Raw genomic sequence first — 271,749 nt, 5'->3', positions numbered from 1 at the left:
AACAGCGTGGTGTAAACGTGGTATGGTCGTAGTGAAAGCGTAGTTGGGTCGCGTTGAGAACGTGATGGTCGTAGTGAGGTCGAAATAACGTCGCTGTGAGATCGTAGCGCAGTCTCTCCGAATAGAACCACGCTTTTGCTACGCTCTCACTACGATGGCACAGCGACCTCTGCGATCTTTCCACGACCTTAGTGCGCTCTCACTACGCTTTTACTACGACCTGTTTTTATCACGACCGCACCACGATTGTTTTGAACATGTTCACAGTTAGCCACGCTCATCACGATCTTGAAGACCTCACCACGACCGTGCTACGACCTTACTGCGATCTACACGATAGTACTACGATCATAAAAATTTGCATTTTTTTCGCAGATCGTAGTGCGATCGTGGCCTAGTGGGACTGGGGTATTACACAGGAACTTGTGGCTAATTTCTATTCGAAAACAAACGATTTCTTTTGCAGACGAAAAATAATAAGCGGGGTATCTTTAATGATAATTTTCTATGGTGCAAAAAGTAAAATCACGAAAAAACTGATCTTCGAGGAAAAAAGAAAGTCCCTAATGAAATGGCAAAATAAATGATAAAACGTATCATATGTAACATACAACAAAAGAACACACATCATAACAACACATTACTTGTATATCATATTGTATTTTAATTTCATTTACGAAATGCAACCTCTGAAATAAGGTTTCGTGTCAATCATACGACAATATAGCACTACCCCACATACAAATGACAAAACAAGTATAAGAGGAAAACTATGACCAATTTGTTGTTAAAATAATGTCCTTTGCCTCGTAATTCTTATGTGGGCACACCTTATATTTAATGCGTTTCCCTCGGTTTTAGTTTGTTACCCCGATTTTGTTTTTTGTCCATGGATTTATGAGTTTTGAACAGCCATATACTACTATTGCCTTTATTTACCCGTTTGAACGGCTTAACACTATTCATTTTTTGAGCCTTTTATATCTTGCTGTAATTTGAGTCAAGGCTCCGCGTTGAAGACAGTACTTTGACCTATAATGAATTTTTGTTAACCTATTGTGACTTGGACGGAGAGTAGTCGCATTGGTACTCATACATGTACTACATCTTCTTAAATCCACTAAACTCAAATTTAAAGTATCTGTGATATGAAATTGACCCCGTTACTTACTTTGATCACTAATCCATTACAAGGGATCAAGGTCAGGAGAACCCTTAAAAAACTGAATTTTATTCAAGGGGTTTCTGAGCCACGAAAATGAGGTTAAGGACATGAATATATGACAAAAATACATTGTTTAACATAATGTATCTATATCCAATGTATGAATCATCCAATATATTTAATAATTTTGATACAAAGTTACTTTTTTTTTTTCTATTCTAAATTTGACGCACACATTCACACAAACACATCCCCATTAAAGGGGTGAAATATTAAATCATATTTTAGCCGCATATACTCTATTATTCAATTTAAATGTCAAAAAATAGTTTTTAATTTGGTAAATTATACGTTCTCATGAGGTTTCATGTTAACTATTATTTGGGCTTCGTTCATGGTTAACGAGGAAACATATTCCGTTAAAATGCGTTTCTGGTGAAGAAAAATTGTAATTCGTACCGTTAATGTTAATGTAATTTACTATGCATTAATTAAATTGTTAGGACTTACCTTGTCTCGTTTTTTTATAACCAAATTTGCATCAAACCATTGCTGAATATGTTACCAAAAGAAATGAGATATAATAGTAACAATAATAAGTAAAAATAATCTTAAATTCAGCAATTTTTCTTTTGTATCAACATTCATAAACACTGTGGTTGTGATAGAAACGAAAATCAATCAATTTGTTTTGCGGAATCGCTATGGTAAACAAACAAACACTGTGACGTATGTTCCAAGTTAATGATCTACGGAAGAGTTAAATTTTAATGACTGATAACTATCTTGCATTTCTAAGTATTATAACCAATATTCTGAATGGATTATTTTCTCTTATCTCCTCTATTATGATATGGACATTTTACATTAAATACACAATTTTCTCTTTCTTGTAAAGATTAACACTGTAAATTTATTGATTTTGTGCTAGAAATATGTTAATTTTAGTTATAAAATCGGGTATGGTCTGAGTTCTTTAAATATCAGAAAACATTTAAAAAAAATGAGTTTATGGATTGTAGTGTAGTTCGTGCAATGAATAAAGATAGTGATTCAGATTCAATTGTTTGTGCGTCACAATTACCATTTAGGTAGAAAAGAAAGATACAAATGGCAGTAAGAAATTTAAAAGTTGCAACACAAAAATCAGACATTGTACTTCAGCCTACATTTAGTAGTACGAGAAGTGATTTAATTGCTGATCAAATTGGTCCATAAAAAGGCCCAAGGTGTGGAAATTGCAAGCTGTATGGTCCCCATGTAGGAAAAAATAGACTGTAGCAAGAAAGACAAACATGCAGACTACAAAAAAAACTCCAAGCAGATAGACAGGGATATCAAAAATTTAGACAAAGAATTTGTGGACCCTAAAACAGAACTAGCCAGAATATCATAATTTGAGGAAAAAGCAACAATATCTTTCATAAGTGTAGTAAATGAATATTTCAGACAAACTGGACGTTTACAGAAAAACCGAAATACCTAATCACAGACATCCTGAAGAAGGATGTCATTGGCCGTAAGAAGCATTGAAATGATGAAAACCGTTGTATCCCGATTCTCATGATAACGACATTTTCTATGATTCTAAGAAATAAGATATGTAAATCTACTGCAATATACCAGTTTTCAAAAGTGTCTTCTTTTTACGCTGATATTTCTGACACTAATTAGCTCCCTTCTATAAGGTCTACAAAAAAATTTGAAGCCATCTGCAATTATCACCAGCTCACAACCTCTTATCAATCGAAATCCATATATTGTTTTCCTGTTCAACAAATGGCACTACCAGTTTTCAGGTCAAAATCTATGTGGATTTAATCGGTACTTTTATTCGTATGCATACCAGTAAACATAAATGTTAAGCCACCATTTCCCTTGTATCCCCCACCTAAAAATCCTCCACTACCAGAATCAGACTACTTTCATAAAAATGGATATAATGCTAGATGGTGTTTTCAATATGGGATATTTTTTCGTTTTAAGTTTCTGATTCCTGATATGGAATCACACTCTTTTCAGTTAGTTTCACAACGAAGGATAACATCATTTCCTTATTTGTGAAATGGATATATTTTGAAAGTCAACCCAGTTCTGACAATTTCATATATTTTATATGACGACTCCTGAAATGGAATGGTAGTGATATTAGTTTTTTTTTAATTCAGGTTCTACTTCAACTGGAACTACTGTTCAAATTATTTTCAAAATATAACAAGCTTTTACATATGGATTAGTGAATAGAAATGTCAGTGCTCTATTCTTCATTACGAAAGTAAGATTTACGAGCTATAATTTATGTGTGATTGTTTTCAAATCATTTTCTACGGCATTATCAAATCTACGTTCTTCTCAAAGCAAATAAGAATGAAATGTTGAAATAGTAAGAAAAGCATATGTGTGACACATTAATAAGCAACATATAGAAATATGCAAAAGGTTATTATGTTGTATTTATAAATTATGGTTCAAAATTCTAGTGTGCATACCGTTAACTATTCAGTCGACTTGATAAATCCAGGTAATCAGACACGCCTCATCAAAATTTTACAATTTAAACTATTCAAGGTTGTCTATAACTGTATTTTTTTAATATAATTTTACGAAATAGGTCAGGAAACCAGGGAATCAAATGTGTAACACAATTGTAAGAAATCTTAACTATTTACATAAGTTTGAAAGAAAACAAGAAATTAAGAAAAAATGTATTTATGATACCCGTTATTCGACTAGAAATGATAAATGGTAATTATTATACTATGTACCCACAATAAACCATTGTATATTTATTAAACAATTAACTCCACCTCTATACTTATTTTTTAGGGAGTGGAGAGGGCGGTGTTTTATTTAGTTTTTTGTGGTGTCAGTTTTGTTTGTAGTTTTTCGTGTTTTCGTTTGTTTTGAATTTAACCTTTTTTCCTTTAAGCCCCAAACACACTAGACCACGATCGCACCACGTTCACCGCGATATAAAATAAATTCAGATCGTGGTGAGGTCGCAGTATGAGCGGCATAACAATGTAAATTTCCATTGCTTGAAAGATGCTTCTACGTCCTCATTACGCTTCTACAACGAACGCGCTTCGATTATAAGACGTTCTCACCTCGCTTATTCTGCGACCTCACTACGCTTATCAACATCTTTCTACGCTCATCACGTTCTCACTACGACCATACCACGCGTTACCCGATTGCAACACGATCTTACCACGTTTCTACTGCGCTTTTAGCACGTTTTTACCACGATTATACTACGTTCATACTTCGATCTTACTACGTTCTCAGCAAAAACTTAAACATCGTGTTCCATATCAATACAGTTCCATTCTTTCTATTTCTGATTAATACGTAGATTTCTCTGAAACAATACAGTCATGCCACCAAAATCTACTAGAACACGTGGGCGTGGTAGTAGGGGTTGATGTAAATGCAAAGGGAGTTCTGATAGTAACGAATCCTGATCCAGCAGAGATGACGGACCGACCAATGCAACATAAATTACAACCTATTGCTGGTTCATCAAGCTCAAACGACGACATCTAGTGAACGATAGCAGAGATGACACACATGTGTCAATACTAGTTGATAAATGAAGATGTGGTATGAGTCAATGAGACAACTCTCCATCCAAGTAACAATTTATAAAAGTAAACCATTCTATGTCAAAGTACGGCCTTCAACACGGAACATTGGCTCACATCGAACAGCACACTATAAAGGGCCCCAAAATTACTAGTGTAAAACCATGCAAACCGGAAACCCAACAGTCTAATTTATATAAAAACGAGAAGCATGGTTGGGAAAACGGACAAGAAGTCCTTATAACAGACAGACAAACAAAAACCTAAGGAGATTTCATATATTTTTTGTGAAAATGACAATAAGAATGAAAGTCGTAGTATGAACGTAGTGAGATCGTAAGAAGAGCGTGACGACGGCAAGGGCGTGCTAGAATCGTACTGTGATCTTGAACAGCGTGGTGTAAACGTGGTATGGTCGTAGTGAAAGCGTAGTTGGGTCGCGTTGAGAACGTGATGGTCGTAGTGAGGTCGTAATAACGTCGCTGTGAGATCGTAGCGCAGTCTCTCCGAATAGAACCACGCTTTTGCTACGCTCTCACTACGATGGCACAGCGACCTCTGCGATCTTTCCACGACCTTAGTGCGCTCTCACTACGCTTTTACTACGACCTGTTTTTATCACGACCGCACCACGATTGTTTTGAACATGTTCACAGTTAGCCACGCTCATCACGATCTTGAAGACCTCACCACGACCGTGCTACGACCTTACTGCGATCTACACGATAGTACTACGATCATAAAAAATTGCATTTTTTTCGCAGATCGTAGTGCGATCGTGGCCTAGTGGGACTGGGGTATTACACAGGAACTTGTGGCTAATTTCTATTCGAAAACAAACGATTTCTTTTGCAGACGAAAAATAATAAGCGGGGTATCTTTAATGATAATTTTCTATGGTGCAAAAAGTAAAATCACGAAAAAACTGATCTTCGAGGAAAAAAGAAAGTCCCTAATGAAATGGCAAAATAAATGATAAAACGTATCATATGTAACATACAACAAAAGAACACACATCATAACAACACATTACTTGTATATCATATTGTATTTTAATTTCATTTACGAAATGCAACCTCTGAAATAAGGTTTCGTGTCAATCATACGACAATATAGCACTACCCCACATACAAATGAAAAACAAGTATAAGAGGAAAACTATGACCAATTTGTTGTTAAAATAATGTCCTTTGCCTCGTAATTCTTATGTGGGCACACCTTCCACCGCTTTCATTAAATCTGCATCCACGTCTGCAGCAATCCATATATATTTATTTTGTGTGAATACTCTGATAGATAACGGCAACAGTAGAATACCGCTGTTCGAAATTTACAAATCGATAGTATAGACTTTAAAAATGCCCAGTCCTTCATGCCCTGAATATTGAACTGTGTTTTGGTTGACGAGTTTCACAATGGATCTCCATGCATCACAAGACCTATATATTAAATGAAAGGTAAATAACTTCAACAGTAAAAAGTATTCTTTTTAATAATTTTGCAATAAGCGTACGCAACCCGATATACAACCAATACGCAGCTCATTAAAACTGGTCCCGCTACATCATTAACGGGCTCAACATGACTTTAACTTTATAGTTTATTTTTAGTTTTTGAAGAAACAAAGATAATAAAAAAGTAATACATTGCAAATCATCATGCAAGATAAGGATACACCAGATAACATCGAATAGGTTTATTTAACACATAACTCATAATTCCCGCAGGCATAATTGACCTTAAACAGTGTCAACTATCCTGTTATGCTCGCTTTCCGTAATATACTTCCACTAATAGGATTTTTTGGTCCTCAATGCATTTCAACAGCATACATTATTTGGCCTTTAAACATTTTTTTATACGAACGTCACTGATGAGTATTTTGTAAACGAAACGCGCGTATGGTGCAAATCTAAAATTAAGATCCTAGTATCTATGATTAGTTGATATAGATACATCCTTTAATTTTTATTTTTTTTTATATTTTAAGCGTTTTTGATGGTGGTTATTTAAAAAAAAAATCATCGAACGCACAAAATTTCTAAAATGTTTTAAACATTACCATTCAGTAAACTAAAACTAGTTTATTTGAAAAGAAACGCATCCATCTGCCAGAATCAATATAACAAAAAGGCCAATATACAATGACGTCAGTCTTCGTAGGGTCATTACACCGGTTCATGTACTAATAGTAAAAGGTACCAGGATTATAATTGAGTACATCAGACGCGCGTTTCGTTTACACAAGACTCATTAATGACGCTGACATATCAAAATATTTATAAAGCCAAACAGGTACAGAGTTGAAGAGCATTGGGGATCCAAAATTCCAAAAAGTTGTGCCAAATACGGTAATCTATGCCTGGGATAAGAAAATCCTGATTTTTTTGGAAAAAAATCAAAGTTTTGTAAACAGGAACCAGCATTGATAAACGATACTTGTTGTTATGGGATTAGACATTTTTTATTATAATATTTCAGTACGTATGCTTTTATTTACCATCAAATACACAATTGACGTTTCGTATCTTAGATGCAATAAAATTGAGAATAAAAATAGGGTATATGTCCATGAAACAACAACCCGACCAAAGAGCAGATAACAGCCGACGGTCACTCATGGGTTTTCAACGCAGCGAGAAAATCTCACACCCGGAAGCACAAAATTGCGGTTGGATGAAACATGATTTATGAGATTTCAACCCTTTCCTTTACCTCTGGCTAATGTAGAATAAAGATTCACACACAAATACGCCAGTTAGACGCCATGCCATATTGACTTTCGCTAAATTTTATTTTGTTGTAGATTTATACATTTCCAAACTTTAATGCATCATTTCTTTTTATTATTCATAGAAATAACAGTTATGCATTTGTTTTTTTTTCAATCCCAATAAGCTTGAATCCTTGGTCTCATGCATCTGATTCGCGCATAAATAGATCACTGAATGAAGATTTCGAAAAAAGTTTCAACAAAATTGTCCATTAAAGTGTAAAACAAGGGGGGGGGAATGCTAACGGATCAATCCAATTTAAGTATTTTTAGATAAGCAAATCATAGAAGAATTATTCTCCGATAAGATGTATCACTTACTCTTGAATTCGTGTCATATATGTGACGCGTGATCAGATTAATGTGAAAAGTTGCGTCCTCCCGTTTTGTATCAAACCATCGAACTTTGTTTATTTAAAAAAAATTGACATTGCACTGCATATTTTCTTATCGATATCCGTGTGTGTGCCATTGACAAAATTCCACAACAAAAGTAACCAGATGCTACGCAGGGCGCAGCTTTATATATACGACCGCAGAGGTTGAGGCTAGTATGGACACAACATTCAAACTGGATACAGCTCTTAATTTGGATTGTGATTAAATAGTTGACACAGCATAGGTTTCAGACACAGAATTAATGTGGTCTAATGAACTTAAAGTGTTTTTTTTTGCTATTGAGCAATTAAGTATGCTGTTGAATATTAATCCTTTGATATTTAAAGAAATTTTCTTTTTCAAATCTGAAATAAGAAAAATTGAACCCCACCAATTTTTTCCCCCTGCCCCTTTCCAAAAATGATCTCAATTCAAATTTCTTATGGAGTTTTCAACAAAAAGTACTCATTTCAATACATCATAAAATATAAAATGTCATACAGTCATGATTTAAAATAATTTAACTACTTTTCTAGACAAAGAAAGATAACTCCAATGCAGCATGTTATATTGGCAAATTTCCAATGAAGTCATAAACCTAAAGTCGTTGACAAATTTCCAATGGAATTTATTAATAATAAAGTTTTTGGCAAATTTCCAATATACATAATTTAAGAGCAGTCTAGGTGAGATATTAAAATGAGTTTCAATTACCAACCTTACACTGCTTTTAAATTATGTTTTGTACTTTTAAGTAATTGTCCATTAACCTGGAAACTCTTTTCCCCCTTTTTGCACCTTATTCCTCAACTGTTTGAGCCATAACTCCCAAAGATAATTCTAACTATCCCTTTATGGTATTCTAATATTCAAAATTTTTCATATCAAAGAACCCCAAGAATTCAATTTTTGAAGAAATCAAATAAAGTTTAATTTTGGACCCTTTGGACCTTAATGTAGACAAATTTGAAAAAGGGACCAAAAATTAAGAAATTAAATACACGGTTAGATTCGGCATATTAAAGAACCCCTATTAATCAATTTTTGATGAAATCAAACAAAGTTTAATTTTGGCCCCTTTTGGCCCCTTTTGGCCCCTTTTGGCCCCTTATTCGTTGGGACAAAAACTCCCGAAATCAATCCCAACCTTCCTTTAATGGTCATAAATCTTGTGTTTCAATTTCATAGATTTCTATTAACTTATTCTAATGTTATGGTGCGAAAACAAGGAAAAATGCTTCTTTGGGCCCTTTTTTTTGTCCCTTATTCCTAAACTGTTGGAACCAAAACTCCCAAAATCAATCCCAACCTTCCTTTTGTAGTCATAAACCTGGTGTCAAAATTCATAGTTTTCTGTTGCCTTAAACTAAAGTTATAGTGCGAAAACCAAGAACATGCTTATTTGGGCCCTTTTTTATCCGAATTCCTAAACTGTTCGGACCAAAACTTCCAAAATCAAACCCAACCTTCCTTATGTGGTCCTAAACCTTTTGTTCAAATTTCATAGATTTCTTTTGACTTAAACTAAAGTTAGAGTGCGAACACTAAAAGTATTCGGACGACGCAGACGACGACGCCAACGTGATACCAATATACAACCAAAAAATTTTCAATTTTTGCTGTCGTATAAAAAGTAAATAAAAAATACTTCTGTATATAAATTGTTGAGGAAAACAAAAAATCCTTTTATCAACGACAAAATAGCATCACAGTCTCAGCTTTCAAGTACAGATACATGGTCAATATAATTATATAGAGATACTTTGAATCACAATCCTTTGTCAATCTTGATGTTAACATAAAATGATGTTGGGAACAAAGGGAAAATCTACATTTATAACTCGATGGGAACTGACAAAACAATGGCATAGAGCAAACGATAAATGATAAACAAACAAGTCTGCAAAACACATCATAAAAACTACAGATTGAACGTATCCAATCAAAACCAGTGGTGATCTTGATTGGTGAACAGTATCTGCTTCATGTCTGGCACCAGACGTGTTGCTCATTGTAAATATATATGCAGTGATATCACAATTGAGAAAAGAGGATAAGATTGTGGATACGAAAATTGGAACATATCAGTAGTAAATCAAATAATTAGAAACGTTCCAAAGGATGTAAATCAGATAATTAGAAGGATGAAAAACTTCACCACTTGATATACTTGGTTACGTAGTTTGTTTATAGACAGCTTTCTTCTATAAAGGGAAGCTTCGTAGGAAAAAGTAAAATCACAAAAATACCTAACTTAGAGGAAAATCAATTCGAAAAGTCCATAATCACATGGCAAAATCAAATAACAAAACGCATCAAAAACGAATGGACAAGAACTGTCATATTCTTGATTTGAACAGGCATTTTCAAATGTAGAAAATGGTGGATTAAACCTAGTTCTATAGCGCTAACCCTCTCACTTTAATGACAGTCTCATCAAATTCCGTTATATTTACATTGATGCGTTAAATAAACAGACACACTAGATAAAATAGTCAAAATATGGGTACATCAGTCATCATCGTATAACAATTTTAAAAGGGACAATTCAACAGAACACAAAAAACATCTACTATCTACGAGCACATTCATTGATTTGAGTGTCTGACGTCAGAACATTTTATACGTCACATTAATTTGTCGTTCAATGTACATACAAACAATTTTAAAATTTACATAGGCAATGTTACCATACAGGGTTAAAAAATCCGAAGTATGTAAGAATAAATTTCAGAAAGAGACCGAGATTTAAACTAGTCCAAAAGTAATATATAGAATTTATAAGAATCCACAAATATTTAATTCCACTACGCGATTGAATGATTTTGACGTATGTGGTTCAACGTATATTGTAATTCATAACAGAAATATATCATAATGACATATGAAAGAACAATATCATACTGACGGGAACCCAATCGTTGGAATATCGTAGCAACTGGGATATATAAAATCAGCTTGAATTTTCGTCAGAGATTTTTGAAACAAATTGAGGGGGAAAAAACATTTACATAAGGAGAAAGGCTCAAAGAGTCAAGTGACGGTGTATTTCTTTTATAAGAGCGTTTATGATAATAGAAACCAAAGACTCTCAAGAGCCGTCGATCACATGACTCTTCTTGCAAGGGTTTTTAAAATCATATACAAAAAGATAAAAATCAGACCATATACTTACTTAAAATGATTGAGGCTTAATTTGGTTTAATATTTGCCCCATAATTTAATAATAAATCATGGTAGCCATCTTGTACAGTAAATCAGCAACAGAGTAGCAACACTTCATCAACACCTCATAAGGAACATTTATGCGATATTCCCGTGCTTGCATTTGCTATCATGATTTCCTTGATAGAGGGTTGCTGCTCACAAGGAAGCTATGTAACCAAGAGTTTCAAATGGTGAAGTTGAAATCATCCCTTCGTAAATTTTACGGACGCCTTCACGAGTTGGTTGACCGTTATGGAATAACCGTTTCACACATGATATTGGATATGTTCCTTACGTCGAAACTACAATCCCCTTCCCTTTCATGAATGTGACCTACCGAATTAGATTATTTACCGGATTTGATATCACATAAGCAACACGACAGGTGCCGCATGTGGAGCAGGAGGATCTGCTTACCCTTCCGGAGCACCTGAGGTCACCCCTAGTTTTTGGTGGGGTTCGTGTTGTTTATTCTTTGGTTTTCTATGTTGTGTCATGTATACTATTGTTTGTCTGTTTGTCTTTTTCATTTTAAGCCATGGCATGGTCAGTTTGTTTTAGATTTATGAGTTTGACTGTCCCTTTGGTATCTTTCGTCCTTCTTTTATGGTGTCATTCTAAGCAGTGGTTTTCTAATGCCCGCGTCACACTGTCCCGATTTTTACGCCGATGGCAACACGATAATGGAAAGTTTCAAAATCGGGACTGATCGTATCCAGATCGGGCTATTCGTAGTGCCATCTTTAACCATCGTAGAACAATCGGCCACTTTTTCTAGCCTTCGGGGACAACTTCGGGAAGGGTTCTAAATTATTTAACATGTTAAAAAATCCCCGAAGGTGCGTCCGATGTTGAGGGTTCGTATTGAGTTCGTATCACCATCCTCACCATCGTAATGTCACCGGGAATGCATCTTTGAACATCGTATTGCATTCGTGTTTCCATCGTTTCCATCGGGCAGTTTTGACATTACGATGTCTACACGAATGAATCACGAAGCTACCCGAAGGTCTTACGATGGCAACACGACTTCGTGCAGCCTCGTAATCCCGTCGTGTTGCCATCGAATAAAAGTACGAAGGTGACAAGATGGAACTACGACGGCAATAAATCCACCTAAATGTAAGTTCATTTTCGCGCTAAAATACATTTAAAGTGCCATGCGCGATATGCACTGGTCAGTCTAATACGATAGTTAAGAAAGACATTCACAAAACATGGAGCTCATATCATGATTCTATGAGAACAAGAAAGGCGACAGCGTTGTTTCTATTAATTCAAATGGAACAAGAAGAGCAGCTATTACAGGCTCAGGATTTACTTTTATAAGTAAAATAAATTTTTTTGTCAATTTTTCATATCAAGTAACATAATGAAAATCATGAACGCTTCCTTTTGTCTATATTATTATGATATTCTCCTGGAAAGAGCTCTTTTGAATAAAAGGGATCAACGAACCCATTACCTTACCTTTAAGATAGATCAGTAAACATGGCATAATTATGGGTGATTATTCAGACTAGTGCACACATTTTACAGTTCAAACAAGGCACCCCCTCGTATGTAACATATGGAGACAAATATGGACTCTATATTTGTATATGACACATGCAGAAAATGGTAAATTAAATATGCATATTTGATACATAAACTATTTTTTTAGAAATCAACCAAAACATTCAGTAACTGGAAATACCTTTAATATTGTCTTTAGAACCAGCAGGTAAAAAAATTAGCAACCAATTTCATGTGTATTATGCTATTTCAAGGAGAGAAAAAAACAAGTCCATCTGTATGACCTTGACCATTGGCATTGAACGTGAAAAATGTCAGATCATTACAAGTAGGAACAATACACCAAATGTGGTTTAAATCTTTTGAATCATATTGGTTTTTAGAGTGTCCACAAGGGTGGTATCATCATCGTAATCCATCGTGTAGCCTTCGTGATCCATTGTGTAGGCTTCGGCTGAGATATGAATCTTAAATACCCGTCTTCGGTTAACCTTCGTATGTCCATCTTTTGCTATCGTATATAATTTCGGCACCATCGTATAGACTTCGTTATTCATCGTACTTGCTTCGGTCACTTTTTGGATATTTTAACGAGATCGGGACCAACTTCGTTTGAACTTACAATTTTCGCATTCGTGTGCTATCGTATATAAAAATCGGGACAGTGTGACGCGGGCATAAAAGAAGACTTTTGCATGTATTTTCCATAGGGTCCTATATTAAACTTACTCCCAAATTGCGGCATTCTTGGATGATGGATCGGATACAAAGTAACAACATTTGGTTAGCCCCTCATCAGGAACATTCATGTTATGTTTCTTTCCGTTTAATGGTTCTCTGGAAGAAATTCAGAATGTACAAAATTACTGACGACAGTGACAGACGGAGACGACAATGCCAAGTGATGAGAATAGTCTATTGGCCTTACAGGCCAGGTGTGCTAAAAGGCTATAATGTGCGCGGGCATTTGTCATAACATGAGGTGATTGGCTGTCATTTACTGGACTTGAAACCAGCACTTTTGACTGAAAGAAGAATGTTGAACTCAGCCCCAACTCTATTCTCATGTCATGAAACAATCTGATGTCAGTATCGAGTCTGAAACTCCTAAATAAAAAAGAACAGGTTTTAAAATGTTTATTTCGTAGAGAAAAGTAAACAAAAACACAAATAAAATACAATAAACGTCATATGAGCCTATGCTAAAAGAGGTAATAATTTATTCCAACAAATGTGCGGACCAAAATAAATAATTGGTAACATTTTAATCCTAGCAATGTAATATTGCTCTGCTATTTTTGTCAAGTTGTTGAGAACAAGTTTATGTTTATCTTCATGTTATATCTATGCTTAAACTCAAATAATCCATCAACATATTTTCAGCACTTGAAAAATGTCATAACTTTAGGCATTACAGATAAAATATTTCTATGGTTTCTTAATTTTTTTCTCTATCTTTAAAACAATATCAATAGTAAATCTAATATGACAATTTATGTATCTTGTTAAATGTACAATCTCATATATTAATGCATTCAAAGGTTTTGCCACAAATATGTATAGATTACAAGACATGTTATAATCTTTTTATCACATATTTAAGTTCTGCAGAAAAGAGAAAAAAAAACGTAAATTATATCAATTTTATGACACATAAAAGGTAAAATCTTAAGCAAATTATCACAAACGTGTTAAGGATGCAATGACGTCACGTCATAAGGAACAGGGCACAATATGGATATGTCTTTTTTGCCCCGGGCAATTTTGAGGTTATTGCATATGCAAAACCTAAGGTATTCATAACAAATATGTGATAAAATATTATTATAAAGTATAAAGAAGATAAACTATGTTTGCTAATGAGACACCTGAGACCACATTATGTAGAAAATAGCAAATATAGGCCACAGTATGGACTTCAAAATGTGCAAAACCCATATCACATAGCAAGCCGTAAAACGTCATAACATGACAAAATATAAAACAATTTTAACAAGAAAAACCAACATCATGATTAATGTACAAAACAATTAATGAAAAACAATATTATATACAGCAACAAGCTACAACTACTTACTGAAATACAGTCTCTTGACATGGGACATACAAAACAGAATGTGGTGGGATTAAAAATGTTTTTGAGTGTCAAATCCTCCTCTTACATGGGACAGTAGTGCATCAGTTGAAAAGGGCACTGCCTCAACAGTTTGATAAAAAGCAAAAAAAACCAACTAAGGTGTAAATTGGAGGATAAAACCAATATATGAACATTGTCAGAAAAGATAAATTTATTTAAAGCTTTTCATTCTGTTTCTAAAGCTAAAGCTAATAAAAATACATTTTATAATTTCTGACAATGTACATAGCATGTATAATATATATATTCAACAAAATATGAGTCTACAAATGTGCTAATGATTTCCTATTTAATAATTTTATGGAGTGTATAGCTGTTTAAAATAGAACACTTTTATAGTGATATCAAAAGTAATAAACAAAACAATAGATATGTAGACATTATGTATTCCTCTTAATCAGGCAAAACATAGCAACATCTTAATGCATATATTGTGATATTTGGAAGAAGTTGAATTGCAATGAATCCTGCATTTTCTTTCCCATAGAAAACACTTTGAAGTTAACCGCTGAATGTTATATCAGGCAAAATTTATTTAAGGAATGACTGTAATATTTTTTCTGTCTATGAAGAAATAACATAAAAAATTTGGTGCACACTGAATAACACGTAGCGGGTTATTTAACAGTGTGCACCACATTTTTTATGTTATTTGGAATAGACAGAAAAAATATTATAGTCATTTCTTACAATTTAATTCTAAATTCAATTTTAAACCGTAGAAAACCATGAAAAAACGTTGATGACGTCACGGTCACATGACTGAATTATGTCTATGGGCTCATAACAAATTAATGTCAGCCAATCAGGAGACGCATTACATCCAAAATTAAATTATTACTGTATGTTCTAATTAAATATTTCCAGAAAATGATTCAAAGTTTTGTGATTTCATGTTTTAATTAATACTAGACATAAAAAGCAAATTTGTTTTTAATTGTCCGACATTATAATTATAAAGTAACATCAGAACACAGCAATATAGCATGTAACGTTTAATATTTGAATAAACTGCAAAACTTATATTTTTCTAAATATTGGCCTTGATAAAATCAATCACTTACGTATAAATTGCTAAAACAAAATTGCCTCTGTTCATTGCTATCAAAAAACAGTTATACTTTTTCACACAATAGTTTTAGGTTTTTTAACAACATTTTTTTATACGTTTTGTGAATTACAATCTTTCATTTCCCTTAGGTGTTTGCTGACAAAATATGAAGCATCTTACTGACTTGTAAAAAAAAGCTTTGACAGGATTGTAAACAATGCAGCGTACATTACAAGTTAGTCTAAAGACTCAGTTAATAAAAATCAGACATAATTATTTTCTGTCATCTTGAAATTATTTTTTTTTTAAAACATAATACACACAGAATTGGAATGTAACAGAACCTGAAAAGAGGATAAAAATGCAGTTTTTGGAATGCAAGAAGTACTATTAAAATATTCTAGATTAGCAATATGATAAAAACATTGTTAATCCTTTCCTCTGTAATGACACCTTTTGACACCACCCCCTTAGTGTATTCCTTACTTTATACTGTTTTGACGCCTGTGTATTGCCTCAGTTGAAATATTTTGCTTACAAAAAATCTGTATCAGACTAAATAAAATTTGTATCTTATGTAAAAAGAATATTCATTGATGAAATATTTGTTTTCGCAATGCATTAATACTTTAAACCTGATAAATTTTTTTGATCGAAAAGTTCCTATATGTGAATTTAGTATGTACAGCAAAAATGTCCATGGAGGAAAACCATGTGTTTTTGAAAAAATAATATATCTATACATTAAATTCATGATTATTATTGGTAAATACATATAGCCAAAAGAAAGAATCTATCATGCATAAAGTAGCAAGTTAAATGCATTTTCAAGACAAGAATATGTTGATGTTCGTTCTATGATAATCAACCCTGATTTTTACTATAAATCTGAAACATTGAGCAGAATTTGTACACACATTCACAAAGGAAGAGTATCCAGGAAAACAATTGTCACCCTACCCCCATCCCTGTACACTATATTCTGTTTCTTAGCTGACCACTCTTAGCTCTTACTTTAAAATGCTGCATAGAAGAAGCAAATAATAATTTTCAAGGTTTTGGTTTTACTCAGATGGGGTTTGAACCACGCTGAAAGCAAAAAGGCCCTAGAAAGAACATGGACTTTATGAATTAAATCATGCTTACTATGACTTGAACAAAATGCTAAATAATGGTACAAACAAATGCAAAAAGCCAAATCAACAAATTGTCAAAATATAAATGCTTGTTAATAAATTACCTAATAATGAGTGAGTCAAATACAATGTAAAATTAAAATTCTGTAAAAACAAATATATACAAAAACATACATTCAAATGAAGCAAAAAAATACATAAACACTGTTTCAGATTAAAAAATTCTCATTCATGTTGTAAATAGTTTGAAACATATTGTACATTGAAAAATAATATTGCAACATTCGTGGTAAAGTTCTTTTTAGAAATTAAGAAATCACAAACAGATACCTTTTTTGTTTACTCCAAAGCTTTGGATTACCTTTAAGTAACAGATTTCATAATAACCTTTTTTGTGTTTAGTACAGCAATTCATGTATAAATACAAATGTTTAAAATACAATACACCTTAATGCTAATCCTGGCTGACCCGGTGGCTTGAACTTTTGACGTCAACAACAATCACTTTTCCATTGTGGCGTCATATAATTTGTTTTATGACGTCAAAATTTTACAGGAACCTGTGTGATATTCAGTTATGGCGGATAAATAGCGATAAGGTGTATCATCACTCTAAAAAAACAACTTACAGTTATTTTTATCTCACATTTCTTCTTTTTCAAATACTGTACATGTTAAAATTAATCAATTTGTGTGTTTTTGAATTGAGATATTTTAACATCAGACATAAATGCATAACAAATTATTTTGATTTTAAGAAATGTTGCATTCTATATTTCAACTATGTTTTTGTTTGTTTAGAAAACCATGGAATTATTATATTGACAGGAACTACAACGATTAATTAGCATTGATTTATAACCCGGGTAGCCCTGTAGAAAAGATATGGAAACTCTCTAATTAGTACGCTGTTGTTAATTTCTTTTGTGACTATCTGCGATGCCGCGGTCATAAATTGACCAGCAATACTTCTTATCAATCACGTGGTTTTAATGGAGACAGATTAACAATAGGACCTGTCGGAAAACACCTTTACTTACTTCAATCGTGTAGGTATACCTTTATTCGTATACAATGTATTTAAACAAATCGACTGATGCATAAAAAATGAAAATCAGCCCAGATTTATTCATTTTACAACGATTTGAAATAGTGAGAGACATTATTTTATTAGTTTGTGGGTGAAGTTTAAATCGCGATTAAGGTGTGTTCCAGTTAACTCCGGTTAACAATAAATATATATGATAAATATTAAGACTGTGAAGTTTAGAGTAATATATATGGTTAAGTCACTGGATAATCCTGGAAAGTAGAAATTTCCAGTTTACAATATGAAAATTAATCGAGCAAGTACCAATCAACAAAATACAGCAGAAGCAAACAGAGATCTATAACTATGTTGTATAGCTAATTATGTAATACATTTATGTTCACTAAAATATGTTATCACTATCCCACCAAATGATACTGGTAAATATTATTGAACCGTCGCACAAGAATTTGTATAATGTCACAAAAAAATCCTCGAGTCCCAGTACTAAAAAAAATCAACACATCTGGGTTCAGCTGAACATTCGTATATACCAACCAATGATCTTATTCTGGATTTAGAGCGAAGCTTAATAATTCCTACAATTATCTAAAATCTCTTTTATCTTTTGATTTTATCAGAACGATCATTTATAATCGTCTTAAATATGCAGGAAATGTGTGCCACTCAGTAGAGTAAACACGGTAGTTATTATTATAATTCACAACTTGCGATATATATATATACATATAGTCAAATTTCTACCGAAAAATAAATCAATAAAAATGGGGCATTTATTCAATAAATTTGGTACAAATTTCCATCGTCACTGTGTCTTTCCAAAGAATTAATGATGACTCGCATTAATCCATCAATCACTTAATCGGCACACATATGCACTTGTAAGGTAACGGAATCTGCTGAGGTTTGCCGATTGCTGTTTCCCAAGAATTAATCACAACTTTCTATTCCTTCTTTTATTTCCGTAATCCCAATAGCAACCGAGAATGACAATATTATAGGGCACCACACGCTGGTACGTAAATAACCTGCCATGTTTCAAGCTAATTAACATGTCATTAAATTGTGTGCAGCATCGCAGATGAAACGTTTGAAGTCGGGTCGTAGTAGTTCTTGACAATATAATACTTCCATGATATAACCATTGTCATTATTAATATAAAAACATGGCAAAAATTTCTGAAATGACAGTACTTTTATGTAATGGATTTCACAACAATTTTGGGGGTATAAAGAACAACAAATCTGTATTTATTTTTTACAATAAAGAAATTTATTCAATACTGATAATATTCTAGTAGTATAATTAAACACCAATCATTATATCATATCATTGTAATCACAATGTACATGTATTATGCAAAGAATGTTATTAGGCAACTCAAATCATAACCTATTTCTCAAAAAATATTTTCTGAGGTACATTTTATTATTTTTTGTTTATTCTACAACTAAAAGTCCATTTGTTTTCCAATACCAAAAAACAAGAAAATCTGCAATAGCTGATGTCAGGATAAACTCTTTATCTTCAGAAATAGCCATAGCTAATTAAGATTTTGCTATTCTCTCTCTCTCTCTCTTTCTTTCTTTTTAATACAATGGCTAATGCAGAATTTTAATCATACATGTAGATTAAGTGATCCAAAAATATATCAAAAGTTGTTGGGAATTTTAAATGACCAAGAGCCTGTGTTGCTCACCTTGGTTTATGTGCATATTAAACAGATAAATTCATAACACAATTGTGTTTTGATTATGGTGATGTGTTTGTAGATCTTACATTACTGAACATTCTTGTTGTTACAATTATGAACTTGGCCCAGTTATTACAGTGGAAAATATTTTCTAAAAGTCTACAAAAAATTATGAAAAATGTAATAAATTGACTATAAAGGGCAATAACTCCTAAAGAGGTCAACTGACCATATCAGTCGTATTGACTTATTTGTAGATCTTACTTTGCTGAACATTATTGCTGTTTACTGTTTATTTATATCTATAATATTATTCAAGATAATAACCCAAAACAGCAAAATTTCCCTAAAATTACCAATTCAGAGGCAGCAACCCAACAACAGGTTGTTCGATTCATCTGAAATTTTCAGGGCAGCTAGATCTTGACCTAATAATCAATTTAACCCCGTCAAATTTGCTCTAAATGCTTTGATTTATGAGTTATAAGCCAAAAACTGTATTTAACCCCTATGTTCTATTTTAAGCCATGGCGGCCATCTTGGATAGTTGACTGGGTCACCGGACACAATTTTTAAACTAGATACCCCAGTGATGATTGTGGCCAAGTTTTGTTTAATTTGGCCCAGTAGTTTCAGAGAAGAAGATTTTTGTAAAAGATTACTAAGATTTACGAAAAATGGTTAAAAATTGACTATAAAGGGCAATAACTCCTAAAGGGGGCCAACTGATCATTTCGGTCCTGTTCACTTATTTGTAAATCTTATTTTGCGGAACATTATTGCTGTTTACAGTTTATCTCTATCTATAATATTATTCAAGATAATAACCAAAAACAGCAAAAATTTCCTTAAAATTACCAATTCAGGGGCAGCAACCCAACAATGGGTTGTTGAATTCATCTGAAATTTTCAGGGCAGATAGATCTTGACCTGGTAAACAATTTAATCAATTTAATTCCTGTCAGATTTGCTCTTAATGCTTTGGTTTTTGAGTTATAAGCCTAAAACTGCATTTTACCCCTATGTTCTATTTTTAGCCATGGCAGCCATCTTGGATGGTTGACCGGGTCATCGGACACAATTTTAAAACTAGATACCCAAGTGATGGTTGTGGCCAAGTTTTGTTTAATTTGGCCCAGTAATTTCAGAGGAGAAAATTTTTGTAAAAGTTAACGACGACGCCGGAAGCAAAGTGATGGGGAAAGGTTATGAATGTCCTCTTAATGCAGGGGGTAGACCCCTTCTAATGTAAAATATGTGTAACCAGATCACACCTAAAACATGTTACCAGGAGTCAGTTTCACAAAAAAAACTTACGACTAAGTTCGATTGTAAGTTATGAACAATTGAGTAAACTTACGACCAATCTTAGTCGTAAGTTTTTTTGTGAAACCGACTCCAGGTCAATGATTCTGGTATGGAGGTAGAAACAAAACTTTCATCATGTTTATTTAACTACTCTAAATAGCCTCAGATCTACATTAAAATTCTTCGTCAGTGTCTGTCCCTCCCAGTAACGGCTGTTTCCCTCCATTTACTGAAGAGGAGCTATATTTCAGCTGCATTGCCATTGGTGACAAGGAAGATAATCTCAATCTTCTATGTCGATGAATTCTTTGTTGTCGACATGCAGCTATACTAAATATTCCTGCTACTGTTGCTATAAATACCAGTAATACAATATCTACAATAAATTAATATAATTTGAGTTATTATACAATTTATTTTATGTTTTACGTCCATTAGAGACAGGTACATGTAGTTTGTTCATGCATCATGTGCATATGGTTCATCTTGATTGATTTTAATGCCACTTCAATCATTGTTCTATTTTTGAGATGGTCAGTTTGTATTGATGGTGGACGCCAGAATCATTACACGCAAAATTAAATGTTTAATGGAGAATATTTCTGTTATCAGATTGTATGCAGACCTTAGCAAAACCATAAAATCAAATATCCTGGAAAATACAATTTTTCCTCTACCAACGAAAATTGGTACATTGTATCCACAAATTTAAATGGATCCACAGTATCAGTAACACATTATTTTCTCTCTTTTGGGATTCCACACTTCTTTAAATATGATTATTTGAAAAGTTTCTACTTACAAAAATATGGTTTATTTAAACATTTGTTGAACCCAAACATTGTAAGACTGAGCATGAAGGAGAATTTCTCGTTTAAATCCTATATAGATCACTTTTGAAAGAGAAGTCACTTCTTTCTATGATATTCAAATAGTGTGAGCCCTGAATAAATACAGACTTACAAAGGCCAGAGGCTACTTACTTAACATAATGCAAATAAATTTGTTTACTTACAAATAAGGAATGTTGAATCATAGCTTAAAAAGCTTTTGGATTTATGAACAGCAGATTTAACCACCAGTAAACTCTCCACATTTTCCAAGGAGCCGTTATTTGGAGCTGGATTAATTCCTAGGATTTCACACATTAATGGATAAATGTCCACATTGTTAAATGTGTCTATGGAGAAGCCCTTTTTAAATGATGGTCCTCTTGCAATGAAAAATGGATGCATGTCTTTAAAACTGTTATTGTATCCATGATTACCTTCTGAAAAACATAAAAAATAATACTTTAGATTTAGCTCTAGACATGTATGCTAATAAATGGGGATCACGTTAAATAAAACCACTCTGTCAGCTACATGTATGCATTGACAGTTATCTCCCCAGGCTATTTTAGTATTCAGCTCTGTGCTATTAGGCAGACTACGGTGGTATCTAAACAAATATCAGAGCTATTGTTTTTAGAATTTTGAACTTTCCAGTTTTATTCTGTACAAATATATAATAATATTCAAATCATGTGGTGGACTGGTTGATTTGTAAGAGAGATTGTTTACTCAACCAACAAAATTAAATGTTGGAGGATCAAGTTCAATAAAAGAACTAAATGGCGTCATTTGCAGATCTTTTACTGTCAAAAAGACGTTTTTCTTTCTATGTTTCTTATAATTATAATTTGAAGTAGTTGATAACAGATCATTTCAACTACATTTTAACTTCTACAATATCTATCTCTAAATTTGAGGTTGACATTTTGTACAGTCCCTTGTCTATTGTAGATTTGAAGACCTGTTATAAACTTATAGGTATTATGTGGTTCATAAGTGTTTTCTCGTTTCTCAATTTTTAATAGATTAGATCCTTATTTTCCCAGTTTGAATGGTTCTACCCTAGTATTTTTTGGGGCCCTTTATAGCTGCTGTTGGGTGTGAGCCAAGGCTCTGTGCTGAAGGCCGTACTTTGACCTTTAATGGTTAACTTTTATAAATTGTTAATTGGATGGAGGGTTGTCTCATTGGCACTTATACCACATCTTCCTATATCTATATTTTGCCTTTCTGTAACACCTGGTTCTTGTCTCATTAACATTTACAACACATCTCCTTTCAGATAAAAAATAATACTATACATGTACATGGTTATACAAGGGTAGAAATAAATCTATTCTTATAACATAACCAAACATACATTTACATTGTGTCATTGTGGTCATGGATCAAATTTATATGTTCAGTGTATTGTTTGTGTTAATACATGTATTATATGTCTTTTGATTGAGTTAAGCCATTTCAATTGATATTTTTAAAGAGTCTTTCTATGTTGTGATGTTATACATTTTGTACTATTGTTTCAGGTGAGGGTGAAGGTTGGTACATATTAAAACAGTTAAACCCACTACATTTGTTTGCACCTTTTCTTAGTCAGGAACCTGATGTTCAGTAGTTTTAATTGTTGATGTGGTTCCTAATTGTTTTTCCTTTTTTATATAAATTAGACCATTAGTTTTACCGTTTGAATGGTTTCCCACTAGTCATTTTTAGGGCCCTTTATAGCTTGCTGTTCGGTGTGAGCCAGTGTCTGTGCTGAAGACCATAATATGTTCGATAATGGTTTTACTTTTACAAATTGGATGGAGAATTGTCTCATTGGCACCAATACCACATCTTCATATACATTGTATCTACAATGTATGAACATACATTTTGTACATTGTATCTACCATGTATGTAATATACATGAAATTTATAGTCCACAAAAGAGTGTATAATATAACTAGAGGCTCTAAAGAGCCTGTGTCGCTCACCTTGGTCTATGTGCATATTAAACAAAGGACACAAATGGATTCATGACAAAATTGTATTTTGGTGATGGTGATGTGTTTGAAGTTCTTACTTTACTGAACGATTTTGCTTCTTACAATTATATCTATCATGAACTTTGCCCATTAGTAACAGAGAACTATATTTGGTAAAAATTTACATAAATTTACCAAATTAATGAAAATTGTTAAAAATTGACTATAAAGGGCAATAACTCCTTAAGGGGTCAATTGACCATTTAGGTCATGTTGACTTATTTGTAGATCTTACTTTGCTGAACATTATTGCTGTTTACAGTTTATCGCTATCTATAATAGTATTCAAGATAACCAAAAACGGCAAAATTTCTTTAAAAATTACCAATTGGAGGGCAGCAACCCAACAACCAGTTGTCCAATTCATCTGAAAAATTCAGGGCAGATAGATATTGACTTGATTAACAATTTAACTTCTTGTCAGATTTGCTCTAGATGCTTTGGTTTCATAGTTATAAGCAAAAAACTGCATTTTACCCCTATGTTCTATTTCTAGCCGTGGCGGCCATCTTGGTTGAATGGCCAGGTCATCGGACACATTTTTCAAACTAGATACCCCAAAGATGATTGTGGCCTAGTAGTTTCAGTGGAGATTTTGTAAAAGATTACTTAGATTTATGAAAAATGGTTAAAGATTGACTATAAAGGACAATAACTCCTAAAGGGGTCAACTGACCATTTTGGTCATGTTGACTTATTTGTAGATCTTACTTTGCTGAACATTATTGCTGTTTACAATTTATCTCTATCTATAATAATATTCAAGATAATAACCAAAAACAGCAAAATTTTCTCAAAATTACCAATTCAGGGGCAGCAACCCAACAACCGATTGACCGATTCATCTGAAAATTTCAGGGCAGATAGATCTTGACCTTAAAAACATTTTTATCCCTGTCAGATTTCCTCAAAATGCTTTGGTTTTTGAGTTATAAGCCAAAAACTGCATTTTACCCCTATGTTCTATTTTTAGCCGTGGCGGCCATCTTGGTTGGTTGACCGGGTCATGCCACACATTTTTAAAACTAGATACCCCAATGATGATTGTGGCCAAGTTTGGTTTGATTTGGCCCAGTAGTTTCAGAGGAGAAGATTTTTGTAAAAGATTACTTTAATTTACGAAAAATGGTTAAAAATTGACTATAAAGGGCAATAACTCCTAAACAGGTCAACTGACCATTTTGGTCATGTTGACTTATTTGTAGATCTTACTTTGCTGAACATTATTGCTGTTTACAGTTTATCTCTATCTATAATAATATTCAAGATAATAACCAAAAACAGTAAAATTTCCTCAAAATTACCAATTCAGGGGCAGCAACCCAACAACCGATTGACCAATTCATCTGAAAATTTTAGGGCAGATAGATCTTGACCTGATAAACATTTTTATCCCCATGTCAGATTTCCTCAAAATGCTTTGGTTTTTGAGTTATAAGCCAAAAACTGCATTTTACCCCTTTGTTCTATTTTTAGCCGTGGCGGCCATCTTGGTTGGTTGACCAGGTCACGCCACACATTTTTTAAACTAGATACCCCAAAGATGATTGTGGCCAAGTTTGGATTAATTTGGCCAAGTAGTTTCAGAGGAGAAGATTTTTGTAAAAGATTACTTTAATTAACGAAAAATGGTTAAAAATTGACTATAAAGGACAATAACTCCTAAAGGGGTCAACTGACCATTTTGGTCATGTTGACTTATTTGTAGATCTTACTTTGCTGAACATTATTGCTGTTTACAATTTATCTCTATCTATAATAATATTCAAGATAATAACCAAAAACAGCAAAATTTTCTCAAAATTACCAATTCAGGGGCAGCAACCCAACAACCGATTGACCGATTCATCTGAAAATTTCAGGGCAGATAGATCTTGACCTGATAAACATTTTTATCCCATGTCAGATTTCCTCAAAATGCTTTGGTTTTTGAGTTATAAGCCAAAAACTGCATTTTACCCCTATGTTCTATTTTTAGCCGTGGCGGCCATCTTGGTTGGTTGACCGGGTCATGCCACACATTTTTAAAACTAGATACCCCAATGATGATTGTGGCCAAGTTTGGTTTGATTTGGCCCAGTAGTTTCAGAGGAGAAGATTTTTGTAAAAGATTACTTTAATTTACGAAAAATGGTTAAAAATTGACTATAAAGGGCAATAACTCCTAAACAGGTCAACTGACCATTTTGGTCATGTTGACTTATTTGTAGATCTTACTTTGCTGAACATTATTGCTGTTTACAGTTTATCTCTATCTATAATAATATTCCAAGATAATAACCAAAAACAGCAAAATTTCCTCAAAATTACCAATTCAGGGGCAGCAACCCAACAACCGATTGACCAATTCATCTGAAAATTTTAGGGCAGATAGATCTTGACCTGATAAACATTTTTATCCCCATGTCAGATTTCCTCAAAATGCTTTGGTTTTTGAGTTATAAGCCAAAAACTGCATTTTACCCCTTTGTTCTATTTTTAGCCGTGGCGGCCATCTTGGTTGGTTGACCAGGTCACGCCACACATTTTTTAAACTAGATACCCCAAAGATGATTGTGGCCAAGTTTGGATTAATTTGGCCAAGTAGTTTCAGAGGAGAAGATTTTTGTAAAAGATTACTTTAATTAACGAAAAATGGTTAAAAATTGACTATAAAGGACAATAACTCCTAAAGGGGTCAACTGACCATTTTGGTCATGTTGACTTATTTGTAGATCTTACTTTGCTGAACATTATTGCTGTTTACAATTTATCTCTATCTATAATAATATTCAAGATAATAACCAAAAACAGCAAAATTTCCTCAAAATTACCAATTCAGGGGCAGCAACCCAACAACCGATTGACCAATTCATCTGAAAATTTTAGGGCAGATAGATCTTGACCTGATAAACATTTTTATCCCCATGTCAGATTTCCTTAAAATGCTTTGGTTTTTGAGTTATAAGCCAAAAACTGCATTTTACCCCTTTGTTCTATTTTTAGCCGTGGCGGCCATCTTGGTTGGTTGACCAGGTCACGCCACACATTTTTTAAACTAGATACCCCAAAGATGATTGTGGCCAAGTTTGGATTAATTTGGCCAAGTAGTTTCAGAGGAGAAGATTTTTGTAAAAGATTACTTTAATTAACGAAAAATGGTTAAAAATTGACTATAAAGGGCAATAACTCCTAAACGGGTCAACTGACCATTTTGGTCATGTTGACTTATTTGTAGATCTTACTTTGCTGAACATTATTGCTGTTTACAGTTTATCTCTATCTATAATAATATTCAAGATAATAACCAAAAACAGCAAAATTTCCTCAAAATTACCAATTCAGGGGCAGCAACCCAACAACCGATTGACCGATTCATCTGAAAATTTTAGGGCAGATAGATCTTGACCTGATAAACATTTTTATCCCATGTCAGATTTCCTAAAAATGCTTTGGTTTTTGAGTTATAAGCCAAAAACTGCATTTTACCCCTATGTTCTATTTTTAGCCGTGGCGGCCATCTTGGTTGGTTGACCGGGTCATGCCACACATTTTTAAAACTAGATACCCCAATGATGATTGTGGCCAAGTTTGGTTTGATTTGGCCCAGTAGTTTCAGAGGAGAAGATTTTTGTAAAAGTTAACGACGACGGACGACGACGACGGACGACGGACGCCAAGTGATGAGAAAAGCTCACTTGGCCCTTCGGGCCAGGTGAGCTAAAAAGCTTTAATACCTCCAATCTTGGATTTATTGTGACTTAATGAGTACCCCTCATCTGTCACTAACAAAAGAGGCTGTATTCTTCTGTTATGTTTAAAATGCATGTCATCTGGAATGTCAGCTTTTTTAAATACTGTTAAATGTGGAATGTTTGATAATTTTTGGTACATTTCATCTTCTTTACCTACAAAAGATACATGCATAAATGTAAAAAAAATATTGTCATACATTGTAAGTGTGATATTTCAATGTTATTAAAAAAAAATCCATTCCTGTTGTATAATAATTTACCGATCAGTATGACAAGTTGAATCAATATTTCTCTGTATAATTTCAAGCATAAACATGATAGAGCCACATGTAGTTTACAGCTTCTTTTTTATAATCAAAGATATGTTTTTAATAATTGAGGGGGGGTACATTTTTTAGGTCAGTAATTAAAAAAAAAAGTATCAGACAAACAATCACAAGTTTTCATAAATATACACATAGTAACACTTTGATTCTAAACATTTTGTTTCTGTTGTATGTTTTACATATATATATGTGTACATATATATCTGCTGTACATTGAACTTTTACTTTATTTTTTCAAGATAAACTACCTGTTCCTGTATTTTAATATCTACATGTAAAAATGTAGTGTCTGATGCTGATCATTTATTTACCTCAATGTTTAGGATCACACTGGGCATTGCCAATGTTGCAAATTGTGATTTTTTTACTCATGTTATTTGAAGTGGCAACAAATACTGCTGCAAGCAATTTTATGTATTACTATTAGGTTTATCTAAGACTACATGTAAAGTCTGGTATCTCTTATGGTGATCATTGTGATGCTTTTATTGCTTAATTTAAAGTCTTGTGTGATATATCCAACATACATTTTTTTATCGTACTAGGACAAACTAATCCCACAGGACTGAATGAAACAGTTGAATATAATCAGTTTGTTGGTTTACAACTCTATTTACCTGGATAAGGAAGCACACTACCAATAGGATCACTTGAAAATATTCTATAGTCTAATGGTGAAATATAATCATCTAAATTTATCATTTTTGATTGTGGAGTTGAAGCCATTCCATGGTCACTTGTAATGATAATATCAGTGTCATCTAAAATTCCTTTTTTGTCCAATTCATTTAGAAGATATCCAACAGTTTTATCTAACTCTATGACTTTCTGATTTATTTCTGGATTATCTGGTCCCACTTGATGACCAGTATGATCTGGTTCTTCAAAATATAATAATCCTAAATTTACAGGATATTTATCGGTAAACCACCGGACAATTGTGTCAACTCTTGTTTTGTATTCTACAGTACGGTCATATGGTAAATATTTGAATGGTAAAACACCTTTGACTGGTGCCTGATCACCAGGCCAGAACATAACTCCGGTGCGTCTACAGTTACCATGGTAAAACTCATTTTGAAGTTGATTTGTTACCCATATTGGTTCCCCTCCATTGTCGAACCATTTTGAACTTTTTTCTTGATTTTCATTATAAATGTTAAAAGTTTCATTTAGCACCGGATCAAACATAACATTACCGACAATGCCATGACTTTCTTCATATAAACCAGTCACAATAGTGTAATGATTTGGAAAAGTTTTGGTTATGAATGCATTTTTAATACCATTTCTTGCATGTACACCTTCATTCATTAATCTATGAAAATTTGGTGTAGAATGCTTTGTTTCATTTCTCGATAGGTAATCCCATCTAAAGCCATCAAATGAAACTAATAGCAAGCGTGGAACTTTTGTATCAACTGCTGCTGCTAGAATCAGAATAAAAAAGGACAAACAGATTAGTAAAGTTGATATTTTAGGGAAAGGAACTATTCTGTGGATGAAGAACATTTCAAATTAAGTTGAATGTCTAGAATATAATGAATGATTTATCTTCTACATCCTGTTAAGGTCTATTTAGGATCTTTGGACAGAAGTTTCGGATGAGCTGGCCAAAATCAACAACAGGAAGTACACAATAAATACTAATTCTGTCCATTTGTGGTACAGCTATAGTTGGTTTCCGGTTATTTTTATAAGAAGTGATTTAAAAAGTATTTTATGTAAATTCTAGAAGTGGTGCACTATAAAATAAATGTGAACTGCGAAAAACATTTAAAACTAATATTCATTACATAAAAGGATATCCCGGCCCGGGTGACATAAAAAGCCGGGATGTATTGCTAGTAGGCTTATATAAACCAGAGACAATATCTGAAAAAGTCGATTTTCCATGTCCCCAACTTCACCAGCAATTATTTTTTTATTCAACCATCTTTTTTGAAAATTTCAAGTTTCAGTATAAACTAAATTATATAACGCACCAACCCCTGACAATTAAACACTCATTCTTATATTTCTTCCAATAAAATATTGTAATTTAAATGTTCAACCCCCCCCCTAAAATCATGTTGTCCCCTGTGTTTTTTGGAAAACTAAATCATTCAAATAATATCCAAATTTATTAAGCAGGCGTCCGATTCTCACATATATGATAAATTATATAATAAACTTGCCCCTCATTTGTCTTTTTATATTATAACTAGAGCATGTAATAAAATTTTGCAAATTTTAAGAGAAAAAAAAGTTGTCCCCAGGGATGATTTCCCTCCTGTTACCACTAGGTCTTTTTTACCAGTGGAAACGTTTACAAGACCAATAGTTATTTTCCCATTATGTATTTTGAAGAGCATCATTTTCTGAATGCATTAGTACAAAGAAATAGATGGAAAGGCGGCCAGGTTTGAAAATTCAAGCCCATCCAAGGTACGAATTTATAGAAAAATACTTTATGGTGTTCTATCCTGTTATAGCCTTTTTTTACACTTTCTGAGAATAATTTTAAGTGTGCACCACAACATTAGGTGTGTTTTTATGTCATCTTTTTAAATGTTATATGTCACAGGAAATACACTTACATTTAATGTGATAACAAGGACAAAAACTATCGCGTAATTCCTTTCTGTTACGTTCTGTCATGTTACCTGATAAAAAGTAACATCATAACCATCATCAGTAACAGGAAGGATGCTAAAGACAATTTCACTAAAGAATCAAAAAGTTTATCTACTATATGCCAACCATTTCATTTAATGTATGTTATCACCACCTTATCAAATAAATTTAAGAAATAATTCATGGGGGCTTGGATATATCATTCATGTCCAGTGCAGGATGTTTATTCAATATTGTCGACATCGCGATATCTACAATGTTAACACGATATCGTGTCAACATTGTTTACATTGTTTGAACCCTTATATAATGTTTACATCGTTGACATCGCGATGTATACAATGTTAAAACGATGTTGTGTCAACATCGTTTACATTGTTTGAACTCTTATATATTGTTTACATCGTTGACATCGTTAACATCGCGATGTTTACAATGTAAACACGATGTCGTGTCAACATCGTTTACATTGTTTGAACCCTTATATATTGTTTACATCGTTGACATCGTTAACATCGCGATGTTTACAATGTAAACACGATGTCTTGTTAACATCGCTTACATTGTTTATGAAAAGTCATCTCATGTAAAGCATTTCATAGTGCATGGAAAACCATGTACTATGAAAATTAGAGGGCAAAAAAATGACTTTTCATTGGACGAGAAGGGGTGAGTATGTTCGGTTTATTCCTTGAATGCCAACATCCTTTGTTCTACCGACAATTTACCTGTAAAATTATGTTGGCGTTCAAGGAATATGTGCAAGTAGTTATCACAACAAAAGTGCATGCTTATCAAAACAATCATACTAATTAAACAAATAGATATTTACAGGTAGCTAAATCTAGTACATGTTTGTTAAGTTGTTAAAAATCATATTTTGCTGCTCCTGCTTGAACAAATATGGATTCTCTTAAAATGAAACTTTCAAAAGTGTTGCATCACAAAGTCAGGACAGTAAGGATCCAGTTTGCACACATTCTACAATAGACTCTTTGGACTTTGAAGTGGTTTTTTTCAATATTTCTATAGTTGTGTGTGCTGTAATATCCTACCATATTTCTGATATAATTTCTTGAAACTTTGTATCTCCTGTTAGATTACTATTTTGTTTATTTCAGTTTGTTCATGATATTTTTCTTGGTTATACAATTACACTTTTTTTTTTATTGTAAGTGATTCGTAAAAAAACATTTTTTAGTTGTTTGACATGTTTGCAACTCATCTGAATTCTTTTTACCATATTTCATGAATTTTCTTGAAGCTTTTGTAGAGTTTCCCGCTTAGAAGTGAATCAGAAGTTATCAAATTAACTTTTTTATTTTTTTATTTCATTAATTGTACAACTGAAATCTTCATATAGTTTATGTTAACTAATAAAATATTTAAATTGATATGGAACTAAACAAATCTCTTATATCCTTTATTTAGTTTGAAATAATTGTATTAAACTAGTAAAAATTTCATTATTTTTTTAATATTTCTTATGTTATAAATGTATTCATTCCAAATAAAAAAAAAATTGTATAAAGTAATAAAACGTTTTAATTTTCTTTATTTCTTTAAAATTCATAATAATTTTACCCCTTAAATCTTCTATTTTTCCTTATGAGAAAGATTAGTGATAAAATGTTTCATTTCTTTAAAGTTCATTAATTATTTTTTAACAGTTAAATACTTATAAAACACCTATTGTTATTATATAAACATCTATGTCATCTATTGAAATATTTTTGTTGGCATTCAAGGAATAGGTACCATATAAAATGTTGGCATTCGAGGAAGGCACCGTATGTTATAAGTATAATTATATGGCTACACTTGACAGCTTGGGTGTCAAACATACTGGTAATCAACGATGTTTACCTCCGGCTAACTACCGTTGTGTTATCAAAACGATGTGTATTGGGAATATTGAAATACTTTTTTGTTACTTCCCTTTGTTTTATCCTGTCTTCAGTTATTTTGCTTTTAAAAATGTAAATTGTAAAAAGACTATAAATGATTAATATTTTAATCAAATAATCATAAAAGGATGTTGATTAAATGAATTTAAATGATTTTGGACAAATAAAACAATTAAAATTTATAAATTATTTTAGCAATCTAGACCTCCTTTCAAGGATTAAATTGAAGTTTATATGATAAATTTGTTTATAACTGATTTAAAGCCACAGACTATATGTGCAACTAGACTAATAAAAGGTGTAGAAATTTAAATTAGTAAATGTATATTAGAATTTATTGTGTAAGCTAAGAAGTAGCAAGACATTTTACACTGTTTTTAAGTCTTTTTAAGCTTTCTACAAATAAGACTTTCATAATGCTTAAAAGCCATGCAGTACTAGTGTTAGTGTATGTTATTTTTTAATAAATTTACGATGTTGCAAATATACATGTGGAGCTTATTTCTTTCTTATTTGTCTATACATTTACAAATGATAAGGAGATGGAGACATGAACAAAAATATATATACAGATAAGATATATAAATATAATGGTTCATTTGCAAGTAGTGAACAATCATTTGTCAAAAACAAAACAAAACAAAACAAAACAAAACAAAACAAGAAAAAGATTCTTCTTATTATTTTATTTTATTCAAATAGAGAGGCAATAAGGGAACTATAAACATTACAATTTGATGGAAATTTGAAGAAAAAACACAATTTCTACATCATTTGGTTACGTTTACGACAAAATTTATGTCGATAAAAAAACATGATGTTTTGACCATTCAGTACTTAATAGATGCATAGTTCTTGGGGAAAAGTTTCATCAAATACTATGAATATAAATGACTTTTTTGTGCTCATTTTTTACAGTGGGTTGTGATGATCTTCCAGTTAGGTTACCCTCATTTGGAGTGTTGTTCCCAACCTGTTAAAGGTCCATCTTTGTGCATAATTCAAAATTGGAAATTTCAACAAGCATCTAATATTCTTAATCTGGAAAATAAACCCTGGTCTGCTAGCTTCATGTATATTTTTTCTACCGATTTAATATATAACTAGAATCATGCAAACAGACTTAAGGAAAAGGCATGTAAGTTCATCATACAAATATGACACTTTTTCTAGACAATCCAGATCTTGCAAAATACGTCGCTAAAAATTGTAACCTTTAAAATTGTTGTTGTGCAGTAAAGACCCATATGGGAACTTTCAAAAGTTGGCGGGTATGTAACAAGTCTTACTATTTTATGCTCCATTTATGGGCAATATGTTTTCTAGTCTGTCCGTCCGTCCTGCTTCTGGTTATAAAGTTTATGGTCGAGGTAGTTTTTGATGAAGTTGAAATCCAATCAACTTGAAACTTAGTACACATGTGTTCCTCTTGATATGATCTTCTTAATTTTACTGCCAAATTAAATATTTTACCCATTTTTCATAGTCAATTGAACATAGAAAATGATTGTACGGATGGGAAATCCATGTACTTATGACCTTTTCTTGTTTGAAGAAAAAAAATACATTTTAACGATAATGGAACAAAGCAGCCTGGGTAAGTGGGGCTGCTTTTATGGTAATTCAAGTTACCTTTTATTCACCTTCTTCCACCTCAGAGCTATCAGCTCTTTGATTATAATAGCCATTGATTTCTTATTAAACAATTGTTTGAATTACAGACAACAGTTCCTAGATCTACAATGTGTGTTCTTCGATTCGTGCTATTAAAATACCGGGTCTAAAAATATTTGTTTTTGTTTTTTCTCATTGCCAAAAAATCAGATATTGTCTCTATATACACATGTGTATATAATGTCTCTGTATAAACTTAATAAATATCCTTTCAGTGACATTTTTCAATATTAAATAATTTAGTATCAAACGGACTTGGTTAGTGCAAGGATTTGTATAGTAAGACTTACTATACAAATCCTTGGTTAGTGGATTTAAATATAATCATCTAGCATTTGTTAATTTTATATAATTATTGTAAATTGAATTGGTTTATCATATTTCTGGCTACTTTAATCAGGAACATACATATATGATCACATATTGACATACTATTCTTTAAATACCGATATGGTACTGTCAGGCCGGTCAAATTGTGTTTATTTTTATTTATACTTATACCTTGCTCGCCAAAAAAAACCAACATGATGGATCACCACATGGAAGTCCTAAACTGAAATATCTCCAAATTCCTTAAGTTTAATTCGTGAGTGTCCCACTTTATTTCTGACCTTTGATACCAGTAATCAAAAGTGAAAGAATCAGGATATACGACACCGAAATATCATTCCAATTAACGTGATTAACTTTTTTGCTTTTTGTTTTCGAACCACAAAAGAAGAATGATATTGAAAACAAAATCACCCCGTTTTTATTGTGAGGCTAAACGAAATGCTAAAGGGTCCGCTCGGTGAAGGTCGATTAATTTAAAGTAACAAAGGTCATAATCTAAGTGGGACAACCAAGATGTAACCTAGTCATTTATTTTATAAAAGATTGTTTCGGTATGCGTTTTATTTTTGTGCGAAATTGTCAGACTTGAAAAGACTATATAGCTTTTCATACTCTTTTTGTGTTTGTTTATCTTTGTTAAAAATAAAAATTTTCACAAATCTTGTGGAATTTTATACTTGAGACGACACCAACAAATCATTTCTGTCAAATCCATTTTAGTGCCAAAACGCTAAAACTGCATGTATGCCGCTTTACATATGACTTGCAATATACAACTATTGACTTGTGATGAGGTTGAATCTCATATATCTCTGCAGTTTGTAGTCACCATATCTTTTTACTTCTAAACATCGCCATCTAAACGGAATTTGACGAGACTGTCAACAAAGTAAGAGCTTTAGCGATATAAAACCAGGTTTATTCCACCATTTTCTACATTTGAAATGCTTGTTCCTAGTCAGGAACATGACAGTTCTTGTTTTTTTATGTGTTTTGTCGTTTGATTTTGCCATGTGATTATGGACTTTCCCTTAAGTTTTTCCTCTGAGTTCAGTATTTTTGTGATTTTACTTTCTACTTCTAAATGCACTTAGGACTCCGAATGAGTTTGAAAATGCACTAATTTAAAAGGATTTAACCTGGTGATATCATATCGATTGATCATGAGACTGCAAATCATTTAAAGGTTTGTGTAGGTTTGTAGTTTTTCAGTTAAATACACATATTCTAAAAACGACAAAAACACATTATTCTTCGCTTTCATGATTAATTAATCAGATCAGTCCAAAACGACAAAATTCAAATACAAAGGGTATTGGTTAAAAAAAAAGGAAGGATAGAATATGGGTCTGTGTATCTATCGAACCACTAATCCGACTTTTTAGAAACATAATATATTTTCGAAAATGACATCATTTGTATATCACTTGTCTCCCTTCAACTGTGTTTGTACTTCTGTTTTACTGGAGGGAATGTCAAAACTACTAGTATTATTTCTCACTTTTTTTTTCATATGTTTGTTTCTTGGTAATTGCCAAACTTTTTTGCTGTGTTATTTCGTCTTGGTTTTGGTGATTTTTAGAATAATTTGTTGAGCATTTTTGTAATGCAGCAATCTTCCCTTGTTTTGTAGTCTCATGTTATAAAGGGTGCTGCTTGTCGCTGTATGCTTCCCAGCTTGCTTGAACCTGCAATACGATAGGGTTTCCATACTGTTGCTGCATATTCCATAGTTAGACAGTATCGTAAGTTGAGGGGGATATTCGAGTCGACAAAGACTATAATCTTACATGAAAATACCGTATGCTTAGCTGAGGATAAGTAAATACCATTGTCATACAAGTTTTGGTCTAAAGCAGATTATATAGATCATGGAAGTATAATATAATACTTCCATGGCTAGACTTAGTGGTTGAGTTCAATATCGTATCAGCTACTGACGTAGAGCGATTTCTATGTAAGTGTAACATTTATGATTTCACTGTTTAAAAACAAGCCCATTCAGTTGCAATGATCAGGTATTCGATGGATATGGCGAAACATGTGGTTAAAGCTAGGTTCACACTGCCGATCAGATCAACTCGATCAAGCCCGATCAAGACAAACAACGTGATCGGGAGACTGGTCCGACTCAATCGACAAGAATGTTTGGGATAGTCTACCTTGCTCGTCATCGATATGGCTTTCTACCCGAGAGTTTTTGACATGTCAAAAACATTCAAGTAAGGAGCGAGAAGCAAGTCACCCGAGAAGAGATCGAGAATTCGTCGAGTAGCGGTCGATTTGATCGGGTAAAGATCATGTAGAGATCGAGTTTGGTCGGAATACAAAAACTGTACGGTACCGATCAGTACTCGATCATCGCGACCTAGGCTCGACTCATGTCCGATAATTTCCAGATTAACTCGACTAATGCCCGATCGCTTCCAGATCACTGCTGCGACTTCTATATTTATTTTATCCCAGATCAACTCGAACAATACCACTTCCCTTCGCGAGCACATTCGACCACTCCTCGATCTCTACTCGTCCATACACGAGAATTACACATGACTGCTACATTATTCTCTAAAAGTGTGTGCATATCTGATTAACTCTCATAACTCAGCGTCCGGAAAAATATGTTGGCAACATTATTTTTAATTGTACAAAAATCCCTCCATGAACAGTACGTGTCTTTACTATTCAAGGAGAGGTAACATTTTAAATGAGAGGCAAAAGACACCAAAGGAGCAATGATATTATTTTGCAAATACATGCAGGTTGCTACCATACTGAAAAACGAAATGATATTTTACCATTCATCTACTAGATATCAAATCTATGAAAAATACTGACAACATACTTATGCACATATATGAAACAAACAGTATAGATTAGACCGTTGGTTTTCCCGTTTGAATGGTTTTACACTAGTAATTTTTGGGCCCTTTATAGCTTGTTGTTCGGTGTGAGCCAAGGCTCCGTGTTGAAGGCCGTACTTTAACCTATAATGGTTTAATTTTTAAATTGTTATTTGGATGGAGAGTTGTCTCATTGGCACTCACACCACATCTTCCTATATCTAAGTACGCTTAATTTGTAAGAAAGAACTGAAAAGGTATTGGTATATGTGTAACATACTTAATATTGCGATCGGGAACCAGTCTAAGCTCGTACCTTCTTGCTCACAAAACAATTGCTGTTTTTCTATGTAGATATTCTAAATGTATGATTTTACTCGGACCTTCTACTGAATATAACCAAAAAAAAACAAAACCGGAGAGTGTGTCAACGGGACACTGATAATGGCCCAGCTAGCATATATTACATTATAAAGGTTCATTACTCAAGAATGGCCACCCAAATTTGCATTTGAACTGTGTTTTATGGTAATAATCAGTGTATTTTATCACAGACCAACTCGAACAATACCCGATCCCTTCGCGACCACATTCGACCACTCATCGATCTCTACTCGTCCATACACGAGAAATACACATGACTGCTACATAATTCTCTGAAAGTGTGTGCATATCTGATTAACTCTCATTATTCAGCTTCCGCAAAAATATGTTGGCAACATCATTGCTAACTGTACAAAAATCCATTCATGAACAGTACGTGCCTTTACTATTCAAGGAGAGGTAACATTTTAAAAGAGAGGCAAAAGATACCAAAGGAGCAATCAAACTCAAAAGTCGAAAACAAACCGATACAGCTATAACGAAAACCGACGTGAAGACAAACAGCAGTTCAAATAACATAGAAAACTAAAAACTTTCAACAAAACCTGGGATGAAATCTTCACAGAACAGAAAAGAACACAAAAATTATTAATAACAACTATAATAGGTCACCTTACACTCATTCTATTTTCATTCGAACTTTTTAACGTAATTTCACACAAAAAGGAGACGGAAAACAAATATTTCTATTTGGTGCGAATTTCTTTCTAACACTAACGATACAAACTGTCCAGCGAGCACACGTTTTGATCATTTGTTTATAACATACTTTGCATAAACTTTGACCAACTGTACACTGGCTTCAAATGCGTCTAGAGTTTGTCGTTCGTCGTTTGTTAGTTCAAACGATGCATTTCTTTCTAACTTTAACATTAAATCAATTATCTAAACGTGTTCTTGCTTGTCATAACTCATTACAATGTCTAAACTTACTCAAATTTAGGTAGTATCCTCCTTTCGTTCATTAAAATAACAGCTATGAAAAAAGGAGTGTAATACCTAAATTTTGAGTAACTTTAGACAATATTTTGAGTAATGACAAGCAAGAACATACCTCTTTAAAAAAAAAAGGCTTTATCATCACTATCTTCATACATTCATATAATTTAGATGAAGAACTACCAAAAAAATTAAATATGCATAAGAGGAGCAATGTCCTCTGTGTCTATAACATCTTCTACGTAGGCTATTTCCCCGTTTAATAAGTTCAAATAACATGGCGGTCGGGTAGAAGTCGTTAACAGGTCCGATGAAGAATTTGGTTGAGCTTGGTAGTGGAAATTTCGACAATCGGGATCATCGAGTTGATCTGATCGGCAGTGTGAACCTAGCTTAATACGGGAGAAACATCAATAGTTAACAGCAGATCAGCCACTTTTGGTAATGGCTATTTAGTGGGAATGGCCTGATTTGTACGGAGAAGATAAGTTTATCGTCATGTGAGGTGGATTGCACATTGAAATGACTTGTTATAAAATTCTGGGTGATATATTACGTAATAGTGGATGGACATGTGTCCTCACTAAACCCAATATTGCAACACCTAGAACGGCAGATTCTTTTTATGTATTACTATGTTCAAATGTACCTAGGACAAGACACGAGCATCAGATAACTGTATGTTTTTTGCTTGAATTGTATATATCGGCTTAAGAAAGCTAAACTCATAAATTATAATCATGTCATGACTCTGTGCCGTTCAATGATTTGATAGACTGGTGTTAGGAAATATAGTCATCGAGACCAAAGTTTAATTTCTGGCGTTCAATTATAAAATAAGAACTTCTTGTGAATTTGGTAGTATGCTCATTGCATGAGTCAGATTTTATACAAACAGTCCATATAAAGCATGATGCCGTATTTATCTAGGTCTTGATTGTGTAAATTATTCTCGATCGATACCGACCTTCTCCGAGATATGGCTTCCCTTCTCTAACATCACCCACGGGTGGTAATTGTTTTGAAAATGATAATTTCACTGTACGTAAGACCAGCAAATATTTTTCAGATAGCACAATGGATCAGGCAAAAAAACAGAAAAATGCAATTGTGAAGGGCAATGTTGTTGTCATAGGGTTAACCGAAAATCCCTTTTAGACATATGGATGGTAGCTGTATCAGAAGTCAGTAGACTATCAGATGAATTTGAAAGATCTAGTAGTTCGAGGCATTCTATAACAGATGAACGACTTAATGGACACTCTACAAAAACACAAAAGGATTTCTTTAAACAGATCAAAGGCAAACAATAGGAAGATCGTTTGAAGCAAATGAAAAACGAAGGAGAATCTGTTTCTTATAATCAGATCAAAAAGAACAACTTCCCATTATAACCGTAAAATAAAACTGTCAAAAACAAAGCTAGAGAACCTTTAAAAGTGATTACGATATCTTTTCTAGACTTGTATTTCTTGTCACAGTAGACAAACTGACTTGGAATATTTCTTTATCCATAAAAAAACAAACTGCTTTTCCGTTTTTGTCTCAGGATGTCACTTTAAACAGTGGTATTTAATCGGTGCAAATGGGTATATACTTGAAACATTTTGTGATAAGCTGATCCAAATTCTGAAGCATTTATCGTTAGTGGGGCAGCAATGGTTTATTCCAGGCCACCGTGTTGGACATCAATATTTGATGATTTTGCAAATGATGTCATACTGCATGACATAAAATCGTGCATCGGTAAGTATTCAAGAGTAGACATTGTAATTGATGTTTACAAATGAATAATTTAAAAGCTCAGATGTGACAAGACAAGAGCAAGGTTCTTGTGCTAGACGGAAATGTGTTGGTTCTAGTAGAACACAAGGGGACTGGAGAAGTTTTCTCTGTGAAGATGACAACGAAACGATTTTTTTCCGGTTTCTTGCCTACATAATTGCTTCTTTCGACACTAATAAGTATACTTTTTAGCTACCCCTTGTAATCATGGAGAAGTAGATACAGGAATGTTTGTCCATGTTCGGCTTGCTTCCTGTACGTGACATATCAAATGCGTTTGGTCCTCGTGTCTTCCTTTCGTTCATGCATTCAGTGGATGTGATGCTTTATCAGATTTTCGTGGGAAAGGGAATAGGTCAGTTTGGATGACATGGGAAGTATTTCCATATTTTAGGGACGTTTTTTTTTTCTTCGCTGAAGTATAAAGACACATACACGGACATCATAGAAGTATTTGTTTGCATCGTGTATGAAAGAACAACATCAACATTTGCTGTTAGCGAGGCGCGATGTAAATTGTTACCCAGGAAGCAGCGGCATTGTGATGCAGTTCCGGCTTCAAGATTTTTTTCTCGGAGCAAATTCAAAGAAAAGCATATCAAGGAGGACAAGTTTGGGCTCAGCCTGATGTATGTACTCGGCAGGTTTCCATTCTCAATTTTACATGTACATGTACCAAGTCATGAACACTGGGGTTGGATAAAAGAAAGAAAAAATAGACAACAGTTGGAAACTTCCTTGGCTGACGTTACATCCTCCTGTCAGGAACTTAAAAAATGCAAAGGCAAAAAATCCAGCTGTGTTGACAACTGTAAATGCTACCGTTCTGTCCTTCCTTGTGCGGATTTGTGTATTGGCTACTGTCAGATAATTATAAGATAACCAACATGTCCATCTAACAAAACTAGGGATGTAGACTTAACAAGTAATGTGATATCACTTGTTAAGTTGATGGAAATTATAAAAAAAATACATTTTAAAATTTTTGCCGCCATTTTGGAACCGTAAGTCACTCTTTTTTGTCATTTATATGTTGTTTTGTCGAAGTTTAGGAACTGTAGTTTACGTTTTATCAAAATTTACATTAGATTCTACCTATAACACAGCTTTCAAGGATTTTCGAAATGTAGCCAATTGTATATGACGCCATTTGCAAAATGATCGATGGCCATCTTGAAAAAATAGAAATTTTTTATGGCCAGCACCTGATTATTTTTAATTATCATGTAGTCAACCTTTATGCCAAATTTTATGCTTTTATCACGATTTGCACAATTATTTCCATAATATCTCCCAACTATCATAGCTACACGTTCAATAGTCAAAATCTACGTAGCAGCTACGATATTGAATGCGACCCTGGTCCCGATGACAGAAATCGATAACAAACTACGTGTCTGACCTAAAACAAAGACAGGGGGATTACACCAGTCAAATACATAGTCTCAGCATCACATGTTTATCATGTGTTAGTGTGAAATTAATGAACTACTGTGAACTGTATGTTATTTTGTCGTATTTTGTCTCTGCAGGTGTTGTTTCATTCTATAGTGCACATTATAAATTTAAGTGCATTGAAGTTTACATGTCAATATTTAAATGAAAAATGAGTCTATGTATTTATTTCGGTTACTTTTATTTTCAAAATTGCTATATTCAGTCTTTTCACATAAACATGCACTTAAAAGTAATGCAATTTATCTGACATGTCCATTAAATGATTACATAAGGATTTTTAATGATATCGTTATATAATTATGTACTTTTATTAGGTTTTTTCTTGTTTGATTATTATTAATCATTTAAAAGTTACCATGTTTACCTACATGTATTAATAAAATATCGTCATGTAATTATTAGGTCGAACAATGTACATGTAGCTGGTTTCGGTGTTTGTAAACGCAACACTTTTTGTTAAAATAAGTAATTATATATAGCTTGCTGTGCGGTTCGGGTTTTGCTCATTGTTGAAGGTCGTATAGTGATATGTGCTGTAGCTGTTAAGCTGCACGTCCTTTAGTCTCTGGTGAAGTTTTCTCATTGGCAAAAATGCAACATCTTCTCATTTCTATAATGATCAAATAATATCAGATATACTCGTATATATATATTTATCTATTTTTTTTTAATTGTTTAAATTGCAGAAATACATAGAGAGCATGGTTATATTCATTAGGGAGGGATGTCACGTTCAATTAATTTACCGAAGTCATTTTTTTTTTAAATTATTCTAATCATTATCAAACTTCTATTTATTTGGATGATTTATTTTGCAGCCTCTGTTTTAATTACTCAACCGTTGTCAAAACCAGCGTACGTATTTAGCGGTCAGTGATGTTTGTTGCACGGGAAATGTATTTCTATAGGCAAATCACTATTGTAACATCGTACCTGATGCACCTTTTTAGAATTGTACCAGTTCATATCGCACATTATTATTTTCATTTGAAGCATATGTGTGCAGTCTCTGTTTTAATAGCTATAGAACCTTTGTCATTTTTTTTTAAATTTAAAAATTGCATAAGCGATTTCAATTGTTTTAATGGTATTAAGAGTGGTATTAATATAGTTAAATCAGAAAAGATTGATGCTTATTCTTTTACATCATAATCATACTCATGAAGGATCTATATCTGTTATCCGAAATGTCTAGATAATTGCATTTGATAGTTTCGTTTTTTTTATATTGGTGTTGACTGCTTTTGTGCACTTTTTAGGCGTTTATATATTTTTTTCATTGTGTACATTTATCGTTACTTGTATTGCTCCAGAGCCCTCGTAAGAAAGATCGTTGACTTATATCCAGACGTTTTATATATACTTGTGTTGAAGACCTCGAATTGTTGGCAATGGCCTTGGACTGTATCTGCTCTTTGCTCTTTGGATAAGTTGTAACGTCCAATCTCTTTGACACATTCGTCATTTCCGTTCATAATTTATGTAATTCTAATAACCAACTTTTCTTATCAACTGGACCGGTAAAAAAGAAATATACCTTAAAAACTTTGAAAACGCATCTTCAAAAGTACTGAATTAATTAATAACCCTCAACGGCCCTTCCATCAGTGTAACACATTTTTGTCATACTATGTTATAAACCGACCATGAAATATAGCTGGGCTCATAAATGAATACAGACAAAAAACAAGTTGCAAAGAATTTGACAACTGACCATGTGCGTGTCCTAAATACCGGACAAATACTAGTATTATACATCTTTTATGTTGATTATTCTTTAGTTTTCTATGTTGTGTCATGTGTACTATTGTTTGTCTGTTTTTCTTTTTCATTTTTAGCCATGGCGTGTCAGTTTATTTTCGATTTATCAGTTTGACTGTCCCTTTGGTATCTTTCGTCCCTCTATTATGTATATAAGCTTACACGTCCATCACAAAGATATATAACTTTGCTTAGGGGCCAGCTGGAGCCTGCCTATACGGGTGTTGGATTTTCTCGCACTGTTGCAGACCGATGAATTGGTGGCCTTGGACTGTTTTCTGCTCTGTTGTCTCTTTTACGCATTCATCATTTCCGTTCTCAATTGTATTGCAATTACCAACTTTCCTTATCATCTATATGGGTAAAAAAGAAATATTTTTTAAAAACTTTTGTAAACGCGTCTTCAAATGAATTGAATTATTTAATATCCCTCGACGGACCTTCCATGAGTGTTTCACATTTTTTGTAATAATGTGTCATAAACTGACCATGACATATGGCGGGGTTTTGACCAGCTCATAAATGAATACAGACAAAATGAAATTCAAAGAATTTGACAACTGACCTTGTGCATAGCCTAGATACATTTACTGGACAAATACTAGTATACAACTTTTATGTAAATTAGCTTACACGTCAATCAGAAAGATATATCACTATCTATATATGTTTACAAGAGTGACATGTATCCTTAATTTGTTTTGTTACATAAATCACAACCCTTGGATAGAGGTTACGCGTACTTGTAATTCGTCTACTGATTTTGTATTTTATCTGGGACTTAATTTATCTATTATACCTGATTTGAACCACCAACTATTGTTTGCCTTTGATTTTTTCTTCTCAAATCAAAATAAAAGATTTTTTATGATTTGTTTTAAAGGTGACCGGGTGGAGTGGGGGTAAAACGTAAAGGTGAGAAAACTTTATAAAGATGAGGTTTTCTTTTCCAATTTTCGTGCTCAGCTGCATAAGGTTCAAACACCTTCGCACACGCTAAGCGTTTATTTAAATGAAGTATCTTTATATTGAGGTTGTAACGTCACCTCCTTAATTTTACACGATTAGTGTGTTCGAAGCTGTTTGATTGAAGTGAATCTTATACGGCACAAAAATCGGAAAAGAAAACTTCATCGCTATAAAGTTTTCTCACCTTTACGGTATGGCCATCAGCTAGTGAAAATTGATATAATTAATTAAATATCATTTTCAAAATAATACCCTTTTCCCACAAAATAACTGTTCGGGAATATGCGCATAGGCAAAATAACAGTTCGGGAATATCTGCGTAGCGAAAACAAAACTTTTAGATTTAGCTCGTCAAAATGATTTCTAGTAAATGACGTCCCGTCATATCGTTTTTTTCTTTCCTCACACGTCGAGGATATATGGATGCTGCATGAAAATTTAAGATATGCTCGGATCTAGACATTCAGATTTTGATTTTTTTTAATTCACAACCGAGAGGAATTCATCCAACTTAAATATCTCAAATCTACACATGTATATCATAATCATTATCATATTCGTCTCTTGTGGAGAGTTGTCGTATTAGTCCGGCGGCTACAAGCATATTTCAGACGAATTGTGCACATCCTGTTACAAGCATGAAATTTGGCATAGACCTTCCTCAACTATTACTCCTTAATTTCAGATAGGGAGGCATTTGAAAAAAATGTCTCACTTCCGGTAAAATCCAAAATGGCGGACGTCATACTTAAATCAGCCCAATATCGAAGACTAGTGTGTGAAAATGTGTTATTATCATGCTACTATCATAATATTTGGTACAAACCTTTGTTTTTTACTACTGTTTGATAAATCAAATAGATAAGATGTCTACAGAAACCCTTCTTCCGGTTAAAATCCAACATGGCGGACATTGTACTTAAATAAGCTTACTTTTTAAGGAGGGTAATTGAAACGTGTTTTAACGTATTGCTACTATCATTAAATTGTACAGGAACCTTTCTTTGGTGCTTGTAATGGATACAATGTATAAGACATATGTCTTAAAAACCCTTACTTCCGGTAATATTCAAAATGGCGGACATAGAAATATCAATTTATTATTCAAATGTTCAACTTTTTTCAAGATGTAAAGAAAATGATTTTTTGTTGTGCTGGTCATTAAACTTTTGGCTTTAAGTAATCCCCAAAACCACTTATTTTATCATGTTGTAAATGTTTGAATATAAAGTTGACACTTCCGGTAAAAATATGACGCAAATTTCAAAAATGAGTCCTCAATCCATATCTTCGATGTAGAGTTTTGGATAGATTGATTAAAACAAAATAAAATCACTATAGTACTAAAACATATTTAAAAATTCAACTTTATGGCCACAAGAATACAGATTTATTCACAGTCACCACCACATGCACACAAGGTAGTGCAAAGGAGACCCGATTTTCAACAATAAAAATGACCGGGCATCCTTTCTTACATCCACAATGTACAAGCATCTGAAAAAATTATGAGGCCTCAGAAAAAGTTTTTTTTAAAGGGACACTCTTTGTCCCTTCGAAATTCATTAGACTAGGTAGCATAAGAGCCAATCCCAAGCTCGTCTCACTTAACACCTGCATTAGTATATTGCACGTTTTACATGCTTGAAAAGACTAGACCAAGCTGTGGGCCTCACTTATAGTTAGCCTTCCGTTTTGTGCAAAAAAATGATTTTCTTGCTTCGTTAATCATGTAAGCTCCATCTGATAAATTTGTGCGATCTTACAGTAAAACCCCGATGATTTAGGCTGATCATTCATCATTCTTTATGTTAAAGTCACATCTTCAAACACCATTAATGTCTCCTACGCATTTTTTTTTCCTTTTCAAGCAAAGAATGAACCGTATCACAACCGGTAAAGGTATAGGTCTGAAATAAGTGTGTGTGATCACTCATTGCCTAGTGCATTTAAAAGGCCATAATAGATATTAATTAAAAGATTGTTGCCTCCCTAAACACAATCCATAGTTCGTTTGCCCCTATGTCACGGAATAGCGAAATAGTATTGACAGCATCATCAGTGACTGTTAATCATGACTCGTTCAAGTTCGTGTTTCACTGCATCAGACATATGCACCATGATTTTAGTTCCTGTCTCTTTATGTGAACATGGTGCTCTCTTGAAATACATCACATGGTGGATAAAATAGAATATCGTGAGCATTTGTTGCTACAACTACCATACTCATCAAAGACTTCATCCACTCTTGTTACAGTTTCAAGGTATTTTATTACGGTAAGGACATAATACTCAATCATCAAACTCGTTAGGAAACACCTTAAAACTGTAACAACAGTGAATGTAGTGTCGGATGCAAACATAGACAATACTGGTAGTTTGTAAGCTGCTAAAAGAAGCAAGAGCAACATTTAGGGGTAAGGGGATACACAGACGAATCCAGGGTTAAAAACATCCTCAAAATTGGCAAAGTTTTCTGAGAGATGACGACAATAAGAAAGAACTTTTAAGTTTTTATTCACAGCAGATTGCTCAATACAATTTTGAGTACAAGGTAGTTGTAGCAAAAATTGCTCAGGATGTTCAGTGTTATCCACCATTTGATGATGTTTCAAGTTTAGCACCATGTTTACACGACGAGACTGACACTAGAATCAAGATCGATGTGTCTGATGCAGTGAAACACAACCTAACTGAGTCATGACTCGAACAGTCGATACTGATGATATTGCTATTTCGCTATTCCGTGACATAGAGACAGACAAACTTTGGTGTGCATTTGGAAGGGGAAAAAGCATAAGATATATATCAATCCATGACCTTTCAAATGGTCTAGCCATAAAAATATTGTGAATTGCGGCCTAACGAGTTTGCTGATTGGGTATTATATCCTTACCTTAATAAAATACCATAAAACTGTAATACAAGTGGAAGGTCTCTTGGATGTGTATTGTAGTTATAGCAACAAGTGGTCAGGATATTCTATTTAATCCACCACGTGATGTATTTCAAGTTCAGCACCAAGTTTACATTTAGAGGCAGACACTAGAATCATGGTGCATGTGCCTGATGCAGTGAAACACGAACCGAAAAAAGTCATGATTCGAACAGTCGTTAATGATGATGCTGTCACTACTGTTTCGCTATTCCGTGACATAGGGGTAGACGAACTATGAATTGTGTTTGGGAGTGCAAAAGACTTTGGATTAATATCTAGCAATGGCCTTTCAAATGCACTAGGCAATGAGTGATCTGACACATTTATTATTATCCATGCCTTTACCTATTGTGATATGGTTCTCTCTTTGCTTGAAAGAGAAAAAAAGACTATTTGAGAGACATCGATTGCATTTGAAGCTGTGACTTTAACATAAAGAATAAAGATTGATCAGACTAAATTACCGGTAATTTACTGCAAGATCGCACAAACTTAACAGATGGGTATACCATGGTTAACGAAGCAAGAAAATAACTATTTGCGCAAAAAGGGAAGGCTTTTTGAGGCTATTTCCTCAACTTGGTCTAGTCTTTTCCAGCATGTAAATCATGCCATATACTTAGGAAGGTGTTTAGGAAGACGAGCTTGGGATTGGCTCCTATGCTACCCACTCCAGGCGGGGACAAAAAGGGAAACTTTAAAAAAAAAAAACTCTTTTTGAGGCCATATCATTTTGTCAGAAGCTTGTACATTGTGGAAGTATGAGAGGATGCCGCGGTCATGTTTAATGTGGAATATCGGGTATCCCGTGCACTGCGATGTGTGCATGTCGTGGTGATCGTTATTTTTGGCTGAAAATTGTAGTAATTTTAAATATGTTTCAGTACTAAAGTGATTTTATTTTGTTTTAATCACTCAATCCTAAACTCTCCATCGAAGAAATGGATTGAGGACTCATCTTTGAAATTCACGTCATATTTTTACCGGAAGTGTCAACTTTATATTTATGCACTTGTAACATGATAGAATAAGTGGTTTTTGGGATTACTTACAGCCAAAAGTTAAATGACCAGCACAAAAACAAATATTTTCTTTACATCTTGAAAAAAGTTGAATATTTGAATAATAAATTGATATTTCTATGTCCGCCATTTTGGATATTACCGGAAGTAAGGGTTTTAAGACATACGTCTTGTACATTGTGTCCATCAGAAGCACCAAAGAAAGGTTCCTGCACAATGCAATGATAGTAGCAATACGTTAAAACACATTTCAATTACCCTTCCTAAACAATAAGCTTATTTAAGTACAATGTCCGCCATGTTGGATTTTAACCGGAAGAAGGGTTTCTGAAGACATCTCATCTATTTAATTTATCAAACAGTAGTAAAAAACAAAGGTTTGTACCAAATATTATGATAGTAGCATGATAATAACACATTTTTACACACTAGTCTTCGATATTGGGCTGATTTAAGTATGACGTCCGCCATTTTGGATTTTACCGGAAGTGAGACATTTTTTTTCAAATGCCTCCCTATCTGAAATTAAAGAGTAATAGTTGAGGAAGGTCTATGCCAAATTTCATGCTTGTAACAGGATGTGCACAATTTTTCACAAATCCGCCGTACTATATTGGCAATCATACCACATGGTTTTTTTTTATATGACCTTCAATTCGAGAAAATATATTTCATAAATAATTTAAAATCTTGAAAAGGTTATTTTCCCTGTGTACGAAGACCTTTACAAATTTGGATATTAACTTTTGTTAAAGGCCATAATTGTATGGTGAAGCTATATATTACGAATATATAATGTCAATTACTTTTGCATATTGACCGAATTTGCCAGTTTGCCCCACGGTGTTTGTCCGAATCTTTTATTGATAAAATGAGCGGAGCTAATTGTTCATGATATAATATTCATATTTCATAATCGATTGAATCCTCCTGACGTTCAGCCAATAAAAAAATCAGCATTTGTCACGTGAAGAAATGAACACCATAATCTACTGTAAATATTAGAAATTTTGAAAGGATTGGAGAATTTTACTATTTTCATAATTTCAGGGGTCCAAATAAATTATATTTTTTTAATCATGCCTTATCCTTCAATTTTTACTTTGACACTTACAGTGTTTTAATAAGAAATCGTTAAACCCTTAACAATAATCGTAACTAGAACTCTTACTTGGCATTTACTCGAACCCCAAGTTTATATTGAAGTGTAACTCGAAACATAACTTAAATTTTACCTCAATTTGGCCATAAACGAAACACAACTAGAATTTTTAACTGATAACTCGAACTTTAAATCAATCTTCAAACAAATTACAGACTCGAACCCTACTTTGTGACAATATTTATTTTTAAACATATTCCATATAATTGACAATGCGTATGCTACTATAAAATACATCAATTAATATAGATTGCAGTGTTAATCTGGACAACCCGTACAGATAAAAAAGTGGTTACATATAAATATTCAACACTTCAATATTTATTTCAGGTTACTTGACCCACGAAATCCTCAATAGAATTCGTATAATCACTATAATGTACTCTTATAACATGATGAAACTAATACAATTATTGCATCAGTTTTGTGTGAACTTTTGACTCAACGATGACCGCTAAGTAATGCAACATAAATGCCCTATATTTAAGACCTTTCCCTTCTATGTACCTCTGAAACACCTTGTTCCAGATTCCGGACAACCACATGGCTCATGTTCATTGATTTACTAAACATTGTAAACAAGTAGTAGTAGAAAGTCGGTCACTCACAGTTGTCCCTTTCATTCTTTCACGATGTCGGAACCAAATAACAACCAAGTAAAATACACAATCCCAGAATTGATTATAAAGAAGCGAAATGGACAAAAATTGTCAAAGGACGAGATAGAATTTTTTGTGCAATCTGTAGTGAATGGGCATGTCCAAGAATCCCAGATCGGTAAGTCTATTTTAAAAATGCATGTTTCGTGTTTTTTCTCGATTTATGGGAAAATTGACGATTTACATTTTAGTGAATAACAACCAAAAATAAAACATAAGATTGATTATAAGTTTTAAGTAAATTATTCATTTTACATGTTTAAGTACATAATTATTTTAAAATAAGTATATGTTATATAGTTTGCAGAAATACTAAATCCGTGAATTATCTATCAGATTTTTGAAAAATGTAGCAAATAGCTATGTTTAAACATGAAAAAATAAACAGTACTCCAAAGTTTACCTTCTGCTACTTTTTATTGAAAAAAAATAAAAAAAAACATGCATTTCATTTTGAATCGTCGCTTTTTTTTAATGAAATTAAAAAAGTAGAATTTAACAGTGTAGTTTCTTTTCTCCTTATATCTTTTATACATGCACATCTTTTTAGTTCTTGAAAAGACTTGATTTTGTAACGATTTGACTACAATATCTAAGCAATAAATATATTTGTTGACATATGTAATTTTTGTACCCTATTTGTGTTGAATAACAGATGCATGGATGTATATTAATACCAATAGAGAGATGCAAGTAATAAATTTATTGCATTCGCAATCGCATGTTTTGAAAATCCTAGAACTACCTCCGACATCTATCATATCATTGACGAAACTTTTATAAATCGTCTCTTCAAATTTATTGAAAATAGGTAGCTTTTCATATGTTTGAGCTTCTACAATTGTATTATTATTTGATGTAACAGCTTTTGATATATGTGGAAAAAAATATCGTACATATGATATAAATTGATTGAGTTAAAATGTAAAAATTTAAGTTAAAATTATGTAAATTTTTCTTTTATTACCTCTTTTGTCCACTTATAAATCAAATGATAAAGCAAAAGTACAAGACAATCGGGGATAAAATTAAATGTAAAGACACGTAGTTATCTGATTGAGGACTTGGCGGTACATGCGGTAGTTAACAATTTAATGATGCAATGTTTGGAGTATTTCACTTCCGATTGCCGGACTCCTTCTAATGTAAAAACTTACGCACAATAAAAACATAACAACAAAAGCTTATATAACACAATACTAATGACTCGGAACGGATCAAAGATGTGTGTGTGTGTAATAAAAGATTATTGTACACAAATTTATTCTTAGTAGAAATAATTTGACAAAAGGAAATACGTATACTTAGAGAAATGTCTTAAGATGTTTTCAAAAGTTCTTATCCCAATTCAAAAGCAATACATTTTTTGGACAATTTTTGGCATTGAGGGTAAAATCTTGCAAACCGTACGATTCAAAGAATATCGGGTTTAACACAAGAGTAATGACTTGTTCCTGATAAAATAGTTCATTTGTCAAAGTCCAAAAAATATCCGAAACAAGAAAACATTTTTTTTATTTGTTTTTCATAGAAATACCATTTTCGAATTTTCAGCGCTTTCGCATGTCCGCTATTTCACAACAATTGACGAAATCTCTTTAAATTCCCTGTGACCAATGAAGGTGTTTTTTTTACGATTTTCACAATTTCAGCTTTACACGTTGTTTGGTTGTAGACCGCCTTGTTTTAAGTAGCGAAAAGCGATACTAAACATGCTTAAATTGATTTTGGCTTTTTTCGTTTGAATTTTTTTACATTGTCTTATCGGGGCCTTTTATAGCTGACTATGCGGTATGGGCTTTGCTCATTGTTGAAGGCCGTACGGTGACCAATAGTTGTTAATGTGTGTGTCAATCATACCACATCTTCTTTTTTATATTGCTTACACTGTAAGTTTTAACGGACAGTTTTAAACATGTAATTATATTTTCCGTTTCAAACCCATCCATTTTTACCTGATCCTGTCTCGTTTCTAGATTTGCAAATTTCATGCAGGAAACCTGTTTTTTTTTTGGCCGATCAATGCATTTGAATGGGAGCATAAAGTTTGACCCCCCCCCCTTTTAATCTGGGTTGGGAACCCCTTTTTTAAAATGGCTGGATCCGCAGCTGCTTTTTGATATGAAAAAAATATCCTATTTGATACATGTTCAATTGATAAAAATACAAACATTGTGACTGGTACACACATTATATCATAGACTTATAAATCTTGTCTAGTCCGGCCTATAGATAAAGAGACCCGGACAAACAGATAAATGATTAAGTATGAAATGTTTAAGATTACCGGCTTCACATTTCCTGTTACCAATATTTTCTAAATATAGCTGTTATCAGTATTCTCTAAATATAAATAGTATCTAAGTAAGATTTTTGTACTTTTCACATTTAGGGGCTCATTTAGGGACAATTTGGACATATCCGTGTTGACACTTTAAATAATGACTAATATTATTTAAGCCTTTTAGTTTTAACATTTAAACATACCTCTTGCACGTTAAAGACACCTCTGTAAATTTTGAAAAAGAGAAAATTGATGCCGCTACAAGGCAGCACTCGTACTCGCAAAGTGGAAGTATAAGTTGCCAAACTTGTTTCCCAATCCACTACAAATAAATATGTTTAAACTGACTGTTTCGCTATTCAAAGTATTGTTGGTCTGGGAAATACTTTGATGACATCTATGAGTGCATTCCAAATTTTGTTTTAGTGAGTCTTCAATTATACGATACCAATAATATGACGGTTGCATTTCTAAGACATGCAGTAGTGCCTGTCCCAAGTCAGGAGCCTGTAATTCAGTGGTTGTCGTTTGTTTATGTGTTACATATTTTTTTTCGTTCTTTTTTACATAAATAAGGCCGTTAGTTTTCTCTTTTGAATTGTTTTACATTGTCTTATCGGTGCCTTTTATAGCTGACTATGCGGTATGGGCTTTGCTCATTTTTGAAGGCCATACGGTGACCTATAGTTGTTAATGTCTGTGTCATTTGGTCTTTTGTGGATAGTTGTCTCATTGACAATCATACCACATCTTCTTTTTATATTACTTACACTGCAAGATTTAACGGACAGTTTTAAACATATGTAAATCAATCTATAGAAATCATTGTCAAACTATAATTTAAAACGAGTCTGGCAGACCATGGACGATTTTTTCTTTATCCAGCCTTCACTTTCCGTTTATAAAGCAACAGATGTCACACGTATTGAAACAGTTGCCGTTAATCGTTTCCTCGAAGATTTATTAAGTAAACAAAGTTCACAGCCTTAAAAATGCGTCACAATTTGCGAACAGCACAACAAATGATTCACAATGTGCGCACAGCATAACAAATGAATCACAATGTGCGAACAACATAACAAATGATCCACAATGTGTGCACAGCATAACAAATGATTCACAACGTGCGCACTGCATAACAAATGATTCACAATGTGCGCACATCATAACTAATGATTCCCAATGTGCAAACAGCATAACAAATGATCCATAATGTGCACACATCATAACAAATGATTCACAATGTGCGCACATCATAACAAATGATTCCCAATGTGCAAACAGCTTAAATTATCCACAATGTGCGCACAGCATAAAATATGATTCACAACGTGCGAACAGCTCAACATATGATTCACAATGTGCGCACAATATAACAAATGATCAACAATATGCGCACAGCATAACAAATGAATCACAATGTGCGCACAACATAACAAATGATCCACAATGTGCGCACAGCATAACAAATGGATTACGATGTGCTTACAGCTCAACAAATGATTCACAATAAGCGTACAGCATAACAAATGATTCACAATGTGCGAAAAGCTCAACAAATGATTCACAATGTGCGCACAACATAACAAATGCGTCACAGTGTGCAAACAGCACAACAAAAAATTCCCAATATGCGAACAGTATAACAAATGATTCACAATGTGCGAAAAGCTCAACAAATGATTCACAATGAGCTTACAGCTCAACAAATGATTCACAATGTGCGCACAGCATAACAAATGATTCACAATGAGCTTACAGCTCAACAAATGATTCACAATGTGCGCACAGTATAACAATTGATTCACAATGTGCTTACAGCTCAACAAACGAATCACAATAAGCGTACAGCATAAAAAATGATTCACAATGTGCGAAAAGCTCAACAAATGATTCACAATGTGCGCACAGCATAACAAATGCGTCAGTGTGCACACGGCTCAACAAATGATTCCCAATATGCGAACAGTAAAACAAATTAATAACAATGTGCGAACAACATAAAAAATGATTCACAATGAGCTGACAGCTCAACAAATGATTCACAATGTGCGCACAGTATAACAATTGATTCACAATGTGCTTATAGCTCAACAAATGATTCACAATGTGCGCACAGCATAACAAATGATTCACAATGTGCGCACAGCATAACAAATGATTCACAATGACATTACAGCTCAACAAATGTTTCACAATGTGCGCAGAGTATAACAATTGATTCACAATGTGCTTACAGCTCAACAAATGATTCACAATGTGCGCCCATCATAGCAAATGATTCACTATGTGCGCTCAGCATATAAAATGATTCACAATGTGCGAACAGCTTAACAAATGCGTCACAATGTGCGCACAGCATAACAAATGAGGCACAATTCGTGCACAGCATAACCGATGACCGCAATGTGCTTGTCAGCGTTAAATTATTAAGATACATTAATACTGCGATGCCATAGGTGAATCAAAAAATATTTTAATATTATTTCTTGAAACATAAGGTGTCATTTTTTAGCCGGATTTCCATAACGTATACGTACATTTGTACTCTTTTGTTCATGATCATTCGTTGCCATCTTTATTTATTCGCTACTTAAATTTAAATCACTTTATATTTATTAGACATTTAGATATTTATCATCTTTTTTTGTGTTCATTTTTTTGCTAATTAAAAAAAGCTAGCAGCAAAAAGTGAAGCAAATTAAAGCATTTTTTTTAAGTCTGAAAAAGACCTACCCTGACTGTGACGGTACAAATTCATTTCGAAAACGCGCTATTGACGTACAGAAAACATTCAAAGAAGGTCAAATGAATATTTTGTAGATACATGTATCATTATTATCGTTTAAAGCTTTTTGCACGTATACCAGTTGTTAACTTCTGTTTAGTTACGTATTTTTCGTTTTGAAAGCAATTTTAAGGAAGGTTTTGTGACTTCGGTTTGTAAGCGTACGTGCGTTTTTACACAGTTACATGCATACAATGTGTAAAATTCAAACAACTTTTATAGTTTTCACTATTAATAAATCGACTCCTCTCAGCTTGTTGTTATGCATCGCTCCGGAACGCACGATTAACGTGCAGAATCAATTGTGCGGCGGTTAACCCCCCGTGATTTACCTCGAACCGAAATACATCAAAGAAAGATTTTAAAAGTAATTTTTAACCTTTAAGTTTGAATATACCTGATAAGCAAGGACGATAGGCTAACAATTGATAGTTTTCAGTTAAGTAGAGTTGATTTTATTTGTTTTCGAGTTTTGACAAAAAGGTATGAGTTTGCACCAACGAGACAATAACCCAACAACACAAAAATTAACACGTCTAGAAGTCAACGTTCGTCCTTCAACAAATGGGCAAGTGTCGTGTTTTATGTTTACCAGTATACATGGTATACGTGCACACAGTTGATCGGAAGGATTTTTTTTCTTCTTGCGTACAATCTTTCTGCGTTTGTGAAAATTTATTAAATTTCCTTTCCTATCTACAGTTATGAATGGAAATATTCCTTTATGTTTGATGCGAAAGAAAAGATTTTCCGGCTCACAGTATTTTTTTTAAAAATTATTTTTGTTGAAATATTTGAACAAAATGAAAGAAAAGATTTTCCGGCTCATAGTAGTTTTTTTTAAATTATTTTTGTTGAAATATTTGAACAAAATGAAATGATAGATTTCTCTTGTAGCTGCAATTAGGTATGGGGTAATCGTAATCTGTAATCGTAATCGATTGTAATTGATTACATTTTTTTTAGAGTAATCTGTAATCAACCAACTTTTCGTCGATTTTAATCGATTACAGCAAAAAATAGGATGCAGACTGCAATTATTATGATTACACGAGTGTAATGATTACACGAGTGTAATGATTACACGAGTGTAAATCGTTCATAAGCAATAATGTATAAATATAAAATATCTTAAACATTGTTTGTCAAAGAGAAAGGGAAATTGGTAATTTTGTTTTCGTTTTTGGCTGAAATAATATAAACAGAAACAAATCGTAAATAAAACAAAACGAATAAATCGTAAATAGAAACAATAAAGGAGGTTATATGATCTCATTTATTATAACCTCATTGGTGAAAGGTTACAAAACTTGGATTATAGCTCTCCATCTTTTATACAAGCTTTGGATTTCAAATATTTTGGCCACGAGCATCACTGAATAGACATGTATTGTCGAAATGCGCATCTGGTATAAGAAAATTGGTACCGTTAATTTTATGACAACAAAAATACCACAAAAGTCATCCCAAATAAATTCAAATCTTTCCACTAGACGTTCAAGATTTCAGTATCCGAGGACTCGAGTACTCGCGAGTATCATGACCGAGTTCTCGAGTATTAAATGTCAGATGTTTATATATCCCTACGAAATACATAAACCGTTTATTAAACTAAATTAACACCATAATAGAAGATCTGTTGTTTTTGTCTTTTGGCATTTGTTTAAATTGTGTTGTCGTTTTTGTCTATAACATGGAAAACTTAACATGGAAAACTTAAGCCCAACCATGAATAAAACTACATGTAATTATATAAATCGTTCATATAACAAATTAACACTAGAATGTGAAATCTAAAGACACAGCATGTGAGCAAATTAACTCAAATCGTTTATAGAACAAATTCACACCGGAATATAAAGTCTTGTGGCTTGATTTTTAAATGTGCGACCAGAATTTTCTCAAAGTGGCCAGTTGTCTCTAGCTAGTGATCAGAAACCAACATAGGGAACATTGTAGAGGACCTTCCCTTGTTTTTTTTTCTAGCGAATCATTGCATTATGAAAGTGTTTTTTTTTTCTAAACCAATCTTTTTAAAAAATTGATAGAAATAATAATAACAATATGATTGTCAATAGTATAACAATATGAACTTTGTTTTACTAAAATCTTCCAATATAAATCAATCTTTTGAAAATTCTAACGTTTCGCCTTGGAGTTTCAGAGCAGTATATTGCAAATATCCGATATGAAAGCGACTATAAATTCTCCTGGCTCAACCAAATTAGACTTGGTTTAAGAGACATTTTTTTTCTCTTGGTGGGGTTAATTAAATAACTTATAATTTCTGGGGACACTTCAAAAGCTCAATTGCAACATTTTCTCTTGGTGGGGTTAAGTATGTAACTAATAATATTTTGGGTACACTTCAAAAGCTCCTTGCTCCTTGTTCAATTATTTTTTAGGAAGCATTTACGTTATAGTCTTAAAGGGGCCTCTGGTTTTTTGTTTTTTTTTCATAAGTGAAGACATGTTGACTGTATGTACAGTTAATAACATACCATAATAAACGACCAGTGTCATTTTGTTGATCTAAAAGCGACGTAAATATCAGTACAAGTTTGAAAGAAAAATATAGGATGATGAAATTGGTCACGTGTTCACTTGACATTTTTGTACTCATACAGGTTGATAAAATGTGAGAGTAAAAAAAAATATGTTGTCAACTATACATTACCTTAAGATGATAAAATGTGAAACAATTCAAACGTGAAAACGACGGAATAATTCATAACAATAAATCAAACGAATAACATGTTAATTTTACGCAGGGTGTAAAAAGGGGGGGGGGGGGGGGGTTATTTGCACGGAAGAACGCGAAATAAAATTGCCTTTTCACGATGAACGGACAATTAAAACTGTCTTGCACGTTGATCTGTTTACCGATTTCACGAAACACGGTGAATAACGAACCTTTTTCACGGCTGCACGTGAAATAAAAATGACAAAAAAACACGTTGCACGAAAATAACCCTTTACCATGCACCCTCTATTACATTATTGTACATTGTTGATAGTGTATATGATTTTCTATTTCTCATTTCCATCTGGTTTGATATATAAAGGCAACAGCAGTATACTGGTGTTCAATGGTCCAAAATCGATTGAGAGTAAACAAATCCGGGTTACAAACTAAAACCGAAGGAAATACATCAACTATAAGAGGAAAACAATATATCCACCAGCGTGAAAATGACGGGGATATAGGCAGCTACATGTTTAGTAATGCCTTCAACAATGAACAATGGGCAGTAACGTGACAATTGAGCAAAAAACAGCAGAACTAAAATAAAAAAACAACATACAAGATTATTAGAGGCCAGAGGCTGCGCACTTAGGACAGGCGCATAAGTGCGACGGCATTTAAACATGTTTTGTGAGATCTAAACGTTCCTTTATGCCTCTAGTCAATACAGAATAAACAAAGCAATAAGCACAGTAAAACTCTGTGCAAAGAAGTTCGAATCCGATGTCAGAAAAGGTAACGAAAGAAAATAAGCGAAATGACAATGATAAGATATGGGCATGAATTTAACCATTCATAAAGTTTCTGTAGTTACCCGGTGATAAATTTAGAAACCGAGGTTGCAACTTTCGCTTGCAGGGACAGATCCAGGAAAAATAACGGGTGGGGGTAATCCATTAAAACTGGTGAGATGATTTTTTGGGGGATAATTATATTAATATTGAGGAACATGAAATTTGTTTTTATTTTGGCGATCGAAGATCGAGAGGGGTCTTCTATGCCATAACGACAAAAGTGAGTTCATATAGATTTTGCTGTTCTTTTAAATCCCCATTACTGTTTTTTTTTTAATTTTTATAAAAGGATGACAGTCTAATTTAAACACTTAAATTCGGTGAAATTACTCTTTCATAATATTTATAGCCTTTATTCAGGTCAATGTCATGAAGTGTTTTCTTTGCTTATATAGACTGAAATTGGGGTTCAAAATATGCCAAACCTACTTTCGAAAATAAAAATTAGTTTGATTTATATTTTCAAGAACAAAATAAATTAAATCTATCTCTAATGTTTGGCATACAAATGCGGTAATTATTCCAGGAAATTGCAAGCTGTTGAATTTTAAAGTGCATGCCATTTACAGTTCATGGTCACAGTCTTTTTATATTTCCATATTTACATACTGCACAAAGTAAATGTTTACACAAATGTGCCTTTGGCGTTTTTATGCGACCACAATGTTGATAGTACATACATTTTATGGTTTTATGTCACTGTTATTGTTTCTTAAAGGAATGATTAACTTTTGTTTCAGCTGACATATATTTATAAATCTGTACACAAAGGTTGGTTTTGACTTTTTGCGCGCGACATGGTCAAGAATTTTTCATGTTCAGTATTACATTTCGTCAAATTTTTGCGCCTGTCAGGCGTCGTCTTGATCGTTCCCTATACGATTCCGTACTTCAAACTGTCCAGTTCACTTGGCCTTAGAACTTGGTAATGTACAATGTATGGTGTTCTTATCTGATTTTCCTCTTGCTGACAAGAGCTCATCGAAATAACTTCAGATTTGAAGTATTTCAGACAATACATATCAATACAGAGTCCTAAAAACAAATTGAGACCGTCATCATAATGATCTCATAAGTTTCTTTACATTTCACATGCAGCTATTACTGAAACAATTTTAGCTGCTAATTATACGTCTTTGTTTATATATCACAACACGTGGAAGTCATTTTTTCAGCCATATTTAATATTGAAATGTCTATGTATTATAAACTCCGTTGATTGAACAAGAAATTGCAATACTGATATCACCATTATTCTGGGCAAGCTTTGGCGATAACATATTCAACCCCGCCACACGTACATTCTCTATGTGCCTTTCCCAAGACATGAGCCTGTAGCTTATGGTTTTTCGTTGGTTCATGTCCGACCTATTTTTTCGAAAATTGTTTTGTTATATATTAGGCCGTCAATTTTCTCAATGGAATTGTTTCCTGTTTGTCATGTCAGGGTCTTTCATAGCCGATTATTTTGTTTTTTTTTTCCTCATTATTAAAGGCCGTACGGTTGCGTTTAATAACTTACATCCACTTCACTTGAACTTTGATGGATAGTTGTCTCATTGGCAATAATACCACATCTCCTTGATTTATTTATATTTACTCTGGGAAGTATTTTCGTTTTATTTTGACTGAAAATGTGTCATCATAATGGTCTCATAAGTTTCTTTACATTTCACATGTAGCTATTACTGAAACAAATTTAGCTGCCAATTATACGTCTTTGCTTATATATCACAACACGTGGAAGTCATTTTTTCAGCCATATTTAATATTGAAATGTCTATGTATTATAAACTCCGTTGATTGAACAAGAATTTAGAAATTGCAATAATATCACCATTATTCTGGGCAAGCTTTGGCGATAACATATTCAACCCCGCCACACGAACATTCTCTATGTGCCTTTCCCAAGACATGAGCCTGTAGCTTATGGTTTTTCGTTGGTTCATGTCCGTTCTATTATTTCGAAAATTGTTTTGTTATATATTAGGCCGTCAGTTTTTTCAATGGAATTGTTTCCTGTTTGTCATGTCATGGTCTTTCATAGCCGATTATTCTGTTTCTTTTTTCTCATTATTAAAGGCCGTACGGTTGCGTTTAATAACTTACATCCACTTTATTTAAAATTTGATGGAAAGTTGTCTCATTGGCAATAAAACCACATCTCCTTGATTTATTTATATTTACTGTGAGAAGTATTGTCGTTTTATTTTGACTTAAAATGTGGAACACGTTTATCTTGATAAAGGTATGGAATGAAATGCTGACAAAGATTAATGGCGACAATATTACTTCTGCATACTTATACTATTTTAAAACAATTGTGCCCTTGATATAGGACAGGTTTTGAACCTTACACAACCTGCTATGATTTAGCTTTTTACAACAAAGTGATTTTTTTTCTGTCTTGTTATTCGTCTTTATGTTCTTTGTCTCTAATATAATAGATCTCCACATGTGTACCAATAGTTACAGTCTTTCAGCAAAAAAAGCAAGAATATCTGGTATGTTTGTCAATGAGCAAACTATCCAGCTGGCTTCAAATCATACAAAGATTTTTAAAGACTTTTTATCGCAGTGTGCACGGCCTACAACAATATAAATATAAAAACCCATACCTTAAAGTCATCTAAAAAGGACCCAATGTGAAAAAATATAAAACAATTCTAACGAGAAAACTTTGTGGCATAATTTGTGACAATACAATTTACGAAAATAAAATATGGCAGGCTCGAACTAACGACAGCCACTATTTAACAGGGTACCGACTACAGAGACAGGCACATACCAATGTTGAGGGATTTAAAAAATTATATATAGGAAGATGTGGCACGAGTGCCAATGAGACAACTCTCTATCCAGATAACAATTTAAAAAAGTAAACCATTATAGGTCAATGTACGGCCTTCAACACGGAGCCTTGGGTCACACCGAACAACAAGCTATAAAGGGCCTCAAAATTCTTGTGTAAAACCATTCAAACGGGAAAACCAACGGTCTAATATATATAAAAAAACGAGAAACGAGAAACACGTATAAATTATATAAACAAAACGACAACTACTTGTACATCAGCTTCCTGACTTAGGACAGGTGCAAACATTTGCTGCGGGATTAAACGTTTTAATGGTACCAAACCTTCTCTCTTTTTCTGATACAATAGCATAACATCACAACATAGAAAAACACACGATAAAATATCAATTGGAAGGCTTAACTCAATAAAAAAACGTAAATATGTTTTGTAGACGCCCACCTCCCCTATCATCGGACTCGACATAAAAGCTAACTGTTTAAATCAATTATACACGAAGCACAGAAAAACAGAACCTAATAAAGAAAATATAGACACCAGCCTAGGACGCAAGGCACGCATCGATATGAATAATCGCAGTTTTCTATAGTACTGTTGCTGTAAACTTGTTCAAAGGAAATTACAAATAATGAATACATCATATTTTCCCAGACTGCTGTATCATTGTTTACAAATAGACTTCAAATTATATGCAAATTTGACAACAACCAATATAAATTTAGATGATGTGGTGTGATTTTGAGTGAGACATCTGTCCACTAGAAAAAAAAAAGCGTGGTAGACGTTGGCGACTAAAGGTAATGCACTGTACGCCCTGTATCAAAGAGCAAAACCCTCAACGCATAACAACCTACAAATACATTAACTTAACATATTGATCTTTTGTTTTGTTAATTAAATAACTCCAAGGTAATCCTGTGTATTCTTCTTGATTTTAATGGAGGAAGGTGTTAAGTTAACCATGAACTGGTCCGCCATTCCATCTATAGCTTTGCACCGAAGGAAAGTCAGTGTAGCGATAAGGGAACACAACAAGGGTCAAGTTTAGTATTAACCACAGTTTCATAGATAATGTCATAAGCATGTAAGCATCATACCTAGAAGTGTTCGGTCTTATTTGTGAATTTTTATTCCCCAATTTTATGCCTAATCTATTCAGATGTTTTTCCAATCAAAATAACTGACTTTAAACAGTTATTTTAAATATTATAGTTCGAATATTCTGTTATAATTGCCTGATTTAAACTCCTTATTTTTACCCTCGAACAGGACTTAAAACTGATTTTGTTAGTATTCGATAAGGAAGTTACCTTTTTGCAGTTTCTATTTAAATCATCAATTTGCCACTGCACTGTCGATAAAGGATCAAAATAGTCTTACTGATTAAAACACAGGTGCATCCGTACCTTTCGTTACCTTATGTTAATTTACATCAGATTCATTACACAACCAGGCTTCGGCAATTAACCAAGATTAAATTGTATAATGTCTTAAAGGTTATACGTTCTGACCGAATTTCTCATTGTATTTTATTTACGATATCATTGCGATGGTTTGAAGCTAAGCGCTTCTACCTACCGTGCAAGGGCTGTGTATAGCTATATAGCCAGTCAAGGTCATTAAAAATTTTCATCGTCGTCTAATACTAAGCGCTTCGAACGTTTTACGGTGTCATGTCGAATTCTCTTATTATGATGATTTTTTTCATTGGAAGTCCTCAAGATCTGAAACGTTTCTTAATTTTTATTAGATAAAATAATTATGGCAACAATAATTTTGTTCACGCATCGTTGTACAAATAACGGAATTTGATGCGACTGTCATAAAAGTGTGAGGTTTAGCACTATTAAACCAGGTTCAATCAACCATTTTCTACATTTATATTAGTATTTTATTGTCAATTTCAGGCAAGCATAACACAATTACAAAACCCCTTAATAACACAGTTTAATTATGAAACTATAAGAATCAAAAACCCTTGAAAAAATACTTCTCTAACATTATCTCCCATATATATGATTTAGCAATGCTTTGAAGACTATTGAGATTGCGAAAATAGCAATGAAAGGAAAGGGGTCGCGTTTATGGTATGCATATAATTGGTTGATTTTTAGGGAGTGAAGCATTTCACATTCAATTACACCTGTTTTCCACATTATCCGTTATCATTCTCGTCAAGTTCTATTTGTTGTTCCGTCTAAAAATACGAATATCATGACTATATGACAGTTTGATAAGAGGCGGTAAAGTGTAGGCTTCGTGCAATGTGTACGTCATTTCTGCAATCGGCGAGATATGTGTGCTTGTCCACTTTCACGTCCATGTCATATAGAATTAATAACATATTTAAATTATTTTCCAAAATGTACCATGCTATTTCAAGAATATAGTAAAAAGGTATGGAACACGTTTAGCGCATATTTTACTATCTTATTGACATGATGTTCAAGGTAGCCATTTTTGGTATAAATTAAAGAAGGAAAATCAAATATTGAGTTCCAATAAGAAAACTTATATAGAATATGCTTTCAGCAAATGAAAAGAAAGATTGCGGTCACTAGACTCGATTTTTTCTCTCTCTCGCTACATCACAAAAATGTCTAACTTTGAAAAATTTACATTTTCTTTAACATGTTTAATATGAAAAAAAGAAGAATGTGATATAATTGCCAACGAGGCAAATCTCAGCAAGATATATTATTAATAAAAAAACAAAACTAGGGAAGGTTTGGCGCGCCAGCAAACATGTTTAACTCCACCATATTCTGCATGCGTCTGTCCCAAGTCAGGTGCCTGTAATTTAGTAGTGGTTGGGTGGTGGTTATGATGAAACTTGATGAAAAAAAACGCAGGACAGGAGATTTGAGTTAAAAAAAAGAAAAAGGCAGGATGATAAACACTTTGAAAAAAAGGCAGGATGACAATTTATGTAACAAAAGAGTCAGGATATCAACTATTAAAAAGCAGGACCGAATAGATATGAAAAAAAAGGCAGGACTGAATAGGATTAAAAATAAAAAGGCAGGACAGAGATTACAACAAAAAAATATGCAGGACAATATTTTTCATCCTAATCCCCATAAAAACCCAAGTTCCCAAGTAAACATCAACGTAATTTTGTCCAGAAAGTAGGACAACCATATGCTACTTGTAAAAACAAATGTTTGACCATGAAATGTCTAATTGATGGATTGTCTCTTTCTTTCATTTTTTATATAATACATTTTGCTATCCAATTAATTATTTCGGCAAAAATAGAAATAGCATGCATGACCGACAATTGTACAGTATGTCTTAATGTTGTATAACATTCTTGATTTATTTTATTTTTGTCAAATCTCGGTCTTGCTTACTAATGATACTTTCATGACGTCACTAATATGCCGCATCTGTGAAAAGTTTACTGTCAACAAGGACAATTACTTAAATGTCCTATAACGAGGACTGTTTATATTAAACGTAACATGTTTTTTTTCCTATAAGACTTAAAATATTTTTTTTTTTGGGGGGGGGGGGGCAGTACAATTCCTTGATACGGTTTTTGCAAGTATATACCAAGTGTTTTTCTATTCTATTTTTGAATAATTTTAAATAATTCATAAACACAACAGAAAAAACCCACACAATTTGAATGCCTTGGCAACACGAACCCAGCCGAAAAGTGGGGGTATCAAGTGCTTCGGAATATTTGCAAATCTTGCTTCACATTTAACAATGACAATACTTAATTAGGGAACAATTGAAAAGCTGTTACATATGATACATTCGTTTTCTACAAAACCAATTGACCAGTAACCATGGTAACCTCGCTCCTTTACAGAACCCCTGATTCCATTTCCAACCATGAAGTAAGGGGCGGATCCAGCCATTTTAAAAAAGGGGGGTTCCCAACCCAGGATAAAGGGGGGGTCCAACTATATGTCCCCATTCAAATGCATTGATCGGCCGAAAAAAAGGGGGTTCCAACCCCCGGACCCCCCCCCCCCCCCCCCCCCCCCTTGGATCCGCGCCTGGAAGTTGAATTTCAATCAAATGGCAAGCATAGTTCAACCGTCCGGTGACACACAGTTGCCATTCAAATTAAAATGATGGACTCAGTTTTAATTTCCATTTTGAAAATATTTGAATAATGTGAACTGAAGAATAATATAATACAAGACACTCTTAATGATAGATAAATTTATAAAGCAGGCATGTTGTCAACAATAATATTGTAATGTTAACATGTGGTTTTCAATGCTACATGTTTGTATTGTCTATTGCTTTGTTATTACTGCCCCGAAAAATATTTTAACATGCTTATAGAAAAAAACATGTTACATAAATAAACTGACCCCGTTATAGGACGTTAAAGAAATTGCTTGTTGACAAAGAACTTTTCACAGATGCGGCATATTAGTGACGTCATGAAAGTATCATAAGCAAGACTTTGACAAGAAATAAAATAAATCAAGTTCGTTTTACAAAATTTACTTCCGAATACTATCTAATGACCAACCAGAGGCTTCTGTTCAAATATGGTAGAATTTCAGGATAGTTTGGGGAATGTAGGATCGCTATGTCTCGCCTTTACGACAAAAGTCACAAGCACGACAAAAGTTACCCACGATGATGTAAAATGACTTGTATTTTTTCTCTCTCGCGAAAACTCATTGAATAATCCTCGTATAATAACAAAAAATATAAACAGTTTTGTACATATTTGAAAACTGATTCACGGCCATGAACCATCATGTTATTATATGTCAAATTTTACCTCATTATGCTTTTAACATAAATTTTAGCGTATATTAGTATAATTATTTAAACTCAAAAGCCAGAAAAAACTACCCCCACCTTTTCATTCAAAGAAAAAAAGAAGAGAAAAAAAGAAAAAAAAACCGACTAAGAGAATGACCGGAAAGAAGTGTAGTGCATATAACCCAGACCTGTAGGGAGTTCAACGTAAAAACACCTATTCTTAGATCGGCCAGTTATTTATAGTGATGTTTACATGGCTTTGGCCTTGAAACAAATAACGGTACTTCAGTTGATAGTTATGACCATGACCTGTATATCTTTTGTGATAACAAGAAAACTATGTATAAAATGCAACCGACAAAACGTATTTACATTTAGTAGCCGTATTTAGCGAAACTGATTATTTTTTCACATGGTGTCGGCCGTCTGTCCTCAGTTTAATTAATATACACAATTCTTAACTTAAACCACTTGGTCACTTGGCTAACTCCGCAAGTTTAACATTTTGTCTACCCTTCAACACGAATTAAAATTGTATCGTTGCTCCTTATAAAACATAGGACTAAACAGTAAAAAATATGTTTTATGGCAATAATAGTTTGAAGCATATTTAATTTTAAACAAGAAAAAGTATTGTTTGTGTCTTTCTATGTTGTGATTTTACACTATTGTTTCAAGTCAGGATGAAGGTTGGAACCTATGAAAACGTTTAAACCCGCTGCATTTGTTTGCACCTCTCCTAGGTCAGAAATCTGATGTTCAGTAGTTGTCATTTGTTGATGTTGTTCATGAATGTGTCTTGTTTCTCGTCTTTTAAATAGATTAGACCGTTGTTTTTTTCCGTTTGAATAGTTTTACAAAAGTATTTTTTTAGGGCGCGTAAAAGCTTGGTGTTCAGTGTGAGCCAAAGCTCCATGTTGAAGACCGTACTTTGACCTGTAATGGTTTACTTTTACAAATTATAACTTGGATTGAGAGTTCTCTCTTTGGCACTCAAATCACATCTTCTAAATATCCAAGTAATCTTTTAGCAATGTTTGAGTATACTTCCGCCCAACGTGATTGCAACCCTCAAACATCATGAAAATATGGTCTTGATTAGAATTAAAAACTGGTCAAATACCATATATAGTTTAAATAAAAGTTAAAGACAAGTGAACGCTACATTTTGCATGTAGCGCGGGACGGAAGTACGTTTGTCAATGCGATATGATTTGAAAAATCAAAAAAGATTGCATCAGGTTTAAAAAGAAAATTCTTATTAAAAAAAAACTTAGACAGTCGAGATCCCCCAAATAAGCAGGACAAGGGTGGACATATTTTTTTTTTAGTTGCTCGTGACGTCATCAACGTTTTTTATTATTTATTTCTTAAAAAATAAATTTAGCATTAGATTATTATAAGGATTGGCTTCAATATTTTCTCTGCCTATTCTAAATAACCTCAAAAATGTGAAGCCCACTTTTAAATACAGTCTAGTATCACGCTACGAGGGTAAATCAGAGTAGATTGCAACTAGTTTTAATGCTATTTCTTCTGGGACAGAAAAATATTACAGTCACTCATTATAGTAGTTTAAATATTTTAGTCTGAAATGGTATTGACCTTTTTGTGGATCAGACAAGGTATATAAAACCCTGCAATGTCAATTTATCAAGAGTAGGGTTCCAAAAGGAATCAAAATTTATTTTAAGGACACCTCGTTAGTATAGTATTAAGCTATGTCTGTGATGCACTGATTATTTACCTAATTCATGTTAAAGTAAATTCCGTTTCTTTTAGGGGCCATGCTGATGGCTATGTATCTGAAGGAACTAAACATTGAAGAAACAACCAATCTGACGCGATCCATGATGGAATCAGGAGATATGCTTATGTGGCCAAAGGAACTTAGAGGCAAGTTGGTAGACAAACACAGTACCGGTGGAGTAGGTGACAAAATAAGTCTGGTATTGGCACCAGCTTTAGCAGCATGTGGAATGAAGGTGAGTGGTCTCCAAACAATTACGTCAAATACAAATGGATTTTGTTTTCCCCGGCATATATAACATTAACCGTATTCGGCACAACTTTTTGAAATTTTGGGTCATCAATTCTCTTCAAATTTGTACTTGTTTGGCTTTCTAACTATTTTGATCTGAACGTCCTGATGATGCTATATCAAATTATAAGTCTGGTACCTTTGATAACTATTCACGTCAAATTGTACGCCTAAATGACACGGCACTTGTCTCGGGGAAAAAAATCCCATATTCCGGACGTACCTTAATATAGTGTTAATAAAACACATTTATTATAAAGTGCCTTTGATGTAGATAGTATTTTTTTTTGCTGAGACAAGTGTGCCATAATCGATTTATGAATATCGAACAGTGGTATACTACTGTTGCTTTTATCTTTATGACGTAAATACAAAATTGAAGTACCCTATATGAGGTGTATTTAATTGTGGACAAGATCTGATAGGTCACAGACAACTCAAATTGTTGTAAACATCAATCAATTAATGATAGTTGATTGAGTAAACATGGTAAATGGGTATATTTTATAGGTGCCAATGATTTCTGGACGAGGACTGGGTCACACTGGGGGAACTCTTGACAAACTTGAAGCTATCCCAGGATTCATTGTTTGTATCGACCAATCACGGATGCAGGAGATAATTGACAGTGTCGGCTGCTGCATTGTGGGACAAACAAAATCATTAGTACCAGCAGACAAGATTTTTTATGCAACTCGTGATGTAACAGGGACCATTGATGACACATCTTTAATAGCAGGTATTTGTTGAAAACTGGTACTAGATAATACAACTGACAAAAGCACTAGATAAGAAACAAGTAAAAGCACTATACAAGAAACAAGTAAAAGCACCAAATAAGAACACTGGTAAAAATACAATAAGAAACTGGTTAAAGCACTAACTATAACAATTTAAATCATAAATAATATACAAATGCAGCATATAAGGCACACTGTTGGAAATTATTGTTTGCATTCATAATTATGTAGATAGACTTGAGGGAAGAAGGTTCAATTCAATTCAGATCATCACAAAAACTGAAAATTGCATTGAAAAAAAAGCAATATATTAAATTGTTCCATGCCTCCGAAGCGCTTTTCTACATTTACCTTCATCATGAATTCTCAAAGCCGAATATTAAGCCGAGAATATATAAGAACCGAAACAATTGGAGTTATCCCCGAGTTTAATTTCATATGTAGACCTTATCAGTGTATTAGTTCTATGAACATGATTAACGTATTAAACGTTTCTTGGGATATGATTGCAGTTGAAATTTCAATATATTTTAAGACCACGCAATTAAAAAAACAACAAAAACAAACATTATGGTTACTCTTGGAACAATCTAACAATATATATAATACTTGTATGGCTGAAATTAACCTGTGCTATACATATTTCAGCTTCTATAATTTCCAAGAAAGCCGCAGAACAGGTTGGGGCTTTAGTTCTAGATGTTAAATGTGGAAAGGGATCCTTTAACAAAACAGAGACAGCAGCCCGAGAACTAGCTTCGAAAATGGTACGACATTATTAACAATCTATTTGATTCGTTGTTAATTTTGTAAAGTCAATTGTCTTATTAATTGATGTCAATGTAATGTGTGTTTATTAAATGTATCAGTGCTTATTTCTGCTGTACGCAGTAAATCTCTTGAACCGGTAATCACTCGAGGGATTAACTTTTGTAATTACAATAAATGAAGTACATTTTGGCTACTTTCATTTAACCATGTTCAAATCTGATAAATCGAATAAGAAGAGAATTACCAGAAACAAACAAAAAACTGAAGGAATCACATGATTTCGATAAATGGCTTATGCCTTTACTTGCATATGATGTGTGTATTATACGTCTATGATAGACGTTTTTCAAGCATTGTATGCCTTTGCCCTAGAATACCATTCTGATGCTGTTGATATTGATATCTAAAATTTGTTTTGAATTAAACATTATGAGTTTATTTTCTTATAAAATCTTCTAACATGTTCACTCACAAAGTAAGTAATCACAAGATTTGGTAAATATGTCTCAGTCAGAATCTTGTGACTCGTACGTTTTTTCTGAAGAATGTATCGAAATTGACTAAAGAAGTAAATACCCGATTAAAAGTTTGGCTTGACGCAGCTGGAGATATAATCCTGGACGTCAAGCACTCAAGACAGTCATGCTATGACTTGTTGAACTGCATGTTTGATTTGGTGAACACCATTGGCAATAACATATTTATGCAAATGCCAGAAACGACATAGGTATAACCCGAAATGAAAATCCTAAATTCACAGTATGGTTTCGAATTCCGCCCCTAAAGAAACACAAACTTTTAATTGTTATTTCATTGAAGGTTAACATTGGAAATGGACTTGGGGTAAAGACAGTTGCATTAATTACAAAAATGGATTCGCCTATAGGGAATGCTATTGGAAATGCGCTTGAAGTTGTCGAAGCAATTGAATGTCTCCATGACAACGGACCTGATGATATTATGGATCTTGTGTATAGTTTAGGTAATTGAATGATACTGAACTTTCCAAAGGTTTAGTCTCTATTTATAACAAAGATATTTTTTTCATTTTTTTATTATTTAAACAACAGTATGTAAGGTTAAAAAAAAGACAACACAAGTATAGCGCTGTTCGAAATTCATAAATCGATTGAGAAAAAAAATCCGGATTACAAACTAAAATCTGAGGAAAACACATCAAATATAAGATGAGGACAACGACTCAACAGAAACACAACATTAATATGTAACATACACAGAAACGAACTATAATATAATAATGCCAATTTTTCTGACTTACTACAGGACATTTAAAAAAAAAAATGGTGAATTGAACCTGGTCTTGTGGCATGACAACCCTCGCGCTTTTATGGCAATCTTCAATTCAACATTAAAATGACAACATAACATGATAGGACTACAATATAAATAAATGGGAAAACATATAGAACAGAGAAACACAATAATAATAGCTTACAAAAGTTGCCAGGTTGAATTTCATTTTTGATTAGTGAAAATAAAACGTCAACCAGTTCGCTGTCCTTTCCCTTTTAAGCTTTTAAGTTTTGTCTAAGAATTATTCATGACCTGTTTATAACCAAATTTCAAAGAATCAAAGAAGACTTAAACAAGTGGTTTTTTTTCCATAGGAGCACAAGTATTGCATCAGAATTGTAAGACACTCTCCATAACAGAAGCACGCCACCAAATGATTGACATCATATCTTCTGGTGCTGCATTAAAAAAGTTCAGAGACATGATTGTTGCCCAAGGAGTCTCAGAACCAATTGCAGATAGCCTCTGTGCGCCTGGAGCGGATATGTTCAAGATTCTACCAAAAGCTCAAAATGTTACTGCAATAATTTGCAAGAAAGAAGGTATGTTTGCTTGACGCCTATACGATACAAAAGTAGGCCTAGCATTTGCTTAAAAATGTTAATAGTTTCGGAAATCCGTTAACGCCATCAAATCAGGTGCTTGAATTTGGACGCAACCTAGAGATGATATTCATACAAGCACAGGATATCAGCTGCATAGAATAATTTTCGATGCAAATTAAGATTGGTTATATTACTGTCCAATCATAGATAAAATTCAATTAATCACTGTAATTCGTACATATATCACGTTGACATGACGAACGAAATAAACTGCTTCTCGACAATGGTGCGATGAATTATATACTGCGACCTTATTTAGAACCTAAAAGAAAATGGGACCTTCAACATTTAAAAAGGCTTAAGGATTTTTGCAATAAGCACATTTCATTGATTTTGCGGCGAATGTGTACTGCTTCAAGAATGCTGTTTTGAAATTCCGAGAACACAATCTACGGGTGATTTGTTTTCTGGATGCATTTATCGACGAGTATTCAAACTTTTGAAATGATTTTCAGCAATATACTACCCACTTTTTAAAAAAACTACATTTTCAAAAGACTCTTCCGATATTTTACATGGCCAATTTATACTTATACTGGTAGATCATGTGTGTCTAAATCTCAAAGTGCTATTCTTTATATCCGTTATTTTTGCCTCTGTTTTGTATTTTACAATTTCAAAAATTCTCATGTCACTGTCAGAAACCATCTTGATAGCATGTATGAATTCTCGTTGGAATTGTTTTACATTGTCATTTCGGGACCTTTCATAGAAGAACCGTACGGTGACCTATAGTTGTTTATGTCTGTATCATTTTGGTCTCTTATGGACAGTTGTTTTATTGACAACCACATCTTTTTTATATGATCTGTTTGATCTCCTTTTTTTTTTTTTTACAATATAACCATTATACAATTCATTGATAAAAATATTATTTTTATAGTGAAAAGTTGTCTTTATTAATTAATTGTAAACAACATACAAATTATGATTGAAATATTTAATGTTTACTTATCTAGTTTCAAAAGTAAAATCACAGCAATGCTGAACTCCAAGGAAAACTGAAAACGGAAAGTCCCCAATCAAATGGCAAAATTCAATATTCAATAGCCTAACATTTAATTATAATCCAGGTACCTTTGATAGCCAATTAAAACATCATAATTTTATATTTTAGGTTCAGTTTTGGAAATTGATTCTTTGAGATGTGCCGAAATCAGCGGAAGACTAGGAGCAGGAAGATTCAAGTCATCGGATCCTATTAATTATGCAGTAGGATTGGAACTGTGTGTACATGTTGGAAGCAAAGTTAAAGAAGGTGGGTGTTAAGTGATTTTTTTTGTCTTAACATATTTATTAGCAAAACTTATATAACATAAAATAAATGCAAAAGAATACTCAACTGGTCTTAATATTTTAGCAACAGTTTAGTATGCTTATTTTCGTGGCTAACATCTCGAAATTGACAATGGTAGTCGCTTGAAAATTAATATGTACGATGCATTTTTCAGTTGTTAACATTTTTTGTGTGGCAACATTGCGGTACTACCTGCATAATGAGTTTATATCTCCAAGATGATACACATTTTAAGAATGCTTGTGTTTCTATTAAAATATTTTGATATAGGTTAAAATCGAGAATGAAATTACTTCCTATATTGACGCTTTTTAAAGTAGTAAATGAATTTTAAGCCGAAACAGGCAATTTGGTCTGAACAGGATCTGGTAAATCTGCACAATGAAATATCACTCAAGTTCAGTATTTTAGTGATTTTTTAGACTTGTCTACTGCGGTTAATTCATAATGTTCAATAGGTTAGCTTGCAGTCAATTAAGTAATGTTCAGGAGAATTTAAGACAATTCAGTATGATGTTGATATGTTCAGCTTAACAGCAGCTACTGACCATAGACTGAATATATCTGAATTTATTGCAATCGATTTGTCTCATCATAACTGCATTTATCACATTTGCTTAGTGTGACAAAAAGTCTGCAAACAATATTAAAATGTATTACTCAGTCTTTTATGCGCTGTTTATATCAAAATGACAGTTTTAGATCAAAAATGGTTTACTAGCTAATAATAAAATTAAACAATCCTTGAAAACAGTTTTACGACCGTCAAAATAATGATGTTTTGTGTTATGGACCTAGTGTGTTTTAGATACCTTTTTGATAACCAGAAAAAAAACTTGTAGTGCATGAGATCATAACATGTATGTTTTTTCACTAGTAAATAGTTATCAAAGGTACCAGGATTACAATTTAGTACACCAGACGCGCGCGTTTCGTCTACATAAGACTCATCAGTGACGCTCATATCAAAATATTTATAAAGCCAAACAAGTACAAAGTTAAAAAGCATTGAGGATCCTAAATTTCAAAAAGTTGTGCCAAATACGGCTAAAACGTCACACAAAGAGTACAACTAAACATATTGAAAGTAAAGTTAAAGCCTATGTTTTTTTCACTTTCTTTGCGAGATCCATCTGTAAAATAAAATTAAGCAGGTATACTCGCCTTTGTTTTGAAAGTGTCTTGTAGTTCGGTATTTTCGTTAATACTTGCTAGAAAAATTATGCATGAACAATCCTGAATATTGGCAATTGTTCTCCATTCGTTTGGTAAGTTTAAGTTTTTGATTTTGCCATTTGATTCAAGACTTTCCTTTTTGAGCTTTTCTCGGAGTTCAGTATTTTTGTGGTTTTTTTTTTGTATAAGGAATTAATTTAACACAGTCTCAATACAAATGTAATGATGTATGGTTGAATTTTTTTCAGGACAAACTTGGTTGAAGATTCATCATGATGCACCACTTCAGAAGGAGCTGATTGAAAATATTGATTCCATTCTTTCAGTGGTACCACCAGGTGAAGTTGTCGTAAATGGATCAAGAATTATTGATGTTGTCTCTTAAATTGGACATTTCTACACAATTGGAAAGCCATGCACTTGGTTTTCTGGTTCAACTATAAAATAGCCTACTTAATTAGGCTTGAACAATGATACATGATGATACATACCCTATGGGTCGTGGCTCATTGTTTGAGAGTGTGTTGACAAATTGTGACTTTAAAATATAAATGTAACTTTGGAAAGAAATTGTGTTTGAAAAAATGTATTTTAGTCACTATGGCAACCATTTTGTATCACATACCTGTAAATTACACAAGTCTTACGGTATAACGGAACAGAAAGGAAAAAAGGAGAGATTGTGCTATTCATTTTTATATAAAATTTACCATATGTTTGAACTTTGAAAGAGAGGGAACTGCTTACTTCTTTCGTGACAGCAACCATATAAGTAAGAGATCTGTAAAATATAATGAGAAAATTATTTTTAAAATGAACTTTGAAGCAATATTTGTTGATAGTATAGCATTTGTTTAATCCAACTAAACATGCAAACTTATTTCCAACTGTTTTTATTCTTTTAAAAGAATTGGCTTCAACTTTTTATAACATAACTTAAATCTTTAGCTAAATATTTAAAATGGTACTGGTCTATGTACAAGAGTACTCCATTTGAGAACTTTAAAACGTTCGTTGGTTCGACCATGGGTCAGACAAATAAGTATCTGCATTTATATACATGTATAAAGGGAATCTGGTAAATGGTTAAATGATTTAAAGGGATAATCTAATCTAATCAAAACATGGGATAGATAAGTTACATAAAGGGTTAAAGGGATTTTTTTTTTTAATAAAATCTAAATTTCTCGGAAAAGTTTTATTAATTATAAATGAAACTTTTTTTATGAAGACACACTATAACTCTTTGACAGAATTTAATTTATCTATTGCTATTTTGATTATTATGTACATAGTCTAACATTTTGTATTTATTGTATATAAGATACACAAAATAGGGCAACATATTTTTTTATATGTTTTGTTTTATTCACATTATCAAACAAAATACATAAATAATATTTCACATTTAAATGATTCAATGCAAGTTAATGTTTTACATTCGTTGTTCGTACATAATTTTTGTTTGCTCGCTCGTATTTTTGTTTGGTGTGTAATTTGTGTACTGTTCATCATTGTTCATATTACTTTTAAGAGAATCATTTAGTTTAATTTTAACTTTTAGGTGTTGAAATCTTTTGTTTTTTAGTCAAAACTGTATCATATCAAATCTTCAGTTTTAAGTTAAACCAAATAGGGGGGACATTTCATCAGTTTGAATAGTTGCATAATAAACATATATTTTAATATTCATCTTCATCAATAAGGTTCTGTTTATCATTCCGGTTGCTAGTCTCTTTTGGAAAGTTCTCGAAACTAATTTTCCTCAACATATCCATAAATATAACAAAAGGGAGATAACTCACAATTGTATATTGCAAACTACAGATCTTTTTAGCTATTAAAGATTTGTTTTTATTATATTTAACGCATTTTTAATAGTTCAAAATTGCAGCTTTGACGAATTAGGATGAATTTGTTAATTGCTTTAATTGTATTGGGGACGAAAGTAACATATTCAGAACATTTTTTTTAGAAAGCAAAGTATGCTAAATATTAACATAATATTTTTTTTTATATTTCTAACATTTTAAAAACTTCTGTCAGTACGTTTCCAGAGAGTTCATTTGTTTATATACTTACTCTGCCCGACTTTAATTGTTGTAACTCTTTTGGGGAGACAGAATCTCAGCAGTATGTGTAAAATGTAGCATTACCTGAATTCTGATTCTTTCAGACGTTTTTATTATATGTTTGGTTTTGGGATCTTATTTATTTATTATGTCAAACATATTCCGAAAGAAGGAAACGGCATTTTAATATTTAAAATTGCAACATGACATTGTATATATTATGTAAATATGTATTGTTTTGTGGAAACATATTATGTTCACTTTTATAATAAACACTTTATGCGTCTTAATTCTAGTATCCTCTTTAATTTTGATGGCAGTATGCTGAAGATAAAGACAACTGTGACATCAAAATGAAAGTCTCAAAGCTCACTTATTTGGCCAAAGCAAGTGTCAGAGATTTTATAACTGCATTCACAGCTTCAACACAGTTTCTACTGATTTTGGGTATTGATATTTTGTTTTCTTTTAAACTTGGTGTAAAATGTTTTTATAAGTTTTTTTTAATTCCACTGCAACCGTATTACAGTAAGTCCTCCACACTTGTGCCTCGTTTCATTCGGATGTTTACCAACTTTGATTAGACTGATTCCACTGTTTTCTGCAAAAAGGAAATACTTGTTGACAATGAGCTGTTTTGAATTCTCATCATTTCTTATTCCAAAATCTCAGCTGTGTTGTGAGAGATACATATTTTTTTGTACAAAGTATTAAGCGATACATCAGCGAAGTATTTTATTTCTAACACCCTGTTGACGTAAATAAAAGTGCACAATGTACATGTATGAACCAATATCACATCATGATAATTATTGAAGTAAGATTTAAACTCCCTAGGTCGAAATGACCTTTGATGATTACGCCATTATTGTACGATTCTGTTTTGTCACGTAGCACTTATGATGTTTCGATCCGTTTGCCTCCTTGGCTTTTAACTTTTTGAGGTGGAAATTGTACACGATGCCGATGAATGTACATGATGATGTTGAATTTACATGATGACGTTAAATGTAAATGATGATGTTAAATGTACATGATGACGTTGAATGTATATCATGACGTTGAATGTACATGAATACGTTGAATGCATATGATGACGTTGGATGTAATACAATCAACGGTACCAATTTTGTTGCACCAGATGCGCATTTCGACAATACATGTCTCTTCAGTGATGCTCGTGGCCAAAATATTTGAAATCTAAAGCTTATTTAAAAGATGAAGAGCTATAATCCAAAAGGTCCAAAAAGTATAGCCAAATTCGTGAAAGGAATCAGAGCTTTGCATGAGGGAGATACATTCCTTAATTTATAATAATTTATAATATTTTGTAACAGCAAATTTTAATAACACAAAAAAATCCGTATTTTCATGCCAGTACCGAAGTACTGGCTACTGGGCTGGTGATACCTTCGGGGACTAATAGTCCACCAGCAGAGGCATCGACCCAGTGGTAGTAATACAATCAACGGTACCAATTTTGTTGCACCAGATGCGCATTTCGACAATATATGTCTCTTCAGTGATGCTCGTGGCTAAAATATTTGAAATCTAAAGCTTATTTAAAAGATGAAGAGCTATAATCCAAAAGGTCCAAAAAGTATAGCCAAATTCGTGAAAGGAATCAGAGCTTTGCATGAGGGAGATACATTCCTTAATTTATAATAATTTATAATATTTTGTAACAGCAAATTTTAATAACACAAAAAAATCCGTATTTTCATGCCAGTACCGAAGTACTGGCTACTGGGCTGGTGATACCCTCGGGGACTAATAGTCCACCAGCAGAGGCATCGACCCAGTGGTAGTAATACAATCAACGGTACCAATTTTGTTGCACCAGATGCGCATTTCGACAATACATGTCTCTTCAGTGATGCTCGTGGCCAAAATATTTGAAATCTAAAGCTTATTTAAATGATTACGTTTGATGTACATGATGACGTTGAATGTAAATGATTACGTTTGATGTACATGATGGCGTTGAATGTACAAGATAACGTTGAAAGTATATGATGATGTTCGTATGTACATGGTGAGATTCAAACTCTCTAGGTCGAAATGACCTTAGATGATTACGCCATTATTGTACGGTTCTGTTTTGTTGCATAGCCCTTACGATGTTTCGATCCTTTTGCCTCCTTGGTTTTTAAATTTTGGACGTGGAAATTGTACACGATGACGTTGAATGTACATGATGATGTTGAATATACATGATGACGTTAAATGTACATGATGATGTTGAATGTGCATGATGACGTTGAATGTACATGATGACGTAAAATGTACATGATGGCGTTGAATGTACATGGTGACGATGAATGTACATGATGACGTTGAATTTATATGATGACGTTGAATGTACATGATGATGTTGAATGTGTATGATGACGTTGAATGTACACGATGACGTAAAATGTACATGATGGCGTTGAATGTACATGGTGACGATGAATGTACATGATGGCGTTGAATGTATTTGATGACGTTGAATGTACATGGTGACAATGAATGTACATGATGACGTTGAATGTTTATAACGTTGAATGTACATGGTGACGTTGAATGTACGTACATGATGACGCTGAATGTACATGATGAAGTTTAATGTAAATGATGACGAAGAATGAACATGAAAACGACAAATCCAGAAAGGTGCTACGCACGCATACATTTTTTAAAGTGTTCTTGTCATTTATTACGTATTGCTTGTAAATGGTCACGTGTTTATAACATTTTTTTTTCTGCTTCTCATTAGTATGGATGGATGAGTCACCAGATGCTCATTATGACAGTAGTTCTAATGGTTGATCAGACTACTGTTTTGTTGCAGAAAATAAAAAATCAACCAGAATGGAGGAAGAATAATCTTGCGATATAAGGAATAAAAATATGAGTAGCTACAGAGAACTGACCTAGCGTTGTCAATTGGACATTGCAATCACAGTTAATATGAAATGTCATCTGTAAACTTGAACTACAGTATAAGATTTTAAACTCTCGTTGATAACATGAACAGTTTGAAATTCTTTTTTTATGTTTTTCTTATATTTTGTATTTGTAATGCTTCTTCCATTGGTTTATACCAATGGTTGAAGCGTCCATGTCCACATAAACATAAAATAGAGTGTGCTTTGAACAATTAAGAGATGAAATACAACTGCACCTTGAACGCTCTTCGCTAAAACTTCAATATTTTTGGTATCCATAACTCTTGAATGTAGTGATTTAATCTTTGAACACAGTTTGCACTGTTTGCCATTTAAATCTTTTCACTGTCCAGTGCTCTGTAATATCTGTATCCTCAGCACTTACTATGTAAACTGGCTTTTGTTTTTATTCTTTGGCAATTCATAAATTGTCCATAATGGTCTAGTTACTGCATTTCTCCAAAGAAAGTGACTCAATATCACCAAAAACGACTACACTACATATGTTAGCCAAAAAAGTGTCCCATGAAATTGTGTCCTCTAGAACATTATTTCACAGTTCGTCTGTGAAATTTTGTTCATGGGACAGAATATCACATTTGCAAACTATAAAATAGTGTCTCCCTTAGTGAAAAATAGTCCCTAGTACTTGCACATAATTTCATGGATGTTTTATAAAAATATGTCACAAAGGACAATATTTCATAGTGTAGCTATTTTTTTCTGTCCCTAAAGAAGGGAAATAATTTAGAAATCATTGAAATTTTTTAATCAATTAGTTAAATCATAATTGAAATTTAAATAAAGACAACACAGATGTCAACAAAAATGGAAAGTGATGAATATAAATGGGTGATGGTTAATACCCTCACGAATTTGAAAATAATGATAGGAGATCATTTAGAAGGAAGTTTCAAATTAAAAACAATGAAATGTATTATATACATGTTGACAAAAACACACAAGAGAAAACATTAAAACTTGTAATTCATAAGGACAAATTGAAACAAGACCGATAGGTATGTGCAAGAAGAAATGGCAATCAAGCATTTATGAATATTATTCATGACATTATTGATCTTGTTAAAAAGGAGACTTCAAAGATGTTAAAACAATTCATAGATTTCTATTATATTTAAAAACAATTGCCAATTTAGTCTTATTATTTTTTGTTAAATATTTTTTTTTGGTATTAGACAAGACTTTTATGCAATATGGACATGATTTAACTATGAAAAAAAGTCCAACGAAGGTCACAATAGAATCTCTTGTCAAGGGACACTGGTCGATGCCTCTGCTGGTGGACTATTAGTCCCCGAGGGTATCACCAGCCCAGTAGCCAGTATTTCGGTACTGGCATGAAAATACGGATTTATTGTGTTATTAAAATTTACTGTTACAAAATATTAGCAATTATTATAAATTAAGGAATGTATCTCCCTCATGCAAAGCTCTGATTCCTTTCACTGATTTGGCTAAACTTTTTAGACCTTTTGGATTAAAGCTCTTCATCTTTTATATAAGCTTTGGATTTCAAATATTTTGGCCACGAGCATCACTGAAGAGACATGTATTGTCGAAATGCGCATCTGGTGCAAGAAAATTGGTACCGTTAACTTTATTACATAGAAGTGGACAATATTTTATAATAAAATTATGTCCTGGACCAAATTTCATAGGTCTTATCTGTGAAATTTTGTCCATGGGACATCATTTCATGGGGGACACTATTTAATCCTACACGTAAGCGTAAAAACAAATTCTGTTAAATTTTCGTCAAAGTTGTTAAACGACTGCTCAGCGTGACCATTTTCTCACTACCATACAATGACATTAATCAATGATTCTGCATTTCAAGTTTTTATATTTTAATGTGTAAAGAAAAAATATGTTGTGTATGCGAAGATGAATCGACAACTTGCATGATATTGAAGACTGAATGGAATGTTTTACAAATAACCAATACTTATAGGTTGCACTTTGTAAATACAGCTGTTTTTCAAAACACGCCTCTTTTGGGGAGATCTTGAATATTCATAGAAAATTAATTTTGTTTACATACTGGTTCCCAGTTATGCTCTCTGTGTTCCATCTCATAGAGACATAACTTAAGAATGTTACCAGTAATTAAACATATGCATATTATTTACATTGAAAATTTTCTGTGGTAACATTTCATTTGAGGTAGGGTTAGTTAAGAAAATAAGTGTTACTTTAAACTCTGAGAAGTTCAGGGCATATAAATGTTGAAAATATCCCGCACAGCCCTATATTTTGACCTTTGAAAAAAATTGTAGTGAATATGAACTTTCAATTCTAGGATAAGATTTTTTTCAAAATTTCATAGTAAAAGTGGTACAGTTTTAGCCGTAAAAGGAGTTCCTATAAAAAATTGCATCGTCAATATTTACAGAAATGCAACCTATATAGGGTGAACAAAAGGGGAACATTCAGAATTTAACCAAATTTGCTTTATTTCACAGATTTTAAAGAAATTAACTCAAATATGAAGTTTTATAAATATTTAATGAAGATTGATAGAATCGATCCTTGGCCTTAAATATGATGAATCCGCATAAATTCACAGTTTACAGTATGCATAGTTTACTTAAAGTCCTGAATACAAAATAAATTCATGATATTTGCATATTTGTATGTTAAATTGTTTAGAAGTGCTTATATTTACTCTTCGCAGTCATTGAAACTCATAGATCCTTCCTGAATATTATTTATTGGGTATTTGTGTCCTTTCGATAACCCAAAAGTAAGCCGCAACACCTAAATCTGCTCTTTTGTCACCACGGCATGATAAATACAAGCTAGAAAAACAAAAATGTCTCAAGAAAACTTATAATAGTGTGTTCTATCCTGAATATGTACTAAATATTCCAAATTGGTAGAATCAGCAGAATGATTTAGGAAATTTGAGACCCCAGGGGCAAAAAAACATAAAAAGAAATTGCCTACCCCCCTGGGTTACCGTTTTAAAACAAATAATTTAAATTGTAAATGCTATGATTTTATGATTTTAAAGTTCTTGATATAGAAAACAATAACTATGCTTGGAAGTTATGCAAACATCAGATGTTAGCAGTCATCTCTACAACATTTTAAGTGAATTTATATATCAGACTGGTATCTGTATACATACAACTATTGCAAATATCTTCTAGTATATATATATATATTAGCTAAATTGTGTCAGATGTATGGTTACAGATGATACTGTTTACGTTGTGACAAGAATTCTAAATTGACCATTTGAGGCAGAAAATGTATTATTTGATTGACAAATAGGCATACAGTAAGATGTGGTTCTATGCTTTTTTTTTATTAGAAAATATGCAGATAAGGTAAGCTAGCAATAATTAAAAACTTGCATTTAAATTCTTTAAAAAATTGAAACAGGGGAGGGGGTATAAAATGTATAGTATAAAAAAAGTTAGAGTATACGCAGTGATTTCTTTAAGACTATAGTTCTGATAAATGAGTATTAATGTGAGAAAAACTGATTTTATAGAGTTTTCTATTTGACTAAATGTCTGTAAAGCCTTTTTACCCAACAATACACCTACGTCATGAAATTGAAAACATTCCGAATAAATCTATTATCTCAGATCCAATGTTATTACAAGAGATAATAACATCGTCCATGACCGACAAAATGGTCATTCCTCAGTAAAGGACTGAAATATGGCCCTCCATCAATTAGTAATTTGAATAAGTGTCGTAAAATCATCAACAACCCACGCTTCCGAGTACTTGTTCCAAAGGTGTCATCCTGGTTTGCCCACTTTTAATTACATGTATATGTAAACATAGAGGGAATTGTTGTTTTAACAATTATAGTTTATTTCTGAATTATAGTCACATTTTTTACCTTTTATTTTACCTGTAAATGTTCAAAAGAACATCATATTCTGTTATTAAATCAAGGAAAGTGTGCAAAACTTTCTAAATTTTATATATTTTTGGCAGGAAAATGTATTTTTATTCATACAAAAAATAGGAAAAAGGTGCACTTGAAATGAACTACTTTTCCAATTTATCAACAAATAGTTTTAATTATTGGTACATTCTGAAAAAAGGTAAAAAGTAAAAGAATGAAACTAAAGATTTATTAGAATAAATCTCATTGAATATCTTTAACTTTATTTAACTTATTTTTTAAAATTTTTAATAAAATACACTGTTCTGAAACTTAATATAAAAAATATCCAATTTATTCTAACAACTAGAATATAAATGCAACTGTTCAATAGTCAAGCTATAAATATAACACAATTTACACAGTAATCTGCATCCAAGCTAGCATTTTCTTTACAAAAAAACAAATAACAACAATAAAATATTTTTCGATTAATAATCATGATTGCTAACAACACCAGTTAGAACTTCAACCAGAAAGGCTATTTACTGACTATGAAACAGCAACCAACGCAGCACGAACAGTGTGGCCAGGGGTTAATGTGAACGGCTGCTACTTCAACTTCACCCAGTGTATTTGGCAATAGTCACAGAAATATGGACTACAGTCCTATTAAAGAGATGAAGACATAACTCAACTGCAACGAGGAGCCGCAGTACTACCTCTTGTTCCACCCCACCTTGTTGGGGAAGTTTGGCTAAACACTAAAGAAGACATTTAAGAAACTGAAAACATACTGGCTACAACTTCATTTACAGAATACATGACAGAGTTCAGGATTGAAAGCTACCGTTTTCTATGGAATCACTATTACACAGAAGGACCCCCACCACAAATCACTTGGAAGGATGGCACAACAAACTTAAGAAGAGACTCAAACATGCCCACGCAAACATCTACGAGATCATTGAGCTACTGAAAAAGACACAGGCACTTACAGAATGCAACATTATCCAGTATGCAGCAGGAGGAGCCCGCCCCCAAAAAGATGACGATACAGAGTATAAGAACCAGACTCCAGCTACTGAAAGAAAGATTCCAACAAGGACTAATCAGCGTGGTAGATTACTCGGACGCAGCTGATGATCGATCCCATCTTCTCCATTTGAACTGGACAATGAGGTGAAGATTTTGTGACTTTTGGTGTAAATTTAAAAGATTGTATTTATCCCCATTTTACATATTTCCTTATGCAATGCATTTATAAAATTGAGAATAATGAGAAAAATATTTGATTTTTTTAATAATTTTTTCTATACAAAAAAACAACCTGAATATGCAGAAAACACTTACTAACAATATACCTGACCATACCTAAGTTGGAACAGACTATACAATTGTATGCTCATTAAACCTTTTGTCTTTTTTGTTTTCTTTACTAATAGATAATTGGTAGAATTAAAAGTGGGCAAACCAGGAGTAAACCGTGACCCGTTCCAAACTGTGTATTCTTCTCACTAGGTACAATCAAAAACCTGGAAATACATTGTTTGAAAATAGTGAAATTAATAACTGTTGGGGTGTCACAACTTCGTTGAAAATACTTGATTCATTGCATGCTCATATTTATGATTTTGAATCTAATCAAAGTTTATATTTTTAGCCAATATTCTACTTTGCCTCATAATCTAATGATTTTACATTTTACATTGTTAAGTTTCCATGTATAGATGGTTGCTTTCCCTCGTCACCAACTCATGGTGTTTATATATCTCAACTTGTTTGATTCGCTCATGTTTAATTTGCAGTTTGAGGTATTGTTTTACCCATGAGAATAATACTTCATAACATTAACCTTCAGATAAGCAACCCTCCAAAATTACATGTAATAACAAATTTTGACCAAAGAAGAAGTAAAATGGGATTTAAGAATGTGTGGAAAAAAATGTAAACGGGATGGTGTTGTATTAGACTACTTTTATCCGCCCAAACAGGGTAGCCATAGATATTTAAGCCCCAGTCACACTATCACGTTTTTTAAAAGCTAGGTTTTACTAGGTTTGTGCTACGTTCTTATCACGTTTTGCTACGAATAAGTACGTGAAGATCCACGTTTCCACCAAGCATTGATACGTTCCGATACGTAGTAAATACGTTTTGTTACGTTCTGCTTAGCTTTGACACGTATGTACTAGGTTTTTACTTCGTTTCAAATTTCGCTACGTTTGTTGTTGAATTTTCAAAACCTACGGGGCATGTCCCGTTTTGAACAAATAATCACTACGTTTCGATACGCTTCGTTACGTATATTCCCGTTTCGCTATGACGTTAAGCACGTTATTGCGTCAATGCCGTGAAATGCGACAGAGCAATTTGATAAATAGCTCTTCTATGAAAACTAACTAGTTCAGCTTTATGAAATTTATATCCATAGATTAGACAGGTATTACTGTTTCCAAAAATATCAAAAATATTCTTTAACTTTTCATAATAGTTTCAAATAATGAAACAAATATTACCAAAACGTCAAAAATATGCGTGTCAGTGGTCTAATAAAAAATTTAAAATCAGCGAAAATTCGCATGAATGATAAACGTCTAATATAATTTATGACGCCATTGCTGTTTTTTGTGTTGATCGAACGGTAAACATTTATTTAAAAAAAAATGATTAATCCTCGCCATGGTCAGGTTTCTGAAAATGGTAAGTTATCAAAATTTATCGCTTTTTAAAATATCAGATGATATAAAATTTTGTTTTTATAAGTTATTCCTACAAATGTGCTTAGATAGACCATTTCAAATCCGGAATTTTACAGCACTCGCACCACAAATTAAAACGCATTGGCCTCGGGAAAATGTCTTGCAAGATTGTCCAATGTCGAATTTCGCCGCTTTTTACAAAAACACTGTCAGTTTCAACGTCATTTTATTAAATATTCAATTTGTAGCATATAAAACAGTGCTTTTTCGTCATTGTGCTTTCACCCCACAATACGATAACATACTTTTTGATAAGCTGTTAAGTCGAAATGACTTTGTTTTTTAACAAATCATGATCAAATGTCTTGCAAGTTTGTCCACTGAGCAATTTTCTAACGTTTTGAGCGTTTTCGATTTGGGACGCTATACATATATGTGTTTTCAAATTATTTCTAAAAGTTTGTTCTTTGTTTTGGTGTTAAACACCACATCATATATAAGCGACATTTGTTGTATTTTATTGACCTGTCATCAAAAGTAGGAGAAGTTAAAATAGTTGCAATAACTGTCGATTAGGATCAGAGTCGAACAAATCTCGCCACGAGCATATCTTAAAATCACCATGCTTTTATTCACTTTATATGAACTCATTAGGCCAATCATTCTCCTAGGCCATCGAATTTGAAAGCAGTTCGTATTATCATATGATATATGAACGATATTTCATTGTTTTTAAATAACAAGTACGGTTCGATTTTATGTTTTAAGATCAGAGGACAAAACAAAATAACCAAATTACAAATTTCGAAAATAGATAGAATCATAGAAACCACGATAAGAACTGCAATATATAAAAGTAGTTATAATCAAATAGAAAATGAATAATTATCTAAAATGAAATAAAAATATATGGTAATTTGTCAATAAATAGGTAAAATATTAATTACAGAACAAAAGAATTTCATATCCGAGTCAGAGAGAATTAAATATTGTAAAGAGATAAAGAAACTAAAAAGAAAAGAGCAAAAAAATAAAAGTTACAATAAATATAAAGAAAAATACAACACAAGCCAAATCAGAAGTCCGAAAAGTTTATTTGCTTGCGTATCTACCAGTTACAAATATTTCATACATATTCAAGACTTTGAAGTATCCATATCGATCAAAAATGATTACAACAAAACGAACAAAGTATACTCGATTACCGACGTAAAACGTCAGATTTTGACATTACCAATTGGGACGCAATCTGAATATCGTGCGTAACGTCTATGCTTTCAAAACGCAACTTAAAACGTCACACCTGAAACGTGACAGTGTGATTGGGGCTTTAAATAAATAAACATTACCAACAAATGAATCAAAGGAAACATTCTGGTCCTGCCATGGTTGAGTTGCTTCCATCTGATCTTGAACATCGACTGCAAGCATGCATCATGGCTGACATGAGGATATTTTCAGAAAGGGAACAAAAACCATTATACCATATAACCTTATTTTCACAGAGTATGTTGTAACTGTTGTGTCCAAGTTGTATATGTCATCACTATTTACAATATTCTGGTATTGGAAAACATTCTCATCTGGCAATATGAGAACGATAGGATTAGTGACAACTCAAATAACGTTTAAAATATAATAGCTTTTATTACTATATAGTTTGTAATGTTCATAATATGATTATTAACCAAATTACAGTTCAATGTCCTCAATTTAAATTTGTTTTTATAACCTTGAGTTTTGAAGAAGAAAAAACAAATTCAAAACAAATGTTGACATAGTTGATTGGGCAAAGTGATGTTTAATGATATGTATATGCAAAATACACAAAATTCATATATGACTATACAGTATGAACTTTGCTCATTATTGAAGGCCATACGATGACCTATAGTTGTTAAATTCTATGTAATGTTGTCTGTTGGGGAGAGTTTGTTTCATTTTTGGCAATAATATCACAATTTTTTTTTTATTGATATCAATAAATTTAGTTGAGTGTTTTGCTTACCTATAATTTCTTGTATTTACCTGTAAAATGGCGCAAAGAAATGTTTTATTTTTGGCGCAAATGAAATATGGTTTGTGGCGCAAAAGAAAGTTTTTTTTTGCGCAAATGAAATGCCAATTGGCGCAAAAGCAAAGCACCGGCAAAATAACTGAAAATACTTTTGTTAACACGATCGTCAAATAATTTGCTTATCATAATTAGCGTAATGGACAACATTAATACTGCTGGTTTACATCAATTACAAGTTGAATTTAAAAATCGTTGGATTGCTGTCTCATAAACGCCGATATCAATCAACAATGATATAGAACCTGAACCACCAGATTTGATTTCTGAAAGATCTTAGCAATTAATTATACCGATGTTCATTGACGCCTCGCATTTAGTAGTTTTGGAAACGAAGGACCAGGACCTCATACACATAATAGTTACATGACATGTTTTGTTAATAGAATCTGTAATCTTGATTAGCTAGAAACAATCGCGAGGCATTCCAAATCTTTTTTATCTTATTTTCCAAACAAACTTTTTTTTTCATTTTAAAGCAAATAAAGAATTGATTGTTTCTTTTTTAAAGGTTTTATAGGGATGTAAAACAAAAATGAAAATAACCCGCTAAAAATTCCACGCGTTCGAAACGCTTTCCCGAATTTACCTTTATAAGAAACGCTCTCAGCCGATTAATAAAAAGCCGAAGGAGCTAAGGATGTATTAGGACATAAAAGGTTGAAGGGCTAATAACCAAAAAGGACCGTAAAACAGCAAAATTCTTCTGAGGCCAACTTTGCCTAAAAGAGTTGAAACCTTAGTCTCTGTATAATTTCAAAATTATAAACGACCTGTTTTAGATACTTTGTTTTAAATCATATCATTTTTTAAGTACTACCTACTGTGCTGATGATACCCTGGGGTACTGATAGTCCACTAGCAGAGGATTCAGTGTTATTATCAAAATTAAAACAACACGTTATAAATTAAATTGTCATGCGTCAAAGGCGCTAGATTTACCTTTTTTAGAACATTTTGATCTTTCGTAATTTATTTGACCCACTTCATAAAAAATGTATCTTGACCAACACTAATAGCCCTAAAAGAATTACAAAAAGAAAGCTATTAACTCTTGAATAAATTGAAGTTAAGAACAGTGTCAAACTTTTTACGGAGGCCCGTATCGGAACCGTTAGTGACGACATCAAAATTTCAATGTTGGATACAAATCTTAATTCAAAAAGATTTTTCACTGACCCACCCAACCCCTCATAACTTAATTTAGGAAAAATTGCTTGAACAATATGTATATATGTAAAATCGATGCTGGATAAACAAAACTTGCAGCAATTTCAACCCATCCCCCACTCAAACTATTTGATTTTTTTTTTTTTATCCTACATTGATTTTCATGTCGTCCCTTATTATGCAGTACTATTCGACAAACCGATGCGTATAATTTAATCATTTTTTTTAAATGTACATTTGAATTATTGCATAATAATAAACTCTTATTTATGTACATAAAGTACTGTTAGAAAACTTATTACAAATGTATGTCAAAATACAAATAGTTCAAAGTGGAATACACAATTAAATTAATCGTGAAGGATAAACGATGATCATGTTACAGTTACATCTCGTCGCTTTGTTGTTCACAGTGAGTGAAAAGGTTGATTGTTAGGTTCAAGGACTAAAGTTTCTTATTTCATGTAGTTACCCTGCGTACTTTACTAATGTGTATTATTCAGCTTCATTTAAAACACCAAACAGTCGCGAGATTAAAAAATTAAATATACAGTCGACAATATACTCTAGATTCTAATTGATGGGAAAGGCAGACACGAAACATGACAGTAACTCAGACTATCATGTCTGGAGATTTAAGTACAGTTTCTCTCGCATTGTTGATTGGAACTATTCTTCTGCTGATGATTCGGTCGAGGAGACCCCGGATGTTTCCTCCTGGTCCCCTGTGTCTTCCAGCTCTCGGTAATACATTAACAATAATGAGAAAAACACTGGTATATGCCTTTCGTGACTGGCGTAAAGACTATGGAGATATTTTCAGTGTTGCAATCGGAGCTAAATGGGTTATAGTGATCAATGGCTACGAAAATTTGCGAGAAGCTTTCGTGAAAAGAGGGGATTCCTTTTCAGAAAGACCAGACATTTTTGTTGTTCGGGAAATAACAAAAAGACACGGTATGTAAAATATATTTAAGGTAGTACCCAACACTTTCACTAAAATTAATTTGGCTCGTTTTAATTTTCATAAAATTTTGACAATGTATTAACTTAAAGCCTTTAACAAAATATGAAAATTTTAGTCTGTCAGATAAATTACACTGGTTATATAGCAGTTTGACAAACACAACTTTTGATCATTTATGGGAAGCTTAATATTTCCTTTACAACACAACTTAATTAAAACGTTTAGCTGATTTTACAGAGTTATCTCCCTGTTAGGTACCACCTTAAGCAATATGGAACGCGCAAGAGATCCAAAGTGCAAATTAACACATATACAAATTGTATAAAGGAAAATAAACATTACATTACATTAAATTGTTCATTGATTGAACATCTTAGCTGAGAAGTTACCGAATATTGACATTGGTGATAGGCTGATAGCAGATAACTTTCTTGGCGTCTTAAAAAAAAATCAACAAAAGAGGAGGACTTTTGGTAAAGTTTTAAATGCCAACATATATAAAGAAAAACAAACATACGGTTTTACCCTTGAAATACTTCTAATACATATAGATGTCTGAACATAAAGTTACGCAAGGTTGTACGACACATAAGTAAATACTGGATGTCTACTAGAAGTTTGAACGGAAAATGTATCGTCAAGTTAAATATATTCTTTATCAATTTTGATAGTTTTAAATTTAAATCTATCTTTAAGATATGTTTTTCTTTAGTTTAAATGCTTTGATTGATCAAAACCTTATTAAACTGAGAGACAAGTGTATATTCACCTTGAGGACACCATTCATTTTTCCATTTAGGTAAATAATTCATGGTACAGGGATAACATATTAATATATACATTGTACAGTCACTACTAGTCAACAAAAGAAACGATACAAGACTTTTTTTTCAAATTAAAGATAAAGTTTTCCGTTAATTGGACCAATATTGAAGGTAGTAATACTTAATCATTATGGAAATAGAAATCCGTTTAAACAATTTTTTTTTTGCTTTCGTGACGTTTTTTTCGCGAATTTTTTTTTTTACAAAATTTACATACAACGACAATTTTAAAAACAGAAGTTCCAACTAATGATGCCAACCTCTCATTTAAAGGTAAAGACAGTGTTTGCCATCAATTTGTTTTTAAAAATCATCCAGTTTCTTTGTTTATTTGTTATTAAGCAAAGTTCGGCTCCACCAGAAATCGTTAAAATGTAAACACTATCACATGTGCATACATTGCAAATGAAAGCTTTTTAAAATAGTGTATCTCATTTTGTTTTTTATTTAAAATACTTTTCGATCAATTTTATTTCAAAGTCGTGTATCGTTTCTTTTGTTGACTAGTATATATACTTATATACTTATATAATTAAAGGTCGTTTTACTGGTTTTCACAATTCAATGTCTATCTAGTTTTAACATTTATGAAAAAGAACACTTAATTTGTTTTTCACTGTCACTAAATTATAAAATTCGTGTAAACATTTGAACTGAATGATGTATTCTCATAGTATCTTATGAGCATGTGTAAGCGTGGACCAAAACACATTTGAACGTAAATCGTCATGATATATATTTTACAGGTATAATCGGAAACAGTGGTCCAATATGGAAGGAGCAGAGAACATTTACACTTGGCGCCCTGCGTGATTTTGGTTTTGGGAAGAAAAGTCTTGAAGTGCGAGTGAAAGAAGAAGTAGAGGTATTTTTAGGATCCGCGGAAGAAACGAAAGAACAAACATTTATGTTCACTGATAAGATACACATAAGTATTTCAAACATCATATGTTCTATTGTATTTGGTGAAAGATTTGAATACGATGATAAAACGTTTGATAATTTTTTACAATTGATGAATGAAAATTTCTCGACTTCCGCTTTGGCGGGAGTTTTGAATTTCATGCCATTTTTAACCAAGATTCCCGGTGATCTTCTGTCGGCAAAGCGTTTAAAACATAATATAGAACAAATTATGGAGTTTGTTGAAGACAGGATTCAAGAACACCGAAAAACATTTGATGAAGACAATCTGCGCGATTTTATTGACGCTTATATCAATGAGATGAACAAATGCAAAGAGGGTGATACAACCAGCTTTACAGGTGATTAACTTGTATCATAAAATTCCCCTCCCAATATATTCGTTTATATTTATTCTAAAACCATTTGCTCAATACATTTAGCGTGTGGTGTGAAATAGCATTTATCAATGAACTAACTAAGTATAGAATAATAGGTAGTTTCGTTTTTGATACTGACTATATCATGTGGAATATCTAGACGAGCCCGTTAGGGCGAGTTAAGATATTCCACATGATATAGTCACTCAGTACCAAAAGCTATTATTCTGTTTATCGGTAATTATGACGTCACACAATGTATTGCCTAATATTTTCAGTGATACAGCCAGTACGTTGATACTCGAAAATATTAGGCAGCATTAAAGATCAAAGTGAAAATATACGAATTACCGATAACACTGAAATATTAGTTTTGAGCGCGTCTTTATATAACATAGATTAGGAAACAGTTGAAACCCTGATTGAAGGGAAATATGATTTCAGAATGAGATAGAAAAAAAATAGAACAAAAACTAATTACAAGCACCCCAATCTTAAACAAATAAAACAATAAACAAACAACAAAAGTTTAAAAAATAAAAAAACAACAAAAAAAAAACAAAAAAAACCAAGCAAAATACTTATTTCGTCTTTTTCTGAAAGAATTGTGATTGGTGAAAATTTCAAAGAAAAACCGAACCAACCTTTCCTTTGCTTTGTATTTTTTTGTTTTAATCGGACAATATTCTGAATAAAATCTCGAAGATATTGATTTCATCCAAGTTTGAAATTATTTTTCCAAGACTGATAAATACATTTAACCTTACTTGATCGAAATATTTTTTCTTTACAGCTTAATTAATCATTTATCAAAGTTAGAAAAATATAGCACTTTTCTGTTTATTATTGAACACAATGCAAGCATATATTTTTCTAAAATAGAATTTCAGTTTGTGAGTACCATCAGAGATCTCTTTATAGCTGGAACAGAGACAACAGCCACTGGTATCAAGTGGGCTATTTTATATATGCTACATAATCCCGCCATACAAGAAAAAATGCACGAGGAAATTTTGCAGGTGGTTGGTCTCGGACGGCTTCCTTCAATCCATGATAGGACTATGATGCCATACTGTGAAGCGGTGATTTATGAAACACTCCGAATGGGAAATATAGTTCCATTGTCAGTCCCCCATGGTACAAATGAAGATGTGATGTTTAAAGGATTTGCCATTCCTAAAGACGCTGTAGTTATTGCTAACCTTGATTCTGTTTTAACTTACGAGGAAATATTTCCTGAACCCTCAAGATTCAACCCTGAAAGGTTTCTAGATAAGGAAGGAAAACTTCAAGGGTTTGAAAAGGTGTTAGCGTTTTCCTTGGGTATGTTATAATCATTCAATTCCGTTCTTTTGTTTTTAAATAAAATACCTCTATATGGTCCTATATGATATTACACCTAGACTAATATCAGAAGTTAAACTTTGCTTGTACACGAACAAATACACGAATGTTACTCGAATGATTCAAGTCCTAACCGTCTCCGATCTATTCAAATATTGATTGGACGTAATCGCAGAAATTATGTTTTCTTTTATTTAGACCCGTCATCGAATTCATACTTTGTTCAGATATTTCACAATCTAATACAATACAATACATTAAAATTTATACCAATGATATTATATTATATGGTGGGGTTTTCGAGCTGGTATTCTTTTTAAAGCAGTATGGTTTGCTACTCTGAAGAAATAGTTTGCTCTTCTTATACGACTATTCAAAAAGTCGGACACAGACAGACACTGATTACAATAGTACACACAGACACAGTAATGGCATATAGAACGCAATTTCCAAACTGGCAACCAATGCTGAGTATTTTGATTTTATTTCCATAAATGGCAATTAATGATGGTAGAAAGAGGAAGAAAAGAAGAAAAAGTATAGGTAACTATTGTGTATGTATTGACCTTGGTATTACTATGTTTTTAAATTTATTGAAATACAGTCAAAACAATGCACTTCAAGTATTTACTATTTCATTACAATATACATGTACAGCCTTAACAAGTTTTAGGGGTAAAGTATCCTTCTTCAGTTTCATACTTGAGTTTATTCATCACAGATAGTTTTTATTATTTGCAGGAAGGAGAATGTGCCTAGGAGAATCCTTAGCAAGGATGGAAATGTTTCTGTTTTTAACATCTATGGTACAACGCTTTAAGTTCCTCCCATCAAAAGGACAACCAGCACCGCCGATTGTTCGAAGATTAGGCATATCTTTTTGTCCAGCTCCTTACCCCATGAGAGCTATTTTGCGAGTATAAGCAAACTCGAACACTTGATGTCAATGAAGACGGAGGCATTTTTCATACATACAATAATATTTATAAATTTTATGACATGTTGACTGTAAGCAAAATAAAAAAAAAAATATTTAAAGGTTTGAAATGATTTCTTGGTTATTCAGGACAAATTATAGACGATAACTCGCTATCTTACAGATTTAAACAATAATATCACTGTATGGACTTCTTTAACGTTTGCATTGTTTTACTTTAGTCTATAGCTTTCTGTTTGGTGTAAGCCAAGACTCCGTGTTTAATGCTGTACTTTGCCCCTATCATTTTTTACTTTTTACACATTATGACTTGGATGAAGAGATGTCTCATGGGAACTCATACCACATCTCCTTATTTCTATATATTCGATGCATTGATCAAATACAGCCACGTTAATAATGCCCCTTACTACTGGGTAGCACAGAGTATATAGTTATTTAACCACCTGTCAGTCCGCAAGATTATTATCTCAACACATGTACAGTGTATATTATCTCAACAAATAAACAGTATATTTGCATCTCCAAAAATGTACATTTTATGATTTAAACAAATGTTTAGTTTATAGAGGCGGGATAGGACCTTTATCGGGACTCCGGGATTGGGTGTTTTTAAGCTTGGGATTTCAGGATTGACTAGACTGGTTCTCTGTCCTTTATCTGTTTGGCTTTGATACCCGTATGTTGCAAGGGAGAGGACCAGCCTAGGGATTGACCCTCTCGGGATCCGGGGATTCTTTGTTCAAATTTCGGGACGTCGGGATTTCGTTATTTTAAGCCCGGGATTTCGAGATTTCGTTATTTTAAGCCAGGGATTTCGGGATTTCCTGTTTTTAAGCCCGGGATTTCGGGGTCAGGACCCGCCTCCTACCCCCTCTTTATATGCATATCAACAAAAGTACAGTTCATATGCAACTCAACAAATATAATTTTATATGCATTTCAACAAATATACAGTTTATAAGCATCTCAGCAAATGAACTTCAATATTACTTTTAACTACAAGCTCAATTTAAGCTATACTCTCAAACTATGACATTCGGCAATCCTCGGTAGAATCCGCTTCTCTCCGTCTATCCGTTAGATGGGGGTACGGAATCGGCCGAGTTTACACGAATGCTACTATGGTTGTCCTGTTTCTTAGATACATATGGGTGTCTGAGGCGGTGTTTTAAAATGTGAAAACGAATGTCATTGTCATCCTAATTTTGTGGTGAGAAACAGGAAGGCCTTATATACATGTATAGTATACATAGTTTTGGTTTATAATTTTTATTGTTTTGTTTGAAGTATGTGTAGCTTTCTTTTGAGTTAGTTACAGAATCATTGCACATATTGTGGTGTTTAAAACATATAAAAGATAATGAAATGAACTTACCAGTACCTTGTTTCGAAGGAGTATCAGAAGTATTTCCCGTTTTACATCTGCTCAATAACTGACAAAGTTATGTTTATGTTTCACCGCTTCACTGATTACACATGAACTGGTTATCATTGTTTGGTATGTTGTTGAATTACAATGTTAAATAAAGGAATCACAATTAACACTCCTGATTTCATCGCGACACATATTTTAAAGGAGACAAAATTAGAAAAAAATGCGAAAATAACTGAACTAGAAAAGTAATAGGACATACAACAAGCAAATCGTAAATAGAAACAAAGTAAAATGATTTTTTTATTACAAATACAATTGCCAATTATTAAAAAAGTAACATACCTCAAAATGTGTACTTAATATTGACATAAAACGTCTATTCTCTTTTAGATGGACTAAATTTCTCAACCCTAAAGAAGTAGAACTCAGTAATGTCGCAGCCGTTATGGATCTCTTTGATTACTTGGTAAAAGTAAAGTGATGTGAATAGAGGTTTTACCGGGAGACACAAAAAAGGTGAAGGAGTGAATGGGAGAGTATGCGCGAGTACTGGAAAGAGTCAGTGAGTGAGTTACTGACTTACAGAATAAGTGAGTAGTTGTGTGACTGAGTAAGAGAGCAACTGTGTGTGTGAGTGAACGATTGTGTGAATAACTGACCATGTGAGTGTGTGACCGCCTATGTTAGTGAACGACTGTGTGTGCGAGTGAACGGCTGATTAAGTGAGTGAGTGAATGATCGACTGTGTCTGTACGCACGTTTATATGTGTGATTGGACTAGAGACGTAATTTTTTTGTGTGTGTGAGCCTAATAGGCTTTCGTAGGTTTCAATAAGTCCTTACGTAAAAGTTAAATTTACGCAGCGTTCTAGAGAGGGACATAAAAGGCTTTTCTTTAAGTGAATAAGTTGTTGTTACTGAGCATTAAAAATAATTTCATTGACTTATAGATATATATTTATTATAGTATTTCCTAGGAAAATGTTCTATCATAGCAGAATATAAGAAATAAGGAGAAAAAACTCCCCCGCCCCAAATAAAAAAAACCACTTAGTATGGCTTGTTCTGTCGACTGAATATTTATGGTAGAGTCCTATTTCAAGAAAATTTTCTCATAAAAAAGTTTTGGAGACTCATTCTACTCAGAATATTTCATTTCTTCTTATATTTCACTTAAATAGCAAGACATTTTATCACATGATATTACTCACCAGGACAAAAGTGCATGTTCAGCTTCCCATATAAGGTGTCATACCACCATTGATTTTCCTCCCTTAATTTTTGTTAAATTTGCACTTTTTAAAAAAAATATTCAGAATTCATCTTTGTTACAAATATATATAGAAATACTTGGCATGAGTAAAGTTTCATTCTGTCCAGTACTATAGAAAAAAAAAGAAAATTACATTTCATTGTTATAAGAAAATAACCATCACTGGAAGTTAACCAATAAAATTTCTCTTCTTATTAAATCCATGTACAAGGTTTAGTAACCACTGGCATGTAACCTCAAGTTTACAAAACATTCTATAGAAATCCCAAATAGAAAAAAAGGTGCATTGAAATACCCAAGACCAATGTTTATGACACAGAAATGTTTAACTGCAATAAAATGTAGGATTAATTACCTACCCTGTCAAATTCAAGGGAATATTTTTAGACCTATTTTTGTATTTAACCGGATGTGACGTACCATGATTTGGTGGTATTACACCTTAAAGAAACACGTAACATAAATCAATGTCTTCCATTAGAAATTGATAAGACAGTTACACTTAAACCAAAGAAAGGTGCGCTGACAATAGAAAATGCATACTGAAACGTATTTTAAACTAATTCTAACCGTTCTAACCACAAATAAGTAATTCACTCGTTTTTTATATAGATTAAACCGTTGATTTTTCCTGTTTGAATGGTTCTACACCAGTAATCTTGGAACCCGATTATAGCTTGCTGTGAGCCTGTGCTCCGTGTTGAAGACCATACATTGACCTTGCTGGTTTACTTTTATAAATTGTCACTTGAATTGAGAGTTGTCTCATTGGCACTCATACCAAAACTTCCTACATTTATTTAATTATTAAATAAATAAATGTACAACAATAAACATATGAAGAATACAAAATGATAAGGAAGACCTCCGAAGAGAGTAACCTGGAATATAATTCCGAAAAAAATCCAAATATTGAACACGTAGCACTTACATTTTGTAATCAATGTAAGGTTAGAAAGGTGGTCCATACTATAAACGGGAGGATATTGGATCAATATACATATAATTTATGTATACAACAACTCTAACAAAGAACAGAAAACAGCTATCCCAATAAATACATCTTGTTTTATATTAAGGTACATATTTTTCTTGTGTAATGGTTTTCCTGCATACATCATTGCATGCCATATCATAGGATATAATTTGCATTTCTGCCTCACTGTATCTACTTTTATAGTTTAAAAAGACTTAAAAACCTACAAGTTTAAATAGTTAATAAATAAAGACTATATCATTATATAATCTGAATATTTGTATCCCGCGATGACGCATATCGAATCTGCATTTGATGTCATTTGTGTTCTCAGGTAAATGCAATTTGAATGCGTCATTTGCTTTTTATTCTATAATTACACAATTTGACTTTCATTCAGATTTATAAAATGAAGGCTCATATTTTAAAAGAAAGTAAATAATGTGTGGGGAAACAGAAAACAATCATATTCTGTTCTGTCTATAATGATATTTAATCGAACTGCTAAACTATGCTGATACATAATAGTTATATCTAGTGTTTCAGCACGTGACCTGCAATCATTGGCCTTCATATTTGTTTAGTTTTCCTGGTGAACATAGATGCATCAGATTTACAAGGTATTATGCTATCATAAGTAATGTGTTAGGCTGTTTAATAGAAAAGGATTATATGTGGAGTAGCCAACTACCAATTTAATTCTCTTTTTCTCTAAATGACTACTGATGGTAGGTTGAAAACCAAAATTTATGACAATCACGATGACTTTAATTTTCCTATAATAGTCAATTTTCCTTTTCTGTGTAGCAACATGCCATCAGCACCAGCACACGGAGTATATGTGTCTCAATTGATAAGTCACTCTAGAGCTAGCTCAGGGTACGTTGATTTTGTTGAACGAGGAATACTGCTTTCTCAAAAACTGATAAGACAGGGCTATGCATAAATCAAAATTAAGGTCATCACTCAAGAAATTTTACGGTCGCTTAATGAGCTGATTGGCCATTATGACAAAAGTGTGTCAGAAATCATATCTTATATTCTTCCTCAGTCATAATAACCCTCCATTATTACCGAACAGAACAAAGAAAACACGACAGATGCTGTATATGGTGCAGGAAATGCTTAATATGCACCTGATTTCACTCCCAGTTTTTAGTGGAGTTCGTGTTGTTTCTTATTTATTATTTACAACTGTTGATGTCAATGTCCTTTGGTTTTGTGAGTCTCTGTTTACTCATTGGTTTTGATTGTTATTGTCTGATATAATTGATATCAAAGCACCAGCTTAATAAGTTGATACAACAGACGCGCGTTTCGTCTTCATTACGCGCATTTCGTCTTCATAAAACTCAGCGGTGACGCTCAAGTCAGTATAGTTAAAAAACCAAACAAGTTTAAAGAAAAAGAGCATTGTTCCAAAAAGTAACGTTTAACACACTTTTAAAACAAATTGCGTCCCTCTGTAAATCGTAGACTGGTTCTGTGCCGAACAAATTAGTTTATGCCAATACGAAAATCATGGTAAGTCAATGAATGTGTAATATCAGCGTTTTAACAAACTTACAGTGAAAAATAAATCATGGTATCAAAATATTTAGCTACATTGTACATGTAAAGATTAAATTGAATGTAATTAACAGATTTGAAAAGCACATTACACACATAACATTCATATGCATTTGATTCTTTCAAAATGAGTGTGGTTCTTCACAAAATAAATAAGCTGTTAATTTGCCCTGATGTACAAAATCATCCGAAATACTGTTACAGTATCATTAACGACATTAACTTATTCAAAAGTTTGTATTATTTCGAAGCCTAATGGTTAAAATTTTGAGCGACTATTTTTCGGCAAATATTAAGTTGTGTTTTTCTTTGCAATTGAATGTAGTATTATTGAGAGTTTCTTTACTTTTATATTTCTGTTTATCGAATATTTCATTTATATACTGCTTTATTTATACATATTTGTCACATACTCTTCTTCCTGGTTCGAATACATTACTTAAATGTATCCATATGAATGAGCCATGCATTTTCAAATTCAATTTGTCATCCAATCATTTGACAGCATTTTTTTGTTATTCTAGTCTAAAAATAGCCTTTTACACCTTACCCGCAGTACATCTAATAGTTTTGGAGCATGGGTGATCCTCGGAATATAGACGTTGTTCTTACTTCACAAACTGGACATCAGTATGATTCAAAACAGAAGAAGAACTATTCAGATAATTACAAGGAACTATCTGCTATCAAGTTCAGCGAAAATAAAAGTTATAAGAAATCATTTGCCCAATATTTGAAAACACAGTTTCGTGATGTCAGGAATAAGTGGTTGCTGTGTTTCATTTGTGCAGTTTTGACCGGGGTAGCAGTATTTCTGGTAATGAAATATGGACTAGGTTCATCGTCACAAGATTTGAATCCATATGAACCAGGTACTATATAAAGTTGATTTAAGGAACGCGACAGGTACATTACATACATTTCAAGTATTGCGTATTAACTGGCAAATTTAAATTTGATACATGCTATTGGACGGTAAACAACCAATAATCAATCAATTAATTAAGTATATATTTCAGTTTAGTATTGTATGTTATATTGTTTAATTTTCCTTAATCCAGGAATGTACACAGTGGGGTATATTGTGATGCTTGATGAGCATAAATTTGAATTTTGATAGTTTCTTTTTTACAAATTTTCTCACTAAATCCTCTTTATTTTAACAAAATTTTATACAAACAAAATAGGGGGAACATTAATAAAACACAAAAAAAAACCTGAAAGACAAGTTTCATCAGTAAATAAATGAAAACAATATCTCGATATAATCTAAATAGGTGTATCCGGTTGAGTTAACTGAAAGTGCATGCAATTTTATATTTTGTCTCAGGTAAATGCAATGCTTCATTAGGTTAATTTGATATGTTTATACAATGTTCATAGATGATCCAGATTGAATAAATAACTGTTCGCATTTAAATAGATGGTTTATAATGAAAACGGGAACAAAAGAACAACCATGTACTGTTTGTTATATACTGACCTTGGAAATATTTATAATATATCGAACAGAAAGCACATGCTCAGACATACCTGTTCTATTGTTGCAGGGACTGGGCTTCTCGAATTTGAAATAATATCAACTTTCTAGTCCCAGGACAACGTATTGGCTATAATACTCATCCTCTATCAAATATGTTTAAAACCCATACTCTTAACTAAAGTAATTTGGGTATTCTATAAGGTCCCAATTGCTTATGTTGTTTTCGAATGCTTGGCTTTATATTTTGAAATGCCAGTCCAAAGGAATGGAAATTGGAAATGTGTCAAAATGACAACAACCCGACTAAAGTGCAGACAACAGCCGAGCGCTGTATAAGACCCAAAATGTCTATTTTAATCATTGGGATATGATGTATATTTGTTTTATTGGCATCTCAACCGTGTTCCATTTCTATATTATATTAATATTTCTATAATTGTTAAAGACATATATTCCCTGTGTAATATTTTTAGAAAGTGAAGGAACAATTTTGATAATTGAAATGTTTGCAGGAAAAGAACATGAATATGAAGATGGTTCTAGACAGTTGTTATTGAAAAGAAATGACGAATGGTCTTGGGGAACACGTACAGAGGCGGAAGCAGTTATAGCTCTTCATTTGTACCAGTTTACAACTTTTAGTAAAGACAATCCAGATATCTTTATCAGTGTGAAACAAATGAACATCGATCTATTGTCTGCATTATCCAAGTAAGATTGATTATGACTGTCTTCTATAAACGTACTCTTATTTATGTTTGTGTGGTAACTTAAGTTATTTCTACAATGTTTTGTATTTCGTTTGTTGTCAACTTCTAAAAGGTATTTCGCTATATATTCATAATCTACTAATGCAGAAAATGGGGAATGACATAACAATACCTAAGATTGTTTTGGGCTGTACCTCTCCTGAACCAAACAGAAAAAAAAACCCAACAACAAAATTCGACAAAAGATATATTTTGAGGTCAGCTGATGGTCTTCAAAAATTAAGGGGAGAAACTTACTTTGATTCTTAATTTCATTCCACATTTGCTCAAAGTGAAATTCATATGACCAAAGATCTAAAATAACATTTTACACATGATAGACATAAGCAACATTAAGAGATAGGGAGAACCATGTACTTGAAGTTTGACGTATCAAATAGGGGAATTCAACTATACGAGAGTAATATCTAAAATGTTTTAGAGGAGATTGAAAGATGCTAAAAGGACATTCAAACTCATAAGTCATAAATAAAATGACAACTCCATGGCTGATAAAGAAAACGACCAACGTATAAATAATAGTAAACAAAACACAACATAAAAAAACAAATACTGAGCCACAAGAACCCCACAAAAACCTGGGAGTGATCTCATGTGCTCTGGCAGAGTAAGCAGATCCTGCTACCTATTCGGCATACGACATCCTGCTCATGTAAGTACAAAACTGTTTATAAGTCGAATTTGGCAGGTCACATTCGGAGAATAGGGAACGGAATGTAGTAACGTAGTTCGGAACATATTAGCTTTAATCTGCGAAACAGATATTCCATTATGGTCAACCTCCTCGTGATGATGTACTTAACATTAGTATATATTTTTTGATTGAAGTTATTTATTGATAGATCTATTACATTAACAAGTTGATAAAAACGTTATTCATAGTCTAGTGGTTAGATAAAGAACTAATATACAGGTAGTCTAGTCTCTAAGCGGTCTAAATATTTGAAGAATGAAAAATAAATATAATGTACACTTAACTAGCTATTCTAGACCTTTAACTTCTGCAAAAAAGGTAGATTTTATGTGAAGGTATAAAAAATAAAGAGACTTGATATGCTTGCCAATAACACAACTGTCTACCAACATTCAAATGAAGTTAGTTATAAGCAGTTATTGACAGGTAGTTCAAAGCCAATAACAAATAATAAAAGAATCATGTATCTGAGACTAAATATCAATCAGTACACATGTAAAGTTTAGTCATTCACAGTCAGAGATAAAATCTGACCTTGTGCAAATTAGAAATATAGATATAACAGATGAAGTTTATATTAAGGATTGATAAGCTATCAAGGATCGTTTATAGATTTCCGAGATCGGTTTTCAACATCAACGTCAAATTAGAATGTGTTATTCCATTTTGAATAGGTTTTCAACATACAGCCAAATTTATTAACTCAATCTTTATATCCTTGGAAGAACTCAATAAAGGTTTGAAGGTTGCACTTTGCTTGGTTGTTGAGATATATGTAATATTTATAGATAGGATGTATTGTTTACGCTTTGTTCCAAGATATTGTATCTGTGTTTCAGTTCATTAGGCAATGTTACCAGTATTTATATACACATGGTTGCTGCGAATTGTGAATTATAAGGGACACCCAAAGGGACGGGAGGGATAATACAGAATTTTAGTATAAGTTTAAAGTCTTAGAAGTTCGAATCATATACATGTTGAAACTATATCACACAGCCCTATGTTTCGACCTTTGAATAAAATAGAAGTGCATAGTTTCCTTTCTAGGATAAAAGAGACACATTTTCAGCCGTAACGGGAGATCCTATGGGAAATTGCAGTGTCTATATTTTATAGTAAATACATAGATAACGCTCATTAATATCAAAAACGTCTTGACACACACAGACATATCGAACGAATTGGAATATATAAACTCCGTAAGACGGTACCAGAGGAACATCCCTGTGCAAATAAAGGAAAATTCACAACAGGGAAAAAAAATCGTCCCTTTTTGTTGTAATTTTTTGTAAAGAGTTCCTAGTGTAAAACTAAAATATCTGAATTAAGGAAAGGACTATCGCTATTAACATTTGATTTAATTAAAATAAGTTCCTTTGTTTAAATATCGGCTGTATACTTAAAGAGGTCTTGATTATTTAACGGAAAAAGATATCACCTGGTAATTATAAGTGATGTTGAATTTATTAATTAAATGGAGTTTTATTGGTATTAATTGATTTTGGTCTTACACTGTGATTCATAACACTACAGGAACAAGTCTGATATTAAAGGTGCACAAGTAGTTATTATACGAACAGCCTGTCGATACACTGTATTGCCGAAAAGAACACAAATATAGTCGAATAGAAAATGAACACTTGAAATCTTCTGACAAAAACCCTTTAAATCTAACATATAAAAAGAGGAAAAATATTTATACGATTTCAGCAAATACATTTGCAATCAGATGTATCAAACTGCGATGTATTGGCTTCATTTACACACATATATAATAATACATTGTATGTTATTTTAGTGACATCAGTTTGAGCAGAGAAGATTGGGGACATGGCAAGCTTGCTCATTACATCCTTGGCATTTTGGCTACATGTCAGGACCCAAGCCAATTTTATGGTCACAACCTGATAGACAAGATGAAAAACCATTTAGTCGTGTCATCAACTTACCTCATGAGTAACAAATTTGCATATTCCTTAATAGTTATAGCCCTATGTAAAGCTGGTGAATATGTTGATGTCAAACATTTAGATGATATTTCTTCAACACCAGGGCAATACAAGTTTGGTGTTGGTACGTATAATTATCAGAACCAAAACATACACCCTAGACAAAAAAATGTTCGGTAAATTTAAAAAAAATAAATATTGAATATATTTCTTACATGTTTAACATGTACAATTCTTTGAGAACACACCCAAAGCATCTAATCAACCACTTTCAATGTTTACCGTCCATATCAAATTGGTCTTCTGTGGTACTGATTAATTTTGATCACAATCTTCAAAAGGCAACTCGACAATTTTTTTTCTGCTATACACGACACAGTTACCTTGCTATATCATTTTATTTCTTTGGTTGATTGATTATTTTTGATTGAATGTTTGTATTTAAGTCTTGAAAATATCAGTTCTTAATGTTATAAAGTCGCAATACGTCTATTGTTGCAAAATTCTACATATAAAAAAGAACATATGGTATGATTGCCAATAAGACAACTGTCCACAAGAGTCCAAACTAACACAGATGTTAACAACTATAGGTGACCTTACGGCCTTCAACAATGAGCAAAGCACATAACGCATAGTCAGCTATAAAAGGCCCCGATATGACAATGTAAAACATTTCAAACGAGAAAACTAACGGCCTTATTCATATAAAAAAAAATGAACGAAAAACAAATATGTAACACATAAACAAACGACAACCTCTGACTTACAGGCTCCTGACTAGGAACAGACAGGCACATACATACATAATGTGGCGGGGTCAAACATGTAAGCGGGATCCCAACCCTCCCCCTAACCTGGGACAGTGGTATAACAATACAACATAAGAACGAACTATAAATTTTTTTATGAATTTTTGGTTCGTCTTTATCCAAGTTCGTATTTAAAATGGTCTTCCAACTTTAATTGAGCCTCCTTGACTGGTCATTTTTTTATACAAGCTTTGGATTTGAAATATCTTAGCCACGAGCATCACTGAAGAGACATGTATTGTCGAAATGCGCATCTGGTGCATGACAATTGGTACCGTAAATGTTATTGACAAACCACAAGAAATCAATTATTAGACTTACCTTTCATTATATTTATCAACCGCCCGTTTTTTTTTCTATTTAAATACTGTTTCCTTACACGAAAACTGGTAGGTAAAACAATTTGTAATGTTTTTATTTTCCACTGACATTTTTAGACGAGGCTTCTATTGTATATATTGCTTATAAATGTGTTGGAGACGAGACTTATAAGACGAAAAAAGACTCGGCGTTAGATTATATTCTTCAACATCAAGAGCAAAATGGTCTTTTTGGTAATGAGTTCTCAACTTCACTAGCAATACAAGTACGTAGTTATCTAAGTAATATAAATACGTTTGACATTACATGAACGTTGTTTTCATGTACCCTATTTTTTCTGATAGCATATGTTACAGTTATATTTTAATAATTGTCTGTACGGTCTCAGGTAAGGTACCTCTCTTTTAACGGATTAATACATTATTCTGAACGGAGACGAAAAGAATATGAAAAGCCTATTGGATATTCAAAACTACATTATATCATACAAAATGACTGCAGAATATAAAAAAATATAAAAGATGTTACTAACTGCAAAAAAAAATTATATGCTAGTGATTGACAGTTTTAATATTCGGTTATGTCTATCAAATATAGTTATCTTTTTTTTAGATTTCATTATACAAACCTAAACTTTGAAAGTTAATATTGCATTAGGTATATGCATTACAGTCTTAATAAAAAAAACACTCATAAGATATGCATAAGAGGACACTTTCACTTTTCGGTAGATTTAAAACATATATATACACAAAGCTTTGAAAGAACAGAAACCCTTGATATTCATTTATTATCACAAAATCCGATATTGATGACTGTATTAAGATATTTACTGATATAATTCGTTGTATTTTAAATTAAGGCAATATTCGCAAGTGGAGACAACGCTCTTGTTCCAAAGACTGAAAAAGGAATTGCATATCTGAAAAAATCAATAGGTAAAATGGCAAGAATAGGACTAGTCTTTTCATTATTAGTATGCGATAAAAGTATTTCTCTAACTTAACGTTAGGAAGGTGCAGTCCGATGTATCCTAAGACTTTTGAATAAGCTTTATCAAACTGATAAAACAAATAATCGTATATCATTGTGTGAATAAATTCTTAACATACTTTTATTTCATAAAATCTTCTGTATGTTTGATTTTAAAGATTTTTTATATTGTGTGTTCAAAAATATGAGAGATCTTGAAATGTCCTATAATCTCGCGCATGCCTTCTACAAATATCATATTTTGAATAAAGGAAAGATTGTATGCTTCGAAATATGATAAAGTTTAACATCACTGAAACAAATTGTATCTGTTAATGTAATTCTTTTAAGGTAAATTGGCTAAATATGGTTAGCTGTGCCAATCAATACGGTATTGCAACTTTCATCATAAAATCTTCTGTATTATAGTTAGAATTACAAAATACTTAATTTTTCTCTTCCAACCTTTCAGACAGATCAAACATGCCTTCCACAGCATTACTCGTGTCTGCCTTACCAGCTATAGCTATGAAGTCATATCTAGATATCGGAACACATGAATGTTTATCAAGTTTGTATTGTATACATGTATATCATAAGTACAAAAAAATAGAAGATGTGGTATGATTGCCAATGAGATAACTCTCCTTAAGGGAGCAAAATGATACATAATTTAACAACTATAAAGTTTGTTTTATCATATTCTTATTAAACATTTGTACCATTTTTGCTGTACTGACGATCTTTTAGTAAGTAAGTAGTAAGTATATTACATCTTGTAACAGTATTAAAACGTTTGACTTTTCTACTCTTTACACAAGTATTCCACATTCCAAACTAAAAGACAAATTAAAAGAGTTGGTATTACTTTGCTTCATAAAAAAGAATGGCCAACGTAGATACAAGTATCTTGTCTTAGGGAGGGATAAATCATACTTTGTAAAGAACCATTCTGATTCAAACAAAAAATTCTCTGAAACCGATATTATCAAGATGCTTGATTTCTTGATTGACAACATATTTGTTACGTTCGGAGGACGTGTTTTTCAACAGACTGTCGGTATCCCAATGGGAACAAACTGTGCCCCTCTACTTGCTGACTTGTTTCTTTATTATTATGAGGCTGACTTCATGCAGGAACTTCTTAGGAAGAAAGATAAGAAGTTAGCAATATCCTTTAACTCTACTTTCCGCTATATAGATGACGTTCTTTCACTAAACAATTCAAAATTTGGTGACTATGTGGATCGCATCTATCCCATCGAATTGGAGATAAAGGATACTACAGATACAGTTAAGTCGGCTTCATATCTTGACTTACATCTAGAAATTGACAATGAGGGTCGGTTGAAGACAAAACTTTACGACAAAAGAGATGATTTCAGCTTTCCAATTGTGAACTTTCCATTTCTAAGTAGCAACATTCCAGCAGCACCTGCATACGGGGTATATATCTCCCAATTGATACGATATTCCCGTGCTTGCATTTCCTATCATGATTTTCTTGATAGAGGGTTACTGCTCACAAGGAAGCTATTAAACCAAGAGTTCCAAATGGTGAAGTTGAAATCATCCCTTCGTAAATTTTACGGACGCCATCACGAGTTGGTTGACCGTTATGGAATAACCGTTTCACAAATGATATCGGATATGTTCCTTACGTCGTAACTACAATCCCCTTCCCTTTCATGAATTTGACCTACCGAATTAGACTATTTACCGGATTTGTAATCACATAAGCAACACGACGGGTGCCGCATGTGGAGCAGGATCTGCTTACCCTTCCGGAGCACCTGAGATCACCCCTAGTTTTTGGTGGGGTTCGTGTTGTTTATTCTTTAGTTTTCTATGTTGTGTCATGTGTACTATTGTTTTGCTGTTTGTCTTTTTCATTTTTAGCCATGGCGTTGTCAGTTTGTTTTAGATTTACGAGTTTGACTGTCCCTTTGGTGTCTTTCGTCCCTCTTTTACACCGTTTATTTTCCCTAGTCTATCTCTTGTTACATGATGTTCATATTGTCCTGTGTACGAAACATCTAGAGTAAATGATAGCTTAATTTTACCAGCTGTCTCTCTTAATGTTTATGCCGTTAGTCTAACTTGAGAAATCCACTATAAACGGTTATCAAGTCATAGTTGGGATAAGATAGTTAGATACGTTATGATATTAGCAATCGAAACATTAAAGAACAAGAATCATGAATGATGGCCAAGCATTTCAAAGAAGTTTCAAGACTCTTCACACCTTTATTGCAACAATCCAAAAACAATATACTCACGTCATTACATTACTAATAAGTAGTAAAACCCCATTCCTAATTTTATAGCCTTTGTGTTATGCAGATAAACTTGCTAATTTCAAAGAGATTTATAGTTTGAAATTTATGAAAAATAATACAACAGCTCCAGTCATGCAAACCGAAGAGCCTTCTGCAGGTATTACATTATGCGTATGTATCCCGGATTTCTCTAGATCAAGGACAATGATACACTAACCAACGAGCGAATATTGCGACCTCAAAGTAACCCAATGACAAATACATGTGTAATAACATTACAACATAACTATTATTTTCAATGTAATAATTTTTCAAAAACCTTTTAATATTTTCCCCAGAATACTCTATCCCATCGAAGTCGTCATTTCCTATTGGAATTTCTGTATTAAACAACATTACATATAATGATTACGAACGTACCTGGTCAGCTCCTCAAATTGAGGGACAGACATTGTTTGATGCCATGCTCAACCTTAAAGAGGCAGATTCAGTTTTCAGGTATTTATAATTATATTTATAATATGTTTCCATTTGAAATTATTGTATTTAATCTTTTGTTTTTATCGAATATCACATGTTACTTTTGGGATACGGGAAAATAAGGGATTGGCTCAAGTTATATTTGTAATGGTTTAATATATTAACTGTAACCTTATATTCCATCGAATAACAATTGAACAAATGACTACCAAGATATTCCAGAGATTTAATTGGCATATCTGTATATTCCATTTCCATGAATGTAAAAACAAACATTTTGAATAGGGTAATCAATCTTATATCTTTATAAACAGTATAACGATAACAGACTGGGTGTGGGTTTATTTTCTCTCTAAAACATATACCTTCCACTAGAACCATACTTCAAATATAGGATATGTGTGTCATCTGAACACCTTGGCATGTCATTTGAAAAATTAAATTGAACTCCTTAAATGTTGAAATAAGACAGAGATTGTATTCTTTGAAATCAAATAAACAAACATATTCAATCAATTAAAAAACATTCATTCTATAAAGGGGCGAATAGAATAACTAAGAAAAGAACCAAAAAAAACAATTCAAAGTGAAAGTTGTCTAATTTGTGAATATTTTTGGAAAGGAGATTATTAGGGAAAATCTTATTTAAACACTCTCCCAAATAAGATATTGAATCAGTAAGTGTATGCAGGACCATATTATACGTATGTATATGTATGTTTTAAGCTGTGATTCATACAAAAAATAGTCATATATGTATTACCCATCACTTCAAAATCTCCTATCTCGAAAGCAAACAAAGATATAACCATGCAACACATATTTTATTATGTTACCAATCATAATCATTTTAAAAATAAGTTAGAAATACAAATGTATCTCATTATTTGCTTCATCCATATATAAGTTAAAAGAACACATGTCTATTCATATGAAGATAAATAAACTCATCATAGATACCAGGATTTAGTTCTGTATTCGTCTACAAAAGACTCATCAGTGACGATCGAATCCCAAAATGTAAAAAAAAACAAAAAAAAAAACAAACAAAGAAAAAAAAACGCCTTGAAAGTATGAAGTTGAAGAGTATTGAGAGTTAAAATTTATTTGCAGTTTCGACAGTAAATCTACAAAATATGGTCCATACATAACTTCAATTTGCAATATGGCAGCATCAACTGACCAAAGGCAATACTGGAAGATCGAAGATGCAGACGGCGATGCTTTGCAGTATGGTAAACAAATTATGATTTATTACTTTTTATCGTTGAATAAAAAGGGGCATATATACATTTGAAAAAAAAACCATACCACTGATTGGTTAGAAAAAATATAGGGATCAGTGCTACTATTGGCTCTTTCAGGATCTAGTTTTATGTATTGCAATACTTTCTAAATTTCTTCATTCATTTATCTATTCAAATCTTTGTTGATTGGTTAGCATTTGATTTGCCGTCAAATAACACCATTGACATATATAGCAATAGAGAAAGTTTAAACGAATTGCATTAATGTGGTATCCATGTTTTGCTATTACAAAAACAACAAATAATTCCAACATAATACATCAAGAGATATTTTATTAATCCTTATAACCTGACTTATACATCAAACCTGTTATTCATATCTGTATACAAATCTTACTTGTAAATATTCAGTTCCATCAATGGCATTATTAAAACAAACTATCATTGTTAACTTTTCTTTACAGGTGCAAATCAAACCTTTCCAAAACGAGGTAATAGTTACACATTCAAACTAACCACGTGGTAGATGCATATAGTTGAAACTTTTGACTTAATATCTTGACAAACTGAACATAAACTTCCATTTGTAAACCCTGTATTTGTTTTTATATATTTGTACATTGTTCTTTGTTTCCTTTCATATCAATGTCTAGTGTATATATATGTGAAACTTTATTTATTAATTTGTTTTTTAAATAAGTGATTGTGAAATATATAATTACATACTTGTATAACATTTTACATATATTAATAAACAAAAGAAACAGTACACAGCAATGTATAATCCGTATATGATGCAATTGGATACTCTTTACCGACGTTAATAATTGCACGAGTGGTCTGATATTAAAAAAGTGGTGTTATTTTCTAACCCAAACTTGTTTTTAGGCAAATACGTGATTTGTTTTTGCAATTTTTGTTATCTATAGAATGAATGTTCACCCAAAAATAAAAAAAAATATATAAGAACTTTTAACACTTCACTTAAATCTGCTTAATATTTTGAATTTCTTTTACGATATTTGAACACTTACATGTAATTCTCATCTCCAAAAATAACGTTCCGACTATTGTAATCAATATCCGCTAAAAAGATGTAAATGCAAATGAATGTTTTTTATTGGATAGTTCCAGTTTCCGCTATTCATTATATTTTATGATTAACTGGACTTCAAACTTATATATCGTTACTTTTGCTGATCAGTTTTTATCATTTCATATCTACTAGAACAACAATACCCATTGACATGTTTCACAAATTTCAGGGCGACTTTCAATGCTTAAAAATAGCAGATGTCAAATATATTTTATGGGATATACGATATGTACTTCCATCAAAGCCAGACATACTGTTCACGATACGTTCAATCTTTCTTAAGTCGCTAATAGCAGAAGTGCAGCTTGACGCATTTCCTTAGTTAACTCAGCAAAAAATTCTCATAAAAGCGGAACTGGGAGTTTCGTCAACCAGTCAATAAGCTAGCAATATTTGGTGTACACATTCCCGATTGCCACCCCCCTTCCCCAAGCACAACTGTTCCTGCAACTTATGCATAATTATTTTGATTTTTATTAATATCCAATCAAGATGTGCATAGCTGTTATCGTTTAGACAATGGTATCGACAGTTATAACTGTGATAATAACATTCCGGAGCTTATACCTTAATAGTACTTGGAATAAAAACTTTTCGTATTTTTTTCTTGATCAAAATGTTGTTTAAATTTAAGAGGTTTACTATTTTATTTCATATGATTACGATTTTTGTGTTTGTTTTACGAGTTGTGAATTTTATATCACAATGTATTCGAATTCGAATCCGTTCAATATTGACGTGAAGTATACTTGGACCATTGACATTCAAACAAAGAAAATGGATTCCATCGTGGGATGGGACGTATCAAGAGTAAATATATTAGAAAGCAAACCAATCAAAAGATAAAGCAAAGTTTCATCGAACAATTCTGCACAAATAATGTTTAAAAGAGTAAAAATACGAATATCTAAGTTTTGTATATATCCTTTTAAAACTGTAGATCAATATTAAATGACACACCAAATGTATAAGGATTTTCAAATTAAACACGTTACCAGTGGGATACATTTTGTACACATTAATATTTTCAGGACATAACGGTTCCTAAGATGTTTATATTTGAATCAGGTCTTATGTGTGAATATGAATTAGTTCAGGTTTTCCGTTTAAGTTCTGTAACAATTGATTATTTTGATCATTTAAAGTACAAACAAGTGTTTAATACGTCCTGTTGAAGATTAAATTTACAAAGCAAGAACGCTGGCAGCAAAAGTGGAACTAGTTTTGCTTAATAGGATACGATTGGTTTTCTTCCTTTTGAAATATTAATTTCTCTTCTGTCTACTGACGCAATCATTACTCTAGATTAAATGTACAAATATATCTTAATTTCATGCTGATGGCAACAGTAAGACAAAATCTAAATGCGTTTTAAAATGATTTTAATAATGGCAAATTTCCGAGTTGTAATAATTGTTAACCCCATTGTTTACTTCCTTATTGATGACGGTTGTCGTTCTTTGTACAAAAACGGATCATATATGAACCATGTTTGTGCACTGAGTTAAACAGCAAATATAATAAAATAATTTTAGGATCACAATTCGATTCACATCTCTTTTTTCAGGAAGCCTAATAAACCATGTAATGCAGGAAAATATTTGGTTAAATGATAAAAGTGCTGTCCTGGATATTTTGGTTAATTAACATTACATATAATTATGTTGTTTCTACTTCGAATTGATCCTTGATCACCTAAGATCCACACTCCATTTATCATGTTTATGACGAGGTCAGTGACGATGTCAGTGTTTCTCGTTTGTGTGTGTCATTGTAGTGTTTTCTAAACTTTAACAAAACCATTTTCATTCTTTATTTTCACTTTTAGTTAAATTATTGTCTTTCTTGTTTACTTTAATTTATGATTATCCATTTAATATCTTCTGCCCCTATTTTATGCAACAAAATATCAATTTATAAAGAACTAAAGAATTAGCAAAACGAAATCCCACAAAAACCGGGGTTTGAAACAGGTGGTCCGGAAAAGTAAGCAGTTAATTATAATTTTCCAAATGTGGTAGCCGTGGTGTACATACCCGGTTATAATTCGGTAGATCATTTCCGAGTAACAGAGGATGGGATTGTGGTTACATGAATGACAATTTAAACATATCCGTTGTCACCTGTGAAACGACAGATATTCCATATTCTAATATGACGTCCTTATTACGCTTTGTAAACAAAGCCGTGTTCTAATGAGCATAAAAAATATGTTTGATACATGCGAACGAACTTACTGTGTACTATTAACGTATTTTCCATCGTTCTCCTTTTAAATCTATACATTTAAGCACTAGCATAAACTTTTATTATATGTTTTTATAAAACAAAATATATTTACCCTGCTCGTAGTTTTTAAACTTATCAAATATTAATAGACTCCTCGGGGAGGAAACGGGAAAAGCCAAACATTTTTACCGTATTTTCGTACGCTTCGACCTATAAAAATACTGTATTTGTCCTATTAGAATCGAAATAATTCCTTCTTGTCATGCTCTATGGTCATTTTAACATGGGTAGGCATTATATTTGACCACATTTTAAACCTCGCTAACGCTCAGTGTAAAATATCGACAAATATAATGCCTACCCATGTTAAAATGAGCGTAGAGCATGACACGAAGGAATTATTTCTTAAACGATGACCCGAATTGTCATTGTCTCTGTAAAAGATTTAAAGCTCGAATTTGAAACTCTATTTTGATAGATTTTTTGGCAAGTAACAATCCTAACGTTTATTCATTTATTACACATATGTAAAATAAGTAAAAATGTATCAACACATTTTTCATTCGACTACAACATGTACAAATAAAATGCTACAAATCACTAGACATCTTTTTGATTTCACGGGTAATATTGCAAATTGTGTATTCAAATGTTTGTACCATCTTTCTTGCATAAAACAAATTTAGTCTCTGATCATTAAACTTCAGAAGGTTTTATCAACTTACAAATTGTGAATCTGTACCTAGAAAAATCTTATTGAAATTGATCATATCTCTAAATTTAAGCCTTAAATATATTTTCATTATAGACCTTTCAATAACATTCTATCATAGAATTTTGAAATAAATCAAAACAACAGAATTGTATTATGAAATTTCAATAAATCAGGCAAATTAGATAAAAGGGTTATGATACAACTGATTTCTCTTAAATCGGTCAATTATCTTTCTCAATCATCTCTTAATTATAAAATAACTGTTTATGCCCTTAGGATTGAGATTTATAATTGAAACTGGAAGCCATATCCGTCAAAATATTTTGAAAAATGTTTCGTAAGAGTACGACTATGTCAAGGCTATGGTTGTTTACGTCACCGATACTAGCAAGATTTCAGTGTTAAATGATACGTGTTTTGGGAATATCGTTTACCGAGCACGCTGGAGCCCAAACTAAATATAAAATATGAAATATCTAAGAGCAAGTTACGTTACCTTTCCACACTGCAACCCCCTCAAAATTACAACAACAATGAAAAGAAAAACACAAAGTCCGGGAATATAAGACCACCGGATGAAGTTAATATATTGATATAACTCTACCAAATAGTAATGAATTCTAATTTGATCTTTAACTAGCCTTTATTATGCACATCTTTAAAATGTGTTTCATGTATTACACAGAAATGCATTACCAATTTACAAGACTACCGAAATGATATCAACATGAAAAAATGGTGTTTAGAATATTATTAAATAGCAAATGTGTTAAAAAGTCAAATCTAATGAAATGGGAAATAAAAATTAATATTCTGTCTTGATTATTTGTGTAGCGACTTGTTGAAAATTATGTCTTTCAAGGCACACTTTAGATTTTATAGAAAACATGTGTTTTCAACACTCAGTAAAAGTTTGACATTTTAAAATCCAAAAGGAATATGATTATTCTTTAGTAGGTTTATGCTTTCGACTGAATGATTGCAAACAACCGTTTCTTTTCCGTCGTCAGTTTTCAAATAACATATTCCGTTCAATGTTCAGAACTCAGCAGAGTGTTTTGTTTTGAAGACATTCATTGCAACCACATTTGCACTGTCAGTTAAAGAGCACCAAATTAGCATTTAAAAGTATTTGAGAACTTATATCTAATGATCTACTATTCTACATTTTGGCCAGAGATAAAGTGAATAAAGTGATAATTCCTCGCTGGGAAAAACATGTATCTTTTCAAGTCCTCTTGGTAGTAGAAACTTATTTGGTTCAGGCAAACATGGTTGAATGTCGAGAATTATGTAGTAATAAGAATAGGAGGTTTGATTGGGAGACGTTGAAAGTCTAAATACTCGCTGTGAATTTGCTCAAATTTGAAATACGATGCTAATAGAAATAAAATACCAACAAAGTAACATCACCTAAAATCCAAAAGGTATCGATTGATTTCCTAACAGAAATTTTCAAGTTTAGTTTTGATAGTGGATTATCCACAATGCTATAACCTGATAGTAGCCAGAGTCAGTTATTACATATAGAAAAGCAAGTTTTCTTACTCTTAAGATTAATCACTTACATATCAAGTACGTTAACACGGCATCTTCAGTATGTATAAAAAAGAAGATGTGATATGATTGCTAATGACACAACTCTCCACCAGAGACCAAATGACACAGACATTTACAACTATAGGTCACCGTACGGCCTTCAACAATATGTCCTGTATAGCTTGCTGCTCGGTCTGAGGCAAGGCTTCATGTAGAAGACCGTACTTTGACATTTTGGTAATTTTTTACAAATTGTGACCTGGATGAGAGAGTTGTCTCATAAGCATCTTACCAACTCTTCTAATTACTAATTAGAAACACGAGGTCTTTTAAATTTCAAACTTTAACTACACAATATCGACAAAATCGACATGATCTAGGATCATCAGATAATATATTAAATAATTATTATAAAATCAATAAACGTACAAACATAAACAATATTTAAGCATTTTACTAGTAAGAATGATAAATTTATAACCTTTTAGACTAGGTTTTTTTTCAAAGAAGCAATGAGGTTATATAGTTTGTATTTAGATATACGGTTGACATCTCTGTAATAATAAGAACGCGATATCATTTTTTAAAAGTATTCTTCAGTTCTTATCAAATATTTGTATATACGAAGGAATTTGGTAGAATATTTTAGTTTTCGATGTTGTTATGTTTATTAACAGGTTCTTCTCCTCCGTTGTATTTCTTGACAATCGATGGAAAGCCGTTTGGACCATAACTTAAAATTCAGATCACTTCCCATTTTGATTAATTTAAAACATGGTCTGATGCTATTCATCAATGAGATACATCATTGCAGTCTGGCATAACATGAAACAACCATTGAAAAAGTGATTTGGTGATGTTTGAATATTCATTTATATTTTCTGACAGATAACGGAAGTTAAAGTACATATTATAATAGTTATTTTTTTATGATATGTAATGAAAAATAACTAAATGATGACATAATAAGATATAGGGAGACTTATTTTTCATAATTATACACCGTAATTAGAATATACTGTCATATTCTAAACAAACAATCCCGCTGGCCCTGTTATGCAATCAAATCTTATGTATATATCCTACAGCTAATTGATATTTGAGAGATACTTGTACTTTTATGCTCGACCGTAACGCTGAATCTTACATGACTGAATTTGTTCAATATTCCTTGGGCAAATTATTGGTTAAGACATGATGGTAGTAAATGTGGTTTTATTTAAGTTCTTTTGTATCAATTTATGTGTCGGAAAAAAGTGTCTAAGGCTACTTATTTCAAGGTTTCATCAATTGCTGCTATCGTTTTAACTTAAATTTAAGTTTTGTTTCTGAGTAAGTTGTCTGTCCTAACAATGTTATCTACCAATAGTACTTTTACCCTTGGTACATTTTCTAACTCCGTTGAAAAGTTGATAATTGGTTCACTTATTGTTTACACTGTTACTCCTGAAAGTAACATTTGAATTGCCAATACCATTTCAGTGATGGATTATTTTTTTAAGGAATGAGACTGCCGGTTATTAAATACCTGACGTGTAACTATGTAAAGAGCGTTCCTCAATCTTACGTACAGAAAAAAAAATTAATCATGGACCTTGTAATATTTAAAAACATGAAAGCTAGATCAGTTATTGTATTTTTGTATTTCATTTGTTTTTGAGTTATTACTTTGAAATTTTCTATTGCAGAAAGCTTAAGGCTTAAGCAGACAGTTATTATTTAAATATTTATTTTCCAACATTTGACATTACCAAATTCAACAATCTTTCAACGAATGATTAATAAAAATAGTTGTCAACTCGTATCTTATCGTCAAACTATATTTACATGCTGAAAAGCTTACACATATGTCCGAAACAAAATACATTTAATGAGTATAATACACTAAATAAAGTGCATTGATGGATGTTATATGTGTGATTATGTATATAACAAATGTTTAAAAACAATTGCTGTGTTACTAATGCAAGGAAAAGTATTTTATTCAAGAGGGAGGAGTGAATACAGGTACTAGATTGAAGATGGCAAGCAGTTGCTACTGGTTATTATGATTTACACAGCTTTAATAACCTGTTACGCTATCGGAGTCAAAAAGATAAATACTGAGTGCCAATGACAACGCTACACTATGTTTAAAAAAAAAAACATTTTTTAAATATTTTCTTTATCGTAATTGTTAATGACAGTTACTGGATGTATTAACACAAACAAAAATGTTCAATTACCACGATTCGAATGTAATGAGTGTATGCAACACTAACTCAGTTTCAATAACGTACTGCCACGCAATCTCGACAACGACATCAGATTGACTTGAAAAACGTCGGATATAATGTTGTGGAGTGATTGTTCTTTCTTACCGCTATGCAATTTCAAGTTTACGCAGCGTAACTTGTGGTGGCTGAAACGCCTTATTGCACCATGCCTCAAACTTCATGTCTCTTGTAGTCTGAAAGTTTTGGTAACTACAAAAATCACTCGCGCGTATTACATATCATTTGATTTTGACATTTGATAAGGGAAGTTCCGTTTAGAATTTTTTCTCGGAGTTCAGTATTTTTATGATTTTTACTTTTCATTGGCACTCAGTAAATTTGAGAATTTTCTGAATTGAATACCTTAGCTATTAACGTATCTTTGACAAGATACCTTGTATCTTATGCATTTTGATAAATAGTACAGTTAAGTAAGTTTCTCAATAAACATACTTTATCAAGTTTTAATCATAACAATGTTTGTTGCGACCGCCGCAGTCTGTTCATATCCTGGCATTATATTTTTGACCAGACCTAATACCAAAATAATAGATTATAGGCTTAACCGTACTTTTACTTTTGACAAGATTTTTTACATATCTATTTTAGGAAATTGTAAAAGCTTTAGGCGAATTACATAAGCCGATATATTATATAATATTTTAAAATAATCAAACATGACAAAAAATAGTAAATTATCACACGTTTTATCTAATAGTAGATATCATTATCGTTCTTATAAGAACAGCTAAACAATTTAATTGCCTAAGCAACCAAACATAATGGAATTCAAAATGAAATGACACACATTTTTTTTTAAAGTTGTTGTAATAAATTATCCCATTTTTCTACCGCAAAACGAAATGCCTTTTTATCGTTCACCTAGGATCGTTTTTACAATAATTATATAACTAATAACAAGATTCGACATGCACATAATTGAGTTAATCTGGAACAAATAATGATTGTGAATACCGTGTTTTTTTCCAATTTGCGTCTAGATCAATTGAAAATTTAAACAAACTAGTTTAGATAATTAATTTGGCTATTTGCTTATAACATAACTTATTTAAAGAATCTTTTTTTCTCGATTTGGCCTTTTAGAATTTTATATTTAAACCATCAACTCAAAATTGTATATGTGCAAATGTCGATAGCAGACCGACGGCCTTAGATAAGGCGGGACTAAACTGCCTGGTAGCTTAATGCCAAATAATTGTCTAGATACTGCGGTTTTCATAGCAAGTTAGACAAAGTCAAATTGATCTAAACAGAAAGTCGATTCGGCTTCGGGAATCGACACTTCTGTTTGGTATAGATATAAACATGTAGTTTATTCATCACAAATTACTCCCACGATTCACAATTTTATTTATGCCACTACCAAAAATTATTGAATTAAACCTCCGACAAATGAAAGTCAACCATCAGCATCACAGACCCAGTAGCAGGTATGTGAATGTGTCATTCCGATTTGTAGGCATGGTACCTTTATATAAATAGTTAAAAGTATGATATTATGCTGACCCTTCCATAGTATCTGATATCACTCACTTTTGGATGCAGAATTTGTTTTGCAAAACTTATAACAGGGGTATATGTTTTGAATTGTATGTTCTTACGTTAGAATTACAAAGACTTGTTGCTTAATAAGGTATTATTCGTGCTTCGAGAAAAAGATCTTAGTTTTTAACAAAATACGAGAGAGCTTAGACAAGAACTGACAAAAACATATTAGTACACCAAAAAAATAGGTCAACAATCTTATATTTAGGTGGGTTTTTTTACCAAGATTCTAATTTACGTATAGAGTGAAAAGATGAATGATCATAATGTCTGGAAAATTATTTAATATCAATAAACACGTGTTATTTTATCAGTTATATTAATAGAAAATTTGTAAAATTGAGACGGCAGATTATTATTTTGAAGAAATTAGTTTTCTATAAATTTAATAAATAAATGAGAATATACAGGAAGACAATTTTAAAAGATAAAAATTGACGACCACTGTCTACAATAAAAAATTCCATTATATTTTAATGATGATACCGGAGACAAGATTATATAAGATTACCGTTACAGACAAGGATAAATGTATATATAACACCAGATTACTAATGATTTACAACTACAAATTCCCAGACTTTATATTCTGTTAATGGTTTCAAAACGACTTATACCATGCTTACATGAAATCGAGACCTATTTCCTTTAAATTGAAGATTCATTATAATATGACAAGTCTATCATTATCCTAGTTTGGCAATTTTATACTAAACTTATCTGCCCCACCACTTTCAGAAAACGTAGAGCTGTGGATATATTACTGAAGCGCAGTTTAGATTCATATCCACACATTTCAGTTAAGATTTGGTCAATTTAATGAAATTTTGCGCGATTATCACACAAGTTAGAGAGATACTTATCAACAAAATCAGGTATAATTCATCACTCTGTTGTACACATATGATAGTTGTTTTCCATTCGTTTGATGTGTTTGTGCTATAGATTTTGTCATTTGTTAAGGGACTTTCTGTTTTAAATTTTACTGAGAATTCGGTATTTTTATTATTCTAAATGAAACTCTCATACATATGTTAAAGGTACATAATCGTACCGTAATAATATAACTCTACGTTCTTGTTATTCGTTTTATAGACTCCAACGTTTTTTCGATTTTAATTATTCTGTTAACACGCCATTATGTTGTGCAATGTTTGGGCCTCAAACTTTATGCGCGTTTGCCAAAACCTACGATTAAACAATGTTCTGAAGCTAGAAGATGCCTATGTTCATTAGATGGAATTCATTGAAACCTTTCAAGATTAACATTTTTTGCTAAACGTTGTCCCGAGTAGTGAAGAATTGGACCAAAACTGAAATTACGTCATCATTGACGGATCACTTCAAAAATATAGAAGATGTATTCCCATAGACACTCCGCTTAGTAGGATATGCTTACCCTTCATGAGCACCTAATATCACCCCACGTTTTAGGTCCGGTTAGAGTTAGTCTTTCATATGCTTTTCTTAGTACTATTGGTTGTCTGTTTGTCATTTTCTTCTTTAATCATAGCTTTGTCAGTTTATTTCCGATATATCAGTTCGATTGTCCCTCTGGTATTTTCGACTCTCTCTCTAACGGCTTAAACTATGTAACTTTTACATGGACAAATTATATCCTGAAATGAAAAGTTCACATGCATAACAGTATTTTACAAAGGTCAAAACAAGGTTGGGCGACATATTTTGAACATGTATATGCCTCGATTTTTTGAAGTTTAAGCTTATACTAAAATCAAAACTTCCCTCAAAATCTTCCCAAGCTTTAAATATCTTCCCAAAAAAAATGTATGGTATGTGAATCAGCTATGTGTACAAGTGCAATCTAATATCATCTATCGAATACCTTAAACATCTTTTCGTCAAGTATTTTCCACTCGATTTCGATTTCACCTCATTTTATTGTCAATTAGTTTAATATCATTAACTTGCAGATTTCGGCATTTATTTCATTCTTTGTTATTTTCCTGTTTTCTCATTTAAAAAAATCTAATCAGATCTCTTCTGTTAATGTCAAACAGCATAAACATGTTAATATGACAAAAGCGTTACAGATATGCATTTGTAATTAAAGTGCAGAAAACATAATATATGCAGACATGCAAAAGAGGCGATTATAATTGATTATTCATGACCTAATTAAGGAATGATTTATAGCTTAAGGTCTTTTATCTTCTTTAGTAATGGCTTCACATCAATTAATATACATTGAGGCAGAAAACTGTACTTTTATGCTCACTTTTATAAAACGCATTAAAGATAGAAATAATAGAACTCTGCTATCAATTTCCGTTTAAAAGTGTCGTAAAAGTAAAAGTACTGCTGACTTTAAAATAGTAACGGCATAGCAAATACGACGTAAAGAAATTATTTAGACTGAAAAATACCAAACACAAAACCATTCCGGCTGTATAACTATCTGAATAACATTTGTATCATGAGGTCATGAATAACCACAAGACTTTTTATTATCAAATGCCATACGAATTATTATTGGATTAGTTTTCAAAATAAAAATAAAAAAATCTTTAACTCACTATACATTGCTATAAGTAGAGACTGTTGTAATGACATTTATATTAATGTCAAGGACAGAACGATATTTTTACCAATGGTCACAGAACTTTTTTGTAACAAACATAATCTAGAAAAAAACTATCTTCCTGTCCCTTCGTGGGGAGGAATTTTAATATGTACCAGTTATAAACAAAGTCACTTATTCTCTTTCACCAAAGTCATGCAATTTCATTCGAGACAACAAAGTTTAAAATTAAAATTGTATGATATATGTTGACCTCGATTTCTATTTTTCCAAGACACATTTTTGTTCATTGGACTTTTAATGGGATAGCGACTTAACGAGCTTTTCAAAAATTAACGACATATATCTCTCAACAAAATTGATAGATCTTACGTGTACAATTAAATAATAATCACCTACTGTAAAAATGATTAAAACTGCCTTGATCTTTTTGTTTCCAAAAGCAGACACTACTTTGATAGAGCGAACCTGTGAATATTTTTTGCAGTTGAAAGATTATAAAATGCACTAATCTGGTAGCATTACAGTGAAATTAATGGGATTTGTAAACGATTTCTTTGGTTTCTATTCCGAACACCAATGTAAGTAGTTGAAGATTTATCAAATGGGAAATTGAATTGAAAACTAAACTGTTTCTAACACATTACTGCAGCATGAGACATGCAAATTAAGCCGATGGTAATCACTAATTCTTATCATTAACACAATATGTGAACAAGACAGAAAATGCGATGCAATGTTTTCAAAACGATTTAGTATGAAATAAGGAGAATCGGTAAGATTGTCAATCCACTAGAGACCAAATGACGTACAGGTTAGCAAATTAAATTTATTCAAATAAAGGCAACAGTAGTATACCGCTGTTCAAAACTCATAAATCCATGAACAAAAAACAAACTCGGGGTAACAAACTAAACCGAGAGAAACGCATTAAATATAAGAGGAGAAAAACGACACAACACTAAAATGTAACACACACAGAAACGGACCAAGCATCAGACAAAATCCCACGAGAATAACAAACATAACATCAAAACCAAATACATGAATTTGGGATAGACATGTACCGTGACACGTCTTATCGCAATGGCTTTTAAACATATTAAGGAAACGTAATGATAAACCACACAACCAAATACGCATAAACTGAAATTGAAGTAAACACAACAATTGAAACTCTCAACTTGAAAAAGTAATTCAATGTTGTTTTCCTATCATTAATTTCCCTTTTTGGTAGGACGGTGATGGCCCTTTGCCACCATCGTGTGGTATTTAAACATCAAAAACTTGTTCTGTTTGCCCGTGTCTGTTGAACCATTTTGGATTTCAATGAACCTTTTTAAACCTTTTCTAAATTTTTCCATACATATAAAGGGTTAGTTTCTAAGTTTGCTGTACACTTTTTCAAAACGGGATAGCATATCCTTATTTTCACGGAGGTGTTATTTGCTGAGCCCGGAAGTTTGGAACCATCACAGGTAAACTTGTCGATCTTTAAAATAAATTTATATTAAAAGGTAAGATGTTCAACACTGTAATTAGAATGAAAGTTTTATTAGTATCATCATTTATTTCAGAACTTTAAAATCAAACTAAATATACAAATGAGTGTGTATGACGCACGGTCAACGCTTTTACAACCCTCAATAATTAGTTAAAAAGAAGGGATCAGTACTTAAAATTACACATTTTATTGCAAGTATCACATCTTCTTATTTTTTTTCTATATAAACAGTGATAGTTTAAACCAGATAATACATGTATCAAATAATTAACCAAGCATAAGGAGAGATGGGCTTTGTCGTAAAATTACATCACAACTACAAAGTACAGAAATTATGATTAAGTACTTTGAAAAATTAACACCGAGTTCCTTAACTTATTTGTCGGGCGTACTAAATTATAATCTTGGTACCTTCGATAACTCTTAACATCACTGGGTCGATGCAAGTGGATGTTTCGTCCCCGAGGGTATCACAAGCCCAGTAGTCATCACTTTGGTTTTGACATGAAAATCAATTATGTGGTCATTTAAAAAAATATTCTGTTAACAAAACTTAAAATTTTCGAAAAAAATAAGGATTTCCTTATCCCAGGAATAGATTACCTAATCCGTATTTGGCACAACTTTTTGAAATTTTAGATCCTCAATTCTCGTCAACTTCGTACTTGTTTGGCTTAATTAATATTTTGTTATGAGCGTCACTGATGAGTCTTATGTAGACGAAACGCGCGTCTGGCGTACTAAATAATAATCCTGGTACCTTTGATAACTGTTTACACATGGTCCCCGAGGGTATTACCAGCCCAGTAGTTATCACTTCGGTGTTGACATGAATATGAATTATGTGGTCATTTTTTATAATAAATTTCCTGTTTACAAAACTTTGAATTTTTCGAAAAACTATGAATTTTCTGATTCCAGGAAAAGATTACCTTAGTCGTATTTGGCAGAACTTTAATGAATTTTTTAATCCTCAATTCTCTTCAACTTCGTACTTGTTTGGCTTTATAACTATTTTGATATGAGCGACTCTGATGAGTCTTATGTAGACGAAACGCGCGTCTGGCGTACTAAATTATAATCCTGATACCTTTGATAACTCTCCATATGTAATTTAAAACAGAAAAAAAGATTTTAGGGTTACAAGAGGAACTACATAGTCATTTAATACTTGATAAAATACATTTTATAAATCATTCAAAGGCTTTATATTAATGGAAAAGAAAAGTTAAAGATACTAACGGGACATACAACCTCATACGTCGAAAATAAATTGACAACGCTATGGCAAAAAATAAAAGGATCAAAAGACAAACAACAGGATACAAAACACAATATAGAAATCTTAAGACTGAGCATATCCTGAAATATCGTTTCAACTGGAGAAACACACTCCATATGCAGAAGCTGCTGGAATGTTGCTACATAGAAGTCAAAAGTTCATAAATTGGGAAGCTGCAATTATCTCTTGGGTTATAAAGTTTTCTTCTCAACTAACCCTTGTCTCAACTTATATAGCCCTTGGATGGTGTAAACTTCCAAAAAAGCGTGTATAGTGTAATAGTGTATGGTATATGGTTCAATGGTGTAAGGTGTATGGTGCTATGGGCTATGGTGTATGTATGTTGTAAGGGGAATGGTGTAATGGTGTGATTGTGTAGCGTGCGATCGGGAATGGTGTGAATTATGGTGTACGACATTTCATTGGTTGAAAAGGAAGTTCTTTTTATTTTATTTTTTCAAATTGTAAACATAAAAATTATTAATGATCTTGATTTTTAAAATTTAATTGCATTATGGATAATTTTGGAACATGTAGATAGAATAGGAAATGGTGTATGGTGTAATGTGTAAGGTGCATGGTGCAAGTGTGTAACGTGTATGGTGTAATGGTACAAGTTGTATGGTGTAATGGTGTATAGTTTTATTTGGAAGTTTACACCATCAAGGAACTGTAAATGTAAGTCAAGATATGAGACAGACTAAACTGTATGATTTAATTAATTCGATGGAATAGATGCGTTCAGCATTGCCAACAACATTTAAATTGTTTAGTGAAACGACATCATTTTTTAAATGGAAGGTGAAGTTAATAGATCAAGCTAGCTTGATTTCCATATCCATTAGACTCTTTTGTATGAAGTCAGCATCAAATGAACAAACAAAATCAGTAAGAAGAAGATCCCAATTGGTTCCCATTGGAATGCCGATTGTTAGTCAAAGAATACGTCCTCCAAACGTAACAAATAATTATGGCGTCAATCAGGATATCAAGCATCTTCAAAATTTCAGTTTCAGATAATGTTTCTTTTAAATAAAGGCAATATTAATATACCGGTGTTCAAAGGTCAAAAATTGTGGGTTGAACTTGGTTTAATGGCAATTTAAACATCCCGCTTTATGGCAATGTTAAACAATATTGATACAACGACAACGCTACGCGACAGAAATACAGCACAAACACCTCATATAATAGTTGACACAACATGCAAACTACAGAACAACGAACATTTTTCATCAAAGACAAAAATAAAACAGTGACGCACTTACGTTATTTATTTGGCCTTTTTACCTTTTTTGGATTCGAGCGTCACTGATGAGTCTTTTGTAGACGAAACGCGCGTCTGACGTATATACTAAATTTGGTCCTGGTATCTATGATGAGTTTATTTACGTGCAATCACGAACTTTATCAGCTATTTTCACAATATTCGTCCAAAGAATTTTCAAGACAATAATGTTATGAAAGGCAGTTTTATAATTAGTTGGTCTACATACGATAACACATAATAGATTATCCAAACGAAACCCTAACAGAAACAACTAAAATGAATATCAGTACATGAAATCAGAGGGATTTTTACAAAGTACTATTTACTACTAGCTAAGATAATATACTTGTTTCTGTATTGGCCATTTCTTTTTATGATAAACAGCAGAACCAACTCTTTCTATCAGTAAATGGCAGATAGTTAAAAAGGTCCAATAAAGTATGAAGATGGAGACCATGACGGACACAAATTTCTGAATGTTTTGCCAAATACAGCTAAGGTAATTCATTCATGACGACATCGATATATTAACAGTTATCCATTCCTTGTCGATGATATATGCCATCTGATTTTAAGGGTTAGAGTATAATCGTCTATTGAGAAGCCAAATAGGAATATGAAATAAAAGATCTGAAGGGCATACTTCTACCAAACAGTAATATAACAGCATATTTAGCAAACCGTAAAAGAAGGAAATATTACCTTGAGTTCAACAAAAAACTTTTACTCTTGTCAAGCTTGAAGCGTAAATAGTATGGAAAATTTGTGAATTAGACAGACACAGAATAAATCAACACTCAAAGTGCCTGCAACCGTATGTATCTTTAAAATAAGTAATTAACCTACATTTTTGTTGAAGACTTTAATATGAAGGCTCATTTCAATTAATTCAAGAACGCGTTTCATTTCATTAAAAATGGAACTTATTTTAATTCCACATCCCTCAATCCTACCTCCCTAGACTAATGATTTTTGCACTTTCGTTTCTTCTTTCTTATAACGTTCATTGTCAGAACTTGTATTTGTTATTTATTGCGTGATGATTCTTTTCTTTTAGTTGATAGAATTCCATAAATTGCAATATACAGCATAGTCATCAATCTTTGTATAAATACGCGTTGGAGGATGCAGTTATATAAACGTATTAATAGAACCATTTTTCATGTCTGAAGAATTTACTAATTGATGTCATGTCTTGGAATACCAAGAAGAAGAGTACTTTTAAATGAATTCTAAATATTTTGCCCAATGAAAGGTATATTTTTATAAAACCTCAAGCTTTTGAAATTTATTTATTACGAGACATTTCTAGAAGGAAACTGTGAAATAATTAGAACATCTTTCAGGAAACGCTCATTGCCATTGTCGAATAGTGATTCCATGTTCAAGAAATTTAGTTCATCAATACATACGCCAACATTTAAGTATTCATTTGCATAGGGTTAATTTGCTTAGTCTTTTGTTTTCTATGTTGTGTCTTCTGTACTATTATGTGTGTGTTTGTCTTTTTTTTTTGGCATGGCGTTGTCAGTTTTTTTTCTATTTATGAGTTTGACTCTTCTTCTGGTATCTTTCGTCTCTCTTATTCAATCTAATTTTCATTTCTTTGTATTTTGTGGTAAAGTAATACTTTTTTAAAGGGTTTTTAAATTTTAGAAAATTAAAAGAAAAAAAATCTGTTTCGAAAAAGTAAGGATTTTCTTATCCCAGGCATAGATTACCTTAGCCGTATTTGGCACAACTTTTTGGAATTTTGGATCCTCAATGCCCTTCAACTTTGTACGTGTTTGGCTTTATAAATATTTTGATATGGGCGTCACTGATGAGTCTTATGTAGACGAAACGCGCGTCTGGCGTTCTAAATTATAATCCTGGTACCTTTGATAACTATTTATTACTTCACTAAGACATTATTTCAAATACCACAGACGTTTTTTTTAAATATTGAACCTTTTCTACATTAACAGATAGTCAAACAATACATAGGTATCGCATTTACAGATCCCAGTCTAGGGCATCCTCTGAAGATTTGAAGGTCACTACTATGAGGTCCGCCTCTGCTATGTATTGAATACTTATAACTACAAGTAAAAATTACCAAACAAAATGTCGTATCATATCAGTTTCTAGTTACTGTAAATGTTCTACTGTCGCTTTTTCTGTGCTTTGATCTCGTCTTGCTAAAATGAAAGAATTTGTTCTAAAATAATACATATGAAAATGATGGAATCAAAATATTTCTGGAGTGAAAAATAATCTTTGGGTGTTTTATATAAATTAAGTGCTTTTGGTGATTATGTAAAATCGGTTGACAGAAACTGTACGTACAGTACACTTCCAAATATCGATAATTTTATCAATTAGATGTTGTTTTATTTAATTAAAATGAATGTTCCTTTAAAACAATCCGACAATGGATTTATTAGTTTGAAGACATGTAATGTCTTCTTCTGTAATGATAAAGGAAACTATGTTATAAAAAAGGAAATGTGATATGATTGCCAATGAAACAACTTTCCACAACAGACCAAAATGACACAGACATAAACAGCTATAGGTCACCGTACGGTCTTTAACAATGAGCAAAGGCCATACCGCATAGTAAGCTATAAAAGGCCCCGATGAGACAATGTAAAACAATTCAAACGAAAAAAACAAACGACCTTATTTATGTAAAAAAAATGAACGAAAACAAAATATGTAGCACATAAACAAACGACAATCACTGAATTACAGGCTCCTGACTTGGGACAGACACATACATATATAATGTGGCGGGGTTAAACATGTTAGCGGGATCCCAACCCTCCCCTTAACCTGGGACAGTGGTATAACAGTACAGCGTAAGAACGAACTATGAAAATCAGTTGAAAAAGGCTTTACTCATCAGATGAACAAAAAATAAAGTGGACACATACGTGGCCGGGTACTTATACATCCCGACACAATGAAAAGATCTGAGAGTACTCGCAGTTATCTGACAGCTAGTTCAAAGCCACAGACAACTAATAAAAAAATCATGTATCTAAGACTAAACTATCAATCCGCACACATCCAACATCCAATGGATTTAGTGTAAGGACGTCATAAACAGCCAGAGAAAAAGATGACCTTGCGCAATGCCAAGTTAAAGGTATCGAAAGATTGTAGATTCATGAATATGTATATGTAGATAACATACTATTACTATTTAGTTAGCTTTTAATCTACTGATAACAAAATCAATATTTATACCAATAAAAACAATATTCAATGAAAAATAACGATTGTTATTACCACGTTAGCTATATAATTATAGAGCATTTTAAATTAATTAGTAGATTCCATCAAACACAAAACAATGTAATCAAGTTTGATAAAGAATCTGCCAGTAGCCTGTATCGCTCACTTGGTAAAATTATGATATTCATTTTTAACCTTATGCATACTTGATTTGAAATCTTAGTGATATTATTGAAAATCTTGTACTGATCATTTTCAATCTGATATAAGGGCAATACATATTCTAAGAATTTTAATCTTTGGGACATGTTGACTTACTTGTAGATCTTAATCTGCAGATTTTGTTACAAAATTTTCTCTTTCTATTTTAATGATCATAGTTTTTTTTTATTAAAAAAAAAGTGAACAAAATTATCAATTAGGGGAAATAACTCCTTACATATTTGTTCGACATTTTTTGCCACGTTGATTTATTTGTAGAGCATTTGTGCTTAACATTTTAAAATTTGCAATGTCCCTCGATCTATTATGCTTTTTAAAAAGCATAAAATACTAAAGTTGCCTAAAAAAATTAAAAAGTTTTAAAATCATCATTTTAAGGCAACAACTAAAAGTTGTCAATTGGCCCTTATGGAGCAACTCAGATCACCTTCATGCAGTATTTGGTTGGTTCATGTTGCCTTGCCTATATGATATTATGTAGTGTTTTGTGGACGTGTTTGTCTTTTCTTCGTCTGACGTCCATATCAGTTTATCTTCGAATAATGAGTTTTGATTGTACCCTTATCAGTTTCCGCCTCTTTTCTACAAATCAATATTCCAAAACGCAACCTAAACCATGAAGGTGACAATTCCTTCTGAATTCATACCCTTTCTCTCACATTATATTTTATGCAACTGTTAAAAATGTGCAAAACCCTCACTTCAAATTTTTTCCTTTTATTGTTATCCTTCGTGTTTATCGGTTTAATAGTTATATTTCGGATTTCACTCATAAATGAAAGCCGTTTTATTAGAATTATTTTACCATAATTATTATAATGCTGTACGCATTTATTTTTGTCTTGTCGTAAATTCCAAAGTACAATGTGACGAACAATACAGCGTCTCAAAATATATAATCATCACAATATCTCAAACTATCTGAAGGTGTTTGTCTGAAGTGTTTTATACATAAAGCGTGCTATGGGAGTGTACTTATCATTATAAATTACATACAGAAAAGTCTATAGTACGCAATTCATAACCGGAACAAGTTTTTCTTAATTCATCAAACATCGGATAAATGTTGAAATAAATTCTTTACTGTTTAAAACAATTAGAATATTTAATGAACTGTCATTAAATTGAATTAATCTTTGTATAATTTATCGATTCCATATCCGAACACATTTTACTTGTCAGTTTATTTTTTTTCCTTTGACGTATTTTGGATAACTTTAATTAAATACGGAAATTTGTTTCAAATTAATTATCAGCCTCTAACGATGTTTAATATCATATTCTGTGATTTTGAAATATTTTGGTTTAAAAGTGCATTCTGCTTATAGGCGTCACATAGCTTCACTCTCAATCAACGTCAGTATAACATCAAGTATAAGTGTACTAAAACGAATTTTCAATTTGACAAAGAGGAGTGCACATTGTAAAAAAAATCCCGTGTGAATAACAAAAGCCAAAATAGCTTATATTTTCCAAAATATATTTTTTTATTAAAGCAACCTTTTTCATTTGTTGGACGGAAAAGATTTTATCAGTTTGACGTCTCAAAGTCAGATCTAATATTACGTCGTTTCGAACTTCTAAATTGACATTTTTGAGTTCCAAGATGAAATACCTGAGCTCTAAGATGGAATACCTGAGTTCAAACTTTATATAACTCACTCACAAGCTTAAATTGTGAAATGTCATCTTGAAACTGAGAAAGGTAAGGTTGAATCTGACAATTTTAGTTTTAATTATGAATGTACCATGATGAAGGTCACATGCACGTGTTGTACTGAAAGATATCAAGACATATCGTTATTGTGATTTAAAGATCTGACAAAAAAAAAGGAGATGCATTTATTCAAATCTGCACAAGACCGAGCACATGTCAAAAGGTTGTCAATTACAACTAACATGTACCTTGGGACATGGATTCACCTCCACCACACACAAAACCTCTTTGCCCAATTGAGGTATTTTGATTTTGTGTAGTTCGGCAGACCTGTATCATTCAGGTGTTACACAAACATTTCCTTCGAATCTTTTGAAAGAACTGACTTTCTCAAACCAAACATTTGATACTTGTAAATGTATTTGTCAAGTGAAAGACAACTTGTAAAATTGTTAATGTATACAAAAAATCAAGAACAGTTGTACTTTGGGTTTGCAAATGGATATATGGTTTGGATTACATCTCCAGACTATTTGTAGATCTCTGAAGTGAATTCGTCAAATCTATCTAATTATAAAAACATTGTTCATTTCACCCTAGGAGTGTTGTAAGGCTTCATACGTCTTAACTTAGTGCATACAAGTGATTTTGTTTTAATTTGACAAGCGAGTCGAATAATTATTTTCTTAATATCTGAATTCAGTTTAGACGATAATTATTTTGATATCTTTGTATAAATAATTAAATAAAAACAGTTAGGATTACACAAAACAATCCCTTACAAATGTCTTAAAAGAGTAACATGACGAGGCAAGAAAGTGCAAAACAAAAATAAAATTCAAAATATAATTTGTTTCTATGCACAGCTGGAGTTTGCTGTCTTGAAATTCATAACGTCTTTAACAAGTGAGTTTTTTACGTTCAGAAAAGTCCCAACAATAGAACCATAATTGAAAAAATATTTAAACAAAAGTCAATGAAGTACGAGATACTCCCCCGACGTCACTTCTGTGTATTTGATACAAGTTTTATTCAATCTGAATACGAATCTGTCGCATGTCTGAATACGAATTCCTTGTTTTTATGCATATTTATGAACCCTTGTAACATTATTAATGAGTTCGTCGGTTTCCTATTAAAAGGCGAAATTTCTGCCAATTATCAACATGCCGGATTTTTTCATTGACAGTCTAATTGCCCTGCTTTATTTCCCAATCGACCCTTTTTTCACCGTTTACTCTTTTGAGTCAGACCTTTAAAACGATAAGCCTCGGTCACACCTTACCGGATAGCACAAACGGAAAACTGAAAGCTGTTCGTTGACAAAATTGTTATCCGTTTGGAGTCCGTTGTTGTACTGACCAAATAAAACGGAAACGTACCAGGCAGAACGGATGTCTAACGTACATCCATCGGACGAGTGCCGCATAAAACGGACACCTAACTGAAGCGTACCGGATAAAACGAATGAACAACATTTACGGAAGAATTAAATGCGACAATAATAATACATTTAAATCGCATAAATACTCAAAATGTTTCTGTGTAACTGGTTTTGATTTATTCTTCAAAATGCCACCAAAGAGCATTGTCTGGCCTGAATAAGAGCTGCTTGACTTTGAAGACGTGCCCTTACTCTAAGAACGATTATTGAATACTAAGAATGTATGGACCTTAAGACATCTAATTGGCATTTCTGACGTGAAATTTTCTGGAGTCCGAGGAACATTCAAAACGGAATGTCCCTACTCAAATGGCAAAATCAAAAGCTCAAACACATCAAGCGAATGGTTAACAACTGTCGCATAATTCCTTTCAGAACAACACGTGTGACCTTCATTACCGTACGATCATAACCAAAACTACATTTGTCAGATTAAACTTGATATTTCTCAGTTTCAAGATGACATTTCACATTTCAAGCTTGTGAGTGAGTAATAGAAAGTTGGAACTCAGATATTTCATCTTGGAACTGATAAATGTCAATTCACAAAACAACGTGAATGACTGCCAATGAGACAACTCAAGTCCAAGGCACAATTTGTAAAAGTAAACTATTAAAGGTCAAAGTACATGTGACCTTCTCTGGCAACAATGATGGCGTGCATCTTGGGTTTTGTTTTGGTGTCCTATGGCAAAAAACCGTTTTCAATATCTTTTTGCAGTTGAAAGTCAAATTTTTCCAATTCCTGAATGGCTAATTTCTCATGCACTGTGTTTTCCCTCTTGATGTAATGATTGAAGTATCAGTAACCAAATAAGACCACTCATATCCTGCAGAACTTGCATAGCTTTGTGTTCTTTTAAATAATTGTCTAATTTCTGTCTCCGGTTTTGAAAAAGCTTATAATAGCATTTCCGCTTGAAACAGTTAACTGCTCAGTAAAGTGGAGATGTACTTTTCATGTTAAAACCAGACCGGTATACGTCATGAACTAACTCAAATTGTCGATTTCTTTACAGTTTTCGCAAATCAGTGCATGGTGAATCAATTTGGAATGTCTAATTACTTGACAAAATGTTGTATTAACAAATAACAACATTTCTAATACAAGTGTTTAAAACAAGTGTTTAATACAAGTGTTTAACACAAGTGTTTAATGCAAGTGTTTAATGCAAGTGTCTAATACAAGTGTTTAATACAAGTGTTTAATACAAATGTTTAACACACTTGTAAAGTTGTTACTTTAGGCTGGAATCATTTTTGTTTTCATCTTAAAAGTTGAATGTCAAGTAAACCGAGTTGATCGTTTCATGCACAAAAAGAACACTCCGTTTTATTTACAAAATATTAAAAAAAAAACCGATGTTTTGATAGAGAATATATAGTTCCTACAGGTATTATCGAAATATCTGTCAAGTTGTATTTCGTTAGCTGTAGCTATTTACGAAGTCAGCCACACATCGTGATTCATAACAATAGCAGTAAGCGAATATATCTGCAATAAGGAACGCATAGATACTTTCCATGAAAATATACCTTTAATTTGACGGTAAAAATAAACTCCGAATAGATATTCAGATTAATAAGTTATTTTCAATATTATAATAACAACTCTCGTACAAAACAAAAGTAGTTTTAATCATTAATTTGCATGTTGAAATAAGGGTGTTTTACTAGCATGACAAGGTGGTTTAACTTTGTCTCTAAGAAAATAAAGTGTTAAAAACGAATGCAACAGATAAAGTTACCTCAATATTAATCAAAAGATCAATTTGAATTAAATAAAAAATTATGTATATTTCTATTTGACAAAATTGTGTTGCTGGGTTTATACAGAGTAAGAAATATTTATGAATTTAAAACATGGTGGAAACCAAACTCCGTACAGTAATCGTTTCCGTTCCGGATGCGTATCGGAATTCGAATTGCCGATGAGTTTGGGTTGGAACAATTTCCAGCGTTGTTGATACGTTGTCATTTACGATATTTTATTTAGTAGAATTTGAAGGTATAAACCAATTCAAACTAGCAATCTCAGTTTTGGATATTTCAGTATAGTATATGAGTAGCAACATTCAAAGTTGTTGTCTAGTTAAAATATTTAGCGTTTTCCCATAGTGTGTTGTTTGAATAGGAAATATATGATTAAAGTACAATGAATTCATATAAAGTTACTTCCGAAATGTGTAATTCTCTTAACATCAAGATTCATGCATCTAATATATTGGCCCTAGAGTCATATCTTAATCTCGAATTTACATAGTCTAAGAAATTAGGAGTGTTGTTTTCAATATGAACGTCAAATGTTATAAATGTTTGGTTAAAAGAACATTACTGCTAAGTTGGTTTTAGTATAAACAAAATAGATAATTAATTATTATCAGTCACAAGTTACAAAACACAGTGCCTTTTTCCATTGAATACGTGATTTATTAGCCTACGACCGTAAACAAACAACAATCATTTGCTATTGTGACTAGTATATGGATAAGAACTCAAATATCTAGCAATTATTTAGGCATATTCCAATCCAGTGCGTTGCTTGATTGCTCGATTAATCACTGGTATCTTTAAACCAACTGTTTTAATCTAAAAATCCACTCTTAACTTTTTCCCGGGGTTTCAGCGATTTTCGATTCCAACAAAAATCAGACAAAAAAACCCAACACATTACATATTTTTCATAATTTGTTCAAATAATTTAATAGACTTCAAATGCAGAGAGCGAATTTCTACCAAGCCAGAATTATACCACCAACCTGCCTGTCATTCAGCAATAACTTTAACAAATGATTATGGAATCGTCATCAAGACGTTCTTCTGAATAATAACACCATGTAACTTCTCAACGACTAAAGATGCTATATATCTAAATACAGATCAAGGAGAATAAAATTGAGAATGGAAATGGGGAATGTGTCAAAGAGACAAGAACCCAACCATAGTAAAAAAAACAACGGCAGAAGGTCACCTACAGGTCTTCGATGTAGCGAAACACATTTATTTTGGTAGAGAAATTCATTGTAAAAGAAAGAGGGACGAAAGATACCAAAGGGACAGTCAAACTCATAAATCTAAAACAAACTGACAACGCCTTGGCTAAAATTCAGACGTTTCAATTCATTATAATACTGTGACTATCGGCATTGCCCAGTAAACTATAATAATTGATTTCACGGTATTGGGAGATGATTATTCGATTGGTTGTTGTTTGCTTTTTGTGCAGTGGCAAATATTTCTTGTATGTTCAGGACGAGACAAAATTAACATTTAGTACAATCGGTAGGTTTTGTAAAGTATATGTGTTGGTCGACCAAGAGATGACAATTTTTTCTTCTTCAGTAAACCATCTATTTACGGTGCTGAGAGCCCCAGAAATGCCACAAAAAGATAACCGAAATCTCGTAAATGTACAATTAAATCCGAGAGAATGCTGTTAATTCGCCGATAATAAACAGAGGTATTCTATTAAAGTATCGCGTGGCGATGATCGAAATTATATCTGTGAATGTTCAGCCGATGGGATTTCTAATCTTTCTTATAGTAACAGGTAATATGTTTAATATGTTTATTTTGGCGATAAAGTATAACCATCAAGTGATTGATAAAAAAACAAAAAGTTAAACATCTACATAACTTGATATAAATATTCAACAGTTGTGGCAGTTGAAAGATTTTAAAAGTACGTGTCATTTTTCGATTCCTATAACGCAGTCAACATAGGTCAACAAAGAAAGGATTGCCCATACCTGAGCAGCGACACAATTAATAAGCAACATTTTAATTAATTGAATATAAAATCAACACATTTTAATCAAAAATAAGGTTTCAATCCTCTAATGTAAAGAAGGCACAAGTCCCGTATAGTTGTTTTTAGTATTATATTATGTAAGTTTGTTGTTTTCCTAGGATGTGGGGTATTTGTGTTGCTGTGTCGTATGTCTGTATTTGTTTTTGTTGTTTACATGAAAATTCAGCGTTAAACGTTCCTACATGAAGGATCTAGAAAAGTGCGTTAGTATTAGGACATTAAGGTGGTACATACATGTAACATGTAAAACTACAGGGAGATAACTCTGTAAAATCAACTGAACGTTTGCATCACAGTCTATGGTAGGGAAATATTGAGTTTCTGAATGATTAAAGTGCCTTGTTCAAGTTTTTTTTTAAATTTTGATATTTTTGTCAACAGGTCAAAGTAACTATGTTATTTGTAAACACCTTATGATAAATTAAACGAGCTACATAATTTAAGTCAAAGTGTTTGCTACCACAATAATATGCCTTTATTGAACTTTCAGATAAACATTTTACTGCAGACTCTTTTGATCTCTACATAAGACACTCATAATGCCAATAAACCTGTCATAACAAATAAATATACATTTATTAAATAACAGACATTTTACAGTATCTATACGTCACTTATCATTACTAACTATAAATAGTAGATATTGAGTGAAATAACATGTACTATGAATTGCAAATTGTAGAAAGTTTTTTACTTAATCAATTCAATTGTAGCTTGAATAATTTCTCGCAACAGATTGCCCATCTTAAGTAGTGCTTGATTGTTCGTAAACAACTTAAAGACATCGAAAAATGTAAGGGAGATTGACTTTGATATGAGAAAACGACAGCGCAATTGCTGAAAACACGCTAATTAACTTTTGATTAAAACAAAATAGAAAATAAACCCGTTATTTGTTGTGATATTGTCAGGGAATTCATCAAGTTGATGTTGCAAGTTTTTATTTATCTAGTGTGAAGTAATTGCAATGGAACGACCAAATTATACCAAAACAACGCACACATCAACATTGTTGAGCAATATTTGTAGAACAAATAACATTTATTTGAGAGGTGTATCCGTAGTATATAATGGCATTTGTATTTTTATGAGGAGTACAATGAATGGATTGCACTCAATTCGTAGTTAAATCGACAAATCTGTTAGCAGAACCGAGAAGATTTTATAACATTGAATATTAACAGAGAAACTGTTTTATAGTAACACATGATAATTAATCAACATGTTGCATTGGTCGTTAAACTTACACATTGCTGATCTCAAAGAGATGATATAAAAGATCGGTGAGTATACCTTATCTATGATGGTTAATATGTTAAGATGTTGCTACTTGCAATAATACCAATAAATACGACATATTTTGAAGCCAATGAATTATGGTAGTTTACAACAAGTGCAGAAAGGGATTTTTGACGCAGAATTAGAGAAAAATGTTTAACGATATAAAAAACCACGTCTTCTATCTAAAATAAATTTAAAGATTTTGGTACTACAATTAATAATACTATCACAGTTACTGGCTAGAACAATAGACAATTTATCCAGATTAGAAAAAAATAAAAAGTTTGAGTGTTCTGACAAAATAATTTTAAAAAGTTCATTTCGCAGATCATCGTACAACAGACACTCTAACAATTCATGTTCCTCAGTTTCAACAATGTTTTTACAAGTTTCGCAAGTCCGTTGTTGCACGGGTAGCCTCTCAAATCGTCCAGTCTCTAGGAGGATCGGTACAAAACCACAACGAAACTGCGTGTATGCTCTTCTATGCGATGGAACTATCATTTGAGCGGGTGAGTGAATGATAGCATCGGGAATTTCATCTTTTGACTTTCACATTTATTCTTTCTTCAACACTTGCAACCGAAAACATGTTGGTATAGATTTTGCTTGTGAGGGCTGATATGACTTTTCCATTTAAATTGCAGGATAAGCCTATAATGACCCCGGTATATGCTAGTTAGTGCACCCGGAATAAGATATGGTAAGGGAAAATCTGCGATTCTTACATATGCAAAGCCCACTGTGTTTTGTAGCAATTATCTGTCAACACATTAAAATAAATTTGCCTCGCTTTTCGGATCAAACTTTTTTATAACGTTATGTCTGATACATGATAAGTTATTCAGTTGTTTCACACGTAATGAATAGTTAAAGATGCACACAAATATGCTATAGTTTAATTTAGATCTCAAAATTTGCCCCGTGATTAACCCTTGATTGATATCTAACTCGTTATTATCGATAGATATCTGCCCTCTGGCTTTGGATTTAGATCCCTTGTAGATATTAGGATTTTGATACTAACATGTCAAGTAAGAAAATGCATTAGTCAAATAAAACCGCGATGCTATGAAATAAGCAACAAAAAACTAAATGTTGCAAGTCCTGTAACGTCTACTCAGAAAAAAGTCGGTGACCTATCTTTTGTTTTCTTCTTTGGATTCCTGAGACAACTCACAATGAAATACAAATTAAAAAAACACATGGACTCATAAAACATCTATTTACGAAACCAGAAAATCCAGTAACAAATTAATGATCTTCCTTATATCATGTTTATATTGGTATAACCTTTATAGATCTGAGCTAATTTGTATAGTTGCCGTATCAAATATAAAATGATGACAACAATAAAGTTAATGGTTTAATCAGTTACTGAGAGTACTTGTTGTTCATTTTTTCCCTCGTAAGATAAGTTAGCAAATCACAATTTCTGTTTATTTAATCTTTTCAACCCTTACAAGGCCGATCTAGATGACCATTGAACGGATATTGCTGTATAGAGATACGTAATATACGGTGAAATTATTCCGTTATAGTGTTCAAAAAACGGACATTGGTATTTATCACATCAGACAAAGGTGGGGATCGGAAGAAAGTCGGACATGGTTACTGTCAATGTATTTACATTGACTTCTAAATTCTTATTTTTTAATGGCATGGGATTCAATGTCAAACAATGACCTCATGATCATTGTTTGAATCTCGATTTTATTTCTTCTGGTTGTTAGTCTATTATTTAGGAAAAACACATTCAATGGTAATGCTTGTTAAGTTTTTTTCTTAATTTAAAAGCAACCTGAATATGATCTGTTAAAGTGGAGAAATCGGGCCTTCTAAAATTTCCCTAAATTTGTGTCCGCCATATTGGGTTGATCGTAATTGCAGTTACGATCATCACGTTGACACCAGTGATGATGAGATTTGCTGCTCTAGGTATACCAGCCTACTGTTAAATCAAATTCTGTAAAATACATATATGCTAAATAAGAAAAAAGTGTTATTAAATAAAAGAAATACAATAGCAATGATATACTTAGTATATTATTTATTATAGTGACATGAGTATTACTGTATATCAAGTAAGATTAATTTCGAATTAGCATATTAACACAGCCGGTACATTTGACCTAACATGTACATGTATATGCATGGGATGTCATTGAAATAACATGAATATATGCGGGTTTACACTTTATTATATTTTTTCATTTATCTCCTTGAGATATTTTGCGGGTCACATTGTAGTATGCTTTTTGTGGTTTGCTATTATGTTGTTCTATTACAACTGGCCAATTGAGTTTGTTCTAATCACTTTTCGTTCGTTCGTCGTTCGTCGTCGGTCGTTCGTCGTCCGTTGTCCGTCGGCGTCGTCATTTATATAATATTATGTATATCTGCAAATCAAACCTTTTCTTTACAGTCATAATTTCTATAACGACATTTAATAAAGTGCATTTATTTAGTTAGTTGTTTCTATTTATAATTTGTTAATTGATTCTTCAAATACATTTTCGTTTCTGTGTGTGTTGCGTTTCGGTGTTGTGTCGTTGTTCTCCTCTTATATTTAATGCGTTTCCCTCGGTTTTAGTTTGTTATCCCGATTTCGTTTTTTGACCATGGATTTATGAGTTTTGAACAGCCGTATACTACTGTTGCCTTTATTGTGCAGTAATTTCTCTTATATGTTGTCTGTTTTGATTAAGAATAGACACACTTTCGCAGATAAGCAAACCATGCCATACGACCAAATAATGAATTACGTACTCAATATTGAAATCCAGCAGAAATAAATGTCAATTTGAGATCTCAAATTCCAAATTATATACATATAGGACAGTTTGAACACTTATTTATACATTACAAATGAGACGCTCTTGTTACAAATTGATGGATATTTTCTTTTTTTAAATGGATGAGAAAGATTGGGGTATAAATATTTCTTTACTGGTCCACAACGCGGTGTCCGTTGCAACATATTGAAGGATTCAAATCAATAAAAAGAACCGCACACACAATACAGTAGATTTGAGGGAAACGATATCTTTCAAGTAAGATTTGTGACAATTAAAACATCGTATTGTAAAACACGATTTTCATCGATTTTAGATTTGTTACATTTAACAACACAACTGGAATTGAAAACGTCGATCATTGTTCATTCAAAATAATAAAAAATCAGTGACGCTCATATCAAAATCTTTATTAAGCCAAACAAGTAAAAAGTTGAAGAACATTGAAGATCCGAAATTCCAAAAAGTTGTACCAATACGGCTAAGGTAATCTATACCTGGGATAAGAAAATCCTTAGGTTTTCAAAAACATCAAAGATTTGTAAACAGGAAATTAAAAAATAATGACCACATTATTGATATTCATGTCAACACCGAAGTGTTGACCACTGGGCTGGTGATACACTCGGGGACGAAACGTCCACCAGCAGTGGCATCGACCCAGTGGTGTAAATAGTTATCAAAGGTACCAGGATTATAATTTAGCACACCAGACGCGCGTTTCGTCTACATACGACTCATCAGTGACGCTGATTAATTAAAAAAGTTTATTGAAAATGCCATGAAGCTTGATACCAAAAGTTATGATGAAAGACATGACTTTTTATTTCCTATTGTTAATTATTCATTTTTAGATAGTGATGTCTCCCTGTCACCATATTATAGTGTTTAGATATCTCAACGTGTTTGATTCGCTCGTGTATGTAACAATGTATTCGATTTCAACGAAAGAGTTTTCTGTATTACTGAAAAATTATTATACCAGAGTTTTTGATATCACAAACTAGTAAAAACATTTACTAAATTTTATCATCGGTATATTCGTAAATATAAATCAACATGCAGACATCTTATATACGTTCAGGTATTTAACATCCAATGTTTTACGGTAATATTCTTTACATAGCACAAAACATGTCGGCATTCACCTCCAAAGCTCACCAAACCTTAAAATAGACTTATTCGGAAAGGTGAAAGTTACGATACTGTTGTCAAGTCATTAAGGATTGCAAAGTTTGGGATTAGTATTGATTCACTCAGACTTATTTTCTTTGCATCGGAGATAAACACATTTATTCTAAAATACATAATGATACAGTTATGTTCTTCTCATATATGTTATGATGGTTTGATACTAAACACCTAGAGGGAGGGATTGTACTTGATTTTCATATGACGAAGACATAATCTGACATATATAATTCGAATATGGCGGGGTTAATAAGTTTTGAATGTATTATATATAAGAATGCCGTTCTATAAACTGATGTTCATTTTCTTTGGTTATATTTAGATTCGTTATTCTGAAGTTTAATCTAACCGATATATTTCCTATAGACAAGACAGTCTAAAGGTTATAACTCTAGCAACGAACGTTTGTCTGTCATCTTGTGTACATAACATAAATATAGCAGCCTCATCAATATCCGTCAAATGTTGAATTATGCATTTCTGAATATGCGTCAAATGTTTGCACTCCGACGTTAGTCAAACACAAAGTCAATCACTAACCCAAATACACGTTTCTAATACATTACATATTCTCGTTTTGTCATTTAAATTAAATAATTATCTAATAAATGATTATCTTTCTATTAACTTTGTTGGTGTCAACCAATGAATTTAATCTAATGATAAAAAGATGAGCGACCATCCATCTTTGGCATAGTTCTTCTATTTTCTGGACTATTATACAATTGCCGAAGGAGTAGTCAGTCTGTAACCTTTATATGTGGTTAGCGGTCGTTTGTTGGCGAAACACAGATAATTGATGCTTGGTATATAAAGATTTTAAATCAAACTAGGTAAAATGAACCTCTGTACTATTCATTTTCTTTTCATTGTTCTGCAATAACATTATATGAATATGAATATATATATAATTGAAAAGAATACTAGTAACAAAAATACAACTTTGAATTGAAAATTGGAAAACAAGAATTAAACAAGAAGACTACTAGTAAACAACAACAAAGCAGGTCAACAAGTACGAAGACACTCAAGGGAAAAGTATAGGCGGCGAGCAAGCTTTAGGCCTTATATACTAAAAAGTAAAATCACAAAAATACTGAACTAAGAGGAAAATCAATCCGGAAAGTCCATAATCACATTGCAAAATCAAATAATAAAACGCTTCAAAACGAATGGACAAGAACTGTCATATTCCTGACTTGGTACAGGCGTTTTTAAATGTCGAAAATGGTGAATTAAACCTGGTTTTACAAACTACGTTTTAAATCAAGTCAGCAGGTTCCCCAAAAGTGCACACCCTGTGTTTTATTTACATGTACCGTATAACACTTGTGTTTAATATTTTATTCAAAGTATTAGTATATTAAACCTGATTAGTCTACACTTATATAATATCTGAGAGTTTAATGCTTTATGGTTGATCTCCGAAATTTTGATATTTTGGGCTTCACTTTACACTTATTGTGTACCGACTGACTGTCGACATACGTGTCAATAATAATTAGATAGTAAACACATGCTATAAGAAATGTTCCGAAGTCAATGATATAAAGCAAGACAAAATACGTGTCTCCAATAGCCAATGATGAAGCAAATATTGGCAGTAAGAAAATAGGCATGTGACTGTAGCAAATTTTGATATAAATTGTTAATGGAATTTACAAACAACATTGAAGCTAAAGCTGTTGCAACAATTAAACTCATATCCAATATCTGGTTACCGATTCTCGTATTTCAGCACCGATCGTAAAAAAACCAAATACAAATTTCTTTAAAATGTTTTTGATATAGTTGAGTAGCAACGACAGTCGAGGAATACGTTTTGCGCAGTAGACTGCTGTTTATTCGTTTATAAATTACACATTGAAAATAAACTGCTTCTTTGATGTATTTTGTAAAATTGTGATAAAGCGGAAGGTTTAGCTAGCCATAAAATCTGGTTCAATTGACACTTTGTCTTGAAATGTCGTGTAGCATTGGCTTTGGGACAATCTTAAGTAAGCCATATGATGTTTTGTCCATCGTTTGATTTCGTTTTTTAGTCATGGTGTCAGTTATTGTTCTGCTACTGGTACCTTAAACTTTTCCCTCTTTAATGTATATAGTATTAAGATAAGATATAACTAATATGAATCTATTTGAAACTTTCATATATGTTTTAATATTTAAGACTTATTTCATGCAAGAAGAAAAACTATTCAATGTGAGCGACTGTCCAATTAAAATAGAACGAAACTAAATAGTTTGTAGTTTTGTTGATATATAGACACATGGGATGAATTTTAGATTTACAATGTATATAAAATCGTTTTGAAACAGATTAACCTTCTAAAAGCAAATGACAGTAACAATTCGTATTTTATTCAAAATTAGCTTGTTGATTTACTCGTTAATTATTCCTTGGTGTTTTGTGGTTAGTTTATATGGCAATCAGTGAGATATTTGTTTTACAATGAATCTTAAAGAATATGCACGCAAGAATGTAGATATATTGTTCATGGGAAAGGATTAACTTCATAATTGGGTTATTATTATTTTTTAAATATACATCCTTGACTTCTTTTTATTTGCGTTCCTGATGAAGGCTTATTCCTGACACATTGAATTTATTAAGTATGATTTTCTTTTTGGGAACTTTCATACAAGTTGCAACTAAATTTTTATGACCGTAGAGTACTTAGTTCTGAGTGGTGTTATATGAATGTTGATTTGATGACGAGAGAGGCCATTTATTTTTTGTGATCATTAATTTAATTAAACTTTAAAAAACTTTCATTGAGAACGAAAGAAGCCATTCAAACTTAATATTCTAATTAACTATCTGATGAAAATGTACTTGTTTAGTGCGTTGTAGCTTTGCTTGACTTATGATAAGCCACATTTGCAAACTCATTACACGAATGCTTCGTTGGAAAATTGTATGTTCTTCTGGTGATTTTATTAGGATTTCAAAGCGTAGACCAAAGCATATTTTATATAAATCGAACATGTTACGTGCGCTTAATAAACGTTTTTATAACACTTTAATATTAAAAATCTGCATTAGCTTCATACGATAACATTTTAAGATAATGTAATGTAGCGTTAGATTATACTTTCACGATTGCTTAATTTGATGAGACTTTCGTACAAGTGAGAGGTTTAACGTTATAAAACCAGGTTCAATCCACCATTTTCTACATTTGAAAATGCCTGTACCAAGTCAGGAATATGACAGTTGTTGTCTATTCGTTTGATATGTGTTTTGTGATTTGATTTTGCCATGTGATTAGGGACTTTCTGATTTAATTTCCTCGGAGTGCAGTATTTTTAAGATGTGATTTTACTTTTTACATATGCATTGTTTTATTGATGTAACTGAGAGCACATGCAACTATGTCTTACACAGGTGTTACAGAACAAAAAAAAGAACAAACTGTACATGGTACAGAAAAAAGATTCCATATTAGAAATTACGAAATTTAAGACATCAGCGTAGCATCGATATTAATGACACAAACGTAAACTCGAAAGAAGCATACAATTTTTTATTTAACGGTTGCGTGTCAGATGCTTTTTTTTACCAGCAGACTATGCAGCAGTCATTGCTGTTTTATAAATATATATAAGTTTTTATTTATTATTTTTAAATTCGCTGTTTATAAGTTAAACCTAACCGACATATTTCCTTTATAACATTTTAAAGGGTATAACTCTAGCATCGAGTTCTTGTCTGTCATCTTGTGTATACAAGATATAGCAGCCTCATCAGTATCCTTCAAATGTTAAATTATACATTTCTGAATATGCGTCAAATGTTTGGCACTCCGACGTTAGTCAATCACTAACACAAATACACGTATCTAATACATTACATATTCTCATTTTGTCATATAAATTAAAGATCATTGATTATCTTCCTATTACATGTATTAACTTCTTTTGTTGGTGTCAACCAATAAATATAATCTAATTACAGAGAAGATTAACGACTATCTAGATTTGGCATAGTTCTTCTATTTTCTAGACTATTATATTATTGCTAATAGCAATAGTCAGTCTGTAACCTTTATATGTGGTTAGCGGTCGTTTGATGGCGAAACAAAGCTGATTGATGCTTGGTATATATAGATTTTCAATCAAACATGGTGTACTGTACTTTGATACTATTCATTTACGTTTCATTTATGAGGAATAACATTGAATATATATAATTGAAAAGAATATCAAAGACACAACTTTGAATTATGAATTATAAATTTAAAAAAAATAACATGCAACAACTAAGCAAGTCAAAAAGTACGAAGACAAACAAGTAAATATTATAGGAGGCGAGAAAGCTTTAGGCCATATTTATTAATAAACAACTTTTTAATTAGTTATCAAAAGTACCAGGATTATTATTCAGTACGCCAGACGTGCGTTTCGTCTACATAAGACTCATCAGTGACGCTCAAATCGAAATATTTATAAAGCCAAACAAGTACAAAGTTGAAGAGCATTGAGGATCCAAAATTCCAAAAAGTTGATAGCAGATAGCAGGTGCCCCAAAAGTTCAAATTACGTTTTCTCTTTGACATGCACCGTATTGCACTTTTTAATCTAAGTAAACACCCCGATTAATCAACATCTATATGATACGAGGTTTTTATGCTATAAGATTCATATCCGATTATTTTATATTTTGTGCTTTACTCTACATTTATTGATACTAATTTCTGATTGCTCCTCATTGGTTGGTTAATCGCCATCAAATTCTTAGACTTGGTTAATACACACCTTCAACCATGTTTTTTATATTGACTAGTATTCATTAGGTCATTAGTTTAGCAATTCAACGCTAAAGAATGGCTTGCTTCAAATACAGGCAACAGTAGTATACCAGTGAACAAAAACTGAAGTGCAACAATCAAACGCCAACATACACAGAAAAGAACTATTTGATAACAACTACCATATTTTTGACTTAATACAGTAGATTTAAGAAAAAAATGGTGAGCTGAACGTGCTAGTGAAACCTTCCTCTTTATGACAATGATACACTATACCTTAACAAATTTAGTTTGATTTGTATTAGAATAAAAAGTACTCTCCTTCGAAAAAGCTTTTTTCGAATTCTCGAGTGTCGTTAGTTCTTCACCAAATTTTGTCATTTTAATGCAATTTTCAATTGGCTTTTTTTTACGAATTTACATTTTATTGGTACTGCAATACGAGACCGTTTTACCAAATATATTGGAATGAGTATAACTGTTGCAACAGTTTTAGCTTCAATGTTGTTTGTAATTTCAATGCAAATTACAAACAATATTGAATCTTAAACAGTTGCAACAACTATACTTACTCGACAATAAATTAAAAATACGATTATCAAACAAAAAAATGCCATAGAGTTACGATTATCATCCAGGATTTTTTTAACCGCAATTTTCCAAGCGCTTAGACAATACTAGTGCACCGTTACGATTTAAATATGATGTAATTGTATAGAAAAACCTTGCAGCTGAGTAACTATTGACAACAACATGCTACAAGTGAGAAAAAATACTGTAAAGATTTTACCTATATCTGCCGTCGCCATTTTTGGATAGTCGTAATTCAAGTTACGGTTATCAGTTTAATATCAGTGACGTCAGGGTTTCAGTTGATCGTTTTTTTTACTCTTACAGTTGATGTGTTTCCCTCGGTTTTATTTTGAAACCCGGATTTTGTTTTCTATCAATATAATTTTGAATTTTGAACACCGGTATACTGATATTGCCTTTATTCGTAACAAGAATTATTTGATCATTGAATTGATGAACTAATGACCTAATGAAAACTTTTCTATACTAAATGGTTGTTTTTGTGTTTATTAACAAAGTCTAGGAATTTAGGTGTCAATTAACCAACCATTGAGGAGCAATCATGACTTACTTTTATATAAGGATTTGTGTCAAATCGTTAAAAATAATACAGACGATAAAAACGATAAAACCACATTCAGAAACACCCCCGTTTGCCATTGGCTTTTGGTCAATCTTAAGTAAGCTATAATAAATGTTTTTCCATTGTATTTTTAGTTTTTTGGGTCATAGTGTTAATTGTTGTTCTGCTTCTGGTGACTTCTGACAACTGTTTCACAAATGATATCGAATACATGTATGTTCCTTACTTTTAACTGCAATCCCCTCCCCTTTCCTTAATGTGACCTAACGAATTAGAATATTTACCGGATGTGTAATAACATAAGCAACACGACGGTGCAACATGAGGAGCAGGAACTAATTACCCTTTTGGAGCATATGAGATCACCCCTAGTTTTTGTTGGGGTTCTTGTTTTTGTATTCTTTAGTTTTCTATGTTGTGTCATGTGTTCTATTATTTGTCTGGTTTTTTTTGTTGTCAATTTAGCCAAACGTTGTCAGTTTGTTGTCGATTTATGAGTCTGACTGTCCCTCTGGTATCTTCCGTCCTTCTTTGCATGATCCCTTTTTATTGTACAAATTATACAGTTTTGTAGGTAGACATATATATTTTGTATATAGCCACATAGGAGGAATAAAGATAAACAGTGTATATAAAATCGTTTTGAGACCGATTAACACAATAAAAGCAAATGACAGTAACAGTTTGTTTGTGATTGAACATTAACTTGTTTATTTACTCTTTGCTACTTCTTTTGTTTTTAAGGATAGTTTCTATGGCAATTAGTGCGATTAATTTTTAATTGAGACACATAAAAAAAACACATGAGAATGTAGAAATCTAAGTCAAGAAAAAGGATTAACCACATATCGGTAACACAAATCTAAAATTTTCCCTTGTAAATTACACAAAGGGTGTTTTTATTTATTTTCTTTTGGCAGAAAAAATGCTCACCAGTCAGTTATTTTTTTTTTCAGTTCGAAAAATCACTTGAACTAGTTATACATTCCTGAGTTTCATTTATTTAACGGTCATTATGAAGGTGAATTACTGACAAATGAAATCTTATTAAGTTTTTTTTTTAGAGGAAACTGTCATCATAGTTGCAACTAGATATGTATGAGCCAGTACGACCGTAGAGTACTTAGTACTGTGTGACGTGATATTGTTGTTGATTTGCTGACGAAAGAGTCGATCTATTTTTATGCTCGTTAATTTGATTAACTGAAGCTTACAAATGCCTTCATTCCAAACGACAGAAACGATTTAAACTTAACATTTCAGCTAACTATGTGATGAAAATGTCCTTGTAGAGTGTGTTTAAGACTTGATTTTGCTTGGCTAATCATTAAGCCATATTTGCAAATTCCTTACATGAATGATTCATTCAAAAATTTTATGATACCCAACTTCCACGTCGAGCAAGCACTAATATGAACATTTCTGTTTCCTAACCAGATCATTTGGGTCCTATTTGCGGTCCGCGTTCTAACTTTGTGGATTTCTTTGAAAATTTGAGACAATGATTTCGATTTGATTACTAAAGTTACTAGTGTTGGGAGTAATTTCAGGATAAAAACAATATTGACGGAAAGTGTATTTGTACTCGCTACGAAACAAGAGAAAAGCTCTGTCTGTTTCTAAAGCTCATACAAATAAATTTTATTTTTTACGACAATGTACATATATTGTATATGACATAAATGTTAACACGAAAAAAAGTATACAATTTTTATTTCACGGTTGTGTGTCAGATGCTCGGACTATCAGCAGATGACATTTCATAAGTATTGTATGAGATTAGTCGACTATTCAGCAGTCATTGCTGTTCTATAAACAAATATACGTTTTTATTTATTATATTCAAATTCACTGTTTATAGGTTAAACCTAACCGATATATTTCCTATAGGCAAGACAGTATAAAGTTTTTATATACCTATATGGAGTTATTTTCTTTCAGAACGTCAGGTCATTCTTTTTCAGAATCAACCCGGACGATACCATGTTTCAATGGTATATGCTAGAAGGCATAAAATAATGACCTGTATAAGGTCATTATTTTCCTTGATAAACATGCAATCTACGATTTACTTCAAAACTTTATTCGTCTAAAAATTTTTTGTTGCCGATTTGGAAATTTATTTTTTAAAGTTCAATCGATGATAGTTGTAAAAGAAACCGTCATAGTAGTCCCGCATTTAAATTTTAGAAACAAATAACGGGAAGTTTTGTTGATTTATCGCTTCAATAAAGAAACATAATGATGATAATCATATATGTGAGATGAATTTTCAAGTAGACTTTCATAAAAATAAATCCAGATTTAACATATTCGTGTGTAACATTTTGAAAATCTTATTGAGTCAAACTAAATAGGTTGATTGATTTTTGGTTGCTTGATTAACGTTCAGTGGCAAATGTTTCATGAATGTTCAGAACGACACACACTGAATAGGAAATCATACTGTGACCTACATGAATTTATATTCGTCTTCGCGTCAGTTCTTAACTTTTCAAAATTTATGTATACCTTTTACTCTTTCAAATGATTAACTAATAAGATAATCTTATATTCTATTGAATAACATTGACGTAACTCACGAAAGGGTCGGGTACGGAGAGTGTATAATTATATCCTGATTATCTTCTAATAAAATGTATTGCTATTCAAAAGACATTATTTTTGAATTTTTCATTCGATTCAAGAAAAATTGTTAAAATAATAACCACTTTTCCGCGATAGAAATAACATAACAAATAGAAAATAAATATAACATACCCCTCCCCCTTTTCCATAAGCTAAGTGGTTCAATAAATAACTTACAATATGTCTTGTATTTGTCATACATCATTATCGGATGGTAACAATACATTTGTGTCTTACTTTATGCAGTTACAGTAATATTTTTATTGTGAATGGATAACAATTTTTAAAAGGTTTATATCTAAATTGTTTAGTGAGTTTATTTCTCATTTTAAATGAGCCTCAGGGCATATTAAAACCTGAACGCATAATAGAAAGGAATATCCCACTTTAGTGTTGTCGGTAATATAGGATACTAACTTTTACAAATCTTAATAAAATTAATATTTTTTTACGATATATAAGTCAGATAATGCATATTTTAAGGTTTTTCTTGTCGTAGAACACACCTCGGGGTGTCAGGATTGTTCAAAGAAAGACCTCCCTCCTTCAATATTTTTCATTTATGTTTCATTGTTGAGGAATAACAAAGGTACCAAGATTATGATTTAGTACGCCAGACGCGCGTTTCGTCTAAATAGGATCCAAAATTCCAAAAAGGTTGGGCCAAATACCATATATATTCTCATTTTGTCATTAGATTAATAAAACCTCTTATTAAATTCTGCTGTTGGTGTCAATGCATGTGTATTATTTAATGACAACGAAGATGAACGACCATCCCAATTTGGCATAATTTGTCTATTCACCGGCCTATTATATAATTGCTAATCGCAGAAGAAAGTCTGTAACCATTATATGTGGCTTGCGGTTGTTTGCTATGAAAACAAAGCTAATTGATGCTTGGTTTATATAGATGCTATATGAAAAACGTCAACAATGTATTTCAATAAAATTTCTTGTGTATGCATTGTTCTTAAATAATACTCAATATCTATAATGGGAAGAAAGTAACAAAGAATTAGATAAATTTGAATAGAAATTACAAAACAAGAATCTAGATGACATACAAGAACTAAACGAAACGTACTTAAGTACGGAGATAAACAAGAAAAATATTTATAATAGGCGAGAAAGCTTTTGGGCAATATACACTTACTGTTATGAGTACCCTGTGTTTAATATTTTATACTAAGTATACAACCTGACTTGACATCATTTATATGTTATATATAGATTCAACGTACTTTGGTAAGTCACCTAATAATTAATATATTTTGGTTACAATTTTTGTGTACAGACTGTTGAATTTTATGTTAGTCAATAAGTACACGACAGCAATGTCGAGAAAAAAATGTATCCGAAGCGAGTGATACAAGGCATATCACAGTTCCGAATATCGAAGGACAAGTACGATTGAGACAATCACGAAATAAGACAATATTGTTAATAAATTGAATACAATTACTACTGTTCATGCAAAATCACATTGAAAGCTAAAAATGCTTGTAAGACTATACATATGCCAAAATATTCTGCAATACAGTATCGTATTCCAGTACCATTAAAAGTGAAAATGGTAACAATTAAAAGACATTTTATATTACTAAAATGCTGTTTGCCAAATTAGTTGTACACATGAGAGTTCTGTAAATTTGTATAAATGTTACTGTTTTAAAATTAAACATCTTCTCCTTTATAATTATAAGCCAGGTACAAATCGTCAAAATAGCATATTCTACAATGACTGATTTGGTCAGCGAAAGGGCTAATAGACAACAGTCATAGATAAATCACCTTTAAAAATCGTTGATTGGAATGTCACATGAATTGACAGCCGAGATTTATATTTGCGCTTGATCCTCCTAAAATATAAACATAACAATCATCACCAATATTATTAAACTATAATAATATGTTATACTAACCCAATTGGGTGCTTAAGATTTCCTAGGAACAAACTATAGTTATATGGAAATATCATTTGTATTTGAACTAATAAACTAATGCAACAAGGTTCTTTTGAACTATTTAACCAAGACTAAGAATTCTGATATCTAACAGTTTACATTAGAGTCTGTGTTAAATATATATTTGTATAGAAAAGCCTACAAAATTTCCTATATATCAATTAGTATTCGTTGGGTACCCATTTCTGTGGATTTCGAATGTAAAGGGACACTTCACAAATTGAAATAATCAACAAATTACACATTTGCTTAATGAAAATATGTAAACTTTTGAAAAAAAACCAAGAAATCGAATATCCAGAAAGTGCAAGTTTTCCTCAATCTATGAAAATTGGTTCCCAAGTAAATAAATGAATCCACAGTAGTAGGGTCGAAGAAAAACAAACCAAGGAACACATGATGTCACTCGGACCTTCTTGTGGGTATGGAGGGGTTACCCAATATTTAGCTATTGTGTAACGTTGAGTGTCCTTTTGTCATTTTCTGTATTTGGTCACATTGTCACAACTTTATGGAATTTTGGGTCCTCAATGCTCTTCAAATTTGTACTTGTTTGGCTTTTTGACTATTTTGATCTGAGCGTCACTGATGAGTCTTTTTTATACGAAACGAGAGTCAGGCGTACTAAATTATAATTCTGGTACCTTTGATAACTATTTGTTATTTTTTTTTACTTATTACTTCTAAATTTTCTTTTTTATCGCAAATGTTTTTCTCAACTGATGATAATGAATAAATAATTTTTATGAGCTTTTTGGTAACTTTTTTTGCGAGTTTCCTTTTGAGAAGTAATTTAAATTTGCTAATAAAGCTTCTTCCGAAAACTATGGTTCAATTTATATAAAATAAAAATAATCATTTTTTAATTTTGTTAATGAATAGCCACATGGGAACTATTTAGTTTAGCAGTCTAAACAAACAGAACACATTGATCAAATACAAAGAAAGTATAATGATTATCCTTTTGCGATTTCATGTTTACTTGTTTTTCTTATAGTTATTGATACTACTTGGTGTTTTGAGATTAGCTTATATAGCAATCAGTGGGAGATTTTATTTCACATTGGGTTTAATCGAGAGAAAAAACATGTTTGACTGTACAAAATCTTGTTTATGTGAAAGTCTTAACCACAAAATCAAAATCTGATATACATTTCTTTAAAAACGTATATAATTGTGGTTCTTATTATGTTTTATTTTAAGTTTGTGAATCAACTGATTAAAATCGTCACCAATCGGAAACCTATCTTTTTATTTGTATAAAGATTTGTAAATAGTTTTAAATATCACCCTTTTAGCAGGTTTGGAACTAACCCTCTATATGGTGTTTATATAGAGAGATATCTTTGTTTAAACTGGATTGAAAGCAGGAAAATCACAAATTGGCATTTTCTAGTTACAATCTATAGCAATATATGTATCAATTATAGCCCTTTACTAAACATTGAGATGCCAAGTTTTCTTCTTAAGTGACAGAACATGCACTCAATTGTGAAAAAAAGTTGAGAATGGAAATGGGGAATGTGTCAAAGAGACAACAACCCGAGCATAGAACAAACAACAGCAGAAGGTCACCAACAGGTCTTCAATGCAGCGAGAAATTCCCGCATCCGGAAGCGGCATGCAGCTAGCTGAACCTTTCTAAACACATGGTCAGTCAAAATAGGGACAATTGACCTTCAAATTGTGCGAATCTAACAATATAAATGTGTTCATTTAGGCATAACTGGGTGTATTTTATCTGATTACCACTGCTTTCAATTATGATAAACAATAGATTTTACTTTCAGTTAAGCAGTGAACTTGACATGTGTATTTTGAATAACGTAAACCAATTGGTGGATCAAATGATACAGGTTACTGCCTTCATAAGTAGAAATTACGCATTTGGTTTTCCCGTTTAAATTGTTTTACATTAGTAATTGTTGGGGCCCTTTATAGCTTGCTGTTCGGTGTGAGCCAAGGCTGTGTGTTGAAAGCCATACCTTGAACTTTAATGATTTACTATTATAAATTGTTATTTAGATGGAGAGTTTTCTCATTGGCACTCATACCGCATCTTACTATATCTATTTACCATGTTCTGCTTTAATTCCAGTCTTAACCAGAATAATTCCTCTTTACATCATATAGCGGGCTTTCCTAACCTGATTAAGTGTTCATGCAGTTAAACATCCCTGAACTGAAATTTGTTTAGCTTTGAACGTTCTTAATAAAGGTAAAACAAGATAAAGACTTCCTGATGAATAGAATTTGTCTTTTAAAAACATTCATATTAACTAAGTTTATATGACATTACAGTACCTAGTACTGTGTTTGTGATATTGATGTTGATTTGCCACGGAGAAAGGCGATTTATTTTAACGCTCATTAATTAGATTGACTGAATATTACCAACGTTTTCCTTGAGAACCGCTGACTAAAATTAGATATATCAAGTTACCGTGCAATGCAAATGTACTTAGTGAGTGTAAACTTGTGCGTGTTGTAGCTTGTCACATGATATATCAGCAGGGCATTGATGTCTTATTAAAATATGTAAACAAATCAACACCAATTATACGAAATGTTTGCAATCTGGTTAATAAGTCAGTTTTGTTTATGGACTTTAATATTCTTCTAATGATTTGATAAACCAATGCAAAGTAAAATTAAAAACCAATGGTCCAAAAAGCAATGAAGGTCTTTCCACCCGTAAAGATCTATTTAAATATGAAAATATCAAAAGTCGTTTTTTAGTGATTAATGATATCTTATTGTACGCTGATTCCAAACATATATGGTTTCTATAAATTTGTTTTTAAATGAGTGAGATCATTTATTACCTCCGGTTTGATAAAATATTACTTCCGGTATTATTTGAATGTTTACTTGACTCTGATTCCAAACAATGTTTTCCTTTGTTTATAGTATATTTGTTTACTCAACTAATGGTTACACATGCATGAAAGATGATTGATTCAATGTAACTTGTTTGAGTCCATCGTGGACTTTCTTATAAACAAGAGGATGTGGTATAGTTGCCAATGAAACACCTGCCCACAAGAGAACAAATGCCACAGAAATGTAAGATAAAATGTCACTGTACCCTTCAACATTGAGCAAAGCCCATACATAATATTTAATTCATTAGAGACTTATCTAAACTATATAGAAAATCTTTTAAACAAAAACAATGTATCAATTGATATAAAAAAAAGTTTGTTTTTTTAAACATAGCCATTTTTAGTTCTTTAGTACTGTGTATTGGGGTATTGATATTGATTCTTTGACAAGAGAGGCAATTTATTTTTATGCTATTAATAAGATTGACTGGAGCTTAAAAAACACTCTCCTTGAAAACGGCTGATATAATTAAAGCTTGATATATCTGATAACCATGTGATGAAAATGTACTTCTTTAGTGTTAATAACCTTTGATTCTAATTGACTAATCATAAGGCCATAATTAAAACTCCGTAAATGATCGTTTTATTTTCAAATTGAATGCCTCTTTTTGTATATGTATTTGAAAGACAAACTGTTGACTAAAAGAACATTTTAATGAAGCGCTCTGTTCTAACTATGTGCGCAAAATGAATGTTTTACAAGGCAATGAAATAACAAAAGGCCATTTAATTCTTATAATTACGCTTCAACGCATTTACTAAGAAATTGTGTGTATCAAGCTTTTTCGTTTGTTTTATTTGGCCTTTTTTCACTTTCTTGGATTCGAGCGTCACTGATGAGTCTTTTGTAGACGAAATGCGGGTCTGGCGTATATACAAGTTTAGTCCTGATATCTTTGATGAGTTTATTTATTTACATATGCATTATATTTGACCTTGCCATAAAGGGCCCCTGCAGTCATATATGATACTTTTAACTGAGAAATCCCACTTCATGTTTGAATCTCTTATTGTTGACTTAGCTCATTAAAAGTTCAGATCTCATAAAATATTTTTGTCTCATTGGCAATTATACCATATAAACTCTTTGTTTTCATATCATTTTGATTTAAATTTAAGCTTGCTTTGAAAAGAGAGGCGAACGATACCAAAGATTTTTCTTTGAGAAATATCCACACCAAATATACGCCACTCAATAAAAGACCTGTGTTGCTATCAAATGTGTTGATGAAATTTCAACTATGCACTCTCTCAATTATTATAGACCAGGATACGAGTCACCTCTGAAATTAATTCTCTATCTGTGGATCATTTGTGTCACTTACAGTTCCTTTCTACTGTAGTATTCACCAATAGTGTAAAAAAGGGAGTAACACATACTTATCATTTAAGGCAATAAAATATACAAGAGATTAACTGATAATTCAAGCTTAATTATAGTTCTTGTCTTGTCATTTTTTTCGTGTTCTATGTGTTTTGCAAAACACACGTTGAGGGCAATAAATCATATAACACATACGTCTTATTTTGCTATAAGTTTAAAGAGATATGTAAAATTGAAAAAAAAAACATTATAAAGACAATAACTTATAAGGAGGTTGACTGACGCAAGTTACTATGTTAACCTACAAGTAGATCTTGTCTCGTAGATAATATTGCTATTTCAGAAAAAAAACTCTATATCAATTGTAGTTTTCAAGATAAAATGCAAGAAAAGAAGAAAAGAAAAAGGAGCAAAATCTCTATAAACAGTTGGTTGACAAATTTATTTTATTTGCCCTATTTTTTGAACTAAAGGAAGACTGAAAATTTTGTGCCATTGAAACTTTTTTCTCAATTTATTTCATTTATATACAAAACACACAACCCGCCACATTTTCGCGCCAATCTCAAGTCAGTAGCCACTGGCCTTTTTTAGTCTTATATGTTACTTAAATGTTAGTTCATTCATATGTTTCGGAGTGTAGTGTGACGTCCATATTCACTGAACATAGTACATAATTTTAATTAGGTGCCAGCTGAGGACCACTTCCGGGTGTCAGATGTTCACTTCGTTGAAAACCCATTGGTAGCCTTCAGCTGTAAACTTCTCCTTGGTCGGATTCTTGTCTCTTTGACATACTCCCCATTCCCGTTGTCAATTTCGTATTGACAACACTCGTCATTTGAAGGTTATAACTCAGCTGACATCTGGTCCAAATGTACCATAGGCGGATATAATAATTTATTACAATGCTATCCCTGCAAGACTTTCTCTATCTATAATGATTAAAATATAATGGTCAATTTGTTAATACCCTTAAATGCAAACTACGTACCGAGTTTTTTTTAACCTTTGCGCTAATCTGTCAATCTAAGGCAGACTTCGATTAGCATTTTAAAAGTATGAATACAAGTTGTCTTTTTGAAAACCATTAAACCACATATAAAGATTCCTTGAATTCTGCAAGCTGTCATTCCGTAACTTTAAACTGGAGGTGTTTTTCTAAAGTGTATGTCAAACTTTTAGAGTAGTTGAAATCAAATATGAGCTGTTGCTTCCGGCGTCCCATTGTATCTATAATACTAAAATTACGAGGCCCAATTTGTCAGCCGTCATCACGTAAAAAAGAAGAATCAAAGAATTCAACCTTATATATAACTAATATAGTACAAAGGTGTAGATTAAAAATTACACCACTCCAGGCCCTTTTGTTGTCCACGTAATTAATATTGCCAATAATTAAGAAGTTCCGGGTCGAGTCCGATACCGATACCAATAGTATATTCACCTGTTACCTATTACCTAATCTGTACGTTCCGCATCTGAAAGGCGCACCAACAAACGGTGTATTCAGGATTAATATGCTATATACACAGGTCATAATCACAGGGTTGACACTACTAAATTGTCAAATTGTTACCTATTGTAGTATTTTATTCAGTAAGACTTTCTAAGATAACAATACGAATACTAAAAATCTGGACTAAAAATAAGGCGTATAGGTACAGTTTTCAATTTGTTAGCGGGCATGACGTAAAACAGCGAATCAAAGAATTCAACTTTATTTATAACTAATATAGGACAATGCTATTGATTAAAAAATACTCCATTCCAGGACCTTTTGTTTTCCAAATAGTTAATATTACCAACAATTGATAAGTTCCAGTTCGACGGGTTCAAACAGAAAGATTTGAAAGCAGAGAAAACTGTGTATCTTATAATCGGCATGACTTTATCAGATGATAATACTAATACTAAAATAAGGCTTGCGCATAGTTATATACTTTAATTCAGTCACGGACCCGCGATATCACGCCTGGGTGTGTTACCTTATCTGTACGTTCAGCATCTGATAGGCGCACCACCAAACGGTGTATTTTATAGGATTTTGCTATATACACAGATCATAATCACAGGATCAGATTGTTCCCTATTGTGTAGTATTTAAATCAGTAAGTCTTTCTAAGATAACAATATTACGAATACTAAAAATCTGGACTTGAAATAAGGCGTAGAGGTACAGTTTTCAATTTGCACCACCAGACAGTGTATTTTATAGGATTTTGTTATATACACGGGTCATAATCACAGGGTCAAATTGTTCCCTATTGTGCATTATTTTAATCAGTAAGACTTTTTAAGATACCAATAAGAATACTAAACATTTGGACTTGAAATAAGGCGTATAGGTACAGTTTTCAATTTGGTAGCGGACATGACATAAAACAGCGAATATAAGAATTCAACTTTAATTATAAATAATATAGGACAATGCTGTTGATTAAAAGATACTCCATTCCAGGACCTTTTGTTTTCCAAATAATTAATATTACCAATAATTGATAAGTTCCAGGTCGACGGGTTCAAACAGAAAAGCAGAGAAAACTGTGTATCTTATAATCGGTATGATTCTATCAGATGACAATACCAATACCAAAATAAGGCTTACGCATTTTTATATACTTTAATTCAGTCACGGGACCCGCGACATCATGGGTGTGTTCTAGTTCTACTTAAAATGTCAATGACTCATCTAATATCAACACATCAAACTGATACAGAATTTTGAAGCTTTATGATCATTTTAAGTTATGTCTAGGGCTGACTGGGGTTAATTATATATGACAACTTGAACTTTTTTCATGCTGCAATACATCCATACTAAAATGGGCATTTGTATGGCTTTTTGTAATAATGCACAGTCACGATTGTATTTTAACTACAGTGAGGAATAGTGGTAACAGAAAAGTCTGCCTTTTTGATTTCAATTCAAAAGAATGAATGTACTTAAAAACTGAGGCATTGATCATTTGTCTATCCAAGATATATATACTCCGTATATTGACACTTCTAACTAAAATTGCATATAAATGAAATTTCACCAAAGGAGTTTCTATAATTATAAATTATCGGGGGTCATGTCAACGAGATTGATTTTTTCGCTTGAGCCAGTACGGAAAAAAGTGAGAAAAGCAATCGAGTTGATATGTCCAATGCTAATCTGTTTATCGCTATTTTACAGATGATGACGATGTGAATTTAATTGACAAGAACACTTTGCCCTTAGTTTATAGCGATGAATGTGTACATCATTCTACTGAGCTGATCAGTCAGTAAGATCAAAGGAAAATTTTGTAATATAGCAATTAAGTATAACCATCTATAAAGTCATATTAATAGATATATCAAATATTCTGATATCTATGATATTTACAGTGGAATAGCTAAAAGTAAAAAAATTCAAGAGAGAAACAAAACATTTGAATTTAATTGAAATAGTTTGACGGAAAATATTATTCTATTCATTAATTAACCAAAATAATCAATATTGAAATTCTAACTTTTGAGTTGAATTCTTATTTAAATATTTCAACACTAAACTCTTCACTGTTAATCTCCAACAATTATTTTACAAGTTTTTTATTTGTCAAGATTACCATAATGTTATCGTCATTTTATCTTTTCGAATCTTTCAGAAGCTTAATTCCTATTTTCAATATTGAAGTTACGAATATAGGTTTGCTTGGCACGACAACGATTGCTTCTCTGTCTCGATCCCTTTTTAACTCATTCTTCTCACTCAGTTTGTATTTGTTATCGACATTTTTCTTCGTTATCGATTTCTGAGATTTAACATCGATAAACAACTGTTGTCTCGATTTATCAGTTTAAGAGATAAAAAGTATCATCATTGAAAATAAACTCATCATAGATACCAGGGTTGAAATTTTGTATTTGTTATTTTATTGTTTACAAATATTTGAATATGATGTGTTTTTGATGAACCGACTGGAGATAAATTAATGAGGTATGCACATTATTACACATGAAGTATGAAATAGTGCTTTTAATTTATTGCGATTCATTGATAAGTATTATCGTATCACCTAAAAAAAACAATAAGAAAGACATTTAAATGATATCTTCTTCAGTTTGTAAAAACAAACATAACTTGTTTAGCTACACGGATAACAATCTTCAAATATCGTTTTCACATCAAACTGTTAATTCTGATATTATCTCTTTATTTCGAAGCAAAGATGATGCATTTATCTGACATTGCCAGATTTTTTGAATTATTTTACATGAAATTGAATAATTAAAAACATTTGATTACCGAAACAGCTGTGAAGATTATTGATACAAAGGTATCCGACTGCCAATGGCTTACGATGAATGAAGGATATTTACAAATTAAACTATTGTGTAGGAGTTGATTCTATGTTGTAATATCACTTTCTTCTTGTAAACGGAAATCTAATACAAAGCTTGTTCCACGTGTTGTAAATATATAATAACATATAATTAATTATTTGGTAGGATGAAACATTGTAAAATACATAATTTTGTCATTATTCTGAATACTTTCTAATATAAACCTTTGATCAATATTTACCAATTTGTTACTGGTAAGAAGCTAGTGTATAGAACATTGTAATGCCATACTATGGTTTACATTTCAGGTATATAAAAGATGTGAAGGAGTAACGTAGGGGACTGAATAAATCAAAGAACATGGAAAGTTTAGCAACTTTGGATTTAAACTTGGATGACTATGTTTCTAACTGTTCCCGCGGAAACTGCACTGACCACAGATTGATAAATCTTACTGATGCTGATCTAATAAATTATATAGTTCAAAAATTAGGACACAAAAAGAAGGATCTGTTTTCATCATTTTCGCTAACTTGTATTTATGTTGTGATTTTTGTGACCGGTGTGGTGGGAAATTTAAGCACCTGTTTTGTCATCCGCCGAAACAAGTACATGCACACGACAATAAACTTATACTTGTTTAGTCTAGCGATCGCTGACTTATTGATAATTGTGCTAGGTAAGTGACCTTTTTAATATATTTTATAGGGATTTATTCCTTTACATGTATGTATATTATTTTTCGCTTTCTATTTCAATTAAGTATGATGTAAATACCTTGAAACAGCTTGATTCTTATCGGCCAATTTCATAAGGATGATGCTATCCATATCGAGTAATCGTGTTATTAATTCAGCCAAAGGAAGTGCAGATACAAGTAAAAATATGTATGATTGCATTTTACTTTAAAGTCGAAGTTTATTGATTAACAAGTGTAAAATTCAATATGCAGTATCTTTCAACCAAATGATATAACGTATACCGCACATTGCAAGGCTTATTTGGCATTTTAAAACAGGGAAACCTAATAAAAAATGAAACGCAACCATTATTTTCCCAATATTATAGACTTTTTAAACAGATGATAGTTTTCAGATTATTTTCTATACACGTAAGCGTGATGACATAACGTTACTGTGACGTCAAGTGGAAAACACCAGGGTGTAGCGCTAACATGCAAATGTTAGAAATAATTTAGATTAAATAACACATAGCATCGTCCAAGTACTTTTTGTCATCGAAAACATGGAATAGCTGAACGCAAAAATACACCTCTTGCGTCAATACTCGTATTTCTCTACATGTATGGAGTTATAGTGTAAGGCGGAGATTAATACAGAGTTATGTGTCATGTACCGAATGCATATAATCGTAAAATGTATTTTTTTCCCCCTGATGATTGATATATGAGTTCAACTTGCTGCTATGCTAGTTTTTTCAAACATTTGGGTTGAGGGTATTTTTTTTTTGTTTCTTTATTATTTCAAGTGGTTGTGACATCAGCACAATTAAAAAAAGAAGATATTTCATTTTGACAATGTATCTAGCTGTTAAGTTGTAAATCATTAACTTCTATTGAGTACAAGAAATGTAGTACTAGAGGTATCAATGAAATACATGTCAGATGTAGGTAGTCAGAAAGTGATTAACTATTCGTTAACTTAATCAAGTATAAGTATCATAGATCTCTATTTATAACATATTTGTTATGTATACCTTAGGTTTTGCATATGCAATAACCTCAAAATTGCTCGGGGCAAAAACGAGTATATTGATATTGTGCTCTCCGAATGCCATGACGTCATTACGACCTTAACGACAATGGCGAACAATGATGGTACAAAATTCTCGCGTTTGTGTATTGTCATATTCCAAAATTCTCGCGTTTGTGTATTGTCATATTCCAAAATTCTCGCTTTTGTGTATTGCCATATTCTAAAAAAAGGTGGAAACGGGACAATAAATTTCTGTGGAGTAAATGATATTAATTAAATGTGAATTAAAATATGAAAGTCCATAATCACATGGCAAAATCAAAAAACAAAACGCATCAAAAACGAATGGACAAGAACTGTCATATTCCTGACTTGGTACAGGCATTTTCAAATGTAGAAAATTGTGGATTAAACCTGGTTCTATAGCGCTAACCCTCTCACTTTAATAACAGTCTCATCAAATTCCGTTACATTTACATGATGCGTTAAATAAACAGTCACAATCAATAAAATAGTCAAAATATGGGAACATCAGTCATCATCGTATAACAATTTAACAGGACACAACAACATCTACTATCTACGAACACATGGATTGATTTGAGTGTCTGACGTCAGAAAAATTATATACGTCACATAAATTTGTCGTTCAATGTGCATACAATAGTTATCCAAAGTACCTGGATTATAAACAATTTTTAATTTTAGAAATGTGATAAAACTTTTGTAATTGTTTTTAAGATTTACCTGTTTGTTTCATTAAATTGTAATAAGTGAACTTTTCCCCCCTCTTTCCTGTAAAACTGATAAATAGATTATAACATGTTTTTCCCGTATTGACCCTGGTTCATCCCTCGACCACCTATATCGTCCCTCGGTTAAAGCCTCGAGACCGATATAAGAGTTTTGGAATGATACTAGAGCCAATATGAAAAAGGGCATGTTATATTCTATACATAATGTATGATATTATTTAAAATGTAAATATTTAATTGATATCCAAATAGATTTATTGATACAATATGACCAGGAGCTGTACATAATAATATAAGTATGGTTTAACAATCAAACAGCCTTTCATACTGTGATTTTAGATTCATGATTCAATTTGAGTTATTTATTGTTGCACACCAACATTGTTCATCTGTATCACATACCCTGTATCTATGTCACATTCAAACGATTAACAAATTGCAAGATTTATACAAGAAAATGGTTTTTAATATCATTGGGTTACAATTTTAAAAAGAAACGAATTTAAATTAACTATCAGCTTTATAATGCTATGTTGTCCATGTAATATGCTAACTGTGGTTTTAGTTTTATAATTTGCAAAAGAGTCATCTCCCTTGTTTGTGAACATTAGTTGTTAAATGTGGGAGAATGATGGCTACTCAACGTTTAGCAGTGTATACTTCATTCGTTTTCAAATAAGTTAACACGATAATTATGAACGTTCTAAGCGACAATGTAAAAGTCCACAATCAGAGTACAATGCTACGCTTTATTAAACAGTTTGTGTTATATCAACTTTGCACATTGTTAGTGGCTTTTGCAAATTTTGGAGTTTAAGGATTTCAGTTAGTAATTGTATCTCTGGAATCGGTGCACATCGTATATAAAAGTACAGTATGTGGTTAAATTATAACCTTTAAACAAAATCAAACATTTAAGATTTTTTTTAACAAAACGAGAATTCAGGACCTGTTGATTTTGTCAGAATCTTAATGAATAAACCTACTTAATACTGGTTTTTTTTCAAGGACTTTTTATTCATTCAGAAGTAAACAGTGATTTATTTTCGTTTTTTCTTCGTTATGTTAATTCTCCATGTAAATCATGACGTTTAAAAAACGTCAACTGACAAATTAATAGCCGTGTTCCATACATCGGATTTGTCTGTGAACTTGAATGTTTTTGTATTTTTTTTTTATTTTCATAGAAAAGAGATTTCATTTGCAAAGTGCACTGTTATCAATTTTGTTTCCCCAAAGCAATTATACTTGAAAATACAAGGTGGTTTCCCATTATGGTTAAACCTTAATTGGTTTAAGGATCTGTTGAGTGTATAATATCATCACATTAACTCGATAACAAATTAAAGTAACCAGTCATGAAGGACGAATTGCTTTAAGAATACGTGTCTGTGGAATCAATGTGAATTTATTTTATGTTATTTTAACACTATATTTATATTGACAACAATTACTGTTCTAGGTGTCTGAAATAAATTAACCGATAGGGAACAGGTATTCCTTAGTATTATAGAGATTTAAGTGATAATTTTGTAGATGACAGATAATTTGGAAAAATTGTGTTTACATTACAATATCAATTATTTTTTTTGATCATCATTATCATCATCAATAGTATTAATATATATAGAGATTTAGCCTCTATGGAAACAGAGAGAGACATAGAGCAAATCACAAACTTCTGAAGCTAGGGTAACGTATAGGTTTGAACCTTTACTACATGTTTTTAAGATTTTTATTAAGTTTTCAATAAAAAAAAAGGTCCAGAATGTCAACTCCTTCTCATAAAATCAAACAGATGGGATATGATTATTATGAGGAAACTGATCACTAACGATCCAATAAAGTGGATGTTATATTTTTTAGTATTATGTAATTTTTATGTTTGGTATTCTATTTATATATAAAATGTTATGGTGTATATGTAAAAAAGGCTATATATATAGTGGTATTTCCAGGAGAACGTCTGAAGGTAACAATATCTAGAAAAGCCCGTAGTGAGTACTTTTTTTATAGAAATAAACTGCATAAGTAATGAAGTAAGTAATTGTTTAGCATCGTCTGATTTAAAAGTACTGTACGGCTTTTATAATTATAGAAACTACACGATGTGCTGTAGTCATTGTTTAAGCAACATATACTCAAACTAGTATCTCAATTGTTTGTAAAACAATTGAAAGGTCTTTCCTGTAAAAGTGATATTTTCGTAATGTTCTTTGTACGATCTTTCGTTTGATATACGACAAGCATACCTTCTGAAACCTTTCGCTTTTTACACTTAATGACCTCATCCGCCTAAATTTTTGAGATCGAAAGTATGATACATGTAACATAGAGTAGATGAGCTTTCATTTGATATGCGATAACGCCATGTTCTAGAAAGTTTGATTTTTGCACTTAATAACCCTATCCAACTTATATTTGGAGGTCGGGAATTTTATATTTCAAATGTACACATCATGACCTTTCATTTGATATACAACAACCCTATCTTAAAGGGAAAAAAAAATGTGCACTCAATAACCCCATCCAACCCATGTTTGTGAGACGTCAATTTGAAATTTGAAATGTACGCTTTGTGTTCTTTCATTTGATATGCGACAACCTTACCATCTGAGAAATTTGAATGTTTGCACGAAATGACCCCACCCGTCCCCCTGGGATGAAAAGGGGGTTGATTTTTTTCATTTTTAAGAAGAGTTAATTAAGACCTTCAATTTGATATATCTGATGACCCCTTTTGACAAAGTGCAAAAAATGATGCAATATCAACTATATAAATAGAAGTTATGAAACTTACAAAGTCAATGCAAAACATGAAAATTTCAAATTTAATTTTTTGTGTTTTTTTCCCTGGAATGTTTTTGGTATTTGGTCAAAAAAAGGGGGGACGAAAGATACCAAAGGGACAGTCAAACTCGTAAATCTAAAACAAACTGACAACGCCATGGCTAAAAATGTAAAAAGACAAACAGAAAAACAATAGTACACATGACACAACATAGAAAACTAAAGAATAAACAACACGAACCCCATCAAACATATAGATATGTTAACTTCTTCAATTTCTAAAAAAAAATAAGTGGTAGCTCTTGTTGATTCAGAAATACATGTATCCACTCTCAAAACTTCAAACTGCATTATCTCTAAAACGACAATAGATATCTCAAATCTGTTAAATGATAAATGATCTACAGCTGAAGAACAACATTATGGAAAAATTGGGACAATTTCAAAGTTCACCAAGGTCACAAATAATCGTCAAATATATGATGCAATACCAAACTTGAGAACCGGAAGTCGTAGAGACTTGGGACTACCACCATTCAACTCAAGACCACTTGACCTTTCAAATATCACAAGGTAAAGGTCATTGTTTACTGTGAGGGTCAAGGTTAAATTTCGTCATGACCTGACATTGACCTCAAATTGAAGGTCTTGAATTACTGATCATCTTTGCAGTTTATAGTAGGTTGATATATGTTACCTTTAAAAAGATATACACAAAATACTATACTTTTAAGAACCATCTCGTTGTAACTTTTGAACAGACTGTCGGACATTTTTGGAGTTATTATATGAAATGAAGAGCTCATCAAGAGGAACATTTATACGCTGTACGTATGTAGCAAAGTCTTATCGTTTTCCTAATATGTAAGCTTGAAATTGCAGCGTAATTTTTTTGCACTCGGTGACCTCTGACCTTGGGTGCATATTAAAGGTCATATAAATTTAAGATTATTGGTGAAGGTTCCAAGTCTCTATGACTTCCGGTTCTTGAAATAGAATTTTTGAAAAATTATTTTTAATTTTTAAAGGGAAATAACTCCTTATAAATGGTTCATAACAAATAAGTTGTTTATGTTTAGAAACATTGCCATCTGTTCTTATACATGCTGTCATTTTCAATTCAATTCTATTTCTAATACTTTTTGAGAAAAATGCATTAACACATTTATGGGGGACCATGTTGAAAAAAATCAATAAAAGGGAGATTACTTCTAAAGGGGATGATGAAATCCTACAAAAGTTCATCGGGTAAAACTTCATGTTCAGGTCTATTGATAGTTCAATTTTGGTATTGATAACTTCAACAGAAGCGGAAGGAGGGCGTGCCAAAAAATGCTGGAAGAAAAAAAAGAAAAAAAAACATTAGAAAAACAATAAGGTCTTTCCTCGCGTAGAGGAAAGACCTTAACTAGAACAAGATAAAGCCGGACAAGAGTTCAATTGTCGAATACTTTTAACACAAACTAAACACCAATATTTAAAACCAAAAGTGTAAGTCCAATGAAGGCTATGCATCAAACGTTCAATCTCAGTTACATGTTGAGAAAATCTAGATTAAACCTTCTTATGGAATCAGTTTTAAAAACGTAACGATCATGTATACTATCTTTGAGAATAATGTGACTACAACTTCATGGAAACTCCTTACTTTTGTATTTTCTCTATTATGTAAACTAAAGTGCAAAACACTTGCTACCATCATCTATTTCTTGTCTCAAGCAATAAAATGTTATCGTATATATAATGTGTTATTGATGTCTATAACGACTAACAGTCATCCAGTAGACAATGTAAATTTTGAAGTATATAAGTATGTTTTGTAAATACCACTGCCTAGCTGGAATTATTTTCTCTCTTTACAAAAAGTTAAACACAGAATCATTTCCCTATCACGAACTATTTGGTATTAAGATAATAACAACATTCCAAAAGTACATTTACATCAAGTGTCTGTCAGACTGATCTAAGTCTATCATGACATTAAATCTGTTTATTCCCAATTACATATTCATTAAGACGAACTACCTGATTAACCCTGCGGAAAAAATTATGTCTGTACTCAGACCACAAGTGCAATCAAGTACAATCGTTTTTTGTGACCTAATTGGTTGCAATAAACAACTCGTAAATATACTATTCAGATAACATTTGATTATTCTTTCCATGGCGTTTCTATACAATAAATCTGACTTAATGAATTGCATCCATTTACGACAAAAGGACAAAGTCAATACATTGTAATTATGTAATGTTACTCATGTACTATGCCGTTAATCCGTCAGGATGTAGACATATGAAAAATATTTATACTTTTATATTAGAGACCGCGAAATAATAATTAGGAAAAGGTATTACATTTTTAGAATAATAAGATGGAAATGAGTATGAAATAGCTCAAGTATAGTCTTTGCCTCAAAACTCTTCAATAACTAAAACAGACACATTGATAAGGTGCAGGATTAAACTGTTTATTTCAAAAGTCAACACTACTTTTTAAAATCTTGATCAGAGAATGCAAAAATGCATATTGAAGAGCATGATATACAACATACAATGGAGACGGGTAATTTGTAAAAGAGACAACAGCTAGACCAAAGAGCAGAAAACAACCCATGGCAACCAATGATAAGTATAAAAAAAGAGGCCTTATCCAGAACACAATACATAAACTAGATACATATGGAACAGAAAACCCGGTGAAACTAGATACATATGGCTGTATTAAGAGTAAAAAAACAAACACTGAAGCTTAGTTTAATTCTCATTACAATTTTTTTTCGACTTAATGTTTCAGTATAACCTCTGCATACCCTCTTACTCTACCAATACAATAAATTGCGTATTGAAAAAAAACCACTCTTTTTTTACGTTATGTTATATGGGAAATAGTTCATTAAAATGTCGTTTAAAATTGGAGAGGCCGATCGAACGAATGTTAATCCGATTTGTCTTTTTAATGTTACTAGTAGTTCGTAGACAATTTGGTGCGGGTGTAATATTCTGGACATAACATCAAGTTTAAATGTACCATGAACCCTGTGAAGGAATTGAAAATGCGTGTATGCAGCATTTGATCAATATAGAATATAACTTGTTTGGAATGAAATACGACGAAAAAAGCAACGGTTACTTGTTATTCGAAAGCGTAACCAGTTTTTGTGCGGTCAGCATACATAATTGATGAATTCTTTAACATAGTTTTTAGGGTTTTTTTTGTGAGATACATAACATGAATTTATAAAAAAATATTACATAAAAGGGTACCCAAGTCACTGATTGTATAATGAATTTACTTTTGATTTTATAACTCTTGTGTTTGTGAAGTGCACATAAAGTACACAATATTTATTTGTTTTCTCCATTTGTCAGATATTTGATTGTATTGTTTTTGTGTTTAAAGTGCAGCATTTGATTCAATAGTTATCAGTACTTCCGTTTTGTGCATGATTATACATCTAAATGGGAAATATTTTTTAATCGCACCGGAAACGATTATATCAACGTAAAACGACACGAGATCCAAGTGGACATAATCATTAATAAAATAGTCTTGCGTAATGTAAAAACTATTTTAAATATTTGTTTGTATACGAATAGTTAACTGGGTACATCACAGTATTGTTCGGCGTCAAAATGCCATGCCTTTTTATTGACTTAGCATTAGTTACCATAAAACGACGATTGTTCTGGTTTGCTTGATTTTATTTGTAAAACACATCGTATATAACTTTATGTATCATGTCTCTTTATAATAAGACAAAAAAACCAGGAAACTGCTCTGTATCATATTTTTTTTAGTCAGTATTTCAATGTGAAGTAAAATATAAAATAAAAAAAATACTGAACTCCAAGAAAAAAATCTTACAGACAGTCCCTAATCAAATGGAAAAATTTAATGATAAAAAAACATTAAACGAATGGACAACAACTGTCATATTTCTGACTTTGTACGGGCAATTTCAAATGTAGAAAATGGTGGATTACGTCACTTTCAGTTAAAGGCTGATGTGCTGCCAGTCTGTAACTTACATTCAAGCAACTTCATATATCTCATTTATCTTACCAAACTTGAAATATGGATATAACCGGAACTTTATATCAAATTCCTAAAATCAACAGTGAAGATATGTTTTCCCACTATTACAAACGTTAATGTTTTAATATTGATATTTTTTATTTCCTATTTCTGATTAGTTACCTATCGGGATTCAGCTTATTTCAATTCATGCGTTACTAGTGTTTATTGTATTATGTTTGACACTTGAATGCACTTAGAATTGCCCAGCATGGATATGGAAAAGGACATCACATACTTATGCAACAATTATCAACACAAATTATTTGTTTTTCAATTCAATTGACATAAGTTTTCAAATCTTAAAACCGCAGTTGAGTCGTCTGACTGCACATTATTTTTTTATTCAAATTTTTACACCGATGAATACATTATAAAAGCGAATGCTTTATTACAACTATCTATAAGAATTACGGTCTAGACACAAAATTTCACAAAGCTATATACAACAAAACCTTAGGGAAAAGTTTTTTTCCTTTATTTCTTCGCCATATGACTAATGCTTTAAAGGTCCTTCAAGCAATATCCATTAATTATTGAGAGAAATGTTAAATTCTCAATTTAAAAGTCATTGTAGTGATGGTGTCATCTGTCTTGTTTCGACAAATGGTTTTTGATAGCCCCCTTGGTATACCCCCCGCTTTTTCCACTACAGGGATAAACGCTTTTTATGCGAGCATTGAATTAGTAGGAAATAAATACATATTGTTAACAACAAATGTGTCATCATGGTCAGGATAAAAGGATACGCTAATCCCACTTCAATCCCCATTACAGTTGCTTGTATATGTTTAGTGGGACATAAAACAGAAGTATCATAGGTATTCGTTGAAAGTAGCATATGTTCTAAAAGTTCACAAGGCAGTTCCCGACTAAAGGAATTTGATTGTCCTTTTGGTAACTGCCACTCATTTTATTTTCATTACAGGTATTAACGCTTTTAATGTTAAAACTGAATTAGTATTAAATAAACACACGTATGAACAGCTGCGCCATGATTAAAAGGATACGCTTATCCCACTAATCCGCACCGCTACAGCGGTATGATCAAATACGAAATACAAATGAAAATATACATTTTTCAGGACACGCCAAAACTTTTACCTTTTTTTTTCATATGGAACTCTTTAACTGATAACTGATAAGTGCCTCAAACTGCCAAATAATTATAAATGCACGTCAAATACACGTGAATGATTGACTTTAAAAAATATTAAGCATTAATATCAAAGGTAAAATGTGTCTCTTGTGGACAGTCTCATTGGCAATCATACCACATCTTCTTTGTATATGTCCCAACTGCCGATAAAGTGAGTTATTATTTGACATCTTTTAACGATCGACATGATATAAACATGCAGAAAGAGTACACACATTCACATATATTGTTATTCTTTTTATTTTGCATTTAAAAGTACATGACAGAAACTGATTTGTAGTGCAGTATAGATATACATGATGTAGTAATGCTAAAAGTTCGCTGTCAGAAATATGATGGATGCATTGCCGTGCATTCTATTAATAAAGACGAAGTGACATTTAATCAGTCATACAATTTTCATAGGTCATGAAGCGTATGGAAAATTGTTTGTTTAATCTTTTCCTTGCAGCATTTAATAAAAGTACTGCTGACATTTTCGTTGGACGTTTCGGCTTTCATGCAATTGATAACTTTTGATTGGCATTACATCATCCATTACATTATGTCGTTAATTTTACGAAGAATTAATTTTGAACTACAATTCATTTTATTACTAAAATATAAACACGAGGAATAACTAAAGTAATGATATCAGTTGTTTTAATACTTAAAACTATTTCTCTCTGATTTTTAGCTTAGAAAAGTGGTCAACAATTTCTTGTAACAAGCAAAATGTAATTAAAAACACGCAAAATATTAGGGTTAAGGTGTGAATTGCGTAAGCTTTGTCGCAGTTACTTATTTATAATCAATTGATGGTGGTTTCTTATTATTCTATTCATGTTAATTTATTATATTTTCACTTAAATGTCTGAAGTTTTAGAATGCATGCGACATTTTTTTTAAATATTTTGCACTGTTTTCCAAATCCCTTAGGATGACCCTGAATGTCAGAGTTCTTGTGGTCTTAGTTGAAGACAAATTAAATTTTTTATAGATGTTAGGAACTTTTAGGAATTTTGCTTTTCAATGCTTTTCAACTTCGTACTTTATTTGGCCTTTTTACCTTTTTTTTAGATTCGAGCGTCACTGATGAGTCTTTTGTAGACGAAACGCGCGTCTGGCGTATACTAAATTTAGTCCTGGTATCTATTTTAAGTTTATTTGCTACATTTCTTATCACATTAATGCATATTTTTTATTGACTGAGACATGTGAAAAACATGTACTAAGTACTTGAAACGGTAATAAATAAAACGTATTGTTAGATTATGAATAAAACTACTTTGTATTGCACTGTATTAAACAGGTAACAGTAGTTTACCTATAGTTAAATTCACTGTTAGTGTTTTCGACAAAGATCATATGCATTTGATTCTAAATAACTATCTAAAACGTTTTCCTAATGTGTTAAACAAAACGAAAGACACTCTCATTAAACATGTTATCAAGGAAGTGATGATAGCGTTGATCAATTGTCTGAAATGGAATATTCTAATCCAGTCTTGCAACAGTCACTTATCTTTATCGCGTGTGACGTAACACTGACGTAGTCATTTGTAATCGTTTGCAAGTAGCATATGTTCTTAAAGTGCACATGGTGTTTTCTGCATTTGTATACTAATGTACACGAAAACGCTACTTAAAGATTAACTGACAATAATTGTAAATCTGCAGTGCAAAAGATTAATGATAAGGTTAAATAAATTTTTTTTTATTTACGCATGTCTTTTAGAGAATATCAAACTATATTACTTTGTGAGTGTGTAAACACAAATTAGTAGTAATTAATATTTTAACAACATAATTACCAACTAATTCAAAAGTCATACGGCTTAAATAAAACAAAGCACAATTTGACTTCCTCTATTATTTTATAAATTATATAAATTTACTTAAATTTTACTTAAATTTTTTCGAAAAACTAAGGTTTTTCTTATCCCAGGAATAGATTACCTTAGCCGTATTTGGCACAACTTTTAGGAATTTTTGATCCTCAATGCTCTTTAACTTTGTACTTTTTTGGCCTTCCAACTGTTTTGATCTGGGCATCACTGATGAGTCTTATGTAGACGAAACGCGCGTTTGCCATACTAAATTATAATCCTGGGGATTGTCCGAATACTTTCTCGATTTAAATCATTAGCTGTCGCAGAAACAATTTATCAATTTTCTTCAACTAAATAATACATTCGTATTCAACTTTTAAACTTGCAATCAATATGCACATTGCCTGTTTATTTTCCCTTCGTAAATGTGTTTCATGACTTAAAATAAAGTTTAACAATTATGAAACCAAATCAACATCATTTTGTTCTAATACTTTTTAAAAACATACAAGTCTAAAAGTTACTTGTTTATCGTGTATCAATCAGTCGAAAGGTTACCAAAGGAACTACAGCACAAAGTGTATAATGAATAAGGTAAAAGCAGCTCTATATTCAAGGTAATGGTTATGCACCGTCTAGGAGAGGGGTTTTCGAGCCTTTGCCTTTGTTCTGTAAATGATTAAAGTTTATCAGGAAAGGATTTTTAATATATTCAATATTAGGGCTTTGACCCTGAATTCACTGAACATGGACATATGATAGTGCGAGTTTAACATAGCTTTCTAAGGACATTCGTTCTAGAATTTGATAGAATAAAAGGCAACATTAGTTTACTGGTATTGGAAAATCACAAATCCATACAAGAACTTACTTACTTACAAGAAAGATTGCCACACTCTATGCACACTTATAAATCACTATAACAACAATTTGTGCTTTTTGTATCGTAGTCAATATGTGGTATGGTAAAATATGCAGCATACACTTTATCAATCATTTTTTGTCTGTGTTTTTGTAAAACGTAGTTATTATTGTGATAAAGATACACATGACGATGTTGGTGTTCGATATTGAGTGAGTTGTTGAATGAAGGCATCTATTAGGGTCTTAGTACTGATTTGAATGAGTTGATGATTAAACAACAGACTGCAATACCTGCTGCAAATGTATAGTAATATGTGCTGTAAAATAGGTCCAATGATATTTCATGATAATTATTGCATTCTAGACTCAACGATTACATGTGTATACTCCCGACGCGCGTTTTGTCTAAAAATTATAGTCATAGCATCATACTTTGAATCGATGATATTGGAAAGATAAATTGTTTATATTTTCCGAAACTCTTCTTCTGACAATATCGTCTTTAATAATTAGAAATCAGTATTATTGAGCTTTTAGGCGGGACAAAAAAGTCAACTTGCGTATTGCTATTTCAGAAAATTCTGCAAAAAGTTATATGTATCTAACATCACAAGGCGAGTTCTTATTACTAACTTAGTCGCATTTTTTTTGCAATTATAAAACCTGCGCAATACCTTACAGTACTCAATGATACGGAATGTTGTAAATGGCGAAAAATCCAAGTTATTATTCGATATTCCTATGTGATCTTTTTGTACGGGAATCAGATAGATGCATAATGAATACAAAACATTATGTAAACTGTCTTTAACAATTACTTCTATCGTCGTGTTCAATTGATTTATCAGTAAACAAAATAATGAAGGTCATCACGAATTCGGTGTGCAAAATTACATTTGCATAGAAAACATCACACTAAGATAACTGTAACGGTCTGATAATTTGATAGAAATTGACTGCTTTAGTATTGCTTTTTCCTTATCGAAGATTTGGTCTACAAATTTTGCCCCATTTACATTAAGGCTTAACGATATGTTTGTTGTGTTTGAACTTTTGATTTTACCATTTGTTTATGAACTTACCGTTTCGAATTTTCCTTGGAGACGTTTTTTTTTTTATTCTTTATTATTTTCTATATCAAACATCAATCATTTTAAGAAATAATTACAGATTTGTTCATCCTTTATATGAAAAACTTTACTATAATAACTTTTAAACAATGCGAGTAAACATAAACCCTTTTGAATACACATAAGACGAAAGCATTACGCATTGTTTCAATTGTTCGAATTGTTATAATGGCAGCAATTTTACTTCGAAAGTTCTCGAAAGATTGAAAACTTCTGATTTACATTATAAAGTTTGTTTGTAAAGTTCACGCAAATTGAAATAGACGTTTAAAAAACTCAAACGGTAATATAGATACAGGAAGATGTGGTATGAGTGCCAATGAGCCAACTCTTTATCCAAGTCACAATTTGAAAAAGTAAACCATTATAGGTCAAAGTATTGCCTTCAACGCAGAGCCTTTGCTCACAACGAAAAGCAAGCTATTAAGGGCCCCAACATGTCTAGTGTAAAACTATTGAAACAGAAAAACTAATGGTCTAATCTATATCTAAAACGAGAAACAAGAAACACTTACTTATGAACCACATGAACAAACGACTAGCGTAAACACCAGGTTCTTGACTTAGGACATGTGCAAATAAATGTAGCGGGTTTAAACATTTCAATATACGTCAACCTATACTCTTACCTAAAATAATATTGTAACATCACAACAGAGAAAGACACACTATAAAATATCAATTCAAATGGCTCAACTTAATCAAAAGATATATAAGTAAAATAGCGTACGTGAATACTATACATTTAAATTTCATATATATACAATGTAACAAGTTGATTCTGTTATCTCAGACTTTCATAACAGGAGTTAGTTTTACATAATAATTTGACTAAGACTAATCGTAAGTCAAGAACATTGTTGTTTTCCCCGGTGCAAATTATTGACAGGTTCCATATCCAACAAAATATACTGCTGTCTTTGCTAAGTACGATAAGTTAAAAGTTATTAAAAGACATTTTAATTCTTTTATAACATTTTTCATAAAATTAAAAGAATTAAAAATATAAAAAAAGTGTTAAGCTTAACAAATATTAAAAAGAAACAGAAAGTCACAGATAAATTTGGTTTTTCTGCTAGTCCTTCAATGTCAATGAAAATTGATGTTCGCCCTAAGGGAAGTTTAAACAAATATCTAATTACAGGTTCTAGTGCGGAATTAGCTGAGAGGTGATTGCATCAATTTTCATGTTTTGATGAAGCCGTATAAAATTGCCTTGTGAGAAATACCTTGCATATTTGACGGTTCTTGATCAAACTGAAGACATAAAAGTTCATGCACCGGGCATTTTTTACAAAAGAAAACCCCAGTTAGATGAACATGCATGTTGTTTAATATATAGAGAGAGACACACAATAATAGTTATGTGTCTTTTTTATTACAGTTGGTAACAAAACATTGAATATTTTATACTTTGTTTTTTTTCTTTAAAGTTCATATTTTAAAATTCGTGACTTCATTATTGAAGATAATTTTGAAATAAAATATCTTGTTATGTTATTGTTGGTACTAGAAACAAATTGGTACACAGCTTATATCTATATTTATTGATCTGCCTTTAATTGTTCTGCGGCTCCTTTATGCTGACAACAGATATATTTTAAAATGTTCAAATGGAGCGATAAGCTCCCTATGAACCTTAGAATTGAATTCAACATTACAAAAAAAAAATGAAAAAAGAAGGAAGCTCGATTGATTATATAATTGTTTCTTTTTTATATAAGTTACAAAAAATAAAATGAAGAAAGAAGAAAGTTGGAATTATTATATAATTATTATTTTTATATATATTTGAACGTCAATCACAATGCTCAATTCATTTTGAGATATATGAAGTACCAACATAATTAAGGCATTATGTAGCTTCAACTTCCTTATTTTGTATACAAATCTGTATGACATGCAATGAGAAACTCGAATGTAGAGACACTGATAAAAAGTACGATTAGATAACGCTATTGAAAGTTCAGTATCTTATAACCACAATCACCTAGTTTCTATTCCCTAACTTGAAGCTCTCCCTTCATGAGACATATGATTGAACATGACTTCGTATGAAGATTCCCCGAATACAAAAACGGACGCTCTTGCATCACGGGTGTTATTCCAAGGGAGGGGATTTAATGTTTGATAGTGTTCACCAAAGAAAAGGATGTATGATTGCTAATGACACAACATATCAGAAGAGAACAAATGAAACACACATTACCAAGCGGTATAGTCAACCCCAGTTATATTCCAAGATACGACTAGCTTACATATATATTAAAAAGTATTCATAAAAGAATCGTTTTTAAATGAATAACGTATATTTTCTTGGTATAAAGTACTATGACCGAGGAAAATAGTTTTGTCAACCTTTTGTATAACCTAAAATGTAAAAATACAACACTGACTGTCAAACTGTCATTGATAGACAGCTCAATTACTACAAGAAAGTTTTGATTTACTGTAAAATTTTATATTATTTGATGAAAGTGCATTATATTCGGAAAAGTTAATTGCTCAAAAACCTGTAGGAGTTTCTATTTTGAGCTAATATGTTTATTTTCCATAACTATAAGACATTTTGTCGTCATGAAATCGTTTGAACAATATAAATTATATATATATATATTGCTTAATTTAAAAATATAGGAGTGATTATATAATCTTACTTTTTCATTTAAAATCACATTTGCGATTTATACTTTCAGTTTGTGTTGTCGATAAAGTAGTTTTGCAAATATAAAATGAAATGGTTATTGTTCAATATCATTTATAAGTATTGTACTAATGACATGAAAAACAAAATAAAGAAGTTAATAATTATAGCAGAATCCAAGTTTAATACACATATGATAAAAACCCACAATTCAAATAATAAGAAGCAATTGTTATTTGAACCTTGAGTATCAGGTCTTTGCCATAAGAGTAAATATGTGTAATGTTGAAGAAACAAGTATTGTATTTCGTCTTCATAAAACTACTTTTAAAAGAGAGGCGAAAGATCCAAGAGGTACATTCAAACAGTGGAAAATTAACTGCTTACATTCTCGATCTTAAACTGTCTCTTGCATTCTGCTTAGACTAACAAGTATACAAAATTTGATTGCTGTGATAAGTGATTATTGATAACATATGGTTTCAATTAAAACAAAAAGCAAAAAATAAACATGCGCCTTCTAAACACTTATATGTCGAGAAATGACATGTTTTGCTAAAACCTTGTAAAGCTTTTTATTATAACTGGCGCGTTCTGATTAAATTTTTGCATATTATCTACATTGTTATAATTAATTTTAAAGACATATATTAGATAATTGAACTATTTGTATCAACTTAAAGCAAGGTTTTCAGTGCTTTCTGATTACTCTCATACGTCTTTTCTCATTTTAAGATTTAAACAGTAAGTTCTTTGTAAAATCTTCGATTTTCCAACGCTGTGACCCCAGGACAACTTGACACTATAGAAATATCGATATTAAATGACATCGTTATTGGTTGTTTTTTTATTTGATAACAATTTAACCTAATTTATATCGACGTTTAAAATATAGAGAAAATCATCAGGAGATTTGCTCTAGAATTTATAACAAAACTTCCGGGTTTATTTTCTATAAGCCTTATTTTTAATTTAAAATTACATGTTCTATCAATAATTAACATATAACATTGAGACTAGAAATGAGGAATGTGTCAAAGAGACAACAACCCGACCAAAGAGCAAATCACAATTGAAGGCCACCAATGGTTCTTCAACAAAGATAGGCATGCTTCAGCCGTTCCATTATCAAAAATGTGTTCTAATGAAGTAAAAATGCGTCATACCAAACTCCGAAATATATAAATAAACTAAAATTTAAAATCTTACATGTAAACGAAACGCGCGTCTGGCGTACAAAATAATAATCCTGGTACCTTTGATGACTATTTACTATATGACTATGGGTCGATGTCACTGCTGGTGGACGTTTCGTCCCCGATGGTATAACCTGCCCAGTAGTCAATATTTCGGTGTTGACATGAATATCAATAATGTAGTTTTTTTTGGTACATTTGCTGTTTACAAAACTTTACAAAACTTTATATTTTATCGAAAAACTAAGGATTTACTTATCCCAGGCATAGATTACCTTAGCCGTATTTGACACAACTTTTTGGAATTTTGGATCATCAATGCTCTTCAAATTTGTACTTGTTTGGCTTTATAAATATTTTTTTTTATTTGAGCGTCACTGATGAGTCTTATGTAGACGAAACGCGCGTCTTGCGTACTTAATTATAATCCTGGTACCTTTGATAACTATTTAGAAGACTAAATTAGACCAGAGAATTCTGAATGAGGACATACGCAAAAGAGTGACGGGGTTAATTTTTTTGGTGTTTCAGACGTAAAATGAGCTTACATTGCCATCACTGTGCAATGCTAAGATATGATGCAAACAGTATTTTATAACTTTAAATTTCTCTGGTTTGAAAAAATTCAAATTGAATTCATTGGTCTAAAAATGGCCATCGGATAGAGATTTGGGGAAATTTGATGTGAGCCAAGTCATTTTCAAAAAGAAATACTACCATTGAATTGTCACTTTACATTTTTAGAAAAGCAAACACAAAATGTACTGGGTTTTGGACATTCACGATATATTGTTATGACTCAGAACTTTTCTTCTTAAATGAAATACAGGGTTAATTTCCTTCAACTGTCAAAAGCGAGATGAAGTATGAGTTCAAATGAGACATCTATCCACCAAATGACGGATATGTTAAAAAATAAATATATCCCCCTAATACCTTCAGCAAGGAGCGAAATCAAAACCACATAGTAGGCCAAAACATGAAAAAGTGTAAAACAATTCAAACAAGACAATCTTACGAAACAACAAACAAAAATAAAAACGATATACAGTATTAAACTGATAAAGAACATGTTCAGAATTTTGAGCATACAAATACAAAATGTGGAGTTGTTAAAATGTTTACGGACGCCAAACCATACCGTTCGCAGGAAATTATAATGTTGTATATACTGATTTTTATAGTTCATTGTTACATCTTTTAAAGGGTTGACTTATTTGATAGATACACCGGTTAAAATTAAGTTACTATTATATTTGACTGTCCCTTTGGTATCTTTCATCCTTCTTTTTTCGTCTATGGTCTGATATCAATGAACTGTTAAAAAATAAACAATAATCCAGAGATATTTGGATGATAAAAGGGAATTTTTGACAAAAGTATGCATTTTAACATTAAAATGTAAACACAATACAAGTATTTTCTTTCCTTGATATAACTACTGTAGGGCAGTAGTGAAGAGCATTATAAAGAAACATATACCTCTGGAAGTTAACGAAAGCAAACAGACATGTAGCCATGTAAAAAATTATAAGAATCAAAATAGTAGCTAGCTAACATGACATCTTCACCTTTCCAGTTCGTCATCAACGTTCAACAAGTGATACTTCAAAGGAAAGAAATAATAAAATATATCAAGAGTAATTTACGAATTATCGAAACATAAGTCTATACGTATTTCAGAATAATTGAACTCGCTTTTCGTGTACAAGTTAAAATGTAATATATTTGTATAAACGCAAGGAAATACTTATTTAATTTCATTATTTGTGAAAGTACTAGTTTGAATGATAACACACGGAATTTGCCGTCGACTCGTTGTAATAATTTCTAGAATTTGTTGATTGCAATCACATTTGCTATCATAGATATTTTGATATAGAAAATCATTTAACGATGATAATCATTTCTATCGTATGTAATTTTATGGTTCCATTTTTCAGCTAACTATTGTATTGCTTACAAGTGTTAAAAATAATTCAACTTGACCAAAATTGTAAATCGATTCAACGATTTCTTTTAAAAATAAATATCTGAAATGATCAGTTTGGCCATTTTTGCATTTTTTCGATTGTATTGAAACAGCTACCCTAGTTTCTGACATGATTATTATCGATGTCATGTGTACAAACAAATCGACGGAATTACAGTTGTCAATTAACTCCATTTATCACGGTTTTCTTTAGTGTTATGATAATTTTCTCAGACCTTTAATAGATTAAAAGAAACTATGACAATTTTAAAAATGTTAGCAAAATAAGATTAGTGAATAATTAAATATAATCATTTGAGCTTGAATAAAAATGGTCACACTTCGTGTTTTGAAGAGTCTTGCTGATGATCTTTATGTCGCATATGTTTTCCAAGATGATCTTTGGAGCCTCAAGTTATTAACAAATTGCAACCTTGAATGTCGCAATAGTCTATTTGGTAAGAGTACAGTTTAATTTCCTATTATTACTAATAGAAATCAGATTGATGTCTGTATCCGTTCATCCGGAATATCAGATATAGATTCATTTTAGATATTTGTTCAGATGATATCGTCTCTTTTAATGCAAACAAATTTTAGAAGGAAACAAAATGTTATACAATTATGTTATACTATAATATTGAGAAAAGAAAATGGGGAATGTGTCAAAGCGACAACAACCCGACCATAGAGCAAACAACAGCCGAAGGTTACTAATGTTTTTTTAACAGTAGATTTATATATTTTAACGCAAACGATAGAATAAACAGGAAGTCTTACAAAAAAAATTATAAATTAATTGCAAAGGCCAAATCACATCAAACGAATTGATAAAACTATCATATTCCTGACTTGGTACAGACATTTTCTTGTTATAACATGGTTGGTTATGGTATACCTTGGTTTAGATCTAGCTTAAGCTCTGACTTGTATGACAGTCACATTAAATTTGACATATGTATAGTAACATGCATATGTATAGTAACATGCAGGGTCTATCAACTTATCATAGATACCAAGTTTACAATTGTCAATGCCAAGCGCGTGTTTTGTCCACAAAATTCCCTCAGTGACTTGTTTTAAGCGCATATGGTCTATCGCATATTTTTCAAAAAATTAATAAATAGCCTGCTGTTTAATCCATTTCGCGCAACTTTGATGCCCACCCTTTATCAGTATATATTAGCTTCTACACATTGATATCGTTAAATATCAGCCGCGAGCCACAATGTGAACCTTTATCTCGAGTGAGCACAGCGAACGAGCTAAAAAGTTTCACATTGTGTCGTGCGGCTAATATTTCACGATATATATACGTAAAGACCCGATTATCTGTTTATCGTTCTATAATTGGTCTTTTTTCCTCTCCCTTAGACAGTTTTACGCTTGACGAAAGCATGCTTGATAACGTCTCCTCTCGCATTGTGACGTCGCTGATAACTTCTCCTCTCACATTGTGACGTCGCTGATAATACCAAGTCTTGATACGAGAATTACTGAGCGACAGAGCACGGTGAAATAGGCGTAGGGAAGGACGATAATACTCTTTATCACACCCCTACTATTTTTATTCTCTTTTTTTTAACATAAAGTCCGTTTTAATTTATGCAAGCTTCTCAAGAAATGTTTTCCCTCAAAACGGGTGCTAAATGAACAGTCACCCGGGCGTGACGCAACTTAATGAATGACGTCATTGTTTGGCGTGTGACGTCAAAAACGTCGAGTATATTTTTGGCGAACGAAATGCAACTATAAAAAAGAACTCCATAACATATACTATGCAAAACACACAAAAAAATACAATAAACAAAATATTAAAAAAAAAAAAACAGTTAGCAAATTGTAAAGTGACGTAGGTGCTTCGAATGATTAGTTAAGCAGTTCTTTTAAAGCGTTTAAAACAGGACAAAAATAAAACTGAAGGTAACTTACGTGCTAGGGATTAAAGCAGTTCAAATATACTCTCCTGTTGAAATATATGATAAAGCGTATGAAACATGGCAAAATCCGTATCACCCTCGACAAATGTCATCCCTTGGGCCGAACGGCCCTCGGGCTGATATTGGTATCTCGGGATGATACAGCATATGATACGGATTTTACCATGTATTATTCTCTATGTTCCATTTGAATTCGAGGATGACAGAAAACAAATACATATAAGTATTACTACCATAACAACTGGTGACGAATACAATGATTCATTTTTTTATATATATATTTAGTAAGTTACTGAACTTTTAGTTACATTTTGAACGCATTGTATAAAACAGGAAATTCGGCTTAAGATCATAAAATACTAACTATGCTATGTTCTTCTTATATCTATATGTTACTGATTTAAGTAATAATTTGTATTCATTTTATTTCTTTGAACATCTTTACCTTCTAAAAAGGCTGGCGCTAAATGTTCTTGCTGAACAATAATAATAAAATAAGGTCAAGTACATAGGACTCAGCTGAAATACATTTCCTTATCTTTACCCAATATTGGATGTATCTATATAGTATGTTGAGTTTTTTTACATCCAGGTCTTAGCACTTCTAATCCTTTAAATGATAATGTAATAAACAATATTTAAGGAAACACAAAATGAATCTAGAATGGGTTCGTTGCAGGGTAAGCGTCTCCTGTCATTCATTCATCATCCGGCATGCATGCAGGTCTCCACACAGTCAAACTGTCAAAATTCAGACGACATTCTAGCATCTAGATTGAAGACAGAGAACAATTATACCTGCGGGAGTATAGAATTAATCTTTCTATGAAGATCTTAGTATTTCATTTTAATGACTGGAACTCACGTTTTTGTCATTTCTTGATTAATGAAATCCACAAATACTCTAATTGACTTACCACAGATCTTAGTTTGCACTAAATCACTTTACGATTTTCCCGCATGTGTTCAAACTTTACAAAAAAGGAAAAATATAATTTGATTTAAAGTTATCTCATAAACCTTGTTTGCTTTAATTCTGTTATAAATAAAATATTTCACATAATTCTATTGTTATTAGTCAAAATAATTGATGCTTCCTAAACCAGGATAAATAAATTGATTTTGATGGAGCTATTTTCGATCATTGCATGTAAAAACATTGAGATAATGCTAATTTAGAATAATATAAGTGCATTAAAATTTATTGTTTCATGCCGATGATAAATGGGATAAACTAATTATATCATTTGGTTTATTATCGCATACCAACCGTAAATAGAAGCACTTCAATAACCTCATCTCAGGACTAAGCTGATAATTCCAACAAAAAAAAAGAAATTTCTTTGATAGAGATTGTTCAAGTATTTCTCAAAAACTAGGCTTGAAAAAAATGTCAAACGTAAAGTACAAAAAAAATATTCCAAGGAAAATTCACAAACGGAAGTTTCATCGCATATGGCAAGTGCAACAGACAGATCACACGAATAAAAACAACTGTGATACTTCTGATGTTGTGGGGGTATTTTTATGTACGATTTACTTGTATGCGATTCGCTTAAAATTTAATTGTATTGACAACAATTAGAATCATTGCTAATGTTCATAAACGTATTTAAATTATCCAAAATTATACAACATTACTTGAAGCGTCCAAAACCGCAGCAAGCCTAACTATAAATTGCGTAAAGGGAAAAGACAAATAGCTTGGATATAAACAAAATAATGAAAGAAAAACATTTATGATATAAAGCATAAAACGACAACGTTACCACTGACTTACAGGCTCCTTGATTTGGGACAGGCACATACAAAAAACGCACTTACAACTTCTGGGATTCGAAATAAAAACCGCAATGGTGACAGCTAGCAAGACAGTTCGACTACTTAGATAACTCGGTCACCACACATTGTTAGTCACGTTTCGAAAGTAATGCATTTAAATTGTAACATTGCTAAACCTTTGGCAATTCGGTTTATATTTGTATTATGCAGGTGTAAACATTCTGATTCGTTTGGGTAACGAATCAAATTTACTTAATGAGTAGTCGGAAGTCGCGTCTATGAAATGTATTGAAAGCTTTATAATTTTGGTTTTTCAGATCTCATTGAGATATTTAAACGACATATTTTGTTTACCGATGTTGTTGTGTTGATGGGTTTTTTTTAACGTTTATTAATTTTTCTTCATACAAACGAACCCTCTCTTTTGGTTAGTATTTCTTTGTAAGACAAATGTTAATGAGTGTAAATTATATAATGCAATCACTGTTCGTAGGAATAACAATTGATTATGCTGAATACACTGACTGTCCTGCTTGAAGTATTCACTGAACTGTTTTATCTGTCTGATTCGTTTATTGCAAACGATAATTTCATAATGTCAATGTCCTCGTACGAAAGGGTAAATAAATTGCCTGACCGTGAACGGAAATAGGGTATAACAACTATTTTTTTAAATAATTTGAACAGGAAGATTTTGTCTGTATTTTGTAACTAAATTGAATCTAAGGAAAACTTGACTGATTTTATGATAAATTATTATCAAGCTGTATAATTTAGGCGCTAGAAGGACTTTTATCAGATGCATGCCCCCTGTGGGTCTTACAAAACAATGATATAAGATACACATTAAACTCAACATCACTTTTGTACGACGTGTTTGGTGTAAAAATACATTTTCTGCAAAAATTTCAAAATATAATATGCTCCTCTGGAAATATCTGGTATTTTAGTATTGACACTTTGTAAGTACCCTAATTGTATTCTTTTTTATTCAAGTTGGCAGATGGTCTATTATAAGAGAAAAACATTAAAAAAAAAAAACCAATCAGAACATAACATTCTGATATCATCAATATTAGACGAATCATCGTATTGTTCTAACAGGAGAGCAACATGACGGGTGCATATGTATAGTCTTTATTTTTCTATGTTGTGTTTGTGTATTTTTCATGAGTTTGAATGTCCCTCTAGTATCTTTCGTCCATTTTTACAAATATTTGCAAAGAGAAAAATGCTCAAAGATGTGGGTGCCAAACAAATCTCTGGTAGATTGGAAGGAATTGAAAAATAATTAAAATATTATAGACAGAGATGGTGAACAAGCTCATCCAAAATATCAGGTTTGAAATTGTGTACGCTAGACGAGCGATTTGTTTACAAAAAGACGCTCGAATAAAATAAGCTAAATGAAATTTTTTTTTTCATCTAACAAATAGAGATTATTAGATAAAACATTAAAAAATTATATGTTCATTATCATCTGATGACAATTCAAAACATGTCAATATTTGATTTCTTTGCACGAAGAGGCAAACTATTTTTTGGTGCACGTGTTTGTCATATTTTCTAAATATAGCTTATTTTTCGATTGAACAAATCTTTAACCTTGGTTTTCTATACAAATATTCAACCTAATTGACTAGTAAACTAGATTTCCAAATCAAACGGATGTAGAATCTGTCGCCCATTAAGGCAGAATAACTCTGAAGTGAACGATATTTATTAATAACAGAAGCGGAAAAAGAAAGTTCTTTTCGAATAGTTCTTATGCACTACTTCAATACTTTCCATTATTAGGCGTTTATAAACTTAAATAACGTTTGATTGATTGACCAATGTTGTTAAATAATGATTACCGATAGCTGGCTTAATATACTTTTGGTCTCAACCATATCCGGTGATATTAATCAGAACAATTATGTTCAAGTACATATCGTACACTTACATTACCACTAATAGACAATAACTCTCCGAGTAGATTGTGTATATAGTCTCAGATGGAACAATTCATTCAATATTCAGAATTCGTAAATACGTATTCTATGATTATACATATTGACTGTAACTATGAGAATTGTAGTAGTTTACAAACTACTGAGTCGCTGCCATTTTGGTTAAACGTTCCATTTCCAGCCAAGTAATTAGCATTTATATGTTGACATGAATTATCAATTCCATCTTCTGATTAAGTCAACTAAAAGACAAATTGAAAGAGTTGGTATTACTTTGCTTTATAAAAAAGAATGGCTAACGTAGATACAAGTATCTTGTCTTAGGGAGGGATAAATCCTACTTTGTAAAGAATCACTCTGATTCAAACAAAAAAATCTCTGAAACTGATATTATCAAGATCCCATCGAACTAGAGATAAAGGATACTACAGATACATTTAAGTCGGCTTCATGTCTTGACTTACATCTAGAAATTGACAATGAGGGTCGGTTGAAAACAAAACTTTACGACAAAAGAGATGATTTCAGCTTTCCAATTGTGAACTTTCCATTTCTTAGTAGCAACATTCCAGCAGCACCTGCATACGGTGTATATATCTCCCAATTGATACGATACTCCCGTGCTTGCATTTCCTATCATGATTTTCTTGATAGAGGGTTGCTGCTCACAAGGAAGCTATTAAACCAAGAGTTCCAAATGGTAAAGTTGAAATCATCCCTTCGTAAATTTTACGGACGCCATCACGAGTTGGTTGACCGTTATGGAATAGCCGTTTCCCAAATGATATCGGATATGTTCCTTACGTCGTAACTATAATCCCCTTCCCTTTCGTGAATGTGACCTACCGAATTAGACTATTTACCGGATTTGTAATCACAAAAGCAACACGACGGGTGCCACATGTGGAGCAGGATCTGCTTACCCTTCCGGAGCACTTGAGATCACCCCTAGTTTTTGGTGGGGTTCGTGTTGTTTATTCCTTAGTTTTCTATGTTGTGTCATGTGTTCTATTGTTTTTCTGTTTGTCTTTTTCATTTTTAGCCATGGCGTTGTCAGTTTGTTTTAGATTTATGAGTTTGACTGTCCCTTTGGTATCTTTCGTCCCTCTTTTCATACAAACTGCTAAACTATTCAATTATGTTTTTTTCTCTCCGTCTTTGTATTTGATTTGGCAGCTTCCAATTTAAATTAAAGCTCCGCTAATGAGTCTTATTTAATGAAGGGAACGGCTGGACAATCAAAATCTCAAATTGGCATATTTTTGTAAGTTTTCTGATACGCTTTCTTCCTCAGATTTTGCTTTTTATCATAAATTGAAACTTTTTTGATTAACATGTAGTCTCAAAAACGTCGATACTGTTTAATTTAAACACCTTCAATTCGATAGAACTTTGAAGATAATTATTTATGAATGTTCCGCAGTAAAATTGATATCGTAAATATTATTGGTATCTTTGATCTTTTTCACAAGTCTTTGCTCACTCTGGGGACTCGGTGGTCAAATGGTCTAAGTAGCTACTACCGTAAACACTTGCCAGTCAACACTGAGGTTGTAAGTTCGAACCTCGATCAAGCGAGTGCACTCAACTCTAATCTTAATTGACTGTGATTGTTAGTTTTCCTATAGAAGGTTTGTGGTTTTCTCGGGTACTCCGCTTCTTCCACCAATAAAAACTGGCTGCCACGAAAAAGCACAAAAGCGGTGCTTAAAGTGGCGTTAAAACAAACAAAAAGTCTTTGCTTACTGATGTTCAATTTAGATTTTGAAATTTGGTGCTATTTTATATCCTTCTATGCTTAGTTTGAAATTTAGTAAAATAATGATTCGGATATAAAACATATTTTTATATAAAAGTTAACGTTTTGTCAAACCTACTTTTTTGATAATATAAATAGGTATATATGAACATTTTTACATCTAATAACATTAATAAATGATAAATATTTTAAGAATGTGGCATAGGAGAAATATTGTACAATGTGTCTTTTTCAATAGACTGTATATAAAAAAGAAGATGTGGTTTGATTGCCAATAAGCCAACTATCCACAAAAGACCAAAATGAAACAAACATTAACAACTATAGGTCACCGTACGGCCTTCAACAATGAGCAAGGCCCATACCGCATAGTCAGCTTTAAAAAGCCCAGATAAGACAATGTAAAACAATTCAAAAGAAAAAACTAACGGCCTTATTTATGTAAAAAAAAACAACCGAAAAACTAATATATGTAACACATAAACAAACGACAACCACTGAATTACAGGCTCCTGACTTGGGACAGGCACAAACATTAATCATGTGGCAGGGTTAAACATGTTAGCGGAATCCCAACCCTCCTCCTAAGCTGGGACAGTGGTATAACAGTACAACATAAGAATATGTATGTATATAGTTAAATTTTAGATACTCGAATAAATTGAAAACTTATGTATTCAACCAAAAGAACAAAACAATAAAAAGTATTTTTAAAATGTTTTTATCTAGTAAGTTAATTCATTCATCAGATTAATGCACAGTAAGACCTTTGCTAGATTGTATATTCCTTTCTTTTATTTAGAAGAAAATGTTGAACGAAATAGAAAACTGTTAATAAACTCATTATCAACAAATCGGAACAATCCTATATGTTTAAATTGTCTTTAGGCATTTCATCTAAATTTTCGAATATTTCAAAAACTAATATTATTATTAACCTTTCTGCATTGAAAATACAAAATGAGTATTCTGATCTTAATGTTAACATTTAAAATATCAAAATAAATTTTACTTTTCATTTTTGTTTCCCGTTTTCTATAAAAGACATACCATGTAATGTTAGAGTTATGCCGCTTTGTTCAAGGAAAAAACTCTTTCAACAACTGAAATGGACGAAGAATCCTTTATAATTTTTCATTTGGTTACAAAATTATATATTCTGTTGGTACATTAGACACCATTTAAAATTATTTATTTTATTCTACGAGATAAACAGGAAAACTAAATTTTGAAATATTTGATATTTCTAAATTTCAGTACACATTCGACATCACATACTTTGGAGCTTAAAACTTTTATTTTTCTAAGTCGAAACAACCTAATACGGTAAATTTACGTACTACTAGTATTTGTTTTAATTTGAACCATGTCTGTAGCAGCTGTTATTTCAATTGTATATCAATTTGGAATTTTCGTATCGTCTTTTCGTTTAAAACGATCATATGCTTTGTTTGCTTTAAATTAAACAATTGACATATCACTGTTTGAAATCTATTTGAAGGTTTTCTTTTATCGAATACTGACAAGGTTGTGTACTAAAACTGCACTGAGAAAAATTAGACCATTTATTCAAAATCAAATTAAACATAAATGATAAAAGTTGCTGACGAGTGTTATTTGTAAGAAATAATTTACTTCCGAAATGAATTCAGACATATTGCTAGCGTCAAAGTAGAACCACCAAATGTTCTTTGTATCACGTAATTTTTGACATTGTTTGAGATCTGTATAAATTGACGGTAATGAAAAACCAAATGATTAAATTTTGGTTTTCAGTCATTTGCCAATAAAATTTTCTATGCTATTATGTCATTCATTCAAACAAAGATTAAGAAATAAGACAAAAAATATAATTAGTAGCAACATATCACTCTGTATGAACGAATATGGAGGTAATTACCCGAAGATAATGTCAGTATAATCAGTATGAATAGATTTAACTCGAAACGCTGTGGTATGCAGGTATATGCTGTTGAACGGGCTGGGGAGGACTACCTTAACCGTTTTATATTGAGGCTCCTGTGTTTGTTTGAATAAACACATTGCTTTGCAACAGACCGCCTTTAAATGACTAGGTGACACGTCCTCATCATGACGATATAGTTAACCATATACATGCTTGAATCATCGAATTTAACGTCTCTTTCCGATTACACGTGTCTCAACTTCGTAAACATGTACCTCATATATCTTTAAATGTGTATGCATTTGTATTAATTGCTTTGCAACTACATTATCTAATTATCTAAATGATACTCATTGTATATATACGTTTCAAAACATGAACACGGTATTTCATTGTAATTTATAACTTATATCATTTCTAATTATAGCATACCATGGAGAATATGAAGACAAGGGGATGTTATATGATTGCAATAATACGTCACTATCAACAAATTTTAAAAAAAACGAGCGTGTAAATTACTGTAGGACACTTTGTGGTCTGAAACGATGAGCAAAACGTCCCATTTTATTTCTCATATATGTCAGAGTTTCCATTCTATTCTGAAAGTAAGGCATTTCGCTTATGTATAACCATTATAAGTATGTTATTTATTTTCATGTAAGTAATTAAAAATTTAATCGGTGACCTACGTAAATTAAAAAGCAACGTAAAATATATGTCAGTTTCTGTCTATACCCAACAAAAATCGTTACTAAACTAATGCGTTTATCGACAGCTTAGTGCAAAAGAAATTAGAATTATGGAAGATGTATGATGTATAATTTGATCCCAAACTTACATTTGTAATGGACCCTAAATACATAGAAATGTAATACAGACTATAACCGAACACTTGTGAATTGTTATCATTGGTCGGTTGCTTGTTGTTCGCTTTACGGCTACTGGCATTAATAAGTGTTAATACACATTGCTTAAATAATTGCCAAGTAACAATTGTTTTGTTTTTGTTAGTATGAAAAACAATTAACAATTAACGCACATTATACGCAATTATTATACTTCACGTTAAAATGCCATATTTTGATTAGCTAATTGCATTTTGTCAATTTACTCTATCACATGGCTGAGCGGTGACAATTTTAATGTTATCCTCTCGTCTAGACCAATCAAAAATCGATAATTCAAAGAACAATGAATTGAATTTACATCAAGGAATTAAATACAATGCTTAAGTTCTACGTTTTGGCTCAGATTTTATTATCGACAGTTAAAATAAATAAAATAAAACATCTTGCTTGACTTTTGATGTTTTTTTCAAATGCCTGTAACGTTGTTATGAACGTGACGTCATAGAAAATACTTTTAAAATAAAAGTAATCTGCAAAAGCCAATAATGATAGGACATTCAGTATAATAAATTAAATAACACATAGCTGAGAGGGTGATAGAGCAGATTGGAACCCCTCGAAAAGGCATTGTCAACCTTGGCTTCGCCGCGGTTGACAATGTTTTCTTTTGGTACCAATCTCCTCTATCACCCTCTCAGCTATGTGTTATTTATATATTGGTAGCTTATAGGGTTGTGTACAACAAGATAAATGTCTTACTGCGTGAACAATACCAATGCTTGAGTTTGTTAAAGTCTGTCAAACGTAAAAAGAAAATGCGACCAAATCAGGAGCCTTTGGCCTTTGTTAGTCTTGTATTATTTTAGTTTTAGCTTCTTGTGTACAATTTGGAAATTAGTATGGCGTTCATTATCATTGAACTAGTATGTATTTGTTTAGGGGCCAGCTGAAGGACACTAAAAACTAAATAACTTTTATCAAACTTTGAATTTTTCTTACACGCAAAAACAAACACCAAAAGAAAAACTAAATGGTAGTCTTAATTGAACCAAATATTCAACAGAAAAAGAGTATTTCTATTTACAGTGTAATCTTTCACTATATTTGTACAACTTGTTTAAAAGATCTGGCTTGCCTTAATACTAATAGCTAATTGTGCACTCTTACCAAACTAAACTAAATTGCCGGGTACAAAAAGGTCAACCACTTAACACTTCAAGTCTTCAATGGTCCTACTGTTTGGTATTGTTTATACATTGGTTCTAGATATTGTAAACAAGTTTTGCAATGACTTTATAACCACGTGGGAATGATGAACAAATAATGTGACAAGTAGCCATTTCATCAAGGATATTTCCAACAAACTGTGCTATTTGAATTTGTGTCAATTTAATTATAGTACATTACATTGAAAATGTTCTCACGTTTGTTGCTATCGATAAATAAATATGGAGATGTGATACGATTGCCGATGAAATAGGTTTTCACAAGGGACCTAGGAACGAGTTAAAAATAAGCTACTGTAACCATTTTCAAATAGTATGCTATAATTTGACCTGGATAATCATATCTACATATTGGTGTCGAAAACCAAAGAGTATGAACAATCTATTAAACACCAGACACATTGGTGTAGCAGTATGAAATAACTGTAATTGATCAGAAGAAGAAATAAGCACCAAAAAATAAATTAAAATAAAACAAAGGGACCAAAGTACCGAAAAGATGCATTTACAGAAAGATAGTTAAAAACCCAACTGGTAAATAATGTATACCTATCTATTGCAGATGTATTATTTGTAATTTAAAAATACTTAACAGTCAATCTACATACTCTTCGTTGCATACGTCATAATTAGTTGTTTCTTTGCTACTTTGTTGCAGTGGGTTTTTTTTACGAATTGGAGGCAACATTAAAATCTAAAAATTTCATTTATATCTCACAAATCACGATGAAAACAAAATCTCAGCTTAAGTAAGTCAAATGAACTCCGACTAAGCGACAATAGTCGTGTCGACAAGCTTAGCATGAGACCGTACGGTGACCTATAATTGTTAATTTCTGTGTTATGTTGGTCTTTTGTGGAGAGCTGTTTCATTGGCAATCATACCACATCTTCATTTTTATACATATTAGCATCACTTGTATGCATGTCGCGGCATGCGAATCAATATCCCTAGTCGATGCTATAACCGTAAGATGGTTTAAAAGTTTCAGTCCATCGAGCTCAGCAACAATGACGGTGTTATGAAGGAATTGTTTTTCCTTTAAACAATTTTTGATTTTTGAACAGCAGTATACTTTTGTTGTTTTAAATTATTAGGAAAACTCGTGTCGTAGATATTAATAATTTCGACTATATACTTCTACTAAGTATATACTCTATACTTCTACTGAGTACATACTCATTACTTCCACTAAGTACATACTCTCTACTGATCATATGATATCAGTGGTAAAATCCTTTAGTTTTTGCGTGAATATATGTATGTTCGCTTTGGAAATCAAGTATACCGTCAAGTTGTTAATAATGCGTTTGGACTCACTATGACTCCCGTAATGCAGATAAGTTCCATAAATGTACGTTTTAAAAAAATCCTTTTTTGAATAAATGAGAGACAAAATACCTTATCTGATTGATTTAACAATAAATGCAACTATTCAGACGAATTATTCTCTAAAACCAATTGAGATGTTTCGAAATAGTAGTGCTCAAATGAATCATTGCACTGCAATGTGTGCATTAATAAAAACCATTTACGGTAGGGATATTGGTGAATCACAAAAATACCGAACGCCGAGGAATATTCAAAAGTGAAAGTCCCTAATAAAGTGGCAAAATAAAAGCTCAAACACATCAAACGGATAGATAACGACTGTCATACTCCTGACTTGGTTCAATCATATTTTTTAGTTGATAAACATTCATTAAATTTATTACTTATCTGCATTTTCATTATTGAAATATATTTACCATAAATGAATATTAAAAGTAATATTTTTACACCCAGCTTTTTTTATATAATAATACAAATATACCTAACAAGTTTTCGACATTTGTGTTAAAGTTGCCATTGAGATATAATGAATTTATGATTCATGTTGTAATTTTACTGGTCTTATGCCATTGTTGATAACAAACATCAACTTAGTAATCACACGATTAATCCAATGCTCGACGTTTTATGAAATTAACTCAAAAGTATATTAACTATATATTAGGAGTGTTTACCCTTCCGGAGCACCTGAGATCACCCCTAGTTTTTGGTGGGGTTCGTGTTGTTTATTCTTTAGTTTTAAAATTATATGATCAAAAGAGGGACGAAAGACACCAAAGGGACAGTCAAACTCGTAAATCTAAAACAAACTGACAACGCCATGGCTAAAAATGAAAAAAGACAAACAGAAAAACAATAGTACACATGACACAACATAGAAAACTAAAGAATAAACAACACGAACCCCACCAAAAACTAGGGGTGATCTCAGGTGCTCCGGAAGGGTAAGCAGATCCTGCTCCACATGCGGCACCCGCCGTGTTGGTTAATAACATACTTTACGGCACATACATGCAATTCTTTATGTACGTGTCATCATCTTCCTATATGTTAAGACTATTAACATTTTCCTCAGGGAAAACTTTCTAGGAATAGAAATAATGCGATCAGTATTTAGAAAAAAATCTGTGTTCAAATGATACAAAAAAAAATGTTTTAAAACATATAAAGCTGGATGTTATGTAATATTTGAATCAAAAACAAAAGCTAAAATCTCAAATTGTCATGGAAATTCTTAAAAATGACGCAGATCACAAAAAGAAAATCGATAAGATTTAACATGAAAAAAATGTTAAGGTGTTACATGTATCAGCCAAACTCTTGCAAATGTATAAAGGTATACATGTATTTTTTAAGGATTCGAGATTATATATATTCTACAACTGTACTGATAGTGATTCGATTTGGTAGTGGAATATGTTTCTCTTATGATTTAAAGGGATATATAGACAATGTCAATCTTTCTTTTCTAACAACCTGCAAACAAATGTGTTTTCTACGTGACGCAATCAGTCATGGAACAGCCAAAATTAATAATGCCAAATTATCGCCAATATTACAACAAAAAACAACATTTAGATGCCTTATCGGGAATGATAAACACTAACAATGATCCAACATTGGAACGAATACTAAAACTTATTGTGAGGTTGAAATGTTGTCATTTTTAAACTGCATATAAAAGAATATTTAGTTATAGCTTGTGTTCAATTCCTTTTGCATTTTTTGCAAATATAATATATTTTAAGTTTGAAGAATATTCCATAAATCTCAGTACCATGTAAGCACGTACGTGTGAAAAATATTGGACAATAGAAAGTAGAAATACACTATTACTACGGTTACCATTCAATTGACAAGCTATACAGTTTTAGAAACATTCATTTTTTTCTATCTTTCATTCATGTGTCTTAGGACAATGAGTTTGGTGTTTAGGGCAGGCCTTTAACTCGATTTAGAGTTTCACATGTTGAACATTCACTTGTATGCTGTCCATAATATATCGTTTGATTTGTTTTGTCGTTTTGTTGCTGTCTTCTTGACGTTTAAACTTATTTTTATTTTTTTAGAAGCGTGTTTCTTTCAATGTCGTTAACTTTCAGGAAACTCAGCGATGCCGAGTACTGTACTATATGTATTGATAAATAAAGAGAAAACGAATACGACAGGAACGTTTTGTCTTAATTGAAATATGTAGTGCTTGGGCGGCGAAATATCAAATCTGTATTCAAATAATTACGTCTGCCTATTAGTTTAAACGAAAGTTTTATAAAATTTGTACACATTGTAATAGATTCAATTATAGTGCTAATTGCTTTAGGAAAGAATTTAAGCACAATAATTCGTTTGAGGGTGAAGTTATGTCTGACAGTAAAGTGAAATCTAAGTCTATGTACTTTAATCATGTTGAAATATGTAATGTAATGATTTGACAATATATATGCAGCCATTACTAATTTTACAAACTCGTATCATGTTGTATTCAATTTGTTCGATTTGATGTTTTTATTATTTCAGATGTTTACTCGCAATTTTCTATATCATAACATTGAAATGCACCAGGGGCTGTTTGTCTACAAACCAAACTCCATTTTTCTCTAGTCGTCTGTTTTTAAGATTATACCAAGGTAATATGAGATTTCTTGGTATTACAAATATTGTAGGATTCAAAATTTATTATTCATTCGGCTACTGTACATGTTGATGGGTTGGTGGTTAAAAAAAGCAGATGTATACATTTAACAGTACAAGATAAAGACTTGTGACAGTCGTGTGTTTGACATTTTGAGTTTAATTGACTTCAAAGGGAATATCAATTTTCCGATACTTGATAATCAATTATCAAATGACAGTTTTAAAATGCCAAATCCAATGCATCGTTTGGAAACATATAACTGTATGTATGAAGCAAGAGTGAATACCACTGATCGTGGGTGCAAATTTTCAGCACATAAATAGAATAAAAATGTTGTTATGTAATGCCGAAAAGATTTCAATTAATAGTATTTGGCGTTATATTGGTTATGGTGTTTTTAATAGGGACTGGAGTCTCTTTGGTGAAATATCAAGTTTAGCTGTTCGTCTAATACTGTTTTAATTTTAATGCTTTCAAACATTTTATATTTTGGAAATTCAAATTTTGTTGTCAACCAATCATATATTCCAGGTTGATATTTAAAATAATTTTCATGATACATATGAATGTTTGTTATCATTCAGTCAACTATTGTTAATATTCATTCGTTTTCAAAGTTTATATGAATTCTTTTCACTGAATTTCTATATATAAAGAAATCACTTTAAAATATCTTCATTTGATTTTATGGCTTTATTTAATTATAAAAATGCTACAGACGAGTATAGGCTTCATTTTAGCAACTTTTTGGTTTGAAAGTTTGAGTTATCGCGCTTTAAGTACGTTGTAATTACTGCAGTATTTTCTGTCAATTATGTGCAAGGCTTTTTGTATATAGCAAAGTATATGGGATAGAAATGGACATAACCAGATTTCATTTTAAATGTCAAACAAAGTCTACTGTTTAATTTACATAGAAGTAAGTTTATTCTACGATTAGTGATCTCCTAATGGGTTAAAATATGTTACATATATGGACGTAATAATAAACTCCTAAATATATAAAGGAACTAAAAAAGTAACTTGTCAAAAAGTGCATTATAATTCTAAATTAAAAGTCCACAAAAAACATCTATCAAAACTGGAAAATTTTAAATAATTATTTTTTACCTTATCTTCAACTTCAATGCGTAGCGTTTAATGGATTTATTAAAAAAAATGGGGAAAAAAAGATATGCATATCAATTGTTTGCCACTTTTTGTTGGTTTATTTGTAACTTACAAATCGCAGAAATTTTATCATTTCAGAGATGAGTGTGTTATCTTTGCTCCACGTCTATTGGAAACGAATTTCATCCAAGTGTTTTAACAAATTAATGAAAGGACTGCTTTCATTTTGAAATTTTCAAAGTGATTGGTAAATATGATTTGTAACAAAACATTTCGAATATTATAATGATATTACTCATACCTTCATTGATGTAATTAGGCTAACAATGTACTATATTTGAAACCATCAATCCAATTCGTTGATGCACTGTGGTGATTAGGCATAGTGTGCCTTTTATTACATGTGTTTGCATATTTTTAGATAAAGTCCAAAACATAAAGAATGTTATTATGTTATGATAATTATGCCTGTTTTTGATAAACTGTCTGTTGCTTTGATGTTTACTTTTCTATATTTATCATGTTTTATATAAATCTAGCTATTCTTTATTGTCCTTATTTTATTATTTTTCATTTTCATTTAGGTTTTTCTTTTGACATTTATATAAAAGATATCACTCTCCTTGAGAGATGAATAGTTCTAAATGACCAAGAACAACATATACACAGTAGGCATTTTTTATATAAGAAAAAGTAAATATACTATGAATAGATAATAATAGTGCACTGACTTGACATTTCAACGATATAAGGAGGAGGCTTAGAAACGGGGAAATGCGAGGCTGGGCCAATAACATTTCCCCGTTTCGGGCCAAATCCTTATATATCGAGGATATGTCAAGTCAGTCCACTATTATTGTCCTCATACTGCAAACTTAAAAAAACATTTTTAATTATTTTTTAATGCGTTAAGATCATTTATTTGATTTAGATATCGGGGGAAATCCTTTTTAAAAAGGCCTCATATCATGCTCGTGGAGAAATAAACAGCACAACGAAATGTACATTTACCTGTTGAAATCCACACTCGATGGTAAACGAAAATGTTTAAAAATGGACTGAAATATCAATTATAAGCATAAAACATAATCATTTATAGGTTGCAAACAAAAAATATTAACAAATGAAAAATGTTTTTCCAATAACTCCAAAATGAGACAAGGTAGAGTCGTTCCACGCATCGTTGTATGCATTGGAAACAAGAACAGGTTGAAGAGGTCGTATGACTAATTGAATATTATTTCGGTAATTTCTATTTAAAAATTCATGTGGAAAAGTGATATCGGGTCAGTGAATGTATATGACATTGAAATATACATTCAACGCATTTTGACTGCTCAAATAGAACGAGTGCAGTATAATGGTCAATATCATGGCAACGTGTTTTGTAACATTTGTCAAAACAATATCTTCTTTGTATTTTCTTGAGGCTTTTAAAGTTTGTTTTTTACCAAAGCATCAAAGCATTTTTTTTAAAGTGATTTTCGATTAATTCCTAGTTTCCTTTGATGTTTATGATTACTTTGAAATTGATTGATAAGTTACAGGACCGCAATATTAAAATACTTTCTACTCGTCTTTTTTTGAGAAAATAATGAAAATTGCAATACATTTAAATGAAAGACAAAAGAACATCTTTATAAGAATAAACTTAAAATTGCTACATGCATATTGGATCTAACTAGATACAATTAAAAGTAGAAAATGGGAAAAGAAATATTTATAATTTTCTTTTAAAAAGCAAGAAAAATAAATATTTAAAATAATCTAATGAAAATAGGTTAAGGCAATTAGCTGCAAAATTTGACAGTCAAGGCTAAACTTCTGTTTTGATATTATTCAATAGCAGAACAATGCTAAACGCAGCCTAAAGTAATATCTCCTGACGTGCTTTTTTTCAACTAAAGGGTTTGTTAGATGACACTGGAGAGCGCTTCCATTCAACACCACGAGAACGAAAAATAAAAGTTTCATGGTAAGTGTTATTTCAAATTCGAACCAATACGGCAACAAGGTAACATTTTGGTTAACATGAAGGTACTCAGTATCAAATCTTTGTTTGTGTCATACTGAATAATCTTCTGCCCTCTCCTCGTATCAATCATTGTAAAAAAAAATGTTTACCGTGATACCACAAATACGTTCGGTCTCTAGAAATGTGAACTATAAATATTTGTTCTTTGATATGCATCCCACTCAATAAACTTGTCTTTTCCGAACCTGTAAGAGTGATATCACATTTTGCTAGTTCGACGTTTAAACATAATATTTTACATCCAATCCAATACTGAACCAAACAACTTGTCAATTTCTGAGATCCCATGTGTGAACTTTGATACAACATGAGACTAGTTTTCTAAATGTTGCCATCAAAGGGAAAGTGAACACAAAAGTCAAAGTCAAGGAGGTCAATTAATTGGTGTGTGTTCTGATATTCAGCAATGACTAAGAACATTTGATCCTGCTTTTGTTGTATCTGTATATTTTTTCACAACTATCCGTCACAACTTTAACTGTTCTTTTAAATTTCAGATTTGTTTTTCAAAATGTAATAAAATATTACATAATAAAAAAACTTTCCTTTGTCAAGTTTTAAATCTTCCTTTTTAAAGACAAGTTGTTCATTTGTATAGATTAAAAGTCGTGTAACTGGCAGATGTTGTTTTAAAAGTTTAAATTTAAAACTGATATGTCGCAGCAGTATCCACTTTTTGTTGCCAAAATATAAACAAGAAAAATCAACAAACGAGGCCTTTGAACTATGCATGTGTGAAACCTTAAAGTCATATGAAACTAGTGAGTAGTGAAAAATAATGTTTGTCCAATTTTTGAACCAATACATGTATATATCATGAACTTAGTCCTCTGTGCGCGTTTTTATCATTATTTTCGCAAATATATCACATAATCGTCAATTTTTTTCTCTCTATTTGTTATGATTTAACAAATATGCCTGCTCATTAAATGCCGTGTTTTGAAGCCAAGTTTTACCGATTGTCACCTTATAGTAAACAAATGACAAAAAGCATGGGTATTGAGAAACGTGTTAAACATGTATAATCAGATATTTGTTCATTTCAATGACAGATCCATGCGTTCATGTATTGCGGTCACCGGATTTTTACGAGGATGGTAACGCTCGGGTCACTATGCATACGGAAAATATGTCGGCGAATTGCTTCCTGGAAGCAATCAATTAAAAATAAGTAAACATCTTCTAAATGTGGACAAATAAAAGAATTTTCGTCAGAAAAAAGTATATGTACATAAATTGTATAATGAAAACTATCAATTTAGTTTTAAAAAAATATGAGGTTTCTTATGACTTTAACGGTATCAACAAGACGGTTATTGTATTATCTATGGCACAATTAACTGTGCTTCCATGTATCTGAACCTTCTTTACAGAGACTCAAATCGTTAGTTAAACCCATTATATTTTGCTTTGTAATTTTTTCCAACAAATATATCATCAACAAAAAAATATTTGATCCAATATAGATGTTTTGAAATTAAAACAACGCAATAGAAAGGACAAATTCTAAGCTCTAGATTACGGTAACGTGTATACAATAATGAACACAATGAATGTTTTTAAACATAATTGAATACGATAGTGTAGAGGCAATAATAACATGATCATATTGCAATTTATATATGTCAATGATTCGATTAATTTTTGAGGAACTTTTATGTGAGGATTTTAATTGGTTTTCCTCATCATCTCTAACTTCGTTATGACAAACTGTCTGCATAATTTAGAATTTTAAATAAACACCGAGCACCATAAATGAAATTATATGAAATATCCCATTTATAGTGTTAACCGTAAAAAATGTTTACTTTTCTGAATTCTGTTTCGGAAGACCTATAATACTCTAATTTAGCATGGCCTTGTTACTTCAATTATGTTCATTTCAAGACATTTTACAAAATAATATAGAAACAAATCAGTGTCCAAAATTGAATGCATTCCTTCATATTTTCGAATATTTTGAATTAGCCGGTTCTTAGCTTTCTTGACATGTGATACGATATTTTCTTTATGACGTTTCGATTTAAATATATCCCCTTTGTACGTACATCTATGTTAACAGAATACTAGCAGAAAATCCACGTTTGTGTGATGAACATTAGCATCATATTATCACTTGAGACCAAACACAACGGGTGAAACGATTGGATATAAACTATTTTCCCACGCAGTGCACCAGAGCTAGGTTAATGAGGTTCAATCTCTAGTTTTCTGTAAAGTGTTTTGTTATAGTTGTTTGTCGTATCGTCGTTTTGATTTTGTCTTGATGTTGCTTTGTCTTGGTCTTTATTCCTTATATTGTTTGTCATTATTTGACTAATGCTATATATTGCTGCCTGATATCTTCTCTTTCTTTTTAGATCTGTAATTACAATTTCATCATAGATAGAAAAAATAAAAATCAACCCTTATTGAATTTTTAGCATGACAATATCTTCGTTTGCTTTTGAGATACATTCAACCGTCAATCGATATTGCATGTTTAATCCTTTACTGTTATACATTTCAATAATAATATAGTTTTATAATAACCATATCCGTTGTCAAATTATTTGACTTTAATAATTTTTAATAGTAGTATCCATACCAAAGGTAAATTATGATAGTTACCAGGATTATAATTTAGTACGCCAGACGCGCGTTTCGTCTACACAAGACTCATTAGTGACGCTTATATCAAAATATAAGGTAAGGTAATCTATGCCTGGGATAAGAAAATCCTTAGTTTTTCAAATATTCAAAGTTTGGTAAACAGGAAATTTAAAAAAAATGACCACATTATTGATACTCATGTCACCACCGAAGTGTTGACTACTGGGCTAGTGAAACCTCGGAGACGAAACGTTCACCAGCAGTGGCATCGACCGACTGGACAAATTATCCTTTACTATTTTGAATTTCCTATCCATAGTTTTGATATACAGTATGCTTCATCTTGCTCTGAATTAGTTGGTTCGATGTGCATTTGTTTGCAGTGAATTTTGATTTAAATTAATGAAGTATTCTTATTACTAAAGCAGCTTTTACAACAGGAGTATAGTAATACTAGTCATCAAATACAAAAATTTAATAATTTGAAAAAAAAAGAAAATACTTTTATTACATTGGTTGCAATGAATTACAGTGATTTCCCAGTTGAATAAAAACCGATAATTTCACAAGTAAAATAAACGTGGTTATTTCACTCTCTTATGTCATACAAAAATAGGCGTTGTCGATAACGTCGGATCAAAATATGCGTAGGAAAAACATGTAGTTCCTTACATTTTCTACATTAATTTAATAAAAAAAAAAGAGCCATTTGCCAATGTAATAAAAAGAATAACTAATTAAAGAATTCAAATATCGAAAAATATTCAACTCGTGACCGAACAACACTGATTATTAACGTATGCGCTACGAGCATTCGTCAATTAATGTGTTGTTCGGTCACTCGTTGAATATTTTTCTCTATTTGAATTCTTCGATTAGTTATTCTATAAGTATAGACTTTTCATCAAATGTAATATTTCGAATCCAGCGTATTTCGGTAATATCATCTATACAATTAACAAATTTTGATAAAGGTTATTAAACTAGAAACGATTAATATTTATTCGCGTATTATACAAGATCGTATTTTCTGTACCGTAATTTCAAAGCCTGTATATGCCATGTAACAACCTATACATGTTCCTGACATACCAAAATGATGCAATTCAAACGAGGAAAAAACTGTCCGTTTGTTTTATATTGAAACAATAAACGAAAATTAGAGACAGTCATTGTTATGTAGGATATTCTAAACTATTACGCATCCAATCTAAAAGAAGAAGTAGCTACAACGAGTGTTCTCTAACATGCCTGAGCTTCAATTATTTGTTTTAAAAAAAATCCATTATATATTTTCAAATTAAACAGATAAGAATTGAATAATTTACAAGAAAAATATCCATTGATTTTCAAAGTGGAAGTGATGAGGTAGCTATATATGGTACATGGCACTATAACAGTTTCTATTGCAAGCACAAATCTCTCTGACATAAATTGGTTGGTAAGATTTCATTATGCTGAAACAATGTACTATAATAAGTTTTTATCAATTTAGTCGCTGTACTAGAAATTGCCTATATATACTCGTTCTATTACAAAGTTGACATCAATATAATAACATTGTATGGAGGATCTAAATAAAGACAAAAGTAGTAAACCGATGTTCAAAAATCATAAATCGATTTAGAGAAAACAAATCACGGTTATAAACTAAAACCGATGGAAACAAAAGAACAACAGGAACACTGAAGTGCAACAAAAACAAACGCCACCATACATAGTTACTGTTTTAATCTTGCGTTCTCTAATTAACGTCCAGCTTTAATTCATTACAATAAAGTTAATGCATAGTCATATTTTCTGTATTCATTCACGTTTCTTGACTGTCCCTTTGGTATCTTTCGTCCCTCTTTTCTATCCGAAACTATCGGTCTTTGTGATTTTATTTGTACATATAGAAGTTTGATAGTTCTGATTTACATACACAGCTGATGTTTAGTAGCGTGTTTTGAGTAAAGTGATGTTTGAGAGGGCAATCTTTGTGTAGGACAAAATATGGTTACAATGATATTTTCGATGTTCAAAAACCAAAAAGTTAATATTTTTTCAAGGCATACCTATTTCAATGCAAACACGTATCCAACCACTCTTGAAATAAGACTGTTCTGTCATCAATCATGTTCATCATTTATTTGATTTAACATATTATTTTCATTTATTTCTTCTTCTTTTTTTTTGGCAATTTTGGCAATATGTTGAAAACAGTCTGAACATGGCTCAGTGTAATATTTATCATTGTCTTTTAATTTCATCTAATTCAGTTTAGCATCCTCCGTTTAGTTCATATAACGGAAATAGTTAATGTTTTCTTCTGCGTCATAGTAGTCGTTAAGAACTATTCATTACTCTAAAATCGTCACCTTTTTATAATAATTCTTTCTTCAAAATCAGCTGTAGTGATGTAATAAAACCCGATTATAGATGTTTCTTGCAGTGCCTTCTGATAACATTAATTGTGATTAAAATGTATCAACCTTTTATAAAAGACGTTTTCAAATGACGGCATATGTTTAAAAAAAACAACCTTTGTCAACAAAATCTGTGACGTCAATCACTTATTTTAGTGGTACAGAGACAATGGCAAACTTGTTTAATAATCTTAGAGGAGAATATAAAGTGATCTGAGAGAGAAAAAAAACTGCTTTCAATTTCAATTTAAGAGCAACTAATATATGTAAAATGTCAACACATAGTGTGATAACATATTTGTTAAATGTCAATAGATAGTGTTAGTAACATCTATTTTAGTTGTCAACTTATAGGGGTGATAACATACATATTATATGTCAACGCATATGGGTGATAACATCAGTATTATATGTCAACGCATAGGGGTGAAAACGTGATTATGAATATTCTTAATTAAAAAAAAAAATATCAAAGAAATATACTTATTGTCCATTCTAAATTCCATGCATCTTCACGAACATGTCATATCTGGAAATTCATAAGTAGTTGTCATTGAATACACATGTATAACGTTTGTTCCTTATGAAATTGTACTGTTTATAGTGCGAGAAATCACTAACCAGGGACGACGGAGAGGTTGACATTTCAAAATAATATAGTATGATGGTGAATATTTGCTCCAAAGGGAATTATCAGCTAAGAAGTCAGCACTCATATGATGACACGAAATGTCATTGTTTGGTCATTTTCATTTTAGTCATTTAGTTTTATTAAGTATTTTATTTTTAAATCATAAGAACAATTTTTCTAGCAATTTTTCATTTTAATTGATTGTTTAAAAAATTTTGTGCAACTGGTAATTTTTGTTTGTAGTCGAAACGTTTGTCTGATCGACTAAAAAATAAGCCTCGTATACTTATTGAGCATTTAGAACAAATAGGTCAATTTCACTGCTGATGAGCGTTTCGTTAAATTTGGTTTATCAGCATCACGGTAGTCAGCACTTCTTTTCTGACAAGAAATTTCAGTGAAATGTCACTATATGTGTAGATAAAGTTTAAAGACATTCGCGAAATACTTATGTTTCTTTTTAATCCAATGCAAAGATTGCTATATAATTTGGATTTTTATTCTCCTCGACTTGTTATTAGTCTTATTTTGAAGTACTTACAATAAAGCCTCATTGATAAGTGTGTTTATACAAATTGTTCGCCAGGCTAACAATACAATAAGACTAAGTAGTAACTTAACGTCTGATAGCTCTAATGATTATACTTCGTTCGCAAAATTAAGTATCTTATTGAAATTTTGAGGACAACAATTTCAGCTGAGAAATCAAATATTTAAAAACATTCAAGCTTTAAATATGTAGTTAATACATTATTGTATAAACCAATGTCAAATAGCAAACAAACAATATAGCCATGAGATTTTGTAGTTAATAAACCCCATCTTATTCCGAAGGTTTTGATTATCTATGAAGGCATTGCCGGATTTGCCATAAGTGTTTTCTAAATTTATAGTATTACTAACGGAAAAAAGAACACTACATTATTTCATCTAGTGTTTCAACCATGTCTTACAAAATATCTAGTTATCAAATTGATATCTTAAATTGTCAACGAATATGTTGGATTTCTATTTTACATAATCTAAAGTTGTAATTGATGTCATAAACCATTACCCGAACGTTAGTGGTGTTTTATTGTTCACCACTGTTATAGTATTGCTACAGTTATTATCTTAACACACTTACTAGATTACATTATTCGAAAGAGGTTGGTTATTAATTGTTAAAACGGTAAACTGATGAATGTTCCGCATACCTTTTAAGGCAATTGGAAGATGAATAACCCATATATCTAATCGCACAGAAATTCTATGAAATATTGAATACAGAGGCATAAATAGTTAAAAGATTTTTAAATATAATAATCATTCTTTTCATAGAAACGAACTATGAGTCAACAACTGTCCTACTTCAACCCACCATTTTTTCCCCTTAAATGTCCTGTACTAAGTCAGGAATATGGCAGTTGTTATCTTATAGTTCGTGTCTATGTATGTTGCATTGTCGTTTAGTTTTGTTGCACTTTAGAGTTATGTTGTTTCGTTGTTTTCCTTTTGTACTCTTTTCGTGATGCTTAGTGTTTAGTTTTCTATGGTGCGTCTTGTGTACTATTATTTGTCTGTTTGTCTTTTTATTTGTTAGCCACGGCATTGTCAGTTTATTTTCAATCTATGAGTTTACTGTCTTTCTGGTATCTTTCGTCCCTCTTTTATAGATGATTTATTCACTCGGTTTTAGTCTATAACCCGGATTTGTTTTTTCTCAATACATTTATGACTTTTGAACAGCGGTGTATTACTGTTGCCTTTATTTAGATAGCGAATTTCTTCTAAATTATAGCAATCATCCATAGCGGTGTCATACCACCAATTACTCCCTCAAATTCAGAACGTAAAAGTAGGCCTACTCGGACAAAAAATAGTGCATTTGATGTCATTGTTTATTTAAACTAACCAACAAATTTGCAGAAATGAAACTTATGTTGAAAGAGAAATATATTAAGACCATTTTAGGCCAAATTTTACCTGTCTAGGAGTTTGCATTTTAAATTGATGATTAATGCGCTCCATGGTATACTAATTCAAGATTTCCAGAAAACCAGGGGTTATTTTTAGTGGTACCTCCTTTCGGGAGCTCTCTTCTTTCTTATATGATTTTAAATCTATGGCATGCAGAAAGGTGACACCTGTACAATTCAAGATATACCTAGTTTCTATGAAGTTAAACTTAAGGTAAAATATTTAGAAAGCTGTTTAAATTGCAAAATTTGGTTGAACATATAGGGACTTTTAATTGGTGGTATGACACCTAGAGACATTATTTTTCGTCTACAAATAATTATCAGTTGAAAATGATTTTCTATTCATCACTGTATCCACATGTAACTTTCGTAGGGACAACAGTTTATTAAGTAACAACAGTCTCAAGATTTGTCAGAAAGCTTAAATTTGAGTGATTTATTTGTAAATTAGTAATGTTTTGTCTTCTATTAAATTACGAATTCGAATGAAATGTAAAGTTTCTGTTACTAAAGACTAGTATCAAATTATGCTAACCTCTAAGAACCACCGTACCATCATCACGTGGAATTAATGTGAGAATTTGCACTGCCTTACGCTTAGAGTGATCTGTTTTTTCTTTTTTTAATTATCTGTTTTTGTTCTAGTTTTGCATGACATTTAGATTTCTGATTTCACCAACGTATAGTATATATGATTATATTGGGACTGATATTTTGTACTTAAAACGTGCTTGCAATATAATATCTAGGTTCTTTTGAATTGTTGATGAAAATAAAAGTATTTTTGCTAAACTTAATAAGTAATTAGGAGATTAATTTGAATTTATGTTGATAAGAAAGTATCATAAAAGATATATTACCCTAACAGCTCGTCAAGTTTCATTTTAAGCAAATTTAGTTCAATAAGTTATCAATGGTACCAGGATTGTAATTTGATACGCCAGACGCGCGTTTCGTCTACATAAGACTCGTCAGTGACGCTCATATCAAAACTTTTAAAAGCCAAACAAGTACAAAATTGAACAGCATTGAGGACTGAAAATTCCAAAAGTTTTTGCCAATTACGGCATAAGTTATCTACTCCTGGGATAAGAAAATCCTTAGTTTTTCTAAAAAATTAAAGTTTTGTAAACAGGAAATTTATAAAAGTGACCATATAATTGATATGCATATCAACGTAATCTTCATGAAAGGTAATTTTTTATTTCAGCATTCTATTTCAATAATGTTGGTCATCGTGAAACATATTCGATATACGAAATAAGCAATTTCAATCGTACTTTAATGTATGACATCAACGGATTGTTTGTTTGTTTAAGACGGATTATTTATAGCTTGATTATGATAATCAGTTGTCTTCCTTGTAATTGAACGAATTTAAATTTAAGTCGTCTAAATGTATTTTTATTTCTATTGCGAACTGCATTTAAGCTTTATAAACTTGCTACTTAAATATTCATAGTCCTTCTTTTAAAAGCTACAAAATGCATTTATCTTCAAAATGTTACTGGTCAGAAAAATCAGGCTTATATTGATGGGAACATGCAAGAGGGAACCAAAAGAAAACAAATGATAGAGTTCAATGCACACAACAACAAAAAGACAAAATCTTTTAAAAACATAACAGCAACAAATTCATAAATTAAAAAAACAGAATCATCAACAGAAATTTTTCTTCAGAGGGTTTGCAGCCTTACTTTTAGCATAATTATGAGATATGTACGGGAAATTTACAAACAAAATATATTCATATCATGGCACTAACTAATAAAAGGCCACTTGGTAAGTTCACTTATATGTGGGTTACTTGTCTTCTTCTTGCATCAGTCTACTAAACAAGGCATCATTAATTCAAATACTCAGTGCAATAACCGGATTTATTACAGTGCGGTAATCTCTATCACCAATAATAATTACATGTTTTGTACTATCATATTACAAGCAGTTGATGATATAATATTCTCCTGATACTTTTTCTTATTTTGAAATAATTGCTCAAGGATATGGAGGACAGGAACTGATTGATCATTTACAGAACTGTGATGTAATTAGGAAATTTATTCGAAGTCTTTCTGTGAAACTATTAAATGTGAGAAAAAAGCTCTCAATATTTCCTGGGTTGTCTCATACATTTTGAAGATAAATGCATTTTGTTGCGATTAAAAGAAGGACTATGAATATTTAAGTAGCTACATGTATTTTGTAAAGCTTAAATGCGGGTCGCAATAGAAATAAAAATACATTTAGACGTCTTAACTTTGAACTCGTTCAATTAAAAGGAAGACAACTGATTTAAATAATCAAGCTATTAAGATAGCTGTAACCTAACCGATATATGTTGTCCTAAAACATTGATTCTTCTCAGTTAAGGTGGAACCTAACACTACAGGGAGATAACTCTGTAAAATCAGCTGAACGTTTTAATTGCGTTGTGTTGTTAAGGGAATATTAAGCTTCTCGATGATCAAAATCAGTGTTTGTCAAACTGCTTTATAACCAGTGTCGTTTTTCTGATAAAATGGTTGGTTCAAATTTTTTGAAAGATTTATATTTTTGTCAAATGGTCAAAGCAAGTACTATGTCAAATTTTTTTGAAATTAAACGAGTCAAATTAATTTTAGTCAAAGTGTTGGGCATCACCTTAAATTGTAAATAATCATTAGTAAAATACAGATATAAAACTTTTTTATTTAGACAACCACATGACCCGTATAGATATGTGTCAGATATCATGACAATGAATAACGTGATTTAATGGTATTTTTGCAAGAGCTTTTAACTAATTCATCTTGACATATTTGTTTGGTTATCATAGTTATTAAAATTATAACTAAATGTTGACTGCTGTACTACTATTGTTGACATTTTTTACTTATTATGTCTGTTTGTTTTGTTCACACATCGTTGTCAATATAATGGAAGTGTATACGACTGTCATACAAGCGACGGGTTTAACTAAGTAAACTATAAAATCATTAAAGCGATAATGCATGTACCAAGATAGTAATATGACAGTTGTTCTCTGCTAGTTTGATGTGTTTGAGCTTTTGATTTTGCCATTTTCTTAGGGACTTTCCGTTAACAATGTTCCTCAGAGTGAGGTATTTGTGTTATTTTACTTATTTCATTACACTTTTGATGAATAAAGAAATGAAAAGAAAAATATATTGTGTCCCTTTTAAAAATCTAAAATTGTTAAAATGTAAACAAAATTACAATGGCGTTCATAAACGATCAAAGAGATGAATTTAACATCACAACTTATAGGGTCCTTGGGTCCATGTTCCCTTGTTAACAGAAATCCTCTATCAATAACATGCTTAAATAGGACGCAATATATTGGAGATATATTATCCACATGCAGGTGTGGCTACTATGTAACTTAACAAAAACGGAAAATTCACCATGGAAAAAATGAAATCACTTCTGTTTTCATGAGATTTGTTCTCACCCAACCCGTCAGGATTTTTTTGTTTAATTTGCTGCAACATTTTTCCTATCGAATATTTGCTTTGACTTGTTATGGAATGTGTTTAAATCATCAGTCTACATAGAAGATAGAAATGTATTCCAATTGGTATCAACGTAAAAACATGCAAGTAAATGAAATGTAATTTTACATACAGAGACAATTAAAAAAATGTTATAGTTAGAATAAAATCAATTATCTACAAATCATAAAGCTCGATCAATGATTGTTAAGATAATAAAGTACTAAAATGCGTGTAAAATCAGAACATACTACACACATACAACTTTTTTGGGGGAAAAGGGGGGTGTAGAATTTTTGTAGAGCGCTAACTCGTTTTTAAAGTAGGAGCTTTGTAGGATGTTGTTCGTCGGTTCGGGTTTTTTGCCTTTTGTTCTCTCACGGTCTGCATACCAACCCATAGTAATTTTTCCTTGTATTATTGACCAAATAATACTTTTTCAAAGTTAGAAATACGATGTCTCGGATACTGCGTGTTAAATTCCATTTATTATAAAATATTTAAAAACTTTACAGATAACAAATTTCATGTCTGGAGAAAATTGAATTCCAACTGAGATAAATGGTGCTCCTGATGTGCATGCTCATCATTATCACATTTCTAAAGAAAGGCATCGGAATTCATTGCTTTATATCATGAAGTGTAGAAGTGAAATTATATAAGTTAGGCTATTTCTTTATACACCTACGACAAATTATCTTTTAATCAGTGTAAGAAAGTAAAATGTAATCGGAGACGTTTGCACTTCGGTGTTGACATGAATATCAAAAATGTGGTCATTTTTATAAATTTCCTGTTCACAAAATTTTGAATTTTTCAAAAAACTAAGGATTTTCTTATCCGAGGCATAGATAACCTTAGCCGTATTTGGCAAAACTTTTTGGAATTTTGGATCGTCAATGCTCTTCAACTATTTTGATATGAGCGTCACTGATGAGTCTTATGTAGATGAAACGCGCGTCTGGCGTACTAAATTATAATCCTGGTACCTTTGATAACTTTTTGCAGATATAAGAAGAAGAGGTATGAATGCCAATGAGACAACTCTCTATCTAAGTCATAATTTGTAAAAGAAAATCATTAAAGGTCAAAGTACGGTCTTCATCACGGAGCCTTGACTTACATCGAGCAGCAAGCTATAAAATGCATTAAAAAATGACTAGTGTTTGATATACTTAATAGTATTTTTTTCGAGCGTCACTGATGAGTCTTTTGTACACGTAACGCGTCTGGTGCATATACAAAATTTCAATCTTGGTATCTATCATGATAAGTTTCTATGTTTTTATCTTAAACTTTCTTTGTTAATTTTATGATCTTTACTGATATTGGATAAATAGTGTTGGTTTCTAACGCATCTATTCCATTATATTTTTTTTTTAATCAAATGAGGTATTAATTAAGTCTGAATTGTTTAATATTTATCTCTGGGTAATAATTTTTATAAGCTTGTCTTTTGAGTTAAGAGAAAAAAACTTGAAGTTGCTTTTAAAACTGTTATGCAATCGTGTGTGCTTTATAAACCCGCAGATTAAACATGCTATCATTTAAGTTCTGTTTTACAAATTATTCAAATCCATAATGATTAATAATCATAGCTCCAGAGGCGTTCAAATAAACTAATTCTTTTTATGTCTACATGCATGCATATGTTTGAAACAGCAAATCGGTCATTACCTTTGAATGGAGATTTTGCACCTGATAATCAGAACAAATAGTTTACGGTAACATTATGCATGTACCAAAATTATAATAATAAATCATTATTAACAAAAATTCATAAATAACTTCCGATCAAATTAAAGACAACTACAGAGTATTTCAGAGAAATAAATGCTAATCCTCTTAGATATAATTATTATGGATATCATAAGATATCAGTAAATCAATGGAAAAATGATGACTCTTTTAAATATGAATACGGATAGTATTTTGTTGTCAAATTATGTAATCTCAACAAATTAACTCTATCGTTAAAATGTTAAGGAAAAACTTGAAGAATGAAATAGAAAATAACGAGACAGAAGGATACGATGGTAATGACATATCATTTGATTTTCATAGACAATGTCATTAAAATTCATGATATGGATCGGGGGCCGCCTGGTAATTTTCCGTTTCCATTAACATCCTTGGTGATCTGAATGTTTGTTTGTTATTTCGAAAATTTGTAGCAATGGCCCAGGTCTTTGATAGTTTAAATCTGTCTAATGTATTCATATATTATTCAAACTCTAAACTATTGGAGCTTGGTATGTGGCTTGAGTACATTGTATTTGTCTCTTTAGCTGTTTTCTATCTGTTGTTTTGTATTTTGCTTTTGTCTTTCGTACTGTAATAGATAATTATCAAACACTCATTTTTCTCTAGAATTAATTTTTCATCGTTGCAAATTTTTTTTCAATGGTTTAATTTTTTAATACAGTTTAATATTCTTCGTTGTTAATATTTCCCATACCTTTCGAAAATACATTCATTACAAATCATGTTCAGTTCAGTACAGCTTATCAAAATCATTCGTAATAAGTCCTTTTTTTCTCTTTGTGATATTATCGCACCGTGGGTAAATTATAACATTCTGATTGGTTTAACGCCGTCACGTGGTGACCCCCAATGAGACCTTATCGCACCGCTGGAAAATTATCACATTTTGATTGGTTAAACGCCGTCACGTGGTGACCCCGTATGAGACCGTAGGAGGTTAGTAAATTTCATAGGGGGTTCGTGACGCGTTAATGAGGACGTCATCTTTTAATGTTGTTCTGTTTCATCGGGGTTTTTTTTCAACCAAACGCAGCAGAAAAAGTCCAGCGTGCGATAAATTCGTTATACGGTTAACTACTTAACCCCCAATTCGTAGGGGATTAGTAGTTAACAATATAACTTATAATAGTTGACGATGTTGACTGTTTATTTGGAGACGTATACTATTTTTCAGTAATGTTTGCTATAAAGATCATCAATCATAAACATATAGTATGCGGTCATAAGTAAGGCTTCCCAGAAGACGTCATACAATGTATAAAACATAACCATGTTTGCCATCTAAATGGCTTGAATCGATGTTTTCTTTGCTCTTTCTGGTTCAAACTGAAAGAAAAATTTCAAACAAACCAATCAACGATTCCTCAGTGGTTACTTGTTCAATATGTCTGTGGGAAATAAAAGTATCAATGACTTACATTGAAATAAATCCTGGGATTGTTTGTGGCATCCGTTTCTCCTCTCCTTGAGGCTCTAATTGAACATAGATTTATAGTTCATTAACCGACTATAGATACTGACTTGACAACTTGACGTAATACTTTATACTTCGGAAAGACTAGATATGGACTAACGAAGATCAATGACATATCGAACAATTGTACTCAAATTTTCAGCACTAAACAAAGTAAAAATCAAGCTAGTAGTTGATCAGGGATAAATATTATCAGAACCTAAATCTAAAGTACAAAATATAATTATATTAATCATAAAAATCATGACAGTTTCGCATGGAAAAGCTGTGTTTGTGGAATATCTCTTAATTTAATTGACATAAATTTTGGCTAAAAAGAGGGGGTCACTTCTAAATGTGCAAAAAGTTTGTCATGAACTTGTCACATATTTTAGGATATATCAAATATACATTGTATCTGTATATGCAAACAGGTTATCAAATTCGTGCAGAAATTGCTTACCATTGTGGAGTACCAGAGATCTTCCTTTATTTATCTATGTGGTTAGTCATTTGCTATTTAGGAGATTTTATTGTGTTTTTTTTCGTTTTCGTTGCTTAACATGGCGTTGTCAGGTTTTTCCATCGACTTGAGAGTTCGAATATCACCTGGATACCTTCATTTTTTTTTTGTTATACCAGATATTGCTCAAGTTCCTTTTTTTTCAAACTGATAATGGCGTCTTACAATAAATCTGTTGGACATGTACATATCTATATTGTATGTTGTATTGGAACTCCCCTGTAGCTTGAATAGAGAGTGTTAAAAAAGAGCTCATAGTCATGGGTGAATCTACCGAATTCCATATGTGTCTGATCTATGTTTGCTCATGAGTCTGTAGTTCCGTGGATGATGGTTGTTGCTTTCTGTCATTTATCATTATTTGAAGCTTTAATCGGGCTGATATAGTTTGTTTGATTTTTCTCTTTTAAATGTTACACTTTGCGATGGAGTAATATACAAATGTAGCTAACAACACGAAATCATTGTGTTTGCGAAATATTGAAGTGGCTACGGTCGTTTAAAGTCTTTTACATGGGTCTCTGGTGGTTAGCTATTTAGATATACTTGTTTTTTTGTTCGGGCGTCACTGATGAGTCTTTTGTACACGTAGCGCGTCTGGTGCATATACAAAATTTCAATCTTGGTATCTATCATAAGTTTCTATGTTTTTACGTTTCTTTATAAATTTTGATATGTTTTTATGATCTTTACTGATATTGGATAAACAGTGTAGATTTCTAACGCATCTATTTCATCATAAATTTCTTTTTAATCAAACGATTAATTACGTATGAATTGTTTAATATTTATCTGTAAGTACTTATTTTTAAAAGCTTGTCTTTTGAGTTTAGAGAAAAAAACCTTGAAGTTGCTTTTAAAACTGGTATGCAATCGTGTGTGCTTTAAAAACCCGCAAATCAAACGTGCTGTCACTTCAGTTCTGTTTTACAAATTATTCAAATCCATAACGATTAATAATCATAGCTCTAGAGGCGTTCAAATAGACTTATTCTTTTTATGTCTAAATGCATGCATATGTTTGAAACAACAAATCGGTCATTACCTTTGAATGGAGATTTTGCACCTGATAATCAGAACGAATAGTTTACGGTAATATTGTGCATGTACCAAAATCATAATAATAAATCATTATTAATAAAAATTCATAAATATCTTCGGATCAAATTAAACACAACCACAGAGTATTTCAGAGAAATAAAGGCTAATCCTCTTAGATATAATTATTATGGATATCATAAGATATTAGTAAATCAATGGAAAAATGATGACTCTTTTAAATATGAATACGGATAGTATTTTGTTGTCAAATTATGTAATCTCAACAAATTAACTCTATCGTTAAAATGTTAAGGAAAAACTTGAAGAATGAAATAGAAAATAACGAGACAGAAGGATACGATGGTAATGACATATCATTTGATTTTCATAGACAATGTCATTAAAATTCATGATATGGATCGGGGGCCGCCTGGTTATTTTCCGTTTCCATTAACATCCTTGGTGATCTGAATGTTTGTTTGTTATTTCGAAAATTTGTAGCAATGGACAGGTCTTTGATAGTTTAAATCTGTCTAATGTATTCATATATTATTCAAACTCTAAACTATTGGAGCTTGGTATGTGGCTTGAGTACATTGTATTTGTCTCTTTAGCTTTTCTCGATCTGTTGTTTTGTATTTTGCTTTTGTCTTTCGTACTGTAATAGATAATTATCAAACATTCATTTGTCTCTAGAATTAATTTTTCATCGTTGCAAATTTTTTTTCAATGGTTTAATTTTTTAATACAGTTTAATATTCATCGTTGTTGATATTTCCCATACCTTTCGAAAATACATTCATTACAAATCATGTTCAGTTCAGTACAGCTTATCAAAATCATTCGTAATAAGTCCTTTTTTTTTCTCTCTTTGTGATATTATCGCACCGTGTGTAAATTATAACATTCTGATTGGTTTAACGCCGTCACGTGGTGACCCCCAATGAGACCTTATCTAGTCTGTTTCCCGGCCGTTATTGAAATTCTTGACAATACCAAGATATTTGATAATAATATAGAAAAGCAATTGAAAAGACACATAAGACAGCTATGGCGTTCCATACATAATTATAGCAAAACTGTTTTTATGTTTACCGGACAGGGATAGATGAAAGTAGGGATGTGGGATTAAAAAAATGGAAAAAGGAGGGGGGGCTTGGAATGTGTAATTCAAGAAAAGAAAGCTTAAAGGGAAAGAGTTTCAAAATAACAGCGATTTAGCACCCCCCTCTCTCATGTATATCAAACAAAAGCCTGCTGGTGTACCACCAATAAAAAAAAAATCAGCCTTTATGAGATTCAAGAGGAAGGGATAGGAGGCCTTATCGGGATCGTTTTTTTTTTAAAGCTCAGGATTTCGGGATCCGGGATTTCTTTTTCCGAATTTCGGGATGTCGGGATTTTAATTTATTTAAATTCTGGACCTCGGGATTTCGTGTTTTTAAGCCCGGTTTTCGGGATCAGGACCCCTCAGTCCTAACCCCCCTCATTTATTGACCTATAAATTATATTGTTGCTCTATCGGCTATCTATATGATAATCTCGTACATTTCACGAAAATTATTGAATGAGGAAAGCAGTCGACATGTAATCTATATTTCTTTGTTGTTAGATAAAAGGCAGTTACTATTTTGCCGGCACTGTGTGAAATAACTTAGTTCTATAGAAATGGCTATTTTACCGGCACCATTAATTTAGTGTCATTTTGCCGGCGATGGAAAAAATAGAATATATTAAGTTAGCATAGGGACATTTTATCATTATGTATACATGATAATAAATTAATTAAAATTAATTAAAACTAATAGAGAAGAGTCCCGTTAGAATAGTAAGTCCCTGGTATCAAGCGGAAGCCAAGTTGAAAACTATTTTATTTAAAATATGGTATACAATTCAAATAGCTAGCTATTATTTCAAAAGCAATATTTTTTGGAGCTATGCGGTTGTCTATATTTGTATATATATATTTTTTTTTTATCAAATTTATGATGATGCAATATATTTCTATAGAATTAGCTCAGTTATATATCAGAGACATATAATACAATTATTTAATTGATTGTATTATATGTCTCTGGTTATATTAATCAGAGCTGGTCAAATATCATATTAATTTTGCTATTTTGCCGATGCCCGATAAAAAACCTTTGCTTAGATATAATTATGTTTCCCCCTATTTTAAAATCAAGAATTTATGAGTTTGGGATGTTTCCACGAACTGATCAAGAAATTACTTCAGTAGACTGACGTTTAACGCCATTTCAACTGGTACCGTATGAGGACGTCGTCAAACCGGGAACCGAAACGTTCAAGTTCAAGGCCATCATTAGCTCATACCGACCGTTAATATTTGTATATTCCGAAGGCATACTGAATGTTTTACGGAGGGGACCAACCTAGACCTTATCGCACCGCTGGAAAATTATCACATTTTGATTGGTTAAACGCCGTCACGTGGTGACCCCGTATGAGACCGTAGGAGGTTAGTAAATTTCATAGGGGGTTCGTGACGCGTTAATGAGGACGTCATCTATTAATGTTGTTCTGTTTCATCGGCTTTTTTTTTCAACCAAACGCAGCAGGAAAAGTCCAGCGTGCGATAAATTCGTTATACAGTTAACTACTTAACCCCCAATTCGTAGGGGATTAGTAGTTAACAATATAACTTATAATAGTTGACGATGTTGACTGTTTATTTGGAGACGTATACTATTTTTCAATAATGTTTGCTATAAAGATCATCAATCATAAACATATAGTATGCGGTCATAAGTAAGGCTTCCCAGAAGACGTCATACAATGCATAAAACATAACCATGTTTGCCATCTAAATGGCTTGAATCAATGTTTTCTTTGCTCTTTCTGGTTCAAACTGAAAGAAAAATTTCAAACAAACCAATCAACGATTCCTCAGTGGTTACTTGTTCAATATGTCTGTGGGAAATAAAAGTATCAATGACTTACATTGAAATAAATCCTGGGATTGTTTGTGGCATCCGTTTCCCCTCTCCTTGAGGCCCTAATTGAACATATTTTTATAGTTCATTAACCGACTATAGATACTGACTTCACAACTTGACGTAATACTGTGTACTTCGGAAAGACTAGATATGGACTAACGAAGATCAATGACATATCGAACAATTGTACTCAAATTTTCAGCACTAAACAAAGTAAAAATCAAGCTAGTAGTTGATCAGGGATAAATATTATCAGGACCTAAATCTAAAGTACAAAATATAATTATATTTATCATAAAAATCATGACAGTTTCGCATGGAAAAGCTGTGTTTGTGGAATATCTCTAAATTTTATTGAAATAGATTTTGTCTAAAAAGAGGGTATCACTTCTATTAATGTTCAAAATGTTTGTCATGAACTTGTCTGTGAACTTGTCACATATTTTAGGATATATTAAATATTTCTGTATATGCAAACAGGTTATCAAATTCGTGCAGAAATTGCTTACCATTGTGGAGTACCAGAGATCTTCCTTTGTTTATCTATGTGGTTAGACATTTGCTGTTTTGGAGATTTATTGTATTATTTTTGTTTTCATTGCTTGATATGGCGCCGTTGTTAGGTTTTTCCATCGACTTGAGAGTTCGAATATCACCTTGGTACCTTCATTTTTTTGTTATTGCTCAAGTTCATTTTTTTTTCAAACTGATAATGGCGTCTTACAATAAATCTGTTGGAAATTTACATATTAATAGTATATGTTGTATTGGAACTCCCCTGTAGCCTGCATAGAGTGAGTGTTAAAAAAGAGCTCATAGGCATGTGTGAACCTACCGAATTCCATATGTGTCTGATCTATGTTTGCTCATGAGTCTGTAGTTCCGTGGATGATGGTGGTTGCTTTCTGTCAGTTATCATTATTTTTAGCTTTAATCGGGCTGATAAGTTTTTTTTTTCTACACTTTGCTATGGAGTATTATTATACCTCAGTATGTTTTTTCTATATAAAAAGTAATGAAATATTTGTGCTATTTCATTCCACAGAACCATTTACCAGTTAATAGTTTCAAAGACTGTTGCCCCGGTGAATAGTTTCATAATCATCTTTCCCGTACTTTTTCATGCTTATTTTTCATTGGACAATAATGATGTCATTGACTACTCTGCTTGGTTACGTATGCTTTGCAACGTCAAACTAACTCTTGTATTGTAAACGGTGGAATCTGTTTGTGTTGACTGTAATTTCACTTACCAGAAGCAATTATAAAAGAGAAAGAAAATCATCACGGGAATTTTTGAAAGATCTAAAATAAAATACCTTATTCATAATATGGGTTCTCTCTCCGTATATTAAAAGTGAATTTGCGTTTATTGTATTTTAGCTAGAATTTATTATAAGCACGGAAAGTTTAACACAATATTTCTAGTTTTGATTGAAATTAATGAAATATTTATAAATACATAACGAATTTTAAAAATTATAGTTCATCATGTGAATATAAAGTTATGTGACAATTTTCTTTTCTTTCAGATGATATATAATACACTTTTAGAAAAATAGTTATTTGGTGTATATATATTGTCTGTGTTGTTCAGTATAATAAAACACCTAATTACTGGTTGTGCGGGTAATAGCAAGATTGTTGTCCCTTCGCATACCAACTATTGCTCTCGGCTTTGCCTCGAGCAATAGTTGGTACCTCAGGGACAACAAACTTGCTATTACCCTCACACCCATTCAATAGGTGTATAATATTATAGCTTACAACACGAAATCATTGTGTTTGCGAAATATTGAAGTGGCTACGGTCGTGTACAGTCTTTTACATTGGTCTCTGGTGGTTAGCTATTTCATAAGCTATAATACAACGTCCTTATATTTTTATATGAAATGAAACGGTCTGAAAGCTTAATTTAGAAGTCAACGTTATTATACAAATCTGATATCAATATATATATTATGTATATTAAGGGAACAGATGCATTTTTTTATTAAAATAATACTTGATTTTGCCTTGGTAATGCTTTGTATAAATAACAAATGCAATGAAAAGAAGGTTATTAATAATGCTTGATGCTATTTATATACACCTCCAGATGGTGTGTTTTGTGTAGGGTTAGAATATATTTCTGCAAGATTGATATCAGGAATGTACATTCTCGTTTCAAATATACAAAAAATTACAAAATTGTTTAACCCAATCATATTTAAGGAATCCAAAATCAATTGTCTTACAATTCTATTCGTGTATGATTGGAATGAATTTTATTGCTGAGTTGATCTCCAAAAACATGTTTAACCCAGCCGCATTTTTGCGTCTTTCCCAAGTCAGGAACGGGTTTTCATATTTTTTATGTTTCTTAATTGCAAGGTGAAATAACGAAACTAAAACATCTAGTGGAATGAAAGATTAACACATGAATAAGTAAAGAACCTCAAATACGACTACCAACTTGAAATTAACACATAAACGTAGAGTTCAATTTGGTTTGTTTTTATTTTGCCTTGGTTTAATTTTTATCAACGATTTTCTTTAAATTTTCAATTTTAGATTTCAGTGTAATACTGTCACTGTGATTTCTATTCTCTTACTTTTCTTTCCAATTTTAAGTTTAGTTGACAGCGTGAAATTTTTTTTTCTCTGAAAACGAGCAAATTTAACGTGTAAACATAAAGTCTGTTATCTTCAGATTGAAAACAGTAGTTTTATTTTACGGAACTAAAAACAATGACCTTACATGTGTTTAAAACGATCTCTTCGTTTCATGATAATTCCCTAAGAGTGACCTGGGTATTGAAATATGGTCACTCTTTGTCTTCTATCGACTGGCAGTAAAACCCTTGCCAAAAAAAATGGCCTCCGTTTGTCTGTCAAAAATGTAAAAGTTAGCACCAACGTCGGGTCAAAATAAAAATAATTAATCCAATTAAAAGAGAGTGGCAAGCTCTTTGCACGTTACATGTAAAAACCCGGGCATCAACTCTTTGTTCTCTCACAAAAAATGCATGAAATATTTGCAACTGGAACGTTAGCAACCAATAACAACAAATCAAGCATTGGTTTTTAACATTGTAATCTTTACCTGAAATATATGTCTGTATTGAGAAATGTAATAAATAAACACAATTGTGTATCTTTTGCCTTTGAAAAAAATGAGATATTCATGTAAGTATTTTGGTCATTGGTTGGATTTCCATTGTTAAGAACGATGTAGCCTCTTACAAATTTAAATATACCATTTTGAAATCATAACCAGAAAGAATATTTTTTTTATTTTGTAACGCCGAAATTGAGGCGTGATCGAATTCACTGCTATGTTACAAATTGTCTTTATTAAATGTACATAATGCCATCTTGTCATGTATTATTTTTATACAGTATTACAAACACTCTTGAAAAAAGATAGAGTTCATGAGTACTAGAATTTGTTTACAAGATTCTGATACAATTTCTATAGTTTGTCCTATTTAAGATTATGTTCAAGCTATTGCTTCTATTTTGATTTACGAATAGGAACGATAGGGCTAAACATCTGCTCAATTTCTTGAGATCATTATTCTTTCCAATTCTGCAAGAAATAACAAATCAATTGTTTCTTCGTTTGCCTTAATTCATCTGTTAACTGTGGCTTTTTAAAAGTAACTGATCAGCAAATAAATCACAGTAAAAGAACACTAGGTTACGATTAATTTTTAAACTTCAAACCAGTATCATAAACTTAATCCAGGTTGTCCGACATAATAGGTGAACCCCCACTCCAACCCACCCCATCCTACTCCAAAACAGAAGGTGCATTTGCCATCTAATTCCAATGTAATCACATGGTCGTAGCTGGAGAAATCATCAACCGTACAAGTACTATAATTGATTTAGAACTAAAAAAAAATTAGAATAAAAATATTTAGAATAAAAATGTTTCGATTAAAAAGATTTAGAATAAAAAGAAACTTGTTATTCAGTGCTTGTCATTTGTTGATGCGGTTCACAAGTTTTTCTCGTTTCTCGTGGTTTTTTTTTATAGATTAGACCGTTGTTTTTCTGTTTTTATTTTCAAATACTATTTATTTTGGGGCTCTTCACAGCTTGTTATTTAGTGTGAGCCAATGCTCCGTGATGAAGATCGTAATTTGACCTATAATGGTTTACTATTACACACTTTGAATTGGGTCGAGAGTCTAAGATATCTAAGATAATGCCGATAAACTTTGTAAGTAAAGCCTTTTAAAATAAATTTTGCTTTTTACTGGGACATCACAAATGTATCAACAATATGCGTGTCCTCCTGTCACCGGTTTAATATGGAATACATTAAGCATTGCTTATTGTGTTGTCTGTATGTTAATTATCTGTGACATTTTTGGGGGCTGTAACGCTTGCTGTTCGGTGTGATTCCAAATCTGTGTCGAAGGTCGTACTTTGACCTATAACGGTTTACTATTACACATTTTGAATTGGGTCGAGAGTCTTAGATATCAAAGATAATGCCGATGAATTAAGTAAGTAAAGCCTTTTTAAATCAATTTTGCTTTTTCGTGGAACATCACAAATTTATCAACAATATGCTTGTCCTCCTGTCACCGGTTTAATACGGCATGACTTAAGGATTGTTTATTGGTTTTTCTGAAGGTCAATTCTCACTGTCATTTGTGAAATTCATCCCTTGTGTTTGTAAGTAATACGGCAGATTGAACATGCCTATCTCTCAGAGCAAAAAGATTAGACGGCAATTTTATGTTTTGATGAGTGGAAATTGACAATCTTCCGAAATGCAAACAGACAGAAACATATTTTCTGATTAATCCTAATGACCTAAATTGATATTGATAACGTTGTCATGCGCGCGATAACAGTATATTGGTACCGTAGTGCAGTTTGAATGGGGGGAAAACAAAGAAAACGTGTGCCATCATTACACAGGTACATTTGCGTCGCTCAAATCTCTTTATTAAAACCATGATTTCAAATAATGCAATCAAGTGTTTACTTCTGTTGCTTGTTACTCTATAAATGATGATCATCGAATTTTGTGTTGGTTTTTTTTATGTTGGTTTTTTTTTTGGTAAATTTAGTGCACAATAATATAAAATTTACTGCAGCCCTTGTTTTAATCGAAAAATAAAGCTACACGAACAAACATGCATTTCTTGAAAACATAAAGTGAAATTTTTACATTCATTTATCTGTATAAAAGGATCAGCGCGTTAACTGATATTCTTCTTCATTTTTTATAAAGGATGTTATGTTATCAAAACACCTAATTGTGACGAATCTCATGTAGTCATGCCTCACATTAAGACTATATGTGACTGTTTCAAGTCAGGAGCCTGTATTTTAGTGTTTGTTGGGTTATTTCCCTTTATCCTTTGCGTTGTTTGCCTATTGGTCTTTTATGGCTGACTATGCAGTATATGTCTCGCTCATTGTTGAAGGTCGTGCGATGGTCTATTGTAGTAAGTTATCATTTGGTCTCGCTTGAAGAGTTTTCATATTGGCAATCATACCACACATGAAAATACCGCACATGAAAAAAGTAAAAGAAAAACGTATGATGGCTAATTATAGCGTTTGCAATAAGTACAACCAAACTTCTAAATTAAGTATTTGTATCTATGTAGGTTTTAGTGAAAGTTTTAAGTAATTTGTGGTTACGAAATCCATGACTTAATAATCTACCAGTAATACATAGATTAGGTCCATTAAAATCCAAAACGTCACAACAGACACGGACATAACAAACGAGTTGGGAAACACGTTAGACGGTGCCAAAGAATCATCCCCATTCAAAAAACGGAAAATTGACAATAGAAAACGGAAAATCTTCCCTTGTATCGTGAATTTTTGTGTAGAGTTTCAGGCCTGTGTAAAACTGAAGTATTTAAATAGTCATTGCTGTTTATATTCAATTTATTTCAAGTAGATTCCTTTGGGTAATTTTCAGCATTATATATAGATAATTCTTGGTTATCTCACGATAACATTTCATTAAGAAACTGGTCCAAGTGTTATTGAATTGGTTGATTAAATGCAGAAGTTATAAGTAACATAATTAATGTATAATGCGAGTGATAATGTAAAATAGTGATGAGTTGTCAATTGTTCGCAAGAAGTAACTAGTCATTTAATGTACATAATATAACATATACTTATCTCAAAGATAATACTTTTGAAAAGTAATAAACACACTTAAAATCGTAATTTACTGTAGACAGAAGTCTTTAATTCAGCACACAAAAACAGTAATTGTATTTTGAACGCTCCAAGCGTAACATCTTTCACTATTCTAGTAATTGATAAAACGTACATTGCTTATCCGAAATATTGAAGCAAAAAAAATATGTCATAAAATGCGACAAAAATATTTATGTGCAGTCTAAGCTTTCATTTACATAAAATGTTATAAAGCCCTACTGCTTTACTTATTTGTTATGATAAAAGTTAAAGAAATTGTCACACAACCGAAAAATATGCTTTATCTGCTTCACTACGATATTTGTTTATCAATGTGGGGATCAAAGCATTTTATATTAAGAAAATAGACATATTCTCCCCTCCCCCTTTTCAAGGTTAAATGGTCGTTCCCTTCATAAGCGGTATCACACTTTCCAATAAATAATCTTAGCATTTCTTTTTATTAGTTTTTGCTTTTGTCTAAGTATATTATAATGCTGTTAAAAAATCTTAATAAGTATAATATCATTATTAAACAAAATACGATTTCTTGTATAAAAAGAACATCCACGTCAGAAAAACTTGTCATGAATGAGACGATTACAGAAATTTATGTCTGACATTATATAAGTAGCAACGTTAATATCGTAGATCATTTCATGTAACAAGTTAGTAACATATGTCCATGAATGGATCACTGTTTTGTAGTGGTAAAAGCACGTCGGGTCAAACAAGTTAAAAAGAACGCCATTTTACGTGAAAGCAACTAACTAGTAGTTTTGCGATAGTCGTAAACTAATGTAAAAGATAATTGGGGAATGTAACGAATGGCTTTTCCGGAAATAACTATTGTTTTTGTGCTCCTAGTAAAATACAAGATTAAAAAAGGAATATTTTATTACAGATTTTATTTATGTTGACTTAAAGCAATATACGAATAAGGACAAAGGATCGATATTCAATTTGTTTCGCAGAAGTCATTAATTATATGTCACTTTTATTTTAGAGAAGCGGACAATTATTAGTCTTTGTTGTAAAATTAGACACCGGGGCTCTAATATAGTTTAATGATAACTAATTTGAAAGTAGTAAACTTATTGCAAGTGCTCGTTGAAATAATCAATCAAGACAGTTTCAAAGTGAGGTTATTTTAAGTGCGGGTGAGATTTTGAATTGGATTTTTTTTAATGTTTGCAAATGACTATCGAGATATATTGTAATTTAAAAAAATGTCATTTAAAAAAGTGCTAAATGGTTTTGACTGTGGATTAGTGAATGTGTAGTATATGCTTCGTATCGTACTAGAAACAATTATCCGTGGCCATGTAAAATTGGTAATAGAGTTGTATTTCTGTATCGTTACTGATCATATCAAATTAGTATGCTTGTATGAGTTTATTACTGAGATCTTGTTAAATTAATCTAGTTGTAACAGTAAATTAGCAATGATCATCTTTAATGAAATAGCTATCTAAGTTAATATTAAGAATGTTAGGATGACCGTGCTTCGAAGCGCTAATTATGGTCAATGGCACGTCACCTAGTGAAATTATTGATGGAATTTCGAACAATGATTGGGACACGAACGACTCATACTATACTCAAGACAACGACGATCTGTTTGCACTATCTTTCAATGAATTTATGAATGGTGACTTTTTGGCAAATGTAACCACGGGTTTAGCTCTGGTACCAAATTCAACAAATTTCAACCAAAGGGAATATATGTCGTTGTACCTTGGACCTAAAAGGAATAGGTTCCCAATTGTTATTGGTCTTACAGCTATCTATACAACTATATTTTTCACAGGGATTATGGGGAACCTGTTTACTTTTGTAGTTATTTTGAAAAACTTTTACATGCGAACTGTGACAAATTACTATCTTGCGTCTCTAGCATTGTCCGATCTTCTGGCACTTGCATTTGGTGAGTAATAATTCTTATTTGTTCTATATATATTTTGTACCATTAAATTGCTCATAGTCGTTTAGTTTTACTTTGATTTGTTTTTGCTTGTTTTTTTTTTAAAAATCTAGCAGTTAGGTAACGCGAATTGGTAACAGTGGTTGTCATTTGTTGCTGTATATCATATTGTTTTTCATCTATTGTTTTGTACATAAATCAGGCCGCTAGTTTTATCGTTTGAACTGCTTTACATTTGTCATCTAGAGGCCTTTTATTGCTAGCAGTGTGGTTAAGGTTTTGCTCGTTATTGAAGGTCATATAATATATGTCGATATATGTAACTGTCTACTTTTGCATCATTTTGGTATTTTTTAAGAGCTGTTTCATTAACAATCAAACTGAATCTTTTTTTTTTTATATAAAGGTATTCTGTGGATTCATTTTTTTCGTGGTTAGAGAAATCAATTGCGTATTCGTGGATATTTAATTTCGTGGTTTTTGCAAAGTCTAAATACATTACTTTTGAAAATTTAAAACTTATTTGTAGATAAACTCGTCGTTCCTCTGTACCCACGAAATTCAAGAAAATTGTTACCCAACGAATATAATTGAATCCACAGTAATAATTCGTTGCGTGAAAGATTAAAACTTCAGTCTTACACACAGTCATGCTACTGTTGAGTTTTCGGTCGATTCTTTAATGGTATACCATGTCCCCGTATTTTTTCAGATTCAGCACTGATAAAGATGATTTAATTTAACACGATTTAAGAATTTCTTTTGATTTATTTAAAACATCTTTCGTGTTGTTCAATGAAATTTGATGTCGCCGGAGTTGTGTTAAGTAGGTCTAATCTGTCTTTCGATGTTGTTTCTTTGATTTCTCTTCCGGAACAGTTTTGGTATGATAAGGGGTCATATGTAAAGGTATAAAGGAATTATATTTTCGGAAATCATTTCCCAGTCAGCCAAGAAGTTTTCATAACACATCCCCTAAATATTTATTACATTATATTTATCTTAATATGTTCAACTTTGTACTTGTTTGGCTTTATAAATATTTTGATATGATCGTCACTGATGAGTCTTAAATGTAGACGAAACGCGCGTCTGGCGTACTAAATTATAATTCTGGTACCTTTGATAACTATAATTATGTTTAAAATGAAATGTAGGGTATACGTTCATGAGACAGTAACCAAACGACAAAAATTACAAAAAAATATATCCAGAGGCCACCATTCAATCATCAACATTTATAGTTATGTTTCTAATCAATATATTTACAGCTAATTTCCTAATGCTTGTAGAGTAAAACTTTATTTGACTTGCTTGCTTTGTTTGTATAAACGTTTATTCAAGCTTTGTAATGAAGATTCACATCTTCAAACAAAATATATATATAGGCATAGTATGAATTGTTTTACATTGTCCTATCGGGACCTTTTATAGCTGACTATGCGGTATGGGCTTTGCTCATTGTTGAAGGCCGTACGATGACCTATATTTGTTTTAAAATGTCTGTGTCATTTTGGTCTCTTGTGGACAGTTGTCTCATTTGCAATCATACCGCATCTTCCTGTTTATATATAATTAAACATTTATATATTATATTAAAAAATATTGGACGTTATCCCAATTACATGTGTACAATATAGAATCGAAGCAAGCAAGCTACCCAAAGTCAAGCTCTACGTGCACTAGGAAAAAAGCTGTAACTTTAAATCGTCATTATAGTCTATAAAAAGTATGAAGAGATAACAGAAACAATATAGATATATATAATTATGTCATCAACATAGATTATCCAAATAAAAAATAAAATTTAAGTTAAACTTTAAATTTTATGAGAAGAATCAGGTAACCACAATCAAGTTTAATGGCTTTGGTCAGACTTATGACTATACATATGGTAGTGTTAAACTAATCTTCAAAAATACTTATATTACTGATCAGCGATAGAATGTACGTTATTCGTATATTTGTAAGAGACAATACAATTAAAATCTGTACAAGAAAAGCACTTAATTAAAAAATAACGTATAACAGACGACAAAAACCTCGACATGATGAAGTAGATCGTATTGAGATCTACCGATACAAATACATTGAGTGAGTCTGGCACCACATCTTTTTATATTTTTATAAGATATAATGTCAAATCATGATATTAACAAGATCTATTGATGCTAGTATGATTTTTAATATAATGTTATAGATATAGGCAGATGTGGTATAAGTGCCAATGAGACAACTCTCAATTCAAATAACAATTTATAAAAGTAAACCGTTACAGGTCAAGGTACGGCTCACACCGAGCAGCAAGCTATAAAAGGCCCCAAAATTACTAATGTTATACCATTCAAACGGGAATGAAAACAAGAAATGTACTGATCCTACATGCAGCTGATAATTTTATGATAGTAGAACACCAAAAGAAAACAGATACCAACTTTTTTTTTCTAATTGAACACGGTTCTTAAGCAATGATACTTGTAACGAACCTTTGCTAATAATTTTATGTAGTACATTTATTTTATACACGTAATTCTATGTTAACACCTTTACAAAGTAGGAATAGATTATCATTTTTTTATATTTCTTTTGGTTCTTTATTGCTCTATTTTTTGCTTTTGTTATGTTTGTTTTCAAAACAAAATAATATTTTTATGTCGTCCACTTAGTTTTCAACTGTAAAAATTGATGCCATCCGACTTTTTAGTGTAAAAGTAACGCTCTCATTATGGATCTAGAAAACCTAATATTATTGATGTATCACATAAGATTTGATTACATGATATGCATTTTATGTCTAGCAACGAATAATAGAATTGACAGATAGACTTTATCTGCTCTACTGTAACATATCGGTATGAAACTTATTGATTTCTCCGTTGTATTAGTACCCTTAGAAGATATACATGTACACAGCAGGTAGCAATGTATATCAAAGATTGCTGAAAATTTGTAATTTCTTAGTTGGTTTATCTGTATGAATTTCATTTTTCATAAAAGAACATTGCTATTTACCGTCTAAACGTGTTTTACTTGTACATTGTATATATTAACTGTAAAATGTTTGGTGTACAATTGGTTTCGGTAGATACTTCTCAGTAAATACATTTTATCTCTCAGAAAATGGATATAATTATTGCAGTCTCTTGTTTCGGTTTATATGTGATTTAATTGACCTTCGAATTATCTATTATTTCCTGTCCGATATTCGCTCTTCTGATAATCTTCTGAAGACTTTCAATAATTTGTAAGATGACAATCTTTGCTTAGAAGCGCTAATTATTTAAAATAATGATCATAGGATAATCTGTGTTGATTGTTTCAATTACATCAAGCCTACATCACACTGTTTCTAGTATTTCATTGGAAATTTTTCTCACTATTTTTAGCAAATCTCACAAATACGGGATTTTGATAAATTTACTGTTTGCAAAAGTACGAATTATTCGAAAAACAAATGATTTTCTTATCCCAGGCATGGATTACCTTAGCCGTAATTTTTGATAATTGTGGGTCTCCAATGCTCTTCAGCTTTAGCTGTTTTTGGTAAACCGAAACAAAAGACAGCCATAACTTTTTTTTTATCTGAGCGTCACTGGTGAGTCTTATGTAGATGAAATGCACGTCTTGCGTATCACATTATATGCCTGGTACATGTGATAACTATCTTTAATACACTGCTGACAAAACTGTGTTGATATCGATATGTAGGTTAAGCAGAAGTCATTATCATGATTGTTACCATTTATGCTGAACATTATTGCAGTAATAACTGTAAATTCCTTCGAGCGATTATAACAAGCTTTGTATATTCGCAAGGGTCAAGTTCTTAAACTTTTTTTTCGAATACTAGTAACATTAGTTATCGATATATGTTGTTGTCATCGAAATGCACAAGTTCACACGATTGCCTTTTGTTAAATTGACTTAAAGGGATTCGAAAATTATAAAAAGAATAGAATGAAAAGTCAAAAGTATACTGAAGTACCAAAACATTTGCATGAAGTGCTAAGTAAAGGGCATACAAGGATACTAAAATAGTTAGGCGAGCTTCCTTTGTGCCTTCGTAATGCCTATATATTTGCCCGTTATGCTGGATTCATAAATGTAAATATGTCTCAAGTTCCTTGTCTAACAAAGTCACCGGTGTTGGATATGGATAGTGATTGCCATTTCCTGAACATCTATCTTATTATAATGACTGATAAAAAGACATAAATAATTTTCACTATCAGCGATTTACTTACAATTGCTTGGACTTCAACTAGCATGTAGAATGTCGCAATAGATCGACGAAAAGAAAGGAGGAATTAGAATTGAACTTAAATGGTAAATTTCAATATCTCATTTTGATCATAACACATATCATCCTTCTTCCCCCCAATAAATACAAGTGATTAATAAAAAGTCATCGAACTTGAAGCTTTAATTTCAACAGTTTTCATCAGTGGATATTGACACCTCCGTAAATAATTTCCATTGATTCAATGGCTAGAAAGAAGCAAATTGTAAGACACAAAACAATCACGTAGAGGGAATAGCGTTCTAATTTGTCATATTCTTGTTGGTGACGGTCACAGTTAGAATGTTTACTTTTATCTTGACTTCCGGGTTTTCATATGTTTTAATACTGTACATGACATCAGCTGTTTTCACATGTCAGTAACATCGTCAGTGGTTATTTTAAATCTGATCTTAATGTTTTTGTCCTTTGGAGAATCTGATGATGACATATGTATCTAGTTCTGTATTTGCATACAATGAATAATGATGAACTTGAGCTATTATATCAACACTTCTAAGTTTCTAATACGTGAAGACTTGTTGATCTCTTAAGGTTTTTCTTCGTTTGGCTGTGTCTCATTGACATTTTTCTTCACATTTTCTTTCATTCTTGTCAGAATACATGACATCTGCTGTAATCACACGACTGAAACCTCGATGTTCATCTAAATGCTTTCGTCCTTTGGGGGACATGATAATGGCATTTCTTTTTTAAGTCTCTATTTTGCAGACGCTGAGGAATGTAAACTTGGAATATAATATATACAATTCAAAAGTGTCTCATATTGACGAAGTTTTATTTTTATCACTGCGTGTTGGTGTGTTTTGATGTTTTACTTCGTAAATTGTGTCTCATTGACATGTTGTACTTCACATATTCTTTCTTTCATGTCAGAATGAACGGGGTATGGTTCAAATGTTCTAAATGATTTAAATCAATCTAAACTTGTTTTTACGTTTATTATAAGTCTTTGCTCAAAGTATAATTGAATGCCACACGCATTGTATGAAGTATTTTTTTTTCTTAAAAAATGAAGATGTAAAAGTGGTCAAGTAGTTTTTTTTTATCAGAAGTGATTTGAAGTCATTGCCCTTTCAAAACCTTATCATAAGTTTAAATTTGAAAACTTTAATCTATACTTAAATGGGTTTAGATACTAATCAAAGAAACCTCTTCATACAAGAGAACGTGTTTATATGTGTATATAATATATTATAACAAAAACAAGAAAATCAAATGATATTCTATAATAATTAATTTCCGACCATATTTTGAGACATTAATGTTGATTTAATTTGACGAAATGAAAAATAATATTATTTATGGTACAACATGCTAAAATTTCTTAGTGGTCATGCTGTGTTATTCTTGAAATGAAAATATATATCGTAAACCTTAGTAGAGATTTCCAATAAAATGACTTTACTCGACATAACCGACCTAACTCAACGTATGTCGTCCTACTGCATTGACGCATGACGGAGGGGAGCATACACTGCATGCATGTTTTGCTCTTTGAACACGCATTGTTGCTGGAATATGCCTTCAGTAAAATTCAACCCCAACTATTTTTTTTACTCTTTAAATATTTTGTCATTAAACTTTGAATGATTTTATTGACATAAATACTATAATGGAACAAGTAAATTAGCAACTTGTAATCAAACACACCCATCATTTCTTGTCATTTCACTTGACCCATATTTGAGTTCTTCTCACATTATGAATTTTAAAAACAACCAAGACGAAATTTAGCATACTAATATTAAAAAAACGAATTCCGAAGCGAGAATGTTGCCTCTTTATTGTTTTAAAAAGATTTAACGTTTAAAGTAAATTCAAACACACCCGAATGTAAAAGGTGTACTCGACTTTTAAAACAAAATAATATTTTTCTATAATTTAATTGAAGATAATTTGATGTGGGCAGAAATTCATATCAATGATATAATTTTCTAAAGTATTTTCTCGTCTTTACCTATACCAAATTAAGGGGCGTCGCTTTTGTTTAAGTAAACCTAAACTTGCATCCGAGAATACTGGGGTAGTGGGCGTACCCCCCCCCCCCTTGTCGATCGCTAAATAAGTTTTAAAAGCTCATGTTTTCCACAATATTATGTTAGCGTATATTGTCCAAATTGTTTTTTGCATCGCTTCGCTCGTCAGTCACCCTCTTTCAAATATCTTGGATCCGGCAATAATGACGAACTGTATATTGCACGAAAAAAAAACGTAAATGATTGTCGTTTTACTTTGATAAATACTTTAAAAAACAACAATGTCTGAACATTAGGCATCTCGTATGTGATTTAAAAGTTTAAGACTACGATTAGTCTTTTTTCCCGTGATTTAGTATATATAAAAAAGAAGATGTGGTATGACTGCCAATGAGACAACTACCCACAAAAGACCAACATGACACAAACATTAACAACTATAGGTCACTGTACGGCCTTCAACAATGAGCAAAGCCAATACCGCTCACTGAATACAGAAATGTGATACTGACGTGCAATCTAATGGACACATGGGCATTACTTAAAATCTGCTATACAATTATGACCACTAATAATGGTCCTACAGATACTCTGTAATTTTGACATGACAAAAGGTCTCGCTTTTCTAGAGTATCTATGAATTTTCTATTCTTAATTTGTGATATATACAAAAATCAAGGTGTAGTATGATTTTCAATGAGACAACTCTTCACAAGAGAACAAATGACACAGAAATTTTAACAACTATAGTCCAACGAAGGGGTTTCAACAATGAGCAAAGCCCATACAGCATAATCAGCTATAAGAGGCTTCAAAATGTCAAATGTAAAACAACAAAAACTAACAGGCAAATTAATCTTAAAAAAAAATCAACAAAAACACAACAACAAACGATTAGCACTGAATTAAAATTTTCTGACTTGGAACAGTCACATCCCTACTAGGACAATGGTGTAACAGTACGAAATCAATATTATAAACGGGATAATAATTCTTTATTTATTAGTTGTAGTTGTTTAAAAGATAGTGTTCAGCAGCTGTTGATACTATCATTTCGGTACATGGAGCTTACTAGTATTTGGAAGTACTAGAAATGGCTAGCTGTTTTTATGCTTTGTTTCAGTCTCACGAGTCAATCCCTATCTATCTGTTTTAACTGTGATCATGATCATTTGATAAACATACTTCTATAATTGGCTATAACTTGGATATTTATAAAAACTATGTATCATAGATATGCACGCGTAAGATAAGTTCTCGAAATAAACCGGCTGAAATATAAAACAAGAATTAAACCTCACGTTATACTTACGACGAAGAAGCCTCAAGCTATATATAATATATGTACTTACGACGAAGATTATGCCTCAAGCTATAGCACTTATGATGATGATGATACTGATGTTTGTCTTATATCCAGCGACAAATATTACATAAATATTGAGGATAATGAAAATTAATTATAATGATAAATACATATACCTTTTTAAACATGCCCGACAATTAAGAGTAGCATTTTCATATGCTTGCTAACAAATGAGCGTAACCACTATAAAGAATCACTTGTCTTTCTACGAGTTAACCAATACCTGCTCTTGCACGTGAATGCATCATGCTTGGTGGAGAAGCCGGAAAATGCAGTCTTAAAGTCATTCGATCAGGGGGTCCAACAGAATAATTGAATTTGTATTCGGGGCTAGCTTGCTACCAGTAAATCCCATATACAAGTATATAATTATGAATTTAAAATGGGTTTTTTTCAGTCGTGTAACACCTTCACTGGTGATCCTGTCATTGGATCTGTGGCATAGTTGTCACTTTTATATATATATACCTCCAAAGCGAGACAAAAGTTGAAACTTAAGTCAATCAATATATGCGATAGCTTTTGAATCTACTTCTAATTGAATAAATACGAGTAAAAGAAAATTCCCGTAAAGACTGAAGAGACATTATAGTTGTCTCAAAAATTTAACAGCTATGTTAATTGACATTCTCATCCACTTTTATTTAGAAATACTTGGGAACAGGATATTTTTAACAAATTACTATAATAAGTTGATAGTTTACTATCCACAGTGGTCAATGCACACCTTCTTAATTACAATCTAACGAATTGGTGTACACATTTATTTACACACATTATGATCAACTACATTTTTCCTTTTATAATGTTCGTTGACTTTCATTTGAAAGAAAAGAATATGTCATCTACTAAAATTTAAAGAAGTACATGACCTATAATGGTTTTTTTTAAATATTCACTTCCCGTTAACGTACGTATTCCCTGTTGAATTTGTTTTTAGAAGATTGTAAATTGAGGTGCAGAGGGAGAGAACGTTTGAAATGGTACTTAATAAATTATGATGCAATCCCAGTTTTCAAATTTAACTTAGACACGTTCTGATTAACATTTTGAGCTCATTTTCCTATATAAATTAATACCCACGGAAATTGAATATTATAAAACATAAAAAAGATCAAAAAGAAGAATCTATCTGATAACGACAAACAAAATCAATACAATTAAAATATCAAATAATAATCCATAAAATTTTGCAATTTTATCTCAAAATCAAAGTCATTGTCAAAACCATGAAAGACAACTCCAATGAATCGTATGATAGGTAAAGATACGTATATATACGTGGTCTTATGACAGTTAAGTTTAGGCGGGAATATCAATAATCACGTGATATATAGAAATCATGATTTCTTTCGTTTTTCAGCACCTTAGAAATATTTGATATTGATAAAATTTATTATGAATGGGTTTCATAGTATAGGAATACTTTGTTAAAACTTGAGTAACGCATTTAACAAAATTAATTGGTTAGCAATAACCGGTCCCGTTACGTGCGTACGTCGAGTTAGGTACGTATGTCATTTTATTGGAAATCTCTACTAAGTAGGCGCGACTAATGACGCATCGTATGCTATACTACGATAAAAGTATTGATAATAAAATTGAGAATGAAAATGGGGAAGGTGTCAAAGCGACTACAACCCGACCATAGAGCAGACAACAGCCGAAGACCACCAATAGGTCTTCAATGTAGCGAGAAACTCCCGCATCCGTAGGCGTCCTTCAGCTAGCACATAAACAAATATGCATACTAGTTCAGTGATAATGGACGTCATACTAATACAAGTGGGTGTACATGTTTGCTCATATCCAAAAATGCAGAAAATTCTATTCATATTAGACTAAAAATACAAAGGGACTACGTATCAATGATATTTTCGGTCAACAAAATAATGATGGCGTCTTTCTTGCAAAGGGATGACCTCAACATTGTTCAACGAATTACCATTTGGAACTTTTGGTTTTATACAAATCCCATACGCAGCGACTCTATCAAGGAAATTATGAAATCTATCGAAAAATCTAAAATATTGTATCAAATGGGATACGTATGCTTCAAAGACATGCGTTAGGGATTTTTTTCTATATAGAAATGGAAAGTTTACAATTTGGAAGACAAAGTTATATTTTGTGTCGGAAAGATTTGTTCTCAAGCCTACCAAAGTCTTAAGTTTACAATTCAATACAACATTGTCACAGTATAATGTGCATAGTTTATTTTAATTATAGGTTTACTCTTAAATGGTTTCATTTTGTTGTTTATGTATATCAATTTGATTGAAACACACACCATGAGTCCTTACTCTTCTCTAACAAGGATTGTACAACATACTGGACAACTCTCTAGTTTGATAATTATAACGTCTATGTAAATAGTTATCAAAAGTACCAGGATTATAATTTTTTATACGCCAGACGCGCGTTTCGTCTACATAAGACTCATCAGTGACGCTCAGATCAAAAAAGTTCAAAAGCCAAACAAATACAAAGTTGAAGAGCATTGAGGACCCAAAATTTCAAAAAGTTGTGCCAAATACATCTAAGGTAATCTACTCCTGGGGTAAGAAAATCCTTAGTATTTCGTAAAATTCAAAGTTTTGTAAACAGAAAATTTATAAAAATGACCATGTAATTGATATTCATGTCAACACCAAAGTGCTGACTACTGGCCTGGTGATACCCTCGGGGACGAAACGTCCACCAGCAGTGGCATCGACCCAGTGGTGTAAATAGTTATCAAAAGTACCAGGATTATAATTTTTTTATACGCCAGACGCGCGTTTCGTCTACATAAGACTCATCAGTGACGCTCAGATCAAAAAAGTTCAAAAGCCAAACAAACAGAGTAATTCACTATAATAATTAGTATTTTTGGATAATTTAACGTTACCTTTGTACTTTCCTACAGTTAATTTACATTAGTTGAACCTAAAACTGCATATCATGGACACATGGTGCCCAGTTATATATATTCTTTCTATTATTGCATCAATACATAATAGTTTTCATTCATCAAAAACGATTATACGCATTTATAAAAATCTTATAAAACCAACATTTATTAATTTTCTTTCATTTCAAACAATATTCATAATGTAAATATTCTCCATAGAAAATAATGGTCGTAAAATTATGACAAACTCAGGATAAAGTCAAAAGCCTTCTTATTTCATTTATGATGGTTAATTAAAGTCCGATAAATAAGTGTTTTTGAAGAATTTTATAATTTATTTTTTTTCATTTTTACTATGTAATTAGTTTTCTTTTGTTCATGGTTTTGTCCTCTTTTTTTTTGTTTTGACTTGTTCGATTATGGCGTATTCAACCCTTTTCCCATATAAACAGCCTCTCTCGACATTATTTTTATAATTTTAAGCGATTATATATATTTCACCCATTATACGATACAAAATGAACAACGGAAATACATGTAACATTTTTGTACGTGCACGTGTAAATAAGTTTTGAGGTTAAATTTTCTATTTGGATCGAAACGATTAACATAGTTAAAATATAACAAAATTAATGTTCATATAATGCCCTCATTCTTGTTGTTTTAACCATTCATTGCTATTTATGGCTTGTGGTGTTTAAGATTTTACAATAAATGCATATCCCTAATGTTCTTGTTTAATACATTTCAATAAACATTAATTTTATTCAATGATATTGGTTTGTATAAATACACGGTAAGCCTTTGTAGATTGTATACGTTTATTGATATAGTTTGTCAAGAAGTCAGCACTTCTAAGTTTACATGAAATATCCGACAAACTAGATATTTACCCAGCTTTGCCTTTTTCGAAAAAAAATTGAGAACTGCCTACGTCAGAACTGGATAGCCTAAACTATATTTGGCAAACCCTTTCAGAAATTTGAATCCTCAATGCTCTTTATATTCGTGCTATTTTTGGCTTTTTATATTTATTTATTTAAGCGTCACTGATCAGTCTTTCGTTAACGAAAGGTACAGGTACGATTGGTCCACACACTTAATGGCCTGTTTGATATAAAAAGTGATTTTATTTTCATTTAATTTTTTTTTTAGGTCCTCTGAGTTTAATTTCTTTTGTGGCTCGCATACTCAATAATGTTTCATTTTCAGATATTGACAATATTTTAAGACGATTTTATTTCTTACACGTTGATGAGCACGGATCATTTTTTCTTAAATATACATCAACTAGTGCAATAATATAAACAAATCCCTGGGTCACGAAATATCACAATTATCATCTATAAAAATATGTCTCTAATCTCATTAGTAATATTATGACAATGTCTATTTTGTTTTATTAGTTTTTTTATTAGATTTAAGAAGATGGTAGATTGTGTAAGAAATAAATGTCATGATGCCCTTCGTAAATCTTTAGCAAAGAAATAAAGTTCACAATCATAAAAAATAATTAGCCAATATATTGAGGTTATTAAGTAAAAAAAAATAGTTTAATTAGATTGAAGCTTCAACATTTTCCTGAAACAAATATGAGAGATTACATAAGCCCTCGGTCCCACCTTACCGGAAAGCGCAAACAGACGCCGAACGGATAACTTTTTTTCAATCCGTTCATGTCCATTAGTCCTTTGTATCAGGTTAGCTTCTATTATGTGACCGTTTTATACGGTACTCGTCTGTAAAATGTTTGTTCGATATCCGTTCCGTCCGGTACGCTTCCGTTTCGCGTACGTTGCATGTCCTGTATGTGTCCGCTTGGCATTCGTTACACGTCGGTTTTGTTTGATTAGAACACTAACGGACTCCTATCAGATAACATTTGGTAAACGGAAACTTTTTTTCATCCTGTAGTCCTCCGTTCGAGCTATCCGGTAAGGCGTGACCACAGCTTAATGTATTAATGCAAACGAAACGATATATATGTTTCAACGTTTAAAAGTTTTAATAGCCTACTTCCTTAGTCCGTCTACCATGCAGTATAGGCAACCAACAAAACATATAAATATTGAAATATCGAAGTTTCGTTTCCCAGCTTCTCCCCTTAAAGCAAGAATTTCCTGTGTATTATATTCTTTAAAGTGTTTGGACTTTAAAGAATTGACCTTTTTATTTCAATTTAATATTAACTGAAAACAATTTATTTTAACATAAAGTAGCTACAATGGTTATCCTTTAACAGATAACAATATTTTTGGCAAGTGCATTGGTTGTTTCAATTGGCTGTTCAATTAACAATCGTAATTTCCGTAATCCTTTTGATGTTAAATACATCTTAATCATTAAATAAAATTTGTTGTTTGGTGTTATGGTGAATAAATGTTGAATCACAGACAAAAAGTTTTGTTTTCACGGGGTTTTTTTATGATAAAGTCAATATCATAAGACGATTTTTTATACTTACAGGTTGTTGAGCACCGATATTTTTTTCTAGTGCAATATCATAGAAAAAATCCTTTGGTCATGAAATATCAACATTGTGATCTGTTAAAGTATGTCCCTATTTTAATTAGTAATATAATTACAATGTCTTTCTTATTTTATTAGTTCTTTATTAGATTTTGTTTTATGGTTGATTGTGTAAAAGTAAATGTCACATAATGCTCACCGTAAATCTTCTGCAAAGAAATAAAGATCACAATCACTAAAATAACTAATACATACCCGTAGCCAGGGGGGTTCGGGGGGTTCGGACGAACCCCCCCCCCCCCCCCCCCTTGAAAACAAATAAACACTGTTAAAGTCAATGTTCTGTTCGAATTGTGACTGTTAAAGTCGAGTTTGTGAGTCCAACGAACCCCCCTTTGGAAATTCCTGGCTACGGGCCTGTAATATATCAAGGTTATCAGGTACAGAAAGTAAATAATATGATTTATAATTGATTTAGAATTTTCCTGGTACAAATATGAAAGATTACATATGTATTAAGGTATAGGAAAATATAAAAGTGTTTAGGACAATGTCACAATCCAGCAGATACCAAGCATTTTAAAGCTTTGTATACTCAAACGTAAAACGTTGAAAGTTACAGTAGTTTATATAATTTTATGTTGTTAAACAAATTAAACTATTTTTTGTCATAGCAATACCGACACAAAACAAACACAGGATAAACACAGCAATTATAAGAATTTTGGGTCCTCAATGATCATCAACTTTATAGTTGTTTCATTGTTGAGTCTTATGTAGACTAAACGCGCGTCTGGTGTATCACACTAGCCTTTGGTAACTAGTTAAAAACAGGTATTGATCTCCTTTCCTCTGTTCTAAAGGCTCGGTTTTATAATGTATGCAATGATTTCTTGGTTACATGAAATAAAACCTTTCTGGCGCGATTTAATTATCATTTTCTTTTATGTAAAAATATAATTTGTTCTAAATCATGCATCCCAAACTGCTATCATGAGTTTTATAAAGACGAAAAAAGAAATTGACATAAAAGATTATAAGCCAATTACGTTTCAAGATTTGATGCACCCTTTGGGTTAACTCCATTACTGGACAACGTTTCGTTCAGGATGATATCACTTGCACGATAGTCAACACTGTATGGCTGAAATGTAATATCATTGATACGGTCATTACCTGTTAATTTACAGTTAACAAAATGTCATACTATTCGAATAAGAAAAATGAAAATTATTACAGTAGCATAAACAATTTGATTTTAGTGCCGTATTGCCTGAATGTAGAAATCGCCTTGCTAAATCGAAACGGAACTTTTCAAACATTTTTAAGCCAAACAAATGTTGGTGTTGTACAGGTAATTTTTTAAGACCAAACAGCCTATTGTTTATGCGCATTATCTAGCGCAACGGGTAGCAGACTATCCGTATTTGAGGACAAACGATGTAATATCAAACATGTTTACTGGGGGGGGGGGGGGGGGGGGGGGATATGAACTCTATCAACTTGTTGCGTGATGTTTCCAATGCAATTAAATTCGACAGTGTTATTTACTAGCATAGAAAATAGAAAACATGTCAGTATATATACCATTGTGATTGATACATTGAAAAACAAGTTGAAAGATTGTTATTTGTTTAATTTATGTTTTTGCTGAAATCTTTTAAACATCAGAGAGGTAATGTATGAACACACATCAAACAAAAATAGTTATTGAACATTGGGATGTTTTGATTTTCACACAATGTGTGGCGTTCATAAACAAAAAAAACTACAACTTTCAACAATATAAGTATTTGTTGGGAAACAGAAAATATCATTACAAATAAAAAAAGATCCATATAACTGATAGAAAACTAACGTAGTTTGACTATGCGGTATGGGCTTTGCTCATTGTTGAAGTCCGTGTGGTGACCTATAATTGTTAATTTCTGTTTCATTTTGGTAACTTGCGGAGAGTTGTCTCATTGGCAATCATACCAATTTTTTTTTATATTTGAAGATATATTTAACGGGAAATCCAGGATCGGAACGATTACGAAAGTAAGAAAATTCAAACGGAAAGTCCCTTATCAAAAGGCAAAATCAAAAGTTCAAACACATCAAAGGAATGGAAAACAAATGTCATATTCCTGACTTAATGCAGGGATTTTCTTCTGTAAAACATGATTGATTAAACCTAGTTTAACAGCTAGCTAAACTAATTATTTGTACGACAGTTGCATCGAATTCCATTATATTGACAACGATGTGTGAACACAACAAACAGACATAAAAGGTAACAAAAACGTCAACAATAGTGGTGCAGCAGTCAACCGTGTGTTTAAATCTTAATAACTATAAACACAAACAAAAAAGCAGAATAAGGCATATACATATTTATTTTTCGTTCAATTTTTATATAAATAAGGCCGTTAGTTTCCTCATTTGAATTGTTTTACATTGTCGTTTCGGGGCCTTTGATAGCTGACTATGCGATATGGGCTTTGCTCATTGTTGAAGACCGTACGGTGACATATAGTTGTTAATTTCTGTAACATTTCTGTCTCTAGTAGATAATTGTCTCCTTGGCAATCATATCACATCTTCTTTTTTATATATAAACTAAGCACATAACATTAAATGAAAGACGAGAATACAAAACTTTACAATGCCCAATAATATAAAGCCACTTCAAACGTATCAAAGAAACACACACAAAAACATATAGACAAAGCACTTTAGCAAAAATGAAAGTCACAAATGAAAAATGTAACCCAACAATAACACACAAACGATATGTATCAAAGAAACACAAAAGGGAATATAGACAGAGCACATTAACAAAAATGAAAGACAAAAATATAACAATTATCACAGAAAAAAAATCATAATGACGTAATAAATGAGTACAAAGTCAGGTCTTTAATGAATATCACCAAAAACCGACTTAAACTGTTTGAGTAATATTTATAAAGACAAAAAAAAAGAATAATATGACACGTTATTTAGACAATAAACAACGTCAGCACCCAGAATCTTTACTTAAGAGCCATCGTGTATTATTTGTGAAAATGATATGGAATATTTATCAACAAGGTATTTTCGGTGATATGTTTTTTTTAGATAAAAAGACGACATGTTTTCTATATGTACCCCTCATTCATCAACTGTCTGCACAGACACTGGTTGACGTAAAAGAAAATGAAAAAGAAAATTTTGAAGAAAGCAAAACAAAAATTGTTCTCAATTTCTGAGCTTCATTATATATATGTTTTTGTAAAGTATTGGTCATATATTAACTAGAAATCCAGGATTACAAAAAGACATCAGTGAACAGAATTCAGAAGAGATAAACTTAATTTATGTAAAACAAATAGTGTTTGTATGTTAAACGAAAAAAAATGCTCTATAAGACGAAAATCAGAAGTTTGAAAGATCACCCAAATACAATGCGTGTTTTGTCTTTTTAAAATCATATTGAAATAAGTTGAACATTTTCGTTAAACCTTACAATCTATGTGCTTATTTTAAAGAATTTAATATGCGAAGATTTACAAGATGCGTTGAATTTACTCAGGATTTAAGTATTACATAATAGAAGATCGTAAAATGAAAGGAAGTTCTCCAAAAAAAGACATGCATAGTGATACATTCCTTTATTGAAACACCCACCTACAGATTCTATTAAAGTTTGATGAACTTCCATTCTTCGTCATTGGAATGAGAAGAAAACGGTTATATAATTTTAGTTTTGACATTCTACCTTCTTGTACTAACTAGTACATCCCACTCAGTGTGTAAAGGACATTTCTGCAATGAGAAAATGTATCTCAGCAAGTGCTATCATTCTGTCTGAAGTCAGCACAGGGGATCCAATTACATTTTGTGATCTAAGTTATTACCTCGTACTTTTACGACAATCGTATTTATGGGTTTCAGTTTGAATTTTTATTACACTTTAAAAATCTTGATTTTGACGAACTTGTTAGGGAAACTGGATCATCGGAGAATTGTCTGTGTTGCTGTTCTATTAATCTGCTTAAAAAAAATACGATGATTAAGCAATGATCTTCTGTTTGCAATTTCAAATATACACGTTGATATCTCTTGCACGTAAAAAGACACACTTGTAGATTTCGAAAAAAGAGCAGGCTAATGTCGCTTCAAGGCAGTACTTGCACATGCAAAGTGGAAAGAGGTAAATATAAGTTGCAAAACTTGTTTTCCAATCAACTATAAATAAATATGTTTAAACTAAACTAAACACGTTGAGGGTTAAATAACCTAACTTGTGTTCAGTGCAAACACAAATATCAAAATATTGCCAAATTACGATGATTTCAGTTTCCTAAGAGTAGTAGAAGAGGGATACCAAAAGGACAGTCAAATTCATAAATCTAAAACTAACTGACAACGCCATGGCTAAACATTAAAAGACAAACAGACAAACAATAGTACACATGACACAACATAGAAAACTAAAGAATAAACAACACGAACCCCACCAAAAACTAGGGGTGATCTCTCTGTTCCGGAAGGGTAATCAGATACTGCTCCACATGTGGCACCCGTCGTGTTGCTTAAGTGATAACACATACGTCTATTTTGGTAGGTCACATTCATGAAAGGGAAGGGGATTGAAGTTGCGACGTAAGGAACATATCTGATATCATTTGTCAAACGGTTATTCCATAACGGTCAACCAACTCGTGATGGCGTCCGTAAAATTTACGAAGGGATGATCTCAACTTCACCATTTTGAACTCTTGGTTTAATAGCTTCCTTGTGGGCAGCAACCCTCTATCAAAACAATCATGAGATGAAATGCAAGCACGGGAATATGTTGCTACTTAGAAATGGAAAGTTCACAATTGGAAAGCTGAAATCATCTCTTTTGTCGTAAAGTTTTGTTTTAAACCGACCCTCATTTTCAATAAAAATATTTTGAGGAAGGGAAAAGGAACATTTTTGAAATTGATCATCCTATTTACCAAGTGTATTTTGAAAAATGATATTTACGATTTACTTACCTATTGTATATCGTTCGTACGACTAATTGAAAGTACATTTTAAACACAAAGCTGACAATTGTGTTCATGCGGTTGCATATCTTCACAGTTTAGTAGCATGACAAGACAACCAATCCATTAAAGTATCACCTCTCTATTGATATTCATGTATAATTGTTATGAATATTCATGTATAATTGTTATGAATACTAATTTATCACAGTTATTATTAAAACAACAAACACACTCCTACTAACAAGTATGTGGGAATCTGAAATTAAAGAAAATTAGACCACACAAATAGTTACATATTTATATATATAAAGTCTTTTTCTTTCACTGAGACATCTTAGCAGATTTTGGCTATAAAAACACACGTTGGATAAAATCCTGACTTTATTATCATTGAAATTCTGAATGATTTCCAACCAGTGTTGTAATAAAAACATTTATGTTACATAAAAATCGTTAATTACACGACAGTATGTACATATATAAATAAAATGGGTTACCACAGGAAATTAAATGAATTAAACCAACGATAAATTGAACGTTATGTCAAAACAGTAATTAATTGTGTCAGGTCGACCTACCACTGACAACAATAAAAGTAAATATTTAACAAACCAACCGCTAATTACTTGTATCAATCATTTTGATTTTATATGTGTATAGAAGAAGAAATATAAATCAAACGAAGGGAAAAATAAGTGTTGTTTAATGAAACCCTGAAATAAATGTCCTTTAAAAGATCTCTTCCCTAGTACTGTTAAACTATTCATGATCTGTCAACAAACTTGATCGCCATAGCCTTTCTTTTGCTGGTTGGGAACAGAGAGGATGTCCTCACAGGAAGAACTGGATTTTATAGAACTAAACTTAAAATATTTATAATTGAAATTTTTTTTTTTTTTCAAATTTAACGACGTGTTTAAATTTTTTTCCACTTGGATTTCAAAACGACTACTAGCAAACGTCAAGAATTGCATTAAGGTCCTAATGAAAATTAGAAGTGCTTTTCTGTTAATATTTTGATTGTAAACATATGTTATTTTTAGGGTTACGCAAATTGAACAGATATTTTTGTCGATGGTATGAATATTTGCTCTTTGATTGAAACGATGCTTATCTATAGTTGCTTTTACATAAGTTTTAGCTATCAAGTTGACATTTTCACTCAAAGCCAATGTCAAAATTTCAACTGTTAGAGAGTTGAACAGATCATGTGTATTACGCAAAAAATATCATATGGCACAGTATCTGGGTAATTTTACCAGAGTACTGGATTTAAAATCTGCTCTTTTCGTGTAGCAAATTTTAATGAGAAATTTTTGTGGGCAGAATTGGTCCCATGTTGTATTTTTTGCAAATCGTTAAATTGAAGATATGAACGATGGGTGGTTTATATGAGAAAAAAAAAGATAAAAAAAAAGATGTGGTATTGGTTCCGATGAGACAACTCTTCAACCCCCCCCCCCCCCCCCCCCGTTTAGTCATTCGAACTACGTTATGTTTAGCAAACAAAAAATAATGAATGTGTCAATAAGGCAATGGAAGTTTGAAAGACTCTGACTGAGAAGCAAAAATTTAAAATTTGAAAATAATTTGATATTGATTATTCAATGGTTGTGACATAGTTTAAATCACTTATGCAAAGAATTAACAATTTTTCGACAAAAAAGGAAAGACAATTGAAAGCATGATTGTCTTTATGATTTGAATGGTAAACAGGTTTACTCCTTCCACATTCTGTATATGTCTGTCCTATTTGGAGCTTAGGATTCACTGGTTTTCGTTTGTCATATTTGTTTTCCGTAAACTGTATATGCTATCATGAGTTGGTTGACATTTTTTTATTATCTGTTTAACAGAACATGATGGATATTTTCGAATTGTCGTTACCACAATTCTGACCCCTTTTTCCCAAATGTGACCTACCGAATAATCAAGTTTTTTTAATCTTACATGAGCAACGCGACTTGTTCCAAAACGTAGAGAAGAACTATCTACTTATCTTTTTGTTAAGATTACTTTTTTTTGTCATTTTTGTTGTTGTTAAGATTACTACACAAAGGATTAAAGATTTTATATTTCAATTTATAGATGTTCTACAAAACAAGAGTGCAATTAATATTTTCAGGAAAATGACATTTGTTTTTGTTGACTTCAGTGTTTCTGTTGTTTCCTTATTTTCCTCTTGATGTGTTTCTCTCGGATTTTGTTTGTAACCCGGATGTGTTTCCTGTCAATGGATTTAAGACTTTCGAACAGCGGTATACTACAATTGCCTTTATTTTTCTATCTGTCGTTTTAAGTCAACAGAAGTAATTTGTATGAATATAAAAAAATATAATATTTAGATTAAGCAACCAAACACGTCTTTTTCTAATTTTATCTCCCATCATATCAAAGTCATTATGAATGAAACTACTTTCTTTTAACAGCATTACCACCAGAAGTATACAACATTTGGGAAGCGTATCCATGGAGATTCGGGGAACCATTTTGTATTTTCAAGTCATTCCTTTTAGAATCAACATCATATGCCTCAGTATTGACAATAACTGGATTTACAATAGAACGATATATAGCAATTTGTCATCCAATCATAGGACAGAGAGTTTCAAGACAGTCTCGTGCAATAAAATGCATAGTCATCATATGGATCATATCCGGATTAGTGGCCTTACCATACCCGATTCATACTCGAACTTTCTACTATTTAAAAGATCCTCGGAATAATCGTCCACTTCCGGATACACTTGTTTGCAATATTCCTATAAAATGGCACGAAAGGATGATTGTCATGTTCCAAGTTTCGACTTTTGCATTTTTCTTTCTTCCAATGACAGTTATAACAGTAATGTACATTTTGATTGGACTTCGACTGCGTAAAACTGAAATAGGATCGACAAAAGGACCTATAAATGCTGGCACAAAGAATACAGCTACACGAGCGCGTAAAGCTGTTTTGAAAATGCTAGGTAAGTGTAATTTCAGCTACGTGTCAGTTGAGTAAATATTGAACATTGATGTACGTTTCTTTTAAACATGTAGATATAAAAACGTATTCAGTTGATAGCGAAAAAAATCATTAGTGATACAAGATTTCTGTTCATTCATTTGACAGTTGTTTTCATTACTTTTGATGTGTTTTAGCTTTTGATTTTTCTCGTTTGATCAAGGACTTTCTCTTTGCCTTGGAGTTTGGAACGGAACATAACGTGTTACATTTCATAAAGAGAAGAGAGACAGAATATGACAAGGAAACAACCAAAAACCATAAGTCGAACAAATCAAGATACACGGGGGGGGTCTCTTCCTATATAAAGGTATATACATATGTGCCGCTGGAATGGGTCCCTTTTTTGATCCGTCAAATATATCAATGGGGTGCAATTTTACCAAGGAAATATATCAATAGGTAGTAATTGACCGATTGTGATATATATTGAGCTGATAAATATATGAATGGGTTATGATTTCGCTGTGAAATATATGTATAGGTAGGGATTTCACAATTATTCAATATATGAATGGGGGGTGTTTTTAAAATCCCATGTTGAGACACCCCCCCCCCCCCGTGTCCAGATAGAACTGTAAATTATCAAACCTAAATTCAAATTCACGAATGGAAATGACTATCTGTATAACATTTAAGAGTTTTTGTGACCTCCCAATAATGATTTACGGTATTAATAGTTATAGTACAGAAAAAAATAATTATTGGAAAGTCACCTGAACCTTTTAGTATTTGTTGTATAACCACTTTAATGGATTGTTATAAATGATTCTGTAATTAACGAGCACATGTCTTGTTGAACGTTAGAAGTGGTGACATAGTGTGAATGTTAATAATCAATAATAATGAACGATGTTTATCATGGTCAAAGAATAGAATATTAAATTAAAACATCTCTAAATTTAGACGATGATTCATATTTATATCCTAAAATAATATTTTTACATTATTGCTTCTCTTTACCGAATAATTTTTTTTTCAAAATATCAGTACAAAAAAAAATGCATCAAAATATGTCCCGTCAAAAGTTTCAAAACTTTTATTCATCTGGGAAGATTGCCTATAGAATGTAAATAAAGGCAACAGTAGTATACCGCTGTTCAAAACTCATAAATCCATGGACAAAAAACAAAATCGGGGTAACAAACCAAAACCGAGCGAAACGCATTAAATATAAGAGGAGAACAACGACACAACACCGAAACGCAAAACACACAGAAACAGACCAATCATCAGACGAAACACCACGAGAATAACAAATGTAACATGAAAACCAAATACATGAATTTGGGATAGACAAGTACCGTGCCACGTCTTATCTCAATATCTCAAAAATAAGAGAAAACACAAACGACTCAACGTTAAAATGCAACACAAAGAGAAACGAACAATATTATAACAATGACCATCTTCCTGACTTGGTACAGGACACTTTTAAAGGGGAATAAAAGTGGTGGGTTAAACCTGGTTTTAAGGCATGCCAAACCTCGCACTTTAATGGCAAAGTTAAATATAACATTGAAATGACAACATAATATTACAGGACTACAATACAAATAAATAGGAGAACATATTAGACACAGAAAAACATGATTAATAGATAACAAAAAGCATCAGGTTTAAAATTCAATACGCCAAAAACGCGCCTTGTCCACACAAGACTCACCAGTGACGCCCAGATATAAAAGATCGAAAGTGAAAAAAGAAAAAAGTTGTACAGCACTGAAGATCAAAAGTTGAAAAGGTTTCGCAAAATACGGCATTGTTTTTATGCCCGGGATAAGAACATTCTTATTATATAGAACAATTCATGCTATTGCAAACAGTAAATATTATCAAATGAAAATGAAAGAGATATACAAAAAGAAACTAAAGTATTAACTAATTACAGAAAACTAAACCTGAATACATAACGCCTAGATATAAAAGATCGAACGTGAAAAAGGTACAAAGTTGTAAATTTTAACAAATGAATATGAAAGAGATATACATAATGAAACTGAAATATTAACTAATTACAGAAAACTAAACCCAAGTTTATCACAAAATAGACACACAATGTAACCTTTGAAATTATATGTCTCAATTGAAAACTTCTTAAGAATCAACCGAAAGAATTGACACACTACTACACAAGTATTGCCTTTCGTCCTATTGATACAAAAATTCTCCAAAAGTCATATTTATTTACTGGTTCTAACAAAAATCTACATTTAATATCGACTTGATGTTTGAAAAGAATGAATAACTTTACCATACCAAAATTATGTCAGAATATAAACCATTATGTCTTAAGGATACATATTAGTTCTTTTTTGGTTAGCGTTGGACTTACACATTTTACAAAAGCGATATCAGTAAAATTGTGGGTCAATATCATTACGTATTGATGGAAATGTGAAGAACTGTTGTAAAATGTTTTAAACTATAAATTAAAGTTAACATGTATATGATATAGACTTCTTAAATATTCAAATTCTAATATTAATTTATATCTCTTATATTTTGACAAATACAAAAGACATTAGCCCTACCGCACTTACACATTTCTTTCCTTTTCGTAGGTAGTAAATAAGCACACTATGACAGTGACACTCCTATTAGCCTACTTTAGACAGATAATTATCATATTAAGTATCAAACCGGGCAAAAAAGTAACATTGAAGTCAAGGTGACAAAAAAAAGTTTTTAAATGGGCAACTTATCTGTTTTCTAGTCATAAGTTGAGATTATGATAAATTACGTGGTTATATTACCTCAATATGAATGGATATATAGTGTAAATCTAGGTTCTGTTTGTCAACAATCTTGTCGGGACAGGATGTTTGCTCCATAGAATATTTATTTATTATTAAAAAAGGATGTTTTACATTTTAATATTTATCTTTTGTTGATATATACGTTATAATCTTTTAATGTTATTGTCGAAGAGTTACAATGTCTTCAACGTCGTCTTATATTGTAAATAACAAACAGCAACTTATGTTTTTTATCAAACAACTTTAACAAAATAATAATTTTAAAAATTTTCAAAGATGATTAATTGAAGATTTATTTACCCAACGTGTTAGGTATCTACTTGTATCGATAATAATATTTTTGAGATATACATTTGACTTAACCAATATTTATTCTCGATTCCTTGATATAAAAGTATTACCAGTGCGCCGATTAGCAATAACTCATAAATTTAGATATGAAGTATTTTCTATGTTATAAATACTTTAACCTTTGTTAAGAAAAGTTGATAGCTCAAATAATAAATGTTTGTGGAAGATCTTATTTTGAACTCTTTTTGTCTGCTTTTGTATACATTTGGTACATTCCCAGAATCTCTTTCCCTCGGTTTAAGTTTGTTACCCCGATTTAGTTTTTTGTCCATGGATTTATGAGTTTTGAACAGCGGTATACTACTGTTGCCTTTATTTAGTTCATATGAAACATCCATTTCAATGATATGGCAGAGTTGGTTTGTCAGTTTTCCCAATTTTATGTCAATTCATCTCTCGCTTGAAAAAAATCCACCTTCTAATGAATGTACATTCTGAAAGGAGAGTCCAGCGTACGAATTTTCTTTTTTTTTTTCTTTCAGAATATGTTTTAACCAAACAAAACACGGTTGTAACAGTAGACAGCAGCAGTACGCTTTCATATTTTATTGACAAGTTAATGTGTTTATAATTTAAGTTATTGTATTATTATGTACAACGGACGAGCATTCATCTTATTTAATAATGTATCATTACTTGCATGACAAACGACAATTGCATGCAACAGTAACGCACTTTTGTAGACGAAATATGAGTCCGTCGTACTTAATTATAAACCTGCTATCTTCGATGTCTTTTTATCAGCAGTTACAGACATCAAATTACCAATAAAAGTTAATCGCTGAGAGTGGAATACAGTTCAAATGAGCAATTTGCATAATTTTAACATAGCCTTCTTCTATAATGAAGCGTACTGATGTAATATCCTAATCAGAATCCCTCTCTTTAGTACTGAGTTTATAACGGTTAGAAATATCCTATACTTTAAACTCGCATTACAAAATCCTCCATATCAAAAACATAGACATTTTCTCGTAAATTGTAAAAGTGAAGCTTGCATTGATGAATGGCGAACAACTACAAGATAGCTGTCTCATCAAATACTGAAACAGCTTACTGAAATTTACATCTTGACCTGCTCTTACTTAAACTCGTAGGCGAGTCTCATTATTGTCCGGTTATTACATCTACTTATCATATTATGTACGAGTTGAGATCTGTAATTATGATGTCTTTGCGCTAAATCTCTTGAATGTCTTCAGACTGATACTGATATAACACGATATATGCATTAGTTGTAATTAGCTTTTATCTTCCTTTCATTAACTGCAAGTACTCCTGCAAGTATATCAGCGCCTTCTGTCGATTGGTTTGGGTATTTTTATTTATTTTTTTCAATTGTTGCTTTGTTTCGATCGATTAAGTTTAGCCCTTTGCAACTGATTTTAACAGCTTTTTTTATGTGGTGCTGTTACACAATCTCCTAGGTTGAGGGAGATTTGAGCAGTAATAAACATGTTTTTTCCCCGATACATATATTATGTGCCAATCTCAATCCAGTGGCCTATAATTAAGTGGTTGTCGTTGGTTTGTGTCTGTTTGATTTGTTTTTCGTAAGTTTTATTGTCTTAAAATTAAGCGGTTAGTTTTCTCGTCTGAATTGGATCACATTTGTCAAGTCAGGGGCTTTTATATCTGTCTACGGTATGGTTATTTTTTTCCATTGCTGTAGACCGTACGTTTACCTATAATTATTTTCATCATTTGAACTCTTGATGAGAGTTGACTCAGCGGCAATCTTACCAATATATTCTCTATATTGTTTATGTATTTTTGATGGAAGAAAGTGCTATTGATTTGTTCGGGTTTTTTTTATGTAAATTTTTCGACATTATCATTTCCCTTGGAACACAATTTATCAGCTGCTCTATAATTAAGCATGTTACTATAAGTTACTACTTTTTTTTAAATTTTAAAAAACAATTAATGTATTCTTCTTTGGATTTTCTAGTTGCAGTAGTTGCCGCTTTCTTTCTTTGTTGGGCACCATTCCATGCTCAGCGACTTATGACGTTATATACTAAACATTGGACCCCTGAAACAATGGAGTTTCACAGTCATCTATTTTACATATCAGGTAAAGTATGCTAAATATAAGGAAAAGTTAAAATCACTAAAATACTGAACTTAGTTGAAAATCAATTCGGAAAGTCCATAATCACATGGCAAAATCAAATAACAAAACGCATCAAAAACGAATGGACATGAACTGTCATATTCTTGACTTGGTACAGTCATTTTCAAATTTAAGAGGAACACACATCACTCGGAACTCACATTAATGTCTTTGATGTTTTTTAATCGTCTTTATGATTAAAAGGGAAGGGATTGATCGTCACAAGAAACTGTAAAATATTTATAGATGTGATGGTGTCCCAATGCGATATTTACGCAATGGCAGATCTCAACGTCATTTGTCTAAGGTCAAATAAAAATATATGTGTGGTTCCAGTAACCCGACCGACCCTAGTTTAACCCCCCACCCTAGAACTTTTTTTTTCATTTCCGAGAAATGAATTTCGAACGACCTAATTTTGGGGATTGTGAATAATAAAGATATAAAATTCGTAGATCTCTGTCATTTGAATTTCCATAAGAAGTATCTGTTATTGGCTAAATGCAAGAATTCATAATAATTTGTTGTCAAAATGCACCAAAATTAATGAAAAACGTAAATGACTGTCTATACTTTGCAACCAAACACTTTTGAAATGACCGACTTCCGGCATTGATGTTTGTAATACTGGAAACAATTTCGGTAAACACATTTTTTTTCTAGATTTTGACAATCCTCAATAAAATTTAGAAAAAAAATAATAAAATTTGCCGACCTACCGACCTTATTTTTCAAAAGTATGTAACTGGAACCACACATATATTTTTTTATTTGGCCTAACTATCAATCTCTTCGAATATGTTTTATAATAGATGAATATTTTGATAAACTGATGTTGTCAATATGTCGTCTCGTTGTTGTTTACTTTACACAAATTAAATTAAACAAAAAACCCCGAGTTTTCTTACCATAGTCAGTCGCGTTGACATGTGTAATTTCACAAACTTTTTAGTTTCATTCTACTTATGTTTTCCGTCTAGTGCAAGAAGGGCAATACAGTTCGAACTTGAACATAAAAAATCAATATTGTCTATATTGCTGTAGACAGAAAATAGATAACAAGGAACCTACAGATACTGAAAGCGAGCATGAAAACATATTTTATTTTTATGAATCAAACCATTTCGCGTTGTAATTAAAAAAAGTCGTGTTATATACAGCAAAGGACAAAAAGATCGTGTGGAAAGTTCAAAGAATTTAGTAATTGAAAAAAAATATGAATCTTTTTGTATAATGTCATCTTCAATGAACGAATTGCTAATATAACGATTAAAATACAGTTGAATCAATTAAATATCCTTTGGTGATGAAAGAAATTTAATCGCTATCGTTTGTCTTTGGTCGCTTATGGCTTTGTACATGAATAAAATATGTGTGTGTAGGTCATTGAGACAACGAACTAGAACCATCTAATAGGTAACCTACAGTCTCCAGCAAATAAACGGGTTGTCGTTTAAATGTCAAGCTAATAATATTTTAAAATAATGTATTTCACTATTTAGAAACAATCAAGTTCAATTATATATCAAAGGTGTCAGCCTTATAAATTGATACGTCACACGCGCGTTTCGTGTATAAAAGACTCATGAGGGTCACTCAGATCAACATATTTCGAAAGTCGATAGTCGAGCGCCCCCGTAATGGCGCTGCCCATGGAAAAAATTGACGAGTAAAAAAGTATAGATTCACCCAGTTACATGTAGTTTACAACAAAACTTTGTACAGTTTATGCACACGTAATGTCAAGAAGATGATTTAATTCAAAATTTGTGCATGAGATGTTATTGAGAGGGGATTTTTGAACTGTTTTACAAGTAACAAGGTACGAGACTCCTATCGGTCATCACCTAATTAACTGAAAACTACTTTATTTTTATGACTATGGCTACCGTTGAGTCTATTTCTGAACTTAAGCAGCTTATTATTGGTATAGACGGAAAAGTAGGAATATTATCCAACAAGCTAGACAATATAGTAGAGGACCGCTTTACACGCATAGTTACAGAAATAAAATCTGAGGTAGATGAGGTTAAAACTGATGTTAAAAACACAAAACTTGAGGTTCAAAAGTTACGGGAGGACCATCTGGAGCTAGAAAAAGGTGTTGGTCACATTGAACTAGAAATTAACAGGGTAGCAGATAAGAAGTTAAACATATTTAGAACAAGTCTAGAAAAAAAAATATATTCTGCATGAACAACAGGTTTTATTAGAAAAACATGAGAGAAAATATAACGCCCTTCTTTATGGAGTGCCAGAAAGTGATCATGAAGATATATTTGCAGTTCTTAATACATTTCTCACACAAGATCTAAAAATAGATAAAGAAAGGCTGATAGCTTCCCTATTGCCAACGTTCATCGTATTCCATCTAGGCAAACCTCAGACCAGATTAAAAGGCCATCTCCTATAATAGTCCGCTTTATCCATCATGGAGACAAACAGTACGTCCTATCTAAAGGTTATAATTTGTCAAACAAACATATGCGCATTGTTGATGATTTACCCCCAGTCATGAAAGAATCGAGGCATGAGCTCGCAAAGTTGGCTTACACAATTAGGAATGAGGAACATCTGCAAACAAGAATCAAGATGGTCAGAACCCGTCTTCTCCTACAAACACGTACAAACTCAAAAGATAATTGGTTTCTAAGGAGAGAGGCTCTCTGTTGCTTACCTTATAAATGAGATTGTCTTTTTTGCCTTTGCCTCCATAATCAGATGATACACTTAATTTACTTTTGACAATATACTGACGGTCATTGAAATATTCTTAAATAACAAACACATACAATGTATATATTTTCTTCACTTGACAAGCATGCTTGTTATTTATTTAAAAGTTTCATGTTTTATCGCCAGCTATTTAGATCTTTAAATTAATATATATATCCATGTTTTTAAAACTATGTGCCTATTATATATATTTCAGGTTTAAAAAAAAAAAACTTATTTCCGAAAGTGCAACGTTAACGCTTAAGGGCATTGAGGACCAAATATCAAATTGATTTGCTGATTTAATGTTCCCTACAGGCGTAAGCTTTTTTTTTAAGACACTTATAGAATGGTATTTTTATCCGAGATAACAAATCTGTAGATCAGTAAATATTTGATCATCATAGATATATATTATTGATGGAAAGGTATATTCAACCAATTTACAGTTCCATAATCGATTGATGAATGTAATTGTTTGGCATTTAATCTTATAGGAAGAAAATTTTAAGACTCTTACAATACTCGTGCAAACACATATATGTTCTTGTATAACGTTTTCCATTTAACTGTGAACTTTTGTGGCATATTATATTTATACTTTTAATGCTATAATATTATCATTTTTTTTCAGGAGTTTTATATTTTGTTAGCTCAACAGTAAATCCAATATTATACAACCTGTTATCACGAAAGTTCAGATATGCTTTCAAAAGAACGTTTTGTAGATGCTGTATAGATCTTGATAAGTTTCCTACATTTTATAAACTAAAAGCTATATTTAAAAGTAAAAACGATCCAGCTACCAGTACGCCTAGTGGGATGAGATATATGTTTCCACAGAAACAAGTTAGAATGAATACCGTGTACGGACCTAAAAACCGTACAGCATCTCAACAAAGACTTCTTCCAAACATTCAGCCATCAACCAAAGATTCACTATTGAAGGCATCGAATGGATCGTCTTCCGAAAGTGGTTCTCATGCGCACTCTGATGGACGTTTGCATTATTTGTGTCGTCATAAAAGTTGCTCAAGTAACAGAACAAGACCAAGTATCGAAAGTCAAATGTTTTGTAAACATTTTAATAACGCATCTTGTCAAGATATGGAAACGCTTAGGAAATCTAATAACGCTAACAAAAGCCCACTTGCAACATTTGATTCTGTTTGTGTTGCAGAAAATGTCAGCTTGAAGGGCAAATATTTTGTGTGTGAAAACTATTAAATTATATTATTGAAAACGAATATTGGCTACACTTAAGTGTCGAATTTTACGACCGCCGTTTAAACTATTGAATATGTGATCATGAAGAAAAGGGAACCTGTTGATCTAGTTTCCTCAACGATGAATAAAATATACAAATATCTGTATTATCTTTAGAATGTTAAAAGTAGCAAATTATTTAACAAAATATATGACTCATTCTTTATATATAACCACGATATTAGATTTCAGTCAGAACTTAAGGAATACAATCCAAATGCAGCATTTTTCGACACACAAAACAAATTAATCATTATTCAAATACCTCTTTATTGACTTCAACAAAAATCATGAGGACATTATAATATCCAGAATATTGATTAGCTTGCACATTGTGTGCATTATTGTGTTCATTAAAACATCTAAAAATAGTTTTACCGTAATATTTTTTTCGTAAAAAATACAAAGTCAAAACCTCAAACTCCAAATGGTTATCGTCAGTCGTCAGTTTCCAAAAACGAGATTAAAATCAAGTCACTATTTATCTTGTGATTTCCAATTCAGGAAGATAGAACTTTGTATTAAATTGTCCGTTTATATGTGTGTTTGCGTTGGTTTGTGTTGCACTTCAGTGTTTTTGTTGTTCCGTTGTTTCCTCTTTTATTTGATGTGTTTCCCTCTTCCTCTTCCACGAGTGTCTTCCGCTCGTTCGTTCGTCCGTCTGTCTGTCCCGCTTAAGATTTAAGTTTTTGGTCGAAGTATTATTTGATCAAGTTGAAGTCCAATCAACTTGCAACTTAGTAAACATGTTCACTATGATATTTTCTTTTAAATTTTAATGCCAAATTAGATATTTTACCCTATTTTTACGGTTCACTGAACATAAAAAATGACAGCGCGGATCCGTGACACATTCTTGTTTTGTTTTTATTATTTATTTATAAATTTAAATCATTAATTTGTGATTTATCATGAAGTGGATTAATTGATTTGAGCAAATGACAAACTTAATCACTTAAAAAAAGAAGTTGTGGTATGAGTGTCAATGAGACAACTCTCCAACCATGTAACAATGTATACAAGAAAACCATTATCGGTCAAAGTACGGCTTGTTTTCGATTTGCATTTGCCATAAATTAACTGTTTCTCCGTTTGCATTACTACTCGATATAAACCAATCTAAGGAATAAGCTGTACCAAAGCACTGTTTCTATGTCTAGTACCATCATTTGAAATTTTCATGCATAAGCATTAATTCTGTTATATGAGATTGCCTCTGAAATCTCGTATACCTTACAGGCAATACCAAATACTTGGTACTTGATCGAACCTTTAAAAGATTTTCAAGTATCAAAAGAAATGCAATTCATGTAAAGCAATCGAAGATGACAACGGATATGTTCCTTTTTTGTATTTACAATTCCGTTCCCTTTTTCCCGAATGTGACCGGCCGAATTAGATTTATCGCGGGGTTTATACTAACACGAGCAACGCGACTGATGTCACAAATGGAACAGGATCTTATACTAGTCCCCGTTTTTGTTGAAGTTCATGTTTTCTCTGATTTGTTTTATGTACAGTTGTTTGTCTGTATGTCTTTTTCTTTTTTAATCATACTGTTGTTAGTTTATTTTCAACTAATAAGTTTCAGTTTGCCTTTGGTATCGTTCGCCCCTCTTTTTTCGGTGTTTTTGTGATATTACTTCAGAACTGACAAGCAAAGACAAGATAATTGGTGATAAGACTTCAAAAATATCATGTTATTACACTCAGTTAAATTTAGCTAAATAAAAACAACAAAAAGCCAACAATATCAATTGTTTCAATTTCCGTTGTGAAAACATTGATATTGAATTAAGAGATTAAACCGAGACGAATTGATGAATACACAAACAATAACAGATGATTAGTCCATATGTGTATCTACTTTATTATTACTTCTGTTGTAAGTAGAGTTTATCTTTATCATGTTAATTTTACAAAATGTCTTATTCCGTTATTGTACTGTAAATGAGACTGTTAACAAATTAGTGTTACTGATTGCAAAGCAAATTATTGCGTCTATAACACGAGCATGACGCGCTGGGTTTTCGTTTTGTGATACTGTCGATAAAGTCATTGATTGAATGTTACCAATAACAGATGGTTGCATTTATTACTGTTTCATTCGAATAAATAGTTCTGTCCTACGCAATTTATTCAGTGGGAAATTTGCAGAGGAGAAATATTTCATACTGTAATGGTATCAGCAAAATTGGAAAGATATAAAAGGCAGTCAGAAATAGTAGCACCATTTTTTTTTTTATAAAAACTACTTTCACATAACTCATTCTTTATTCTATATAATAATGAAATATAAGAATCGCACAACTTAAGATTTGGCTTGACATAAAACAAGTGATGAGTTTGTTAGATCCATTTTTTTATAAAAAAAAATCTTTTTAATGAGAAGATGTATTAAATCGATCAATTACCTTAGCTGTATTGGCAACACTTTTAGGAATTGGTCCTCAAAGCTCTTCAACATTCGTTCTATTTTTGCCTTTTTTTAATTTTTTGGATTCGAGCGTCACTGATGAGTCTTGTGTAGACGAAAGGCGCGTCTGGCGTATATACAAAATTTAGTCCTGGTATCTATGATGAGTTTATTGAGTAAGCCGAATATAACTGTCAAGCATAGATAAAAAAAAATGATCATAAAACTACATGAATATTATTTTATAAAACAAAGCAAAAGTCAGCATATCAAAAACAGACAACAAAATTATAATTTGTTTCAACTACGTGTAAATACCATTGTTTATTAACAAATGAAACCGACACAAATTGATAATACATCAACAACAGTTCTTACGCAGTTGGTTAGGGCATATTAGCATCTAGTGTATTATTACTTCTCTTGTAAGAAGCATTTATCTTAATTTTATAAAACATAATTTTCGCGTTATTGTACTGAAAACAAATGGGTGTCATTGATTGCAAAGCAATATTGTTTCACAAATATTACGAGCGTTGAAGCGTTGGTTATTCGTTTTGTGATATTGTCAGTGAAGTCATTGATCTAATATTAGTAATTACAGACTGTTGTATTTATTACTTTTTCATTCGAATAAATATTACTGTACTACGCAATTTCTTCAATGGAAGATTCATAGAAGAGAAAATTGAACAGAAAACATAAATTTTGATTGATACGATTAATGAAATTCATATTGTTCAGCAGGGGAAAAAAGGTAATAAATAGCAAACAGAAATTGTAGCACTATTATTTTTCCAAAGATTTATCTGATATCTCTTTTATGACTCTATGACTGAATATAAATCTTATGATAAAAATGTACGAATTGCACATCTAAACATCTAGGAAGAGGCAAAATATAAGTGTATAAAACATTTTTGATAATATCGAAAAAAGTCGTTAGATATAATTCCAAAATCATGTTAAAACCTCATAGACGCTGCAATTATGTTATACCTTTTGAACTTTCAGAAGAGGTTCTGATAAGTTCTTTATGAAACCCATATCAATGGTCTTTCTCTTTAAACTGAGCAAAAATAAAGATACTGTTTTAGTACCCTCTTAATCACAATTGGATTTCAAAACTTCTTTTTCCTTAGTACCTAAATAGGATGTAACTCAAAATAAATGAGAAGATGCGGAATGATTGCCAATAAGTCAACTGTCAACCAGAGACCTAATGACATTAGAGGTATAAACTATAGGTCACGGTATGGCTTTTAGCAATAAGCAAACTCGATACCGCATAGTCAGCTGTGAAAGGCCCCGAAGTGACCAATATAACAAAACTCAAACAGGAAAACTAGAGCTCTGAGTTATGAACAAAACAATAAACGAAATTTTGAATATTATACATAGCAAATTCACTAAATTGTAGGCCTCTGACTTGGGAACGGAACATTCAGAAGCTGCCAGGGTAGAACTAGATTAAAGGTGCAAATCCTCCCTTTATTAATATGGGACAGTGGTGTAAACATAAGAAAAAAATAAGATAAAAAGTAAATTAAAAAGCCAAATACTACTAACTAAGAATTGCATAATTAAGAGAAAATAAACTGGAACATTTTTTTCAAAGCATTTTTTCGCACGGAATAACATGCAGTTAAAAGTTTATATAAGATAGAAGCGACAGCTACAAAAGAGACAAGCACACTCATCAGTCGGAAATAAAGTTATCCTACAGCGTGTTGATTTTAACAGAAAACGATGACAATATGCATTTGATTAAATGCATTGTTTTTAAGGAATGACTGTAATAATATTTCTGTCTATGAAGAAATAACATAAAAAAATGGTGCACACTGAATAACGCGCGTAGCGGGTTATTTTACAGTGTGCACCACTTTTTTTTATGTTATTTCAATTATACAGAAAAAAAATATAACAGTCATTTCTTATAATTTGATTCTAAATTTAATTTTTAACCATAGAAAACCATGAAAAAACGTTGATGACGTCACGTTTACATGACTAAATTATGTCTATGAGCTCATAACAAAATAACGTCAGCCAATCAGAATACGCGTTACATCCAAAATTTAATTATTACGAAGTAGACTTCATTAGACCATAGATAATATTTGAGTTATTATACATAGTTTTAACGTATTCATTTTATGAGTTCACAGCTGATGAACATTTTAATTGATGAAAAACTAGGATATCAATCCTCTGGCAAAATTAGCAATAGATCATGCTAACATTGTGTTTGTTCTTTTGATTGTGTTTTACTGCTTAATATCAAACATTATCATTTTAAGCCGATAGAATGTTTGGTTCTGAACTTTTACAATGTCAATTAATAGATACAACTTATTAATTATGTGGGGACGAAGTCCCCAATTACGGTAGAAAAATCAATAAAAAAAAATCGGGAAATTTTCCCGAATTTTTCATTCTACTAATGAACTCAAAATCATTAACTTTTTAATTCAGATCTACTTCCTGTTCCGGTCTTGTTACTTCCTGTTTCGGTCTTGTTGGCATGATCGAGACTTGGAATAAAATGTATATTTATCAACATATCATCAAATATTGGAAGGAATTCAACACCCAATCATTTTTAATAATTGTGTGAAATGAACCAAAAAACGTTACCTGATAACAGCGTTTCTTTGTTTACATTGAATATGACGTCATAACTTAAATAACTTCACAACTACCTCCCTAACAACAGAACCAATATCGGAAACGTAACGGTATTTCCGTTTCTCAGTTTATCGACATGTTTGAAGATTGAAGATTGAAGATTGAAGATGTTTGAATAAAAAAACAAATTACAAACTTCGTCCCAATTCACAGGTAATGCCTGCCTCATATTAGTAAAACTATTTTGTTCCTTTAATGGATAATAAATAAAGATAAATGGTACCGATTTTACTGCCTTTAGAGGCGCATGCGGATTATAAATCTTATTCAAGATTACATACTTTACAGAATACGTGCAACCTATTCTGTATGATAATACTTTACTATGATTGGCTACAAATTAAGCAGATTTTGTTTTTAAAGTTGTTGGTTAGCCATATAATTTAAGGACTGTACTGTCCTTGTAAAAGGAAATCGAAATATTCCTGAAGAAACTGTTTTGTCGGCTATTAACCCTACCAGAAAATAAATGTCATGAGTGTCTGTGTTTACAGGATAGAAAATACTTATTATACAATAATTTATTAACCAAACGGAATGAAAACAAGACTGATAAGGTCTCAATGACATTATAAACAATACTTACTATTTTCTGGCAAGAACTGGATGACGATTATCGTGATTTAATGTTTCAATACAGTTGTAGAAATCCTAGCAAATTAAACATAATAATCCCTCATGGAACGATGAATCTGTAGCAAAATATCATACAAACACCAGCTTCTAGATTTAATGCCAATTAATAACAATATTGACAACATCTAGAAAATATACAGACATATATATTATCTGTTTACTTAATAGATTATAAGTAATCATTCGTTTTGTCAAAGTGTTTTATATATATATTCAAGTCCCTTAGAACTAAGAAGTGTCATAAGGGTGTTTTCAAAATGTGTTTATACTTTAAATAAATATGCAATGCATGGTGATGGTTATTGTCAGTTGCATGAAGGGATTTTGAGAAAATCAATATGTATATGGTAATATCTCCTAGTCCATTGAAGTAATATACTTATATATTTTAAATATTAATCAAGTTTGGTTTGATGGATTTTCCTACATTGTATTATGTACTTTTAGTCCGACAGCTCATTTGACGCATGAAAATATTCACGTCTTGTTTTTATTTTTTGTTAATGACATAAGTCTAAATAAGTTGAAAAATTATTTGTTAGTCCACATATCGAGATTAAAAAGGAATTATTGAGAAATTATGATATTAGTTTCACCATGCCACATTCCGATGTTTTTTCCTCCTATAACTGATATGTTTCACACGGTTCAAATGCTTGATTTTTTAATGACAACATATTTGTTACGTTTGGAGGTCGTGTTTCTTAAAAGACTATCGGGCTATTGTCAGTTCCATGAAGGGATTTTGAGAACATCAATATGTATATGTTAATATCCCCTAGTCCATTGAAGTAATATACTTATATATTTTAGATATTAATCAAGTTTGATTTGATGATTTTGCTACATTGTTTTATGTACTTTTAGTCCGACAGCTCATTTGACGCATGAAATTATTCACGTCTTGTTTTTATTTTTTGTTAATGACATAAGTCTAAATAAATTGAAAAAATATTTGTTAGTCCACAGATCGAGTTTTTAAAGGAAGGATTGAGATATTGGGAACATAGTTTTACCATGCCACATAGTTCAGTAATATGTTAGTTGTTGTTAAAAATAGTCCGTTTACATGTATGTTGACGTTTATTGTTGATGCACTTCAGTTGTTATGTTGTTCTGGTGTTTTTTTCCTCCTATAATTGATATGTTTCACACGGTTCAAATGCTTGATTTTTTAATTGACAACATATTTGTTACGTTTGGAGATCGTGTTTCTTAAAAGACTATCGGGTTATCAATGGGAACTTATTTTGCCACGCTTCTTGTCGACTTGTTTATTTGTAATTACGAGGATGACTTCTTTCGGGAACTTCTTAGGAAGATAGATAAGAAGTTAAGATAGAGGTTTGCTGCTCACAAGGAGGCTATTAAACCAAAAATGAAGTTGAAATTATCCCTTTGTAAATTTTACGGACGCCATCACGAGTTGACCGTTATGGAATAACTGTTTCACATATGATATCGGATATGTTTCTTATGTAGTAACTACAATACCCTTTCCATTTCAAGAATGTGACTTACCGAAATAGATAATTTACTAGATTTGTAATAACATAGCTAACACGACAAGTGCAATATGTGGAGCAGGATCTGCTTACTCTCTGGAGCAACTGAGATCAACCCCGGTTTTTGCTGGTGTTGGTGTTGCTTAGTCTTTAGTTTTCTATGTTGTGTCTTGTGTACTAATTTTTGTCTGTCTTTTTTATTTTTTAACAATAGCTTGTCAGATAGTTTTAATCTATGAGTTTGACTGTCCCTCTGGTATCATTCGCCCCTCTTTTGTTACCCGGATTAGTTTTCTCTCAATCAATTTATGACTTGTGAACATTAAAGTTGCCTATATTCGAGTTCTTGACCCAATGGTGGTGTTTTTTGTTCTAGAATGATCTTTTCTAGTCATGAACATGAGTTTTTAAAAATGTTCCATACCATATGTGCATTTTTAGTATACGCGTATGGTCATGACCACATTAATTTTGGAAACGTTCAGTATATGCAATATTTTTTTATATTTATTTTTAAGATATTGGAGCTCTACTTGTATACATTGCAAAAATACGTTTATTCAGCATTCATTTCGTTTTACCGACATATTCCAATCCGTAAACGTAAACTCTATTTTTCGGAGACAAGATTATATGAATTTCAGTTTAGATCACCGTAGTTTCTGGTAAAGTAATATTATTGCGTTTACTTCCTTGTATCTTGAGCATCTGTTATCAGTGTGTTGCACAACATTTAGGAATAGCAGAACTGTACATGGCCAGGTGTAAAAAAAAATGTAGTTTATATGTATGATGATCCGAAAGTGTCGTACTCGAGATATTTTCATATCGGTTCATATTTAACCAACTTGCAATTTCAAACGATGCCTGTGTACGTGTTGTCATCTGCTTGCTTTTTTTATAATGGGCGACGTCTTAGTCATTACCCCGCTGTTTTATCTTCCTAATTTCATTACATGCATTGTATGCAACTTATCGGATAATATACTTTGGAATAAAAGGTCCACCAGCAGAGAAATTTGCCAATACGATTTGGACTAATAGCCAAAAAAGAGGCATTCCATGTTGACAGTCAACATTTAAATTGTGTCACCCATTAACCTTTTCTTTATTTTATGAAATTTAATCGTACTGAATAAATCATTACATTCTTTTGTGATAAATGTCATTTTGAGAAAAAACATGGCCCTATAAATCATCATTAAAGAGGCTAACGAAATTTAACAACATTAAAAACAAAAAGATTATGGAAAATACATTTAAACTATTAATTTGAAAAGTAAATAAACGTTTTTGTTTTATCTTTTAATGAAAATTAAGGCAAATCTACCCTCTAACGTATTTACAGGGTAGCAGCATCAATGATTTATAACCATAATCACTGGTGGTAAGCGGATGGTCGTAACTAACAGTTACGACCATCTGGAGATGGGAGACAACTCTAGGGATAAATTTTTCTTTTCCGATTTTCGTGCAGTAAAAGGTTTATTTTGGCCAAACCGCTTGTCTCATATACACTAATCGTGAGTGCGTTGATATAAACTAAATTTGATATACACAATCATTCCAATTTTCGTAAAATAGTCATTCAAAACTTTAAGCATGATGGTCGTAACTTTAAATGTGTGATGGTCGTAAAATCAACTATAGTATTTGGATGATGGTCGTAACTTTTAAAGATGACCGTAACTCGAGTATTTAGAAAAACTTTTATTAATAATAAAAGTAATAATCTCAGATGTCATGTAGGATTTTTTACAAAAAAATATTATTTGTTACTCTGATAATGGTGTGCAGAAATTAAGCTAGAAAATTAATTAAACATACACAGTTTTGATGTATTCCAAACGCTCATCATTTAGGAGCAACAGTGAAAACTTATCAACTCGCATTAAGCCAAAATGTATGCTAGGGTTGAGTATTAATATATGTTTACTGTACGTTAACTTAAGGCATACAACTATTAAATGCACATGTATTCCCTCATTTTGTTTTCATTTACAACTTTTTCTTTTAACTGCAATCATGTTGGCAGATGAATATATAAACTCATCATAGATACCAGGACTAAATTCAGTATATACGCCAGACGCGCGTTTCGTCTACTAAAGACTCATTAAACGTACAAATCTGAACAATCATCTTTAATTTTTAATCAGCTATTGCAGTTCTTATAAAATATTGGACTTCAAATATTCGGCTTTTTATCGTTCATGAGGAAATTAAATCCACAAATACACTTCGGAGTCCTGGGTTGAGTTCAATATCATTGCAGCTGCGTAGTGCTACGTAAATTTAAACTATTTAACGTGTAGCTATAGACTAGTTGCTACATATATATTGATAGCATCTACGTAGCCGCTACGATATTGAACTCAACACGGGATTGTATAACTTGTTGTCTTTATTATCTTATCGATTACATAACGATTTTATATTGCGGTATATTATTGATATTAGTTCTAAGAATTTGTACGGAATGAAAACTGAAGCCATTGTGTCTCAATGAATTGTATTAACCTCGAAAGTACACTGCTTCACGCGCTAAGTTTAAGAGGAAAATAAAATACTAGTTTGTAGCCAGGCTTAAGCTTGTAGCCAGGATAATATTACAAGGACTTACGTAGAACTTAATGTACTGCGGCAACTATCACATACAAACCCCAAGGTATGCAGGTTGAACATTAAGTGTATGTTATATGTTTATGTTGTATATAAAAAAGAAGATGTGGTATGATTGCCAATGAGACAACTATCCACAAAAGACCAAAATGACACAAACATTAACAATTATAGGTCACCGTACGGTCTTCAACAATGAGCAAAGCCCATACCGCATATAGTCAGCTATAAAAGGCCCCGATAAGACAATGTAAAACAATTCAAGCGAGAAAAATAACGGCCTGAATGGCTACACGCTACTCATGGACTTCGTCATTGGACATAAATATGCACCTTATTGTCAGCTTGATTTCACCAAACAACAATATGACTTCTAAAAATCCAGGCTAAAAAAAAAGCGTATGTTTTTTCACTCAGATACGGACCTGCGAATTCGCGCGAATGGTCTAATCTAGATAACGACCTTCATAACCTATCAATATTTTTAGATTATTTTGACTCCTTACTAATGCTTTTTCGACTTAATGTATCAATCTTAAATTGAAGATGTAAAATTCAGCTTGTAGATGCATCCTAAATTTTTTTTTTTAAAGTTTATCTTTTCAATAGATGCAAGTCTAAAGAAAAGAAGATAAAACAGGATACTTTTATTTCATGCGATGTCCAATTTATTAAAAATGCCTTCCTTAAAATCATTTATTTTGTAATTGAAAATTGATTTGATACGTTTCGTGTTTTTTATTTCTAACTAAGATTTATCATAACCAGAGCTGTGTTTCTTGTTATAAAATAAATTCTCCACTTTTGAGAAATTTACATTAATAATGAATTAAACAGCTTATATTAATTCAACTACTTGCCTCTGGTTAATTTTATACATTATATTTTCAGTTTATATGACTGTTCATTTCTTTTTATATTGTTTCGTTCGATTCGTTCCAATGTCTTCCGTTTCGCACTTTACATGTACCCCTCTCTTCACCCCTTTTCATTTTTATTATTTGGTGAAAACAACTTCACAACTGTATAATATAATTTATAAATATAATAAAAGACACGTTTAAAACTCTTGACTTGCCTTGTTTGGTCCAAAACATTTTTAAAAAATGGAATTTTAAATCAAAAAGTAATCCAAATTCCCAAAAACTATTTTAAAAACTTTTGAAAATTTTGAATTGATAAGTGTAATACGGATTGAAATTGCTTTATTTAACGTTGTATGTAAAAATCAAAAAATTCTTCAGAAATACATCATATTATTTATGCATATAATAAAAGACACGTTTAAAACTCTTGACTTGCCTTATTCGGTCTTATTCAAAACAGAGTTACGACCATCACAAATTTTCGTTACGACCATCCTCAGCAGTTTTGTTTTTTTAGTTACGATCATCATGCTGGAATTTTTGAACGACTATTTTACGTAAATTGGAATGTTTTAATGCATCAAATTTGGTTTTAATATCACCGAACCACCGAATAATATGTATGAGACAAGCGGTTTGGCTCAAATGAACCTTTTACTGCACGAAAATCGAAAAAGAAAAACTTATCCCTAGAGTTGTTTCCCATCTCCGGATGGTCGTAACTTTTAGTTACGACCATCTGCTTACCACCAGTGATAATGCAATGATGAACTACAGCTTATCAAATACAGTCTTTGCATGTAGATTTATTAAAATTTAGATAAAATTCATATTGTAATCTAAATAAAAAGTTATAATACATGGAATATCGGCTTGGGATATTACTGATAAAGTTAGAGCAATGTGTCGATGATTTGATATACAAAATGTTTCTGAATTTCACGGGTTGTTTGATACTCAATTTCACCAAAGATTATTTACAATCAACCCCTGCATATTGGATTACCACGAAGCTTTTTTTAAGTATAACTACTGTTCTTCAATCTGTGTTGAAAATAAAATATTTCTCATGAACGATTTTTTGTATTTATTAAATACATCAGATATAAAAAAAAAAAAAAAAAAAAAAAAAAAAAAAAAAAAAAAAACTGTATACATATGTTTACAATGTCTTAAAAGATAATTAATAAATCAAAAGATGACGATCAGAAAAAGAAATTAAGGAAAATAACTCGGTCAGCTAATATATTTATCAAATTGTTCAGTTTTGAAAATAAAATCGTTTTTGTGTTTTAATAATGTCATTGCATGCTACTATCAATGATGCATATAAATGACACAAACATTGAAATAGAATTAAATGTTAAAAGCCAAGAATTCAATTTAATTTACAAAACCATGAACATGTTTACTTTTAGTTTGACATTTAGGGTTGACGATCTCAAGCAAACAATATAATCCTTAAAATAAAATAAAAAATGTAGATTTTCTAGTATTATTTTAAAATAGGTTTTAACCCTATGACAATATAACAACACTCAACATAATGATTTATGGGAAGTTCTTATTTTTTAGGGAGTCAGACATGACCATAACTTTCGACGTTTTGATCATCACTTAACTTTCAAGTCAGAAAGTTACCTGAAGTTTTTGTCAATTTGAGTTGTTGCATCTCTATCCCATTTTCAAAACTTGAGAATTCAAAATGTCTTTACTTTGTTGATGTTATATTAATTTAAATTCCAAACTAAATCCTATCAAAAAATAACGCATCGTTGTAAACGTTGTAAATATAACTGTCATACAAGTGAGAGATTTAACGCTATAAAACCAGGTTCAATCCATCATTTTCTACATATGAAAATGCATGTTCAAGTCAGGAATATGACAAGTGTTGTCCATTCGTTTGGTGTGTTTTATTCATTTTGATTAGGCGTTTTATTGTGGACTTTCCATTCTCAATTTTATTTCCGTTATGAATTTTCCTCGGAGTTCAGTATTTTGGTAATTTTACTTTTTACTTAATATACATTTGCATATCCCCCCCTTTTTCAGAACTTTATTTAAAAATAGTATTTTTTTATTTTTTTTTAATTGTAGCAGTAAGATTCCATCAGTAGTTGAATAACGAAAACATTTCTTACGCAAAAAAAACAAGAACCTATATATCTAGTTATCGTTTGTTTCATTTTACAATACAACGGATGGTTTCTAGCTGAGAGTTGTCACATTTACAATAATACCACATCTTTTTTATCTAAATACATTTATTTACTTCCGAATGCTGCTTTTATTTGCAAACGTTTGCCACCATTTCCTCCACACATGTGTTAAAAATTTGAACTTATACACAGTTTTGATCAATGACAATTTACTTATAGCGGGGCTTTAATATTTCTAAAAGAGGGACGTAAGATGAGATGCCAGAAGGACAGTCAAACTCATAAATCGAAAATAAACTGACAACGTCTCGGATAAGAATGAAAAAGACAGAACAGACACACAAAAGTACACATGACACAACATAAAAAACAAAAGAATAAGCAACACGAACCCCACCAAAAACTAGGGGTGATCTCATGTGCGCCAAAAGGGTAAGCAGATCCTGCTCAACATGTTTCACCCGTCGTGTCGCGTTTGTTATAACAAATCCGGTAAATGGTCACTTCCATGAAAGGGAAGGAGATTGTAGTTACGACGTAAGGAACATATCCGATATCATCTGTGAAACGATTATTCCATAACGGTCAACGAACTCGTGATGGCGTCCGTAAAATTTACGAAAGGATGATTTCAACTTCACCATTTAGAACTCTTCGTTTAATAGCTTTCATGTTAGCAGCAACCCTCTATCAAGAAAAATCATGATAGGAAATACAAGCACGGGAATATCGTATCAGTTTGGAAATATATATACCCCGTATGCAGGTGCGGCTGGAATGTTGCTACTTAGAAATGGAAAGTTCACAATTGGAAAGCTGAAATCATCTTTTTTGTCGTAAAGTTTTGTTTTCAACCGACCCTCATTGTCAATTTCTAGATGTAAGTCAAGATATGAGGCCGACTTAACTGTATCTGTGGTATCCTTTATCTCTAGCTCGATGGGACAGATGCGTTCAACATAGTCCCAAATTTTGAATTATTTAGGTAGGGAAAACATCTATATAGCGGAAAGAAGAGTTAAATGATGTTGCTAACGTCTTATCTTTATTCCTGACAAGTTCTTGTATGATGTCAGCCTCATAATGTTAAAGAAACATGTCGGCAAGAAGCACAATTGATTCCCATTGGTTTGCCAACAGTCTGTTGAAAAACACGTCCTCCAAACGTAACAAATATATTGTCAATCAAGAAATGAAGCATCTTGATAATGTCATTTTAGAGAATTTTGTGTTTGAATCAGAGCGATCCTTTACAAAGTATGATTTATCCCTCCCTTAGACAAAATACTTGAATCTACGTCGTTGGCCATTCTTTCTTATGAACAAAGCAATACCAATTTTTACAATTTGTCTTTTAGTTTGAAATGTGAAATACTTGTGTAAAGTGTAGAACAGTCAAATTTTGTAATACTATAGCAAGATGATACATTTTTAAATACAGCTCGAACGCAGCAAGTTCGGTTTTTATAGTATCTAAAATATGATCCTTTGCAAATGTGCATGTTGATATATTATTTGTTTATGCAAATTCAATTAACACATAGTTTGTAAATCTTAAAAGG

The 271,749-nt window shown here is 31.9% G+C and overlaps 5 protein-coding genes across 8 annotated transcripts; 4 read left to right on the top strand and 1 right to left on the bottom strand.

The window, feature by feature from the left end:
* Positions 1-13,746: 13,746 nt before the first annotated feature.
* On the bottom strand, positions 13,747-29,538 carry LOC134687172 (ectonucleotide pyrophosphatase/phosphodiesterase family member 5-like). Its single transcript, XM_063547222.1, has 4 exons — positions 28,537-29,538; positions 27,576-27,746; positions 22,015-22,269; positions 13,747-21,375 (listed from the first exon to the last, which is right to left on the bottom strand). Exons 1-4 carry the CDS (start codon positions 29,429-29,431, stop codon positions 21,173-21,175), a joined length of 1,524 nt encoding a protein of 507 aa, XP_063403292.1. The 5' UTR covers positions 29,432-29,538; the 3' UTR covers positions 13,747-21,172.
* Positions 29,539-50,233: 20,695 nt separating this feature from the next.
* On the top strand, positions 50,234-76,842 carry LOC134687171 (thymidine phosphorylase-like). Its single transcript, XM_063547221.1, has 8 exons — positions 50,234-50,487; positions 68,319-68,521; positions 69,088-69,316; positions 69,966-70,084; positions 70,908-71,070; positions 71,717-71,944; positions 73,125-73,265; positions 74,729-76,842. The coding sequence occupies exons 1-8, from the start codon at positions 50,343-50,345 to the stop codon at positions 74,863-74,865; spliced, it is 1,365 nt and encodes a 454-aa protein (XP_063403291.1). The 5' UTR covers positions 50,234-50,342; the 3' UTR covers positions 74,866-76,842.
* Positions 76,843-89,682: 12,840 nt separating this feature from the next.
* LOC134687170 (cytochrome P450 2B4-like) lies at positions 89,683-94,817 on the top strand. Its single transcript, XM_063547220.1, has 4 exons — positions 89,683-90,253; positions 91,834-92,352; positions 93,253-93,693; positions 94,456-94,817. The coding sequence occupies exons 1-4, from the start codon at positions 89,899-89,901 to the stop codon at positions 94,635-94,637; spliced, it is 1,497 nt and encodes a 498-aa protein (XP_063403290.1). The 5' UTR covers positions 89,683-89,898; the 3' UTR covers positions 94,638-94,817.
* Positions 94,818-98,766: 3,949 nt separating this feature from the next.
* On the top strand, positions 98,767-112,142 carry LOC134687169 (transcobalamin-1-like). Its single transcript, XM_063547218.1, has 10 exons — positions 98,767-98,898; positions 100,372-100,719; positions 101,843-102,041; positions 104,596-104,870; positions 105,996-106,144; positions 106,742-106,817; positions 107,324-107,422; positions 109,469-109,628; positions 110,724-110,845; positions 111,322-112,142. Exons 2-10 carry the CDS (start codon positions 100,425-100,427, stop codon positions 111,381-111,383), a joined length of 1,437 nt encoding a protein of 478 aa, XP_063403288.1. The 5' UTR covers positions 98,767-98,898; positions 100,372-100,424; the 3' UTR covers positions 111,384-112,142.
* Positions 112,143-138,401: 26,259 nt separating this feature from the next.
* On the top strand, positions 138,402-257,569 carry LOC134687167 (pyrokinin-1 receptor-like). 4 transcript variants are annotated; one of them, XM_063547216.1, is made up of 6 exons: positions 138,442-138,494; positions 154,771-154,836; positions 161,815-162,185; positions 247,505-248,044; positions 253,144-253,269; positions 256,658-257,561. In XM_063547216.1, the coding sequence occupies exons 3-6, from the start codon at positions 161,867-161,869 to the stop codon at positions 257,248-257,250; spliced, it is 1,578 nt and encodes a 525-aa protein (XP_063403286.1). In that variant the 5' UTR covers positions 138,442-138,494; positions 154,771-154,836; positions 161,815-161,866; the 3' UTR covers positions 257,251-257,561. The 4 variants fall into 4 exon arrangements, with proteins under 4 accessions (XP_063403285.1, XP_063403286.1, XP_063403287.1 ...); XM_063547215.1 differs by lacking the exon at positions 154,771-154,836 and having other exon boundaries at positions 138,402-138,494; XM_063547217.1 differs by lacking the exons at positions 138,442-138,494; positions 154,771-154,836 and adding an exon at positions 161,602-161,634.
* Positions 257,570-271,749: the final 14,180 nt, after the last annotated feature.

The sequence above is a fragment of the Mytilus trossulus genome, chromosome 10 (assembly GCF_036588685.1).
Source record: "Mytilus trossulus isolate FHL-02 chromosome 10, PNRI_Mtr1.1.1.hap1, whole genome shotgun sequence".
In the NCBI taxonomy this organism is placed as follows: domain Eukaryota; kingdom Metazoa; phylum Mollusca; class Bivalvia; order Mytilida; family Mytilidae; genus Mytilus; species Mytilus trossulus.
Note: the sequence above shows the minus strand (reverse complement) of the source record. Positions and strands in the feature narration are given on the sequence as shown.

What these genes read in the sequence shown, in the direction of transcription:
- LOC134687167 (XM_063547214.1), top strand. Translation starts at nt 226,663, where the DNA reads ATGGTCAATGGCACGTCACCTAGTGAAATTATTGATGGAATTTCGAAC. An exon ending in TCTTCTGGCACTTGCATTTG is followed by an intron (nt 227,069 to 247,504) that starts GTGAGTAATAAT and finishes TTCTTTTAACAG; the next exon opens with CATTACCACCAGAAGTATAC. An exon ending in AGCTGTTTTGAAAATGCTAG is followed by an intron (nt 248,045 to 253,143) that starts GTAAGTGTAATT and finishes TGGATTTTCTAG; the next exon opens with TTGCAGTAGTTGCCGCTTTC.
- LOC134687172 (XM_063547222.1), bottom strand. Translation starts at nt 29,431, where the DNA reads ATGTTCTTCATCCACAGAATAGTTCCTTTCCCTAAAATATCAACTTTA. An exon ending in CAATAAATCCAAGATTGGAG is followed by an intron (nt 22,270 to 27,575) that starts GTATTAAAGCTT and finishes TATGTTTTTCAG; the next exon opens with AAGGTAATCATGGATACAAT. An exon ending in TGATTCAACATTCCTTATTT is followed by an intron (nt 21,376 to 22,014) that starts GTAAGTAAACAA and finishes AATTTATTGTAG; the next exon opens with ATATTGTATTACTGGTATTT.
- LOC134687171 (XM_063547221.1), top strand. Translation starts at nt 50,343, where the DNA reads ATGTCGGAACCAAATAACAACCAAGTAAAATACACAATCCCAGAATTG. An exon ending in TGTCCAAGAATCCCAGATCG is followed by an intron (nt 50,488 to 68,318) that starts GTAAGTCTATTT and finishes CGTTTCTTTTAG; the next exon opens with GGGCCATGCTGATGGCTATG. An exon ending in TAGCAGCATGTGGAATGAAG is followed by an intron (nt 68,522 to 69,087) that starts GTGAGTGGTCTC and finishes TATATTTTATAG; the next exon opens with GTGCCAATGATTTCTGGACG.
- LOC134687169 (XM_063547218.1), top strand. Translation starts at nt 100,425, where the DNA reads ATGGGTGATCCTCGGAATATAGACGTTGTTCTTACTTCACAAACTGGA. An exon ending in AACACATGAATGTTTATCAA is followed by an intron (nt 107,423 to 109,468) that starts GTTTGTATTGTA and finishes TATTTTCCCCAG; the next exon opens with AATACTCTATCCCATCGAAG. An exon ending in GAGGCAGATTCAGTTTTCAG is followed by an intron (nt 109,629 to 110,723) that starts GTATTTATAATT and finishes ATTTATTTGCAG; the next exon opens with TTTCGACAGTAAATCTACAA.
- LOC134687170 (XM_063547220.1), top strand. Translation starts at nt 89,899, where the DNA reads ATGACAGTAACTCAGACTATCATGTCTGGAGATTTAAGTACAGTTTCT. An exon ending in TGATACAACCAGCTTTACAG is followed by an intron (nt 92,353 to 93,252) that starts GTGATTAACTTG and finishes TTTCTAAAATAG; the next exon opens with AATTTCAGTTTGTGAGTACC. An exon ending in GGTGTTAGCGTTTTCCTTGG is followed by an intron (nt 93,694 to 94,455) that starts GTATGTTATAAT and finishes TATTATTTGCAG; the next exon opens with GAAGGAGAATGTGCCTAGGA.